This window comes from Zea mays, chromosome 2 (genome assembly GCF_902167145.1).
Source record: "Zea mays cultivar B73 chromosome 2, Zm-B73-REFERENCE-NAM-5.0, whole genome shotgun sequence".
NCBI classification, from domain to species: domain Eukaryota; kingdom Viridiplantae; phylum Streptophyta; class Magnoliopsida; order Poales; family Poaceae; genus Zea; species Zea mays.
This window is the reverse complement of record NC_050097.1, coordinates 231,998,759-232,286,471: the sequence shown is the minus strand read 5'-3', so window position 1 is coordinate 232,286,471 and position 287,713 is coordinate 231,998,759. Positions and strand designations below refer to the sequence as shown.

The 287,713-nt window shown below is 48.4% G+C and overlaps 11 protein-coding genes, 3 long non-coding RNA genes, 1 other non-coding gene and 2 pseudogenes across 25 annotated transcripts in view; 7 read left to right on the top strand and 10 right to left on the bottom strand.

Moving 5' to 3' along the window:
* The window catches only part of LOC100274200 (uncharacterized), a 3,799-nt gene extending 2,064 nt beyond the window's left edge, over positions 1 to 1,735 (top strand). The window contains exons 4-5 of the mRNA NM_001148572.2: positions 625 to 754; positions 1,032 to 1,735. Coding sequence (NP_001142044.2) covers positions 625 to 754; positions 1,032 to 1,463 — 562 coding nt within the window. The 3' untranslated portion in view covers positions 1,464 to 1,735. The remainder of the gene's footprint in view (positions 1 to 624; positions 755 to 1,031) is intronic.
* Positions 1,736 to 2,339: 604 nt separating this feature from the next.
* Positions 2,340 to 5,514, bottom strand: LOC103652900 (V-type proton ATPase 16 kDa proteolipid subunit). Of its 2 annotated transcripts, XM_023301714.1 has the most exons (6): positions 5,142 to 5,514; positions 4,675 to 4,734; positions 4,208 to 4,314; positions 3,312 to 3,446; positions 3,142 to 3,205; positions 2,340 to 3,037 (listed from the first exon to the last, which is right to left on the bottom strand). In XM_023301714.1, exons 1-2 carry the CDS (start codon positions 5,420 to 5,422, stop codon positions 4,731 to 4,733), a joined length of 285 nt encoding a protein of 94 aa, XP_023157482.1. In that variant the 5' UTR covers positions 5,423 to 5,514; the 3' UTR covers positions 2,340 to 3,037; positions 3,142 to 3,205; positions 3,312 to 3,446; positions 4,208 to 4,314; positions 4,675 to 4,730. The 2 variants fall into 2 exon arrangements, with proteins under 2 accessions (XP_023157482.1, XP_035821440.1); XM_035965547.1 differs by having other exon boundaries at positions 4,208 to 5,514.
* Positions 5,515 to 16,626: 11,112 nt separating this feature from the next.
* LOC111589244 (proline-rich receptor-like protein kinase PERK4) lies at positions 16,627 to 17,917 on the bottom strand. Its single transcript, XM_023301715.2, has 2 exons — positions 17,126 to 17,917; positions 16,627 to 17,010 (listed from the first exon to the last, which is right to left on the bottom strand). The coding sequence occupies exons 1-2, from the start codon at positions 17,288 to 17,290 to the stop codon at positions 16,885 to 16,887; spliced, it is 291 nt and encodes a 96-aa protein (XP_023157483.1). The 5' UTR covers positions 17,291 to 17,917; the 3' UTR covers positions 16,627 to 16,884.
* A 393-nt stretch (positions 17,918 to 18,310) lies between these two features.
* On the top strand, positions 18,311 to 20,033 carry LOC100191617 (hydroquinone glucosyltransferase). Its single transcript, NM_001137046.1, has one exon. The coding sequence runs from the start codon at positions 18,369 to 18,371 to the stop codon at positions 19,797 to 19,799; it is 1,431 nt and encodes a 476-aa protein (NP_001130518.1). The 5' UTR covers positions 18,311 to 18,368; the 3' UTR covers positions 19,800 to 20,033.
* Positions 20,034 to 60,277: 40,244 nt separating this feature from the next.
* On the bottom strand, positions 60,278 to 80,897 carry LOC100278054 (leucine-rich repeat receptor-like protein kinase pseudogene; annotated as a pseudogene). Its single transcript, NR_157122.1, has 3 exons — positions 80,460 to 80,897; positions 70,754 to 70,897; positions 60,278 to 60,482 (listed from the first exon to the last, which is right to left on the bottom strand). The product of NR_157122.1 is annotated as a leucine-rich repeat receptor-like protein kinase pseudogene (transcript).
* Positions 70,663 to 80,066, top strand: LOC103648078 (uncharacterized). Of its 2 annotated transcripts, XM_035965546.1 has the most exons (3): positions 70,663 to 74,117; positions 74,190 to 74,534; positions 74,664 to 80,066. In XM_035965546.1, the coding sequence occupies exons 1-3, from the start codon at positions 71,931 to 71,933 to the stop codon at positions 74,856 to 74,858; spliced, it is 2,727 nt and encodes a 908-aa protein (XP_035821439.1). In that variant the 5' UTR covers positions 70,663 to 71,930; the 3' UTR covers positions 74,859 to 80,066. The 2 variants fall into 2 exon arrangements, with proteins under 2 accessions (XP_035821439.1, XP_008670806.1); XM_008672584.4 differs by having other exon boundaries at positions 70,663 to 74,534.
* A 1,307-nt stretch (positions 80,898 to 82,204) lies between the features above and the next one.
* Positions 82,205 to 126,756, bottom strand: LOC103649398 (probable nucleolar protein 5-2). Its single transcript, XM_023301763.2, has 9 exons — positions 126,737 to 126,756; positions 126,507 to 126,616; positions 126,359 to 126,400; positions 84,736 to 84,915; positions 84,497 to 84,661; positions 84,006 to 84,206; positions 83,633 to 83,932; positions 83,094 to 83,269; positions 82,205 to 82,250 (listed from the first exon to the last, which is right to left on the bottom strand). The coding sequence occupies exons 2-9, from the start codon at positions 126,582 to 126,584 to the stop codon at positions 82,205 to 82,207; spliced, it is 1,188 nt and encodes a 395-aa protein (XP_023157531.1). The 5' UTR covers positions 126,585 to 126,616; positions 126,737 to 126,756.
* A 443-nt stretch (positions 126,757 to 127,199) lies between these two features.
* LOC109944623 (uncharacterized) lies at positions 127,200 to 127,851 on the bottom strand. Its single transcript, XR_002267751.1, has 3 exons — positions 127,653 to 127,851; positions 127,393 to 127,565; positions 127,200 to 127,282 (listed from the first exon to the last, which is right to left on the bottom strand). It is a non-coding gene; the product is annotated as an uncharacterized lncRNA (long non-coding RNA).
* A 7,553-nt stretch (positions 127,852 to 135,404) lies between these two features.
* On the top strand, positions 135,405 to 137,081 carry LOC103648076 (ornithine decarboxylase). Its single transcript, XM_008672579.3, has one exon. The coding sequence runs from the start codon at positions 135,415 to 135,417 to the stop codon at positions 136,762 to 136,764; it is 1,350 nt and encodes a 449-aa protein (XP_008670801.1). The 5' UTR covers positions 135,405 to 135,414; the 3' UTR covers positions 136,765 to 137,081.
* Positions 137,082 to 154,660: 17,579 nt separating this feature from the next.
* TRNAE-UUC (transfer RNA glutamic acid (anticodon UUC)) lies at positions 154,661 to 154,734 on the bottom strand. Its single transcript has one exon. It is a non-coding gene; the product is annotated as a tRNA-Glu (tRNA).
* Positions 154,735 to 158,030: 3,296 nt separating this feature from the next.
* LOC100193577 (uncharacterized) lies at positions 158,031 to 161,767 on the top strand. The gene is made up of 3 exons (NM_001138685.2): positions 158,031 to 158,577; positions 158,680 to 158,867; positions 160,985 to 161,767. The coding sequence occupies exons 1-3, from the start codon at positions 158,115 to 158,117 to the stop codon at positions 161,672 to 161,674; spliced, it is 1,341 nt and encodes a 446-aa protein (NP_001132157.2). The 5' UTR covers positions 158,031 to 158,114; the 3' UTR covers positions 161,675 to 161,767.
* Positions 161,768 to 161,890: 123 nt separating this feature from the next.
* On the bottom strand, positions 161,891 to 162,630 carry LOC103648075 (phytosulfokines). Its single transcript, XM_008672578.4, has one exon. It carries the CDS (start codon positions 162,490 to 162,492, stop codon positions 162,136 to 162,138), a length of 357 nt encoding a protein of 118 aa, XP_008670800.1. The 5' UTR covers positions 162,493 to 162,630; the 3' UTR covers positions 161,891 to 162,135.
* Positions 162,631 to 189,043: 26,413 nt separating this feature from the next.
* Positions 189,044 to 189,166, top strand: LOC111590982 (uncharacterized; annotated as a pseudogene).
* Positions 189,167 to 189,768: 602 nt separating this feature from the next.
* On the top strand, positions 189,769 to 194,270 carry LOC103648074 (wall-associated receptor kinase 3). Of its 7 annotated transcripts, none has more exons than XM_035965544.1 (4): positions 189,860 to 190,327; positions 190,399 to 190,538; positions 191,837 to 192,004; positions 192,102 to 194,270. In XM_035965544.1, the coding sequence occupies exon 4, from the start codon at positions 192,197 to 192,199 to the stop codon at positions 194,030 to 194,032; it is 1,836 nt and encodes a 611-aa protein (XP_035821437.1). In that variant the 5' UTR covers positions 189,860 to 190,327; positions 190,399 to 190,538; positions 191,837 to 192,004; positions 192,102 to 192,196; the 3' UTR covers positions 194,033 to 194,270. The 7 variants fall into 7 exon arrangements, with proteins under 7 accessions (XP_008670796.1, XP_020404266.1, XP_008670798.1 ...); XM_035965545.1 differs by having other exon boundaries at positions 189,882 to 190,221; XM_008672574.4 differs by having other exon boundaries at positions 189,769 to 190,327; positions 191,837 to 194,270.
* Positions 194,271 to 221,539: 27,269 nt separating this feature from the next.
* On the bottom strand, positions 221,540 to 228,793 carry LOC103648073 (uncharacterized). Of its 2 annotated transcripts, none has more exons than XR_563226.3 (5): positions 228,484 to 228,793; positions 227,757 to 227,967; positions 222,038 to 226,732; positions 221,859 to 221,940; positions 221,540 to 221,775 (listed from the first exon to the last, which is right to left on the bottom strand). XR_563226.3 is itself a non-coding variant. In XM_008672571.3 (5 exons), the coding sequence occupies exons 1-4, from the start codon at positions 228,658 to 228,660 to the stop codon at positions 221,921 to 221,923; spliced, it is 5,103 nt and encodes a 1,700-aa protein (XP_008670793.1). In that variant the 5' UTR covers positions 228,661 to 228,793; the 3' UTR covers positions 221,540 to 221,775; positions 221,885 to 221,920. The 2 variants fall into 2 exon arrangements, 1 of the variants encoding a protein (XP_008670793.1); XM_008672571.3 differs by having other exon boundaries at positions 221,885 to 221,940.
* Positions 228,794 to 258,016: 29,223 nt separating this feature from the next.
* Positions 258,017 to 259,158, bottom strand: LOC103648072 (uncharacterized). The gene is made up of 2 exons (XR_563225.3): positions 258,804 to 259,158; positions 258,017 to 258,482 (listed from the first exon to the last, which is right to left on the bottom strand). It is a non-coding gene; the product is annotated as an uncharacterized lncRNA (long non-coding RNA).
* Positions 259,159 to 260,280: 1,122 nt separating this feature from the next.
* On the bottom strand, positions 260,281 to 261,238 carry LOC103648071 (uncharacterized). Its single transcript, XR_002267750.1, has 4 exons — positions 261,179 to 261,238; positions 261,042 to 261,093; positions 260,597 to 260,650; positions 260,281 to 260,488 (listed from the first exon to the last, which is right to left on the bottom strand). It is a non-coding gene; the product is annotated as an uncharacterized lncRNA (long non-coding RNA).
* Positions 261,239 to 287,713: the final 26,475 nt, after the last annotated feature.

Here is a 287,713-nt window from a genome sequence, read left to right as displayed (position 1 = left end):
AAACTAAGCATAGAATTATAGATTGTACATTCATGAGTTGTCATTTCTGTCATTTTTCTAAAGAACATGTGTTAAACACAATTTATGTCTTGCAACGAATTCCCTGTTCTGCATATAGCATATACACCTGAAAACAAAAGGGTATTTTTAGCTCTAGAAGTTTAGCAATAATACTTCCTTCCTTTACAAATATAAATCTATCGAGGTCTATCCCAAGTCAAACCCTTTTTACTTGGACAATTGATATCTAATGTTTTATGTAGATTGCCCACACAAGACTGAAAATATTTGGACTTACAATAAAAACTATCACAACTCTTTTCATTTGAGAAGCTATATTTTCAGACATTGTTAGTCATTTTTTTTTCTGATTTAGGACACTAGATGGACTTATCTGTGATTGTAAAAAATATAACAGAAACTTTCCAATTCACGGTTCACAAATTAAAACAAATTTACTGATGCTGAAGCTGCAAGTTTTTTCTTTGATCTTTTGGCACACCTGTAGCAGTATATATAAAATGTACTTAACTGATTTTTTGTGAGAAATTCAGTTATGGGTCTGTGCTACTTAAACGATTTAAAGTTCCCTTAGCAGAAAATAATTGACACTGGCTGTTGCAGGTATGGCGAGAATGTGTTAGAAGTTAAGAAGAATCCTAACTGGATATGTCCAGTTTGCCGTGGCATCTGTAATTGCAGCATATGCAGAACCAAGAAAGGATGGTTTCCTACTGGTTCTGCGTATAGGAAGGTATATCTAATAACATAATATCCCCTATTACCTTTGAAAGGCACAAACTGCTAATTGAAGCGGGCATAGCGTAAAATATTATCTATGTTTGTGGATCATGCTTTTCTTTAGGTTGTCTGTAGCCTATGCCTAACCTACTTGGTGGCTAGGAAACGTAATGGAGTGGATCCAATGTAGGCAGTATGCATATTTGGTTCTAATGTTGGTAGTATGTATGTATGTACCAATTTGTCAACGATCCAACAATCCTGACAGTCTGGCATTGGCATTCGTGCAGGTGGTTGGACTTGGGTACAAATCTGTGGCACACTTTTTAATTGCGACACATCGAGCATCATCAGATAACTCAGAGGATTCAAGCCCAGCTGGCAAAGAGAAGTCGCTGTCTGCTAAATCTGAAAGCTCATGCATTTCGGATCATGATGGCCCGGATGCCAATGGGAGGCCCGAGGATGGTGAAACGAGCAGCAAAGCTAAGGTGAACAAAGCAACCCGCCGCAATGTGAAGAAGAAGAGTTCTGACGGCGACAAAGAAGACAGCAGAAGCGAGTCCGTGGTGACATCTGAGTGCCAGGATGGCCATCAAGCCAACACGGAGGCTGGGTGTGCCACTCCGTCGTCCAAGCCAGTCTCAAGGAAGAGAAAGTGCGTTGAACGAAGCCCCGACTGCATTGCAAGCAGGCTGCGGTCTCGGCTCAGTATGCCGTGATCCCCCCATGGACAGTGATCAGCATCATGAGTCTCTTTTTACTGTCTGACTGCAGGCTCGCCTTTTGCGATGAAGTTATGCTAGTGAAGATGTTTTGTTTCAGCAGGTGATTGGTGCAGCAGTTTTTTTTGCAGACCTTAAAACTGTGCTTACAACCGTAATGAAATAGGCTGTGCCAATAGCTGTGTTGCAGTATCCTACTAGCCTGCACCTTAATGTATAATTCATGCTATGCGAGTCATAACATGTGCCCTTTTGTCTCCCTTGTGCAGAAAACACCCAAGAACAACTTAACTACAAATCAAATCCATTGCCCTTTTGTCTCCCTTCTGCAAACAACAGGGGATGACATTCCATGTGATAAATTTTCCTTGAGAAATTTAAATCATTTAATGTCTAAAGATCGCTCAAAAGATGGAGTATTAAAGGCTTATTAGGTTAGACCTTATTTGGTTGAATCTAGATTAAAAGAGACTAAAGGAATTAAAGTCCCTTCTATTCAATTTCAATTAAGAGACTTAATCTTCTATAATCTTATTCAATCCACTTCTAACCAAACAAAGTAGTGGGTCTTATGAGTGGAGGATTGAGAAGGACCGGAGGACATCAAATTCCTCCTTATTTAATTTACTAGGTATGTGCCCGTTGCGACGGCGTATAAATTATTCGATAACTGTTAGTGCATAACAATCACATGAAAATGAACAACATATATATCATCAACCTCAATATCTCACAAATTCACACTAATAACATGAAATGTGTGTGCAACTCAAAATAGGGATAATTTGTTTCCTAATATGCCGCTAATATTTACAACTGACAATGGCGTCTTCCGCAGAGATGAACCAAAAAAAAGTTAGCATTCCTTGCAGCTACAGGCGAATCAAACATTTCTTAACAGGTTCCTCATCAATAGATAAAACCCATCTCGAAGCTGTTTCTAGATTATTAATATGACATTTGTTTTGCATAGTCTGTTTCTCTGGAAGGATCACTAATTCATGCCGCCTAGATGACAATGTTGCCAGTATTGATTACAAGTTAGGGTATAAGCAAATGCATTATCCTGAAAATGTTGACATGAGGTTGTCAGTCAATATTTCTCCTGAGACAGCAGGTGATAATGGTTGTCATTTGAATGTTCCTTCTTTGAATATGGCAAATGGCAACCTGTTTATTCAAGATTTGTTGAATCAACACAACTCTGGACTAAATCAGAGACCCAAAACTTCCAAGTGTAGTAGATTTAGAAGTCATTCTGCTCCACCATTTTATAGAGGGAGACTGAAATTCTCTAGATTAAATGTGCCACTGAGCAAACCAAGCACATATAGTGATAAAGATATCTGCGTCAATAACCCAGAAGGTACATCCAAACTTTGGCCCTTTTTGAGTTGCTTTTTTATAAGAACTAACATTACACACTTCTAATCAAATTCAAACAATGCACCTGGACCTGTGGATATCTCATGTATAAGTTCAACCTAGCCTATTCTGAGACTGATAGCAGTGAATTTCTAGACCTAAATTTCAGGTATACTCATCTTGCCTAGCAGTCCCGTTCTTGCAATCTGCAGGCGCCAAAATCGAACAGAAAGAAAGTGAGTGGAGACGAAATCAACGGGAAAAAAGGGATCAAGAACACGGGAAGACTTGAGATCTGAGGAGAGCCAACCTCGTGAATAAAACATGCATAAAAAATCGAATCTCGCAGCGCGAACACGACCGATCTCCCAAATCTGCGAAGAAAGAACCAAATCGCTCTCTCAGCTCCGCGAAAGGTCGACCGATAACACGAATCCGAGCCAGCCAAGCAAGACGCCAAAATAAGTAAAGGGAGCTCACCTTAAATCAAATCCATGGCAGATCGCGAGCACCAAATCTATGAGGAACTCTAGAGCATATGTATGATTTTTCTATGAGGAACTCCAAATACAACAAACCCAATCTTGCACACATCTCACAGTTTAGATGCAGTCACTGAAACAAGATAGGGACATAACACATGTCACAAAGTGTATGATTTTCACCATGAAACTTTTGAGATGGACCCTGATTGATTTAACTAACAGCTTGAATCGACGAACAGTGCTACCTATAAAGCTACAAAGACAAATCTAGATTGAATAAATACAAAATCTTTAGTGTTGCAAAATATCTAGCACAAGGAAATTTTGTTGCTAACTGCCTGCTTTGATTATGCTTATCCAACTGTAAGTTGCCATTCTAAGCTAGATTACAGTAAAGCAAAGCCAGCACAATTTTGCATCACAAATAATATGATAGCGGGCTTACACTATGAGAAGTATATAAATAATTTGTTTTTGTCTCAGTCATACGAAATGTAAGCGGTTTACATGCTACAAGGAGAAGTTAGTAAAAAACAATGTTTTTATAGTAAAACTTGAGTATCAGTCAACTGGGTGTGTCTTGGGCAGGATTATGCAGCTAGGCGCTTTTGCTCTTTTACAGTCCAACATATTGAGAAGTTGTGGATAAGAATAATGTGGGCATTGATCTGGAGCCTAAGATATCTTCTCACAGATTAAGAAAAAAAATTGGCATACCTATGCTTCTGAATGCGAGCATGAGCTTCCACATCCAATTTTATAGGTGCTCCAATAAATTCCTTTCTCTCGTAATGACTTGATCCAAACTTAGCATGGGCTCTATTTAATTTCATTTGTTGACTCCATACCATAAGAAAGGAAAATAGATAAAATGGACTAAACTGAACTTACATTGATCTCCTTCGTAGTCCCGATAATAAAGATATTGGACTTTTTGCCTTTGCTCTTTCATAAGAGATTTCATCTCCGCTTTCAGTAATTGGCTTTTCATTTTCAGGCTGCACCAACAAGAATATAATAATAACAAATAAGAAACTTTACTTTCATTGATATCCCCATTAGAAGGAATACTATGATCTCTAAGAGTCATGACAACTGCACCACCTTCCAAAACCTAAGATGTCGTTGATATAATTTTAAGAAAAGCCATCAGTAGGCACAAGCAACCGAGACGCTGTTTAACTAAAACTGAGCCTAACTCGGTAGGTTGAGGGTGTGGACTGGATGTATGCCTAGATAATTCACCACTAATATTTTAACTAAAACTAAGCCTAACTCTATATCTGGCAATTTAAATCTGCTGACTGCTGCTTTGTTGCTTCTAGATAATTCACCACTACCATTGACACAACCCTTACAAGGACAACTGAAGATAAAATCTAGAAGAAAAGCATGATCCTCCAAAAGCTTGAAATTACCTGCATTGAATGATACATTATTAGTATCAGTTTAAAAGGGCAAAAAGGTAAGGTAACCCTGGTAATCTGCTACACTAAGCAACAAAATTTCAGAAGTTACCTAAGATCACATAACCTGTTTTTCTTACAAAGTTGTGAGGTAACTGCCATTTTGATGATTGACTATTTAGCCATAACCTCAAGACCCAACACTGTAACGATCACATAAACATATCATCTAACCCAATGCACAACAATACCTTGCTATTGAAGAAGGGGCACATAGACTTCTTTGTTGCTGCTTAATTTATCAAAAACAGTGTATTCTAGATCAGTTTGGCTTGCTTATTTTCTGATGAAAAAATGTTGCAGCTTTGCTTATTCATATATGTTCAAGCATACACACTGCAATCAGAGTAGTACAATACCTAACTCTGGTGTCTCTGACGATGCTGATGGCCATGCCGGCAGCAAGGCCAGCAAGGCTGCATGTGAGTTCGAAGGAGAGGTGTGTGTAGCCGTCTAAGAAGTAGGGCTTGGCCTTGGGGTTGATCCCGGCAGAGATGATGGCGGCGATGATGAGATCATAGATGCCAAGGACTCTGGCCATGACAACGAGGATGATGGACTTCATGACAAGCTTGAGGCACATGACGCCCATGGAGGCAACACCGACGCCACTCTTGGCCGTCTCATAGGCGACGCCCATGCCTAGACACCAGCGAGGGTGAAAGGGAAATGTGCCCTTGGGCCATTTCTAAGTATTTTGGTGATTGAGTGCAAACACAAGTGCTTAAATGTGAAAATATGCCCATGGATGAACAAAGTGCAAATCACAAGTAAAGGTATGTTTCTAAGCCTTAGTACATTAGTTTTGTGTACTAACATCTTGTCTAAGTGTTAGAAACAGGAGAAAGAAGAAAAGAAAAGAAGTGGAGAGTGGCTGTGTACAACCAAAGGTTGCTTCGGACTGGGGCACCGGACTGTCCGGTGTGCACCGGACAGTGTCCGGTGCGCCAGACAAGCACAGAGCAAACCAGCTGCTCTCGGGTTTTTTCTCCGGCGACTTCGGCTAAAATTCACCGGACTGTCTGGTGTGCACCGGACTGTCCGGTGAGCCAACGGTCGGCCGGGCCAACGGTCGGCCGCGCGATCGGCGCGCGACACGTGGCCGAGCCAACGGTCGGAAAGGTACACCGGACTGTCCGGTGTGCACCGGACATGTCCGGTGCGCCAACTGTGCGCAGATCTGACTCAGACAGCAACGGTCGGATGCGCTCCTAGCTGCCTTGGGGCTATAAAAGGGACCCTTTGGCGCATGGAGGAGTACACCAAGCATTCCTACAACTCTTCTAAGCACCAAGACATCAATCTCACGCATTCGTTTCATTGTGATAGCATATAGAGCTCTTGTGGAGTTGTGAACTCTTTGTGTTGCGTTGCGAGCTCTTGTTGCGACTTGTGTGCGTGTTGTTGCTCTGATTTTCGAGTCTTGTGTGCGTTGCTCATTCCCACCTTACTCCGTATTTCTTTGTGAACTCAATTGTAAGGGCGAGAGACTCCAAGTTGTGGAGATTCCTCGCAAACGGGAAAAGATCAAAGGAAAGAAAAACACCGTGGTATTCAAGTTGATCATTGGATCACTTGAGAGGAGTTGAGTGCAACTCTCGTCCGTTGGGACGCCACAACGTGGAGTAGGCAAGTTTTGTACTTGGCCGAACCACGGGATAACCACCGTGTCAACTCTGTGATTGCTTTCTTGTGGTTATCGTGTTTTGAGTTCTCTCTAGCCACTTGGCCATACTTGTGCTAACACTTAACAAGTTTTTGTGGCTTAAGTTTTGAAGTTTTACAGGATCACCTATTCACCCCCCCTCTAGGTGCTCTCAATTGGTATCAAAGTCGTTCTCTTCAAGAAAGGGACTAACCGCCCGAAGAGATGGATCCTAAGGGGAAAGGAATTGTGATCAACGACAAAGAGAAGGAGTCCTTCGTCAACGAGCCAAGGGATGACAAGTCCAATGACTCGGGCTCGGGCCACAAGCGAAAAGATGGGAAGAAGAAGAAGACAAGACGCATCAAGGAGATCGTCTACTACGACAGCGATGAGTCCTCTTCTTCCCAAAAGGACGACGACCACGACAAACAAAAGACGGTCAACTCAAACTTTTCTTTTGATTATTCACGCATTCCACATAGCTCAAATGCTCATTTGCTCCCCATTCCACTTGGCAAGCCTCCTCACTTTGATGGAGAGGACTACGGATTTTGGAGTCACAAAATGCGTACTCACCTATTTTCTCTCCATCCAAGCATTTGGGAGATTGTGGAAAGTGGAATGAAATTTGATAGCTCGGATAGCCCTTCATTCATTAATGAGCAAATCCATAAGAATGCACAAGCTACCACTGTTCTTCTAGCTTCATTGTGCAGGGATGAATATAACAAAGTGAGCGGCTTGGATAACGCCAAGCAGATCTGGGACACCCTCAAGATTTCTCATGAGGGGAATGACGTTACCTTGCTCACCAAAATGGAGTTGGTGGAAGGCGAGCTTGGACGATTCGCGATGATAAGGGGCGAGGAGCCAACTCAGACATACAACCGGCTCAAGACCCTTATCAACAAAATAAGGAGCTACGGAAGCACGCGATGGACGGACCACGACGTCGTCCGACTAATGCTCAGGTCCTTTACCGTTCTTGATCCTCATTTGGTGAATAATATTCGTGAGAATCCCAGGTACACCAAAATGTCGCCCGAAGAAGTCCTAGGAAAATTCGTCAGCGGGCGAATGATGATCAAGGAGGCAAGGTATGTGGACGACGCCTTGAATGGACCGATCAACGAGCCGCAACCTTTTGCTCTCAAAGCCACAAGGAGCAAGGAGGCACTACCCAGCAAGGTGGCGCAAATTGAGGCAGCCGGTCTTAATGATGAAGAAATGGCCCTCATCATCAAGAGATTCAAGACGGTGCTAAAGGGTCGCAATGGACAGCCGAGCAAGACTAAGAACAAGGGGAAGCGATCATGCTTCAAATGCGGTAAGCTTGGTCATTTTATTGCTAACTGTCCTGATAATGAAAGTGACCAGGAAAAGGGGAACAAAAGGGAGAAGAAGAAGCACTACAAGAAAGCCAAGGGCGAGGCGCATCTAGGCAAGGAGTGGGATTCGGATTGCTCCTCCTCCGACTCCGACAATGAGGGACTCGCCGCCACCGCCTTCAACAAATCGGCCCTCTTCCCCAACGAGCGTCACACGTGTCTCATGGCTAAGGAAAAGAAAGTATGTACTCGCAACTCTACCTATGCTTCTTCAAGTGAGGACGAATCTAGTGATGAGGATGAAGTAGATTATTCATGTTTGTTCAAGGGCTTAGATAGATCTAAGATAGACAAAATTAATGAATTAATTGATGCCTTGAATGAAAAGAATATACTTTTAGAAAAGCAAGAGGATTTGTTGTATGAAGAACATGATAAGTTTGTAGAGGCTCAAAAATCTCTTGCATTAGAAATTAAGAGGAATGAAATGCTTGCTTGTGAAGTGTCAACATGCCATGATTCCATTTCTAACTTAAAGAGCATAAACGATGATTTAAATGCCAAACTAGTAGAAGCAAATAAATCCAACTCTTGTGTTAAACATGTTGAAATTTGCACTAGGTGTAAGGATGTTGATATTAATGCTTGTAGTGAACACTTAGTTTATATTTCAAAATTGAGTGATGAAGTGGCTAGTCTTAATGCTCAACTTAAGACTAGCAAAAGTGATTTTGAAAAACTAAAATTTGCTAGGGATGCCTACACGGTTGGTAGACACCCCTCAATTAAGGATGGACTTGGCTTCAAGAGAGAAGCCAAGAACTTAACAAGCCATAAGGATCCCATTCCCGCCAAGGAGAAAGGGAAGGCCCCTATGGCTACTAGTGCTAAAAGGAACCATGCATTTTTGTATCATGATAGAAGACAAACTAGAAATGTAAGTCATGATGCTTTTTATGTTTATGATTCTCATGCCATGTTTGCTCCTAGTTCCTCTTATGTGTATGATAGAAATGTTACTAGGAGAAATGTTGTTCCTAAAAGAAATGCTATTCATCATGTGCCTAGAAGGAATGTTATTCATGCTCCTAGGAAAATAGCAAATGAACCTTCTACAATTTATTGTGCTTTGAATACTTCATTTGCAATTTGTAGAAAGGATAGAAAAGTAATTGCTAGGAAGTTAGGGGCAAAATGCAAAGGTGATAAAACTTGCATTTGGGTCCCTAAGGAAATCGTGACTAACCTTGTAGGACCCAACAAGAGTTGGGTACCTAAGTCCCAAGCCTAAATTTGCCTTGCAGGTTTATGCATCCGGGGGTTCAAGCTGGATTATCGACAGCGGATGCACAAACCATATGACGGGGGAGAAGAAGATGTTCACCTCCTACGTCAAGAATAAAGATTCCCAAGATTCAATTATATTCGGTGATGGGAATCAAGGCAAGGTAAAAGGTTTAGGTAAAATTGCAATTTCTAATGAGCACTCCATATCTAATGTGTTTTTAGTTGAGTCTCTTGGATATAATCTGCTATCTGTGAGTCAATTATGCAATATGGGATATAACTGTCTGTTTACAAATGTAGATGTGTCTGTCTTTAGAAGAAGTGATGGTTCACTAGCTTTTAAGGGAGTATTAGACGACAAACTTTATTTAGTTGATTTTGCAAAAGAAGAGGCCGGTCTAGATGCATGCTTAATGGCTAAGACTTGCATGGGCTGGCTGTGGCATCGCCGCTTAGCACATGTGGGGATGAAGAACCTCCACAAGCTTCTAAAGGGAGAACATGTGATAGGTCTAACCAATGTTCATTTCGAAAAAGATAGACCTTGTGCAGCTTGTCAAGCAGGGAAACAGGTGGGAGGAGCGCATCACAGCAAGAATGTGATGACCACTTCAAGACCCCTGGAGCTGCTGCATATGGATCTCTTCGGACCCGTCGCCTATCTAAGCATAGGGGGAAGTAAGTATGGTCTAGTTATTGTTGATGACTTTTCCCGCTTCACTTGGGTGTTCTTTTTGCAGGATAAGTCTGAAACCCAAGGGACCCTCAAGCGCTTCCTCAGGAGGGCTCAAAATGAGTTTGAGCTCAAAGTGAAAAAGATAAGGAGCGACAACGGGTCCGAGTTCAAGAACCTTCAAGTGGAGGAGTTCCTTGAAGAAGAAGGGATCAAGCACGAGTTCTCCGCTCCCTACACACCACAGCAAAATGGTGTGGTAGAGAGGAAGAACAGGACGCTCATCGACACGGCGAGGACGATGCTAGGAGAGTTCAAGACCCCCGAGTGCTTTTGGACAGAAGCCGTGAACACGGCTTGCCACGCCATCAACAGGGTCTACCTTCATCGCCTCCTCAAGAAGACGTCGTATGAGCTACTAACCGGTAACAAACCCAATGTATCGTACTTTCGTGTATTTGGAAGTAAATGCTACATTCTAGTGAAGAAGGGTAGAAATTCTAAGTTTGCTCCCAAAGCTGTAGAAGGGTTTTTATTAGGTTATGACTCAAATACAAAGGCGTATAGAGTCTTCAACAAATCATCGGGTTTGGTTGAAGTCTCTAGCGACGTTGTATTTGATGAGACTAATGGCTCTCCAAGAGAGCAAGTTGTTGATTGTGATGATGTAGATGAAGAAGATGTTCCGACGGCCGCTATACGGACCATGGCGATTGGAGAAGTACGGCCACAGGAACAAGATGAACGAGATCAACCTTCTTCCTCAACTATGGTGCATCCCCCAACCGAAGATGACGAACAGGTACCTCAAGTGGAGGCGCTTGATCAAGGGGGAGCACAAGATGATCAAGTGATGGAGGAAGAAGCACAACTGGCACCTCCAACCCAAGTTCGAGCGATGATTCAAAGGGATCATCCCGTCGATCAAATTCTTGGTGACATTAGCAAGGGAGTAACTACTCGATCTCGATTAGTTAATTTTTGTGAGCATTACTCCTTTGTCTCTTCTATTGAGCCTTTCAGGGTAGAGGAGGCCTTGCTAGATCCGGACTGGGTGTTGGCCATGCAAGAGGAGCTCAACAACTTCAAGAGGAATGAAGTTTGGACACTGGTGCCTCGTCCGAAGCAAAATGTTGTGGGAACCAAGTGGGTGTTCCGCAACAAACAAGACGAGCACGGGGTGGTGACGAGAAACAAGGCTCGACTTGTGGCAAAAGGTTATGCCCAAGTCGCAGGTTTGGATTTCGAGGAGACTTTTGCTCCTGTGGCTAGGCTAGAGTCAATTCGAATCTTGCTAGCATATGCCGCTCACCACTCTTTCAGGTTGTACCAAATGGATGTGAAGAGCGCTTTCCTCAACGGGCCGATCAAGGAGGAGGTATACGTAGAGCAACCCCCTGGCTTCGAGGATGAACGGTACCCCGACCATGTGTGTAAGCTCTCTAAGGCGCTCTATGGACTTAAGCAAGCTCCAAGAGCATGGTATGAATGCCTTAGAGACTTTTTACTTGCTAATGCTTTCAAGATTGGGAAGGCCGATCCAACTCTTTTTACAAAGACATGTGATGGTGATTTATTTGTGTGCCAAATCTATGTCGATGACATAATATTTGGTTCTACTAACCAAAAGTCGTGTGAAGAGTTTAGCAGGGTGATGACGCAGAAATTCGAGATGTCGATGATGGGCGAGTTGAACTACTTCCTTGGGTTCCAAGTGAAGCAACTCAAGGACGGCACCTTCATCTCCCAAACGAAGTACACGCAAGATCTGCTAAAGCGGTTTGGGATGAAGGACGCCAAGCCCGCAAAGACTCCGATGGGGACCGACGGACACACCGACCTCAACAAAGGAGGTAAGTCCGTTGATCAAAAAGCATACCGGTCAATGATAGGTTCTTTGCTTTACTTATGTGCTAGTAGACCGGATATTATGCTTAGCGTGTGCATGTGTGCTAGATTTCAATCTGATCCTAAGGAATGTCACTTAGTGGCGGTGAAGCGAATTCTTAGATATTTAGTTGCTACGCCTTGCTTCGGGCTCTGGTATCCAAAGGGGTCTACTTTTGACTTAGTTGGATACTCAGACTCCGACTATGCTGGATGTAAGGTCGATAGGAAGAGTACATCGGGGACGTGCCAATTCTTAGGAAGGTCCCTGGTGTCATGGAACTCTAAGAAACAAACATCCGTTGCCCTATCCACCGCTGAGGCCGAGTACGTTGCCGCAGGTCAGTGTTGCGCGCAACTACTTTGGATGAGGCAAACCCTCCGGGACTTTGGCTACAATCTGAGCAAAGTCCCACTCCTATGTGACAATGAGAGTGCTATCCGCATGGCGGAGAATCCTGTTGAGCACAGCCGCACAAAGCACATAGACATCCGGCATCACTTTTTGAGAGACCACCAGCAAAAGGGAGATATCGAAGTGTTTCATGTTAGCACCGAGAACCAGCTAGCCGATATCTTTACCAAGCCTCTAGATGAGAAGACCTTTTGCAGGCTGCGTAGTGAGCTAAATGTCTTAGATTCGCGGAACCTGGATTGAATTGTAGCATACATGTACTTATGCTTTTGATCATGTTCCTTTTTGCATTTTGTTGCTTACTATGGTGCTCAAGTTGTACAAACACTCCCTGGACCTCACAAGTCCGTTGCAAAGTGATGCACATGTTTAGGGGGAGATGTGTTACAACTTGACCCTTTGAGACTAACCATTTGCTTGAGTTTGCTTGATTTAGTCTCGAAGGTGAATTGAAAGGGAAAGGTGAACTTGGACCATGCAAGACTTCCACTGCACTCCGATGGGAGGGTAACTTATTCCAAGTTCATCTCTATGATCTTATTGCCTTTGTACTCTCCATTGACGATTTTGGTGAGGCAATGGGGTTAAAAGGCCAAGATTAATCCCGTTTTGGTGCTTGATGCCAAAGGGGGAGAAAATAAAGGCCAAAGTAATAAATGGATCAGCTACCACTTGAGAGATTTTGAAAATAGTAGAATAGAGTTTTTGTGAGTTTTTGTTTTGTCAAAAGCTTTTATTGTCTCTTATTGTCTCTATTGTCAAAAGTTGACTTCTTGTGGGGAGAAATGTTGATTATGGAAAAAAGGGGGAGTTTTTGAAATCCGTGGTCAAATTTCTTTGGAATGACTCTCTTTATGCTTCAACATGTGTGTTTGACTTAGAGATAGAGATTTGAGTTTGATTTGCAAAAACAAACCAAGTGGTGGCAAAGGATGATCCATATATGCCAAAATTGAATAAAACTCAAAGTCAATTTTTATTTGAAGTGATTTTGCACTTGTTCTAGTTGCTTTATGTTGTGTTGGCATAAATCACCAAAAAGGGGGAGATTGAAAGGGAAATGTGCCCTTGGGCCATTTCTAAGTATTTTGGTGATTGAGTGCAAACACAAGTGCTTAAATGTGAAAATATGCCCATGGATGAACAAAGTGCAAATCACAAGTAAAGGTATGTTTCTAAGCCTTAGTACATTAGTTTTGTGTACTAACATCTTGTCTAAGTGTTAGAAACAGGAGAAAGAAGAAAAGAAAAGAAGTGGAGAGTGGCTGTGTACAGCCAAAGGTTGCTTCGGACTGGGGCACCGGACTGTCCGGTGTGCACCGGACAGTGTCCGGTGCGCCAGACAAGCACAGAGCAAACCAGCTGCTCTCGGGTTTTTTCTCCGGCGACTTCGGCTAAAATTCACCGGACTGTCCGGTGTGCACCGGACTGTCCGGTGAGCCAACGGTCGGCCGGGCCAACGGTCGGCCGCGCGATCGGCGCGCGACACGTGGCCGAGCCAACGGTCGGAAAGGTACACCGGACTGTCCGGTGTGCACCGGACATGTCCGGTGCGCCAACTGTGCGCAGATCTGACTCAGACAGCAACGGTCGGATGCGCTCCTAGCTGCCTTGGGGCTATAAAAGGGACCCCTTGGCGCATGGAGGAGTACACCAAGCATTCCTACAACTCTTCTAAGCACCAAGACATCAATCTCACGCATTCGTTTCATTGTGATAGCATATAGAGCTCTTGTGGAGTTGTGAACTCTTTGTGTTGCGTTGCGAGCTCTTGTTGCGACTTGTGTGCGTGTTGTTGCTCTGATTTTCGAGTCTTGTGTGCGTTGGTCATTCCCACCTTACTCCGTATTTCTTTGTGAACTCAATTGTAAGGGCGAGAGACTCCAAGTTGTGGAGATTCCTCGCAAACGGGAAAAGATCAAAGGAAAGAAAAACACCGTGGTATTCAAGTTGATCATTGGATCACTTGAGAGGAGTTGAGTGCAACTCTCGTCCGTTGGGACGCCACAACGTGGAGTAGGCAAGTTTTGTACTTGGCCGAACCACGGGATAACCACCGTGTCAACTCTGTGATTGCTTTCTTGTGGTTATCGTGTTTTGAATTCTCTCTAGCCACTTGGCCATACTTGTGCTAACATTTAACAAGTTTTTGTGGCTTAAGTTTTGAAGTTTTACAGGATCACCTATTCACCCCCCCTCTAGGTGCTCTCAGAGGGTGAGGGGTCAGGGGAGTGAGGAATGGACGGTTGGATCCAGCTGGTGAAAGAGACATAGAAGGGAGGGAGGGGAGATCTGAAGCATGCTTACAGGAGAAGCTTCACGTAAGCCTTCTTCTTTCCATCAGGCCTGGACAGACACAGTTAAGAATTAACTCACAGTTGCACAACATAATAGATTATGCACAAGAAAATAACACTGGACCAAATGCTAACCTGATCAGGGTGTGAATCCAAACATCTGCTTGCTTTATGTCAGTTTTTGCGCATTGCGCTTCTCAACCATCTGCTGTGAATCCAAACACCCCCGGCTGGCTATTTTTTTCTCATCTAGCATGCATGCAGACAATCTATGACCCCAGGTATTGTTTGTTCATCAAGGACCATACAACCTGTGTCATTAACATCGGCTGTGTAAAAAAAGCAAGCAGTATTATCGAGAACGGACCACGACTACTACCTAAGTTCAAGTAGAAAACAAGCACAAGTCATATGCCTATGTATGTAAGCGAAATTAGTAGAACTTCATTTCTACGGATGTGTCAAAATCTCTTCCACCTTCATCAGTAATCTACAAAGTTTAGTCGAACAGTTCATTTCATCATACCGAATCATGAATAATCAAAGTCTATTGATTTTGCTAACATAGGTGCAGAAAATACAAGCTTGTCAGTTGAATATCACAATTAATGAGATACATATATGATGTCATCTAATCTAATTAAAGAAAATGCAGGTAGCTGTTCAATAAGCACATTCTAGGTAGCTGTTTATTTACAGCATTCTGATCAAGGTCAAGTACTCTATTTTATTAGCAAAATAATTGAATTGTCTTGGAACATACATTGTATTCTGATCCAGGGAGTTTATTGGACCATGTTTGGAAGATGGCATCTGGATATGGTGAAATGGAGCACGGGGATCTTTCTTCAATGGAACCAGTATACCAGAAAATAAACTATAGATTACTCCACACTTGCTGTCTGCAAGGAAAATGAAGATTATATTCATGAAAAGTCTAAATCGTGTATTAAAAACATTAAGGTAAAATTAATGTCCATCTTCCCTGTCTCGCCGCTGTGAAAGCGAGGCGCGCAATGTCGTCGGGGAGCGGGCCGGAGAAGGTGTTGTAGGAGAGGTTGAGGGATTGGGTGGGGGTAAGGCTGAAAGGGGCAGTGCCGAATAGAATCATTTTCAGACATGTTCCAGACATAATGTGCTCATTTTCAGCAGAAACAAATATTAAAAGAACAAATATGTGTGATGCAAATATAACTCATAATTAGGTGCCCGTGTGTTGCAACATGCTATAAAATATTCGATAAAATATTGGTGCACAAGATGTCAGATGCAGCAAAATGTTAGTGCACAAGACGTCTAATTCGACAAAATGTCAGTGCATACAAAATATTCGATAAAATATTAGTACAATATATCTAATGATCTTTTATCAGAATAACAATTTAATGATATATTATTCCGTTCAATATACAATATGGTTTTAAATGAACCTGTATATTTGTGACTGGTACATCGTCCGATAGGATGCTTCCTTTCTCTAGTTTTACTTCATGGAGGTCTCTAAATCTAAAAACAATACCTCACCGCCATGCCTAGGTCTTGTTGCTGTCACAGAACTGCATTGAGCTTACTCTATTTTAGATTATAGAACTATGTATGTGTGCTAAAGAACATAACTGTGATAAATATCTCTACAGAGCAAAGACTCTCTACAATGTAATCTAGCAATGCTACAGATGCTAACAACAATAATGCAGGGAAATAGCCCCAACACCAGTTATGCTGGACTCAACGTGATAGTAACAAGCATGAATATTTGAAGTGTACCATCAAAAGCATCAAATAATCAAAATTGGCGGCTGTAACAAATATATAAGACAATTATAATGACTTTATGAGATTGTGACATAAAGGAGAACAAAGAGTTGTGGGGGATAACAAAAGGATTTCAAAATAGAAGTCGCACCTAAGGGAGGGGAGGAGACGTGGTCTCTTTGTGCGCTGGAGGCGGCTGTGGCCTATAGCGACATCGATACACAACTTGGAATAACAAAGGAAAACCTTGCACGTGAAGAAACCCAAACAAACACAAGCATTTACAGGCTGCCAAGAAAAATAGAATAATATATGATCTATTTCAGACAAGGAGAAAGGAGAAGACATCGCATGAGAGACAAATCTCACTATGAAAGTAGACCAAAAAGGCACGAATTGTTTCCTTGTATGGACGAGAGACGCTCTCTCATAAAGGGTGGTATCCTTCTATAGTCTGGTACCTATGAAATCCAAAAACCAAAATTGCCATTGGTTATTCATAAAAGAAGACATTAATTGGACAATGGTTCAGAAACTGAAAACAATAAACATAATTGATCTGCAAAAAAGGAACACATTGCTGCCATTCTAGCTTTGCCTTTGAAGGATCAATAGGCAAATCAGCAAATGATGTCCCAGCAAATTTTAAACTGAAAGAATTATCATACTTTCATCAGACTATCTCAAACATCTTGACCTTATGTCTCCTACAGCAGGCCCGCCTAATATAAGGAGGCCAACACTGACCATCATAACAGATTTGACAAACACACAAATACTCTAAAATATCTCAAGTAATAGGGAAGTGATTTTTATTGTAGGAAACAGTAGAACCTACTAAGCAGCACATGGACGAACGCCATGCTCTGCCCAGGCCGCACCCCCTCGTTGTCGTTGAGGTCCTCCAGCGAGATGTCCCCCTCGAGTGCCCTCACGATCTGCACCCAAAACGCCATCGCCATTCATTGCCAGCCGTCGCTTCGGGGCTGCAGCACCCACCGATGGTGCGGTGGAAAGGAAACAAGGCGTGAGCATCTGCCGTCGAATACCTACCTGGCTCATTTTGGGGCGCTTCTTGGCCGAGTGGCGCACGGCTGCCGCAGCGCTGGCGGCCATGCGCGCCATCTCCACGGGGTCGTAGTTGCCCCGCAGCCTCCGCATCGGGGAAGAAGCGGGTCGTCGACGACGGTGCACGACCCTCCTTGATGCTTCCCCCATCTGCTGGGTTGTTGGCCTGCTGCCTGCTCCGGCGCGCTCGACTATCGCCTACAGCCCCTGCCCTAGGTCGGGGGAGACGAGTATCTAACCTTTAGCTGGTCGCGGGAGACGTCGAGCGCGAGGAGACCGCAGATCCGGACAACGGGCTTCGGCAGTAGGCGCAGCTGCCGAGTGGCGAGGTTCACTCGCTCCACCACCTTCCCTTCCTCCCCATACTTGAGAACCAGAGGTGATTGGGGCGGAATCGCGGGCACGGTGGGCGGCGGCATCTCGCGGGCGAGGGGGCAAATCGGATTTGGCCACGGACCTTCCATCCGCGTCCTCCATCCGTGTATGGTGACCTTCCATTATCAGCTCAATCAAGGACCTTCCAGCGAGCGTGCGGGCGTGAGGACCTTCCATTCTCTGCTGCGGGGCGGGCACCTTCCAGCGGCAGCGGACCTGATAACCTTCCATCGGCGAGCACCTACCAGCGGATTGCGGGCGGGGATTGCGGGGCGGGGCGGGGATTGCGGGGCGGGACGGCTGGCTGCGGGGCGGCTGGCTGCGGGGCGGGGAGCGATGGCAGAACGCGATGTGTGCACGCCTTAGTAAAGAAATAAAAAAGATTTAATTCACTTTAGTCCTATTCAATCCATGTACTGCCGTGTACATGTCCTTAAAACTAATCGATTTGTTTTCTCGTTAGAGAGTGGGTTGAAAGGACAAAGGGTCAATATAGCGGTAACGCGTCATGTCAGCTTTCGTCTGAAGCCGCCGTGCGGGCGGGCATATGCAGAGCACCAGCCGCTCAGCCTGCCGCGCCGCCGTAGGACCCTCCAGCCAGCCTCCACCTGCCAACCGTATATTGTCCACGCCGACGCTGTAGGAACCTTCCGCCGCCTGCGCAGCGCAGCCAACAGAAACAACACTTTGTATGCAGTAATGATTGAGCTTAAGGCTAAGTAAGCGAAGCCTTTGCGTCCAGCGTCCGTATAAAACGCACCACACCTCAACGCAAAAACTCCGTGACTGTGAGCACAAGACCCCCCACCGGCCACCGGCCACCGCCGCGAGAAGAACCGACCGACAACCGAGCATGAAGGCCGGGCCTCCGCACGTGGCCATGCTGGCCACGCCGGGGATGGGCCACCTGATCCCGCTAGCGGAGCTGGCCAAGCGCCTGGCGGCGCGGCGCGGTGCCACGGCCACGCTCATCACCTTCGCGTCCGCCGCGTCGGCCACGCAGCGCGCGTTCCTGGCGTCTCTCCCGCCCTCCGTCGCCGCGCGCGCGCTCCCGCCCGTCGACCTCTCCGACCTGCCCCGCGACGCCGCCATCGAGACGCTGATGACCGCGGAGTGCGCGCGCTCGCTCCCCGCGATCGCGGCCGTGCTCGCGGAGCTCGGCGAGACCGCCCGCCTCGTCGCGTTCGTCGTCGACCAGTTCGGGATGGAGGCCTTCAACGCCGCCGGCGTCAGGGCGGCGCGGTGCCTCTTCATGCCCATGAACCTCCACGCGCTCTCGCTCGTCCTCCACCTCCCCGAGCTGGCCGCCTCCGTGCCCGGCGAGTTCCGGGACCTGGCCGAACCGGTGCGGCTGCCCGGCTGCGTGCCCATCCCGGGGCCCGACATCATCTCGCCGCTCCAGGACCGGTCCAACCCGTCGTACGCGGTGATGGTGAACCTCGCCGTACGCTGCCGCGAAGCCGCCGCCGCCATCCTCGTCAACTCCTTCGACGCCGTCGAGCCTGAGGCCGCCGAGGCGCTGCGCCACCCAGCAGAGCCCGGCTGGCCGCCCGTGTACCCTGTCGGCCCGCTGATCCTTCAGTCCGAGTCCGGCGGCACCGGCGCCGATGTCGACGGCACGCCTCCACGTGCGGCGTGCCTCGAGTGGCTCGACCGGCAGCCAGCCAGGTCGGTCGTCTACGTCTCGTTCGGCTCCGGCGGCGCGCTGCCGAAGGAGCAGATGCACGAGCTGGCGCTCGGGCTGGAGCGCAGCGGGCAGCGGTTCCTGTGGGTGGTGCGCAGCCCCAGCGACGACGAAGGCACGCTCAACGGCAACTACTACGACGCGGAGAGCAAGAAGGACCCGTTCGCGTACCTCCCGGAGGGTTTCGTCGGGAGGACCAAGGAGGTGGGTCTGCTGGTGCCCTCGTGGGCGCCGCAGACGCAGGTGCTGGCCCACGGCGCCACCGGCGGGTTCCTCACGCACTGCGGGTGGAACTCCACGCTCGAGAGCCTGGTGCACGGCGTGCCCATGGTGGCCTGGCCCTTGTTCGCCGAGCAGCGGCTCAACGCGGTGATGCTGTCGGAGGGGGCAGGGGCTGCGATACGGCTGCCCGAGACCAAGGACAAGGAGAGCATCGCGGCGGTGGTGAGGGAGCTGGTGGAAGGGGAAGGGAAGGGCGCCATGGTGCGGGCCAAGGTGGCCCAGCTGCAGAAGGCTGCGGCAGAGGGCCTCCGTGAGGGTGGTGCCGCAACGACGGCACTTGACGAGGTGATGGACAAGTGGGAGGCGGAAGCCAACTAGAAGGTGCATTCGCATGCATGCCCGACAACACAATCCTCTCCGCCAAACTCTTTAAATCATGAGTTGTCAGTGTCCATGTTCTTCAAACTCTTTAATTCGTTAATTATATGTATGCGTGGCGTGCATAAAGGTTCGAGGGATTCGTGATGTTTATTTGGGTCACTGGAATATGCCTGTAAAATATGCGTCGTCGTAGATTACTTTGCCGGCAGAATAAAAGTACTGTTCTTCACCAGAAAAGAAAAACAATGATGACACTAAAACATTGCAGAAATAAACAGTAAAAAGAAACCAAGGGTGACGTATCCACTTGTACACACACATATTTTTTTACACATGTTCAGTTTCAGCTGATTTCTACGTGGACACTCTTTTGGTCGAAATACCCATTTTTTCAAAGAAGCCGTTCGGCTGTTTGTTTGTGTCTATGTGTGGGGGACCATAATTAGGGGTACCCTCAAGGCTCCTAATTTTCAGCTGGTAACCCCTATCAGCATAAAGCTGCAAATGCGATTAAGTCAGGGATCAGTCCATTCGAGGGACTCGATCACGCCTTGCCCGAGCCTAGCCTCGGACAAGGGCAGCCGACCCCGGAGGATTTCCGTCTCGCCCGAGGCCCCCCTCCAGCGGCGAATACATTTCCGGCTCGCCCGAGGCCCTGTCTTCGCCAAGAAGCAACCCTGACCAAATCACCGCACCGACTGACCAAATCGCAGGAGCATTTAATGCAAAGGTGGCCTGACACCTTTATCCTGACGCGCGCCCCCCAGCCGGCAGAGCCGAAGTGACCGCCGTCACTTCGCCGCTCCACTGACCGGCCTGACAGAAGGACAGCGCCGCCTGCGCCACTCCGACTGCGGTGCCACTTGACAGAGTGAGACTGACAGGCAGTCAGGCCCGGCCGAAGGCACCATAGGGAACTCCACTCCGCCTGACCCAGGGCTCGGACTCGGGCTAAGTCCCGGAAGACGACGAACTCCGCTCCGTCCGACCCAGGGCTCGGACTCGGGCTAAGTCCCGGAAGACGGCGAACTCCGCTCCGCCCGACCCAGGGCTCGGACTCGGGCTAAGTCCCGGAAGACGGCGAACTCCGCTCCGCCCGACCTAGGGCTCGGACTCGGGCTAAGTCCCGGAAGACGGCGAACTCCGCTCCGCCCGACCCAGGGCTCGGACTTGGGCTCGGCCCCAGAAGACAACGAACTCCGCTCCGCCCGACCCTAGGGCTCGGACTCCGCCCAACCTTAGCCGACGGTCTCCGCCTCGCCTAAATCATGGGCTCGGACTCGACCTCGACCACGGAAGACAGACTCGACCTCGGCCTCGGAGGAGCTTCCACATCGCCCAACCTAGGGCGTAGACCAGCCACGTCAACAGGAGGCGCCATCATCACCCCACCCCGAGCTGACTCGGGCCACGGGGAACAAGACCGGCGTCCCATCTGGCTTGCTCCACCAGATGGGCAATGATGGCGCCTCGCATATTCTGTGACGACGGCGGCTCTCAGCCCCCTTACGGAAGCAAGAGGACGTCAGCAAGGACTCGACAGCCCCGACAGCTGTCCCTCCGCCAGGCTCCAGCACTCCTCCGACGGCCACGACATCACACCAGCTGGGTGCCAAAATCTCTCCGGCTGCCACGACGGCATGTACTTAGGGCGCTAGCTCTCCTCCGCTAGACACGTAGCACTCTGCTATACCCCCATTGTACACCTGGATCCTCTCCTTACGCCTATAAAAGGAAGGACCAGGGCCCTCTTAGGGAGGGTTGGCCGCGCGGGGACGAGGACGAGACAGGCGCTCGCTTGAAGCCGCTCGCTCCCTCTCCCGCGTGGACGCTTGTAACCCCCTACTGCAAGCGCACCCGACCTAGGCGCGGGACGAACACGAAGGCCGCGGGATTCCCACCTCTCTCACGCCGGTCTCCGGCCGCCTCACTTTCCCCCCTTCGCGCTCGGCCTCGCATCGACCCATCTAGGCTGGGGCACGCGGCGACATTCACTCGTCGGCTCAGGGACCCCCCGGTCTCGAAACGCCGATAGTTGGCGCGCCAGGTAGGGGCCTGCTGCGTGTTGACGAACAGCTTCCCGTCAAGCTCCAGATGGGCAGTCTCGAGCGACCTCTCCAACCCGGGACGGTGCTCCGTTTTGGGAGTCTCGAGTTCATGTCCCTCGACGGCAGCTACGACATGACACTCATTCCACCGCCGGGCGGCGGCGGCAATGGCGGCCGACAGCCCGCCCGCCGGCGGCGGAATCGACGACGTCTTCCCCGCGTGGTGGGAGAACAACCTTCGAGCTCATCCCGCCCTCTTCCCCGCCGACGGAGGGGAAGGCAGGGCAACCAAGGCCAAGCAGGAGGCAGTGCCACGTCGGCTGTCGAGCGAGTCGACGACGCCGGCACCCCAACGGGGGGGGGGCGCACCGGGTATCGACCTCGCGCTTGAGACGAAGACGAGCGCCGTCTCCCCGCGACACGCCAATCCCGAGCAAGCGGACGACGCCAGCACGCTCGCGAAAAGCTTGCTGGACGTCACCCTCGTACCTGAGACGACGATGCATTCAGTCCCCGACGTGACTCCATCACCGCCCGTCGACCAAGAGGTACCGACCGATTCTCATCCCCCGTCATTTGGGTTCAGCCTCAACCCGCCAAGCGGCTTCGCTTTGGCGGGTGCTCACGTAGAGGCGAGCCCAAACCCTCTGGGGTTTCGTATGCGATCACCTTGGGACCGGCTGACGGACGTCTCAACCTACGGGCCCTCTGGGTCCGAGGAAGACGACGAGCCCAGCTTCTGTTGGGATTTCTCTGGACTTGGCAACCCCAGTGCCATGCGGGACTTCATGACCGCATGCGACTACTGCCTCTCCGACTGTTCCGATGGTAGCCGTAGCCTCGGCGACGAGGACTGCGGCCCAAGTCGCGAATGCTTCCACGTCGATCTAGGGGGTCCCTCCGAAGGCAACCATCTCGGCATGCCGGAGGACGGTGATCTCCCTAGGCCGGTGCCTCGCGTTGACATCCCACGAGAGCTAGCTGTGGTCCCCGTTCAGGCGGGGGGTCATGACCCACAGCTCGAGCAAATCCGCGGGGTGCAGGCCAGGCTCGACGAGGGAGCAGGAGCGCTTGAGCCGATCCGCCGGGACGTCGGGCAGGCATGGGTGGGCCAACCTCTGGCCGGAGAAATACGTCATCTACCCCAGGGCTTCCAGCACCGCATCACCGACGATGTCAGGGTCAGGCCGCCACCCGCATCCAGTGGGGTTGGCCAGAACCTGGCTGCAGCGGCAATGCTCCTCCGCGCGATGCCGGAGCCATCAACCACCGAGGGGCGGCGAATCCAGGGAGAGCTCAAAAATCTCCTGGAAGGCGCCACGGTCCGACGGGCCGAGAGCTCCGCCTCCCGAAGGCAGGGGTACCCCTCGGAACCTCATGCCGCGACTTCCCGATTCATGCGGGAAGCCTCGGTCTACACCGGGCGCACGCGCAACACCGCGCCTGCGGCCCCGGGTCGCCTCGGCAACGAGCACCATCACCGTGACCGTCGGGCCCACCTCGACGAGAGGGTGCGCCGAGGCTACCACCCCAGGCGTGGGGGACGCTACGACAGCGGGGAGGATCGGAGTCCCTCGCCCGAACCACCCGGTCCGCAGACCTTCAGCCGGGCCATCCGACGGGCGCCGTTCCCGACCCGGTTCCGACCCCCGACTACTATCACAAAGTACTCGGGGGAGACGAGACCAGAACTGTGGCTCGCGGACTACCGTCTGGCCTGCCAACTGGGTGGAACGGACGATGACAACCTCATCATCCGCAACCTCCCCCTGTTTCTCTCCGACACCGCTCGCGCCTGGTTGGAGCACCTGCCTCCGGGGCAGATCTCCAACTGGGACGACCTAGTCCAAGCTTTCGCCGACAATTTCCAGGGCACGTACGTGCGCCCCGGGAATTCCTGGGACCTCCGAAGCTGCCGACAGCAGCCGGGAGAGTCTCTCCGGGACTACATCTGGCGATTCTCGAAGCAGCGCACCGAGCTGCCCAACATCACCGACTCGGATGTCATCAGCGCGTTCCTCGCTGGCACCACCTGCCGCGACCTGGTGAGCAAGCTGGGTCGCAAGACCCCCACCAGGGCGAGCGAGCTGATGGACATCGCCACCAAGTTCGCCTCCGGCCAGGAGGCGGTCGAGGCTATCTTCCGAAAGGACAAGAAGCCCCAGGGCCGCCCATCGGAAGATGCCCCCGAGGCGTCAACTCAGCGCGGCGCCAAGAAGAAGGGCAAGAAGAAGTCGCAAGCGAAACGCGACGCCGCCGACGCGGACCTTGTCGCCGCCGCCGAGTACAAAAACCCTCGGAAACCCCCCGGAGGTGCCAACCTCTTCGACAAGATGCTCAAGGAGTCGTGCCCCTATCACCAGGGGCCCGTCAAGCACACCCTTGAGGAGTGCGTCATGCTTCGGCGCCACTTCCATAGGGCCAGGCCACCCACGGAGGGTGGCAGGGCCCACGACGCCGAAACGAAGGAAGATCACCAAGCAGGAGAGTTCCCCGAGGTCCGCGACTGCTTCATGATCTACGGTGGGCAAGCGGCGAATGCCTCAGCTCGGCACCGCAAGCAAGAGCGCCGGGAGGTCTGCTCGGTGAAGGTGGCGGCGCCAGTCTATCTAGACTGGTCCGACAAGCCCATCACTTTCGACCGAGCCGACCACCCCGACCATGTGCCGAGCCCGGGGAAATACCCGCTCGTCGTCGACCCCGTCATCGGCGACGTCAGGCTCACCAAAGTCCTCATGGACGGAGGCAGCAGCCTCAACATCATCTACGCCGAGACCCTCGGGCTCCTGCGTGTCGATCTGTCCTCCGTCCGAGCAGGCACTGCGCCCTTCCATGGGATCATTCCCGGGAAGCGCGTCCAGCCCCTCGGACAACTCGACCTTCCTGTCTGCTTCGGAACACCCTCCAACTTCCGAAGGGAGACCCTGACGTTCGAGGTGGTCGGGTTCCGAGGAACCTACCACGCGGTGCTGGGAAGACCATGCTACGCGAAGTTCATGGCCGTCCCCAACTACACCTACCTGAAGCTCAAGATGTCGGGCCCCAACAGAGTCATCACCGTCGGCCCCACGTACAAACACGCGTTCGAATGCGACGTGGAGTGCGTGGAGTACGCCGAGGCCCTCGCCGAGTCCGAGGCCCTCATCGCCGACCTGGAGAGCCTCTCTAAGGAGGTGCCAGACGTGAAGCGACATGCCGACAACTTTGAGCCAGCGGAGACGGTTAAGTCCGTCCCCCTCGACCCCAGCGGTGACGCCTCCAAGCAGATCCGGATCGGCTCCGGGCTCGATCCCAAATAGGAAGCAGTGCTCGTCGACTTTCTCCGCGCGAACGCCGACGTCTTCGCGTGGAGTCCCTCGGACATGCTCGGCATACCGAGGGATGTTGCCGAGCACTCGCTGGACATCCGAGCCGAAGCCCGACCCGTCAAGCAGCCTCTGCGCCGATTCGACGAGGAGAAGCGCAGAGCCATAGACGAGGAGATCCACAAGCTAATGGCGGCGGGGTTCATCAAAGAGGCGAAAGGCGTCAAGCTCAATCCCGGAAAGTGTGTCTTCGGGGTGCCCCGGGGCATGCTCTTGGGGTTCATCGTTTCCAAGCGGGACATCGAAGCCAACCCGGAGAAGATCGCGACCATCGCGCAGCACCCCGAGCCCTTGTTGGGGACACCCGGGGGCTACACGCACCCCTGGGAAGGGCCGCTTGTCATCGCCAAAGTTCTGAAGCCCGGAACGTACAAGCTGGCCAACAGTCAAGGCGAGGTCTACGACAACGCTTGGAAAATTCAACAGCTACGTCGCTTCTACCCTTAAGATGTTTTCAAGTTGTTCGTATACCTCGCTCCCACGCAAGTTTTAGTCGTCAAGGAAGGGTCCGCCTTGCCTCGGCAGAGCCCGACCCTCCCTCGGGGGCTAAAAAGGGGGAACCCCTCTGCGTCAAGATTGGGGAACCCCTCTGCGTCCAAAATTTTCAATCAAAAAGGCTTTTGCGTTCCCCCGGCTATGTCGGAAGCAGGACCCCAAGGAGCGAACGCGGGTGCATGTAAGTGGCAAGGCCGACTGAGCCGAGGGACTCCTATGCCTCCGGGTTACGGACACCTCACTCGTCACCCGCCATGAAAAGTGACCCCTACTTGGGGAAGCCACCCTGTTACTAACAGGCGAAGCCGGACACGCAAAATGAAAGGGAAAGGAGTACGACTTCATGCAACGGTAACAAAGTGTTCAGGCCTCAGCGGCCGCAGAAAGACACACGTGCATCCAACAGAAACTGTTCCAACAGAGTTAGGCGTCGCCTCGGGAAGGAGCCGCGCCTTCGGCTTCGTCCCCACCTTCAGCAAAGTCCATCCCGGCTTCCGACGACGGCGCAGGTGGGAGGATCTCTGCCTCAAAGGCGGTCGCCAGCACTGCGCTCGGACCCGCGGCGGCCGCATCGAGCCTCTGGACTTCTGCCAGGGCGGCTTCATCTTCGTCGGGAAGGCAATACCCCTCGCTGACCCGCTCCAGGTCCACAACGTAGTGGGAAGCAAGCACGGTGAAGGCCCGCCTGACGCCGTGGTGTAGCGCCTCGCGGAGTCTGCCGCGCACATGATCGCCCAAGACTTGAAGGCGACTTTGAGGGGAGCTTCCTGAGGGGACGTCGCCGGAGCCAAGGACCCGGCAAAAGTCCAAGACGACCTCGGACATGGCCTCGTGGTCGGCCTCCCTCTGCTCGGCCGCCCCGGCAAGCGCCTTGGCGGACTCATCAAGGGCGGACTCGAGCTCTGCGAACAGCCAGAAGAAAGATCTCAAACACAAGCAAAGGAAACAAGCAGGAATGAAAACCGAAGATGGCCAAGGCGTACCTCCGGCTCGGGCACGCTGCTCCGAGGCTGTGACCTAGGCTACGGCTAGGTCGGCTGCAAGGGTTTCAGCCCGGCTTTCGGCCTCGACAGCCCGGCCCCGAGATTGGTCCCGCTCCTTGACGACCCGGTCGAACTCCGACTGCTGTCGTTGCGCTTCTGCGCGCGCCGCGGCCGCCTCCGCGCGCCGCTGCCTCCTTGGCTCTCAGATCGGTGCAGAGCAACCGAAGGTCCACCACCTCGGCACCCTGCTGAGAGAGGCGCGCAGTAGCCCCGGCGAGCGAGGTCCTCAGGGATCGCAGCGAGCCCCAGACGTCGGCCTCGCGGCGGATGAACGACGACTTGGCGGCGCTCAGATCCGTCAGATCCTGAGGGAAGGAAGCGGGGCGTCACGAAAGACGCCTTGGTCACAAAAGAGAAAATGTATGCTTGAAACCGATACCTGGAGGATTTTGGGGACGTCCCTGCAGAAAACCTCCAGCGACGATCGAAGCGACCCCACCGTTGCTTCGGCACACTCGCGGAGCTCGCCCCAGGACTGGTCCTCCCGTTCATCGTCGAGAACGAAGACGGGATCCGAGGCCTCACGGGTCTGGAACCGGAGCAACTGGCGCCGGCCCTCGGAGCTCTGCCGCACAGCGACGAGGCTGCCGCCCGGCGGGACGGATCGCGTCTCCACGCCCCCCTCTTCCGAGGCACCGAGCGCCGACGCCTCAGCCGTCTCAACGTCGGCAGCGACCGGTCGCTCCCCGACTGGGACGACGGCGACTTCAGTAGCGACAGGTGCCGACATCGCCGGCACGTCCGGTGGGCCCGGGGCCACGTCCGCGTCAGCCGCCTCCCCTATCACAATGGCTGCCTCAGCAGAAGAACCAGCCTCGGGAACCCGCTCCACGGCGACTGGTGCCGTCTGAGCCTCCTGCTGTGGAGCACCTTGCAAGAAGGTCAGCTGAACGGCGAGGCCCGGAGCGGCGCTGGCCGCGCAAGCCGGCGCCGTCTTAAGGGCCTTCCGGGGTGCCAGGTCAGTCAGGCCATGGCTTCGCTTGCTGAGGGAAAAAGAAAAAGCACGGCCGGGACATATGAATGAAAAGCCAGGACGAAGACATTCCAAGATACTTACCCGCTCCGGGCCATGATCAACCGTGCCTGGGGGGAGGTCTCTCGGATCTCGACCCCCGGAGCCGCCGCCGAGGTCCGCTTCGCCGACAGCTTCGGCACCACCCTTGCTTTGGGCGCCCTGGACGCCCGGGGGGCGGACTGCCCAGGCATTGCCACAGCGACCTGAGGGTCGCTCCCCTGCGCTGCCGGCGTGGGCGGCGGCTCTCGGGGAGCAGACGCCTCGGCCTGGCTCCCCGGGGTCGCCTCAACTCCTCCAGCCGAGGGGTCAAGTACCCTCTCGGATTGCCCCCGCTCCTCGGGCCGGGACCCCGGCGTCCCAACTCCGGGGACTGACGGCATCAGCCCGCTCGGGGGCTGGCTTGACGGCTCCTGGCCTAACCTCAAGCCAGGGCTGAGGCCAAGGCGGGCAGCCATGTCGTCTTCCTCGTCATCATCTTCATCATCGTCGTCGTCGTCGGGCGTTTCCGGCGACGGCTCCCTCGGGAGCCCCTCCCTCTCCTGCTGGCGACGAAGCTTTTCCAAGGCGTCTCGAGCCCGCCTCCGCTCGCGGGCCCGGGCCTTCTCGGCGTCCTTCGTTTTCTTCTTCTCCTCCGCGGCAACCCGCCGCGCTGCTCGGTCCACCGCATCCTGCGGGACCCGTGGCAGGGAAGGCTTGTGCCACCCCACCTCCTGAAGAAGGGGGAAAATCCCAATCGTAAGAACCAGGAGCAACCCGATGCAAGAGAAAGGAAGGAGCGGACACTCACCAGAGTCACGCACCCCTGGTCTGGGCGCATCAAAAGCTGGGAGAAGGCGCTGGGGTCCGGTTTCCCCAACGCGACGACCACCCGCCCATGGAGGACGTCGAAGGGAAGAGGGTCCGAGGACATCCGCGAGCCCTCCAAGTCAGCCTCCGGTGTCATCTCCCAAAGCGGCAGTCGTCGCTCCGCCAAGGGAAGCACCCTCCGGCGGTGGATGGCGGCAATCACTCCCGCAGCGGTGAGTCCCCCCTTCCGCAACGCCTCCAAGGCCTTGAGAAGGGGTTCGAGGTTCTTCTGTCTTTCGTGCGGGGTCCCGTGGCGCCAAGAATCGGCGGCGGTGGTGACTACTCGCTGGGAGAACAACGGGAGCAACTCGCCGTCATTCCAGAGGTAGAACCACCGGCGCTGCCACCCCTTGTTCGAGGACGCGAGGATGGCGGGAATATACAGCGACGCCCGTGACTGCCTCAGCAGGAGGGTGCAGCCACCGGCCCGCACTGCTGCGCGGACCTTCCTCTCCCCCGTCGGCGAAGCGAAAAGCTCCGCGAAAAAGAGATGGGTCCACAAATCCCAATGGGGGGCGATCCCCAAGTACCCCTCGCACACCGCTACAAAGATGGCGGCCTGCGAGATGGAGTTGGGGCTGAGGTTGTGCAACTCCACCCCGTAGTGGTGCAGGATCGCCCGCATGAAGCGGCTCGCCGGCACACCAAATCCTCGCTCGTGGAAGGAGACGAAGCTCACGATGTACCTCGGCGGTGGGGACGGAGCGGCTCCGCCCACGGGGGGAATCCATTCCGACCGCTGCTCATCGGTGAGAGGGCGAAGTAAACCCTCGCCAACAAGACCCTCCAGATCGCTCGCCGTCACCGTAGAAAAAGGCCATGGGTCGCGCGGCGAGATGATGGTCACCCGGTCAGCCATCACCGAGCGGAAGGGGTGGCGACGCAAGGGACAGGGAGGGCGGTTTCCTCTTCTCTGGCTAAGTCTCTCGGGTTGCGAAAACCTAAGAGGGAGGCAGGAAGCGGAGCAAAGAACCATCGCCAGACCCTCTCCCGAGTATATAAAGACCAAGGCGAGACCGGTTCAAACGTTCCGCCCGGACCGGACGCGGGATTCAAAAATGCAAAGCGAAACAGCCGTTCCCCGAACGGCTCGCGCACGCGCAACGGCCACCCCGCGAACCACTCGCCCCGTCGCATTAACTCCGCGGCGGGACAGGCGGCGCCTCTGGCAGGAGAAGCGGGCGACGCTTCGCCTTCGCCATAATGACCGCGTCAAAAAAGGTACGCTGCGTCGTTCGATTTCGTATCCTTTTCCTTTTCCCCTCTTTCTCTCTCTTGCAGTAGGGACCGGGAAAGGGGGATACCCCGAAAAGGATCCTTCCCCGTAAAGGAACGAGGCTCCGAGCCTCCCTACTGATCAGAGGTTCGAAGGCTGGCCCCTCGGAAGGGTTCGACAGCCGCCTCAGGTCACGTGGGCCCTACACCCACTACTGGTCAGAGGTTCGAAGGCCGGCCCCTCAGAAGGGTTCAACGACCGCCTCAGGCTACTCGGGCTCCGCGCCCACTACTGATCAGGGGTTCGAAGGCTGGCCCCCGAAGGGTTCACAGCCGCCTCAGACACAGAGCGAGGGATGACCATGGGTACGTTCGATACATAACCAAGGCTCGGGATGCGCTCCCGAGGTACCCTAGGACATTTCCGAGACCAGCGGGAACGATCTTGTAACGGAATCCCATCAGAGGGAGGCATCGAGCCCTCGGACCCCGTCGCTAGGGGACCGGGTCCGGCAGATCACCCGCAGGTACTTTTGGGCGTGCCTCTGGGCCCCTAGCCGACCCCTAACGAATGGGGCACGGACGTCCACTCGGATTACCCGCCTGCAGCTCACCGGAGACACCATGTTCGGCGCCCATCGAGGGCAACATGGCGCTTTCCCCCCTCCTCCTTGCGGAAAGGCGACACAGGGGCGTATATAAAAAAGTCGAGTCTGTCCCTGATCGCCCTCTCGCCCTGTGCAGAGGCTCGGGGGCTGCTCTCGCAAACCTGGCTCCGGCCGAACCGTTGACAGCGTCAACATACCAGCCCGAGAACTTGGGACCCGACCGTACACCCGGGCTACGGTCAGCTCGCATGAGGGAACGATCAGACCAGCCGAAGCGTTACGCGAGGCAGTAAGACCTCGAAGGAGTGAAACCACTCCTCCGAGGCCTCGGGGGCTACACCCGGCGGGTGCGCTCGCGCGCACCCATCGGAACAAAACGCAACCGAGAAAGGCTAGTCCCCTTGCAAAAAAGTGCGATGAAAGCCTCCAAGCGAGTGCTAACACTCCCTTCGAGGCTCGGGGGCTACTGTCGGGGACCATAATTAGGGGTACCCTCAAGGCTGCTAATTCTCAGCTGGTAACCCCCATCAGCATAAAGCTGCAAAGGCCTGATGGGTGCGATTAAGTCAGGGATCAGTCCATTCGAGGGACTCGATCACGCCTTGCCCGAGCCTAGCCTCGGACAAGGGCAGCCGACCCCGGAGGATTTCTGTCTCGCCCGAGGCCCCCCTCCAGCGGCGAATACATTTCCGGCTCGCCCGAGGCCCTGTCTTCGCCAAGAAGCAACCCTGACCAAATCACCGCACCGACCGACCAAATCGCAGGAGCATTTAATGCAAAGGTGGCCTGACACCTTTATTCTGACGCGCGCCCCCCAGCCGGCAGAGCCGAAGTGACCGCCGTCACTTCGCCGCTCCACTGACCGGCCCGACAGAAGGACAGCGCCGCCTGCGCCACTCCGACTGCGGTGCCACTTGACAGAGTGAGACTGACAGGCAGTCAGGCCCAGCCGAAGGCACCATAGGGAACTCCGCTCCGCCCGACCCAGGGCTCGAACTCGGGCTAAGTCCCGGAAGACGACGAACTCTGCTCCGTCCGACCCAGGGCTCGGACTCGGGCTAAGTCCCGGAAGACGGCGAACTCCGCTCCACCCGACCCAGGGCTCGGACTCGGGCTAAGTCCCGGAAGACGGCGAACTCCGCTCCGCCCGACCCAGGGCTCGGACTCGGGCTAAGTCCCGGAAGACGGAGAACTCCGCTCCGCCCGACCCAGGGCTCGGACTTGGGCTCGGCCCCAGAAGATGACGAACTCCGCTCCGCCCAACCCCAGGGCTCGGACTCCGCCCCAGCCTCAGCCGACGGTCTCCGCCTCGCCTAAACCAGGGGCTCGGACTCGACCTCGACCACGGAAGACAGACTCGACCTCGGCCTCGGAGGAGCTTCCACATCGCCCAACCTAGGGCGTAGACCAGCCACGTCAACAGGAGGCGCCATCATCACCCCACCCCGTGCTGACTCGGGCCATGGGGAACAAGACCGGCGTCCCATCTGGCTCGCTCCACCAGATGGGCAATGATGGCGCCCCGCATATTCTGTGACGACGGCGACTCTCAGCCCCCTTACGGAAGCAAGAGGACGTCAGCAAGGACTCGACAGCCCCGACAGCTGTCCCTCCGCCAGGCTCCAGCACTCCTCCGACGGCCACGACATCACACCAGCTGGGTGCCAAAATCTCTCCGACTGCCACGACGGCATGTACTTAGGGCGCTAGCTCTCCTCCGCTAGACACGTAGCACTCTGCTATACCCCCCATTGTACACCTGGATCCTCTCCTTACGCCTATAAAAGGAAGGACCAGGGCCCTCTTAGGGAGGGTTGGCCGCGCGGGGACGAGGACGAGACAGGCGCTCGCTTGAAGCCGCTCGCTCCCTCAACCGCGTGGACGCTTGTAACCCCCTACTGCAAGCGCACCCGACCTGGGCGCGGGACGAACACGAAGGCCGCGGGATTCCCACCTCTCTCACGCCGGTCTCCGGCCGCCTCACTTTCCCCCCTTCGCGCTCGGCCTCGCGTCGACCCATCTGGGCTGGGGCACGCGACGACATTCACTCGTCGGCTCAGGGACCCCCCGGTCTCGAAACGCCGACACTATGCTGCAGCTAATGCTATTAGCCATTTTTAGTACTGTCTGCCACATGGAGCGTGTTGGAGTTGTCTGAGCTACTTAGGGGGGCTAATATTGCTACACAGTACTACAAGTATAAGACACAGGTAAAACACAATATAAAACTACAAGTATAAGACACAGGTAAAACACAATATAAAAATATAATGGACGTGTTTGAAACATGTGTTTTACTATACTCATTACACCAATCAAAGCATTCAATAAATTAAATTGATCAATCAGCTAGTATCCTTGAAAGCATCTAGGCCCCTGGTTGGTTTTAGTGATTAATGACGACATAATATTATATGTGACTAACGTGTGTTTTGCAGAGACAAATGGTAAGTTAGGTCGCATGACAGGTAGAAGTACTACAACGGTGAAAACAATCCCGGAGATAAGAACTCGAAGCGACGGCTAAAACGACGGAACAAAAGGTGAAGGTCTACGGAGTCCGAGTGTCAAGAAGATGTGGACACTCGCGATTTAGTTAGGTCTTTTATTCTCTTTTAGTCGTACTATAAAGAGGGGTTGTCGATGAGTAGTTTGACCAAGAGAGTTCTAGTGTAGTGTTGGTGCACAATCACACTCATATACAGTGCTAGGTGTCACTCTAGAACTCACACACAAGTTAGAGCGAAAACCGATTTGAAAATCAGCTGAAAAACAAGAGTTAGTGTTTCTGGCTTTGGGGCACCGGACTGTCCGGTGCACCCTCTGCCAGGTGGGGCCAGACTGGTCCACGGCAGAGTGTTTTCCCTTCGCAGAAACCCGAGAGCGCAGCGTTCAGAGTTGAATTTTAGTGGTGCACCGGACACCGCACCGGACTGTCCGGTGTGCACCGGACAGTGGACTATTCACTGTCCGGTGCGCCATGAGTCCAACGGCTCTCTGTCAGAACTAGCCGTTGGAAACGACCGTTGGCGCACCGGTGGCGCACCGTTGGCGCACCGGTGGCGCACCGGACTGTCCGGTGCGCCATCGCGCAGTGAATTGCCTGTAACGGCTAGTTGGTGGGTGAGGGCTATTTATACCCCTTCCACCCACCATATTCAATGTCTTGCACTCCACATTTATTCCAGCACATTGCTAGAGCATTGCAAGCACCAAAAGCCTAGTGAGGAGATTAGAGAATCATAATCCGCGCTTGTTCCTCATTAGCGCTAGTGAGAGCCACCTAGAGCACACACCACTTGCATTAGGCTTCTCTTGGTCAAGCGAAAGTCTACGGCTTGTTAATCTTGGTGATCGGCATCACCTAGACGGCTTGGTGGCGTTGGGAGCTCGGTGATCACCGTGAAGATCTTGTTGGTGACCCGACTCAAGTTTGTAAGCGGTCTCGAGGGATCCACCGCGCCGGAGTGGCAAAGGATCATCTCGTAGTGAGCACTTGGTTCTTGCGAGGACCAAGGGGGAGCGATACCCTTGCGCGGGTGCTCCAACGAGGACTAGTGGAGAGTGCCGACTCTTCGATACCTCGGGAAAAATTGGAGGAGTCTTCTAAACTTTGCTTTACATTCCGCACTTAATTCAAGCACTTTACATTGTGTATTTGTTTAGCAAGTATTTGAAGTATTATCTTAGCTTTGTTACATTTCTAGTATTATATTCTTAGTGCTAGTTGTTGGGGTGAAGTTGGGCTCTTGTTTAGCTCTTGCTTAGGTTTTAATTAGTGTTGATTTTTAGAAAAGCCCAATTCACCCCCCCTCTTGGGCATCGTGATCCTTTCAATTGGTATCGGAGCCTTGTTGCTCATAGATTAGCTTAACCGCTAGAGTTACGATGTCCGGTGGGGATGGACCTCCTCCCGTTTTTGATGGTGACGATTTTCCTTATTGGAAAATTCGTACGGAAGCATACTTAGAGGCTATAGACATTGGTGTCTATAAAGCCGCCACACAAGGGTTTCCCCAACCTAGAGATCCCACAAATCTTGTAGGTGATGAGTTCAATTATGAGAAATGGAATGCTAAGGCCAAAAACACCCTTTTTAGAGGCCTTTGCAAAGATGTGTTCAATAGAGTAAGGAATCATAAAAATGCTCATGATTTGTGGATGGACATTTGTGCTCTACACGAAGGAACTAGAAGTGAACGTGAGGAAAGATATCACATAGCCATGCGAAAGTTAAATTCTTTTGAAATGCTTACTAACGAAAATGCAAACGCTATGTACTCACGACTTAATATTCTTGTAGAGGAAGTCAATGGATTGGGGCTTACTCAAATCTCACAACCGGATGTTGTGAGGAAGATTCTCAGTGTCCTCCCAATAGACAAATATGGACACATTGTCACTGTGCTACATCAAATGGATCTTTCAGTTACCACACCTACACAAATTTTGGGAAAGATCAATGCCCATGAAATGTACATGCACATCAACAAAGAAGAATCATCTTCCAAAAGAAAGGATTTGGCTCTCAAAGCAAATCATGAAAGAAAAGGAAAAGCAAAAATACAAGTTGAGGAAGAATCCTCAAGTGATGATGACCTTGATGCAAACATTGCCTTGATGGTAAGGAAGACCACCAAGATGTTGAAGAAGCTAAATAGAGAAGGCATCAAATTTGATTCAAGAAAGAAGAAGTTCTTTTCCAACAAAAGAAAGCCCATTTCTGAGATGGACTGCTACAACTGTGGTGAGCTTGGTCATCTTGCTCATCAATGCAACAAGCCCAAGAAGAATAAGTTCAAGGGTAAGAAAGAAGATGACAGCGATGATGAAAAGAAGGAAAAGAAATTCTTCAAGAGGAAGGATGGGAAGCAAAAGAGGTTCCACAAGAAGAAGAATGGAAAGGCATATATTGTTGGCGACTGGCTCACCGACATCGAATCATCAAGTGGGTCTTCTTCAAGTGAAGAAGAGAATGATGAAAAAGTTGCGGCCATCGCCGGGGACTTCTCTTCACCACCACCATCGCCATCATCCACTTCTCACCTATGCCTCATGGCTAGGGGTGAACGAAAGGTACAAAATGATATTAATATTGCTGATGATAGTGATAGTGATAGTGATGAAGAATTTGCTTCACCTTCATATGATGAGTTAGCTGACTTACTTAAAGAATATACTCAAATCATTAGAAAGTCAAAAGCTAAATGTGATAGGTTGAAAAATGAAAATGAATCTTTGAATGCCAAGTATGACATAGTTATAAAGGCTAGTGATGAAATAAAAGAAGAAAATAAAACTATGTCATCAACTATAAATAAGCTCACAAACTCCCTAAAAGATGCTAAGGAAAAATATGACAAATTAAATGAAGCTAATAGGGAGTTGCAAAATAGACTAGTAAAGATCAAGGAAGACTATACTCAAATTAAATTTGATCATGACAATCTTCTTGTTGAAAATGAACTTTTATCTTGCAAAACACATGAGGCTATTAACCCTGTTGTTAAGCTTGATGTAGCAACCTCATGTGATGATTTGATTCAAGAAGAGCAAACTAGTCTACATGCTGAATTGACTGAAAAAGTTGAAGTCCTGACTTTAGACAACCAAAAATTGAAGAATTACTTGACTGATGCAACTACTAGAGGAAAAGTTGCTATTGAGAACAATGATTTCAACAATGAGTTGGCAGTGGATAATCAAAGGCTTAAGAATGAGGTCAAGAAACTAAAAAGTGAAAATGAACATCTTGCAACAAGTGTGCAAAAGTTCAACAAGGGTCAATACCTCCAAAATGAGCTGCTTATGAACACTGTTATGAAAAATAACAAGAGTGGTATTGGATACAATGCTTTTGTGCAAAAGAAAGCTATCACTCAATACAAGCCAAAGCAGACTCACAAGCCTATCAAATGCTTTGAGTGTGGAAATGAAGGTCATTTTGCCCACAACTGCAAAGCTAAACCACCAACTCCCTTGCCTAAGCACTCAAGACCATTTGCTTTCAATGCTCACTATGTTCTAAGAAAGGTTGCAAATGGAAAGATTAAGGTTACATTCCTAGGTCCACCAAATAAGAGTAGACCTAGACAAATCTGGGTGGCAAAGTCCTTAACTGAGAGAGTCACTGGTCCTATGCAATATAGGGCCCTCAAAACTCAAGCTTGAATTGTCTATGAATGTAGGTGAACTACAAGACCGGTGGGAGCCATTGGGTTATTGACAGTGGATGCACACAACATATGACAGGCAACCCACGGATGTTCACCTCACTAGATGAGAATGTTGATGGTCAAGATAAAATCACATTTGGAGACAATTCAAAAGGAAAAGTGCAAGGACTTGGCAAGGTGGCAATCTCAAATGATTTATCAATATCAAATGTTCTCTTAGTTGCACCCTTGAGCTTCAATTTATTATCAGTGGGACAACTCTGTGATCTTGGACTTCAATGCTTATTCACTCCATCAGAGGTTATTGTAACAAAAATGGATGATGAATCAATGGTATTCAAGGAATTTAGATACAACAACCTCTACTTAGTGGATTTCACTTCAGAAGATGCAGACTTAAGAACTTGCCTCTTCACCAAAGCTTCTCTTGGATGGCTTTGGCATAGGAGGCTTGCACATGTTGGAATGAGCACACTCAAGAAGGTATTAAAGAAAGATATGGTTAGAGGATTAAAGGATGTGGTGTTTGAAAAAGACAAGCCATGCAGTGCATGTCAAGCTGGAAAGCAAGTTGCTAATACACATCCCACTAAAGCTTTCATGTCAACATCAAGGCCACTGGAACTACTTCATATGGATTTATTTGGACCTACAAGTTATGTCAGTGCCGGTGGCAACCTCTACTGTCTAGTGATTGTTGATGACTTCTCAAGATACACTTGGGTGTTCTTTCTGTGATGGAACCTCCCAAGTAATTAGGCCCACCTACAGTTGTCCTTGTCTAACAGACATCAGACACCCTGTAGATGTTCCTAAGTTACTTGACAAGTTCGGTATCTTTCCTTACCTTACCAGGAACGTTTCACCCGTCTTGCAGACATTACAGAACATCGGAGATATAGAAGTGCGGAAGCAATTACATAAACTTACATTTATTTAGAAAGTAAGATCAAGTTACTTATTACAGACCAGAGCTATAAACGAGTGCTGAGTACACATATCAAGGGAGGCAAAAACTCCTCCCAAACCTATCAAACAAAAAGATCCTATGTGGAGGACCAAGTCCTCCCGTATCTTCATTCTTGTTTTTCTTCATTAGATACCACCTTGGAGCAAAAGCAACAAAACTTTGTCGCTTCCTCACCTAAAAACAACAAAGGGATAAACCCTGAGTATGGAATTACTCAGCAAGTCTTACCCGACTAAGGAAAAGACTCTCAAGGGTATGCTGGATAAATAGGAGTCAAGGAGAGGCTTTAGCAAAAATCAACTTATACTTTTGCAGAAGCAGCTTACTAAAGTGAGTCCTTACTTTCAATCTTTTAACGCCAAATTAAGTATTAATAGACTCTATTTGCATCTAGTCTAATTTCAACATCTCATCCATACAACATCATTTTTATCCATAGTGTTCACATCCTGACTTTAGGTTGCAGGGCAGTGACCAAGTCTTCATAACCGCGAAGGTACGGCGATCCGAATCGATTATACTCAGCTGAGGATCTCAATCACACGACATATGTAGCACTTAACCCTTGCATATGTCAACCCGCCACCGGGGTTCTTAAGACCGGATCAGGTTCACGCAAACCGAGAGCACAGATACACCACCGTCCAGCCTCTTGCCACGGAGGGTACACGCTACTCTCGCCACCGCTCCACGCCCATTTCGTGTTATCTTATTCCGGCCTTAGTCTGCCCGAGGCAAGGCTTACCCATGACGAGGCATGTGACCAGTTAAAGGGTCCTCGATCATCAAGCCTACATACGCGTTAATCCTTAATCAACCTGGGTAGAACATCACCTGTTCCTAACCCAAGTCTCGATTTACATACTTCCATCCTTAGGATTGTTTCTGTTCTCAAGGATGAAAAGAGCATCACAGGGAGCTTTGCAGTAAGATCCCACCATTGCTCCAAATGAGAATATCCTTGCAGGTAGAAGCCATCCTTTCTCGAGTTAAATTAAGGACAACCTCTAACCACAAGATCTAAGCAAGGCTAAGCATTTTTGTAAATCATATTTTGATACTTCACAGAAGTATCTATAAAGGTATGGATATCAAGGAAAGCAATGCATCAAAGGGTTTCAAGCAATTCCTATGAACTTAATGCACATTTCACTAGACTTAAGTGTGTGAAAAGTATTTAAAAACACAAGGAAAGGGGTTGCATGCACCGGGGCTTGCCTTTGTTCACAGGTGAGTCAGGCTTGGACTCGCAGATGTCGAAGTAGAGCCAAGTCCTTGCCCGAGCGTCCAAAGGTGGTTGAGTCTTCCCTTCAGTCACTTCACTCTCTCCTTCGTTCTCTAAATATAACCATATAGGTATATATATAAGAATGAATGCCATGTCATGCTCATGAGAGTGCATAGATAATAAAGGTTTATTAACTAGGTCTTGAATACAACTTTCCTTCACGGAGTTCCGGGAACTTAGGGTTTCCGGAGTCGGTAAAGGAGTTCATGGAGCAGGGAGGGTGGTTTTGGGTTTAGTGATCAAACAAGGTCCAACTCAAACCAAACTCTACCCAAGGCTTCTAAATAATGTGAAAAGCTCACATAAAAAGTTTGGGAAATTTTGGACTTATTATTTATTTTCTAAAAATCCAGAATCAATGGTTTAGGCTATTTTAAATACCCTAAAATTCCCTATTTGATCTAAAAATTATGAGTTTATTTTTATTAAATACTAGGGAAAATAAGGAACCTAGGAAAATTGGTCTCATATTTTTAGGATTTTTCTATAATTTTCTACAGATTTCTAAAGTTTGCTAGAAATAGAAAAAAGAAAACGATGAACAGGCTTGGGCCGAAACCAGCCCAGGTCGGCCCAACAGCAGCAGAATCGCGCCCGCGCCCGCGCGCGCGATGGCGGCTTTGCAGAAAAGCCCTCGAGGTTTTATCTAACAGGAAGCGGGTTCGGTTACTATTTCCTGGGGTCACTGACATTTCACAAAAAGGCCCTCTGGTTTCTGTCTATTCTGTGTTTCACGTCCTCGACGGCGTTCAAGCGCGGCCGTGCTCCGGCGAGCATCTACGCCGGCCGATTGAGGCTAAGACCGGTGCTAATCTTCGGCTGAGACCAAATCCGAGTCCCCATGAACGTTTTCCCCAACTTAATTGCACTATTGGTGGACTAGGGAGCTCCGGCCACGGTGGCCGTAAGCAAAGCGGCAATAAGGTCGTGTTCCCGACGACCCAGGGCGGTCTAGTTCGATTCAATGCTTCGGTAAGCATCAAGAGGACACAAAGATGTTGAAACAAGAGAACCGAGGGTGAGATCGGACCTGAAACGGGCTGTCCACGGCGAGCTCGATTCACGGCGGCGGAAAATGGATTTGGGGGAAACGAGAAATTCAAGTGCGCGGGTGGATGATTGTGGCCGATTAGCGGTGGCTGGATGCGTAAGGATGTGGTGAAGCTCACGGCGGGGTCAATTTATAGAGCTCCGAAGCGGTGGCACTTAATTTGATCGCGATGCGTCGACGGCCGGAGAGGAGGAAGAAGCACTGGCTTCGCGGGTACGTGGCCAACGACGTGGCAGTAACTCCGGTGAGCCACGGAGGGTTCAGAGAAGGTCATGGCGACACGGTGAAAGTGTAGAGCCACGCGGCACCCGGCCGAGAGGCGGCGGTCGACGGCGAGTACTTACCGCCAGCCGCAAAGTCGAAGGAAGACAGGGGGGGTTCGTCGGAGTGGTGGCCAGCTCACTGGTGACGAGGACCTTACCGCGACAGACTTATCTAGTGACCGCCGAGCACGAATCACAGCGACGACGATCGACGGCGACGGCTACCGGCGACGGGCACGGGAAAGATCTTCTTCAGGTTTAACGGTTACTGTACCATGGCCATAGTTCATCAGTGCACCTGACCGAGCGAGTTGAGAGCCATTTTTCTCCAGATTTCATGTGACGACAGGTCCAAGTCTCTGCACCAAAGTTGTAGTGCTACATACCAGCTACAACTCAACTATAGGACTTGATCACATTTGAGCACTGGATCCAAATCAAAATCAAGCTCAAAGTTCACCCCATAGCACTGCAACTCTGAAATTCAGCTCCACACAGTCTGACAGCCAGTTTTGGACTGGGTTTTTCTCCAAATTCTTCATAACAACTATGCTTGCACCCTTTAGCAAAGTTGTTCTCCTATAATGGGTCTTCAACTTTGATGTGGTGACCTAGGGTAAAAACCCTATACTTTGCAAGTTACAAAGCCCCAAAGTTGAGCCCCTACACTGATTTTTCAGACTTAGAGTAAAACTCAAATGAGGTCCATTTTGCATTTAGGTCCAAAACCTTGGGTTTTGCTTTCAAGTACACATTTTTGTGAACCAAGGGACTTAAGAAACCTATTTGGCTTGGTTTTTGCACTTTAGTCCAAAAGTGGACTAATTTTGCACATAGGCCCCTAGGGTTTGGTTTTAGGGTTTTCCAGGGTTTCAATTAGGGTTTTTGGTATCTTAGGGGTATAAGGGTAATTCAAGCCTATTTTTGGGGTCATTTCATGACTTTTACCCTAAAGCTTTTAGGTTTTCTCATCTTGGGTTAAGTTTTACCCCTTTAATCCCTGTTTAGGGTTAATTCCATTAACCAGGGTTCTATTTGCAAAACATTAAAACAATACAACTTGTTTGAAATTTTTGCCTAGTGAATGCACTCTAGGTGTGTCAAACATATGCAATGCCAATGCTTATGATGTCATGCTCAAGTTTTAGTTATAGTAACACCAGGGGTGTTACATCCTTCCCCCCATAAAAGAATCTCGTCCCGAGATTAAGATCCTAGGGTAGATAATGGTAAAGGAAACACATCACATTTTTATTTCCTAAGTTTTGGTACAAGGCAGGGGTAATGTGGGGGTTACTTCTTTATTACAACAGCTATACAGGCTTTACAATTTACATGAGGCTAGAAAACCTGGGAAATTCTTATCTAAAAAGTCTTGGGTTTCCCATGTAGCCTCATCTTCCGAATGCTGGTTCCACTGTATCTTGTAGAACTTGAGAGTCTTTCTTCGGGTGACCCTGTCCTTTTGATCCAGAACTCGAATAGGATGCTCCGAGTATGTTAAATCTGGTTCCGGGACAACATCAGCCACTTCAACGGTTCGATCAGGAACCCGAAGACACTTCTTCAATTGTGACACGTGGAACACATTATGCACAGCAGACAATGTTTCGGGTAGTTGAAGTTGGTACGCCACTGGTCCACATTGCTCAATCACCAGGAATGGACCAATGTACCTGGGTGCAAGCTTTCCCTTTAACTCCGAAACGTGATACACCCTTCATTGGTGAAACTTTTAAGTAGACGTAATCGCCTACCAGAAAGCATAAGGGTTGTCGTCGTCGGTCTGCATAACTCTTTTGTCGAGTCTGATCTTTCTTCATATTATGAATAATTCTCTGAACCTTTTCTTCGACCTCTTTCACCATATCAGGCCTAAAGAAGTATCTTTCTCCAGGTTCAGACCAATTTAGCGGAGTACGACATCGTCGTCCATATAAAGCTTCGAAGGGTGCCATCTTGATGCTTTCTTGATAGCTATTATTATATGAAAACCCCGCTAAGGGCAAACATTCATCCCATTTTTGTGGGAATTCCAGAACACCTGCCCGTAGCATATCTTCCAGTATTTGGTTTACCCTCTCAGTCTGCCTACTGGTTTGAAGATGATATGCCGAACTGTGGAGCAACTTAGTACCCAGGGATTTATGAAGTTCTTCCCAGAATTTGGATACGAATTGCGATCCACGATCCGACACTATGGTTTTCGGAACACCGTGCAGACTAAGAATACGAACAATGTACAATTGGGCATAGACAGTAACTGGGTAATCGGTCTTGACTGGCAAAAATGAGAAATTTTCGTAAGCCTGATCAACAATAACCCAGATAGAGTCATACCCTTTTGTAGTCCTGAGTAATCCCATGATGAAGTCCATACAATAGCTTCCCATTTCCATGTTGGTATTGGTAGAGACTGTAATGGACCAGCAGTCTTCATATATATGGCCTTGACATGGTTACAAGTGTCACATCTAGCCACATAATGTGTAATTTCAATTTGCATCTTTGCCCACCAGAAAAACACATAAGGTTCCATGTGTGCAGCTTGCTTTTTCTAATGACACTGTACTATCTGAGTCTGTTGGGTGGCAATTATGCAACTTTACCCAAATAGAATCAGATGCACCATCTTGGGTAAAACATACAAGAAGAGGTTTACCAACAAGTGGTTACAGTAAGTTCATAGCACATGAGACGAGTGTGAATGTCGAATAACATCACGGTCAACTCGTGTTAGCCAGGGAATCCAAATTCACGAAAGGTGATATTGATTCAAGAAAAATCACCAGTGGAGGGATCTAAAAATGCGGACTTTGCAACTAGTCCATTTTATCGGGCACTAGACATGGCTCGACCCAATCACTTATGCTGGAAAAGCATACATGAGGCAATCGAGGCACGACTAGAGCGATGGTTAGGTGGTTATTGACCGACTTAATCTCGATTCTTGAAAATTCTTCCTTAAGAGGGGTTGTACAAAAGTGAGTTTAGACAACTCGATAAAACGATCTCTAAACTCAACCTTCGTTCACCAGGCAGTTGCACGTTAGTGAAACCAACTTGTTGAACTACTTTTGACATTGAGCAAGTCCTCTCAGTACCATCGGTAAGCCAAGGGTTGAGAGTTCACATTTGCAAGTCAAAGGTCATGCATTTGGATAGAAATCCGGTTGTTCATCCGTTTCTTCAAGCGAGATGAATTATCCACTTGGTTAGGGAATACATAGATTAATTAGGAAAGCGAATGAACAAACTCCTGCATTTCAGCAGTAGGGAAAACAGATTTCCATTTTAGGAGCTAATCAGTTGTTGTCCAACACTAACAAGCTTCAAGGCTTCACCTTTACACAAAGGATGTAAAGGGAACTATATGAGTAGTCACTACCAAGATCAAAAGAAATAAGACCACACATGAAAGTGGTATGGCCTTTTGATCCAATGGAAATGACAGATGTTGCTTGATCTCTTTACAAACAACAAGAAACTGTTTTAAGGAAGGAGTCCACAGAAGATCACACATCAGCGTAGTTTCACAATGGATCATGACCAGAGACTTCGATACCAACATGCGCCAAGCAGCAGAATCCTGTGTGTACATTCACAGGAGGCTCTCAGTTTCGCCGCGGTACCATAAGTTCTTAACCATGACACCATTACAAAACTGGCACCAATAATGGATCCACGTGATAAGAACGATTTGCGTAGAGATAACATATTGATATAATCTCATAATGGATTATGACTACTAACTGTGATACAAGCGTGCATCGAGCAGCACAATCTTGTGTGTATACCCACAAGAGGCCCTCGGTTTTGGCGCAGCATCATCAATTTTAGTCATAACGCCAATACCAGACATAACCAATAAGGAATCTCTCACAACACAAATAGACTGATCAATGATGACAAGGTACAAAAGAGACTCCACCTGTAAGTACGATCACAAGTAGAGATCCAAATAGATCATGGCCCAAGGAAGTGAACAATGCATGGCCATAACCTAAACTTGATGAAAGAAGTATGATGGGAGACTGTTGATTCAGCCCAAGCATATGTCTATGCCCATCATAGGGATCACCAGGTCAAAGATTAAGTTGGTAGGCCTTCGATAGATAACATGTCTTTCCTAGGTTAGGTTAATAAGGCAACATGATGATCCACATGGAATATCCAAAGGAATAGCCATCTTAACTCTTGAATTTTGAGAAACTACTATAGATATTAAAAGTTGCTTCATAAACCGGCAGTCGTTTCTTACACCATAGTCATATAAAAGCTTACATGTTACATGATCCAGGAAAACTTTTTCCAACAAAGTTTAACCAGTTTTTATTACCAAGCTGGTCTATCTACACCTACCTTATTACATTGATCTACTACATCTTCTCTAGCTACACCATCTGCCAGATGTTTGTTGCCATTCTTCCAAGGAACCCTTAGTCCACCGATGCAGGAGTAGGATCAACGGCAGCATTGAGCCTATGCACTGATTGCTGCAGATGGTTGACAAGCCGTTGTGCTACTTGAAATTCCATGGGATGAGCACGATTCAATTCTTTGATCGCCTGATCCTGATGGCTTATGAAGCTCATGGTTTCCTTAAGGTCTTCTCTAACAGCAACAGCATACAGACAGATTTCTTCTTGTTGCTTACTCAAAATTTTTAATTTAGAATGAGCATTAGTTAGCTGATGCTCAAGCTCCTTAATGCGATTCTGATCAGCTTGGTGTTGCATTTGAAGTTCTGTCACCTGATGCTCTAGTCCAATAACCTGTTCCGCTTGAACCTTTGTTTTCTCAAGTCGTTCTTGTGCTTGAGTACAAGCACTATTCTTGGCCTTTTCCATCATCTTAAATGCTGCATAGCTCCCAGTGTACAACTGCTGCCACTTTTGACGACTGTGCCCCCGAGTAAGTTGCAACTCTAGCACGGCCATCAAAACTCGAGCAGATGCCGATTCAACAGAATCTTGCCCAATAGGAATGCTTTCCATTAATCAGGCCTGGTGATGATACACCAACGGGTCACTTAAGGCAACTGCAGGGAACAACCTCATAGATGTGGCTTGTATTTCTTCCCTTTTCTGGTAACAAATGGTTGTTAGTACCTCTAAGGCAGCTACCTGAGCACCCTCCCAAGGAGTCATTCCTTCGGCATGGAACATCCAATACGGCCAAGATGGTTTTCTAGCACGTTCTGGAATACGCACTACTACCTCATACCATGGTTGTCCTTTAAGAACAGTGCGTGACCACTGGTACTTGGGTGCTTCGGTATATCCGACCTCTTGAAGTAGTCGCCACAGGACCACTGGAACACCAAAATCTCGTAGAAACTCTCCAACTCCTGTAGGAGCTTCTTGTTGATTCATCTATAGAGAAGGGCAACGGATACATTCTATTCACTAAGGATGTATGAACAAGGTAGATGAATCATGTACTAAACTAGCTACGCAGGGGGTTTAACTTAAAGTTTGTATGACATGATGCATGTGTAATTACAGAATCAACCTTAGTTGATTCATACCTTCTATACATTGCACTCTACCTATCTGGTCTTTAAGATAGACTCTTCAGAATACTTAGGTAAGAAGAGAAAAGAATTTTTAGGTAAGAGTTTTGAAAATTCTTTTGAAGATGCCTCATAATATCTGCAAAGAAGGGCTACGCTCCGATACCAGCTGTGACGGAACCTCCCAAGTAATTAGGCCCACCTACAGTTGTCCTTGTCTAACAGACATCATACACCCTGTAGATGTTCCTAAGTTACTTGACAAGTTCGGTATCTTTCCTTACCTTACCAGGAACGTTTCACCTGTCTTGCAGACATTACAGAACATCGGAGATATAGAAGTGCGGAAGCAATTACATAAACTTACATTTATTTAGAAAGTAAGATCAAGTTACTTATTACAGACCAGAGCTATAAACGAGTGCTGAGTACACATATCAAGGGAGGCAAAAACTCCTCCCAAACCTATCAAACAAAAAGATCCTATGTGGAGGACCAAGTCCTCCCGTATCTTCATTCTTGTTTTTCTTCATTAGATACCACCTTGGAGCAAAAGCAACAAAACTTTGTCGCTTCCTCACCTAAAAACAACAAAGGGATAAACCCTGAGTATGGAATTACTCAGCAAGTCTTACCCGACTAAGGAAAAGACTCTCAAGGGTATGCTGGATAAATAGGAGTCAAGGAGAGGCTTTAGCAAAAATCAACTTATACTTTTGCAGAAGCAGCTTACTAAAGTGAGTCCTTACTTTCAATCTTTTAACGCCAAATTAAGTATTAATAGACTCTATTTGCATCTAGTCTAATTTCAACATCTCATCCATACAACATCATTTTTATCCATAGTGTTCACATCCTGACTTTAGGTTGCAGGGCAGTGACCAAGTCTTCATAACCGCGAAGGTACGGCGATCCGAATCGATTATACTCAGCTGAGGATCTCCAATCACACGACATATGTAGCACTTAACCCTTGCATATGTCAACCCGCCACCGGGGTTCTTAAGACCGGATCAGGTTCACGCAAACCGAGAGCACAGATACACCACCGTCCAGCCTCTTGCCACGGAGGGTACACGCTACTCTCGCCACCGCTCCACGCCCATTTCGTGTTATCTTATTCCGGCCTTAGTCTACCCGAGGCAAGGCTTACCCATGACGAGGCATGTGACCAGTTAAAGGGTCCTCGATCATCAAGCCTACATACGCGTTAATCCTTAATCAACCTGGGTAGAACATCACCTGTTCCTAACCCAAGTCTCGATTTACATACTTCCATCCTTAGGATTGTTTCTGTTCTCAAGGATGAAAAGAGCATCACAGGGAGCTTTGCAGTAAGATCCCACCATTGCTCCAAATGAGAATATCCTTGCAGGTAGAAGCCATCCTTTCTCGAGTTAAATTAAGGACAACCTCTAACCACAAGATCTAAGCAAGGCTAAGCATTTTTGTAAATCATATTTTGATACTTCACAGAAGTATCTATAAAGGTATGGATATCAAGGAAAGCAATGCATCAAAGGGTTTCAAGCAATTCCTATGAACTTAATGCACATTTCACTAGACTTAAGTGTGTGAAAAGTATTTAAAAACACAAGGAAAGGGGTTGCATGCACCGGGGCTTGCCTTTGTTCACAGGTGAGTCAGGCTTGGACTCGCAGATGTCGAAGTAGAGCCAAGTCCTTGCCCGAGCGTCCAAAGGTGGTTGAGTCTTCCCTTCAGTCACTTCACTCTCTCCTTCGTTCTCTAAATATAACCATATAGGTATATATATAAGAATGAATGCCATGTCATGCTCATGAGAGTGCATAGATAATAAAGGTTTATTAACTAGGTCTTGAATACAACTTTCCTTCACGGAGTTCCGGGAACTTAGGGTTTCCGGAGTCGGTAAAGGAGTTCATGGAGCAGGGGGGGTGGTTTTGGGTTTAGTGATCAAACAAGGTCCAACTCAAACCAAACTCTACCCAAGGCTTCTAAATAATGTGAAAAGCTCACATAAAAAAGTTTGGGAAATTTTGGACTTATTATTTATTTTCTAAAAATCCAGAATCAATGGTTTAGGCTATTTTAAATACCCTAAAATTCCCTATTTGATCTAAAAATTATGAGTTTATTTTTATTAAATACTAGGGAAAATAAGGAACCTAGTAAAATTGGTCTCATATTTTTAGGATTTTTCTATAATTTTCTACAGATTTCTAAAGTTTGCTAGAAATAGAAAAAAGAAAACGATGAACAGGCTTGGGCCGAAACCAGCCCAGGTCGGCCCAACAGCAGCAGAATCGCGCCCGCGCCCGCGCGCGCGATGGTGGCTTTGCAGAAAAGCCCTCGAGGTTTTATCTAACAGGAAGCGGGTTCGGTTACTATTTCCTGGGGTCACTGACATTTCACAAAAAGGCCCTCTGGTTTCTGTCTATTCTGTGTTTCACGTCCTCGACGGCGTTCAAGCGCGGCCGTGCTCCGGCGAGCATCTACGCCGGCCGATTGAGGCTAAGACCGGTGCTAATCTTCGGCTGAGACCAAATCCGAGTCCCCATGAACGTTTTCCCCAACTTAATTGCACTATTGGTGGACTAGGGAGCTCCGGCCACGGTGGCCGTAAGCAAAGCGGCAATAAGGTCGTGTTCCCGACGACCCAGGGCGGTCTAGTTCGATTCAATGCTTCGGTAAGCATCAAGAGGACACAAAGATGTTGAAACAAGAGAACCGAGGGTGAGATCGGACCTGAAACGGGCTGTCCACGGCGAGCTCGATTCACGGCGGCGGAAAATGGATTTGGGGGAAACGAGAAATTCAAGTGCGCGGGTGGATGATTGTGGCCGATTAGCGGTGGCTGGATGCGTAAGGATGTGGTGAAGCTCACGGCGGGGTCAATTTATAGAGCTCCGAAGCGGTGGCACTTAATTTGATCGCGATGCGTCGACGGCCGGAGAGGAGGAAGAAGCACTGGCTTCGCGGGTACGTTGCCAACGACGTGGCAGTAACTCCGGTGAGCCACGGAGGGTTCAGAGAAGGTCATGGCGACACGGTGAAAGTGTAGAGCCACGGGGCACCCGGCCGAGAGGCGGCGGTCGACGGCGAGTACTTACCGCCAGCCGCAAAGTCGAAGGAAGACAGGGGGGTTCGTCGGAGTGGTGGCCAGCTCACTGGTGACGAGGACCTTACCGCGACAGACTTATCTAGTGACCGCCGAGCACGAATCACAGCGACGACGATCGACGGCGACGGCTACCGGCGACGGGCACGGGAAAGATCTTCTTCAGGTTTAACGGTTACTGTACCATGGCCATAGTTCATCAGTGCACCTGACCGAGCGAGTTGAGAGCCATTTTTCTCCAGATTTCATGTGACGACAGGTCCAAGTCTCTGCACCAAAGTTGTAGTGCTACATACCAGCTACAACTCAACTATAGGACTTGATCACATTTGAGCACTGGATCCAAATCAAAATCAAGCTCAAAGTTCACCCCATAGCACTGCAACTCTGAAATTCAGCTCCACACAGTCTGACAGCCAGTTTTGGACTGGGTTTTTCTCCAAATTCTTCATAACAACTATGCTTGCACCCTTTAGCAAAGTTGTTCTCCTATAATGGGTCTTCAACTTTGATGTGGTGACCTAGGGTAAAAACCCTATACTTTGCAAGTTACAAAGCCCCAAAGTTGAGCCCCTACACTGATTTTTCAGACTTAGAGTAAAACTCAAATGAGGTCCATTTTGCATTTAGGTCCAAAACCTTGGGTTTTGCTTTCAAGTACACATTTTTGTGAACCAAGGGACTTAAGAAACCTATTTGGCTTGGTTTTTGCACTTTAGTCCAAAAGTGGACTAATTTTGCACATAGGCCCCTAGGGTTTGGTTTTAGGGTTTTCCAGGGTTTCAATTAGGGTTTTTGGTATCTTAGGGGTATAAGGGTAATTCAAGCCTATTTTTGGGGTCATTTCATGACTTTTACCCTAAAGCTTTTAGGTTTTCTCATCTTGGGTTAAGTTTTACCCCTTTAATCCCTGTTTAGGGTTAATTCCATTAACCAGGGTTCTATTTGCAAAACATTAAAACAATACAACTTGTTTGAAATTTTTGCCTAGTGAATGCACTCTAGGTGTGTCAAACATATGCAATGCCAATGCTTATGATGTCATGCTCAAGTTTTAGTTATAGTAACACCAGGGGTGTTACACTTTCTCCATGACAAATCTGAAGTTGCATCTATATTCAAGAAGTTTGCCAAGAAAGCACAAAATGAATTTGATTGCAAGATTAAGAAGATTAGAAGTGACAATGGCAAAGAATTTGGCAACACCAACATTCATGAGTACTGTGATGAAATTGGGATCAAGCATGAAGTATCTGCCATATATACACCTCAACAAAATGGAGTTGTTGAAAGGAAAAATAGGACCTTGATCACCCTTGCAAGAACAATGATTGATGAGTATAACACACCGGAGAGGTTTTGGGCCGAAGCTGTCAACACTGCTTGTTATGCATCAAACAGGCTATTTCCTCACCGGCTACTTACGAAGACTCCTTATGAATTGCTAAATGGGAAAAAGCCAGACGTCTCTTTCTTCCGGGTATTTGGGTGCAAATGCTACATCTACAAGAAACGCCATCACCTAGGGAAGTTTCAATGACGTTGTGATATTGGTTTTCTTTTGGGTTATTCATTAAAGTCCAAAGCATATCGAGTATTCAACCATGCCACTGGCGTGGTAGAAGAAACATATGATGTGGAATTTGATGAGACTAATGGCTCCCAAGGAGCACTTGAAAATCTTGATGATGTAGGTGATGAGCCACTTAGGGAAGCAATGAAGAACATGCCTATTGGAGCTATCAAACCAAAAGAAGATGAAGAAGAGGTGCAAATCATTGATAGGCCCTCTTCATCAAATGTACCACAAGATGATGAAAAAGATGAGAGGCATGCAAATGAAGATACATTTGTCTCTCATGAACAAGCAAGGGTACAAGCCGAAGATGTTGATGCTCCAGGATCTTCTTCCCAAGTGGTTGACAGGAGAAACTCATCACTACTTCAAGCTCATTCTCAAAACCAAATCATCGGGAGTCCTTCACAAGGGGTTATTACTCGATCACATAGACATGCTAATTTTATTGAACATCACTCTTTTGTTTCTTGTGTTGAGCCTACTTGTATAGATGAGGCGCTACAGGATCCGGACTGGGTGAATGCCATGCATGAAGAACTTAACAACTTCACCCGTAACGAAGTTTGGACCCTGGAGAAGCCCCCACAAGATGCAAGAATCATTGGAACAAAGTGGGTGTTCAGAAACAAACAAGATGATCAAGGTGTGATTGTAAGAAACAAGTCAAGACTTGTCGCAAAGGGATTCTCTCAAGTTGAAGGCTTAGATTTTGGAGAGACCTTTGCACCGGTTGCTCGACTGGAAGCCATCCGTATCCTACTTGCATATGCATCATGCTATGATATAAAACTTTATCAAATGGATGTAAAAAGTGCATTTTTAAATGGCTTCATAAATGAACTTGTATATGTTGAGCAACCGCCTGGATTTGAAGACCACCAACATTCATGAGTACTGTGATGAAATTGGGATCAAGCATGAAGTATCTGCCACATATACACCTCAACAAAATGGAGTTGTTGAAAGGAAAAATAGGACCTTGATCACCCTTGCAAGAACAATGATTGATGAGTATAACACACCGGAGAGGTTTTGGGCCGAAGCTGTCAACACTGCTTGTTATGCATCAAACAGGCTATTTCCTCACCGGCTACTTACGAAGACTCCTTATGAATTGCTAAATGGGAAAAAGCCAGACGTCTCTTTCTTCCGGGTATTTGGGTGCAAATGCTACATCTACAAGAAACGCCATCACCTAGGGAAGTTTCAATGACGTTGTGATATTGGTTTTCTTTTGGGTTATTCATTAAAGTCCAAAGCATATCGAGTATTCAACCATGCCACTGGCGTGGTAGAAGAAACATATGATGTGGAATTTGATGAGACTAATGGCTCCCAAGGAGCACTTGAAAATCTTGATGATGTAGGTGATGAGCCACTTAGGGAAGCAATGAAGAACATGCCTATTGGAGCTATCAAACCAAAAGAAGATGAAGAAGAGGTGTAAATCATTGACAGGCCCTCTTCATCAAATGTACCACAAGATGATGAAAAAGATGAGAGGCATGCAAATGAAGATACATTTGTCTGTCATGAACAAGCAAGGGTACAAGTCGAAGATGTTGATGCTCCAGGATCTTCTTCCCAAGTGGTTGACAGGAGAAACTCATCACTACTTCAAGCTCATTCTCAAAACCAAATCATCGGGAGTCCTTCACAAGGGGTTATTACTCGATCACATAGACATGCTAATTTTATTGAACATCACTCTTTTGTTTCTTGTGTTGAGCCTACTTGTATAGATGAGGCGCTACAGGATCCGGACTGGGTGAATGCCATGCATGAAGAACTTAACAACTTCACCCGTAACGAAGTTTGGACCCTGGAGAAGCCCCCACAAGATGCAAGAATCATTGGAACAAAGTGGGTGTTCAGAAACAAACAAGATGATCAAGGTGTGATTGTAAGAAACAAGTCAAGACTTGTCGCAAAGGGATTCTCTCAAGTTGAAGGCTTAGATTTTGGAGAGACCTTTGCACCGGTTGCTCGACTGGAAGCCATCTGTATCCTACTTGCATATGCATCATGCTATGATATAAAACTTTATCAAATGGATGTAAAAAGTGCATTTTTAAATGGCTTCATAAATGAACTTGTATATGTTGAGCAACCGCCTGGATTTGAAGACCCTAGATATCCTAACCATGCTTACAGGTTGTCCAAGGCGCTTTATGGGCTAAAGCAAGCTCCAAGGGCTTGGTATGAGCGTCTTCGCGACTTCCTCATCGAAAAGGGCTTCAAGATCGGGACCGTCGACACAACTCTCTTCACAAAGAAACATAACGGTGATATTTTCATTTGTCAAGTATATGTTGATGATATAATCTTTGGCTCGACAAATGACTATCATTGCAAGGAATTTGGTGAGTTGATGTCGAAGGAGTTCGAGATGTCAATGATTGGTGAGCTAACATACTTCCTCGGCTTTCAAGTCAAGCAAATGAAAGATGGTAACTTTCTCTCACAAGAGAAGTATACCAAAGACTTGTTGAAAAGATTCAACATGGAGAAGTGCAAACCAATCAAGACTCCCATGCCTACAAATGGACATCTCGACTTAGATGAGGGAGGTAACCCGGTTAATCAAACTCTCTACCGTTCTATGATTGGTAGTCTATTGTACCTTACCGCATCTAGGCCCGATATTATGTTCAGTGTTTGCATGTGTGCTAGATTCCAATCTAATCCTAAGAAAGCTCATCTTCGCGCTGTTAAGAGAATTCTTAGGTATCTCAGGCACACCACAAGCGTTGGTCTGTGGTATCCCAAAGGAGCTACTTTTGATTTAATTGGCTATTCCGATTCGGATTATGCCGGTTGCAAAATTGATAGGAAAAGTACTTCTGGGGGATGCCATTTGCTTGGTAGATCACTAGTTTCATGGACATCCAAAAAGCAAAATAGTGTTGCCTTGTCTACTGCCGAAGCGGAATACATTGCCGCAGGTGCTTGTTGTACACAGATTTTATATATGAAGCAAACTCTTCTAGACTATGGCGTAGTTCTAGAAAAGGTACCTTTGTTGTGTGATAATGAGAGTGCTGTTAAAATTGCTAATAATCCTGTACAACACTCTCGCACCAAGCACATTGATATCCGTCATCACTTCCTTAGAGATCATGTTGCTAAAGGAGATATCATTTTAGAAGGAGTGAGGTCGGAAGATCAATTAGCGGATATTTTCACTAAGCCACTTGATAAGACCCGCTTTTGCATGTTGAGGAATGAACTAAATATTCTTGATCTCAGAAATTTTATGTGAAATGTCAAATGGTGTTGTCAAGCTTGCATTGCATATTTAAATTCCTTGTATTGCATCTAGGACTTGTCTAACCTAGTTGAGATAACCGCCAACAAAGCGAGTGAAAAAGCTTAACTCGGGTCAAACCTGACAAGTCTTAGTTTTAAGCTTTTAGCACTTAAATTCTTACTTTTTATGCAATTATTGGTTCTTGAAATATGCATGAGGTACTGCACTTAGGGGGAGTATTCAAAACTCAAATCACTCATGAAAACCCCTAGTGCAAACCCAAATGCAAATTTCACCATTTGCCTATTTTCTCTAAAAATTATCTAGCCTATGGCAAAATATTTTGAAAAGTATATGAGGGTGCCAATACCTGTCCCAACAAGTGTTTTTTTTGAGTGATTATAAGTTGGGATTTGGTTTGGTTGGGAGTTAGATAGAAAAATTCAAATTTTTCCAAAATCTCCTCTGTATGGGCTCACCGGACAGTCCGGTGTGCACCGGACACTGCACTGTGCAATGTCCGGTGCACCGGCAGCCGCGCGCTAAAATTCAATTTTCCTGTGCGCTGTCCGGTGGTTCACCGGACATCTACTGTGCGCTGTCCGGTGTGCACCGGACAGGCACTGTAGACTGTCCGGTGCGCCCATATCGTGTTTTAAAAAAAGGCCTCCAGTCCGACCGAGCCAGAGGCGTTGTCTTCTCTCTGCCAGCGCTTACTCCCTCTCTGTCCCACGGCGACTCTCCTCACCCTCCGACGATCTGCCCTGTCTCCGGCGACCCTCCGGCGACCTGGCCTTCGTCCTCTTCCTCTCGGTGAGCAGGCTCCCCTCTTTCCCCTCAGTTCTCCTCTCCCTCTCGGTTCTGTGAGCAGAGGCTCATTTTTCCTCCCCATGTGCATCAATTCAATTTTCCTCGAATCCTTGTCAATTCCTGTGAATCCAGTTGGTGGAATATGTTCCTTTGTCCCCATTATGTATCCCTGCAGGATCCTAGCTCCTTCGGGAGGGTTTTCACTTCTCAAATGGCCGTCGGAAACCCTAACTCCCCGCACGCCACATGCTCGGTGAAATGCCCAAACCAACCAAACTTGCTCCAATTGAACCCAAATTTTTCAGGCACCTTCACAACACTTCCAGTAACCTACTTGCCAAATTTCACGCCAATCCGAGATCCCAGGCTTATATTTCACCAAATTTCCCGTTTTGAGCGATCGTTTCCGAGCCGAGTGCCCAAATCTCTTTTTCTTCGCCTAAATTCAAACCAAGCACACACTTCACTCTTATTCACCTATATAAACCTATTCGTGAAGTATCGACTCAATTCCATATCGTTTCGTGCCTCAATTCGAATTCCAAACATCCTATGACACATTTTATCCGTCAAACGTCGTTTTCACGTCTTTTGACTTCTTAAACGTCTCGTCTCGTGCCATATCTCTCTGTGTATGTATTTATTCACATTTCATATGCTTATGACTATGTGACTAATACGTGCTCACCTCTTCTGTCATTTCAGTGACCTTGTTTGACCGTGTGCCGTCTCCCGTCCTGCCTGGATCGTCACCTCTCGTGTGAGCTTTCCAGGTAGACATCTCATTCTTTGCTAAATCTATCGGTCACTTTTGCTCTGTGCTTAGTCACTCTCTCTCATTTGCAGACATCAGATCAGGATGCCGCGCACGAAGAATGCGTCGGCGCCAGGGGGTGGCGATGATGAGGAGCCTCGTCGCCCCTTCAGGCAGGTCAAGGGCAAGACTGTCTATTTGGAGCAGCAAGAAGGCCGCAAGAAGCGGCGTACGGACAGAGAAGCCCGTGCAGCGGCAGCAGCTGCAGCAGCTGCTGCGCAGGCCGCACTTGGAGATCAGCCGCAGACTCCATCCGATCAGATTGCATTCCGTGCTCGTCGCCTCACCTCCCGGCCTCGCTCCTCCTCTCACACCTCCGCTTCCACTCCGCCACCCACTCTGCCTGCTCCCGTCACTCCTATTGCTCCATCCACCTCCACAGCCATACCCACTACCTCCTGTACGCCAGCTTCCACTGCTTCCCCTGCTCCCGCTCCCGCTTCAGCTCCTCCTGTCCCTCCACCTCGATTCCGGGAGCGTGATGAGACTGAGGTCCGTCCTCTGGTTTCGGATCCTCGTCTGTTTGATCTTCAGCGTGCTACTGCAGCACGGGTACGTCGGTTCAGGTACGTACCCGTGGAGTCTTGGCTACCAGCTCAGAGAGACCCTGCAGCAGGTGTTCTTTTCAGCACACGGATTCAGGAGTCATTCTTCAGAGCTCAGATGTCTGCTCAGATAGCTCTGCAAGTGCACCGCCTTTTGGACCTTCCAGCTTTTCTGCTTGCAGCCGGTGCTGACTCTGAGGCGCATCTCACCTATCTGTCTGGCCTTCTGACCCTTCTGACTATCAGCGGCAGATATGTTGAGGAGTGGGTCCGAGTCTTCTACGCCTCTGTTTGGATTGACCCGGATCATCACTGGATGAGGTTCCGCTTTGAGCGAGAGGATGTCACGATCACTGCCAGTCAGATCCGTCAGCTTTTTGGATTCCCAGAGTCGACGACTCGTCTTCACAGCCTCTGCTACGGCTCTTCTGACCCTCCTCGTCGCCCTCACGGCGGTGTGGCTCCAGGGACAGCTCACGTCGCGGCTCTGTTCCGCCCGCCTTTCACAGATGGGTCGCGACGTTCACCGGCAGACTTTACTACAGCAGCGAAGTACTTATATGAGCTCATCAGACGGACTCTTCTGCCGAGGATGGGATACAGGGAGGCTACCACTCATATTCAGCTTTGGCTCCTTGGTGCCCTGGTCTCCCACTCTGAGTTTGATGTTGTGGACTTCCTGATTTGTGAGATCGAGGACACCGTTCTGGATGGGATTCGTGCTCGTCGGCAGTTACCTTATGCTCACTACTTGTGCCACATCTTTGCGCAGCTGATTCAGCCCCCTCGATTTCAGAGCACCCTTGAGGCCTCACGCCTTGTATTTGGATCTTACCGTCCTGCGCCTGAGATTCCTGTGCCAGCGTCTGCTTCTGTGTTTGACTCTCAGGCCGAGGATGCAGCTCTTCGACAGTTTGACACTCAGGGTACAGCAGCTGATGATGATGATGATGATGATGATGATGATGATGATTTTGGGGTTCCTCCTCCGCCTCCGCCTCCGCCTCCTATGCCTCCACGCTCACATGATCATGAGGCTGGGAGTTCTCGTGCTGCCCCTGCTCCTCCTCCGGCTATGGACCCTGCTCTTGCGACGATTCTAGCCAACCTGGCAGCCGAGCAGGCACGGTTATCCGAGACGATGCTCTCGATGTTTCAGAGCATGCAGGACAGGCAGGATGCTCTTCAGCAGCAGTTACTTCAGGATCGGGCTGAGAGTAGGGCATTCATGGCTCTTATGCTTCAGCATTCTGGTATCTCAGCACCTCCGGTTCAGTCTGCTCCGCCTCCTCCGCTTCACGCTCCAGTGGTGCCATCGATTCTGTCAGGACCCCCTGTTGGTACCTCTCCGCTCCGGCCGGTCACTTTGGCGTTCACCTCTCCGGTTCTCAGCTCTGTCTGTCCGCAGCCGCCAGTGCCACCAGCATCTGCTGTTACCACTACCGTTGTGGCAGTCTCTGTGACCGCTTCTGTTCTGGTAGCTCCTGCAGCGCGGCCTCAGTCCGAGTCAGTACCAGCTCCAGCTTCTACCGCAGATCCTGGATCCGAGACTGACTCTGACCCTCCGTCGGCGTTCGCTCTGCTACCTCGACCACGACCGGATGCGCCCCCGCCGCCTCCTCCTGCTTCAGGTGTTTAGGTTCAGGTCCCTTTTGGTGTTTGACGCCAAAGGGGGAGAGATATGAGTTGTGAGAGCTAGGGGGAGTTAGAGAGTTAGTAGAGAGTCAGAGTCATTTTGATGTAATATATGTGCTTGCTACTCTCTGTACTAGCTTGATGTTTTTGGCTCACAAACTCGTCATATACTCTCATTGCGTATGATTGACTGTGTGTATTATGTTTTCACCTTATATTTTATCACTAGTCTTCTAGCTCTTGTTTCATTAATTTAACTTCACTTTTATATGAACAAGAATCTTATGATGTGTATGCGCTCACTCTTATTATTATGGTACACATTCTTTCTGTCAAAGATTACTGAGTATAACTAACCATTCTTTCTATTGACAGAATCTTCAAAACAAACTACTCTCACAAAACTTGTAGGGTTGTCATCAATCACCAAAAAGGGGGAGATTGAAAGCATCTAGGCCCCTGGTTGGTTTTAGTGATTAATGACGACGTAATATTATATGTGACTAACGTGTGTTTTGCAGAGACAAATGGTAAGTTAGGTCGCATGACAGGTAGAAGTACTACAACGGTGAAAACAATCCCGGAGATAAGAACTCGAAGCGACGGCTAAAACGACGGAACAAAAGGTGAAGGTCTACGGAGTCCGAGTGTCAAGGAGATGTGGACACTCGCGATTTAGTTAGGTCTTTTATTCTCTTTTAGCCGTACTATAAAGAGGGGTTGTCGATGAGTAGTTTGACCAAGAGAGTTCTAGTGTAGTGTTGGTGCACAATCACACTCATATACAGTGCTAGGTGTCACTCTAGAACTCACACACAAGTTAGAGCGAAAACCGATTTGAAAATCAGCTGAAAAACAAGAGTTAGTGTTTCTGGCTTTGGGGCACCGGACTGTCCGGTGCACCCTCTGCCAGGTGGGGCCAGACTGGTCCACGACAGAGTGTTTTCCCTTCGCAGAAACCCGAGAGCGCAGCGTTCAGAGTTGAATTTTAGTGGTGCACCGGACACCGCACCGGACTGTCCGGTGTGCACCGGACAGTGGACTGTTCACTGTCCGGTGCGCCATGAGTCCAACGGCTCTCTGTCAGAACTAGCCGTTGGAAACGACCGTTGGCGCACCGGTGGCGCACCGTTGGCGCACCGGTGGCGCACCAGACTGTCCGGTGCGCCATCGCGCAGTGAATTGCCTGTAACGGCTAGTTGGTGGGTGAGGGCTATTTATACCCCTTCCACCCACCATATTCAATGTCTTGCACTCCACATTTATTCCAGCACATTGCTAGAGCATTGCAAGCACCAAAAGCCTAGTGAGGAGATTAGAGAATCATAATCCGCGCTTGTTCCTCATTAGCGCTAGTGAGAGCCACCTAGAGCACACACCACTTGCATTAGGCTTCTCTTGGTCAAGCGAAAGTCTACGGCTTGTTAATCTTGGTGATCGGCATCACCTAGACGGCTTGGTGGCGTTGGGAGCTCGGTGATCACCGTGAAGATCTTGTTGGTGACCCGACTCAAGTTTGTAAGCGGTCTCGAGGGATCCACCGCGCCGGAGTGGCAAAGGATCATCTCGTAGTGAGCACTTGGTTCTTGCGAGGACCAAGGGGGAGCGATACCCTTGCGCGGGTGCTCCAACGAGGACTAGTGGAGAGTGCCGACTCTTCGATACCTCGGGAAAAATTGGAGGAGTCTTCTAAACTTTGCTTTACATTCCGCACTTAATTCAAGCACTTTACATTGTGTATTTGTTTAGCAAGTATTTGAAGTATTATCTTAGCTTTGTTACATTTCTAGTATTATATTCTTAGTGCTAGTTGTTGGGGTGAAGTTGGGCTCTTGTTTAGCTCTTGCTTAGGTTTTAATTAGTGTTGATTTTTAGAAAAGCCCAATTCACCCCCCTCTTGGGCATCGTGATCCTTTCAATCCTGTCTCGAGCATAGAACAAATATATAGTTTCTTCGTCAAGATACATGTCTTGATTTTTTTCGTCCAAGAAATATGCTAGTGTTTTCACTACTCGCAAAAAAACGCCTCGGTGCTATAGATGGCCATCAAGCCCGTAGCTCACAAGTCCGGCATGAAGCCCGCTACTTGGACCCGATCCAAGCCTGGCCTGGCCCGGCTCTATGCGGGCCCAGGCCTAACCCGACACGGGCGTGCTTCAATGTTTTCGGCTCGTTGGGCTAGCCCGGGCACGGTCCGTTTCTAAACAGGCTCAGATTCGACACGTTTAATAAGCCAAATTTATAAAAATAGCTATGTCATTTATTTAAGGTCTATCATTAATTTGTTATATGTATATTATTTGTAATATATATTATTGTATTTAGTTATATCCTTTAATTATGATTTGTAAATATGTTCAATTTTGTATGATGGTCTAATTTTAAACTTAGTTTTATACGCTGGCGAGCTCAAGCCGACAACCTATTTATTTTCAAGCCGGGCTTAACAGGCCGACCCGATATGGTTGGGCCTATCCCGTGTCAGACTCGTTCAGAGAATTAAACTTGTTAGATCTAACTTAGATAATTGTTCGGGCTTAATCGTGTCGTTTCGGCTCGTGCGGAGCTGGACGACCAGTTTGGACATCTGACGCACGCCCCGCCCCGCCCCACTCGGGAGCTCGATCCGCCCTACCGCCCATGCATATATGTCGAGATGAGGAGCTAGCTACCAGCAAGATGGCCAGATTGCTATATGTTTTCTGCTTAGTTACTGTAAACCCCCAAACCATGACAAGACGCTGCAATCTACGCATGCACGACCGATCTTGTTGAGTTTCTTGGCTGGCACAACTGCTAGGCTACTATGGCGGCAGCATAGTAGCTAAGAAACGACAGGCGGGCAAAACAGCCTGGGTGCCGGTTTGTTAGATGGCTACATATAGAAGCTGGAGTCTACATTAGATGGCAGGCGATATCTATCAATAAAGAATGGAAAAGTTGCTCCCACACCTGTGTTGATCACCGTGCTCATCACCATGCAGCAGCACGACGTCCTCCCGCTCCAACTCTCTCCGGCCTTGTTCTTCTTCCCTCTACGCCTACAATCTGCGCATGCAGTAGAAGGAGCCATATCAATTGCGGTATCAGTGATGCTAGGTTCCGAAACTAGCGAGGCCGCCTAGTGCAAGGCAACAAATATGGATAGCCATCACCGGCTCACCGCCCATGCCACTGCCGCCGCCGCCCATGAAGCCACCGCGGCGGCAAAGGAAGCCAGAGCAACCAGCACCGCGGTCGACGCCAAACTCGAAACAATCTCCAGGATGCTCACTGAATTCGCCACCACGGTCTCCGTCCGGCGTGTCAGCTCGCCTCTCAGAAATTGAGGGTACGACCGTAGCACACGCATCAGGGCTTCGGAACCAGTAATCTCTTTGCATGCTCTCACTAGGATTAGAACAGAAGAAACTACGCAACTACACGCCAGTATTAGATGCCATATCTTCACTGCATTACTCGACACAGGGTGGTCGACTCACAACTTTATCGACCAAAAGGCAACTCGTGCTCTGGGATTACAGTTCTGTGATTGCTCTGGTCTCAACGTCACACTGGCCAATGGGGACAAATTAAGTTGCATGCAGAGGAATTGCCAACGGGCTTGGCATTCAGATCGAAACATGACACTTCACCATGGAGGCATACGCAATTGGCCTGGACAGTTTAACTTTGGCGTCAATCTTGGTGTGAAATTAACCCCTCCGTATATTGGGCCCCCATATGTTGGGAGCTCATAGATGATATGTGCCTGGCCTTCTGGCGGTGAGACATTGGCAATTTTGTCATTATTATTTATGGGCTTCGTTAGTATGCCATCGGACCCATAAATCATAAACACAGATGGTCCCACCAGTCATAAATACGAGATGACATAATAATAGACAACCAAAATTGAGAGTGACAAAATCACAAATTTCTCTCTATCGTTAGGGCCGACGTCTACTCTGGAAGGGCCTAGGGTCACCTCGTACAGATATTCCCAGCACAACATTAGCTTGGGTAGCACGTGCTAATCCCACCTCGATGATGCATCACCTGTTGGCACGATATGACGACGTGTTTGCTGAACTAATCGGTCTTCCCCCACCACACGCCAGTGCGACCATCTAGGAACACAAAGGTTGACTTATCTCTTTTAGTTCAGGTTGATGACGAGTGATTGTCAACGGGTAGCGCTCTAGGGTACTCAGTATACTGACCAGAGTGTAAGATTATGCATGCTTGTGCAAACATGTCGGTCGGCTTGTGATGTGCAGGTGTAAAAGCACATGAATGGTGGTCGGCGGCTGAAGTGAAGGTCATGCGGCCTCATGCTATGGACCGGGAGCGGTGAAGAGCGAGTGTTGGATCTTGACTGACGGATCAGAGCAGCTGGGTGGTGGCTGACACCTACAACACGCACTCGCGTGAAGACGTGGTGGAGCAGACCGTGTTGCCGGCGTGGTCGAGGACTGGCGGGATACGCGTCTGATCGTGGAGGACGTGCACGAGGCGCGGTGTTAATAGCATGCTTGGTGGTTTGGGCCTCAAAAACACCCGGCGCTACAGATGGTGGGTTTTTACTGAGTTTGTGCCTCAAAACTTGGCGACGGTGGGTCCGGAGGGAACTGGTGGCGGCACGTGGCATGATCGCGGAGGGTGCGTCAAGGCGAAACAACTCCGTGTGAAGGACGTGATCGTTGGATCGAAAACCTATGAGTTGGGCCATTTCACCCTCGGTGGAGTGAATAGGCTCTATGTAAATAGGGGTAGTTTATGAAGTAAGAATAACCCTCTATAAATAGAGGGGAGGGCTAGTTAGTTTAGCATCTTTTGGCTTCCATTTGTTTAGAGCACTCATTCTAGAGCTCCTAGTTTTCTCTCTAAGTAGACAGCAGTTGAGCCGAGGGATCCGCAACGATTTTGTACTTTGATCATTAAGTTTAATTAGAGGAAGGGTCGCTGGTCCGGCCCACCGGGCTCTTTGGCTTTAAATCTTAGTTTGTACCTTTAGTGGAATTTCTGAAGTTTTATATTCTTGGTTTCTCTCTTTCCCTGATCTTGTGTTTTTGGTGAAAAACCTTTGATTCTTTTGAGAGGATTTGATTTGGGGATTGATTGGTGGTGAGTTGCACTCCTCGGACCACTGTATACACCTAGTTGTTGCGGATTTTGGTCGAGATTTGAGAAAAACTCAGTTTGAACTCGTTCTAGAAAACCCGAATAAAACCCCAATTTCTGGCTGTATTTTTAAATCTGCGGTTGATTCACAAGTTTGATTGAGCTCAAAATTTGTGAAGATCTTGAAAAAATATTTTTTTCCAGGTGTGTGTAACATTTCATCTCAATCAGAGTTCGTTTGGTTCAGTTTTAGATCCAAAAACAGAATTTCGTACAACTGAAAACAACACTTGTTCGCGATACTGTTTTGGACCATTTCGGACTTTTCGGTGTTCGATTTACGATCCGTTTGTTTTGCTGGTCTCATGTGAGTATTAGGAACATTTTGTAATCATGATATCACTCGTTCAATGATATGTTTTTGGTTTGAGCTCTTGCTCCATCTTAATTGAAATGAAGTGTTCATTTTCAGTGTTTGGAAGCAAAATCTAATTGACTCCCATTCACCCCTCTGGTCGCCTCACCGGCCCTACAATTGATATCAGAGCCGGTTAAGGATATCTCTTACCTAATCGGTTCGAAATCCACGTAGACAACATGGAATAAGGTGTTGGCAAACCTCCGTTCTTCGATGAGACCAACTGCCCGTACTGGAAGATTCGCATGTCTGCGTATCTTCAGAGCATCAGTTACCAGGTTTGGGAGATTTGCCTCGATGCGAATTTCGATGATTTGAACAACAAAGCTCGAAACAGTTTGTTCTCGTTTGGTGAGTTTGAGCGAGCGAGAAATTTTACTACGGCTCATCAGATCTGGTCTACCCTCGAGAGATTCCATGAGGGCAATGATCATGTGAAGACCATATTGTTTGAGACGTACAAGCGAGAGTACGAGAACTTCACATAGTTGGCTGGAGAGACCATCGATACTATGTTCTCCAGGTTCCAGTCAATTGTGAACAAGATGTGTGCCAACACGACACAACTTCCCTATAACGATCATGAGAGAGCGCTGAATTTACTACATGCTCTAGATCGGAGGATTTGGGAGGTGAAGGTCTCGACGATCATCGAGTCGTCCATCTACTAGACTCTCACCGTGGATGAGCTCTTCAACAAGCTCAAGTTCACAGAGATTGACCACCAGACTCGGGCCAAGATTCAGAACCCTGGTGCACCCACCATGGCCTATATTTATAGAGGAAATAAAACATTCAAAACATATTTTTTGTTTTCATGCATGTCAATCCATTTCCTCTCAACGTATTATAATGCTATTGGAGAGATCCTATATGTATGGGAAATAAAGCATTTAAATCAGATTTTTTGTTTTCATGTATGTCAATCTATTTCCTCTCAACGCACATTCTTGTTATCCTAAAGTTGTGCACATACATCAAGAAACTGATTTTCTACACAATGTATCGTATTGCAAAAATATCTACACCGTGTACTATAATTAGTATTAGTATATATCATAAAATGTTTCTAACGAGCCTAGCTGCATGTCTGTTATAGAGATTCTATATCTGCATGTCTGTTATATTTATGAACCTCCCCTGCCCCCTCTAGTTCCCTCCCTCGCTCTCTGCCACGTGTAATTGCTCATCGGAGTTCCCAGCGCCGCCGCCAAGCCGCCTCACCATGGACCTCCACACTCCGGTGCCCCTACCGCGGTCTAGCTCCCGCCATTAGGTTCCTCGCACCCTCCCCAATCTTCCCAGGCCATCCTAGCCGCCCTAAGACCCCAAGAGCGCACGTGCCCGTCGTCTCCCCGACGAGCACCTCGCCGCGGACGCGGGCGCGCTGTCTCTGGTGGCCAGAGGAAAGGGCCGAAGCTAGCCGCCCGATCCCCACTGTTCATCCTGAATCCAACGGTCCAATTTTAATTAACCTGAGCCTAATCCTAACTGTCCGCCCAAGATATGACGGTCCAGCCACCGCGCTCTTGGGCCTTGCCTGTAAGTCGTCCGAGCCCCATGTCGTGCCCTCGACCGAGGCGAGAATCCTCGTCATCTAACCCCCATCTCCCTTTCATCTCTATGCCCAGCGTGGCCATGGCATCCGCCCTCGGCACGACTGTTGTTGCGCGCTAGTGGTTCACTTCGCCTAGAATTGTTTGTGCCCGCTGAGTGGCGTATGTAAACGATGATTATTCGTGTAATCAATTAGTCGAAACTAAATGCTAAATCTATTTATGCATACGATAATTATCGGTTAATATGATTAGGTCGAACTAAAATATTATGGTTAAGATTTTCCTAGCATATACGCGATAGTCATCGACTATAGCATTGATCGTCTCGATTTCTTTCTCGCGTAGTCATAGATGCGAGCTCTATATCACGTTGTATATTTATTTGATCTATACTGTTGTATGGTATATTGTTTCTTTCGATTTCAAGAATGATAAATGTATGTTTGCACTCGCATAGATAACGATCCGTTTGTGGAGTCTGAGGGATCTGCAGAAGAAGCCCCTAAGCAACAGCTATTTGGTGAAGGCAAGTGTCCTCTCATCTATTATGTCCTACTTACTTTATAATTCACTCTCTCGCATACTATGATCAACCTAAGAAGTTACTAGTTTCTGCTTATCCTATCCTTGATTACCTTTTTGGGTTGAGCTACTATGATCCATACTATGCTAGTGCTTTACTTTAATCAATGAACATGATGAGAATCACTTTATGATACGATGATTTATTCTAGATATGGTGATAAACTTGTGATACTAAAGGGGGCTCGGGCTGTTTTCTGAGTACCTCTCCGTAAATACCCGTTCATTGAGAGACCACTCGGGAAAACAGTGCAACCATGAGTGTGGTATGTGACACCCTTAGCTTATTAATTGGGGGATTCTGGGGTGTAGTTTGCTTAGTCGTTGTGCCATTAATGGGGGCTGGGGCACAGTGCTTGCTCTACTAAGGGGTGGCGTGCTGGGATTCTTTTGATTTGGTTTTGTTAGTCACCCCTTAGGGTGGAGTACTTTGTTTGTACGACTGGCGAAACCTATCAGGCGACTACACACCAGGAGAGTCTTTGTAAAGGCTACGTGGTGATACCCTGTCGGACCACCTAGAAAGTGATCAATGGGGATACATGATCCTTGGGTTGAACGGGAATCACGGTTCATGGAAAAAGTGTGCGACCTCTGCAGATGGTTAGGAACTTGTATATCAACCATGCTCAAGGTTATGATCAGCCTTGGGATCCTCTTTGATTAGAGCTACTCTAGATAACTTCATAATAATGGTTTAATGTTGATGGCTATACTTATGGTTTATAGTATTTTCCTCTCTGAGAAGGTGCCTTTTAGAATAACAACTTGGGTTCGGTGATAAAAGTCGCCTTCTACTAATAATAAATACATGACGAACCAAAAGTAACTGCTTTCAACCTAACTCCACATAAAGCTAGTTCACCTCAACCAAACGGGACATTTGTTGAGTATGTTGATGTGTACTCACCCTTGCTTAAACACAAAACACCAGGCTGATCACATTGCAACCACTGCTCAGGAGAAGATGACGACAACACGAAGAATTTTCAGGAGTTCCAGAACTTCGAGGAGTTTTAGACTAGATTAATGGCAACCCCAATTAGCTGGCCTTATCTTTATTGTGTTTTGCTTTAGCACTTTGATTACTTGTTAAGTTGATGACTATGTGGATGTCTTTGACATCGTGATGTAATAAGTTAATACTCCTTTATGTTATATTATCCGAGCACTGTGTGACAATGTTTATTTATGTAATCGCTGTGTACATGAGTTCTGATCCTGGCACGTACATCGTTCGTATTCGGTTTGCCTTCTGAAACCGGGTGTGACAGTTGCTCGGTCTGGAGTTGGTCGTCCGATCCACCTCGTAGGGTTGCTCGACGGGGACTTGGTCGGCTGCTCTGCCTCGCAGGGTCGCTCGGTTGGGACTTGGTCGGACGCTCCGCCTCGCAGGGTCGCTCGAGGGGACTTGGTCGACCGCTCCGCCTCACAAGGTCGTTCAGCAGAGGACCTAGTCGTCAAGTGGGCCGGAAAGAGGTTGTGGGCCTACTTTTGGGTACCCTGTTCCTAGATACCCGACATACAATTTTGCACTCACCCGACATGCTTGGTGTGCCACCGAATTTGGGCACTATACACATCGACCTGGGCCTGCTCAGGAGTGAAGTATTTTTGTAGTTTCTAGATAATATCATGGTTTAAAGGAATGCTAGAGTATTTTATGCTATGAGGTGTTTGGTTGCTTTCCTAAAAAATAGGTTTTTAAAACCATGGTATTTTTAGAGTATTGGAAATTCCACTCCACCAAAGTTTTAATGGCATATCATAGCTTTTGCCTAAATAACATGGTTTACAATGTTGCGTCCAAACAATGTTTCTCAAAACCATAGTATTTTTGGAGTTGAACAAAACCACAGTATTGTCAATGACAATTGCAAAATATAGTATTGTAAAATCGTGGTTTTAAAAAATACTGTTGCCAAACAGGTCCTAGAGTTAGGCCGAGCACCTTGGCATCTGGTGTACAGCGGATGCCATCTACGAGATACGAACAATAGTAGCCTGACAAAGTGCACACGAAGTTCAAATGCAGACTTGTCTAACGTGGCATCGTACACTGCACCAGACATGTGTTCCAAAAAAAAAAAAGTTGTTTTCGGGGATGTTGGGCTCTTATACTCTTGACAGTAGTAGAAAACTGATGTATACTCTTCACACGAAGTTCGATTGCCCTCATCAGAGAACAATAGTAGCCCATCAGGTTGCACAGCCACAGACTAGTCAGTCGTTGTATATATCTTGACTAAGCGTAGAAAACTGAGATGTGGGGATCACTTTCAGAGTCGCCATAAAAATCCCGGTAGTAGCAAGTTTTTCTTCATTCTTGAGTATTGGCCATAGAGACGACCAACTCATTGTCTTTCCCACCATGCATCCTGCTGTAAAGCTCCTCATCCTCCACATCTTGGCCGCCGCGTTCCTGACATCCAATTCTCTGCAGCTTCGGCGGCCAACCGGAGATGGAGATGCAGCTTCTGCAAGCTGCATACCGCACGAACGGGACGCCTTGCTGGCCTTTAAGCATGGCATAAGCAGTGACCCTATGGGCCTCCTTGCCTCTTGGCATCAAAAGGGCTACGGAGACTGCTGCCGGTGGAGAGGTGTCCGCTGCAGCAACCGGACCGGCCATGTTCTCAAGCTTCGACTTCGTAATGTCCATGTAACGTCTTCAATTTCGTACTCTCTTTTCAGAGACACAGCGTTGATCGGCCACATAAGTCATTCCTTACTCGCCCTGGATCAACTTGTCCACCTTGATCTCAGCATGAACAACGTTACTGGCTCAAGCGGCCAAATACCAGATTTCTTGGGCTCTTTGGTGAACTTGAGGTATCTCAACATATCCGGCATACCCTTCTCTGGTACAGTGCCACCCCACCTTGGTAACCTCTCAAAATTGATGTATCTCGATCTCTCCTCCTGGGTTTTTCAAGGTCAACCGTACTCAACAGACATTTCATGGTTAGCTGGCCTATCTTTGTTGGAGTATCTTGACATGAGTAAGGTAAACCTCAGCACAGTTGCTGATTGGGCTCATGTGGTCAACATGATTCCTTCCCTGAAGGTCCTCCATCTTAGTTCTTGTTCACTTCTAAGTGCAAACCAAACACTCCCACGTATTAACCTTACAGACCTTGAAACACTTGATCTGTCTGGTAATATTTTTGACCACCCAATGTCATCCAGCTGGCTTTGGAATTTGACAAGCCTCCAATATCTCAATCTTGAGGCTAATCATTTTTACGGTCAAGTTCCTGATGCGCTAGGGGATATGGCATCTCTCCAAGTCCTCGATTTGTCTGGTAATCGGCACATGGGTACTATGACAACAAGCTTGAAGAAACTCTGCAACCTGACCGTCCTAGACCTCTGCTTTTGTAATTCCAATGGAGATATTAAGGAACTGATAGAGCAGATGCCACAATGCCGCAAGAACAAACTGCAGCAATTGCATCTGGGATATAACAATATTACTGGAATGATGCCAAGTCAAATAGCACATTTGACCAGCTTAGTTGTTCTTGACATCTCTAGTAACAATTTAAATGGGATCATACCATCAGTGATGGGGCAGCTTGCTAGTTTAAGCACCCTTGACCTCTCTAGCAACTACCTTTCTGGACATGTACCATCTGAGATTGGTATGCTTGCTAATTTAACTGTACTAGACCTCGAAGGTAATGAACTGAATGGTAGTATCACAGAAAAACACTTTGCGAAACTAGCAAAATTGAAGCACCTATACTTATCTGGGAATTCCTTGAGCTTTGCAGTTTCCTCTGAATGGTTCCCTACGTTCAGTTTAGAAGATGCAAAACTGGAACAATGCCAAATAGGCCCTCGGTTTCCTAGTTGGCTTCAGTTTCAAGTGAATATCCTTTGGGTAGATATCTCAAGCACAGGTCTAGTCGATAAGCTTCCTGACTGGTTCAGTACTACATTCTCAAAGGCCACCCATTTGGACATCTCCCATAATCAGATCCATGGAAGATTGCCAAAGAACATGGAATTTATGTCATTGGAGTGGTTCTATCTCAGTTCAAATAATTTGACTGGTGAAATCCCATTGTTACCAAAAAATATTAGCATGTTGGACCTCTCTCTAAACTCTTTATCTGGAAACCTACCAACAAAGTTCAGAACTCGGCAACTACTATCTCTAGATTTGTTCTCCAATCGCCTCACTGGTGGTCTTCCTGAATCTATTTGTGAAGCGCAAGGGTTAACTGAACTGAATTTAGGTAACAATCTTTTTGAGGCCGAGCTTCCTGGATGCTTTCATACTACAGCCCTCAGGTTTCTATTAATAGGTAACAATAGTTTCTCAGGTGATTTCCCAGAGTTCCTGCAAAACAGCAACCAATTGGAGTTCATTGACTTATCGCGAAATAAGTTCTCTGGAAACTTACCACACTGGATCGGGGGTTTGGTTCAACTCCGGTTCTTACATTTAAGCGAGAACATGTTCGCTGGAAATATCCCAATCAGCATCAAAAACCTTACCCACCTTCATCATCTGAACCTAGCCAACAACAGGTTATCAGGTGCTATACCCTGGGGTCTGTCAAGTCTTACAGCTATGACACGAAAATATGTGAAGAAAGCTGATATTGATGGATATCCTTATGGAGGCTATGAATACTTCTCCCGTGAAATCGGTCAGTACTTCTCTGTGGTCACCAAGGGGCAACAACTGTACTACGGCATCAAAATTTTTGAAATGGTGAGCATTGACTTATCAAACAACAACTTATCTGGTCGAATTCCAGAAGAAATAGCTTCTCTTGATGCACTGCTCAATTTGAACCTCTCAAGAAACTATTTAAGTGGAGAAATTCCAGATAAGATTGGGGCCATGAAGTCACTCTTCTCCCTCGACCTCTCAGACAACGTGCTTTCTGGGGAAATCCCTTCCAGCTTATCAGATCTAGCACAATTGAGCTATTTGGACTTATCTAATAACAATTTGACAGGGCCGGTACCATCTGGACAGCAACTTGACACCCTCTACGCAGAGTACCCGTCTATGTACAGTGGCAATAGTGGTCTATGTGGGCATACTATTGGGAAGATCTGTTCAGGAAGCAATTCATCAAGGCAACATGTCCATGAACATGGTTTTGAGCTAGTGTCATTTTATTTTGGACTTAGTTTGGGATTTATTTTGGGTCTTTGGCTTGTGTTTTGTGTCTTGTTGTTCAAGAAAGCATGGAGGGTTGCTTATTGCTGCCTCATCGACAAGATATACGATCAGATGTATCATGCACATGCTTGGTAAGGAAGGGATTCTACGTTGCGGTGATATGGATACATGACACGTCGATACCCTGATATAGCAATTTCTCAAAAAAAATAGGATGCATGAATATATTTAATATGTATACTTTTTATATTTATATTTGTATATGCAAATATCCAAAATACAGAAAATAACAAAGTTATAAATCGGATATTGCTAGTTTGTTACTTGATAAGTGATGCACTGTCCATATCCATTGTCCATGTCCATTCTCCATTCTCAAAAAAAAAAAATGAACACTACATAGTATTACAAACAAGATATTAGTAATAGAGTAACAGACAATAGACATTTTGAATCGTTTAAAATATCGCCTAATTGACCAAAAGCACAAAATAGGATTGACATCACTTACAAGTGCTTCTTGTGGGTAAGTTGGTCAAGCCCTGGTATCATTGCTGTTGAGACCAGGATAGGTCCAGTGAGCCGATTATCAACCAGGTCCAGCCAGAAGAGATTTGAGAGTAAACCAAGTGAAGAGGATATTGTGCCTGTAAACCTGTTTGAATTCAGCGCCGAAGAGAATGTGCTACAAAACCAGTTAACTCTGTATGCCAAATCATTGAGACCGAGGTTGAAGGAAACATCATTGCAAGTATATATTGTGAGGAATCAGCCACGCGGTCCATGTCGCCCCCGCGTTGGGCGACTCGGACGCCCCCAGCAACCCTAGCCGCCGTCGCCACCTCGCCGGGGGCCTCCTCCTGTCGCGCCGCTGCCTGAGTGGGCCGCCCGAAGTCCGCGCGGCTCGCGGGGAAGGCGGCGGCGGGGCCTCTCCGACTCCCACCGGTGGATCTGGGCGGGCGCGGCCGCCAAGGTCGCCATGGTACGGCTCGTCAGCGTGGCGACGCTCCACGGCGCAGGTCCTGGGACGTGCGTGCAGCGGGGCTTGGGGTCCTCACCTGGACCCAGCCTGTGTCGGCGCTGGCACTGGCCCGTCAGCGGGCAGATCTGAGCAGGGGACGTCGCACGGCGGCATGGACGACTCGGCGGGGCTCTGGCGGCCCCTTGGAATGGTGGAGCTGGCCGGCACGCGGGCTGCGGCGAGGAAGACCACTGGGTGGTGACTGCGTAGGAGTTCTGGCGATGCGGTCACAGCGTTGTTGCTGCCTGCTAGGGCTACAGAGTGGTCCGGCGGTGGTGGCGGGCTACCCAGCTGTGGGCCTGTGGCTGTTGTGCTGCGTGCTTCCGATGGTGGTCAGGGGTGAAGCTTTGGACGAAAGCCTTGGTTGGCTTCTGCCAGAGCCGACAATGGCGGCACTTTTAGTGTCGTTGTCTTCCTTAGAAGCGTTGTCGTTGGCGCTTCCTCCTCACCGTGGGGATTCTCCGAGGGAAACCTCGACTGAGCTAGCTCGGGCAGGCGATGGCGACATGCAATGTCGTTGTCCTCCATGGAAGCGTCGCCTTGGAGCCCCACTACGCTGCCTTCTTAGTGCTGCTAAGGTCACCCTTCTCGGCACTGCTGCCTGTCTTGCGGACATCATCCTCTCTAGTTTGAGCTTCAGGGATGGCCAGCACCTGATCAAAAGGGAATGGACGCTCTCCCCGTCCTCGCGGCGGCTAGCACCGCACCTGCCGCCGCTGCCGCTCCCCCCGCCTGCTCGCCGGAAAACCAACCCCAACCCCTCCATCACCCCATTGATCAGGCCTCCATCCTCCAGAGCCACCCTGCCTCGGTGGAGATTCCAGCATTCGACGCGGACGCCCGCATTCCCAGATCTGACTCCGGGACTTCTTCTTCGACGCGGTCCTGCCTCAAGCCTGCCGCCGGTTCGTCGACAGCTAAGGCCGCCTGCACCAGGAGAGTTAGGTTCGCCGAATCAGCTCTGTCCGCCGACCAATCTCATCGTTCCTGCTTTGACGCGTCTGCTGCTCCAACGAAAATCACTCCGCACGGCCGGGATGGGACTGCTACCCACCGACTTCAATACCCAGGCCTGCGTCCCATCACTCCTCAACGCAGCAAATCCGCGGAATCCGGCGCTGAAGATTTGCCTGGCTGGACAACGGTCCATCGGCGACTCCGCAAGAGATTCAATTCGCCTGCGACTTCATTGAAGCCAACAACCGAGCATTCAAGGTTCCGCCATCTGGACAACAAAAATCTTAAGGTAAGCCTGAGAGGTAAATGCTTCCGATGTCTGGCCAGAGGGCACTACGCCATTGATTGCAGGGATCCGTTGAAATGCTTCAACTGCGGCGGCCCTGGACACAGAGCCTGGCAATGTCCCAAGAAGATTAGTGCTGCTGCTTCTACCCCCTCTGCCTTCCCACCACCTCCCTGCTTCGACAACGTCAACTTCCCTCCTCTGCGCCAAGTCAACATGGTGAAGCCTGGCAACCCCATGGAGCGCCCGCAGGAGACTTTCGCTGTTGCCGCGTCCTCTCGGGACATGGACAGCGAGCTGGCGCGGTTGAGCACCCACGCGGCATGGGCCTGGCTCGGCGGCGTTCGACCGGCGACAAGCACCAACACAGTAAGAAGGGCTTTCTGCTCTAGGTTCAGGATGCGCGAAGAAGACATCAAGGTGGTGAGACACTATCCAGAGGACTTCCTCGTCACCTTTGAACACCAGCATCACCGGGACACGGCTGTGGCGCAGCGCGACTTCACCTACAACAACATCGACATCCGCGTCAGGCCGTGGCAGCTCCCCGTCCACGGCGACCACAGCGTCTTCGGCTCCCACGTGCGCCTGTGCCTGGAAGGCATCCCTCTGCACGCATGGAACGATGGCATCGCCAAGCGTGCGGTGGCTAAGTCCTGTGTGCTGGACTACGTTGAAGCCCAGTCGCTGCGAATGGAGGATGCTACGACGCTCAATCTGTGGGCGTGGGCGCGAAACCCGTCTGACATACCTAAGGTAACGTGGCTGACCATTGTTGACAGGAGCAGCACTGCCCACGACGCGACACCGGCGGGGCGTAGCGGCTTAACCTTCAGGGTCATCGTCCACCTTGATATGGTGGAAGACCCCCCTACCAGGGATGGCCATGGGCATTCACGTGCGTATGATTGGAGGCTTGGTGTTGTTGACGGCGAGTGCGAACCACGTGACCGTCACGACCCTCCACCACCTCGCAGCAACCGTCGCAGGGATGAGGATGGTGATAGTGACCGTCGTGGTCGCCGCCCAGGACGCGACGACAGTTGGAGCTCCCGGCTCTTTCGTAGCATCTCGCGGGCTCCCAGGGACCGCGAGCGGGAGCGCTCGGGGTCGCGCCATGGCCAGCGCCATGACTCACCCAGGCGGCGTCACCACCTCGACGGCGATCAGCAACTTCGTCACCACCTTCATGGCGATCAGCAGCCTCGTCATGCCGGAGGCACGTCGTTGGTTACGCCACATGTTGGCCGTGACCCGGCGATTGGTCGTGACCCGGCGATACGTGGACGCAGCCGTGTGCGCCGTTCCACCCGTGTTGCTGTCCGGCGTGGCCGTTCAGCGACCCCCCCACGGCATCCTGCTCGCCCCAGATTTCCACCAAGCGCCTGCAGTCCCGGCATCCGCAGCTCACGCGGTGGTGGCAACGACGGTTCTCCGCGCCCTGCTGTGAAGGCTGCAGCTCTTCCTAAAGGTCGTTACCGCGTTGGCTGCGTGTACCGAAGGCGACCGCGCTTGGTGCCTAAGGGCCAAGTCGATCCGGTCCCTGGGGCTGCTGCTGGCGACAGCAACCTTGCTGTCTGGGATGGCAGCAGGATGAAGTTCGCAGACAACGTAAGTCTCATCCCAGTGCAGCGAGCATTCACAACTATTCTTGATTCCCTTCCAACATGCCCTGCTATGCAGCTACTGCCTTTGGTGCAGTCTGAGGAGGACCATGTGCTGTTAGGCTCTCCCTGCAGCACGGTTGCTGCGGGCTACAACGCCGAAGCTGTAAAGGACTCCAATGTCGACGCTTCCTCTCGGATGATAGCTGCGGTGCATGAACCTTCAACAGATGTTGCTGCGGTGTCAACCACCGCGCAAAGCCATCTACTCAACACCATATTCACCAAGCCCTCGCCTGCCATACTCGAGCGACCAGTGCTACATCCTTCGGAGGGGGTAACAACACCAGCGACCACTCTGTCTACTATTCCTGCAGCACCTGCTAGAAGAATCAAGCAGCGACACGGCTTCAACCTTTCGACGGTACGTCGTAGCGCCAGACTTGCCAACGGCCCTCGAACGAATGTCATGCAACGGGCCCAGCGCGTCCTCTGCCGCAAGCTTGGTCTCTTGGCAAAAGATGACGCTGCTGATTTTAATACTGCTTTGCAGGAATTTCAGGATTGGTTCAAGAAGCCACTGACTGTGGAGATGGGGACGGCCCTAGATGCTCTGTTCAATCTGGATACGCCAGACACAGTTCGCCTCGACAAGGCCTTGCTGGGAATTGCTGGAGATGCTATAGCTGAGATCCAAGAGGAGGTGGACGCCATGCATGCAGAGGCCAGAGCAGTTACTGCGGCTTGATTGATGGCTGTTTTAGCTCCATGTTAGATGATGAGGGTCTGCTTTTGTTATGTCAATGAGTCTCAGCTCAGTTTCTACTACTTTTGTGAGCACCCTGGACTGTATTGGGTTGCTGTTTTGCTTCAGACCTATAACAGCCATGCTTGTGTTGGCCCTGGTGGCCCCTTTATGTTTCACTGTCATTATTGTGCAGTGCTGCAATTTCATCCAGCTGTCGGCAATTAATCGGGGTGCTTTTCTCCTCCATGTCTGACTTTAGCATCCTGTGCTGGAATGTTAGGGGTTTAAATTTGCAAGCGCGCCGAGATGCAGTGCGCGCGATGATCTCCACCACCACTTGCCATCTTGCCTGTTTGCAAGAGACTAAATTATCAACGGTCGACAGGTCCATTGTGATGGCGCTTGGAGGACCAAAGCTTAATAAATTCAGTTTTAAACCTGCGGAAGGAATTAGTGGAACACGGGGTGGTATTCTTTTGCTTTGGGATAGCGACCTACTCGAATTGTCCAATTTTACTATCGGAGAATTCCACATATCTGCAAATGTCTCTCTTAAGGATCGTTGTGCTTCCTTCTACCTGACAGTCGTCTATGGACCATCTTGTAGAGGCCGCAAGCCTGATTTTCTAAGAGAGATGAGTGCACAGAGGCCTCCTTCACCTTCCCCCTGGTTGGTCCTTGGGGATTTCAACTGCACATACAAAGCAAGCGACAAAAACAATTCTAGAGTCAACCCTCGCCTAATGCTTCTGTTCAGGCAAGCTCTTGACATTTGCGACTTGAAAGAAATTCCTTTGCAAAACAGGAAGTTCACTTGGAGCAATGAGAGACGACATCCCACTCTCGTAAGACTAGACAGATTCTTCTGCAACTCTGAATGGGAGGAGATGTTCGGAATATTTGGTCTGCATGCACTATCATCCTCGGTCTCTGACCACTGCCCGTTGCTCCTATCCAATACTACTATGCCGAGGCGTCCACGTTCCTTTAGATTTGAGAATTTCTGGACCAAATTACCAGGTTACCAGCATACAGTTGAGCAAGCCTGGCTGGCACCGACCCAACATCGTGAGCCTTTTCATAGGCTGTACTACAAACTGCAGTTCACGGCCAAGGCGCTTAAGGAATGGAGCTCCAAGTTAATACCTGATGCTAGACTCTTTATGTATATGGCCCTAGAAGTTATTCTAAGACTGGACATGGCACAAGAAAATAGGGGACTGTCCGACATGGAAGTGAACCTCCGAAATAGATTGAAGATGCGCATCCTTGGCTATGCGGTAATTGAAAGGGCACGAAACAGGCAAAACTCACGCATGCTTTGGCTTAAATTCGGAGATGCCAACACTAAATTTTTCCACCGGAAAGCTGGCTCCAGGAGGCGAAAAAATTTCATTCAACGGTTGCGGAGCGGTAATGGGTGGGTCTTCTCGCACAATGAAAAAGCGCAAGAGCTACAAAATTTCTTCCATAATGCTTTAAAGCGGCCAACCCCTAGATCTATCGACCTTAACTGGGACATTATCTCTGACCAGCAGTTTGATCTATCAAGCCTCGACGCGCCGTTCTCCGAGGAGGAAATTAAGAGAAGTATTGATCTTTTACCAGGAGATAAGGCTCCAGGGCCGGACGGCTTCACTGGTGTTTTCCTTAAATCTTGTTGGACCATTATAAGACATGATCTCATGGCTGCAGTGAATGCTTTCTATAATAATCGATGCCTCAACCTCCAATTAATCAATTCAGCAAACATCATTCTAATCCCCAAAAAGGAAGGCGCGGAGGTAGCTGGGGACTTCAGACCTATAAGCCTCATCCATTCTTTCATTAAGATTATCACCAAAACCCTGGCTCTTCGTCTGGCGCCGAGAATGAATGAGTTAGTTTCACCTTGCCAAAGTGCCTTCATTCAAAAAAGGAGCATTCATGAAAACTTCCTTGCAGTTAGAAGCGCTGTTAGGCGCTTCCAGCGTATTAATTCGCCCACGCTATTCCTCAAGCTAGACATTGAAAAAGCTTTTGACTCCGTCCGCTGGGATTACTTGATTGCCTTACTCCGCAATTTGGGATTCCCTGTGAGGTGGACTGACTGGATCGCTTCTATCCTCTCCACCTCAACATCAAGAGTGCTCGTTAACGGGGTCCCTAACCCTCCTATTCATCATGAGAGAGGTCTCAGGCAAGGCGATCCTCTCTCCCCTCTTCTGTTCGTCTTGGCGATAGACCCTTTGCAAAAAATTCTAAAGATCGCCGCGGACAGTGGAGCATTGAGCAAGTTGGGAAACAGCTCGCCCAGCATTAGGATCTCGCTATATGCTGATGATGCAGCTTTGTTTGTTAAGCCGAAAAAAGAGGATATTGAGACAATTGTCAAGTTGCTCACCTCATTTGGCGAGGCCTCTGGTCTGATGACCAATTTTCAGAAGTCCATGATCGTCCCAATCCGTTGCCAGGGGCTACCCCTTGATGACATCCTTAGTTGCTTCCCAGCCAGAAGAGCAACCTTCCCGATCCGGTACCTGGGCCTCCCTCTCTCCACAACTAGACTCAGGAAGGAGCACTTCCAGTTTTTGGTGGACAAAGTATTGAACAAACTGAGCAGCTGGAATGGGAGAAATTTCTCAGTGGCAGGGCGCTTAAATCTGGTGAAAACAGTGCTTACCTCACAACCAATTTATCTATTAACCGCCCTTAATGCTCCCAAGGCAACGATTAGCCTTCTAGACTCCAAAAGAAGACAATTCCTTTGGGCTGGTTCTGAACGACTGACGGGCGGAAAGTGCAAAGTCAACTGGAAACGGGTGGCGAGGCCAAAATCCCTTGGGGGCTTGGGAGTTCTTGACTTGGGCGCTTTTGCGCGTGCCTTGCGCGCGCGATGGCTCTGGCATAATTGCACCTCATCACAGAATATTTGGGACAACTTAGAGATTCCTTGCTCTGATGTTGATAGACTGCTTTTTGCGGCATCGACGACCATTGATATTGGTGATGGTTCTAAAATCTCCTTCTGGGGCAACGCTTGGGTGAGGGGGCAAAGGCCAAAGGACTTGGCGCCTCGTCTCTTTTCTATATCAAGAAATAAGAGGAAATCTTTAGCGGAGGCGGTCACAAACAATGCCTGGATCATGGATCTTGCGCTGTTCGACAGACCGATTACTCCCCACCACATTCATGAGTTCTGCATTCTTTGGTCTGAAGTCCAAAAGATCCAGTTTCACCCAGAGCGTGATGATGCCATCACCTGGAATTTCACTGTGGATCACCGCTACACAGTCAAATCGGCATATCAGGCACAATTTTTGGGCTCTGTTCACACAAATTATGACCTCATCATCTGGAAGAACTGGGCGCCTCCAAAATGCAAGTTTTTCAGCTGGTTAGCAATTCAAAATCGCATTTGGACAGCAGATCGATTAGCCGCCAGGAATTGGCCCCATGAACCAACTTGCGTCTTGTGTCGTGCTGCCCAGGAATCGGGGCTTCATCTTTTTGTGGAATGTCGTTTCATCAAAAGAATTTGGGAGGAAGTTGCTGTCTGGGTAGCTGTTCAGGGCCTGAAGCCGTCTAACTGGGGGCGACCCCCCGAGCTGGGGCATTGGTGGGAAAAGCTGGCTTTTTTGCCGGGATGCAATAGAAAAGGCATCAGATCACTTTTGATCCTTGTAAACTGGGAGATTTGGCGAGAACGAAATGCGAGAATCTTTGATCGCAGATTCTCGAGCTGCCAACAAATCATTGCCAAAATCAAGAGTGAGACAGCAGCCTGGATTTTGGCAGGGGCCAAGCACCTAGTTACCCCTTAACAACTATTTAGTGGGGTCTGTTTTTTATTTTTGTTTACTTCTCTTCAGGTTGGATCTTTGCCTAGTACTTCGGTCACTGTATTGACTTAAACCTCTTGTTATTCTTCTTATCAATATATCTTGGCAGACCTCCTGCCTTTTCAAAAAAAAAAGTCTCGTCGTCTTGGCAGTTTTTTTTACTGCTTTAGGACAGCGAAGGACAACGGCATCTGTTATTGCTGTTGGTCTTTACTGTAGTTTTTTTTTTTTGAGGACAGTAGGTTTGCTTTACGACAACGGCATCTACTGTTGCTGTTGGTCTTTAGACTAGAAGACAGTGCATGGTCTTGTGAAGGACAGCATGTTGCAAGACAACATCTCCTTTAGTATCTAGAGGACAACAGAAACTTTTTTGATTATCCTTTAGCATCTAGAGGACAGCAGAGATAACAGCATCTCTAATACTGCAGAGTGGTGTGTAGTGCAGTGTGTTCACTGTGTAGTGTGTAGTGTGTAGTGCAGTCCCTAAGGCTATAAATATGTATCTATAATCCTTATATGGGCATGACATTATGTAGTATTTGAGAAAATAAACAGAAAATCACCTTAACTCATAGTATCATCGTCTCGATGAGAGTAAAGAGTCCCGTGTCCCATTGCTTACACAGGTGTGGTGGTGTTTGATGTGTGTAGGTGGGGTGCCTTGGACTGTCGGCTAAGGCCCACCATGGAAGTCGTAACTGATAGTTGCTTTTGCGCCGTTGGTGCCTAGGGTGTGTCTGGGTCTTCACCGAGGTTGTTGCTTCCTTTGTCGCCGTTTGCTCCAGCGCGCTGCTCCGTCGTTGGTTGAGCTTGCTTGTGCTAAGTCGGAGCTGCTTCCTACGGGGGTCAGTGAAGCTGGGCGACGACGATGTGCTGCCACTCTCTTGCCAGGTGTGGTGGTATTGCTGGCAGTAGGTGGGGATGCCTTGGGTTTCTAGTTGTGGCTCGTCGTGGCAAGTTGGAGCTGCTTGACACCTTTGAGGCAAGCTCGGCAACGATGACGCACGGTGTTGATCTTGGGACTCTCCTGGGTGTGCTGTTGGCTTAGTCTGGTGGGGAAATCGGAGTTGCTTGGTTTTTTTTTTTTGAACATAATAGGAGTTGCTTGGTTTGGTGCCATGCTCGGCAACGATAACCTATGCCGGGCTGTGAGGGCTGCTGGGAGTCGTGTGGTGTGTTGTGCTAGTGTGGTGCGATGTGTGTTGATGCCCCAATCCAACCTGTCGGTCCTTAACCGTGCAAGTGTTATATAGTGTGTGTTGATGTCCCAATCCAACTGCCCAGTTTTGTTTATTGTGTTAACCAGTCTGGGTTTCTTCTTTTTAATATAACCGGCAAGCTTTGCCTGGTTCATTTCAAAAAGTATACATTGTGAGATATAACATCCGCGTACCATTTCTGTCACATTATTATAGTATGCGTTCATGCATATCTTGTTTCATTTTTGGTTACCAGACCTTATTACCGAAAGAACCTAGGGACTAGTCCATGGTGATGGTACTTAACCAGATTACTAGATTAGTCATGCCAAAATTGAATTGATAAGCCTCATCTTGACCGGTGAAGTCTGAAGAAAGCAGAGTTCACAGTTTACAGAGTAACTACAAGCCTAGATGCAGAAGTGTTATCCGCTCTGACTGACCAATTCAAAATCTTTCTACCCTGAATGGTATGAAACGCAACAGCATCGTCCAACCTTACGTCGGGTACATCGTGCCTTGCATCTAATGATGTGATTCAGAGGCTGGAGAAGCTGCAAGTGAGAGAGGTGACTTACAGGTACATGAGCTGGGTGAGCTGTCCAATGCTGTCGCTGAGAGTGCCCTGGATGTTGACACTTGACAGCCGCCTGTAAACAAAGGCACGCACGAACTGCCAGTCCTCACCTCACCGAGCGCGGGGAGGCAGAGGCTGGTCTGCCGGTGCTGGTGGGCGCAGAGGCGGAGCGAAGGCCGTGGGCACGGGGTACCTCGACTGGGCGGTGCCGCAGGCGCGGTGGGCTGTGCGGGTGGGCGCCTGGGGCCTGGGCGGTGCCGCTCGGCCGCGGAGGCATGGGCCGTGGGCGCGTCACGCACTCACGCGTGGGCGTGGCCGGTGCCCGGGGCCGGGAGGCGCCGGCTGAGGGCGGAAGGCGGTTTCCCGGCGCACCGCGCGCGGCAGACGGGGTCGTGGAGCCGTGGAAGGTGAAACAGACCGCCGAGAAATCTGTAACTGTGCCATTATGAAATCGTCGGAGTTGCGTAAGCCAGCAGGTCCGGCTGCCGCTGCTGGCATGACTGTACAAAAATATGGTGAACTTCAGTGGCAACAGCGTAACAGCCCTCCGTCGCAGCCAGCCGAACGGTACGGCTGGCTTAGCTAAATGTGTTATATTTTGTCTAAGGTTTCATCTGAATTGAATAACTAATTTTAGACAGAATAGTTAGATAGAGTATGGCAAGTTAAGCAGCAAAACAAACATACCCTAAAGCCGTATAAACTAGAGATGACAATGGGGACTCAATCATCGATGCCCCACGAGGAATTTCTCCGTTAGGGGATAGGGAAGGAACTGCCCCCACGGGAATATAAACGGGGAAAATTTATCCCCCGACAATTAAATGGGGACGGGGAAGCATTCCTCATCCCCATTCCCGCGGGTACCCGTTAAACATGCACGTGATTGTTTTTGTGTATAAGTCAACGACAAAAATAAATAATTATATTATCAAGAGACCACTAATTATACAGATGTGTTTATTTTGATGTATGTATAATGATTTCTTATATCTGACAATATATATAAGTGACAATGTTTAACATTAATAACAAATAACGTATGTCTTGATTATAATTTAAATTAGGATGAGGATAACATTGGGATTTATCCCCGCGGGGAAATTTTTCGTCGTGGGGACGGGGACGGAAAACTATTCCCCGACGGGAAATTTCCTGTTGCCATCTCTAGTTTAAACTGTTGCGGTTGTAATTTATAGAGATAAAATACTATAAAAAAAACAAAAATCGGTGGATTTAAGCCGCAGCCGACAGGCTGATGGTCTTCACGTCTTTTTTTGCCCCCTCCTGGCACACAACAAACATCCACTGTTTAGGAGTCATGACTATTCACCGTATTTGTACAGTATCTCTAGTTATACTCATGACTATTCACCGTAAAGTTTACGTTTTGTGTTTTCCTCTAAGCATGTCAGTGAATAACAGTAACTGGTTAGGCAGGTTCACAACATTGTTTGATCTCTCCATTCAATTGGACAACTCTTCCACTTCTAATGCACGTAATCTATACTGTCTATCATATCAAGAAATCTCATTTCCTCTCTTAAGATAATAGACGCATAAAGTCATCAATAGTGGGACGACACATGTACTCTGGCCCTAAACATTCCATAACACTTCTTCAAAAATGTTCGAGACGTTCGATAATAGTTCTTCAAAAATGTTCGATACATAGGGTGTAGATGTACTTCTGGCAGGGATAATCCATTGGTGATTGACTGCATCAGTTACTTTAACACACACCTTCTATAGTGATGGTCTTTTTATCTCGAAGTCGTCATAACGACAAAGACTATAACAAAAAAAAGGAAAATTGGTTCTATAGCAGTGAAAGTTCATTGTCTCTATAAAATACCACCAAAAGAGATCAGCTCTGGAAAATACAAAATACCAGTAAAAGTTATACCTTTCTTTGACATTTACCATTCCGTTCATTTCTTCACTAACACCGTTAATTTGCTACCTCGTTTTGCTCACACCCTAGTATCCATGTACTCTTCTTTTGCTGATACACTCAAAACTGAAGTCAAATGTATACATCAGTGTGATTTGGATAACTGTTCAGATCAATTTAAGCTAAATGCATTATATTTAGTAGTATGATCCACCTTAGAAAATCGTCATCGGTGATATGAAGTTGTGTTCTTCCAATACAGGATTTCTCACACAATAAAAGCTCACTGTCATAGCACCATGGGAAATCTGACAAGTCTCCAAGTGGCCAATCTCTACCACCAGAACAAGCTAAACTGGACCCTACCAGTAGAGCTGTCGATTTTGCCTATCAGGTGGGGCGGCCTTGCTATTGGAGTGACTGCTATATTTGTGCTTAAAACGCGTTTGGTTTATAAAGACTAATTTTTAGTATCTCTATTTATTTAATTTTAGTCTGTAAATTGCCAAATACGAAAACTAAAATATAGTTTTAATTTCTATATTTGGTAATTTAAAGACTAAAATAGAATAAAATGGTAGAGGAAAAATTAGTTCATATAAACCAAACACCTTTATCATAGGGTCTAGGCCTGTGTAGCTGCCCCACGCTCAACACTTGCTACCGCATTATCTGATAACTAGCTGAATGCCCGTGCGTTGCAACGGGAATATATAATACCAGTATACTACGATAACACACATTTTGTCCTCACCATCACCAAGGGCATCATACCGGATGGCAAGAGCCGTTTTTGCAGCAAGAGAACGGGAGATTTTTCCCTTGTGCTTTTGAGAAGCCTTTCCAATTAAGGATGCATGGTAGATGAGGCCATACATAGGTGTAGAATGCTTTGTCTTTAGAGCTCTGAATAAAGCCTGGTGAGAAACATAATCTTTAGTTCTTAGCGAAGAAAGAAAATTCTAGCAGACAACATAACTAAATAATAAATCTTTAGTTCTAAGCGAAGAAAGCAAATTCTAGCAGACAGCAAACTAAATAATGCTAACACATGACATCAATTGACATCACTATGGCATTATTAGAGAATAAACTTTTTTTAAAAAAGGACACGAAACAAGAAATTCACATGTTTCGCAAGATGTTAGATAATTCTAGCAGACAACATAAGCATGTCATACTAAACCGTTGTTGCACACAAGGCACACAAACACACTCAGAAGAGGTGGAAATTGGGGAAAAAATGGTTTCCAGAATCATCCATTCACAAGTAAACAAACCTTCTCTGCACCAAGTATCTGAATTGTGCTACCAGGCTGCTTGGCCAAATTTAGCAAACTTCCACCATGTGCAATAAGGCCAGCGCCAACTAATTCACCCACCAGTGATGTCAAATTTGGTGCGATAGTGTTCATCCTGCTTCTTAAATAGTCATACAGCTGGGCTCTGTACTCAGAAAGGGCCAGCACTTGATCACATAGCTCTCTGATATTCGATAAGTCAAGGTCACTAACTTCTGTTCCCATGGATATTACTGCTGCCTCCTTTAGCTGTGTTTCTAGCTCTTCATCTGACAATATCTGAAAACAACAGACCTTACTAAACAATGTCTTTTATATGAATTATATATCATATTTAGATGTCAATAATCACCTCAGAGAAGTCAAGGTTGACTGCATTAACTCTGTTGCCCATCATCTTCACAACTTTGGCATACTGTATATTATCTGTAACTATTTTGGTGAGCTCTGGAAAGTGCCAGCCATACCATTCACGAACTCTCATGGCATAAGTGTTAAGCTCCTTGTCAAGATCATCCAATAATCCAATGGCTTGAATGATCATTGTATCAACCTGTGTAACACAAACAATAAAAAATCACTTAACATGTCAAAATAATTCTTTAATAGCAAAGATCTAGAAGAATCTTAAATAGTCAAAAACTCATAAGATGTTACGTATTTTGAATGCTGCAAAAGATAATATAGATGCACCAAGAGGCAATCAAAGAATAAAAGTGCATGAGTACAATATGGAAACCGGTACATAATGCCAAGCACAAATGATGACACAATAAAAGCCAGAAATAGAGCATATAACAACATGAATAATAAGATTGACAGTGGCACCGATACAAGACTCACCTTCTCAGGGCTGAACTTCAGCTTATACCTAGACAAGCTGTGGGACAATCCCAAGCTCATTGGACCAAGGTCTTGTGCACCCAACCCAGTTATAAGCTCGGTAAGCTGATTTCTCAGTCCTCTCATCAGCTCCATCACAGCACTATTGTGAAGGCAGTCAATTTTCTGCAACACAATTAAAATGTCACAAGTGCTGGCCATTCACAAAAAGTTAAAAAAAACAAGGAAATACTACTGACCAGCTTTTCTTTTATAGCATTTCCAAGCTTAGAATCAGCTACTGCTAATGTTTCACCCTCACAATGTTTCTGCAAGAACTTGCGCAGACCCTTGCTAGGCTTGCTATCAATAATCATGGTTGCCGCGGATAGGGCATCAGATGTGTTCTCAAACTTGTTGAAAGCCTTCAGCTCGACCACCTACAGGAAAGTTCTCTGTTATCGGTCAGAACAGAAAACTAATAAAGGTACAGAAGCGGAGAATAGGACGACTCATCAAGTTTTCTTCTTATTTCTTATTTTGCATTTGAACGAAAACAGTAACTTTGTTAGGAGACACAGTATGCATGATTTCCAAGTGGCTTCATCCATATGTGCAGCACAAATCTGTTGGTATTTTGTAGCTTGATGCTTGAAATGTGAAATGTTTGAAATAGCTTACTGTCGGGGACCATAATTAGGGGTACCCTCAAGACGCCTAATTCTCAGCTGGTAACCCCCATCAGCATAAAGCTGCAAAGGCCTGATGGGTACGATTAAGTCAGGGATCAGTCCACACGAGTGACTCGATCACGCTTCACCCGAGCCTAGCCTCGGCCAAGGGCAGCCGACCTCGAGAGACTTCCGTCTCGCCCGAGGCCCCCTTTTTATGGCGGACACATCACCGGCTCGCCCGAGGCCTTGGCTTCGCTCAGAAGCAACCCTGACTAAATCGCCACACCGACTGACCAAATTGCAGGGGCATTTAACGCAAAGGTGGCCTGACACCTTCATCCTGACACGCGCCCCCGGCAGAGCCGAAGTGACCGCCGTCACTCCACCGCTCCACTGGCCAGTCTGACAGAAGGACAGCGCCGCCTGCGCCACTCCGACTGCAGTGCCACTCGACAGAGTGAGTCTGACAGGCAGTCAGGCCTTGCCAAAGGCGCCACGGCGAACTCCGCCCCGCCCGACCCTAGGGCTCGGACTCGGGCTAAGACCCGGAAGACGGCGAACTCCGCTCCGCCCGACCCCAGGGCTCGGACTCGGGCTAAGACCCGGAAGACGGCGAACTCCGCTCCGCCCGACCCCAGGGCTCGGACTCGGGCTAAGACCCGGAAGATGGCGAACTCCGCTCCGCCCGACCCCAGGGCTCGGACTCGGGCTAAGACCCGGAAGACGGCGAACTCCGCTCCGCCCGACCCCAGGGCTCGGACTCGGGCTAAGACCCGGAAGACGGCGAACTCCGCTCCGCCCGACCCCAGGGCTCGGACTCGGGCTAAGACCCGGAAGACGACGAAACTCCGCTTCGCCCGACCCCAGGGCTCGGACTCGGGCTAAGACCCGGAAGACGACGAAACTCCGCTTCGCCCGACCCCAGGGCTCGGACTCGGGCTAAGACCCGGAAGACGGCGAACTCCGCTCCGCCCGACCCCAGGGCTCGGACTCGGGCTAAGACCCGGAAGACGACGAAACTCCGCTTCGCCCGACCCCAGGGCTCGGGCTCGGGCTAAGACCCGGAAGACGACGAAACTCCGCCTCGCCCGACCCCAGGGCTCGGACTCCGCCCTGGCCTCGGCCGAACGACTTCCGCCTCGCCCGACCCCATGGCTCGGGCTCGGCCACGGCAACGGAAGGCAGACTCAACCTCGGCTTCGGAGGAACCCCCACGTCGCCCTGCCTAGGGCACAGACCGCCACGTCAACAGGAAGCGCCATCATCATCATACCCCGAATCGACTCGGGTCACGGAGAACAAGACCGGCGTCCCATCCGGCCAGCTCCGCCGGAGGGGCAATGATGGCGATCCACAAGCTCTATGACGACGGCGGCCCCCAGCTCTCTTACGGAAGTAGGACGACGTCAGCAGGGACTCGACCGCTCCAACAGCTGTCCCTCCACCAGGCTCCGCCGCACCTCCGACAGCCACGACATCACGCCAGCAGGGTGCCCAGATCTCTCCGGCTGTCACATTGGCATGTACCTAGGGCGCTAGCTCTCCCTCCGCTAGACACGTAGCACTCTGCTACACCCCCCATTGTACACCTGGATCCTCTCCTTACGACTATAAAAGGGAGGACCAGGGCCTTCTTAGAGAAGGTTGGCCGCGTGGGACCGAGGACGGGACAGGCGCTCTCTTGGGGCCGCTCGCTTCCCTCACCCGCGTGGACGCTTGTAACCCCCCTACTGCAAGCGCACCCGACCTGGGCGCGGGACGAACACGAAGGCCGCGGGACTTCCACCTCTCTCACGCTCGACTCCGGCCACCTCGCCTCTCCCCCCTTCGCGCTCGCCCACGCGCTCGACCCATCTGGGCTGGGGCACGCAGCACACTCACTCGTCGGCTTAGGGACCCCCCTGTCTCGAAACGCCGACAGTTGGCGCGCCAGGTAGGGGCCTGCTGCGTGCTGACGAACAGCTCCCCGTCAAGCTCCAGATGGGCAGTCTCCAGCAACCTCTCCGGCCCGGGACGGTGCTTCGTTTCGGGACTCTTGAGTTCATGTCCTTCGACGGCAGCTACGACATGATACTTCTTCCACCGCCGCGCGACTACGACAATGGCGGCCGACAACCCGCCCGCCGGCGGCGGAATCGACGACGTCTTCCCCGCGTGGTGGAAGGGCAACATTCGGGCTCGCTCCGTTCTCTCCCCCGCCAACGGAGGAGGAGGCGGGGCCGTCAAGGCCAGGTGGGAGGCCGCGCTTCGTCGGCCGTCGAGCGAATCGACGCCCCCGACACCCCGACGGAAGGCACGCCGGACGTCGACCTCGCGTTCAAGACGGAGGCAAGCGCCGTCCCCCCGCGGCACGCTGACCCCGAGCAAGGAGACGACGCCGGCGCGCTCGCGGAAAGCCTGCAGGACGTCGCCCTCCAACCAGAGTTGACGGTGCAACCACTCCCCGATGTGACTACGTCGCTCCTCGTCGACAAAAAGGTACCGACTAACTCCCATCTTGCGTCATTTCGACTCGGCCTCAACCCGCCAAACGACCTCGTTTTGGCAGGCGCTCTCATTGAGGCGAGTGCAACCCCACTGAGGTTCCGTATGCGGTCGCCTTGGGACCGACTGACGGACGTCTCGACCTACGGGCCCTCTGGGTCCGAGGAAGATGACGATCCCAGCATCGGTTGGGATTTCTCCGGACTTGGCAACCCCAGTGTCGTGCGAGACTTCATGACCGCATGTGACTACTGCCTATCCGACTGTTCCGATGGAAGCCGCAGCCTTGGCGACGAGAGCTGCGGCCCAAGCCGCGAATGTTTCCACATCGAGCTAGGGGATCCCTCCGAAGGCAACCATCTTGGCATGCCGGAGGACGGTGATCTCCCTAGGCCGGTGCCTCGCGCCGACATCCCACGGGAGCTAGCTGTGGTCCCCGCTCCGGCGGGGGGTTACGACCCACAACTCGAGCAAGTCCGCGAGGCGCAGGCCAGGCTCAACGAGGGAACAGGAGCGCTTGAGCCGATCCGTCGGGACGTCGGACAAGCATGGGTGGGCCAACCCCTGGCCGGAGAAATACGTCACCTGCCCCAAGGTCTCCAGCACCGCGTCGCCAACGATGTCAGGATCAGGCCGCCGCCCGCATCCAGCGGGGTTGGTCAGAACCTGGCAACCGCAGCAATGCTCATCCGCGCGATGCCGGAGCCGTCAACCACCGAGGGTCGGCGAATCCAGGGAGAACTCAAGAATCTCCTGGAAGGTGCTGCGGCCCGGCGGGCCGAGAGCACCGCCTCCCGAAGGCAAGGTTATCCCTCGGAACCTCATGCCGCGACTTCCCGATTCATGCGGGAAGCCTCGGTCTACACTGGGCGCACGCGCAACACCGCGCCTGCGGCCCCGGGCCACCTCGGCAACGAGCACCATCGACGCGACCGTCGGGCTCACCTCGACGAAAGGGTGCGCCGAGGCTACCACCCCAGGCGTGGGGGGCGCTACGACAGCGGGGAGGATCGGAGTCCCTCGCCCGAACCACCCGGTCCGCAGGGCTTCAGTCGGGCCATCCGACGGGCGCCATTCCCGACCCGGTTCCGACCCCCGACTACTATCACGAAGTACTCGGGGGAAACGAGACCGGAACTGTGGCTCGCGGACTACCGCCTTGCCTGCCAACTGGGTGGAACGGACGACGACAACCTCATCATCCGTAACCTCCCCCTGTTCCTCTCCGACACTGCTCGCGCCTGGTTGGAGCACCTGCCTCCGGGGCAGATCTCCAACTGGGACGACTTGGTCCAAGCCTTCGCTGGCAATTTCCAGGGCACATACGTGCGCCCCGGGAATTCTTGGGACCTTCGAAGCTGCCGGCAACAGCCGGGGGAGCCGCTTCGGGACTACATCCGGCGATTCTCGAAGCAGCGCACCGAGCTGCCCAACATCATCGACTCGGATGTCATCGGCGCGATCCTCGCCGGCACCACTTGCCGCGACCTGGTGAGCAAGCTAGGTCGCAAAACCCCCACCAGGGCGAGCGAGCTGATGGACATCGCCACCAAGTTCGCCTCTGGCCAGGAGGCGGTCGAGGCTATCTTCCGAAAGGACAAGCAGCCCCAGGGCCGCCCATCGGAAGAAGCTCCCGAGGCGTCTGCTCCGCGCGGCGCCAAGAAGAAAGGCAAGAAGAAGTCGCAATCGAAACGCGACGCCGCTGACGCGGACCTTGTCGCCGCCGCCGAGTATAAGAACCCTCGGAAGCCCCCCGGAGGTGCAAACCTCTTCGACAAGATGCTCAAGGAGCTGTGCCCCTACCATCAGGGGCCCGTTAAGCACACCCTCGAGGAGTGCGTTATGCTTCGGCGTCACTTCCACAGGGCCGGGCCACCCGCCGAGGGTGGCAGGGCCCGCGACGACGACAAGAACGAAGATCACCTAGCAGGAGAATTCCCCGAGGTCCGCGACTGCTTCGTGATCTATGGAGGGCATGCGGCGAATACCTCGGCTCGGCACCGCAAGCAAGAGCGCCGGGAGGTCTGCTCGGTGAAGGTGGCGGCGCCAGTCTACCTAGACTGGTCCGACAAGCCCATCACTTTCGACCAGGCCGACCACCCCGATCATGTGCCGAGCCCGGGGAAATACCCGCTCGTCGTCGACCCCGTTGTCGGCGATGTCAGGCTCACCAAGGTCCTGATGGATGGGGGCAGCTGCCTCAACATCATCTACGCCGAGACCCTCAAGCTCCTGCGCGTCGATCTGTCCTCCGTCCGAGCAGGCGCTGCGCCCTTCCACGGGATCATCCCTGGGAAGCGCGTCCAGCCCCTCGGGCGACTCGACCTCCCCGTCTGCTTCGGGACACCCTCCAACTTCCGAAGGGAGACCCTGACGTTCGAGGTGGTCGGGTTCCGAGGAACCTACCACGCCGTGCTAGGGAGGCCATGCTACGCGAAGTTCATGGACGTCCCCAACTACACCTACTTGAAGCTCAAGATGCCGGGCCCCAACGGGGTCATCACCGTCGGCCCCACGTACAAACACGCGTTCGAATGCGACGTGGAGTGCCGAGGCCCTCGCCGAGTCCGAGGCCCTCATCGCCGACCTGGAGAACCTCTCCAAGGAGGTGCCAGACGTGAAGCGCCACGCCGGCAACTTCGAGCCAGCGGAGACGGTCAAGGCCGTCCCTCTCGACCCCAGTGGCGACACCACCAAGCAGGTCCGGATCGGTTCCGGGCTCGACCCCAAATAGGAAGCAGTGCTCGTCGACTTTCTCCGCGCAAACGCCGACGTCTTTGCGTGGAGTCCCTCGGACATGCCCGGCATACCGAGGGATGTCGCCGAGCACTCGCTGGATATTCGGGCCGGAGCCCGACCCGTCAGGCAGCCTCTGCGCCGATTCGACGAGGAGAAGCGCAGAGTGATTGGCGAAGAGATCCACAAGCTAATGGCAGCAGGGTTCATCAAAGAGGTATTCCATCCCGAATGGCTTGCCAACCCTGTGCTTGTGAGGAAGAAAGGGGGGAAATGGCGGATGTGTGTAGACTACACTGGTCTCAACAAAGCATGTCCGAAGGTTCCCTACCCTCTGCCTCGCATCGACCAAATCGTGGATTCCACCGCTGGGTGCGAAACCCTGTCCTTCCTCGATGCCTACTCAGGGTATCACCAGATCCGGATGAAAGAGTCCGACCAGCTCGCGACTTCTTTCATCACGCCGTTCGGCATGTACTGCTATGTCACCATGCCGTTCGGTTTGAAGAATGCGGGCGCGACGTACCAGCGGTGCATGAACCATGTGTTCGGCGAACACATCGGTCGCACAGTCGAGGCCTACGTCGATGACATCGTAGTCAAGACAAGGAAGGCTTCCGACCTCCTCTCCGACCTTGAAGTGACATTCCGGTGTCTCAAGGCGAAAGGAGTCAAGCTTAATCCTGAGAAGTGTGTCTTCGGGGTGCCTCGAGGCATGCTCCTAGGGTTCATCGTCTCCGAGCGAGGCATCGAAGCCAACCCGGAGAAGATCGCGGTCATCACCAGCATGGGACCCATCAAGGACTTAAAAGGGGTACAGAGGGTCATGGGATGCCTCGCGGCCCTGAGCCGCTTCATCTCACGCCTCGGCGAAAGAGGTCTGCCTCTGTACCGCCTCTTAAGGAAGGCCGAGTGTTTCGCTTGGACCCCTGAGGCCGAGGAAGCCCTCAGCAACCTGAAGGCGCCTGTCTTGGTGCCCCCGGCGGACGGAGAAGCCCTCTTGGTCTACGTCGCCGCGACCACTCAGGTGGTTAGCGCCGCGATTGTGGTCGAAAGGCAAGAGGAAGGGCATGCATTGCCCGTTCAGAGGCCGGTCTACTTCATCAGCGAAGTGCTGTCCGAGACTAAGATCCGCTACCCACAAGTTCAAAAGCTGCTGTATGCTGTGATCCTGACAAGGCGGAAGCTGCGACACTACTTCGAGTCTCATCCGGTAACTGTGGTGTCATCCTTCCCCCTGGGGGAGATCATCCAGTGCCGAGAGGCCTCGGGCAGGATCGCAAAGTGGGCGGTGGAAATCATGGGCGAAATGATCTCGTTCGCCCCTCGGAAGGCCATCAAGTCCCAGGTGTTGGCGGATTTCGTGGCCGAATGGGTCGACACCCAGCTGCCAATGACTCCGATCCAACCGGAGCTCTGGACCATGTTTTTCGACGGGTCGCTGATGAAGACGGGGGCCGGCGCAGGCCTGCTCTTCATCTCGCCCCTCGGAAAGCACTTGCGCTACGTGCTGCGCCTCCATTTCTCGGCGTCCAACAATGTGGCCGAGTACGAAGCTCTGGTCAACGGATTGCGGATCGCCATCGAGCTAGGGGTCAGACGCCTCGACGCCCGCGGTGATTCACAGCTCGTCATCGACCAAGTCATGAAGAACTCCCACTGCCGCGACCCGAAGATGGAGGCCTACAGCGACGAGGTTCGGCGCCTGGAAGACAAGTTCTTCGGGCTCGAGCTCAACCACATCGCTCGGCGCTACAACGAAACCGCAGACGAGCTGGCTAAGATAGCCTCGGGGCGAACGACAGTCCCCCCGGACGTCTTCTCCCGGGATCTGCATCAACCCTCCGTCAAGCTCGACGACGCGCCCGAGCCCGAGGTACCCTCGGCACGGCCCGAGGTACCCTCGGCAGAGCCCGAGGTACCCTCGGCCCCCGAGGGCGGGGCACTGAACGTCGAGGAAGGGCAGAGCGGGGCCACGCCAGACCAAGATTGGCAGGCCCCGTACCTGCAATATCTCCGCCGAGGGGAGCTACCCCTCGACCAAGTCGAGGCTCGGCGGGTAGCGCGACGCGCCAAGTCATTCGTCTTGCTGGGCGACGAAGAGGAGCTCTACCACCGCAGCCCCTCGGGCATCCTCCAGCGATGCATCTCCATCGCCGAAGGTCGGGAACTGCTGCAAGAAATACACTCGGGGGCTTGCGGCCACCACGCAGCGCCCCGAGCCCTTGTCGGAAATGCTTTCCGGCAAGGCTTCTACTGGCCAACGGCGGTGGCTGACGCCACTAGGATTGTCCGCACCTGCGAAGGGTGCCAATTCTATGCGAAGCGGACACACCTGCCCGCTCAGGCTCTGCAAACAATACCCGTCACTTGGCCCTTCGCTGTATGGGGTCTGGACCTCGTCGGTCCCTTGCAGAAGGCGCCCGGGGGCTACACGCACCTGCTGGTCGCCATCGACAAATTCTCCAAGTGGATCGAGGTCCGACCTCTGAACAGCATCAGGTCCGAGCAGGCGGTGGCGTTCTTCACCAACATCATCCATCGCTTCGGGGTCCCGAACTCCATCATCACCGACAACGGCACCCAGTTCACCGGCAAAAAATTATTGGATTTTTGCGAGGATCACCATATCCGGGTGGACTGGGCCGCCGTGGCTCATCCCATGTCGAATGGGCAAGTAGAGCGTGCCAACGGCATGATTCTACAAGGGCTCAAGCCTCGGATCTACAACGACCTCAACAAATTCGGCAAGCGATGGATGAAGGAACTCCCCTCGGTGGTCTGGAGCCTAAGGACGACGCCGAGTCGTGCCACGGGCTTCACGCCGTTTTTCCTGGTCTACGGGGCTGAAGCTATCTTGCCCACTGACCTGGAATACGGCTCCCCGAGGGCGAGGGCCTACACCGAACAAAGCAACCAAGCCAGCCGAGAGGAATCGCTGGACCAGCTGGAGGAAGCTCGGGACAGGGCCTTACTACACTCGGCGCGGTATCAACAGTCCCTGCGACGCTACCACGCCCGAGGGGTCCGGTCCCGAGAACTCCAGGTGGGCGATCTGGTGCTTCGGCTGCGGCAAGACGCCCGAGGGAGGCACAAGCTCACGCCCCCCTGGGAAGGGCCATTCGTCATCACCAAAGTTCTGAAGCCCGGAACATACAAGCTGGCCAACAATCAAGGCGAAATCTACGGCAACGCTTGGAACATCAAACAGCTACGTCGCTTCTACCCTTAAGATGTTTTCAAGTTGTTCATATACCTCGCACCTACGCAAAGTTTAGTCGTCAAGGAAGGGTCGGCCTAGCCTCGGCAAAGCCCGACCCTCCCTCGGGGGCTAAAAGGGGGGAGACCCCCTCTGCGTCGAATTTTTCCTCGAAAAAGGATCTCTTTTTAGCAGGATTTCTTTCGTGCTTCTTGACTACTTCGGAAAGCGGATCCTGGAAACGACGGAGTACACGTAAGCGGCCAAGGCTGACCGAGCCGAGGGACTCCTACGCCTCCGGGATACGGATACCTCACTCATCACCTTCTGCGATAAGTAACTTGCGCTCGGATAAAGCGACTCCGTGGACCGAACAAGTCTTCACGTTTGGAAGCTCTCCTGCCGAAGCAGTCCTTCAAGTTTTCTCGACTAAGTCGGGGACAGGGCCTCATGGACGGGTGAAAGTACGCGTAAGCGGCAAGGCCGACCGAGCCGAGGGATTCCCACGCCTCTGGGATACGGATACCTCACTCGTCCCTTCCGCGAAAAGCAACTCTCGCTCACACAAACATCCCTGTTACCGACAGAGTCCAGATGCTCGAAACAAGAGGAAAAAAGGCGCAGCTTCGCAAGCGTGGCAAGGGTGTGTTTTTTCTGGCCTCGGCGGCCACAGAAAGCACACGCTACAAGATGATCTGATCCTGCAGGCTCGGGTCTTCACGCTGAAGGGAGCCGTAGCACCCTCGGCATCGACGACGTCTCCAGCAAAGCCCGACCAGGCCTCGGGCGGCGACGCGGCCCAGGGACTCCTCCGGGAATCCGGCCCGAGCAGGCGGCTCCACCGGTTACCCCTGGGGCCTCGGTCAACCGGCTTCCAAGGGCGCCAGCCCGACCCGAGGCCTCGACTGATCGACTTCGGCGTCGGCTCCGCTGACGGACAACACGACTAGGCTCCGGCCAACCAGGTTCCCATTCTCGAGCCAACTCCGCCTCTGTTCATACTGATATCGCTACCCCTGGCCTCGGTCCACCGAAGGGCGGCCGAGGGGTCTCTTTAACTAAGCTAGAGGAGCCCCAGACAACAAGGCCGAACAGGCCGAGGGATTCCTACGCCTCCGGGATACGGATACCTCGCCCGTCACCTTGACACGGGGCGACTCATGCTTAGTAAAGCGGTTCAGATGATCAACAGGCGAGACTTAGTGCTCGAAAATGAGGAAAAAACACGGCTCCGTGCCGAAATTACATACATGTTCAGGCCCCGACAGCCACAATGAACAAAAAACACTGGCATTCGAGATGCCACTACCAACGGAACTCCGGTTCCCACCTCCGCAGGTACGAACAACCCCCCTCCGAGGGGGAAGGCCTGCGGAGTAACTGAAGAACGATGAGCGGCTCGCTGCCGCCCGTTCCAACCGCGACGACAACCACCCCTGCCCTAGACAGCGAAGCGGCTTAGGCAGCAGCTTTGGGGCAGGTGTCGCGGCAGGAGAACTCCCCCCCGCTGAGGACGAGAACCAGCCATTCAGGCAGGGAGACGGAGATCCAGGGCCACTAGCGCCCTACATATCCCGGCATGGCTGGAGGAAGTCTCCGTGGGGCTCAAGGACGCCCTTCACCCCCGGGCGCGGGGGGAAGAAAGGGGCAGCCGACCCACGCGGGGGCGGCCCCCCGACTCGCCTCATCTTCCATCTTGGCCTGGATGACGAAAATCCTTGAGGCCGAGGGAGGAGTAGAGGCCGCGGCCTGGCCCGCTTTCCCCACCGTCGAACTAGAGGTCACCATCTTGGGTGGCCACCGGTGACGGAGCGTGGCCAGGCTGCGTGATGAAAATCCTTGAAGCCGAACGATGGCTGAGAGGTACCAACTCCCATGGAGTTGCGTTCCTCCAATGAGGAGGCGGAAAGGCGGCGGATACCCCCCATCCGGGGGCTTGGAAGATGGGAAGACACGACGCTTAAGGGAGGAAGAAGACATGGTTGCATTCCGAAAGGAGTCTCCCTCCTTTTAAAGGCAACTCTCCCTACGTGCGCCCCCAGGCGCCACGGGCTGAGTCTTCTCCAACACGCTCCAAGGCCCTCCCCTGCGACTCGGGGGCTGGGTCCCGCATGTCATGCAAGCCGGCTCAGGGCAGAAGAAGCCAAACCGCCGCGCGTGGTGCGCACGACCGTCCAGCGGTTACAAGCGACCCCCCATTTTCGCCCAGACCAACGGGCAGAAGGGGCGGGCAGCCATGCAGGCGGCATGCAACCGCGCCAGATGGGCGCGCTTCTCCGACTTCTGACACGCCAGCTTGGGAACCCAGGCCCACGCGTCGAGCAACCGGCGCGCCAGCTGCTGCATGCGAGCAACCGCACCGCCACTTGTGCCACCATCGCGCCTCTTCGGTTGCGGAGCCAAAGCCACGACTCGAGGCGACCCAACAGCGCCAGCCTGGCGCGTCGGTCAAAGCAACCGAAAGTGGGCCGGCAGTAATAGCGGTGGCAGGCGGGCGGGCGCAGCGGTCACGTCGTCAGCCAGGCTCACGTCCCATCCTGGGACAGCAAGAGAGCCTCCTCTCACGGCGTGGAGACGGTGCACCCGTGACCCGTTCCTCGAACGGATCGCACGCGCGCAACGGCCGCCCCGCCAACCACTCGCCCCGTCGCATTAACTCCGCGGCGGGACACGCGGCGCCTCTGGCAGGAGGAGCGCGCGACGCTTCACCTTCGTCGTAATAATCGCGTCAGAAAAGGTACGCCACGTCGTCCGATTTCGTATCCTTTTCCGTTTTCCTCTTTCTCTATCTCTTGCAACAGGGACCGGGAAAGGGGGATACCCCGAATGGGATCCTTCTCCGCGAAGGAACCGGGCTCCGAGCCCCCCACTACTGATCAGGGGTTCGAAGGCTGGCCCTCCGAAGGGTTCAACAGCCGCCTCAGATCGCGTGGGCCCGACACCCACTACTGGTCAGGGGTTCGAAGGCCAGCCCCCCGAAGGGTTCCATGGCCGCCTCAGGCTACTCGGGCTCCGCGCCCATTACTGATCAGGGGTTCGAAGGCTGGCCCCCGAAGGGTTCACAGTCGCCTCAGACACCGAGCGAGGGATGACCAGGGGTACGTTCGATACATAACCAAGGCTCGGGCTGCGCTCCCGAGGTACCCTAGGACATTTCCGAGACCAGCGGGAACGATCTTGTAACGGAATCCCATCGGAGGGAGGCATCGAGCCCTCGGACCCCGTCGCCAGGGGACCGGGTCCGGCAAATCACCCGCAGGTACTTTTGGGCGTGCCTCTGGGCCCCTAGCCGACCCCCAACGAACGGGGCACGGACGTCCACTCGGATTACCCGCTTGCAGCTCACCGGAGACACCATGTTCGGTGCCCATCGAGGGTAACATGGCGCACTCCCCCCCCTCCTCCTTGCGGAAAGGCGACGTAAGGGCGTATGTAAAAAGTCGAGTCTGTCCCTGATCGCCCTCTCGCCCTGTGCAGAGGCTCGGGGGCTGCTCTCGCAAAAACCGGCTCCGGCCAAATCGTTGACAGCGTCAACATACCAGCCCGAGAGCTTGGACCCCGACCGTGCACCCGGGCTACGGCCAGTTCGCATGAGGGAACGACCAGACCAGCCGAAGCATTGCGCGAGGTATTAAGACCTCGAAGGAGTGTAACCACTCCTCCGAGGCCTCGGGGGCTACACCCGGCGGGTGCGCTCGCGCGCACCCACCGGAACGAAATGCAACCGAGAAAGGCTGGTCCCCTTGCAAAAAAGTGCGACAAAAGCCTCCAAGCGAGTGCTAACACTCCCTTCGAGGCTCGGGGGCTACTGTCGGGGACCATAATTAGGGGTACCCTCAAGACGCCTAATTCTCAGCTGGTAACCCCCATCAGCATAAAGCTGCAAAGGCCTGATGGGTACGATTAAGTCAGGGATCAGTCCACACCAGTGACTCGATCACGCTTCACCCGAGCCTAGCCTCGGCCAAGGGCAGCCGACCTCGAGAGACTTCCGTCTCGCCCGAGGCCCCCTTTTTATGGCGGACACATCACCGGCTCGCCCGAGGCCTTGGCTTCGCTCAGAAGCAACCCTGACTAAATCGCCACACCGACTGACCAAATTGCAGGGGCATTTAACGCAAAGGTGGCCTAACACCTTCATCCTGACACGCGCCCCCGGCAGAGCCGAAGTGACCGCCGTCACTCCACCGCTCCACTGGCCAGTCTGACAGAAGGACAGCGCCGCCTGCGCCACTCCGACTGCAGTGCCACTCGACAGAGTGAGTCTGACAGGCAGTCAGGCCTTGCCAAAGGCGCCACGGCGAACTCCGCCCCGCCCGACCCTAGGGCTCGGACTCGGGCTAAGACCCGGAAGACGGCGAACTCCGCTCCGCCCGACCCCAGGGCTCGGACTCGGGCTAAGACCCGGAAGACGGCGAACTCCGCTCCGCCCGACCCCAGGGCTCGGACTCGGGCTAAGACCCGGAAGACGGCGAACTCCGCTCCGCCCGACCCCAGGGCTCGGACTCGGGCTAAGACACAGAAGACGGCGAACTCCGCTCCGCCCGACCCCAGGGCTCGGACTCGGGCTAAGACCCGGAAGATGGCGAACTCCGCTCCGCCCGACCCCAGGGCTCAGACTCGGGCTAAGACCCGGAAGACGACGAAACTCCGCTTCGCCCGACCCCAGGGCTCGGACTCGGGCTAAGACCCGGAAGACGACGAAACTCTGCTTCGCCCGACCCCAGGGCTCGGACTCGGGCTAAGACCCGGAAGACGGCGAACTCCGCTCCGCCCGACCCCAGGGCTCGGACTCGGGCTAAGACCCGGAAGACGACGAAACTCCGCTTCGCCCGACCCCAGGGCTCGGGCTCGGGCTAAGACCCGGAAGACGACGAAACTCCGCCTCGCCCGACCCAGGGCTCGGACTCCGCCCTGGCCTCGGCCGAACGACTTCCGCCTCGCCCGACCCCATGGCTCGGGCTCGGCCACGGCAACGGAAGGCAGACTCAACCTCGGCTTCGGAGGAACCCCCACGTCGCCCTGCCTAGGGCACAGACCGCCACGTCAACAGGAAGCGCCATCATCATCCTACCCCGAATCGACTCGGGTCACGGAGAACAAGACCGGCGTCCCATCCGGCCAGCTCCGCCGGAGGGGCAATGATGGCGCTCCACAAGCTCTATGACGACGGCGGCCCCCAGCTCTCTTACGGAAGCAGGACGACGTCAGCAGGGACTCGACCGCTCCAACAGCTGTCCCTCCACCAGGCTCCGCCGCACCTCCGACAGCCACGACATCACGCCAGCAGGGTGCCCAGATCTCTCCGGCTGCCACATTGGTATGTACCTAGGGCGCTAGCTCTCCCTCCGCTAGACACGTAGCACTCTGCTATACCCCCCATTGTACACCTGGATCCTCTCCTTACGACTATAAAAGGGAGGATCAGGGCCATCTTAGAGAAGGTTGGCCGCGCGGGACCGAGGACGAAACAGGCGCTCTCTTGGGGCCGCTCGCTTCCCTCACCCGCGTGGACGCTTGTAACCCCCCTACTGCAAGCGCACCCGACCTGGGCGCGGGACGAACACGAAGGCCGCGGGACTTCCACCTCTCTCACGCTCGACTCCAGCCACCTCGCCTCTCCCCCTTCGCGCTCGCCCACGCGCTCGACCCATCTGGGCTGGGGCACGCAGCACACTCACTCGTCGGCTTAGGGACCCCCCTGTCTCGAAACGCCGACACTTACGGAAAACACATTCTGAAACATAGCCATCTAAGCTACCCTAAGCTAAGTAGAAGTACATATCTAGTGGCTACGTCCACAGTGTTCCACTGAAATAAAAGAGTTAGTGAGACACTTAAATCGGTACCATCTGTTCAAAACGACAAACACATAATGTCATTGTGGCAGAACCTCCCAAGTTATTGGGCCCACATGCACCTGTCCTTGTCCCAAGGACCTCAAACGGGTATGCATGTGCACCAAACAACTTAACAGGATCTGTCCGAGTGTCCCAAGGACCCCGGATAAACCACTTACCGCCAAGATCGCAGGATTAAATAAACACAACTCACATACAAACACTTGCAGCGGAAATAAATTCTTTATTACAAAATGATTACAAGTTTATCAAGATATTATTATACCTCATCGGAGTGATTACAAAAGATTACAAAAGAAAGTGATTCAAAAGAATTACAATTTGAAATGTTATAAAGTATTCGTAAATTTGAAAATACATGCTAGCTTAAGTGACAATCCTCATTAAAGAAACTATAGAAGGGATATACTTATATAAGAAGGCCGAGCCCACCGGCACTTAGCACCATCCACAACAGAACAAAATTACAACCTGAAAAACAACAGGGAATAAAACCCTGAGTATGGAATTACTCAGCAAGACTTACCCGACTAAAGAAAAGACTCTCAAGGATATGTTGGTTTGTCGGGAATCAAGGTAAAGCTTATCAAATTTCAAAGACTCATTTTTGCAGAAAAGCTTACTAGTAGTGGATCCTTATGCCAAAGTTTTACATCACAAGTTAAATACTTTTCCTGAATCTAGATTTACCTAATCTAGAGCATTCACTTATCCTACACTAGCTTCATTTTAACAGCTTTAGTTTCACTTGTTATCTACGATGAGGGTCGAAGATCCAGTCTTCATATCCGAGAAGTTCGGCGATCCGAATCGATTAATACCCAGCTGGGGATCTCCAACCACACGACATATGTAGCACTTAACCCTTGCATATGTCAACTCGCCCACGGGTTTCTCAAGACCAGAACGGGTCCCCGCCAACCGAGAGCACAGTACTCCACCGTCCAGCCATTGGCCTGGTTGGTACACGTTACCCTCGCCATGGTGCCCGCCATGTTTCCGAGAGTACAGCACCCCACCTTCCAGCCGTTGGCCTGGTTGGTACACGTTACCCTCGCCATGGTGCCCGCCATGTTTCCGAGAGTACAGCACCCCACCTTCCAGTCTCTTGCCACGGAGGGTACAAGCTACTCTCGCCATCTCTCCACTCCCATTGCGGGTCGGCCTTTCTGGTATTGGTCCGACCGAGGCTAAGCTTACCCATGACGAGGCATGTGGCCAGTTAAAGGGTCCTAGATCAGCAGGCCAACAATCGGAACGGTCCTTAAGCGACACAGACGGGCGACATTTCCTGCTCAACGTCTGGTCTCATATTAAGTTATTTCTGAAAACCTGGTACCTGTCAGAGGTACCCTACTGAAATGATGGAGTCATCAAGGCCTTTGATACCTTCATCACTCCAGCCTCTTTTCTTTGTAAAAACATGATTCATAGATCAAAACATTTTGTTCTTAGTCTATGAGCATACTAAGCACATCTAGCTTTTTAAAACAGGTATCAAGGATGGTAATCAATAGTTCAAGGAAGTTATGCAACAAGGTTTAATCATTCAACTCCTACCACCTAATGCATCATATAAGTGATAAAAGTTTAAAAACAGCAAGGAGGTGGCAAATGCACCGGGGCTTGCCTGGGATAAACACTACGTTAGTGTTGTTAAATGGTGAGCATCTCTCATCCTGGCACTGGGTCAGATCATCCATCTTGAGGTTGGTCTGTCAATATCATCTTGTGGTCCAGTCTGGTCCATGCCCTTCATATCGATAATCACCTAGCGTACCTATTTGATATGCAAGATGCACATGAACGATTATAAAGATGAATAACATAAGGCTAAACAAAGACACACGGTAATAAATTAAACTCCTAATGTCATGACATTGAAACATTCGCAAGTAAACACTAGGTATCGATATATCACTAAGCATAACAATTACACTTCTCCAACTTATTCGAGTTAATTCAAACATTACGAAACAATAAGCTTATACACACATCCTATGCTCTTCCTAACCAAAGCATAATAATAAAGACTAACAATATTAGGACTCACCATTATCAGACACCTAAGACTTGGAACATAGATAGAAATGCATTAACTATTTTCTCAACCACTTGTTTGGACTAATTTGCATAACATCAATAAGTTACTACCTTTAGACTTGTCACTTTTTAACACTCAAAACTTGGAAAAGATGATAGAACACATGTAACTAAATTTCTAATTTAATAAGGTTTGGCACAAGCATCAAGAAAGCAATAAATCCCAAAGGATTACTAGAACTTAGGTTCATTAGTGATAGTCACCTAAGACTTAGATTAAAGATATGAGTTAACTAGTTTTCTAATTTCAATGGTACATTATAAAGTAATATATTATTTCCCAAGGTTCTATTCCATTCTATAGCAAGATGATGATAAGAACATACTAACTTAGAGGTACTATGGAGTTACACAAATAAAACCAATTCATCTAAGACATGTAATTGTTCGCTAAGCAAAGCATCGACTTTATCAAACAAACATCATTTAAGATCATAAGCTTTTGGTAAGATTACAATTAATAAGAACAGCATTAACGGCTAGACGAGTGAAGTACTAAATTTTACTACTCGCATTACTTCTTCACTATACACATACAAGGCCTAAATAGCCACTAGCTCAAATACATTCATCAAAGCATTAACTTTCTTCCCAATTACTAAAGTCTAGAGCAAACAGTAAGAAGGAAATGAATTAATCAAATATAACAAGGCATTTCGATAAACACTTCATATGCAACAAGTTTTCATCAATCAAGGATCAAGAATTGACTAATTCTACCTAGCCAAACAAGAATGACACCAAACAATCAATTTAACACATGCAGATTTTCTGGGCAGCAGCACAGCGGTTAACGGTTTTATTCATAACTCACAAAATATGCATCAAAAAATGGTAAACTAAGACTTTCTGGAAAGCCTAAGAAATGTACTAAAACTTCTTTATAGTTACTAAGAGCTGATTCTCAGTTTAGCTTAGTCAAACAATCCAATTTTCGAAACCTGTACAGAATTTGGACAGATTCGCATACTGTACTTGGAAAAATCATAACTCCTAAACTACTAGTCCTATGGTCATGAAATTTTTACACAAGTAAGATAAAGAAGTGATCTACAACTTTCCTATATAACATTTCTACAGAAAACATGGTTTACTTCATTGAACTACCTGCTTACTAAAACTGGACACACAGTCCCAAACAGTAAGCATTCCATTTCTCCTATTTGGTTTCTAAAATTTTTATGTGTTTAATACTTCAAATATTCTAACACCTCATTATTGATCAGAGCTAAAACCTTCTACTTCATCACCCAAACAGTAGCAAAGGATCCGACGATAATCAACACAAAGGATTTGCTAAACACAAGGGAATCATTGACCTATCCACACCTATGCAATACACACCTTGAACCAAATAATAAGCACAAGGAAACGACTGACTAACAATTTTATCTGACCCCAAAACTTCGCAATAACAACAAGCATCGATTTATTCATTTCATCAAACACCTGGTGGTAGACGTGATAGAGCTTTCCTTTCCAAACAAACTCTAGAATCTTCCTTTCCGCCACACTTGCACACAAATACACATAACCTCATATCAACATACGCTAACAAAATCTGCTCGCACTAGAAAATTAGTGAAATGAAAAGAAAAGAGTTAGGAATCACCATGACTAAACACGACGATGACGCCGGGGCTGCGAACAGTGGGGAAAGCAGAGGGTATGGCCGACCAGCACGGAGGCAGGGAGCACGTGGTGAAGGAGATGGAGGCGAGCTAGGGCTAGGCGCAGAGACAAACGCCATGGGAGGGCGACCTTGAGATGAGGGCTGTCGTCCATAGAAGGTGGCTGGAACAGGGAAGTGGAGTTTGGGCGAGCAGAAATGCAGGAGGGAACTCGACCACCAGGGGGAAGCGGCTGGTGCCCAGAGCGCCATGGAAGAAACCCCTGCGTGCAGATCAGGGGGCGAGCTGCAGGAAAAAAAAAAACGCAGGGCCAGGGCGAGCTCCATGGCGGCTTGCTGCAGGGGAGGGCGTCGAGCTGCAGCAGGGAGTGGCGTCGGCCATGGCAGGAAGGGGAGGGAGCTCGGCTGGGCACCATAGCAAGAGGAGGATGGGGAGGCCTTGGCGTCAGGCAGGAATAAGGAGACGAACAGGAGCTGGTTTTTCTGGGTGTGAGCACGGAGGAGACTAGGACTGGGAACGGTAGTTTCGTGAAGAAATCCAAAGCGGTGGCTGAAGATAATGGAAAGGAAGAGAAGGACACGTAAGGAGCAGGTGGCAGCTAGGAAAAAGAATAGGGGATTTTCCCCCAAATTTCATTGGATAAGGCTAATTGGATAAGAAAAGAAAGCTACGCTAAGAGAAAGAAAATAACATTTTTCTTCTTTTGGTTTATTTTCTCTGCCATTTGTATAAATAGGTGAGACTAAAACAAGATCGATGGCAATATTTGGATAAGATTTGATATAGGGAATACTCAAATGCTTACTCGTTGTTTATTTGGAGATTTAGACCGGAGCGAGAAACACACGGAACGAACCAAACGAAATCAGCTTCCATATTTTAGGTTGTATTCGATTTGATTTGAAATCAAATAATTTCATCTGCAATCTGAATAGGGAAACAAATTAATTACAAAAACTCAATATCGGCTCTAATTATTTCGCTCCAGTTTAATCTCGCATCAACACTCTTGTCGCCGAGCCTCTAATAAAATTTACTCAGGTCAAAAATCACAAGAGTGAGTCAAGATTTCAACTTCATATTCTCTTAATCCATAAATTTTAAACGGACCAGACTTGACATTTCGCGAAATAAATACGCGAGTCCGAAGCGATATAAAAAATGTGATCCTTTCATAAACGACCTCACGCATCGTTCACGTGGGCGAGAGGCTGTGCACTGTCCAGACACGGACTTAGCACCCGCCACACGTGTCACGATGTCAGGCCACAAAGAGACACGTGCAACGCAAGCGTGAAAGAATTTCAAATGAAGTTTAAGAAACCCGATCCGATTTCAAGGATTAAAGTTTGGGCAAGACGTCGATGGCTTAACCCAAACGATACTGGATTCGATGTTCTGAAAATTACCAAAGTCTGAATTTTGTAAAATAAATTAGGACAATTTAGACAGATGGAGACAGACACGATATCAAAATCGTGATAGACAAAGATGATTAAAATTTACTGACCATTTTATTCACCACTATCGTGTGTTAAAGCCCGCACTCGTGGTCGAGCAGACGATAAACACTTGGGGTGTTACAACCCTCCCCCCTTAAAAGAATCTCGTCCCGAGATTCGAAACGAAAGACTTCTAAGAGTAGAGAAGCATGTAACATAGCATAAGGCAGTTCCGAGTAGAGATGAGTACTCGAAGATGTTGGTTTCTCTACGGAATATAGCATGTATCACTTTAAGCCAACTAGAGATGTCAACAAGCAGACGACAACTGACAAAAGAACACATAAGGTTCCATGTGTGCAGTTGCCACTAAGATCAAGAGAAAGGAGTCTCCACATGAAAAGGGTGATTTTATCACATGATTAGACACAGATAGGTTTCGATTTTCGATGGAGATTTCTGAATGGGTAGAAAATTTACCAAGGCATACATCAGAGTTATATACTCTTTTGATCTAACAGTGATGGCATATGTGGCTTGATCATTCTGACAAACAACATAGAAATCATTTCAAGGAAGCAGTCTACGGAAGATAACATGTCAGTGTAGTTCCAAAATGGATCATAGCCAGAGACTTCGATACCAGTGTACCGAACAGCACTACCATGTGTCGGCCGCCACATGAGACTTACGGCTTTACGCGGCACCATAAGTCATTAACTAGGACAACATCATCGAACTAGCACCGATAATGAATCTCACGTGGTAAGAACAATTTGCGCAAAGATAACATATCGATATAATCTCATAATGGATTATGACTACTAACTGTGATACCAGCGCGTGCCAAGTAGCACAACCATGTGTTGATCACCCACAGGAGGCCCTCGGTTTCGTCGCAGCACCATCATTTTTAGTCATAACACCATTGCCAGACGTAATCAATAAGAAATCTCACATGGCACAGATAGACTGAGCAAGGGTGACAATATACAAAGAGACTCTACCTATAAGAATGATTACAAGTAGAGAGCCAAATAGATCATGGCCCGGTGAAGTGAACACGATACGACCAAAACCAAAAATTGGTTGATAAGGGAGTACGATGGGAGACTGTTACTTTAGCCCCAAGCATATTTCTATGTCCATCGCAGAGATTATCATGTCAATAATTAGCGTCCAATAAGATATGGAAGGGAAACAATCATAAGATTCAATTGATAAGCCTTCGAGAGATATGAAAAAAAAACGAAGGCATTAAATTCAACAAAATGATTGGGCACTGCTTTCCTAGGTTGGACTGAGAAAGCAACAAGATGATCCTGATGGAGACGCAAACTGACATAGAGATATCAGCTTGCACCAACCGAACAAAGGTACGTTTTAGGATGAAAATATGACCATAAGAGCTACAAGTTGGCTGTTAAGATCAGGGACTCGAGATTATTATTATTTTTTAAGTTTGAGTGCATCTTAGGTCCAATAAGGGGATTACCTAAACATCTATTTAGATAAGCTGGTTCCTAAAGTAGCGATGGAAATTCAAACTCGTCCACTTTTGGAAACTGGGGAAAATTCCAGGGAATTAACATCGATTTGGGTCATGGCTCCTAGATGAGGACATGGCCAAATTTTTAGTTTACACAAACATACCACCAACATTCTACCGACACAAACACACCAGAACAAACACAAGTTGGACTAGCGGTCAAATTATGAAGAACCACAAACCACATAAAGACATGTCTAAAGGACACAACCAACAAAGCTAGAAATTTCTTATAGAACAGTAATACTTCATACAATTTTCAATTATTTATTATCAGAATAAAGATGAGAAAAGCATGTTCGTTCACAATCACCAATTATTAGAATAAAGGTGAGGGAAGCATTTTGTGCGCAAACAACAAACACAATGCAACAATCAGGATGCATGCTCGTCCTATTCGTCCTCACTGATTTTGCCCACATAATGTGGCAATAACGTTCTATATCGGTGGCATAACTACGTCTCTCAGTATATTGCTAGTCGTCATCTACACATACGAGTTCGAAGTTAGTGTACCTGCAGAAAATTTCATCACAGCCCATTTCCCAACGATGCAATTCACACATGACAGTTTATCACAGTTTATACTCCATATATTTCTATATGGAGGCCAGCTCCTCATTAAGCGCCGAGCCACGCATAGGCGCCGCTGCCACACTTTAACCACAGGGCAGCCCATTATGGTAAATCACCTTCTTACCTGAGCGTAGGTGCGTCGTTGCGAGTACATTACATTTCTCAGTAGTCCCATGTTTGTATGCCCATACACATCCATGGGGTACTGAATCCCCAGAAAAATAATTACTCCACATCGCAGCCTTCATATATACATATGGGTAACATGTATATAATCAAGCGCTTTTTATACTCTCCCCTAGACCGACGTTTGTTCGGTCATGCTCTCACATCTCACCTTACCTGAGCGTCGATCCATTCAAAACTGAATGGCCTCAAAAATAACAATACACATGTATGCAATACCCCCGGTTGTGGGTTAGTGGTTTTTAAATAAGCCACCTAATAGACCTTAATTTAGGGCTTAACAGAGGATGTCGTTAGCATTATAGTTTTTCAAAATTGTTTTTCAAAGCCAAACAATGTGTTTAGTTGAAAATAGGTTTTTCGAAACCAAAACTTTTGTTTTGAAAATACGTATGTGACCGTATATACTTAATCATGCTCCGATACCAGCTGTGGCAGAACCTCCCAAGTTATTGGGCCCACATGCACCTGTCCTTGTCCCAAGGACCTCAAACGGGTATGCATGTTGTCGGCGTTTCAAGACAGGGGGGTCCCTAAGCCGACGAGTGAGTGTGCTGCGTGCCCCAGCCCAGATGGGTCGAGCGCGTGGGCGAGCGCGAAGGGGGAGAGGCGAGGTGGCCAGAGTCGAGCGTGAGAGAGGTGGAAGTCCCGCGGCCTTCGTGTTCGTCCCGCGCCCAGGTCGGGTGCGCTTGCAGTAGGGGGGTTACAAGCGTCCACGCGGGTGAGGGAAGCGAGCGGCCCCAAGAGAGCGCCTGTCCTGTCCTCGGTCCCGCGCGGCCAACCTTCTCTGAGAAGGCCCTGGTCCTTCCTTTTATAGTCGTAAGGAGAGGATCCAGGTGTACAATGGGGGGTGTAGCAGAGCGCTACGTGTCTAGCGGAGGGAGAGCTAGCGCCCTAGGTACATGCCAATGTGGTAGCCGGAGAGATCTGGGCACCCTGCTGGTGTGATGTCGTGGCTGTCGGAGGTGCGGCGGAGCCTGGCGGAGGGACAGCTGTTGGAGCGGTCGAGTCCCTGCTGACGTCGTTCTGCTTCCGTAAGAGAGCTGGGGGCCGCCGTCGTCATAGAGCTTGTGGAGCGCCATCATTGCCCCTCCGGCGGAGCTGGCCGGATGGGACGCCGGTCTTGTTCTCCGTGACCCGAGTCGATTCGGGGTAGGATGATGATGGCGCTTCTTGTTGACGTGGCGGTCTGTGCCCTAGGCAGGGCGACGTGGGGGTTCCTCCGAAGCCGAGGTCGAGTCCGTCTTCTGTTGCCGTGGCCGAGCCCGAGCCATGGGGTCGGGCGAGGCGGAAGTCGTTCGGCCGAGGCCAGGGCGAAGTCCGAGCCCTAGGGTCGGGCGAGGCGGAGTTTCGTCGTCTTCCGGGTCTCAGCCCGAGTCCGAGCTCTGGGGTCGGGCGGAGCGGTAGTTCGTCGTCTTCCGGGTCTCAGCCCGAGTCCGAGCCCTGGGGTCGGGCGGAGCGGTAGTTCGCCGTCTTCCGGGTCTTAGCCCGAGTCCGAGCCCTGGGGTCGGGCGGAGCGGAGTTCGCCGTCTTCCGGGTCTTAGCCCGAGTCCGAGCCCTGGGGTCGGGCGGAGCGGAGTTCGCCGTCTTCCGGGTCTTAGCCCGAGTCCGAGCCCTGGGGTCGGGCGGAGCGGAGTTCGCCGTGGCGCCTTTGTCAAGACCTGACTGCCGGTCAGACTCACTCTGTCGAGTGGTGCTGCAGTCGGAGTGGCGCAGGCGGCGCTGTCCCTCTGTCAAACTGGTTAGTGGAGCGGTGGAGTGACGGCGGTCACTTCGGCTCTGCCGGGGGCGCGTGTCAGGATAAAGGTGTCAGGCCACCTTTGCGTTAAATGCCCCTGCAATTTGGTCAGTCGGTGTGGCGATTTAGTCAAGGTTGCTTCTGAGCGAAGCCAAGGCCTCGGGCGAGCCGGTGATGTGTCCGCCATAAAAAGGGGGCCTCGGGCGAGACGGGAGTCTCTCGAGGTCGGCTGCCCTTGGCCGAGGCTAGGCTCGGGTGAAGCATGATCGAGTCACTCGTGTGGACTGATCCCTGACTTAATCGTACCCATCAGGCCTTTGCAGCTTTATGCTGATGGGGGTTACCAGCTGAGAATTAGGCGTCTTGAGGGTACCCCTAATTATGGTCCCCGACAGTAGCCCCCGAGCCTCGAAGGGAGTGTTAGCACTCGCTTGGAGGCTTTTGTCGCACTTTTTTGCAAGGGGACCAGCCTTTCTCGGTTGCCTTTCGTTCCGGCGGGTGCGCGCGAGCGCACCCACCGGGTGTAGCCCCCGAGGCCTCGGAGGAGTGGTTACACTCCTTCGAGGTCATAATACCTCGCGTAACGCTTCGGCTGGCCTGGTCGTTCCCTCATGCGAACTGGCCGTAGCCCGGGTGCATGGTCGGGGCCCAAGCTCTCGGGCTGGTATGTTGACGCTGTCAACGATTTGGCCGGAGCCGGTTTTTGCGAGAGCAGCCCCCGAGCCTCCGCACAGGGCGAGAGGACGATCAAGGACAGACTCGACTTTTTACATACGCCCCTACGTCGCCTTTCCGCAAGGAGGAGGGGGGGAGTGCGCCATGTTACCCTCGATGGGCACCGAACATGGTGTCTCCGGTGAGCTGCAAGCGGGTAATCCGAGTGGACGTCCGTGCCCCGTTCGTTGGGGGTCGGCTAGGGGCCCAGAGGCACGCCCAAAAGTACCTGCGGGTGATTTGCCGGACCCGGTCCCCTGGCGACGGGGTCCGAGGGCTCGATGCCTCCCTCCGATGGGATTCCGTTACAAGATCGTTCCCGCTGGTCTCGGAAATGTCCTAGGGTACCTCGGGAGCGCAGCCCGAGCCTCGGTTATGTATCGAACGTACCCCTGGTCATCCCTCGCTCGGTGTCTGAGGCGACTGTGAACCCTTCGGGGGCCAGCCTTCGAACCCCTGATCAGTAATGGGCGCGGAGCCCGAGTAGCCTGAGGCGGCCATGGAACCCTTCGGGGGGCTGGCCTTCGAACCCCTGACCAGTAGTGGGTGTCGGGCCCGCGCGATCTGAGGCGGCTGTTGAACCCTTCGGAGGGCCAGCCTTCGAACCCCTGATCAGTAGTGGGGGGCTCGGAGCCCGGTTCCTTCGCGGAGAAGGATCCCTTTCGGGGCATCCCCCTTTCCCGGTCCCTGTTGCAAGAGATAGAGAAAGAGGAAAACGGAAAAGGATACGAAATCGGACGACGTGGCGTACCTTTTCTGACGCGGTTATTATGGCGAAGGTGAAGCGTCGCGCGCTCCTCCCGTCAGAGACGCCGCCTGTCCCGCCGCGGAGTAAATGCGACGGGGCGAGTGGTTGGCGGGGCGGCCGTTGCGCGTGTGCGATCCGTTCGAGGGACGGGTCACGGGTGCACCGTTTCCACGCCGTGAGAGGAGGCTCTCTTGCTGTCCCGGGATGGGACGTGAGCCTGGCTGACGACGTGACCGCTGCGCCCGCCCGCCTGCCACCGCTATTACTGCCGGCCCACTTTCGGTCGCTTTGACCGACGCGCCAGGCTGGCGCTGTTGGGTTGCCTCGAGTCGCGGCATTGGCTCCGCAACCGAAGAGGCGCGATGGTGGCACAAGTAGCGGTGCGGTTGCTTGTATGCAGCAACTGGCGCGCCGGTTGCTCGACGCGTGGGCCTGGGTTCCCAAGCTGACGTGTCAGAAGTTGGAGAAGCGCGTCCACCTGGCGCGGTTGCATGCCGCCTGCATGGCTGCCCGCCCCTTCTGCCCGTTGGTCTGGGCGAAAATGGGGGGTCGCTTGTAACCGCTGGACGGTCGTGCGCACCACGCGCGGCGGTTTGGCTTCTTCTGCCCTGAGCCGGCTTGCATGACATGCGGAACCCAGCCCCCGAGTCGCAGGGGAGGGCCTTGGAGCGTGTTGGAGAAGACTCAGCCTGTGGCGCCTGGGGGCGCACGTAGGGAGAGTTGCCTTTAAAAGGAGGGAGACTCCTTTCGGAAGGCAACCATGTCTTCTTCCTCCCTTAAGCGTCGTGTCTTCCCATCTTCCAAGCCCCCGGATGGGGGGTATCCGCCGCCTTTCCGCCTCCTCGTTGGAGGAACGCAACTCCATGGGAGTTGGTACCTCTCAGCCATCGTTCGGCTTCAAGGATTTTCATCACGCAGCCCGGTCGCACCCCTTCACCGGCGGTCACCCGAGAGGGCGACCTCCAGCTTGATGGTGGGGGAAAGCGAGCTGGGCTGTGGCCTCTGCCCCTCCCTCAGCCTCAAGGATTTTCATCACCAAGGCTGGGGAGGGGAGAGTGCCGAGTTGGGGTTGGCCCCTGCGTGGGCGGCGGCCCGCTCCTTCACTCAGTGATGGGGGGAGAAGCGGGCATTGCCCGTGGCGTCCGGCAGCTGCAGCGTGCCCGGTCTTCAGCCGCGAGTGGCTTCGGGGCCGCTCGCGGTGCCGGCGTCCGCCACGGCAGCTGGAAGAGGTTCTTCCGCCGGCGCGGCGGCCGGGACCGGCCACGGGCTGACCTCCAACTTCTCGGCCTTCTGCCCGTCCTTGCCTCACGAGTTTTGGCATGGGCGGGGGCCTCCTGGCAGCGGCATCGACCCTGAGGTCAGTGTTGCCGCTGTTCGGCCCCCCGGAGCAGAAGTCGTCGTTGCCGCCGCTACCGGAGCAGGTGACGGCGCGCCGTCCGTCGGCCTTCCGTTGCTCCGCAGGCCTTCCCCCTCGGAGTGGGGTCGTTCGTGCCTGCGGAGGGGGAACCGGAGTTCCGTTCGTAATGGCACTTCGAATGCCAGTGTTTTTTGTTCATTGTGGCTGTCGGGGCCTGAACATGTATGTAATTTCGGCACGGAGCCGTGTTTTTTCCTCATTTTCGAGCACTAAGTCTCGCCGGTTGATTATCTGAACCGCTTTACCAAGCATGAGTCGCCCTGTGTTAAGGTGACGGGTGAGGTATCCGTATCCCGGAGGCGTAGGAATCCCTCGGCCCGTTTGGCCTTGTTGTCTAGGGCTCCTCTAGCTTAGTTAAAGAGACCCCTCGGCCGCCCTTCGGTGGACCGAGGCCAGGGGTAGCGATATCAGTATGAACAGAGGCGGAGTTGGCTCGAGAATGGGAACCTGGTTGGCCGGAGCTTAGTCGTGTTGTCCGTCAGCGGAGCCGACGCCAAAGTCGATCAGTTGAGGCCTCGGGTCGGGCTGGCGCCCTTGGAAGCCGGTTGACCGAGGCCCCGGGGGTAACCGGTTGAGCCGCCTGCTCGGGCCGGATTCCCGGAGGAGTCCCTGGATCGCGTCGCCGCCCGAGGCTGGGTCGGACTTTGCTGAGGACGTCGTCGATGCCGAGGGTGCTATGGCTCCCTTCAGCGTGAAGACCCGAGCCTGCAGGATCAGATCATCTTGTAGCGTGTGCTTTCTGCGGCCGCCGAGGCCAGAAAAAACACACCCTCGCCGCGCTTGCGAAGCTGCGCCTTCTTTCCTCTTGTTTCGAGCATCTGGACTCTGTCGGTAACAGGGATGTTTGTGTGAGCGAGAGTTGTTTTTCGCGGAAGGGACGAGTAAGGTATCCGTATCCCAGAGGCGTGGGAATCCCTCGGCTCGGTCGGCCTTGCCGCTTACGCGTACTTTCACCCGTCCATGAGGCCCTGTCCCCGACTCAGTCGAGAAAGCTTGAAGGACTGCTTCGGCAGGAGAACTTCCGAACGTGAAGACTTGTTCGGTCCACGGGGTCGCTTTATCCGAGCGCAAGTTACTTATCGCAGAAGGTGATGAGTGAGGTATCCGTATCCCGGAGGCGTAGGAGTCCCTCGGCTCGGTCAGCCTTGGCTGCTTACGTGTACTCCGTCGTTTCCAGGATCCGCTTTTCGAAGTAGTCAAGAAGCACGAAAGAAATCCTGCTAAAAAGAGGTCCTTTTTCGAGGAAAAATTCGACGCAGAGGGGGTCTCCCCCCTTTTAGCCCCCGAGGGAGGGTCGGGCTTTGCCGAGGCTAGGCCGACCCTTCCTTGACGACTAAACTTTGCGTAGGTGCGAGGTATATGAACAACTTGAAAACATCTTAAGGGTAGAAGCGACGTAGCTGTTTGATGTTCCAAGCGTTGCCGTAGATTTCGCCTTGATTGTTGGCCAGCTTGTATGTTCCGGGCTTCAGAACTTTGGCGATGACGAATGGCCCTTCCCAGGGGGGCGTGAGCTTGTGCCTCCCTCGGGCGTCTTGCCGCAGCCGGAGCACCAGATCGCCCACCTGGAGTTCTCGGGACCGGACCCCTCGGGCGTGGTAGCGTCGCAGGGACTGTTGGTACCGCGCCGAGTGTAGTAAGGCCCTGTCCCGAGCTTCCTCCAGTTGGTCCAGCGATTCCTCTCGGCTAGCTTGGTTGCTTTGTTCGGTGTAGGCCCTCGCCCTCGGGGAGCCGTATTCCAGGTCAGTGGGCAAGATAGCTTCAGCCCCGTAGACCAGGAAAAACGGCGTGAAGCTCGTGGCACAACTCGGCGTCGTCCTTAGGCTCCAGACCACCGAGGGGAGTTCCTTCATCCATCGCTTGCCGAACTTGTTGAGGTCGTTGTAGATTCGAGGCTTGAGCCCTTGTAGAATCATGCCGTTGGCACGCTCTATTTGCCCATTTGACATGGGATGAGCCACGGCGGCCCAGTCCACCCGGATATGGTGATCCTCGCAAAAATCCAAGAATTTTTTGCCGGTGAACTGGGTGCCGTTGTCGGTGATGATGGAGTTCGGGACCCCGAAGCGATGGATGATGTTGGTGAAGAATGCCACCGCCTGCTCGGACCTGATGCTGTTCAGAGGTCGGACCTCGATCCACTTGGAGAATTTGTCGATGGCGACCAGCAGGTGCGTGTAGCCCCCGGGCGCCTTCTGCAAGGGACCGACGAGGTCCAGACCCCATACAGCGAAGGGCCAGGTGATGGGTATTGTCTGCAGAGCCTGAGCGGGCAGGTGTGTCTGCTTCGCGTAGAATTGGCACCCTTCGCAGGTGCGGACAATTCTAGTGGCGTCAGCCACCGCCGTTGGCCAGTAGAAGCCTTGCCGGAAAGCATTTCCGACAAGGGCTCGGGCGCTGCGTGGTGGCCGCAAGCCCCCGAGTGTATTTCTTGCAGCAGTTCCCGACCTTCGGCGATGGAGATGCATCGCTGGAGGGTGCCCGAGGGGCTGCGATGGTAGAGCTCCTCTTCGTCGTCCAGCAAGACGAATGACTTGGCGCGTCGCGCTACCCGCCGAGCCTCGGCTTGGTCGAGGGGTAGCTCTCCTCGGCGGAGATATTGCAGGTACGGGGCCTGCCAATCTTGATCTGGCGTGGCCCCGCTCTGCCCTTCCTCGATGTTCAGTGCCCCGCCCTCGGGGGCCGAGGGTACCTCGGGCTGTGCCGAGGGTACCTCGGGCTGAGCCGAGGGTACCTCGGGCTGAGCCGGGGGTACCTCGGGCTCGGGCGCGTCGTCGAGCTTGACGGAGGGTTGATGCAGATCCCGGGAGAAGACGTCCGGGGGGACTGTCGTTCGCCCCGAGGCTATCTTAGCCAGCTCGTCTGCGGTTTCGTTGTAGCGCCGAGCGATGTGGTTGAGCTCGAGCCCGAAGAACTTGTCTTCCAGGCGCCGAACCTCGTCGCAGTAGGCCTCCATCTTCGGGTCGCGGCAGTGGGAGTTCTTCATGACTGGGTCGATAACGAGCTGCGAATCACCACGGGCGTCGAGGCGTCTGACCCCTAGCTCGATGGCGATCCGCAATCCGTTGACCAGAGCTTCGTACTCGGCCACATTGTTGGACACCGGGAAATGGAGGCGCAGCACGTAGCACAAGTGCTTTCCGAGGGGCGAGATGAAGAGCAGGCCCGCGCCGGCCCCCGTCTTCATCAGCGACCCGTCGAAAAACATGGTCCAGAGCTCCGGTTGGATCGGAGTCGTTGGCAGCTGGGTGTCGACCCATTCGGCCACGAAATCCGCCAACACCTGGGACTTGATGGCCTTCCGAGGGGTGAACGAGATCGTTTCGCCCATGATTTCCACCGCCCACTTTGCGATCCTGCCCGAGGCCTCTCGGCACTGGATGATCTCCCCCAGGGGAAGGATGACACCACAGTTACCGGATGAGACTCGAAGTAGTGTCGCAGCTTCCGCCTCGTCAGGATCACAGCATACAGCAGCTTTTGAACTTGTGGGTAGCGGATCTTAGTCTCGGACAGCACTTCGCTGATGAAGTAGACCGGCCTCTGAACGGGCAATGCATGCCCTTCCTCTTGCCTTTCGACCACAATCGCGGCGCTAACCACCTGAGTGGTCGCGGCGACGTAGACCAAGAGGGCTTCTCCGTCCGCCGGGGGCACCAAGACAGGCGCCTTTGTAAGGAGCGCCTTCAGGTTGCCGAGGGCTTCCTCGGCCTCAGGGGTCCAAGCGAAACACTCGGCCTTCCTTAAGAGGCGGTACAGAGGCAGACCTCTTTCGCCGAGGCGTGAGATGAAGCGGCTCAAGGCCGCGAGGCATCCCATGACCCTCTGTACCCCTTTTAAGTCCTTGATGGGTCCCATGCTGGTGATGGCCGCGATCTTCTCCGGGTTGGCTTCGATGCCTCGCTCGGAGACGATGAACCCTAGGAGCATGCCTCGGGGGACCCCGAAGACACACTTCTCAGGATTAAGCTTGACTCCTTTCGCCTTGAGACACCGGAATGTCACTTCAAGGTCGGAGAGGAGGTCGGAAGCCTTCCTTGTCTTGACTACGATGTCATCGACGTAGGCCTCGACTGTGCGACCGATGTGTTCGCCGAACACATGGTTCATGCACCGCTGGTACGTCGCGCCCGCATTCCTCAATCCGAACGGCATGGTGACATAGCAGTACATGCCGAACGGCGTGATGAAAGAAGTCGCGAGCTGGTCGGACTCTTTCATCCGGATCTGGTGATACCCTGAGTAGGCATCGAGGAAGGACAGGGTTTCGCACCCAGCGGTGGAATCCACGATTTGGTCGATGCGAGGCAGAGGGTAGGGAACCTTCGGGCATGCTTTGTTGAGACCAGTGTAGTCTACACACATCCGCCATTTCCCCCCTTTCTTCCTCACAAGCACAGGGTTGGCAAGCCATTCGGGATGGAATACCTCTTTGATGAACCCTGCTGCCATTAGCTTGTGGATCTCTTCGCCAATCGCTCTGCGCTTCTCCTCGTCGAATCGGCGCAGAGGCTGCCTGACGGGTCGGGCTCCGGCCCGAATATCCAGCGAGTGCTCGGCGACATCCCTCGGTATGCCGGGCATGTCCGAGGGACTCCACGCAAAGACGTCGGCGTTTGCGCGGAGAAAGTCGACGAGCACTGCTTCCTATTTGGGGTCGAGCCCGGAACCGATCCGGACCTGCTTGGTGGTGTCGCCACTGGGGTCGAGAGGGACGGCCTTGACCGTCTCCGCTGGCTCGAAGTTGCCGGCGTGGCGCTTCACGTCTGGCACCTCCTTGGAGAGGTTCTCTAGGTCGGCGATGAGGGCCTCGGACTCGGCGAGGGCCTCGGCACTCCACGTCGCATTCGAACGCGTGTTTGTACGTGGGGCCGACGGTGATGACCCCGTTGGGGCCCGGCATCTTGAGCTTCAAGTAGGTGTAGTTGGGGACGGCCATGAACTTCGCGTAGCATGGCCTCCCTAGCACGGCGTGGTAGGTTCCTCGGAACCCGACCACCTCGAACGTCAGGGTCTCCCTTCGGAAGTTGGAGGGTGTCCCGAAGCAGACGGGGAGGTCGAGTCGCCCGAGGGGCTGGACGCGCTTCCCAGGGATGATCCCGTGGAAGGGTGCAGCGCCTGCTCGGACGGAGGACAGATCGACGCGCAGGAGCTTGAGGGTCTCGGTGTAGATGATGTTGAGGCAGCTGCCCCCATCCATCAGGACCTTGGTGAGCCTGACATCGCCGACAACGGGGTCGACGACGAGCGGGTATTTCCCCGGGCTCGGCACATGATCGGGGTGGTCGGCCTGGTCGAAAGTGATGGGCTTGTCGGACCAGTCTAGGTAGACTGGCGCCGCCACCTTTACCGAGCAGACCTCCCGGCGCTCTTGCTTGCGGTGCCGAGCCGAGGTATTCGCCGCATGCCCTCCATAGATCATGAAGCAGTCGAGGACCTCGGGGAATTCTCCTGCTAGGTGATCTTCGTTCTTGTCGTCGTCGCGGGCCCTGCCACCCTCGGCGGGTGGCCCGGCCCTGTGGAAGTGACGCCGAAGCATAACGCACTCCTCGAGGGTGTGCTTAACGGGCCCCTGATGGTAGGGGCACGGCTCCTTGAGCATCTTGTCGAAGAGGTTCGCACCTCCGGGGGGCTTCCGAGGGTTCTTATACTCGGCGGCGACGACAAGGTCCGCGCCAGCGGCGTCGCGTTTCGATTGCGACTTCTTCTTGCCTTTCTTCTTGGCGCCGCGCGGAGCAGACGCCTCGGGAGCCTCTTCCGATGGGCGGCCCTGGGGCTGCTTGTCTTTTCGGAAGATAGCCTCGACCGCCTCCTGGCCAGAGGCGAACTTGGTGGCGATGTCCATCAGCTCGCTCGCCCTGGTGGGGGTTTTGCGACCCAGCTTGCTCACCAGGTCGCGGCAAGTGGTGCCGGCGAGGAACGCGCCGATGACATCCGAGTCGGTGATGTTGGGCAGCTCGGTGCGCTGCTTCGAGAATCGCCGGATATAGTCCCGGAGCGACTCTCCCGGCTGTTGCCGGCAGCTTCGAAGGTCCCAGGAATTCCCGGGGCGCACGTATGTGCCCTGGAAATTGCCAGCGAAGGCTTGGACCAAGTCGTCCCAGTTGGAGATCTGCCCCGGAGGCAGGTGCTCCAACCAGGCGCGAGCAGTGTCGGAGAGGAACAGGGGGAGGTTACGGATGATGAGGTTGTCGTCATCCGTTCCACCCAGTTGGCAGGCAAGGCGGTAGTCCGCGAGCCACAGTTCCGGTCTCGTTTCCCCCGAGTACTTTGTGATAGTAGTCGGGGGTCGGAACCGGGTCGGGAATGGCGCCCGTCGGATGGCCCGTCTGAAGGCCTGCGGACCGGGTGGTTCGAGCGAGGGACTCCGATCCTCCCCGCTGTCGTAGCGCCCCCCACGCCTGGGGTGGTAGCCTCGGCGCACCCTTTCGTCGAGGTGAGCCCGACGGTCGCGTCGATGGTGCTCGTTGCCGAGGTGGCCCGGGGCCGCAGGCGCGGTGTTGCGCGTGCGCCCGGTGTAGACCGAGGCTTCCCGCATGAATCGGGAAGTCGCGGCATGAGGTTCCGAGGGACAACCTTGCCTTCGGGAGGCAGTGCTCTCGGCCCGCCGGGCCGCAGCGCCTTCCAGGAGATTCTTGAGTTCTCCCTGGATTCGCCGACCCTCGGTGGTTGACGGCTCCGGCATCGCGCGGATGAGCATTGCTGCGGCTGCCAGGTTCTGACCAACCCCGCTGGATGCGGGCGGCGGCCTGATCCTGACATCGTCAGCGACGCGGTGCTGGAGACCTCGGGGCAGGTGACGTATTTCTCCGGCCAGGGGTTGGCCCACCCACGCCTGTCCGACGTCCCGACGGATCGGCTCAAGCGCTCCTGTTCCCTCGTTGAGCCTGGCCTGCGCCTCGCGGACTTGCTCGAGTTGTGGGTCGTAACCCCCCGCCGGAGCGGGGACCACAGCTAGCTCCCGTGGGATGTCAGCGCGAGGCACCGGCCTAGGGAGATCACCGTCCTCCGGCATGCCAAGATGGTTGCCTTCGGAGGGATCCCCTAGCTCGATGTGGAAACATTCGCGGCTTGGGCCGCAGCTCTCGTCGCCAAGGCTGCGGCTTCCATCGGAACAGTCGGATAGGCAGTAGTCACATGCGGTCATGGAGTCCCGCACGGCGCTGGGGTTGCCAAGTTCGGAGAAATCCCAACCGATGCTGGGATCGTCATCTTCCTCAGACCCAGAGGGCCCGTAGGTCGAGACGTCCGTCAGTCGGTCCCAAGGCGACCGCATACGGAACCTCAGTGGGGTTGCACTCGCCTTAATGAGAGCGCCCGCCAAAACGAGGTCGTTTGGCGGGTTGAGGCCGAGTCGAAATGACGCAAGATGGGAGTTAGTCGTTACCTTTTGGTCGACGAGGAGCGACGTAGTCACATCGGGGACTGGTTGCACCATCATCTCTGGTCCGAGGGCGACGTCCTGCAGGCTTTCCGCGAGCGCGCCGGCGCCGTCTTCTTGCTCGGGGTCAGCGTGTCGCGGGGGGACTGCGCTTGCCTCCGTCTTGAACGCGAGGTCGACGTCCGGCGTGCCTTCCGTCGGGGTGTCGGGGGCGTCGATTTGCTCGACGGCCGACGAAGCGCGGCCTCCCACCTGGCCTTGACGGCCCCGTCTCCTCCTCCGTTGGCGGGGGAGAGAACGGAGCGAGCCCGAATGTTGCCCTTCCACCACGCGGGGAAGACGTCGTCGATTCCGCCGCCGGCTGGCGGGTTGTCGGCCGCCATTGTCGTAGTCGCGCGGCGGTGGAAGGAGTATCATGTCGTAGCTGCCGTCGAAGGACATGAACTCAAGAGTCCCGAAACGAAGCACCGTCCCGGGGCGGAGAGGTTGCTGGAGACTGTCCATCTGGAGCTTGACGGGGAGCTGTTCGTCAGCACGCAGCAGGCCCCTACCTGGCGTGCCAACTGTCGGCGTTTCGAGACAGGGGGGTCCCTAAGCCGACGAGTGAGTGTGTTGCGTGCCCCAGCCCAGATGGGTCGAGCGCGTGGGCGAGCGCGAAGGGGGGAGAGGCGAGGTGGCCGGAGTCGAGCGTGAGAGAGGTGGAAGTCCCGCGGCCTTCGTGTTCGTCCCGCGCCCAGGTCGGGTGCGCTTGCAGTAGGGGGGTTACAAGCGTCCACGCGGGTGAGGGAAGCGAGCGGCCCCAAGAGAGCGCCTGTCCCGTCCTCGGTCCCGCACGGCCAACCTTCTCTGAGAAGGCCCTGGTCCTTCCTTTTATAGTCGTAAGGAGAGGATCCAGGTGTACAATGGGGGGTGTAGCAGAGCGCTACGTGTCTAGCGGAGGGAGAGCTAGCGCCCTAGGTACATGCCAATGTGGCAGCCGGAGAGATCTGGGCACCCTGCTGGTGTGATGTCGTGGCTGTCGGAGGTGCGGCGGAGCCTGGCGGAGGGACAGCTGTTGGAGCGGTCGAGTCCCTGCTGACGTCGTTCTGCTTCCGTAAGAGAGCTGGGGGCCGCCGTCGTCATAGAGCTTGTGGAGCGCCATCATTGCCCCTCCGGCGGAGCTGGCCGGATGGGACGCCGGTCTTGTTCTCCGTGACCCGAGTCGATTCGGGGTAGGATGATGATGGCGCTTCCTGTTGACGTGGCGGTCTGTGCCCTAGGCAGGGCGACGTGGGGGTTCCTCCGAAGCCGAGGTCGAGTCCGTCTTCTGTTGCCGTGGCCGAGCCCGAGCCATGGGGTCGGGCGAGGCCGAAGTCGTTCGGCCGAGGCCAGGGCAAAGTCCGAGCCCTGGGGTCGGGCGAGGCGGAGTTTCGTCGTCTTCCGGGTCTCAGCCCGAGTCCGAGCCCTGGGGTCGGGCGGAGCGGTAGTTCGTCGTCTTCCGGGTCTCAGCCCGAGTCCGAGCCCTGGGGTCGGGCGGAGCGGTAGTTCGCCGTCTTCCGGGTCTTAGCCCGAGTCCGAGCCCTGGGGTCGGGCGGAGCGGAGTTCGCCGTCTTCCGGGTCTTAGCCCGAGTCCGAGCCCTGGGGTCGGGCGGAGCGGAGTTCGCCGTCTTCCGGGTCTTAGCCCGAGTCCGAGCCCTGGGGTCGGGCGGAGCGGAGTTCGCCGTGGCGCCTTTGTCAAGACCTGACTGCCGGTCAGACTCACTCTGTCGAGTGGTGCTGCAGTCGGAGTGGCGCAGGCGGCGCTGTCCCTCTGTCAGACTGGTTAGTGGAGCGGTGGAGTGACGGCGGTCACTTCGGCTCTGCCGGGGGCGCGTGTCAGGATAAAGGTGTCAGGCCACCTTTGCGTTAAATGCCCCTGCAATTTGGTCAGTCGGTGTGGCGATTTAGTCAAGGTTGCTTCTGAGCGAAGCCAAGGCCTCGGGCGAGCCGGTGATGTGTCCGCCATAAAAAGGGGGCCTCGGGCGAGACGAAAGTCTCTCGAGGTCGGCTGCCCTTGGCCGAGGCTAGGCTCGGGTGAAGCATGATCGAGTCACTCGTGTGGACTGATCCCTGACTTAATCGTACCCATCAGGCCTTTGCAGCTTTATGCTGATGGGGGTTACCAGCTGAGAATTAGGCGTCTTGAGGGTACCCCTAATTATGGTCCCCGACACATGTGCACCAAACAACTTAACAGGATCTGTCCGAGTGTCCCAAGGACCCCGGATAAACCACTTACCGCCAAGATCGCAGGATTAAATAAACACAACTCACATACAAACACTTGCAGCGGAAATAAATTCTTTATTACAAAATGATTACAAGTTTATCAAGATATTATTATACCTCATCGGAGTGATTACAAAAGATTACAAAAGAAAGTGATTCAAAAGAATTACAATTTGAAATGTTATAAAGTATTCGTAAATTTGAAAATACATGCTAGCTTAAGTGACAATCCTCATTAAAGAAACTATAGAAGGGATATACTTATATAAGAAGGCCGAGCCCACCGGCACTTAGCACCATCCACAACAGAACAAAATTACAACCTGAAAAACAACAGGGAATAAAACCCTGAGTATGGAATTACTCAGCAAGACTTACCCGACTAAAGAAAAGACTCTCAAGGATATGTTGGTTTGTCGGGAATCAAGGTAAAGCTTATCAAATTTCAAAGACTCATTTTTGCAGAAAAGCTTACTAGTAGTGGATCCTTATGCCAAAGTTTTACATCACAAGTTAAATACTTTTCCTGAATCTAGATTTACCTAATCTAGAGCATTCACTTATCCTACACTAGCTTCATTTTAACAGCTTTAGTTTCACTTGTTATCTACGATGAGGGTCGAAGATCCAGTCTTCATATCCGAGAAGTTCGGCGATCCGAATCGATTAATACCCAGCTGGGGATCTCCAACCACACGACATATGTAGCACTTAACCCTTGCATATGTCAACTCGCCCACGGGTTTCTCAAGACCAGAACGGGTTCCCGCCAACCGAGAGCACAGTACTCCACCGTCCAGCCATTGGCCTGGTTGGTACACGTTACCCTCGCCATGGTGCCCGCCATGTTTCCGAGAGTATAGCACCCCACCTTCCAGCCGTTGGCCTGGTTGGTACACGTTACCCTCGCCATGGTGCCCGCCATGTTTCCGAGAGTACAGCACCCCACCTTCCAGTCTCTTGCCACGGAGGGTACAAGCTACTCTCGCCATCTCTCCACTCCCATTGCGGGCCGGCCTTTCTGGTATTGGTCCGACCGAGGCTAAGCTTACCCATGACGAGGCATGTGGCCAGTTAAAGGGTCCTAGATCAGCAGGCCAACAATCGGAACGGTCCTTAAGCGACACAGACGGGCGACATTTCCTGCTCAACGTCTGGTCTCATATTAAGTTATTTCTGAAAACCTGGTACCTGTCAGAGGTACCCTACTGAAATGATGGAGTCATCAAGGCCTTTGATACCTTCATCACTCCAGCCTCTTTTCTTTGTAAAAACATGATTCATAGATCAAAACATTTTGTTCTTAGTCTATGAGCATACTAAGCACATCTAGCTTTTTAAAACAGGTATCAAGGATGGTAATCAATAGTTCAAGGAAGTTATGCAACAAGGTTTAATCATTCAACTCCTACCACCTAATGCATCATATAAGTGATAAAAGTTTAAAAACAGCAAGGAGGTGGCAAATGCACCGGGGCTTGCCTGGGATAAACACTACGTTAGTGTTGTTAAATGGTGAGCATCTCTCATCCTGGCACTGGGTCAGATCATCCATCTTGAGGTTGGTCTGTCAATATCATCTTGTGGTCCAGTCTGGTCCATGCCCTTCATATCGATAATCACCTAGCGTACCTATTTGATATGCAAGATGCACATGAACGATTATAAAGATGAATAACATAAGGCTAAACAAAGACACACGGTAATAAATTAAACTCCTAATGTCATGACATTGAAACATTCGCAAGTAAACACTAGGTATCGATATATCACTAAGCATAACAATTACACTTCTCCAACTTATTCGAGTTAATTCAAACATTACGAAACAATAAGCTTATACACACATCCTATGCTCTTCCTAACCAAAGCATAATAATAAAGACTAACAATATTAGGACTCACCATTATCAGACACCTAAGACTTGGAACATAGATAGAAATGCATTAACTATTTTCTCAACCACTTGTTTGGACTAATTTGCATAACACCAATAAGTTACTACCTTTAGACTTGTCACTTTTTAACACTCAAAACTTGGAAAAGATGATAGAACACATGTAACTAAATTTCTAATTTAATAAGGTTTGGCACAAGCATCAAGAAAGCAATAAATCCCAAAGGATTACTAGAACTTAGGTTCATTAGTGATAGTCACCTAAGACTTAGATTAAAGATATGAGTTAACTAGTTTTCTAATTTCAATGGTACATTATAAAGTAATATATTATTTCCCAAGGTTCTATTCCATTCTATAGCAAGATGATGATAAGAACATACTAACTTAGAGGTACTATGGAGTTACACAAATAAAACCAATTCATCTAAGACATGTAATTGTTCGCTAAGCAAAGCATCGACTTTATCAAACAAACATCATTTAAGATCATAAGCTTTTGGTAAGATTACAATTAATAAGAACAGCATTAACGGCTAGACGAGTGAAGTACTAAATTTTACTACTCGCATTACTTCTTCACTATACACATACAAGGCCTAAATAGCCACTAGCTCAAATACATTCATCAAAGCATTAACTTTCTTCCCAATTACTAAAGTCTAGAGCAAACAGTAAGAAGGAAATGAATTAATCAAATATAACAAGGCATTTCGATAAACACTTCATATGCAACAAGTTTTCATCAATCAAGGATCAAGAATTGACTAATTCTACCTAGCCAAACAAGAATGACACCAAACAATCAATTTAACACATGCAGATTTTCTGGGCAGCAGCACAGCGGTTAACGGTTTTATTCATAACTCACAAAATATGCATCAAAAAATGGTAAACTAAGACTTTCTGGAAAGCCTAAGAAATATACTAAAACTTCTTTATAGTTACTAAGAGCTGATTCTCAGTTTAGCTTAGTCAAACAATCCAATTTTCGAAACCTGTACAGAATTTGGACAGATTCGCATACTGTACTTGGAAAAATCATAACTCCTAAACTACTAGTCCTATGGTCATGAAATTTTTACACAAGTAAGATAAAGAAGTGATCTACAACTTTCCTATATAACATTTCTACAGAAAACATGGTTTACTTCATTGAACTACCTGCTTACTAAAACTGGACACACAGTCCCAAACAGTAAGCATTCCATTTCTCCTATTTGGTTTCTAAAATTTTTATGTGTTTAATACTTCAAATATTCTAACACCTCATTATTGATCAGAGCTAAAACCTTCTACTTCATCACCCAAACAGTAGCAAAGGATCCAACGATAATCAACACAAAGGATTTGCTAAACACAAGGGAATCATTGACCTATCCACACCTATGCAATACACACCTTGAACCAAATAATAAGCACAAGGAAACGACTGACTAACAATTTTATCTGACCCCAAAACTTCGCAATAACAACAAGCATCGATTTATTCATTTCATCAAACACCTGGTGGTAGACGTGATAGAGCTTTCCTTTCCAAACAAACTCTAGAATCTTCCTTTCCGCCACACTTGCACACAAATACACATAACCTCATATCAACATACGCTAACAAAATCTGCTCGCACTAGAAAATTAGTGAAATGAAAAGAAAAGAGTTAGGAATCACCATGACTAAACACGACGATGACGCCGGGGCTGCGAACAGTGGGGAAAGCAGAGGGTATGGCCGACCAGCACGGAGGCAGGGAGCACGTGGTGAAGGAGATGGAGGCGAGCTAGGGCTAGGCGCAGAGACAAACGCCATGGGAGGGCGACCTTGAGATGAGGGCTGTCGTCCATAGAAGGTGGCTGGAACAGGGAAGTGGAGTTTGGGCGAGCAGAAATGCAGGAGGGAACTCGACCACCAGGGGGAAGCGGCTGGTGCCCAGAGCGCCATGGAAGAAACCCCTGCGTGCAGATCAGGGGGCGAGCTGCAGGAAAAAAAAACGCAGGGCCAGGGCGAGCTCCATGGCGGCTTGCTGCAGGGGAGGGCGTCGAGCTGCAGCAGGGAGTGGCGTCGGCCATGGCAGGAAGGGGAGGGAGCTCGGCTGGGCACCATAGCAAGAGGAGGATGGGGAGGCCTTGGCGTCAGGCAGGAATAAGGAGACGAACAGGAGCTGGTTTTTCTGGGTGTGAGCACGGAGGAGACTAGGACTGGGAACGGTAGTTTCGTGAAGAAATCCAAAGCGGTGGCTGAAGATAATGGAAAGGAAGAGAAGGACACGTAAGGAGCAGGTGGCAGCTAGGAAAAAGAATATGGGATTTTCCCCCAAATTTCATTGGATAAGGCTAATTGGATAAGAAAAGAAAGCTACGCTAAGAGAAAGAAAATAACATTTTTCTTCTTTTGGTTTATTTTCTCTGCCATTTGTATAAATAGGTGAGACTAAAACAAGATCGATGGCAATATTTGGATAAGATTTGATATAGGGAATACTCAAATGCTTACTCGTTGTTTATTTGGAGATTTAGACCGGAGCGAGAAACACACGGAACGAACCAAACGAAATCAGCTTCCATATTTTAGGTTGTATTCGATTTGATTTGAAATCAAATAATTTCATCTGCAATCTGAATAGGGAAACAAATTAATTACAAAAACTCAATATCGGCTCTAATTATTTCGCTCCAGTTTAATCTCGCATCAACACTCTTGTCGCCGAGCCTCTAATAAAATTTACTCAGGTCAAAAATCACAAGAGTGAGTCAAGATTTCAACTTCATATTCTCTTAATCCATAAATTTTAAACGGACCAGACTTGACATTTTGCGAAATAAATACGCGAGTCCGAAGCGATATAAAAAATGTGATCCTTTCATAAACGACCTCACGCATCGTTCACGTGGGCGAGAGGCTGTGCACTGTCCAGACACGGACTTAGCACCCGCCACACGTGTCACGATGTCAGGCCACAAAGAGACACGTGCAACGCAAGCGTGAAAGAATTTCAAATGAAGTTTAAGAAACCCGATCCGATTTCAAGGATTAAAGTTTGGGCAAGACGTCGATGGCTTAACCCAAACGATACTGGATTCGATGTTCTGAAAATTACCAAAGTCTGAATTTTGTAAAATAAATTAGGACAATTTAGACAGATGGAGACAGACACGATATCAAAATCGTGATAGACAAAGATGATTAAAATTTACTGACCATTTTATTCACCGCTATCGTGTGTTAAAGCCCGCACTCGTGGTCGAGCAGACGATAAACACTTGGGGTGTTACAGTCATAATGTGGTTGATCCTACACAGACCTTTCTCGCTGAGTCCGACGTCGTGAACTCCTTCCATAGATCCTGCCAATAAGAACACAAAGGCATAGCACATTAGCACTGATGGTTCAATACAAAAGCATAACCCAATCAATAACAGACTTTAGAAATTGCAGCGGGGGTCACTCACCTCGACCTTGTCGAGCTTCCCCTCGTCGAGCACCTTGAATAGGGCAAACCCCGCGGGGGTCTCGAAGAGCACCAACATCTCCGCACACGACCAGTCCCCGATTAACTCAGCTTGAACAACAGATACACACGCTCTTAACATGCATCGAACGAAGGATCACGGAACCAAATTAGACATAGCAACACGTGCGCCAACAGAATCGAGCTGTTGAGACGGTAAATCCCTCGAACCTGGGGAAGATTCGTCGGTGGACAAGTTATCGTAGTATACTGGTATTATATATTCCCGTTGCAACGCACGGGCATTCAGCTAGTGAACAATTAATAACCGATAACCGAATGATAGCAGGGCAAAGCAAATTAAATGGGCTTCTGTTCAGGGAAAACGAAATGAACATAACAACCTAGTGCAAGCTACATTTCAGGCCAATGAAGCCCCCCACCCATTGTGCGATCAGAGACTACTAACAGTTTTTTTTTGCCTATACGACATGAGAATGCAAACAAAGCAAGGCAGATACATTGCAGAATCAGAAATGATGATCCTGGTAGAGACACCTGTGGTGGATATCTCAAAAAATAACATCTCCACAAAAACAAATTTTAAATTTGGTTAGCATTGGAATTTGAGTATTTGACCACAAAACATGACTGTGAAGGTGTGGTCGTCTACAATTAATGGCAAAGAAAACAGGTTACCTTTGCCTGCCTCTGCACAACGTCCTGGGTGGCATCTTCTAGTACCTTCATCAGGAGAGCCCTGGACGCCTCATCTAACTGCACAAAAGAACAGAACAAAGCGATTGGTCCCATTACATTGGCAAACATATTTATCTACCACAAAAAAAGCTTTAGACTAAAAACAAAATATATCTTTGACTTTTTACAAGATACAATAGTGAAGCCATGAAAAAAATCCTTATATTTTCAGCTTTTGCACCCTTGTGAAGCCTCATGAGCGTCTGCATATCAGACGAAATTTGCCTTAGCTCCACTTCTTCGGGCAATTCTATTTCAAAACATTTGTGAAGAGTTCAGAAGTATCAGGCATAGAACTTTCCTGTAGATCAATAGAAGTATATGCAATGGTAAGCATCACAAATTTGAAGCAAAAGAACTATAAAAGCATATCTAAATGCAATGGGACCTTTGCTTTAGCAATGGCGCCATCTACTTGTTTCCTGATTTCTTTCTCCATATCCTGAGAAGACAATGAGTGTATTAAATGATAGAATATGAACTGAACGAGCGCAGCCATGGTGGCGGCCGGGTAGAAAATAAGGGCAACAAAGATGTTGCTGACACAATTATGCACAGTTGTACATTTGGACTGATATCTTGGAAAGCATTCACTAACTAATGAATACCAAATCGACCAACACATCTGTATAGGAGGCTTAAAGCTGAATTTTGTATATTCCAAACCTGAATAAAGGTTCTGAAAAAGAAACATCATAAAGACAATAACGCGCCTCATTTTGAACCCTGAAACTCTAAATAATAAAATCAAACTACCTGTTCTCCAAGTTTCTGACATCAAAATATATCTAAAACTAACTTGGAATCCAAGTTGGCTTGGACACAACAGGTTGTTTCTCAGCCCTGGCATAGTGGTCGGCTAGGGAAGTAGTAGTGCAATCGGCCTAGACGATTTGGGATAACAGAATTGCCTGGTATGCTCACAAACTGACCTCTCCGGTTTGATCAAGCAAACACTTGTCTCACTACAAATATTTGTCATGTTTTTTTTGTTCCAACATCCAACATCTTCAGGATCACATGCTGTCTCACTACAAATATTTGTTAAATTTGATCATTGTATGATGATATAAAACTTGGTCACACTTACCTAGCTATTCTTTAGGTTCTAGATATTCTTTCAACAGATACCATTTTAGAACTCGAATACTCCAACTTAGGCATAGAGTGATGAACTGAGTGGAATGTGTAGAGAACTGCAAGTGAGCAGTGCATTGGATTTCATCATTAATTTGAAGATGATTTAAGCATGTAAAGTTGATTCACCATTTTAATCACCAACGAGAGGCAATTTAACAGCAACGCCTCATTTTCTCAATTGAACAGTTGTACTACACAAATCCATATGAACAAAAAGAAACATCAATCAAATAAAAAAATGAAAGAACTCACCCTGAGAAATTGGAGCTTGTGTGCTATCTGTTTCAACAGTTGTCCTACACAAATCCATATGAACAAAAAGAAATAGCAAACAAAATAAAAAAATGTTTGGACAGTTGTACTACACAAATCCATATGAACAAAAAGAAACAGCAATCAAAATTAAAAAGGAAAGAACTCACCCTGAGAAATTGGAGAACACCATGATTGAGGATGTACTCGGGATACAATCTGTGTTACTCCAACTACGTTGAGACCTACTTCAATAGGGTGGATGTGTACTAATCAGATAGTGGTACAACATTAATCCAATAAAAATAAAAAGAGAGCCGAATCTTCTGTTAGGCTGAAATCGAAAACTCGCCCGAGAAATTGAAGAACACTCGGATGAGAAATTGAAGAACACCACTCCCTTTCCCTTGTATACAACATTAATTCAAGGTACGTTGTTTAAACAAGGTCTACCCATAATAAATAGAAGAAACCACAATATACATGGATAAGATCAACACTATTTCAACTAACCATACTTTTGTGAAATCTATCAATTCCACTTTATATATTAATGTAGAGCACAAAGGTACTGTTGTCACCTGCTTGTTTACTCATAGCCAAATCCATACTCAAATTTTAGTGTAAATTTAACATGCTCGTCCCTCACCATTGTTGCCAATGTTGTATCTATTCCAATTTTCTGCAAGTGACATACCATAAAAGGAGAACAATGTGAAAACGTGAGGGAAACAACTCTTCTAATTTGATACTCCTGTACTATATTAAAACCATAAATCATTGATATATAAGTTTATGCATAGTAACATCTGATTAGTGTTATCCTATAAGATTAACAGAAGAAATATAACTGTATATAAAATTAGTACTCCTCGTCTTTTAAATTCATCTGAAATTGAGGTCCTGCGAAAGGGCACAGCGCAAACACATAGCAATCATTGGTGAATATGACCTGAAAACAACATACAATATAAACAACTGAAATCAAAGAAATACATATTAGATATGTATCTAATGTAATTAAAATAGGCATGTATGTTTTCTAAATATAATGCTTCACTCTAATTTAGGCCTCATTGGTGATGTCCCTATAATGCTTGCCAAGCCACAAACTTTTATGAGTGCAGGTGGTAAGTCTGTAAGTGAAATTACTCCACTGTAGATTGGAAATCAATTGTTCTCCCTAGCCCTTTTCTCCTTACTGTTGTTTATGTAGGTTGGGCAGCTGGTTTCATACTTCAAGATACCATTCAATCATTTAGTTGTGGTAAATGTTGTCCTTGAGCTGGTACTTTGTCATGTTCCCAGAATCATTTCTCACATAAACTATTCTCCTATTCTTTATAGATATACGATGACCTTGATCTACCCTTTGCGAAATTGCGTCTGCTACCATAGGGGGACATGGTGGGCTCAATGGGTATTCATTTCTTTTCTAAAAGTCGTTTTCCCCTTGTACTCCATGGCTAAATTGAAAGGGGCTTGGATGAATACTTCAATAGAAATAATATATAACACCATCATTATAAATTGATTTTTACTCACAAGCCTTCCCTGCACTATGAGGCGGCTGTTACATTTTTTATTTGAATGAAACTTGAACATAAATCCTTGTGAACCTTCTATTTCCTTCAATAGTTTACAAGCATGGTAATGTAGTTCTATCAAAACTATCATGTTTTGTTTTGCTTAACCATTTGTACAAATTGCAGGATGAGGAGTATTATTGATGATTTAAAATAGAGCCATGATTTTGCACACCTAAGGATTGGTACAACAGTTATTTCCTTTTTAATTCAGGTGCCAAATATGAAATATGACCCCCCCCTCCCAACAAAAAAATGATGCGTAGGCATTAGACGACAACCTGAGGAGCTGGGTGCTATCAGTTTGGTTCTGCAGTCATTCACCAAACAAGAAAAGGAAGAGGTTTGCACAATAGAACATAGTGCAAAACTGAAACAGAAAGACATTTTCATAAGCCATTGCAAGCGTCTCTCCCTTGAAACAGACATCACAAAAATCATGTGTATCATTGAAACGAAGCACGGACTCGCAGGTCAATTAAATTACCCGAAAACTCAAAGAAAAATTCGTGCCGTGAGCAGCGAGCAGATTTCATACCTCATTAGACATGATGGGCGAAGAAGGGGGCGTTGGATGGTGACGTAGGAGGTACCTGGATGGAGAGGGCAGCCGCGGCGGCACGACAAAGGTGTTTGTGGAGCTGGTTCTCTTCGGAGACCTTCTGCAGCAGCGTGTCACGTGTGATCTCCTTCGTGCTGGACCCCCACAGGGACACCTACAGAAGTGGAAAAGCAATAGTGAGATAGCGAGGGAGGGAGGGGGCTACGGAGGGCGAGAGGAAGGAGGTGGGGAGGGACCTGGCGGTTGCCGGTGGGGGCACCGACATCGCTGGCGGATAGAGGATGCAGGTAGGTGGTTGACGGTCGCGGATGGCGGGTGCGGTTCCTGTTGTTGCCGGCGCCCTCGGTGTAGTGGCCCTTGGCCCAGTTGTTGCCGGCGCCGGACTGGAAGACGAAATTGTCGGGGCGGAAGATCTGGCCGAAGGGGCCCGAGCGCACGGAGTCCATGGTGCCGGGCTCGAGGTCCATGAGGACGGCGCGCGTGCCAGCAACCGAGCGGGACCTCCACCATCTCCTGCACCGCGCGCTGCACCACCGAACCGACGGCGTGGCTAGGTGGCGCAACCGTCGATCCGAAGGGGAGCCGTGGCCCAGCGAGGAGACAATGTTGGTTGGAGCAGGGCACGGGCGGAGGCGCCAGGGAGCGGGATGCGGTATCCAGGGGCGGCAAGCGCCGCTAGGGTTTCGTGCCCAACGAGGAGGCGGTGATGGCGGGTCCAGCGAGGCGTGGGAACAGAGTCTTAGGGAGGTCCAGAGCGAGGGGGAGGGTGCGCCCGACGGCGGAGGTGGAGGCGGAGGGAGTGAGCGGTTGCCAGCGTGCGTTGGAGAACTGCGAACGGGAGGGGGCAGAGGGAGCTTCGCGCGGACGGGGAAGGGGCAGACGGGAGGCGACGCACACACGACGGCTGACGGGCGACGCACGCAAAACAACGATGTGGGATGGACGGTGGAGATTGAGGATCGGCAGAACGGCAGAACGTAAGGGAGGCAGACTACTCTTACCTTCTTAATAAGTAGTACAGATTACGTTGGGATATTTAGTTTCTATAGACTAATTTTTAGTCTCTCCATTTTATTTTATTTAAGTCTCTAAATTGTTAATATATAAACTAAAATTCTATTTTAGTTGTTGTATTTAACAATTTAAGGATAAAAATAGAATAAAATGAAGGAATTAAAAATTAGTACCTGCAAACTAAATACCACCTTTCCCGTCTAGCTTGGGTACCTTGTCAATTGTTATGTTCGGCAGGGGCATCCCCGTGAGCTTGTAGGTGGATCGTGGAGGCTTTGGTGCAGACGTGTCGTCTACAAGACAATGCTCTCGGGTTCGGGGTGCTTGGCTGCTGTCCAAACTTGGAAAGAAAAAAGTATTTTGGTCCTAGTTAACGGTGTCAGTCAAAAAACAAATAGATTGGTACATATCAAAGAAAGGTGTAACTTTTACTGGTATTTTCCAGAGCTAAGGTCTTTTGATGGTATTTTATAGAGAGTGAACTTTCGCTGCTAAAAACCAATTTTCCTCAAAAAAACCTATTTGTGACGTAATAAAAATGTCATAGAAAATCATATGTGTTGTTGGTGTTGATGGGTTCTCTAATTTGGTTACGGTTTAGTAGTCTATCTTGGTTGATTTGAGCTTGTTAAATAGCTCATCAACCGTTAGGGTCTTGTAGTTTGTGGGCTCAATGATTGCCATGACTCTGCTTCCTACACCTTCTGATCTAGCGCATGTAAGAGTTTGAAATTCCTCTCATGATCATCATAAGGCAGTCAAGACATGTTTGCCCTATCATGTTTACAATCGACTAGAAACAGTAAAACATCACATCAACTAGTCTCTAGCTAACTAAATAAAAGTTTTTATTACTATTGAAAATGTATATCAAAGAGTCTGACATTGAAATGAGAAAGCCATCATGATATTTCTCTAGGGTGCACTAGATCTTGTGAGCCATATTGAGGCTAGGGACAAGCTCGAAACTAAGAGACAGACGAACAAAGCATTTTGGACCTTGCTATTGGCCTCATGTTGATCAATCTACTATATACCGACTAGAATAGCAAGAAACACAAATGTCGAGTCAAAACAAACATCCCAAACCCAAGAGTTACTACTCTAGAGATACAAGGACATGTGTATCTTCCAGTACAACTAGTTTGTCCCATAAAAGAATGAAGGTTTTCCATTATCACGCTTCATTGTCGCCTTCATATATCATAGCTAGTTAAGGTGGATTGATTCTTAACCCACTCTAAGACCAAATGAAGCACCAAGCATGTGACCAGAGGTGTTGAATGGGGGCCAATAAAAATTTCTCTCAAGGAGATCTTGGCTTTTGTAGAGTTTCAAACCTAAATGCTCTCAAAACCCTTGGACAACAAAGACCTATGATGAACACACAACAAGCCAATTGGTGGTTAGATGTTAAAAATATCCAAAAAAATAACAAAGCGGAACACCACAACATAAACTAAAGTGAAAAATGGCTTGAAACATGTGTTTCAACGGGCACCTAACACAGCCAAACTGGCCTAGATAGATTCCAAACCGTCCTAGCCGATTGTGGCGGAGGGTAAAAGTGTAGAACCAAGCTAGACTAGTTTGGGCAATACTTAAATTGGCCTAACCAGTTTTGTAGTCCATGCGCCCAACAAAAATCCCTCCAAAATATCAAATTTGACCTAAATGAGCTCCGGCAAACCCTAGATTTTGCGAAGTTTTTTTAAGTGTTTGTGGATGTATTCCTAAAAGTAAAAAATTCCTGAACTAAAGCAGGTAGAAAAGGTCCATTTCAAAAGGTGGGTTTTTTCATTTGTTCCTCAAAGTGGTGAATCATGTGCTCATGATGAATATGCAAAAAAATCAATTAGTAGAAAAGTTCATCAAAGGTCCTATCACAAATCCATCCAATCAAAACACCCTCAAGCGCTCAGAATCACAAAATCCATCAAAATCTTCGAACAAAATAGAAGTGGAAAGAGAAGGGAGAAGGGAGAAAGAGCCAAAACAAGAGCTCGGATTCCAAAGAACATGATTCTATACATTGCTCTAGGTATGAACCTTACAAGGTCTAGTTTTCTCTCTCAAATGGACATTAGGTAGGCACACTTAATCGCTCGGCTATGGACCTTCTACAGCGACACTACTCTAGCTAAACTAGCTAGACAAAGAAAAACCAGAGACTTGAAAGCAAATACACTTGAAAGACTGATGGCTTGGACAACCCTCCCCCTCTTATTTACACATATTGAAGTTTGATGATATATATTTTACCTGGACCACTTAACCAAAAGGGGAAAAATGGTTAAGTTGCTTCACAAGATTGTTTCACATCAACGTTACCTTCATGATAACACCACTTGTCGCTTCAAACTCCATCCCATGTTTTAAAACCAAAATCTGGCAAATGATCATCCATGGTGTTGATCCAAACCACCAAACCTAGCTATAGAATTGTATCAGCTATGCCTCCTTCATGATTTTGACATATATCACCATTCGTCGTCGACTATCTAATCATGAAGTCCCACGTCTTGGCTTGGTTTGGTCAACACCATCTTTACAACTTCACATGTACACTAAATGATCGATGTCGCTATATGTTAGCCACCTACAATTTGTTCTCCTGCGCTCGCTCCCTCGAACATTTCTGGTCCATCGACACAAACTCACTTGACTTTTGTTTTTGCATGTTTGAAGCTAGTTTTTGGCTCTTGTTTCGGATAAATAAAAAATACTAAAAAATAAATCTGGATATATCCATTTAGTACTCATATTAAAAATGGATACGGATACATATATTCATGTTGCAAGTTTTAAATAGATAATTGGGATATCTGTTTTTTTTCAATCCCTAGGACTCATGTTTCTCTTCTGTCTTCTCCTTTCGAATTTGGATGTCAGAAAATTCGCACGATTTTTATTTTCAATCCCTAGGACTCAGGATTCATTTCTTCTCTTCTTCTAGTTCCACTTTCAAATATGTATCGCCGCTAATGATTGGATGAGAAATTCTTTTTGCGTGCCCGGCTGCCCGCACAAGGGTGTTGTGCAACCAAGCCCCGTGCCTAGGAATGAAAATTCTGAATTGTTAGAACAAATTTAATATTTTAAAATAGATATGTATAAAATTTGATGTTGATCTTTTCTTATGTTATCAAGCACATTAGTACAAATATGAATAAAATATTATATAAGTTGTTTTATGTATTATTTGCTCCCTACAACACAAAAAGTTGAAAAAATTACCGAATTTGTTTCCAAATCCATACCGAAGTTTATATCTATTATTTGAGAAAATGTAGGATAAATTTGAGGTTTACCTTTTATGAATCTTAACAAGTTGGATGTTAAAAACAAGAATACAAATTTGTATTGTATATTCTATATCATATTTATTCGCAATCAAAGAAAAAACTGATTACCGAATAAATACCGTTTCCGACCGTTTTCATCCCTGTCCGTGCCGTGTCTAACTAAACATGGGAACCCATTCCTCGTGCACAGTGCAGGCATGGACCAACGTGAACGCGTCGGGTCCCTCCAAAGGAGGCTAGGACACCACCCCCTCCGTCCCTCGCGATACAAATGGGCAACCACAGACACTCATGCATGCATGCTGCAGAGCAAACAAAAGATTAGCCACCTTCGATTCATCATTGCCTTCTCGCTTGCTTGATTGCCTTCGGACTTGGGTTAGCATGGATGGAGGCAGTCCCATGCAGACCGTGCTGTCGGCCCCCGGCGTCAAGGACAAGAAGCTGGTCTCCTTCACCCGCAACGACGATGCGACCAACGACAAGGACGCCGTCACCGGCCTCATCCGATCCATCGTCGGCGGCGCCACGCCGTCCAGCCCCGCGCAGCGGACGGCCTTCCACGTCTTCCACATCAACACCGTCGTCGACCTCTTCTCGGCCTGGCGCCGCGGGCTCCCCGACGTGCGCCCCTACTACGCCGTCAAGTGCAACCCGGAGCCGGCGCTCCTGGGCGCGCTCGCCGCGCTGGGCGCGGGGTTCGACTGCGCCAGCCGCGCCGAGATGGAGGCCGTGCTGGCGCTCGGCGTCCCGCCGGGCCGCATCGTCTACGCCAACCCATGCAAGCCCGAGCCGCACCTCGAGTACGCCGCGGGTGCCGGCGTCAGCCTCGCCACCTACGACACCGAGGACGAGGTGGCCAAGGTCGCGCGCTGCCACCCCGGGTGCCAGCTCCTGCTCCGCCTCAAGGCTCCCGACGGCGGCGTCAGCGGCGGCGACCTCATGAACAAGTACGGCGCGCACGCGCACGAGGTGGCGCCGCTCCTGCGCGCCGCCCAGCGCGCGGGGGTCGGCGTGGCCGGCGTCTCCTTCCACGTCGGGAGCCCCGTGTCCCGCGTCGACGTGTACCGCGGCGCCATCCAGGCCGCCCGCGCCGCGTTCGACCAGGCCGTCGCCCTCGGCATGCCGCCCATGCGCGTCCTCGACGTCGGCGGCGGGTTCACGGCCGGCGCCGCCTTCGACGAGGCGGCGGCCGTCATCCGCGACGCGCTCGACCGGTCCTTCCGCGACCTGCGGCCCTGCGTCGAGGTGGTCGCCGAGCCCGGGCGGTACTTCGCCACGACGGCGTTCACGCTCGCCGCGCGCGTCATCGGGAGGCGCGCGCGCGGTGCCGCGCGCGAGTACTGGATCGACGACGGGGTCTACGGCTCGCTCAACAACGTGCTCATGGACCACAAGGCTCCGCGCCCGAGACCTCTGGCCAGCTGCCCGCGCCCCGGCGAGGAGACGTACGCGTCCACGGTGTTCGGCCCGACGTGCGACTCCCAGGACAAAGTGGTCACCGGGTATCAGCTGCCGGAGATGAGCGTCGGCGACTGGCTCGTCTTCGACGACATGGGCGCCTACTCCACAAGTGCCGGATCCAGGTTCAACGGCTTCGACTCGTCGGAGATTAAGATCTACGTGGCCTATTCCAGCTGAGCAATCACATCAATGGCGGCGTCACGATGATACATATAATGATATCCGTGTTTAATTTATTTGCACATTAGATTAATTAACTAGTGATTCCTCCATCCAAAAAATAAGTGCAGCCAAACGATATCAAGTTTAACTAGATTATACTATTAACATTTATTTGTATTTCTAAATAGAATTAAACTAAAATATATGACGTGATTAGTGTAATGATGATTGTTTGTTATTATAGGTCTTAGTATATTTTTTTATATTTGGTCAAACTTAAGTTTGTTTAATTTCTCACAAAATATCAAATGATGGATATCGTTTTCGCACGACAAGCTACGACCAAAGTCAACCCAATCGAAAAACCACGCTGAAGTTTTTGCGGCTGGTCTTGACGAGGTCGAGTAATAGGGAAGAATTGAAGAGATATATAAACTCAATTTTCATGGTTTTAAAACTCTAATCCCGTCATATTCAAATGTCATTGGTTTGATCCTGAAGAAATGAGACAGACATATTATAATCTTGGCTTAGTCGAAATTCGACAAGATTCCATCTTACCAGCTCACAATATCTATATCAGGGCCCAACACGCGACACAAGTTTATTATCTCCCATATGCGTGCCAAACGAAAGACCATTTTAAGAATTGCGATATCGTGTATAAGGTATCACCGCATGGTAATTACCTGTCCCAAACTATAAAGATTATAACTTAGACCCAAACACATATGGCGAAGAGTTCTTTCAAGAAGATAAGGTAGAAGGACGATTTGATATAGGATTAACCGAAGCGGTCGGAATGGAAGTAGATATTGAAATGGTTGTTGACGAGAAGGATGATGAGGTGCAAAATGAGAAGAGCTTAAAAATGGTTGAACGATTACATTCAGACAATGACAAAGACAACATTATGTCTTCAGATGGTGTTGACTATGACATGGTTGATAGTCGATGAGACTTATGATCCAGCTAATCCCGATCATGAAAATTATTTTTAATCGATATAATACTATATTATTTTGTAATTATATTTTATTTATGCCTAACTTCAGTAGGAGGAGCACTAGTAGCATAGGGGAGGAGGCACAGGTGCCCTTACAAGACGATGCGGAGATGCAACAGGCCGCTGTCAATGCGATGCAACAGGCCACCGACGACGAGGCGCACGTGGACGACGAGGTGCAGCAGACCGCCTCTAGATCAGCCGCCTCAGGTTCGTCGCGTGTTTGCGAGGTCCCTCTAGTCTCCCTCCGCGACTGATACCTTGTGAGAGACACCCGCTGATTAGACTCGAGGCAGATAGGTAAGTGAATATAGATGTTAGCACTGCTTCTTCATGTTATACGTTCAAGTTCAAAGTAACATCTATTTTTTTCTTAATCACTTGGGCATGACATGGATGATTGTGGCGAATGCTAGTGGTCACAAATGCAACGTCAATGGCATCGTAGGTTTTCTATGCAGGAACACTTCCCTAGCATAGTTGACTACCACAGAGTGACGGGCTAAGTGTATTCGTTCGACCACTATGTCGTCGCCCCTGATAGAGTAGATCAAGACGACAGGAGATTCAACAACAAGACGGAGCGGGTGAAGGGCGAGGTGTGGGTATGTCTTCCTCACGCTATATTGTTTAATACATCACATTCGTTGTGCATTCTTTAAAGAATGAATGGGTACATCGTGTTTGCACGCAAGATTTTCTACAAATGCGAGCCTAGATATGAGGGCAGGGTGGATGTGGTGGTTACCACGTGCTATAAGAAGCTCGTCGTGGACATGCAATACGAGGCGCACATTCAGGCTATCATAACTCCCCATGTCGCCGTCCTTGTAGAGAAGGTCAGCAAAAAGGATGCCAGAACCATGCCATTGACATGGAAGCAATACATGCAGATAAATACAGAACATCAATATCAACATTAAATATGCCTAATTTTATCTTTTGATATGTCATGTACTTGGTTTCTTATAGATGACTCCTTATTGGCTCCATCTTATCTGTGTATGCTATGGTCCACAAGGGCAAGGCGAGGTCAGACGTCACCTACAACTCGAAGGACGGGCCCGAGGCATACAACAACCCCTCCATCCTCATACGCCTCAATGAGTACACCGCCATGGCAAGGGAGTTCCATGGGCCAGAGCATGATCCAAGGACCAAGGACATTGACGCATATGTCCTCATGAGGGTCAGAGGAGGCAAGCAACATGGTTTGTATTGGATTGCCAATGGTGCAATTGACTCGTCCTCCACTCCAACTACATCTTAGGTTTGAGCAAGGAGCGTGAGCGGTAGCCTAGCCATATGACCTCGACAGGACACCTCAGAATCTTGGATACAAGAACTTAAGGTTAGTGCTTATGTGCCTTATCGTTTATTGAGTTATATACCTTATATTTGCATTATCGTAACATTGGGGTGAAATCAAGGGCGAAGCCGGTGTCACTTTCGCCATGGGGCACACATTAAAGAATATACACAATATCTTAGAAATATATGGCCAAAAAATATTTTTTACCCTGGTGCCAGTGCATTAAGCAACAAAGTGTATGTGGCGTCGCCCCTGGGTGAAACATTACAAGCCTAGATAGAATAAGAGGGGAGGGAACATATGGAGATATAGATGGCCATTTGACACTAACACGATGGACCAGCCCAGGCACGACACGAAAAAGCACGGCCCAGGCACGACCCGGCCCGACTAGTATAATGTCAGTGCCTGGACCACCATCTCGACCCGTAGTGCTGGCACGGGCACGACACAGTTACATTTTTTATTTTAAAAATAATAGTTTACATATATTTAGTATAAGAATTCAACATATAACACAATAAAATTGTAGTCGCACTGGCTAGATGGGTTTGTTTAAGTCTCTCATACACTAGGTTGTCTGTTCAAACCCCCACTACTACACATTTTTTTGTTAAATTATACAATATACTCAGACGGGCCAACGTGCTACCGGGTCGGCCCGACACGGCAAGCAGGCTGACGGGCCATGCCTGGGCCGCTACCGCGGCACGTGAGCCCATTTGGCACGGCACAGTTCGTTAGGCAGGCCTGACGGGCCGTGCCGTGCTGGCCCATTTGGCCATCTATATATTGAGATGGAGGCGAGGATTAGGGCGGAGTGGGCGGCTCGCTTGGTCAATCATAAGAGGATGGCAGAGATGTTTCGGTACATGCAAGAGTCTGGACGCTGTAGAGGGTCTAGCTCCGCCAACTACGGTGTTCACTCCACCTCGGCGTATAAAATTTTGTAGCCATTTATGTTATATATTTATCTTGTCTCACACATGTAATATATTCTTTGTGTAGATACATGAGTCGGTGGCATCAAATGACTCGCAAGCTTCGTCCAACCCTTCGCCTCACCAAAGTAATTGTCCACCTCGCTGATGCTCTTTAGATACCTGTTTGTGACTTACATTTGAAGTTTTTAAACTTATGTGTGAACTATTTTGGCATAGATGTGACTTTTAAGATGTTTGTGAAGAAACTTGTGATGTTTGTGAGATATGTGATGTATGTGATATCTATGAAATATATGTGGCGTTGATGATATATATCTTTTGTATGTTTGGATGGAATATCAAAACAAATTAAAAAGGATGTATCTGGTCACTTTGCCGAGTGCTGCACTCGGCAAAAGTAGAACACCTGGTAACCGAGTAATTGTCTTTCCCAAGCTTTATGTCCAAGGCTCTACGTTTGCCGAGTGTTATGGCTCAGGTACTCGGCAAAGGCTCCACATTTACCGAGTGCTATGGCTCACATACTCGGCAAAGGTTCAACCTTTGTCGACTGCCATACGACGCACTCGATATAGAAACTGCGCAAGAGCCCGCCGGAGCTTTCTTTGCCGAGTGCCTCAGACCTAGGCACTCGACAAAGGCTCCGTCACCGTCACTCGCTGCTGTCACATCGGCTTTATTTTGCCGAGTATTTGTTGGCAATCGGCAAAGACTTTACCAAGTACCCGATAGAAAGTACTCGGTAATGAAGACGTTGTCGATGATCGATTCATTGAGCCCTTTTTGCCGAGTGTAGCACTCGATAAATACTTTATCGAGTGTATATGAAACTTGGCAAAGAAGCCATGTCCAACAGTGCTAGTAGGGTCTGCCGATATGTACATACGAATTACGATACATCCTCTAGGATAAAAGGATGCCCGCTTTCTTCAGGGGGAGAGAGAAGAGTCATCGATAGCGAATCTAACCGAGAATATTGTTAGGTTATCAGAGTTAGCTTTACTATATGATATAAATTTTATTGAACCTTAACAGTGTTTTGCTAAATGATTTATAAATTTTATTGATGACGGTTGAACCCAATAGACCTCTCTAAATTCGCCCTGGAAGGCCATTGTGCATGGTGGCGGCTGTGAGGCAATAGCCAGGGCCTCCCGTCTCCTTGGACCTTGAAAGCACCTAGAGGGGGGGGTGAATAGGTGATCCTGTAAAAACTTCAAAACTTAAGCCACAAAAACTTGTTAAGTGTTAGCACAGTTTATGCCAAGTGGCTAGAGAGGAGTCAAAACACAATAACCACAAGAATCCAATCACAGAGATGACACAGTGGTTATCCCGTGGTTCGGCCAAGTACAAAACTTGCCTACTCCACGTTGTGGCGTCCCAACGGACGAGAGTTGCACTCAACTCCTCTCAAGTGATCCAATGATCAACTTGAATACCACGGTGTTCTTGCTTTTCTTTTCTTAATCCCGTTTGCGAGGAATCTCCACAACTTGGAGCCTCTCGCCCTTACAAAAGATGTTCACAGAGAATCACAGAGCAAGGGAGGGATTAGCAACTCACACACGACACAAAGATCACAGCGAATACGCACACACAAGACCCAGACTTGAGCTCAAAAGACTAGCACACTAGAACGGAGCTCAAATCACTAGAATGTCGAACAAGTGCGCGAGATTGATGTGTGAGTGATCAAGAGTGCTCAAGGAATGCTTGGTCTGCTCCTCCATGCGCCTAGGGGTCCCTTTTATAGCCCCAAGGCAGCTAGGAGCCGTTGAGAGCACATCTGGAAGGCTATCCTTGCCTTCTGTCGTCGGGCGCACCGGACAGTCCGGTGCACACCGGACACTGTCCGGTGCCCGATTTGTTTCCTTAAATGGCGAAGCCGACCGTTGCCGACCGTTGCAGATCTGGCGCACCGGACAGTCCGGTGCACACCGGACAGTCCGGTGCTTCCTTCCGACCGTTGGCTCGGCCACGTGTCGCGCGCCGATCGCGCGGCCGACCGTTGGCCCGGCCGACCGTTGGCTCACCGGACAGTCCGGTGCACACCGGACAGTCCGGTGAATTTTAGCCGAAGTCGCCGGAGAAAAACCCGAGAGCGGCCTCTTCGGCCGAGGCAGCCTGGCGCACCGGACACTGTCCGGTGCACCACCGGACAGTCCGGTGCCCCAGACCGAAACAGCCCCTTGGCCGTACACAGCCAAGTCTTCTCTTCTCTTCTTCTATCTGTTTCTAACACTTAGACAAGAATATTAGTACACAAAACCAATGTACTAAGGCTTAGAAACATACCTTTACTTGTGATTTGCACTTTGTCCATCCATGGGCATATTTTCACATTTTGGCACCTGTGTTTGCACTTAATCACCAAAATACTTAGAAATGGCCCAAGGGCACATTTCCCTTTCAATCTCCCCCTTTTTGGTGATTTATGCCAACACAACATAAAGCAACTAGAACAAGTGCAAAATCACTTCAAATAAAAACTCAAATTGGTTTTGATTCAATTTTGGCATATATGGATCATCCTTTGCCACCACTTGGTTTGTTTTTGCAAATCAAACTCAAATCTCTATCTCTAAGTCAAACACACATGTTGAAGCATAAAGAGAGTCATTCCAAAAGAGATTGATCAAAGATTTCAAAAACTCCCCCTATTTCCCATAATCAATACTTCTCCCCACAAGAAGCCAACTTTTGACAATAGAGACAATAAAAGACAATAAAAGCTTTTGACACAACAAAAACTCTATTCTACTATTTTCAAAATCTCTCAAGTGGTAGCTGATCCATTTATCGCTTTGGCCTTTATTTTCTCCCCCTTTGGCATCAAGCACCAAAACGGGATCAATCTTGGCCTTTTAACCCCATTGCCTCACCAAAGTCTTCAATTAAGAGCAAATGGCAATAAGATTTCATGAGATGAACTTGGAATTAGTTACCCTCTCATCGGAGTGCAGTGGAAGTCTTTCATGGTCCAAGTCCACCTTTTCCCTTTCAATCCTCCTTCGAGACTAAATCAAGCAAACTCAAGCAAATGGTTAGTCTCAAAGGGTCAAGTTGTAACACATCTCCCCCTAAACATGTGCATCACTTTGCAACGGACTTGTGAGGTCCAGGGAGTGTTGGTACAACTTGAGCACCACAATAAGCAACAAAATGCAGAATGAACCTGATCAAATGCATAAACACATGTATGCTACAATTCAATCCAAGTTCCGCGAATCTAAGACATTCAGCTCACTACGCAACCTGCAAAAGGTCTTCTCATCTAGAGGCTTAGTGAAGATATCGGCTAGCTGGTTCTCGGTGCTAACATGAAACACTTCGATATCTCCCTTTTGCTGGTGGTCTCTCAAAAAGTGATGCCGGATGTCTATGTGCTTTGTGCGGCTGTGCTCAACAGGATTCTCCGCCATGCGGATAGCACTCTCATTGTCACATAGGAGTGGGACTTTGCTCAGATTGTAGCCAAAGTCCCGGAGGGTTTGCCTCATCCAAAGTAGTTGTGCGCAACACTGACCTGCGGCAACGTACTCGGCCTCAGCGGTGGATAGGGCAACGGATGTTTGTTTCTTAGAGTTCCATGACACCAGGGACCTTCCTAAGAATTGGCACGTCCCCGATGTACTCTTCCTATCGACCTTACATCCAGCATAGTCGGAGTCTGAGTATCCAACTAAGTCAAAGGTAGACCCCTTTGGATACCAGAGCCCGAAGCAAGGCGTAGCAACCAAATATCTAAGAATTCGCTTCACCGCCACTAAGTGACACTCCTTAGGATCGGATTGAAATCTAGCACACATGCATACACTAAGCATAATGTCCGGTCTACTAGCACATAAATAAAGCAAAGAACCTATCATTGACCGGTATGCTTTTTGATCAACGGACTTACCTCCTTTGTTGAGGTCGGTGTGTCCGTCGGTTCCCATCGGCGTCTTTGCGGGCTTGGCGTCCTTCATCCCAAACCGCTTTAGCAGATCTTGCGTGTACTTCGTTTGAGAGATGAAGGTGCCGTCCTTGAGTTGCTTCACTTGGAACCCAAGGAAGTAGTTCAACTCGCCCATCATTGACATCTCGAATTTCTGCGTCATCACCCTGCTAAACTCTTCACAAGACTTTTGGTTAGTAGAACCAAATATTATGTCATCGACATAAATTTGGCACACAAACAAATCACCATCACAAGTCTTAGTAAAAAGAGTTGGATCGGCTTTCCCAACCTTGAAAGCATTAGCAATTAAGAAATCTCTAAGGCATTCATACCATGCTCTTGGGGCTTGCTTAAGTCCATAGAGCGCCTTAGAGAGCTTACACACATGGTCGGGGTACCGTTCATCCTCAAAGCCCGGGGGTTGCTCCACGTACACCTCCTCCTTGATTGGCCCGTTGAGGAAAGCGCTCTTCACATCCATTTGGTACAACCTGAAAGAATGGTGAGCGGCATATGCTAGCAAGATTCGAATTGACTCTAGCCTAGCCACAGGAGCAAAGGTCTCCTCGAAATCCAAACCTGCGACTTGGGCATAACCTTTTGCCACAAGTCGAGCCTTGTTCCTCGTCACCACCCCGTGCTCGTCCTGTTTGTTGTGGAACACCCACTTGGTTCCCACAACATTTTGCTTCGGACGAGGCACCAGTGTCCAAACTTCATTGCGCTTGAAGTTGTTTAACTCCTCTTGCATGGCCAACACCCAGTCCGGATCTAGCAAGGCCTCTTCTACCCTGAAAGGCTCAATAGAAGAGACAAAGGAGTAATGCTCACAAAAATTAACTAATCGAGATCGAGTAGTTACTCCCTTGCTAATGTCACCCAGAATTTGGTCGACGGGATGATCCCTTTGAATCATCGCTCGAACTTGGGTTGGAGGTGCCGGTTGCGCTTCTTCCTCCATCACGTTATCATCTTGTGCTCCCCCTTGATCACACGCCTCCTTATGATGAACCTGTTCATCGTCTTGAGTCGGGGGATGCACCATAATTGAGGAAGAGGGTTGATCTTGCTCATCTTGTTCCTGTGGCCGCACTTCTCCAATCGCCATGGTTCGTATAGCGGCTGTCGGAACATCTTCTTCATCTACATCATCACAATCAACAACTTGCTCTCTTGAAGAGCCATTAGTCTCATCAAATACAACGTCGCTAGAGACTTCAACCAAACCCGATGATTTGTTGAAGACTCTATACGCCTTTGTATTTGAGTCATAACCTAATAAAAACCCTTCTACAGCTTTGGGTGCAAACTTAGAATTTCTACCCTTCTTCACTAGAATGTAGCATTTACTCCCAAATACACGAAAGTACGATACATTGGGTTTGTTACCGGTTAGTAGCTCATACGACGTCTTCTTGAGGAGGCGATGAAGGTAGACCCTGTTGATGGCGTGGCAAGCAGTGTTAACGGCTTCCGTCCAAAAGCACTCGGGGGTCTTGAACTCTCCTAGCATCGTCCTCGCCATGTCGATGAGCGTCCTGTTCTTCCTCTCTACCACACCATTTTGCTGTGGTGTGTAGGGAGCGGAGAACTCGTGCTTGATTCCTTCATCTTCAAGGAACTCCTCCACTTGAAGGTTCTTGAACTCGGACCCGTTGTCGCTCCTTATCTTCTTCACCTTGAGCTCAAACTCATTTTGAGCTCTCCTGAGAAAGCGCTTGAGGGTCCCTTGGGTTTCAGACTTATCCTGCAAAAAGAACACCCAAGTGAAGCGGGAAAAGTCATCAACAATAACTAAACCATACTTACTCCCTCCTATGCTCAGATAGGCGACGGGTCCGAAGAGGTCCATATGCAGCAGCTCCAGGGGTCTTGAAGTGGTCATCACATTCTTGCTGTGATGTGCTCCTCCCACCTGTTTCCCTGCTTGACAAGCTGCACAAGGTCTATCTTTTTCGAAATGAACATTGGTTAGACCTATCACATGTTCTCCCTTTAGAAGTTTGTGGAGGTTCTTCATCCCCACATGTGCTAAGCGGCGATGCCACAGCCAGCCCATGCTAGTCTTAGCTATTAAGCATGCATCTAGACCGGCCTCTTCTTTTGCAAAATCAACTAAATAAAGTTTGCCGTCTAATACACCCTTAAAAGCTAGTGAACCATCACTTCTTCTAAAGACAGACACATCTACATTTGTAAATAGACAGTTATACCCCATATGACATAATTGACTAACAGATAGCAAATTATATCCAAGACTCTCTACTAAAAATACATTAGATATGGAGTGCTCATTAGAAATTGCAATTTTACCTAAACCTTTTACCTTGCCTTGATTCCCATCACCGAATACAATTGAATCTTGGGAATCTTTATTCTTGACGTAGGAGGTGAACATCTTCTTCTCCCCCGTCATATGGTTTGTGCATCCGCTGTCGATAATCCAGCTTGAACCCCCGGATGCATAAACCTGCAAGGCAAATTTAGGCTTGGGACTTAGGTACCCAACTCTTGTTGGGTCCTACAAGGTTAGTCACAATTTCCTTAGGGACCCAAATGCAAGTTTTATCACCTTTGCATTTTGCCCCTAACTTTCTAGCAACAATTTTCTTATCCTTTCTACAAATTTCAAAGGAAGCATTCAAAGCACAATAAATTGTAGAAGGTTCATTCACTACTTTCCTAACAACATTTCTTCTAGGCATTTGATGAACAACATTTCTTCTAAGCCCATTTCTACCATGCATAACATGAGAGCTAGAAGCAGTCATAGCATAAGAGTCATAAGCATGTGAATCAAAAACATCATGACCTCTAAAAGCATTTCTAGAATATCTCCTATCATAGTACATGAAAGCATGATTCTTCTTAACACTATTAGCCATAGGAGCCTTCCCTTTCTCCTTGGTGGAGATGGGAGTCTTATGGCTTGTTAAGTTCTTGGCTTCCCTCTTGAAGCCAAGCCCATCCTTAATTGAGGGATGTCTTCCTATTGTGTAAGCATCCCTTGCAAATTTTAACTTATCAAATTCACTTTTGCTAGTCTTAAGTTGGTCATTAAGACTAGCCACTTCATTATTTAACCTTGCAATAGAGGCTATGTGTTCACTACAAGCATCAATATCAAATTCTTTACATCTATTGCAAATAGCAACATTTTCTACACAAGTTGTTGATTTACTAGCTATTTCTATCTTAACATTCAACTCATCGTTAATGCTCTTTAATTTAGAAATTGTTTCATGGCATGAAGATAATTCACAAGTAAGCATCTCATTTCTTTTAACTTCTAGAGCATGAGATTTTTGAGCTTCTAAAAATTTATCATGCTCTTCATACAATAAATCCTCTTGTTTCTCTAAGAGTTTATCCTTCTCATTCAATGCATCAATTAATTCATTAATTTTGCCAATTGTAATTCTATCTAGACCTTTAAATACACTAGAATAGTCTATTTCATCATCGTCACTGGAATCATTATCACTAGAAGAAGCATAAGTAGAGTTTCGAGTACTTACTTTCTTCTCCTTAGCCATGAGACACGTGTGACGCTCGTTGGGGAAGAGGGCCGATTTGTTGAAGGCGGTGGCGGCGAGTCCCTCATTGTCGGAGTCGGAGGAGGAGCAATCCGAATCCCACTCCTTGCCTAGATGCGCCTCGCCCTTGGCTTTCTTGTAGTGCTTCTTCTTCTCCCTTTTGTTCCCCTTTTCCTGGTCACTTTCATTATCAGGACAGTTAGCAATAAAATGACCAAGCTTACCGCATTTGAAGCATGATCGCTTCCCCTTGGTCTTAGTCTTGCTCGGCTGTCCATTGCGACCCTTTAGCACCGTCTTGAATCTCTTGATGATGAGGGCCATTTCTTCATCATTAAGACCGGCTGCCTCAATTTGCGCCACCTTGCTGGGTAGTGCCTCCTTGCTCCTTGTGGCTTTGAGAGCAAAAGGTTGCGGCTCGTTGATCGGTCCATTCAAGGCGTCGTCCACATACCTTGCCTCCTTGATCATCATTCGCCCGCTGACGAATTTTCCTAGGACTTCTTCGGGCGACATTTTGGTGTACCTGGGATTCTCACGAATATTATTCACCAAATGAGGATCAAGAACGGTAAAGGACCTGAGCATTAGTCGGACGACGTCGTGGTCCGTCCATCGCGTGCTTCCGTAGCTCCTTATTTTGTTGATAAGGGTCTTGAGCCGGTTGTATGTCTGAGTTGGCTCCTCGCCCCTTATCATCGCGAATCGTCCAAGCTCGCCTTCCACCAACTCCATTTTGGTGAGCAAGGTAACGTCATTCCCCTCATGAGAAATCTTGAGGGTGTCCCAGATCTGCTTGGCGTTATCCAAGCCGCTCACTTTGTTATATTCATCCCTGCATAATGAAGCTAGAAGAACAGTGGTAGCTTGTGCATTCTTATGGATTTGCTCATTAATGAATGAAGGGCTATCCGAGCTATCAAATTTCATTCCACTTTCCACAATCTCCCAAATGCTTGGATGGAGAGAAAATAGGTGAGTACGCATTATGTGACTCCAAAATCCGTAGTCCTCTCCATCAAAGTGAGGAGGCTTGCCAAGTGGAATGGGGAGCAAATGAGCATTTGAGCTATATGGAATGCGCGAATAATCAAAAGAAAAGTTTGAGTTAACCGTCTTTTGTTTGTCGTGGTCGTCGTCCTTTTGGGAAGAAGAGGACTCATCGCTGTCGTAGTAGACGATCTCCTTGATGCGTCTTGTCTTCTTCTTCTTCCCATCTTTTCGCTTGTGGCCCGAGCCCGAGTCATTGGACTTGTCATCCCTTGGCTCGTTGACGAAGGACTCCTTCTCCTTGTCGTTGATCACAATTCCCTTCCCCTTAGGATCCATCTCTTCGGGCGGTTAGTCCCTTTCTTGAAGAGAACGCCTCTGATACCAATTGAAAGCACCTAGAGGGGGGGTGAATAGGTGATCCTGTAAAAACTTCAAAACTTAAGCCACAAAAACTTGTTAAGTGTTAGCACAGTTTATGCCAAGTGGCTAGAGAGGAGTCAAAACACAATAACCACAAGAATCCAATCACAGAGATGACACAGTGGTTATCCCGTGGTTCGGCCAAGTACAAAACTTGCCTACTCCACGTTGTGGCGTCCCAACGGACGAGAGTTGCACTCAACTCCTCTCAAGTGATCCAATGATCAACTTGAATACCACGGTGTTCTTGCTTTTCTTTTCTTAATCCCGTTTGCGAGGAATCTCCACAACTTGGAGCCTCTCGCCCTTACAAAAGATGTTCACAGAGAATCACAGAGCAAGGGAGGGATTAGCAACTCACACACGACACAAAGATCACAGCGAATACGCACACACAAGACCCAGACTTGAGCTCAAAAGACTAGCACACTAGAACGGAGCTCAAATCACTAGAATGTCGAACAAGTGCGCGAGATTGATGTGTGAGTGATCAAGAGTGCTCAAGGAATGCTTGGTCTGCTCCTCCATGCGCCTAGGGGTCCCTTTTATAGCCCCAAGGCAGCTAGGAGCCGTTGAGAGCACATCTGGAAGGCTATCCTTGCCTTCTGTCGTCGGGCGCACCGGACAGTCCGGTGCACACCGGACACTGTCCGGTGCCCGATTTGTTTCCTTAAATGGCGAAGCCGACCGTTGCCGACCGTTGCAGATCTGGCGCACCGGACAGTCCGGTGCACACCGGACAGTCCGGTGCTTCCTTCCGACCGTTGGCTCGGCCACGTGTCGCGCGCCGATCGCGCGGCCGACCGTTGGCCCGGCCGACCGTTGGCTCACCGGACAGTCCGGTGCACACCGGACAGTCCGGTGAATTTTAGCCGAAGTCGCCGGAGAAAAACCCGAGAGCGGCCTCTTCGGCCGAGGCAGCCTGGCGCACCGGACACTGTCCGGTGCACCACCGGACACTGTCCGGTGCACCACCGGACAGTCCGGTGCCCCAGACCGAAACAGCCCCTTGGCCGTACACAGCCAAGTCTTCTCTTCTCTTCTTCTATCTGTTTCTAACACTTAGACAAGAATATTAGTACACAAAACCAATGTACTAAGGCTTAGAAACATACCTTTACTTGTGATTTGCACTTTGTCCATCCATGGGCATATTTTCACATTTTGGCACCTGTGTTTGCACTTAATCACCAAAATACTTAGAAATGGCCCAAGGGCACATTTCCCTTTCAGACCTGTTCTTCAACTGCTTGCCTATATCTCTACTAACTATTAAGGGGGCAGTGTAGACTGCCCCCGCCTGCGAATCCCACCCGCCGCTCCGCCTCCCCCGCCACGAAACCAGCCTTCGCCCGCACGCCCTCGCGATACCAGCCATCGCCCGCCCGCACCTCAAGCGCCACGAATCCCGCGCCTCCCCTGCCGCAGAACCCGCCTCTACCCGCACCCCGCCTGCGGAGCCGCTTCTCGATCTCTCGTGAATCGCCCGCTGCTTCTCGATCTCTCGCGAATCGCCCGCCGCTCCTCCAGCTCCGCGAACCGCCCGCCCGACGAGCTCTTCCACAACGACCATATCCGGCCGCTCACCCTGCCCCCACTCCCGGATCTCGACCCCGGAAGCGACGACGACGAGGACTGTGTGGGCGGCCACGCGCCGACGCGCGGCCGCGACCTCACGCCCCAGAGCGCGTCCGTGCACCGCCGCGCTCGGTCCATGTCCCCGCTCCACAGCGCGTCACCGCGGCTCAAGCTTATCAATGCGCTCGTCGTCCCGGCGCCGGATCTCGGCCCCGGCCCCGACGCGACGGGAACACACGGGGAGGCAGCCCCGCCGGTAACCGCCTCGTCCCGCTCGTCCTCGTCGTCCTCCACGTCCTCGTCGGGCACGTCGTCAGCGCGCGGGTCCCGGCGCTGGGTGTTCATCAGGGACATGCTCCTCCATCGCAGCAAGAGCGAGCCAGGCAGCGGCGCCCACGCGCACGACGCCCCTGGGGCGCCCGTCGCTAGCAAGCCCGAACGAGCCTGGTCGTTCTCCTCCCCGTCCTGGGTAACCAGGTATTCGAGCTTCACAATATACTTGCAAGGATTGTTTGATTACGCACCTGTTTAATTTAGCTCAACGATTTCATCATTTTTTTCTTTCAGCACTGTACAACTGCTATTTTGTTAGATGCTTATTGCACTTACGAAGGTTGCAGATGCTTTGTGTTGGCGCAAAACAATTGCTGCGTGTGGTTTATGTGCCAACAAATATGCCCAACCCAATCCCTGAAAATCTGAACTAGGGATCAATCATTCCACTATGCCACTATCTGTAAGACACTGATCTATCTCTGTCTGAATCTGATATGTGGCGTGCCGTGAATCCATGCCTAATCTGGTGCAATTATAATTACTCCAAAGTAAAAAACACGATCATCCATAGGCGAGCGGTAGGAGAGCAGATGGGCGTCGTGTAATTGTTGCAGCTACTACACCAACTTAGAAGGCGCTTTGAGTGCAAGTCATATCAACTAATGATGTTTACGAAGATAATGTAAGGCTATACATGCATGATGAAGTCATAGTTGGGGAGCACCACGCTTGCTACAATAATTTCATAACCAATACAACAGCAGATGAATAAAGGTATTCATGATGTAACCACAAGACAGGCTGTTGGAAAAACATATAGAAAGAGAGTAAACATTAACGCATATTAATTCAGGAAACAAGAAAATAAGATGGTGCATTGGTGCTAAATTATGTGACACAATATTTACACAAATGTAAGGCATCCCTCTTAGAAAGGCAAAAAAAGGTTTAGAGGGTTGCTCTGTAATCATAAGCTCCACTTTGAAGTGATGTGAAAGTGTGAGCTTTGTATATTGGAAGCTTTGTTGCTGAAAATGCTTCCATAAAATGTTTTCACTATCAGCATTTGAACAAATTTGTTTCTTCTGTATAGCTGGATGTATCCATTGACATGCTCTTCGCTCCAAAAATTTCCAGTGCAGGGATCCAAGGGAATGTCATTCATAACCCATGCAGGGACCACACACTGGCACACATACATTAAACGACTGGCAAGCAAAATCAGGCATTTCCAATAGAATGGAAACGAAGTGTTTGTATCGTATATTTGTATTGGCCATTTTTTTCTTTGTTTCTTTCTATTAATAACAAAATAGATCGCACTTGGTGTCATCGTGTGGGTATACCAAGCTGTTGTTGCATAGCAGACCTGATGTCACCAGTGCTAAATCCCTCAATTGCAATGATATTTGAGCTGTCAAGAGCAACAACATCCTGTAAAGGGTACCTTCTAACCGTATGGATCCTATTGGCAGGAGTGTTGAATCCACCCTTAAGGATGACTGTCTTGTGAAGACCTCCAAACAGTTCCTCATAATCACAGTTTATTGTATCTGAACCATCTGCCACGTGAGCTTCTCAAAGAAAGGCTTCCTTGTATTTCTGAAAATGTTGTTATTCCAAGACTGCTTGATGATGTCAAGAAACCTGAAAAGGTATATCATGACGTCTCTTTAGCTGCACATTTCGTTCGTTCAGGGGCATTTATTTGCCACCATATAAAAGAAACAATGCCTTCATGATCTGCAGACTATAACTGAAACTGAGATTTCCAAGAGTCGTGAAGGAGTTGGGAAGTTCTTATGCAGGAAGAAGGTCGTATGGTGGCGGGTTCCAGATGCAGCAGACCGCTTGGCGCCCAACTGGGGATGCAAGCGGACGTGGTGGGAGCGAGCAGCGCCGTGGTTGGTAGGACTGGCGACAGATGACAGGGAAGAACTAGCGGGTTTTTTTCCGATCTCGCGGCGTTCCATTTTTTCTGAAACATCAGTAATGCTTATGTTAATTTCTGAAATTATCCGTGGTATCTCAAACTAGAGGTGTTTTTTAGACTTGAGACATAATGTCTTTATATGTTGCTTTATGGAGATAGAATCTGCGAGATCAGGTTTTCTTCCCTCTCCTGTATTGAGTGCTTGCCCATTCGGTCAGATTGGTTCAAGCACATCTAATTTGGTCTCGGTCTCTTGGAGGAGTATAGTGGCACAAATTTCATGCCTTTTGCTCCTCTACTTTTCTTGAAAATGTGGCTTGATTATGTCAGAGTAGTTCTAGATTTGTTCATTGGGCAAGATTGGCCTGGTTTTCTAAAATGACCCCATGATTTTAAGTGTCAAGATCTTTAATGCTTTTGTATTTGAGTCAAGTAATTGCCCTGAATCTCTTCTGTATTTGGTCATGGATTGGATCCTGTAATGTTTATAGTGTTCCATTTTGTTGATCCAAGCCACCAATGGAGTAAAACCTGGAGTATTTTTTCCCAATTGGTTATACACTGTGGCTAATGTCCACTTGTCTTTTTTCCTCTTGCAGATTATTCGGTCTCAAAGCTTCTGATACACTCAGTTCTCACATGTCACATGGGATGGACCTCCCTACAAACCAAACACCCCTGAATCGCAGTCATCATCAGCGAACGACGATTCGTGTGCTGTTGCGTTGTAGTAGTAGTACTACTGAAGCACAGAGTGAACCGCACGGGCAAAGCTGATGGGAAGAAACATAAAAGTCAAGAATAGGCAGTTGCTGCATCTTCAAAATCAAGTCCGACTTCCAAGAAGAGCAAGGATGACGATGATTCTGATGAGGACGAGACTGATGATTCTGATGAGGACGAGACAAATGAAACCAATTGCCTTTTAATGGTCTATGTTATCATTCAATATTGCCTTATATCGACACTATGTATATATGCTATTCACAATAACAGAGTCATTCATGCTGTTGGCGCCTTGGATGAACTATCTTTTTTTCAACAAAGATGGAGCTCATGCAGATTGATTTATTCCCTTTCTTGCAACGTAACATATATGTTTCATATAAATTTTTTTACTCCCGTCGCATCGCACGGGCATGCACCTAGTCTACTATTATCTAGCTAGCCGAGCTAGATCGACTAGCTATAGGCGTAGCTAGCTGGTTGTCAGGTGCATCTTCCGCGGTAGCAGACGTGCGCAGCAGCAGGCATGGGGAGGCCATCGTGCTAGCTGCGATAACGGCGGCGCCGGCGTCAAGAAAGGGCCGTGGACGCCGGAGGAGGACATCGTCCTCGTCTCCTACATCCAGCAGCACGGCCCCGGGAACTTGTTGCTTTGCTCACTCGACCATGTTTCCGCTGAAGGGATGTAACGTACATACGTGTTGAGTGCAGAGTTGTGCTTTAATAATGAGTGGCACAACAACCTTTAGGCCTGATTTGGTGCTAAGGGATCCCAAGGGGATCCATGGGGGAGGAATCCCCTTGTTATTCAAAATTGAATTGCAAGGGGATTCCTCCCCCATGAATCCCCTTGGGATCCCTTACCACCAAATCAGCACTTAATAATGTGAAATCGAGATAAGGATGACGTGGTATATTAACCAGCATACATATATACATGTTCATTAGATCATATTGTGAGAAATATTAACAAACAAACAAACAAAAAATACACGCATTCAAGTTCCAGACACTAGAATACAAAGCTCGTTGTATCGAGCCATACAGCTCATTGTCATTTTGTCAATAGTACAGTGGCTTATAGAATAGATCAGCTGCAGACTGCACAGTACTATAGCATTGCTTAAAGCGGGGCAGCATGGCCCGTCCGATCTGTGATTGGACTTGGACGGTCAGGATTAAGACAGGTGGAGACCGGAAAAATTGGGGCGCGGCAGAAAATTGTCCGATGATAAAAAAAAAGATTCCATTGCCGGGATTTGAACCCGGGTCGTCTGGGTGAAAGCCAGATATCCTAACCGGACTAGACGACAATGGATTGTTGTTCTTGTAACTAGACTCTACTACTAGTTGAGTTCTGTAACTCATTTTGGGTTACAATCGCAATATAAATCTTGAACTGGTTTTATTTGATTTAAGATAATGTTAATAATACTTATGTGTTACAAAAAGTCTGAAATGCGTGAATTATTACGTCTCAGGTTAAGATCTTTGGTTACAATAGGTGCGGGAAAAAAATCTGATTTTTTTTTAGAAATTCGGGCCCTTGAAGCATAGTAAAAGTAGTAGGAAAACATGAACTCATGTACTATTTAGTGGCACTGACTAAATTTGCTTGTTTGCTTAATTTTAATTTGTATCGGCTTTCACTATTTCTATATTGTTTTTGTCTTTATGGATTAAAGCCCCAACAATCTAAACAACTTCAATCCAAAGCGAACATCGCCTTAGTCCCTGTCACATCAGATATTTAGATGATAGTTAGAAGTATTAAATATAGTCTAATTACAAAACTAATTACATAGATAAGAACTAACATGATAAGATAAACTTATTAAACCTAATTAGTCCATGATTCGCTTATGTGATGTTGTAATAAATATTTATTAAACATTGAGTAATTAGGCTTAATAATTTTTCCTTGCCTCTAGTCTTTAGCTGTCTAATTAGTTTTATAATTAGACTATATTTAATATTTATACTAAGCTTTAGTCCGTGGAACCAAACACCCTCCCAGTAGAAGTAGAGTTGTTGCCTAACGCCACATATGGCCATAACTAGTACATCATGCTTTTTCCCACTGCTGGAGTTGTAGGGCGACTTCCGCTAGCTTGAGGGCATGTTTGGAATTGAATAGTAAGGAGATTTTAACCCCTCCAACCTCCTTTATTTCCCTTGTCCCAAACATGCCTCGAGGAGAGACTAAGCCACCTCCCCTGTTGTGGGACGACTCGTTGGGTCTTGTTTGACATACGTCTCGATGAGCATGACCACGCAGTACCGGCCCTGATATTTTAAAGGCCCGGAGTTATACTTATAATAGAGTGTGAAGCATCTAGGCCCATAAGTGATGTTTTGATAATTATAAACAATCCTATGCGGACTAACAAATTCTTGGAGAAATAAGAATGTATGTTGGACCACAGAGAGATGAGCCTTATTAAAAGTCCTACAGACTTAAACGTTGGATGTGGAACAGACGAAGGCAAAGATATTGTGTAGGACTTTACTTTTGCCGGTCACAAGGTATTTAGAAAATAAAATTGACTGGATTAGTAGGCTAGATAATCATACTATCAAGAGGGGTCAATGACAATTTTTTGTATAAAACTTAGTGCCTCATATAGCATTTAGATGTTGCATTTGTATGAGGACTAACAATGCTTCTGAGTTTCGGAGATAAAATCTTTTCAAAAGCGAGTTTTGGAAAGTGGGCTAAGTGTCCATGGGAAGGACTATCTAGGCCAGGAGGGCGGACCGTCCGTGATCCACTCGGAGAGATAGACTAAAGGTTTAAGTTTTTAGACCTCCCTCTATTCTTCCATGGCATAAGTTGCTCACGCTTATGTACATGTGAACTAATCCCTATGTATTTCAACATGAACGTATATGAGTCTACCTAGGTTGTCACTTAATTACTAAAACCACACTATGACTTTTCAAACCATATGCTCATCGGGCGCTAACAAACTATTCGATGAACTATGCCTGGTATGGTGCCCTTGTGTGGCACTCATCGAACATGTTCGGTGAGTGTTAGCTCAAAGTGCCCCAAAAAACATGCTCTCTAGTAGAATAATATGTATACTTGTCTGGTGCTTCATCGGATATATCTGGTTACCTCATTATTGGATACGCCGATTGAGGATTTTGAGTCTCTCGCACGTGATAGTTTGCACCATATCTATCTGGTCAGGATAGTCTGGTGTACATAGGACACGCTGATGCTCGGCTAAAAAAATGTGCAAGTCAAAACTCTATTTGTTTGGTGCACCACTTTATATGTCTATTGCTGGCAAAATTGTTGCACCGAGAGCACCGACTCTTTTCGTAAGCGTACCAACTCTTAAATGTTTTTTTCAAACATCTAAGTCTCGAGTTAGCAATTTATCAAAGTGTTATCACAAACATTTTCGCTTACTCACCAAAAGTGTCACTTAAGCCTAAATATAAATACACGTAGATCGAACACCTAGTGGCACTAGATGATCGAGATTACTAAATAGCGCTCTCCTTTAATAGTACGATCATTCACCCTAAATCCAATCATGTATTATCTTGTGTTTTGACCGACAAAATCAAAATATTATTTATGTCTTTGACTTCATAGTTTGGAATTTGTTTTTCTTCCATCTTTTCTAAGAGAGAGTTTGCTCTATTTAAATAATTTAGTTTTTAAAATTGGTGCCCTTAGTTTTGGTGGTGTGTTCACATATACCCTTAGTCGTGTTTTTGCTCAGTTGTATCCTTTTGTTCTATAGCACTGGAAGGGCACAGCTGAGCAAAAAACACGACTAAGGGTCTAAATAATTACCCGTCATCCATCTTCGCTCTCCTATTTAGCAAATAGTTAGTCTATTGTTCAAGTTACCATGCCTTTAACATGGGACTTGACAAATATAGTCAATGTTTGAATGCACTAGAACTAATAATTAGCTGATAAAATTAGTTGAAAACATCCAAACAGTCTGGTTAATAGTTCAACTATTAACTAATTTTAACAAATTAGCTAATAATTATTAGTTAGTGAGGTATTTGTTAGCACTAGTATTTTTTTAGCCAGCTAACTATTAGCTCTATTGTAAATCAAACACTCTCGTAGTCCTTAGGTCCTTTTAGGTATCCTTTTTCCTCAGTGTTTGAAAAACAAAGATTTTTGCGGTTTGGAGCTAAAACAAACTTAGCCACTGTTCAAGTGTTCAAGAAGGTTGTCACTCACTGTCACCGCGAGATATTTGCATCCTAAACAATTCATGGCCCACAATCTCGAGGGAATTTAGTTTTATTCCATAAACTTGGATCTAAAACGGTGATAGGCAACAAGTCAATCAACTCAATTTTATTAGCGTTTTTTATGTGAAAAAATGGGGAAGAATGAGTAGACCGTAGACGTAAAAAATACCAGTATCTTGAAGCATTACAATTCGAGCAATTAATTTCCAAAAAAAGCAACGGATACAAAAATAAATTATGTACATAGATTATTTAAGAAATTATATACAAACTCCATGCAGGTTATTGGAGGTTTACGCTTTGCTTCATCGAACGTGTTCTTCTGTCCTGGCGAAGTAATCCCTAATACCGGGTCCACCCAACAGTGACAGGGGAACTCACGAAATAAGGCACCCAACCACCTTCCCCTCCGCCCCAATCGCTTGCTCCCGCACGGCCGCACCGCCGCCGACCTCGCCGCCGGCAATGGCGTGGCTCGCGCGCTCCATCGCCAACTCCCTCATCGCTACTGAGGAAGAACCCGAAGCAACCGACCGGGGCCCCTCGGCCTCCCCGGGCTCGTCCTCTCCCCCGCGCGGCGTCCGCGAGGACCTCTCCGAGCTAACCGGCGCGCTCGCGAACCGCTTCCAGGGCATCGCCTCCTTCCTCGCGCCCGCGGCGCCTGGGGGCGGAGGCGCCCTGCGCCGGCCGGACCCGGCCGAGATCGCGGGCCGGTTCCGCGCCGGCCTCGCGCGGCTCCCGGGCCGCCAGGCCGTAGCGGATCTCGCCAGGATCGCGTCCTCGCTCCTGCCCCCTGAGGGCGATGCAGACTGGGCGGAGGAGGCAGCGGGGGTCACCGAAGAGGTGGTCGCGTTCGCGCGGGACGCGGCATCGCGGCCCGAGCTATGGCTCGACTTCCCCCTCCTCCCCGACGACGCGGACTCGGATGGTTCGTGGCTTCGTGCAATCCTTTCTTGCCTCCCCAGAGGCTCTTCATTGGTCTCGGTTAAGCTGAACTAATTATCAGTCGCGTTATTGACTTGGAGCGCAGATTTTGACATGACTGATGCGCAGCAAGATCACGCCCTGGCCGTGGAAAGCTTGGCGCCCGAGCTGGCTGATCTGAGGATCGAGCTCTGCCCCAGCCACATGAGCGAGGACTGCTTCTGGAAGATATACTTCGTACTGCTGCATCCTAAGCTCAGGAAGGATGATGCCGACATTTTATCCACTCCACAGGTGATTTTCCTTGGCATCGAACGTTCAACACTTCGATGAGTTAGTAGTACAAGCTCACTAAGTAACTGAGGATTTTTCCTTGGTGCTAGTTAACTAAGTTAGTTGTCTTCGATGATTCCGTAACAGCCTAAAATTTGTTAGCTGAGGTGAGTAAAGCAATGTGAACCAGATGCAGCATCAGATTAGTTGTTAAGTTGAGACTGCATTGTGTTTCACATTGAGATTTTTGCTACATTGTATTTGGAATCATGGAACATTGTGGCAGCATGAAACTTGTGCTTGTGATTTCTTAGCACTTAGATTTGATATATCTTGCACCTAAGATTTTGTGTCCTGTTAAGGCAATCATGCTCGTTTGAGAACTGTGATAGTATGCATGAGAATATGGTCAAAATGTGCATAAAAATTTTTGTGTTTTTACGAAAAAACTTTGCATCATAGTTATGGTTTCAGAATGAGTGAGCGATCTGTGCAAGGCTAGGCATTTGCATTCTTCAAATGAAATGTTGTACAGTTTGAGTAAAATGGTCGATATATCATTGCGACATTTATGTTGTTCCCTCTTTACATTACCTAATGTTCCATATGAAACTTTATCATTAGTTTGACACTTTGACCTCACTCTGGAATTTGATTTCAAAAGGTTGATTTCTCGGATTTTCGACAATCATAAAAATATGTTGATTCATCATAACCTCATGTGGCACACTTGTGCACATTCTCGAGCATTGTGCTTCTCTGCCTGCCATGAAACCTATCATTTTTGTTGGATAAGATCGTGAAGCCTTTACTTATCAAGTGTAAGTGATACAAATATGGTGGATCAATTCAAATCCAACACCTCATTCATGTCATCTAAGGTAGTGAAACCTTCCTAAATTCCCCTCCTGCCTAAAAGTGAAACTAGTTTGCATTCTTCCTTTTGCTGCCTTTGCCCTGTTACTATTGCTAATGATATTGCCCTAAACCCTAATCATTAGATGTGTACACAATAGAGCAGAATACCTTCGGGGTTTGATGAACTCGCCATTAGGGCAGATCTTTGTTGCCCAGCGACGGTGAGGTGCAGTAGGGGTCTCAAACAGGGATGGTGAGAGATAGCGGTGGTCTTCCCTCAGAGCGTGTAGGGGATTGGTAGCGGCGGGGAACGCTGGTTCCCGTGCTGACTACCATCCTTGCTTTTATTTCCGCGGTGCGAAAGGGGGAAGCAACCGAACGGGTTGTTGTGCCCCGATCAAGGCACGTTAGGATCGGATAGGATCGATCATGACCCAGTCCTTTGAGATCAACCCAACATGCTCTGCCAAGGGAGTGGAGTTAAATCACATTGCACTAGGCCAACAGTTTGAAATTGACCCACCATTGAATATATATAGCTAAATTGATTCATTGTGATTGTTAACCCTGGCATCTATGCTTTAGATATTGAGACATTGACAGAAAGTCTAATGTTTCTGATGCTTTAGTGGTTTCTATTAAATTTTCTTCCTGCAAGTAATGATGGGCTACCCATACAAACGCATCCCTAGTTTTGAATGGGACTAGCTTGTTCTGCACAGCTCAAGTGATTCATTATATTCTACTGTTTTTCTATAATAATTGAGTGCCTTTTCCAGTTTTATATTGTTAATGTATCTCTATTGATTCAGTTTCTTCGTTAGTCCAATTTTGTCCCCAGAATGATGGTTTGCATGAGTCTGAACTCTGAAGTGCCATATTATAAAGTGAATAGAGGAAACAATGTCAAATAGCAAAAAGTCAGAACTAGCCATCAAGTGAATGTTGACTCAACTGGCCCATGGGACATAAAGTGCAATATGACGAAAATGATGAGCTCCTATGCTTGAATAACTCGTTACACTTTTTAGCCCTCAGATGCATGCATGAGTCTTAAGAGGCTTATATACTGACAGAACATCGTTTTCCATAGGCGCTCAATGCTTTAGTAGTTCCTGCTGACGATTTTGCTTTCTTACTAGTCATGACGTATCAATAGACCTTATTTTATTTGTTGCTGACTGCACACAAAAAAAAAAAAAGATAAGCCACTATCTGCCAGCTCAAGACATTGTTTGCTAGCAGACGATTCTTATCGGTTCCTGATTGCCTTGATACAGATTCTGGAAGCTAGGGACAAGTTGTCGCAGGAGGTGCGGTACCGGACGGAGTTACAAGGCAGCCACGGCGACACCGTACCTGTGGCTCTCGGCGATGAAGGTGGCGTTTCAGGTTCTCTTGTAGAGGGTTTGGGCGTATTGAAGGGCCAAGACGACTCCGCCATGCTCACGTCTTTCAGCAACACGGACTACGGCAAGCCACAACCGATCGAACAGGACAAGGATATTGTATCGGTTCATACGATCGGCGAGACTGGAGCTGTTTCTTCGGATAATACCGGTAGCAGCGGTGTACCTGTACAGCTAGTGCCCGTGTCGAGAGACACCACCACCGTGGCGCCACTATCTAGGACGGAAGAAAGTACGCACGATCTCTCTACGGAAGACGAAGCAGCAGCAGAAGAAGAAGAGGAGCAGGGTCTGCAGATGTCTGAGATACCTTTGACGGACAGCTCTCCCCCTAAAGATGGTCAACAGAAACAACCACTGGCTGCCATCAGTGAGCGATCAGGAGCTGACTATCAGAAAAGTGATAATGTTGAGGATGGCGGCGACGGCGTCGAAGATGACGACGGGGATGAATGGTTGGAAGAGGAAGCATGGGACCCGGGAAACACGCAAATTCCGATAGCAGATGATGAAGACGTGTCTTTCAGTGATCTGGAGGAGGAAGACGATGGTGCGGCCTGACATCGCCTGTAGGCTTGGCTTGACCGTACTGCTTACGTAGTCTGTGCTTCCTGTTCCGTTATACGATTGGTACAATTGTCTTGGTTGATGTCTAATACACGCTCTCATAGTCTCATTGCTTCCTGTTCCGTTATACGATTGGTACGGCATGCATGCTTTGCTAGCTGCCCCCAGCTAGCAGACAACTACCAGCTCACTAGTCGATCGATAAGAAACTAAACAGCGAAGCCCGCAGCTAGCAAAGTTCGCTCACCAGCTGCACTGCAAGCTCGTACACATACACAATTAATAATAATCAACCGAAACCAGCTAGTAGAGTTCAAAGAAAAGCTCACATAATAATACACACACGCACAAAACACGTACGACGACAGAACCACACGCAATGCAGACGACGAAGCCGGCCGACGACTGGGGCGTGGGGCATGCATCGATCGATCTGAGGAGGTGCGCTAGCCGGCCTAGCTGTGGCCTCCTCCCTGGCCCTGGGTGTAGATGTAGTCGGTGTGCGCCGCCAGCGTCCTCCTCATGAGGCACTCCTCGTCCTCTCCTCCTCCTCCTACCCCTTCGCTGCCGCACCGCTCGTCGTCGCCCGCCGCGAAGCTCATGCTCATCGACGACCTCTCCTCGGCGCCTACCTTACTCACATCTCTTTGCTGCTCCTCTTGGCTTCTCGTCGAGCTCGCCGCCGCCACAGCTCTCGTCGCGTGGCCGGCGACGACGGAGAGGAGGAGGAGGAGGAGGAGGACAGCAGACACCAGCACCAGCAGCAGCGGCAGGGCGGTCCGCCGTGGTGCCGATGTTGGTGGCGCCGCCATGTCTGCAAGACTGCAACCAACCTGCACTGCAGGCTTGTTGCTGTTCCTTTGGCGTCAGCGGCGTGGCGGATATCTGACGACCCGGCCGGCCGGGGCTCTTGCTGGATTTATGTGAAGCGTTGTTGGTTTGGAGTTGGGGTGCCCAGGTAGAACGGGCCTTAAATACACCCATCACCCATGCCGATCGACCGCATACATCACATGTACGTAGATAGCATGTGAACCTATACTAACGCTTCTCTTTCATATGACGCAGGCTAAAGAGACTAATTTTTTGTTCCTTTATTTTATTTTATCCTCTAAATTGTCAAATATAAAACATTTGTTAATTTAGAGACTAGAATATAATAAAACAGAAAGACTAAAAATTAGTCTCTAAAAACTAAATACCACTTAGTTATTGTTCTATAGCAACGACATATCTGAAAGGAAAATAGGCTTACACCTTTTTCTAATTGATTTTGGTGGTTTAATTATCCAACACAAATAATTGGACTAACTAGTTTGCTCTAAATTATATGTTCTACAGGTGCCAAAGGTTCATCTACAACTATACTAAATCGACTGTCCGGAATACCGTAGATTATTCCGGACAGGAGAAGCTTTTTGGAAAATCAGGCCAAGCGCGGACCGTCCGGGCCTTTGCGGCGGACCGTCCGCGACACCTAAATGACCCTCGGACAGAACCAATGCAAAAACACATGTCTCTACGACCGGATCGTCCGATGGAAGAACAAGTACCGTCCGAGACCACGCGCGGACCGTCCGGGCTCAGGCGCGGATCGTCCGGTAGGTGAGGAACCGAAAAACCCGAAGGTGACGGGTTCGGCAAAATGAATTATAGCGTCCTCGCGGACTTTCCGGGGTGCACGACCGGACCGTCCGCGACTGGCTTTACCTGACATCTGACGACACATTAAATGCAATATAGGCGTTCATATAGCCGCTACTGCTGACCGTTGCCTTTTCAGCCGTTGATCTGCAGGGGCGGACCGTCTGGACTAGGCGGGCGGACCGTCCGCGGTCGGCAGAAAGGAGCAACGGCTAGGAAGTGGTTGGTGGCTATAAATACAACCCCAACCACCTCCATTCACTTCACCCAAGCATTCCAATCTTCAACATTCAATACAAGAGCTAGCAATCCATTCCAAGACACAATCAAAGCCTCCAATCTCTCCAAGTTCCACAATTGAGACAAGTGATCATTATTGATTAGTGACTTGAGAGAGAGAGAGAGAGTGATCTGTGTGTTATTTGTCGCTCTTTGAGAGCACCTAGAGGGGGGTGAATAGGTGATCCTGTAAAACTTGAAACTTAAGCCACAAAAACTTGGTTAAATGTTAGCACAATAATCGCCAAGTGGCTAGAGAGGAGTCTCAACACAATAACCACAAGAGATCAATCACAGAGATAGCACGGTGGTTATCCCGTGGTTCGGCCAAGACCAACGCTTGCCTACTCCACGTTGTGGCGTCCCAACGGACGAGGGTTGCAATCAACCCCTCTCAAGCGGTCCAAAGACCCACTTGAATACCACGGTGTTTTGCTTGCTTTTCTTAATCCCGTTTGCGAGGAATCTCCACAACTTGGAGCCTCTCGCCCTTACACTTGAAGTTCACAAAGAAGCACAGAGTAAGGGAGGGATTAGCAACTCACACAAGACACAAAGATCACAGCAAATACGCACACACAAGACCCAGACTTAAGCTCAAAAGACTAGCACACTAGAACGGAGCTCAAATCACTAGAATGTGGAATAAGTGCGCAAGAATGGAGTGTGAGTGATCAAGAGTGCTCAAGGAATGCTTGTTATTGCTCCTCCATACGCCTAGGGGTCCCTTTTATAGCCCCAAGGCAGCTAGGAGCCGTTGAGAGCAATCCTGTAAGGCAGATCTTGCCTTCTGTCGACTGGCGCACCGGACAGTCCGGTGCACCACCGGACACTGTCCGGTGCAGATATCCTTCCTTACTTGGCGAAGCCGACCGTTGGAGTCTGAGAGCCGTTGGCGCATCGAACACTGTCCGGTGCACACTGGACAGTCCGGTGCACCAATGTGACCGTTGGCTCGGCCACGCGTCACGCGCGGAATCCTCGGCCGACCGTTGCCCCGGCTGACTGTTGACTCACCGGACAGTCCGGTGCACCACCGGACAGACTGGTGAATTTTAGCCGTACGCCGTTAATCATCTCCCGAGAGCGACGAGTTCGCATGTGAACGGCTCACCGGATAGTCCGGTGCACCACCGGACAGACCGGTGAATTATAGCCGTACACCGCCGTCGAAGTCCCGAGAGCAGCCTGTTCGCCAGAGCCAGCCTGGCGCACCGGACACTGTCCGGTGCACCACCGAACACTGTCCGGTGCACCCAGACTGAGCAGACTTTGGCTGAACAAAGCCATCTCATTTCCAATTCAACTTTTCCTGTTTCCAGCACTTAGACACAATACATTAGTCCATAAAGCAATGTACTAAGTCTAGAAACATACCTTTTGACATGATTTGTCCTTTGTCCACCACTTTGCATAGATTAGCACAAAAGCACTTGTGTTGGCACTTAATCACCAAAATACTTAGAAATAGCCCAAGGGCACATTTCCCTTTCAATCTCCCCCTTTTTGGTGATTTATGCCAACACAACATAAAGCAACTAGAACAAGTGCAATATCAATGCAAATGAAAACCAAAAGTTGTTTTGAATCAATTTTGGCATATATGGATCACTCTTTGCCACCACTTGGTTTGTTTTTGCAAATCAAACTCAATTTCCTATGTCTAAGTCAAATCCACTTGTAGAGACATAAAGAGAGAGATATTCCAAAAGAAATTGATCAAGAATTTCAAAAACTCCCCCTTTTCCCATAATCAACACTTCTCCCCTCAAGAGGCCAAATTTTGACACAAGAGACAATAAAAGAGTTCTGACAAACCAAAAGCTCTATTCTACTATTTTCAAAATTTCTCAAGTGGTAGCTGATCCATCTATTGCTTTGGCCTTTATTTTCTCCCCCTTTGGCATCAAGCACCAAAACGGGATCAATCTTGGCCCCAGAACCCCATTGCCTCACCAAAATCTTCAATAAGAATACAAAGGCAATAAGAGTACATGAGATGAACGTGGAATAAGTTACCCTCTCATTGGAGTGCAGTGGAAGTCTTTTCATGGTCCAAGTCCACCTTTTCCCTTTCAAACCTCCTTTGAGACTTAATCAAGCAAACTCAAGCAAACGGTTAGTCTCAAAGGGTCAAGTTGTAGCACAACTCCCCCTAAATATGTGCATCACTTGCACAAGGACTTGTGAGGTCCGGGGAGTGATTGTACAACTTGAGCACCATAGTAAACAACAAAATGCATAAGGAACATGATCAAAGGCATAAATACATGTATGCTATAAATCAATCCAAGTTCCACGAATCTAGGACATTTAGCTCACTACGCAGCCTGCAAAAGGTCTTTTCATCTAAAGGCTTAGTGAAGATATCGGATAGCTGGTTCTCGGTGCTAACATGAAACACTTCGATATCTCTCTTTTGCTGGTGGTCTCTCAAAAAGTGATGCCGGATGTCAATGTGCTTTGTGCGGCTGTGCTCAACAGGATTTTCCGCTATTCGGATAGCACTCTCATTGTCACATAGGAGTGGGACTTTGCTCAGATTGTAGCCAAAGTCCCGGAGGGTTTGCCTCATCCAAAGTAGTTGCGCACAACACTGTCCTGCGGCAACGTACTCGGCCTCAGCGGTGGATAGGGCAACGGAAGTTTGTTTCTTAGAGTTCCACGACACCAGGGACCTTCCTAAGAATTGGCACGTCCCCGATGTACTCTTCCTATCGACCTTACATCCAGCATAGTCAGAATCTGAGTATCCAATCAAGTCAAAGTTAGACCCCTTTGGATACCAGATCCCGAAGCAAGGCGTAGCGACTAAATATCTAAGAATTCGCTTCACGACCACTAAGTGACACTCCCTTGGATCGGATTGAAATCTAGCACACATGCATACGCTAAGCATAATATCCGGTCTACTAGCATACAAATAAAGTAAAGACCCTATCATAGACCGGTATGCCTTTTGATCAACGGACTTACCTCCTTTGTTGAGGTCGGTGTGTCCGTCAGTTCCCATCGGCGTCTTTGCGGGCTTGGCGTCCTTCATCCCAAACCGTTTCAGCAAGTCTTGCGTGTACTTCGTTTGGGAGATGAAGGTGCCGTCCTTGAGTTGCTTCACTTGGAACCCAAGGAAGTAGTTCAACTCGCCCATCATCGACATCTCAAATTTCTGCGTCATCACCCTGCTAAACTCTTCACAAGACTTTTGGTTAGTAGAACCAAATATTATGTCATCGACATAAATTTGGCACACAAAAAGATCACCATCGCAAGTCTTAGTGAAAAGAGTTGGATCGGCTTTCCCAACCTTGAAAGCATTAGCAATTAAAAAGTCTCTAAGACATTCATACCATGCTCTTGGGGCTTGCTTAAGTCCATAGAGCGCCTTAGAGAGCTTACACACGTGGTCGGGGTACCGTTCATCCTCGAAGCCAGGGGGTTGCTCCACGTACACCTCCTCCTTGATCGGCCTGTTGAGGAAAGCGCTCTTCACATCCATTTGGTACAACCTGAAAGAATGGTGAGCGGCATATGCTAGCAAAATACGAATGGACTCTAGCCTAGCCACAGGAGCGAAAGTCTCCTCAAAGTCCAAACCTGCGACTTGGGCATAACCTTTTGCCACAAGTCGAGCCTTGTTCCTCGTCACCACCCCGTGCTCGTCCTGTTTGTTGCGGAACACCCATTTGGTTCCCACAACATTTTGCTTGGGACGAGGCACCAGTGTCCAAACTTCATTGCGCTTGAAGTTGTTGAGTTCCTCCTGCATGGCCAACACCCAGTCCGGATCTAGCAAGGCCTCTTCTACCCTGAAAGGCTCAATAGAAGAGACAAAGGAGTAATGCTCACAAAAATTAACTAATCTTGAACGAGTAGTTACTCCCTTACTAATATCACCCAAAATTTGGTCGACGGGATGATTCCTTTGAATCATCGCTCGAACTTGGGTTGGAGGTGCCTGAGGTGCTTCTTCCTCTTCAACTTGAGCATCCTGTGCTCCCCCTTGATCATGCGCCTCCACTTGAGGTACCTGTTCATCATCTTGGGTTGGAGGATGCACCATTGTTGAGGAAGATGGTTGATCTTGCTCCAATTGTTCCTGTGGTCGCACATCGCCAATCGCCATGGTGCGCATTGCGGCCGTTGGAACATCTTCTTCATCTACATCATCAAGATCAACAACTTGCTCTCTTGGAGAGCCATTAGTCTCATCAAATACAACGTCGCTAGAGACTTCAACCAAACCCGATGATTTGTTGAAGACCCTATACGCCTTTGTATTTGAGTCATAACCTAATAAAAACCCTTCTACAGCTTTGGGAGCAAATTTAGAAGTTCTACCTTTCTTCACAAGAATATAACACTTGCTCCCAAATACACGAAAATAAGACACATTGGGTTTGTTACCAGTTAGCAGCTCATATGAAGTCTTCTTGAGGAGGCGGTGAAGATAGACCCTGTTGATGGCGTGGCAAGCCGTGTTCACGGCTTCCGACCAAAAACGCTCGGGGGTCTTGAATTCTCCAAGCATAGTCCTCGCCATATCGATGAGTGTCCTGTTCTTCCTCTCTACCACACCATTTTGCTGAGGTGTGTAGGGAGCGGAGAACTCGTGCTTGATCTCCTCCTCCTCAAGAAACTCCTCCACTTGAAGATTCTTGAATTCAGACCCGTTGTCGCTCCTTATCTTCTTCACTTTGAGCTCAAACTCATTTTGAGCTCTCCTGAGGAAGCGCTTGAGGGTCCCTTGGGTTTCAGATTTATCCTGCAAAAAGAATACCCAAGTGAAGCGGGAAAAATCATCAACTATAACAAGACCATACTTACTTCCTCCTATACTTAGATAGGCGACGGGTCCGAAGAGGTCCATATGAAGCATCTCCAAGGGTCTTGATGTGGTCATCACATTTTTGGTGTGATGAGAACCTCCCACCTATTTCCCTGCTTGACAAGCTACACAAGGTCTATCTTTTTCGAAATGTACATTAGTTAGACCTATCACGTGTTCTCCCTTTAGAAGCTTGTGGAGGTTCTTCATCCCCACATGTGCTAAGCGGCGATGCCACAACCAGCCCATGCAAGTCTTAGCAATTAAGCATGCATCTAGACCGGCCTCTTCTTTTGCAAAATCAACCAAATAAAGTTTGCTGTCTAGTACACCCTTAAAAGCTAGTGAACCATCACATCTTCTAAAGACAGACACATCTACATTTGTAAATAGACAATTATATCCCATTTTGCATAATTGACTAACAGATAACAAATTATATCCAAGCGACTCAACTAAAAATACATTAGAAATAGAGTGCTCAGATGAAATAGCAATTTTACCTAACCCTTTTACCTTGCCTTGGTTCCCATCACCGAATATTATTGAATCTTGGGGATCCTTGTTCTTGACGTAGGAAGAGAACATCCTCTTTTCCCCCGTCATGTGGTTTGTGCATCCGCTGTCGATAATCCAGCTTGAACCCCCGGATGCATAAACCTGCAAGGCAAATTTAGGCTTGGGTCTTAGGTACCCAACTCTTGTTGGGTCCTACAAGGTTAGTCACAATTGTCTTAGGGACCCAAATGCAAGTTTTATCTCCCTTGCATCTTGCCCCTAACTTCCTAGCAATTACCTTCTTATTCTTTCTATAAATGGCAAAAGAAGCATTGCAAGCATGATATATTGTAGAAGGTTCATTAACTTTCCTAGGAACATTGACAACATTTCTTCTAGGCGTATTATGAACAACATTTCTCCTACCAACATTTCTATCATGCACATAGGAAGAGCTAGAAGCAAGCATTGCATGAGAATCAAAAGCATCATATGCATTACAACTCCTATGAGTATTTCTAGATTGTCTCCTATCATGATACATAAAAGCATGGTTCTTTTGCACACTACTAGCCATAGGGGCCTTCCCTTTCTCCTTGGCGGAGATGGGAGCCTTATGGCTTGTCAAGTTCTTGGCTTCTCTCTTGAAGCCAAGACCATCCTTAATTGAGGGGTGTCTACCAATCGTGTAGGGATCCCTTGCAAATTTTAATTTGTCAAATTCACTTTTGCTAGTCTTAAGTTGGGCATTAAGACTAGCTACTTCATCATTTAATTTAGATATGCAATCTAGGTGTTCACTACAAGCATCAACATTAAAATCTTTACACCTAGTGCAAATCACAACATGTTCTACACAAGATGTTAATTTACTAGATTTTTCTAGCTTAGCATTTAAATCATCATTTATGCTCTTTAAGCTAGAAATTGTCTCATGGCAAGTAGATATTTCATAAGAAAGCATATCATTTCGTTTAACTTCTAAAGCAAGTGAATTTTGTGCACTAACAAATTTATCAAGCTCTTCATACAACAAATCCTCTTGCTTTTCTAGTAACCTATTCTTGTCATTCAAGGCATCAATTAACTCATTAATTTTGCCGATTTTAATTCTATCCAAACCTTTAAATAAACTAGAATAGTCTATCTCATCGTCATCACTAGAATCATCATCACTTGAAGAAGCATAAGTGGTATCCCGAGTACATACCTTCTTCTCCTTCGCCATGAGGCATGTGTGATGCTCGTTGGGGAAGAGGGATGACTTGTTGAAGGCAGTGGCGGCGAGTCCTTCATTGTCGGAGTCGGAGGAGGAGCAATCCGAATCCCACTCCTTTCCGATATGTGCCTCGCCCTTGGCCTTCTTGTAATTCTTCTTCTTCTCCCTCTTGTTTCCTTTTTCCTGGTCACTATCATTATCGGGACAGTTAGCAATAAAATGACCAAGCTTACCACATTTGAAGCATGAGCGCTTCCCCTTTGTCTTGGTCTTGCTTGGCTGTCCCTTGCGACCCTTAAGCGCCGTCTTGAAGCGCTTGATGATAAGGGCCATCTCTTCATCATTGAGGCCTGCCACCTCAACTTGCGCTACCTTGCTAGGTAACGCCTCCTTGCTTCTCGTTGCCTTAAGAGCAACGGGTTGAGGCTCATTGATTAGACCATTTAGTGCGTCGTCCACGTACCTCGCCTCCTTGATCATCATTCGCCCGCTTACGAATTTTCCAAGGACTTCTTCGGGCGACATTTTGGTGTACTTGGGATTCTCACGAATATTATTCACCAAATGTGGATCAAGAACGGTAAAGGACCTTAGCATTAGGCGGATGACGTCGTGGTCCGTCCATCGCGTGCTTCCGTAGCTCCTTATTTTGTTGATAAGGGTCTTGAGCCGGTTGTATGTTTGAGTTGGCTCCTCGCCCCTTATCATTGCGAATCTTCCAAGCTCTCCCTCTACCAACTCCATCTTGGTGAGCAAGGTGACATCGTTCCCCTCATGAGAGATCTTGAGGGTGTCCCAGATTTGCTTGGCATTGTCCAAGCCGCTCACCTTATGATACTCGTCCCTGCACAAGGAGGCTAACAACACAGTAGTAGCTTGTGCGTTTCTATGAATCTGTTCATTAATAAAAATATGACTATCCGAGCTATCAAATTTCATTCCATTCTCAACAATCTCCCATATGCTTGGATGGAGAGAGAACAGGTGACTACGCATTTTGTGGCTCCAAAATCCGTAGTCCTCCCCATCAAAGTGTGGAGGCTTGCCGAGAGGAATGGAGAGCAAATGTGAATTTGAACTTTGAGGAATACGAGAATAATCAAAAGAAAAATTCGAATTAACCGTCTTTTGTTTCTCGTAGTCGTAGTCATCCTTTTGGGAAGAAGTGGACTCATCGTTGTCGTCGTAGTAGACGATCTCCTTGATGCGTCTCGTCTTCTTCTTCTTCCCATCTTTGCGCTTGTGGCCCGAGCCCGAGTCGGTAGGCTTGTCATTCTTCGGCTCGTTGACAAAAGACTCCTTCTCTTTATCGTTGATCACGATACCCTTCCCCTTAGGATCCATCTCTTCGGGCGATTAGTCCCTTTGTGAAGAGAACGACTCTGATACCAATTGAGAGCACCTAGAGGGGGGGGTGAATAGGTGATCCTATAAAACTTGAAACTTAAGCCACAAAAACTTGGTTAAATGTTAGCACAATAATCGCCAAGTGGCTAGAGAGGAGTCTCAACACAATAACCACAAGAGATCAATCACAGAGATAGCACAGTGGTTATCCCGTGGTTCGGCCAAGACCAACGCTTGCCTACTCCACGTTGTGGCGTCCCAACGGACGAGGGTTGCAATCAACCCCTCTCAAGCGGTCCAAAGACCCACTTGAATACCACGGTGTTTTGCTTGCTTTTCTTAATCCCGTTTGCGAGGAATCTCCACAACTTGGAGCCTCTCGCCCTTACACTTGAAGTTCACAAAGAAGCACAGAGTAAGGGAGGGATTAGCAACTCACACAAGATACAAAGATCACAGCAAATACGCACACACAAGACCCAGACTTAAGCTCAAAAGACTAGCACACTAGAACGGAGCTCAAATCACTAGAATGTCGAACAAGTGCGCAAGAATGGAGTGTGAGTGATCAAGAGTGCTCAAGGAATGCTTGTTATTGCTCCTCCATGCGCCTAGGGGTCCCTTTTATAGCCCCAAGGCAGCTAGGAGCCGTTGAGAGCAATCCTGGAAGGCAGATCTTGCCTTCTGTCGACTGGCGCACCGGACAGTCCGGTGCACCACCGGACACTGTCCGGTGCAGATATCCTTCCTTACTTGGTGAAGCCGACCGTTGGAGTCTGAGAGCCGTTGGCGCACCGGACACTGTCCGGTGCACACCGGACAGTCCGGTGCACCAATGTGACCGTTGGCTCGGCCACGCGTCACGCGCGGAATCCTCGGTCGACCGTTGCCCCGGCTGACTGTTGACTCACCGGACAGTCCGGTGCACCACCGGACAGACCGGTGAATTTTAGCCATACGCCGTTAATCATCTCCCGAGAGCGACGAGTTCGCCTGTGAACGGCTCACCGGACAGTCCGGTGCACCACTGGACAGACCGGTGAATTATAGCCATACACCGTCGTCGAAGTCCCGAGAGCAGCCTGTTCGCCAGAGCCAGCCTGGCGCACCGGACACTGTCCGGTGCACCACCAGACAGTCCGGTGCACCCAGACTGAGCAGACTTTGGCTGAACAAAGCCATCTCATTTCCAATTCAACTTTTCCTGTTTCCAGCACTTAGACACAATACATTAGTCCATAAAGCAATGTACTAAGTCTAGAAACATACCTTTTGACATGATTTGTCCTTTGTCCACCACTTTGCATAGATTAGCACAAAAGCACTTGTGTTGGCACTTAATCACCAAAATACTTAGAAATGGCCCAAGGGCACATTTCCCTTTCACTCTTGTCGCTTGGCTTTTGCAATCGTGTTTTCTTCCTTCCCATTCTTATTCTCAAGGCACTTGTAATCAAAGCAAGAGACACTAAGTTTGTAGTGGTCCTTGTGGGGTCTAAGTGACCCGTTTGATTAAGGAGAAAGCTCACTCGGTCTAAGTGACCGTTTGAGAGAGGGAAAGGGTTGAAAGAGACCCGGTCTTTATGACCACCTCAACAGGGAGTAGGTTTGCAAGAACCGAACCTCGGTAAAACAAATCATCGTGTCTTTCTCTTTATTTGCTCATGATTTGTTTTGCGCCCTCTCTCTCGGACTCGTTTATATTTCTAACGCTAACCCGGCTTGTAGTTGTGCTTAAGTTTATAAATTTCAGATCCGCCCTATTCACCCCCCCCCTCTAGGCGACTTTCAATTGGTATCAGAGCCTAGTGCTTCATTAGAGCCTAACCACTCGAAGTGATGTTGGGAGCATCCGCCAAGAGGGAGTTCGGGACCGGTGAGAAGCCCGCTACAAGCCATGGGAAGGCTCCATCCGGGGAGTCCGCCAACAAGGTGAAGGGATCCCCTTCACACCACAAGTCGAGGCGGAGCGGTGACAAGAAGAAAAAGATGAGGAAGGTGGTCTACTACGAGACCGACTCTTCGTCGCCATCCACCTCTGGCTCCGACACGCCGTCCGTAACTTCTAAGCGCCATGAGCGCAAGAAGTTTAGTAAGATTCCCCTATGCTATCCTCGTATTTCCAAACGTACTTCATTACTTTCCGTCCCATTAGGCAAACCACCTATGTTTGATGGTGAAGATTATAATATGTGGAGTGATAAAATGAGGCATCATCTAACCTCACTCCACACTAGCATTTGGGATGTTGTTGAGATTGGAGTACAGGTACCATCACCGGGGGATGAAGACTATGATTCGGACGAGGTCGCCCAAATCCGGCACTTTAACTCCCAAGCCACCACTATACTCCTCGCCTCTCTAAGTCGAGAGGAGTATAACAAGGTGCAAGGACTAAAGAGCGCCAAGGAAATTTGGGACGTACTAAAGACCGCGCACGAAGGAGATGAGGTGACCAAAATCACCAAGCGGGAGACGATCGAGGGGGAACTCGGTCGGTTCCGACTCAACCAAGGCGAGGACCCTCAAGCCATGTACAACCGCTTAAAGACCTTGGTGAACCAAGTGCACAACCTCGGGAGCACAAAATGGGATGACCATGAGATGGTCAAGGTTATTCTAAGATCCCTCGTATTTCTTAATTCTACGCAAGTTCAATTGATTCGAGGAAATCCTAGATATACACTAATGACTCCCGAGGAAGTGATAGGAAATTTTGTGAGCTTTGAGTTGATGATCAAAAGCTCAAAGAAAATCATCGAGCTAGATGGCCCCTCCACGACCGAAGCACAACCGGTCGCATTCAAGGCAACGGAGGAGAAAAAGGAGGAGTCTACATCAAGTAGACAACCCATCGACGCCTCCAAGCTCAACAACGAGGAAATGACGCTCATCATCAAGAGTTTCCGCCAAATCCTCAAGCAAAGGAGGGGGAAGGATTACAAGCCCCGCTCCAAGAAAGTTTGCTACAAATGTGGTAAGCCCGGTCACTTTATTGTAAAATGTCCACTATCTAGTGACAGTGACAGGGATAATGACAAGAAGAGCAAGAGAAGAGAAAAGAAGAGGTACTACAAGAAGAAGGGCGGCGATGCCCATGTGTGCCGCGAGTGAGACTCCGACGAGAGCTCCTCCGACTCCTCCTCCGACGAGGACACCGCCAACATCGCCGTCACCAAGGGACTTCTCTTCCCCAACGTCGGCCACAAATGCCTCATGGCCAAGGACGGCAAAAAGAAGAAGGTAAAATCAAAATCCTCCACTAAGTATGAGACTTCTAGTGATGAAGATAATGCTAGTGATGAGGAGGATAATTTGTGTACTCTTTTTGCCAACCTCAACATGCAACAAAAAGAAAAATTAAATGAATTAATTAGTGCTATTCATGAGAAGGATGACCTCTTGGATTCTCAAGAGGACTTCCTAATTAAGGAAAATAAGAAGCATGTTAAGGTTAAGAATGCTTATGCTCTAGAAGTAGAAAAATGTGAAAAATTATCTAGTGAGCTAAGCACTTGCCATGATATTATTACCAACCTTAGAAATGAGAAAGCTAGTTTAATTGCTAAGGTTGATTCAAATGGTTGTGATGTTTCAATTCCCAATCTTAGAGATGATAATGTTAATTTACTTGCTAAGATTGAATGTTTCTCTTGCTAGCCTTAGAAATGAAAATGAAAACTTGATTGCTAAGGCTAAGGATTTAGATGCTTGCAATGTCACCATATCCAATCTTAAAAGTGAGAATGACATATTACATGCTAAGATTGTTGAACTAAAATCTTGCAAACCCTCTACATCTACCATTGAGCATGTTTCCATTTGCACTAGATGTAGAGACATTAATGTTGATGCTATTCATGATCACCTAGCTTTAATTAAGAAACAAAATGATCACATAGCTCAACTTAATGCAAAAATTAATGAGCATGACTTAGAAAATGAAAAATTTAAATTTGCTAGAAGCATGCTCTATAGTGGGAGACGCCCTGGCATCAAGGATGGCATTGGCTTCCAAAAGGGGGACAATGTCAAACTTAATGCCCCTCCTAAGAGATTGTCTAACTTTGTAAAGGGCAAGGCTCCCATGCCTCAGGATAACGAGGGTTACATTTTGTACCCTGCCGGTTATCCCGAGAGCAAGATTAGGAGAATTCACTCTAGGAAGTCTCACTCTGGCCCTAATCATGCTTTTATATATAAGGGTGAGACATCTAGCTCTAGGCAATCAATCCATGCTAAATTGCATAAGAAGAAAACTCCTATTGCATCAAATGATTTCAACAATGCATTTAAGACTTTTGATGCATCCTATGTTTTAACTAACAAATCCGGCAAGGTAGTTGCCAAGTATGTTGGGGGCAAGCACAAGGGGTCAAGGACTTGTGTTTGGGTACCCAAAGTTCTTGTATCTAATGTCAAAGGACCCAAAACAGTTTGGGTACCTAAAATCAAGAACTAAACTTGTTTTGTAGGTTTATGCATCCAGAGGCTCAAGTTGGATCATCGATAGCGGGTGCACAAACCATATGACAGGGGAGAAGAAGATGTTCTCCTCCTATGAGAAAAACCAAGATCCCCAACGAGCTATCACATTCGGGGATGGAAATCAAGGTTTGGTCAAAGGATTGGGTAAAATAGCTATATCACCTGACCATTCCATTTCAAATGTTTTTCTCGTAGATTCTTTAGATTACAACTTGCTTTCAGTTTCGCAATTATGCAAAATGGGTTACAACTGTCTTTTTACGGATGTAGGTGTCACTGTCTTTAGAAGAAGTGATGATTCAATAGCATTTAAGGGAGTGTTATAGGGTCAGCTATACTTAGTAGATTTTGATAGAGCTAAACTCGACACTTGCTTAATTGCTAAGACTAACATGGGCTGGCTCTGGCATCGCCGACTAGCACATGTTGGGATGAAGAATCTTCACAAGCTTCTAAAGGGAGAACACATTTTGGGACTAACAAATGTTCATTTTGAGAAAGACAGGGTTTGTAGCGCATGTCAGGCAGGGAAGCAAGTTGGTGTTCATCATCCACATAAGAACATCATGACGACTGACAGGCCACTCGAGCTCCTACACATGGACCTATTCGGCCCGATAGCTTACATAAGCATCGGCGGGAGTAAGTACTGTCTAGTTATTGTGGATGACTATTCTCGCTTCACTTGGGTGTTCTTTTTGCAGGAAAAATCTCATACCCAAGAGACCTTAAAGGGATTCTTGAGACGGGCTCAAAACGAGTTCGGCTTAAGGATCAAGAAAATAAGAAGCGACAACGGGACGGAGTTCAAGAACTCTCAAATTGAAGGCTTCCTTGAGGAGGAGGGCATCAAGCATGAGTTCTCTTCTCCCTACACGCCACAACAAAATGGTGTAGTGGAGAGGAAGAATAGAACTCTATTGGACATGGCAAGGACCATGCTTGATGAGTACAAAACTTCGGATCAGTTTTGGGCCGAGGCGATCAACACCGCCTGCTACGCCATCAACCAATTGTATCTACACCGAATCCTCAAGAAGACATCATATGAACTCCTAACCGGTAAAAAGCCTAATGTTTCATATTTTAGAGTCTTTGGTAGCAAATGCTTTATTCTTGTTAAAAGAGGTAGAAAATCTAAATTTGCTCCTAAGGCTGTAGAAGGCTTTTTACTAGGTTATGATTCAAACACAAGGGCATATAGAGTCTTTAACAAGTCCTCTGGATTAGTTGAAGTCTCTTGTGACATTGTGTTTGATGAGACTAACGGTTCTCAAGTAGAGCAAGTTGATCTTGATGAATTAGATGATGAAGAGGCTCCGTGCGTCGCGCTAAGGAACATGTCCATTGGGGATGTGTATCCTAAGGAATCCGAAGAGCCTCTACAAGCACAAGATCAACCATCTTCCTCCACGCAAGCATCTCCACCAACTCAAGATGAGGATGAGGCTCAAAATGATGAAGGAGAAGATCAAGGAGTTGAGCCACCTCAAGAGGAGAGCAATGATCAAGGGGGAGATGCCCATGATCAAGATAAGGAAGATGAACAAGTTCCAAGGCCACCACACCCAAGAGTCCACCAAGCAATCCAACGAGATCACCCCGTGAACACCATCCTCAGCGACATTCAAAAGGGGGTAACTACTCGATCTCGTGTTGCTCATTTTTGTGAACATTACTCTTTTGTTTCCTCTATTGAGCCACACAGGGTAGAGGAAGCACTTCAAGATTCGGATTGGGTGGTGGCGATGCAAGAGGAGCTCAACAACTTCACTAGGAATGAGGTATGGCATTTAGTTCCACGTCCTAATCAAAATGTTGTAGGAACCAAGTAGGTTTTCCGCAACAAGCAAGACGAGCATGGTGTGGTGACAAGGAACAAAGCCCGACTTGTGGCCAAGGGGTATTCACAAGTCGAAGGTTTGGATTTCGGAGAAACCTATGCACTCGTAGCTAGGCTAGAATCAATTCGCATTTTACTTGCCTATGCTACTTACCATGGCTTCAAGCTTTATCAAATGGATGTGAAAAGTGCCTTCCTCAATGGACCAATCAAGGAAGAGGTCTATGTTGAGCAACCTCCCGGCTTTGAAGATAGTGAGTACCCTAACTATGTATATAAACTCTCTAAGGCGCTTTATGGGCTCAAGCAAGCCCCGAGAGCATGGTATGAATGCCTAAGAGATTTTCTTATCACTAATGGCTTCAAAGTCGGAAAGGCCGATCCTACTTTATTTACTAAAACTCTTGACAATGATTTGTTTGTATGCCAAATTTATGTTGATGATATTATATTTGGGTCTACTAACGAATCTACATGTGAGGAATTTAGTAGGATCATGACACGGAAATTTGAGATGTCGATGATGGGGGAGTTGAAGTACTTCTTGGGATTTCAAGTGAAGCAACTCCAAGAGGGCACCTTCATTAGCCAAACGAAGTATATTCAAGACATTCTCAACAAGTTTGGAATGAAGGATGCCAAGCTCATCAAGACACCCATGGGAACCAATGGGCATCTCGACCTCGACACGGGAGGTAAATCCGTAGATCATAAGGTATACCGGTCGATGATAGGCTCTTTACTCTATCTATGTGCATCTCGACCGGACATAATGCTTTCCGTATGCATGTGTGCAAGATTCCAAGCCGACCCTAAGGAAGCTCACCTTACGGCCGTAAAACGAATCTTGAGATATTTAGTTCATACTCCGAAGTTTGGGCTTTGGTACCATTGGGGATCCACATTTGATTTAATTGGTTATTCGGATGCCGATTGGGCGGGGTGTAAAATTAATAGAAAGAGCACATCGGGGACTTGTCAGTTCTTGGGAAGGTCTCTGGTGTCTTGGGCTTCAAAGAAGCAAAATTCCGTAGCTCTTTCTACCGCCGAAGCCGAGTATATTGCCGCAGGCCATTGTTGCGCGCAATTACTTTGGATGTGGCAAACCCTTAGGGACTATGGTTACAAATTAACCAAAGTTCCTCTTCTATGTGATAATGAGAGTGCAATCCGCATGGCGGATAATCCCGTTGAGCATAGCCGCACTAAACACATAGCCATTCGTTATCATTTCTTAAGGGATCACCAACAAAAGGGGGATATCGAGATTGCATATATTAACACTAAGGAACAATTAGCCGATATCTTTACCAAGCCACTAGATGAACAAACTTTTAACAAACTTAGGCATGAGCTAAATATTCTTGATTCTAGGAATTTCTTTTGATGTTTTGCACATAGCTCATTAATATACCTTTGATCATATCTCTTTCATGTGCTATGACTAATGTGTTCTCAAGTATATTTCAAACCAAGTCATAGGTGTATTGAAAGGGAATTGGAGTCTTCGGCGAAGACAAAGGCTTCCACTCCACTCCATAACTCATCCTTCGTCGTCGCTCTGAGCAACTCTCCAACTTTGGTATAATCTTCACTCATATTATGTTCGCCAAAGGAGGAGAAAGTAGTTAAAAGGGCTTACATTTCACTCATAAGTATCCGTTTTTGGCGATTCATGCCAAAGGGGGAGAAAATATTAGCCCAAAGCAAAAGGACCGCACCACCACCAATTTCAAAAAAATGTAGTCTTTCAATTTGTATTAAAGAAGTTTTTCAATTGGTACCTTATTTTTGATATAATTTCAAATTGGTATGACATCTTTCAAAATTAATATCTAATACCCTCTTGAACACTAAGAGGAGAATTTCATTGAGGGGGAGTTTTGTTTAGTCAAAGGAAAAACATTTGAAATAGGGGGAGAAAATTTCAAATCTTGAAAATGCTTCTAAAATCTTATTCATATACCTTTGACTATTTGCAAAAGGACTTTGAAAAGAATTTACAAAAGAATTTGCAAAAACAAAACATGTGGTGCAAGCATGGTCCAAAATGTTAAAAATAAAGAAACATTCCATGCATATCTTATGAGAATTTATTGATTCAATTCTTAGTAACCTTTGCACTTACATTATGCAAACTAGTTCAATTATGCACTTCTATATTTGCTTTGGTTTGTGTTGGCATCAATCACCAAAAAGGGGGAGATTAAAAGAGAAATAGGCTTACACCTTTTCCTAATTGATTTTGGTGGTTGAATTGTCCAACACAAATAATTGGACTAACTAGTTTGCTCTAGATTATATGTTCTACAGGTGCCAAAGGTTCATCTACAACTATACTAAATCGACTGTCCGGAATACCGTAGATTATTCCAGACAGGAGAAGCTTTTTGGAAAATCAGGCCAAGCGCGGACCGTCCGGGCCTTTGCGGCGGACCGTCCGCGACACCTAAATGACCCTCGGACAGAACCAATGCAAAAACACATGTCTCTACGACCGGACCGTCCGATGGAAGAACAAGTACCGTCCGAGACCACGCGCGGACCATCCGGGCTCAGGCGCGGACCGTCCGGTAGGTGAGGAACCGAAAAACCCGAAGGTGACGGGTTCGACAAAATGAATTATAGCGTCCTCGCGGACCGTTCGGGGTGCACGACCGGACCGTCCGCGACTGGCTTTACCTGACATCTGACGACTCATTAAATGCAATATAGCCGTTGATATAGCCGTTACTGTTGACCGTTGCGTTTTCAGCCGTTGATCTGCAGGGGCGGACCGTCCGGACCAGGCGGGCGGACCGTCCGCGGTCGGCAGAAAGAAGCAACGGCTAGGAAGTGGTTGGTGGCTATAAATACAACCCCAACCACCTCCATTCACTTCACCCAAGCATTCCAATCTTCAACATTCAATACAAGAGCTAGCAATCCATTCCAAGACACAATCAAAGCCTCCAATCTCTCCAAATTCCACAATTGAGACAAGTGATCATTAGTGATTAGTGACTTGAGAGAGAGTGATCTGTGTGTTATTTGTCGCTCTTGTCGCTTGGCTTTTGCAATCGTGCTTTCTTCCTTCCCATTCTTATTCTCAAGGCACTTGTAATCAAAGCAAGAGACACTAAGTTTGTAGTGGTCCTTGTGGGGTCTAAGTGACCCGTTTGATTAAGGAGAAAGCTCACTCGGTCTAAGTGACCGTTTGAGAGAGGGAAAGGGTTGAAAGAGACCCGGTCTTTGTGACCACCTCAATGGGGAGTAGGTTTGCAAGAACCGAACCTCGGTAAAACAAATCATCGTGTCTTGCTCTTTATTTGCTCACGATTTGTTTTGCGCCCTCTCTCTCGGACTCGTTTATATTTCTAACGCTAACCCGGCTTGTAGTTGTGCTTAAGTTTATAAATTTCAGATTCGCCCTATTCGCCCCCCCTCTAGGCGACTTTCAATATCCCGTACACATGAATCTTTAGTGCACATGAACTAATAGAGTTTACAAAAAATTCTGAAAAATTCATATATATTCTTTCCATCTTACTCCTTTTATATATAAAATTTCAGGTTCAAATTAGTTATATTTTAACTGTAATAAAAAAATTATGACAAGTTTAAATTAGAAATTCTACTAAAATATTCTTCTTTTTATTATAGCTAAAATATAACGAATTTGAACTTGAAATTTTGTATATAATAGGAGTAGGATGAAAATAATATGTATGAAATTTTTAGATTTTTTTGAACTTTGTTAGTTCATGTGCACCATATGTGCACCAAAGATTCATGTGCACAGGATATAGTCCCTTGTTTCATACATGTACAATTAATAGTTAGCAGCTAAAATTAGACTGGAGGTTTAGAACAAGACAGGTAATAGACCAACTAATGATTAGTTATAACTCTCAAATAGCTATTAGTTGTTAGCTCCTCTACCCAAGCTAAAACTAGCTAACAACTTATTAGCGGACTAATAGTTAGTTTTATAAGTTTGTAATACAGTCTTAGTTGTTTTTAGAGCATACCGTGTGTATCTGTGTAATCGTAAAAACATAATGATAAAGATAGAGGGACCTTTTTAAATATACAGAGAACATGGAAGGATTGCTTTTTTATATAATATTTTTAAAAAGACTCATATCTTGTACCAACATCACTACCGGAATCGCGTTCTTTGCCGAGTGTCTAAGACACTCGGCAAAAGCTATTTTACACTCGGCAAAGGCTTTGCCGAGTGTAACACTCGGCAAAGAACACTCGGCAAAGATTTCATCGGCGAAGGGTTCTTTGCCGAGTGCTTATTTTCGGACACTCGGCAAAGACTTTGCCGAGTGTCAAAAAGCACTCGGCAAAGAAAAACACTCGGCAAATTAAAAAACGAAAAAATTAAAAAAAAACAGCAAAACATTTTTTAAATTCTAGGAACAACTCTCCAACCCTACCCTATTACCTTACCCGTTGCCCTATCATTTTTCACTATTATTTTGAATCAAACTTATATGTTTTGTAAATGGTGAGATTCGAACTCGCAACCTCTCTCTCGCGCATACTCTCCTATACCACTACACTACTACACCAATTATGTTTATATTACGTTTCCATTCCTCATGTACTATAACAAATCGAGAGTAATTTGATTATTTAAGGCACTAAATGAGTTCATTTGAAAATGTGACCAACTATAAAGTTGCATAACTTTTTGAGATCTAAAAGTTTTATTTTAATAGTTTCTACATCCGAGACCGTTTATAAAATTTGAATTTTAAATTTTAAAACTTCACACGAAATTTTCAATGATAAGATGATTTCAAATCAAAACATTGTCAACTACAAAGTTTCATTACATTTCAAGACCTACAACTTTTATTTTGGTGGTTTTTCCATCCGAGACAGTTTGAAAAATTCAAATTTCAAAATTCAAACATAGTTTTGCATAACAAGATGATTTCAAACTAAAACATTGTCAACTACAAAGTTTCATAACTCTTCAATACCTTCAACTTTCATGTTGGTGGTTTTTCCTTTCGAAGTCGTTTTCAAAATTCAAATTTTAAATTTTTTAAATTCAGACGTAGTTTTCGTTGACAATATGACTTCAAATGAAAAAGTTGTCAACTATAAACTTCTATAACTTCTCAAGATCTATAAAGTTTATTTTGGTTGTTTGGTAATTTGTTTATCTCAGATGATGGTTCTAACAATATGCACAAATTCTATACGTCTCTCTCGTAGTTTCATAAACTACGAGAGAGATATAGGTTTTATGAACAAATTTATTTTTATTTTGTCATATGAAGAAATGTTCAATATATAAATTGTACATCATGATGAGTTATACAAATTTGTAGTTGAAAACTTTTTCATTTGAATTAATTTACTACTTTAAAATGTGATTTTTAAATTCTCTTTGCCTAGTGTTGGAGAAAAAACACTCGGCAAAGAGCTCTTTGCCGAGTGTTGTATTTGTGACACTCGGCAAAGAGCCCTTTGCCGAGTGTCAAAAAAATACACTCGGCAAAGAAACTCTTTGCCGAGTGTCAAAAATAAAACACTCGGCAAAGAGGTTCTTCGCCGAGTGTTTTCTTTTACCGATGGTTTTTTGCGTGGCACTCGGCAAAGAGCTCTTTGCCGAGTGCCCGAAATAAAACACTCGGCAAAGAATATGGCACTCGGCAAAGAGCCAAATTCCGGTAGTGCATGTTTCTAAACTACCTGAATTAGATCAGCTTCACAGGTACCGTACATAGATTGGTTTAGAAAAATATTTCTAAAATTACCCTCTTATCAACACCTTCATTTCTGGGAACTGAGTAGTTCACGAGATAATCGGATTGTAATTTAATCTTAAAATATAGCTCATCAAAATAAAACTAAAATGAAATTTGACTTAGGTTCATAAATCAATAGGAGCGAAAAGAAAGTGAACAGGCAAACAACCATAATAATCAATACCTCTATATAATCTATCAGTTTAAACTTTCCAAAAACCAATTAACTAAATAATCTTTACACACATAATCTATACTAAATTCACCAAATAAATTATACCCAGACTTAACATACCACCAAAATCAATGGTTCAGATCGCTGAATAACTTTATCTTCTTTACTCACTTAAATCCAATTGATAATATTATTTGGATCATCCCTCTCTCTTCCCCTCTGCCACGACCCCCTCCAAGCTGCCCTCTCTCCCTCACTCGCATCGCCGCCGCTAATCCCTCCACTCCTCAGGATCATAGCGTCAGCATGAGTTATATACTAGATAATAAAAATGATATTTATCGGTGATAACCATCTCTAGAATGACTTAACAAAAACCATATGTTGACGCATTTTTGGAGCGCCAAACACTCAACAAGAACCGGTGGCGGTGCTCTCTGGTCAGGCGCGGACGGTCCGCGGCCAGAGGCCGGACGGTCCGCGACCTGGCGCAGAGCACGGGTTCCCTGCCTGACGGCCGGACGGTCCGCGCCTACAGGCCGGACGGTCCGCGCGTGCGCAGGGGGTGGCGAAGGTCGCCGGCGGCGCCTGGATCTCGCTCCCGGGAGGGACCCCGTCGGGGAGGAGAGATCCTAGGTGTTGTCTAGGCTCGGCAGGCCGACCTAGACTCCTCTAATCGACGTAGAGTCGAAGAGAGGCAGAGAATTTGGAGATTGAGAGGCTAAACTAGAACTAGACTAGAACTATTCCTAATGCGTAAGGTAAAAACGAGAAATAGACTTGATTTGTTCGATTGATGGGGGGTTCAATCGGCCGTAGCCCTTCATCTATATAAAGGGGGAGGTCTGGATCCGTTTCCAACTGTTTCCCGAGTTAATCCCGCGGTTTTAGGCAACAAATCCCGCGAGAAACTAGGAACCCTAACTGACTCTGCGCGCGCGCGGACCGTCTGCGCCGCCACCGCGGACCGTCCGGACCGCGGACCGTCCGGCCTCAGGGCCGGACCGTCCGCAAGGCTCATTTTAGCCTTCAACATATGCCCCCTGCCTTTTGGTGAAGGTTGACGAACCAAAAGCATATGAACTAAACCTGATGTAAGTCATCGGCTTTTCAAAATAGAGATCATTCAATAAAGCACCAATGTATAAAGGCCGTTTTGGATTGTATCTTTCTCGGCCATGGCCATTTCATTAATGGATCAAAATGAATAGAATGGAGGTGCCCCCCAGCCCGGATAGACAAAGGGACTATACATGTACCATGCATTCATCACCATGTTATTCCACATTTGGGTAGGACAATAAACCGACGATGAATAAACGGGTGGAAAGTACCCTGGTCTCATAGGATGAACAGACGATGCTTGTCGTGTCGCCTTTTGGGCCATTTTGTTCGGCCGTCTCGTTTTAGTAGGTGACCAGGGTTTCTTTGTTGACCGATCACGTGGAATGGTCTTTTTGCTAGCATTTTTGGAGAGCAACTGATCAACAGTAGAGTCAGCTTTGATCAGTCGACCATTTGTGCTTCGCCGTTGTGTCTCCTTCCCTTTTAAGGTTTTGTGTGGAGGCTGATGCCTTTGGGCATAGGCGGACTGTCCGGCAGAGTTAGCCGAACCGTCTATCTGAACACCGGACCGTCCGCTCGTAGGTGCCAGATCGTCCGTGATGCTCAGGACAGGCTGTCGTGCTTGACTCATTAATTGTGCCTGCCCCCCGGTGCCTCCGGACTTTTTAGCCTTATTGTCCGGAGCCTTTCGAACAATCTCCTTTTGTGATATATTCGACGTGCGAGGACTACCAATGATTATGTCTTTGCTTTTGCCTTTATCGGCCATTTCGGGCCGAACTAAGATCTTTTTGCATGCGATATCTATTGTATTAACAGGAAATGGTTGTGTGTCCACTTGCATTTCCTGAAAAGCCAATCGGCCCTCATTTATGGCCGATTGTACCTATCGACAAAAAACATTACAGTCATTGGTGGCATGAGAAAAAGAATTATGCCACTTACAATAAGCATGTCTTTTTAATTCATCTATAGGAGGGATAGTATGAGTTAATTTAATGTTGCCATTTTTAAGTAGCTCATCAAATATCTTATCGCATTTGGCAACATTAAAGGTAAATTTAATCTCTTCTTGCCGATTCTTTTGAACCGACTGTAAGGAAGAACATGCTGAAGATTTGGCCTTTGTTGGCCAAATAAACTCAGCGGTATATACATCTGCGGATTCATCATCTGAACTATCACGCTCTATTAGATGTATAGTACGGGCGGCCGATTTTGATGTCTCTTTAAATCGGCTTTCACAGGCTAAAGCCCGCTGATGTAGCTGGGCTATCGAAAAGAACTGGGTCCCATCTAATTTGTCTCTTAAGTAGGATAGCAACCCATTAAAAGCTAACCCTGCTAGCTCTTTGTCTGCGACATGGATCCGAAAGCATCGGTTTCTAGTGTCCCGGAACCTCCGGATATAATCATTAACCGATTCTTCGCGTCCTTGTCGAACTGAAGCTAAGTCAGCTAGTCCTAATTCATATTCCCCGGCAAAGAAATGTTTATGAAATTTACTTTCTAACTCATTCCAGGAATTAATGGAATTAGGAGGCAGGGCGGCGTACCATGCAAAAGCGGTACCAGTAAGGGATAGAGAAAATAACCGAACACGAAATGCTTCTCCATCGGCCAATTCACCTAGGTGTGCTAGAAACTGGCCTATGTGTTCGTGTGTGCTTCTCCCATTCTCACCAGAAAACTTAGAAAATTCTGGTATCCTTGCCCCTTGTGGATATGGGACAATGTCAAACCGGTGATTATACGGCTTTTGGTATGATTGCCCTACTCTGGCTACACTAACTCCGAACTTATCTCGAAATAGTTCGGTCATCTCTTCCCTAATTTTTTCCATTGCACTCGGTGGCAGACCACCAGACCCTGGGCTGTGGGGCTCATTTGGCCGGGTATTAGTATACCGACCTTCTTGCCGTGACCGATCGATAGTGTTGATCGGTCTGTGGTTGTATGGTACGTTATGGTTTAAATATGTAGAGGGCGAAACATATTGCTGCTGAGGTGTGTAATAATTTGGTGCATGGTGTGCAACAACAGGTTCTGCGTATGTGTATCCAGTTTGTCCGGTGGTAAATCTGAACTGACCGGTTGCGTTCGCCATTATCGGGACGCCATGTGGTAGTCCTGGTGCAGGCCCGGACTGTCCGGCAGGGAAAGCCGGACGGTCCGTGTAAGGGCCGGACGATCCGGGCAGAAGCTCGGACGGTCCGACCGCGTCCAGGGTCACCGGTCTGCCAAGCAGGGACGGCGGTGGTCCTAGGGCGGCCCCAGACTGTCCGGCAGAGCAAGCCGGACGGTCTGCATATGGGCCGGACGGTCCGGGCAGAAGCTCGGACGGTCCGACCGTGTTCATGGGCGCCGATCTACCAAGCAGGGATGGCGGTGGTGGTACTTGCCCTGTATATGAGTTCATCGGCATACCATATAATGGCTGGGGCTGCAAATCCCCATTTGTTGCCGATGTATTAGACATAGATATCCTGTTACTAGTCCCATATGATGGAAAACTAGGAGCAACAGACTTCTCCAACGTACGCGTTAATTTTCTAATTGATTCTTCTAACCCTACAATTTGTTGTTTCATCTGATCCTGCTACTGATCTACATAATATTTAATAGACTGGATATCGTCGGATTTACTTACGTTGGGGACCTGAAGCGAAGATAGAAGAGACGCGACGTCGGTCTCTCCATGCTTGACAACTTTCTGGTGGCGATCCACCGTGTATTGTGATAAGAATTTCTCCCTCACTTGACGCATGTAGTCCTCGTATTGCTGTTGCTCATCGGCCGTCAGACTTTCAACAGCCGGCTTCAGGATATTGTCCGGGGAGATATCGGTGTGATCTTTAGAACCGGCCATTTGAGGGCCTGATTTTTAGTAGATCTACACACTTTCCCCAGCGGAGTCGCCAAAAAGTATGTTGACGCCTTTTTGGAGCGCCAAACACTCAACAAGAACCGGTGGCGGTGCTCTCTGGTCAGGCGCGGACGGTCCGCGGCCAGGGGCCGGACGGTCCGCGACCTGGCGCAGGAGCACGGGTTCCCTGCCTGACGGCCGGACGGTCCGCGCCTACAGGCTGGACGGTCCGCGCCTACAGGCCGGACGGTCCGCGCGTGCGCAGGGGGTGGCGAAGGTCGCCGACGGCGCCTGGATCTCGCTCCCGGGAGGGACCCCGTCGGGGAGGAGAGATCCTAGGTGTTGTCTAGGCTCGGCAGGCCGACCTAGACTCCTCTAATCGACGTAGAGTCGAAGAGAGGCGGAGAATTTGGAGATTGAGAGGCTAAACTAGAACTAGACTAGAACTATTCCTAATGCGTAAGGTAAAAACGAGAAATAGACTTGATTTGTTCGATTGATGGGGGGTTCAATCGGTCGTAGCCCTTCATCTATATAAAGGGGGAGGTCTGGATCCGTTTCCAACTGTTTCCCGAGTTAATCCCGCGGTTTTAGGCAACAAATCCCGCGAGAAACTAGGAACCCTAACTGACTCTGCGCGCGCGCGGACCGTCCGCGCCGCCACCGCGGACCGTCCGGACCGCGGACCGTCCGGCCTCAGGGCCGGACCGTCCGCAAGGCTCATTTTAGCCTTCAACACCATATATGACTAATTAATTAAGTTAAGTTATTCTATGATGGGTGATCATCATATAGAGGTTGAATAACGTTGCTCTATCTCTATACATAAGTATAATGATGCTCTCTCTATATATAATTATAATGATGCACACATCTAGATAAACACGTGGAGGAAAATTATAACTAAAAAACAAATTATTAAAAAATGTTCTCAAGTGAATATAGCATCAGTTTTAACGGTCGTCCTGTATCACGCACGAAGCGCGTAGTTCTTCTCCCCCGCTTTTCGCCTATAGATGGGTCGTTACACCACAGATAGATAATGAGAAACCACCCAAGCCTAACACGATAAGAAGCCACACATAACGTAGCTCTCTCACATAGTAGCTATTAAAAAATGTTCTCAAGTGAATATAGCATCAGTTTTGACGGTCGTCCCGCATCACGCACGAAACGTATAGTTCTTCTCCCTCGCTTTTCGCCTATAGATGGGTCGTTACACCACAGATAGATCGTGAGAAACCACCCAAACCTAACACGATAGGAAGCCACACATAATGTAGCTCTCCCACATAGTAACATATCACTAGCTGAAGGAGGACGAGCGAGCTATAAAAAGAGGTTGGACTTCTTTTCAACTCATACCTTCCTCGACTTTTTGGCTAAGATAAAATGTAATATTTGTTCTTATCGGTTTAATATTTGATATGTAGAATACTAATTTTTTTGGGTATAAAATATGATTGTGTGTCATCGCAACACACAGACATTATACTAGTAAATGTTAGATAGCAATAATATTTGTGTTGGAAAATGTCTTGACAGTTTTGTATACGAATGTATCCTTATTGTGCTTATAAAAACTCTAGTTCTATAAACACTAGTCAATAGTTCGTGATAACGGTAGAGGGATGGGTCAACAATGGCGGTTGCGACACAAAGAGAGGGGTTAACAGCGGTGGTAGCGGCGCGAGTGAGGGAGGGGCAGTAGGGACGCGAGGGGAGGAGAGGCTAGGGGCGACGGGGTCACGTGCGAGGATGAGATATGATCTAATAATATTCTCTATTGGATGAGTAAGTATGGAGATGATCTAAATAATTTTTTTTATTTTCTTATTTTTATGGACCCAATGCTAAATATAATTTAAAATATGTTTGATTTTTATGTATTTTCATTTTTTATATAATAAAAATATATAATTTATGCTCTAAATAGAAATTAGTACGTGGCTTGCGAGTTTGAATATGTCCGAGCAGAGTCTAATCTTCTAGTTGGTAATGCGACCGAACCCCCACCGAGCCGACAGCCGAGTTTGGCTGTGCTCGTTTCCAGACGTAGACGGGTCACATTATTCCGGGCTGGGCCAGCGCAAATCCTAGCAATATGCGACGACATCAGAGCCCAGCCCGCCCTCGCTCGCTTTCCACCGTCGGTCCTCCGACAGTCCGACGTTTACGCGGGCCATCCGTTTCCGCCGGAGCAGTGAGGCGAAGGCACCCGGCAGCCGCGGCCGCCGCGGCGCCGCCGCATCCATGGCTGGCCGACCGCCCGCAGCGCCGCTAGTTGGCACCGCCTTGGCCTCCGGTACCAGGCGTACCACCCCTCGATTGTGCCAAAACCCACGGGTATCTACTCCTGTCTGCCTCGATCCAGCCCGGCATGCAGTAGCAATCTGCTGCCGACTCTTACGACTAGCGTCCTGCGCGCTGCGGCGGATCTGCAGGCGTCACTATTGCATCCGCGAAAATTTCTCTTCTTGGGAAAAAAATGCTTGACTGATTCCAAAGACCGACAAATCAACCAATCGGCTGCTTCTGGGTACATTCTCGGAGCGAATGGACTGGTTATACCACGTGGGTTCGCTCCCCGTCGCACTCGCACGGTCGCACCAAAGCCACAGACTCGATCTGGCCAAAAAGTCACGGTCAGCTCCCGCGGTTCAAGCCTGTATAAGTAATGTGCCTTACTTACGTATGAAGGCTCCTTTCGCTGCAGGTTTGGAGAGCACCGGCTGGTGAAGCTCGATCGAGGGGAGGAAATAAAGCTGCTCCGTGCTCGCCTTGGCTGGAGAAAGCCAGTCCTTGTGGCCGTTTGCCGGCGTTGAGGAGGTTAAGCCTGACACCGAGGTGTGCACGGTATGTTTACCTCCAGTCCTGGTTGTTGTATTTCCATGACCCTTGAGTTTAGAGGGGGATCTATTTCTGCAGGTAGTGTTTTTTTAAAGAACTTGTGTAGGTAGTGTTGCTGTGAATAATTGGTATGCAATTATGTATCTGGATACTGAATTTGGGGGGGGGGGGGGGGGTGGAATGCATGGGTTCTTGTAGTGTTTTGAGCATATTCGCAGAACACCATGTATATAGCGAAATGTGACACAAAACACTGGGTGTGTGAGTACTCTTTTGAACAAGCTAATTAAGCCACACAGACGTGAAACCGTATTTTCACAAACTCGATTCCAAGCGGTACACACATGGACACCGGAATGCCCTGAGGCTGCCATGGCGCATTGAAAGGATGGAAGGCTACCGGATGCTTTCATCGTCTTCCTCACCTATAGAGGGGACAAAGCCACCAGAGCTCCACGGAGCTGAAGACCAAAGCCTGCACCTTGCTGTGTGAACTTTGCAGAATTGCGGTGCTGGAGACCAGCGTGCAGAGAACTCTTTGCTCTAGGTTGAGTTTAGAAAGAGTTTGCCTTAGATTATCTGACCTACAATTCAGCACTTTGTGCTGTTCGTTTGAGGTTCTTTTTGATTACATGGGGATTATGCAAGTCTGTATATTAACATGGGGAATTTATTGGACTGAGGCATACTGCTTGAATAATGATTTTCCGACATTCATCCTTTTTATGTGTGTGCTAAATTGAAGGGCATGCTTGACACAGTGGTGAGAACCTTCCCACTGTGCCAAAGCTTCTGAGTTCGATGCAGCCTCTCTGCAAAATGCAGGGGTAAGACTTGCCTCGGTTATTCCTTCCCCATAGCCCATCCATGTGGGAGTCGCCAGCACTTTTTACGTGTTTGCTAAATAATTCTGTGTTCAGCTTCATTCACATTGTACTGAGTGAGTCAACACACTCCACTCTAGCATGATATTTGTCCTCCTTGCAATGTGGCAGCTCAGTTTGACGTCATCTCGATGTTAGTTTGTGTGCTTGTTCAAATGGGGAGTGCTAAAATATGTGGTTCTATGTTATTATAAATGCGCATGCCCATGTGTTTTTTGCAGAAGAATACAACCATGTGGCTTTGTGTTATAAATTTGCTCTACATACCGGGGTTTTGTGAGATTTGCTATTTTTCCATCAAAATAAGTGTAGAACAACTGATTCCACATCTGATGGCCTAATCCTTTAGTCCTGGGTTTTTATTACTGTTAGTTTTGGTTTTTTTATTTATCTTTCCTTTTTAATTTTTGTCAATCACAGGTGCTCAGCAGTGATACCCTTCCACAGACCCCGCATAGTGCGGGAAGCCTACGGCACTGGGTACGCCCTACAGGTGCTCAGCAGTGTGGTAAATGTGCTTTGGTATATACACCAGAACTTGCAGTGAATAAGATTATGATTGGAAATCTCATACACTGCCATGATAAGGTAAAACATGAAGCTGGCATCAATGGCAATATTAAGATTTTTACAGAAGATGAGATTAAAAGAATTACCAACAACTTTAACACTCTTATCGGAAAAGGTGGCTTTGGAGAAGTTTATAGGGGAACCCTTGATGATGACAATGAGCCTGTAGCTGTGAAGAAATATATCAATGAAGATTTGAGAGAAGTGTTTATGGAAGAAGTACGCATCCATAGTAAAATTAGCCACAAGAATGTGGTGAAGCTAATAGGCTATTGCATTGGGAAAAGTACTCTCATGATCGTAATGGAGTATATGTCCACAGGAAATCTCAATGACATACTCCACTGCACTGAAATTTCGATCCCTTTGGATGTAAGATTGGGTATTGCTATAGGGTGTGCAGAGGCATTGAGCTACATGCATTCAATGCATTTATCATCTGGCAACCTTATCTGTCATGGTGATGTTAAGCCTGCCAACATACTTCTAAATGACAATTTGACAGCAAAAATAACCGATTTTGGGGTTTCAAGGCTTCTGGTTGGTGGCATCACTCAGTACACGACAAGTGTAAAAGGAAGTATAGATTACATGGATCCTATATATATTCAAGAAGGCCGTCTTACTCCAAGGAGTGATGTTTATAGCTTTGGATTAGTTCTCTGTGAACTAATATCTAGAAAAAGGATAAGAAAAGGTGACATTAACCTCATTTTATATGTCAATAAAGGCTCCGCAAGTGGTAAAGGGTTTAGAGAAATGTCTGATGCTGCAATTGCAAATGAGGACAATATGAAGATTCTCAAAGAAATGAAGAAATTGGCAACTGAATGTGTATCACTGAGCATTTATAGGCGTCCTCAGATGACTGATGTGGTCAGACGCCTTCGGATGCTGAGAAAAGAATTAAAGGAGAGACATGAATATTATTCAGAGTCAATTTTGGCATCACACCATTCATGGCGCAAAAACAACAAGCAAGAGATAATCATGCCCACCTATAATTCTAAGATGCAGATCAAGAAGAGTCTGGGCTTTTTCAAGAGGAGCCTTAGTAACTCTAAGATCCAATCGGAACCCAGCGATGTGAGGATTTTCACACAGGAGGAGCTAAAAGAAGTCACGAATAACTACTCTTATCTAATCAGTGGAGGTACTTCAGGTAAAGTTTACAGAGGAACACTCGAGGACAATACGGTGGTAGCGGTGAGAATATTTTCTGAAGTACTCGAGGGCTTTGAAGAAGCGTTCGTCAATGGTGGGATGATCCTGTCTCAGATATCCCATAGGAACATCATCAAACTGGTGGGATATTGCTTGGACGCTGACTGCCCAGCTTTCTTGTATGAGTACGCTGCTAAGGGCAGCCTATCTGATGTTCTGGACGGGCATGAAGACTTCCCACTGGATCTACGTGCGAAGATCGTGGTGAAGATCGCAGAAGCATTAGAATACCTCCATTCACCAGCAACTGGTATTATCAGACACGGCTATGTTGTGCCATCCAAGATACTCGTAGACAATAATTTCATGCCAAAGCTCACCGGCTTTTCATGGGCAAGGAGGCTTATCCAGGAGAGTAACACTACTGCCAGCGACGACGTAATTTCTAGTCATCAGCATCCATCGAGCGGGTTCAACAACGACCCGATCCACGACCACTATGTGTCGCTAAAACTGAAGACCGATGTGTACCAGTTCGGTGTCCTCCTCCTGACACTGATTAGCAGGAAGAGCTTTGTGTTTTACGCCGATCACGACGGCCTCGTCTCGCAGTTCCTCACAGCTTGCCAGGAAGATGGCAGTGGAAGGGCGTTCTTTGATGATGATGTTGCAGTCCATGGTGGAGATGTTGTTCTGCTTGAGGAGATGGGGAGGCTGTCGCTGAAGTGTGTTTGTGAGGAAATCGAGCAGAGACCAACGATGCGAGAAGTGGCAGAGCACCTTCGGATGATCACGAGATCTTGGAAGGACTTCAGCGGGAGCTACGCAGGAGCTGAAGGCAATACTCCTGAGAGGCCACCTAGTTCAGACATTGGAGATTGACCATGAGCAATCCTGTACATACGACAGTGAATGATAGATGTGTTGTTTGTATTGTTTCGTGGTCAGTGTTAGACTGCTGTTTACGTGTAGCTGCTGCTATTGTTGTATGTGTAGCTGCTAGGGGTGTAAATGGTACGGATATTATCTGTCTGTATTATAATTCGATCTGTCTAAAAGGGCTGAGATCTGATCCATATCTGAGTCTGGGTATTGATTATCCGACCAGATCCGATTTTTATGTGTCTTTATTCTCAAAGTTGAATATTTAAGATATCAATATCCATTCAAATCTTATCCGACACAACTTTATAATATATGTATCTTATCGGCATCCAAAGAGAAAAAAATAAAAGCAAATATGGAATAAGTAATATCCGTCTGTATCCGATTCAGTTACACCTCTACTAGATGCTATGTTGCTGTGTTGTAGGTTGTGTTATGGGCCTAGCCTAGATCACATACTCTCTTAGGTTATTTTGGTTAGGGGAAACCCTAGGTCTATATATGTTGTAACCATGATTCTATCAAATTACTATCCTCTAGCATGACATCACTTAGCATCTTCCCCTAGTGGCCTACCTCCTGGGCAGTTGAAAGAGAAATGGCCTTAAACCATTTCTTATATTGATTTTGGTGCTTGATGATCATCATAACCATTCGGACTAACTAGTTTGTCCAGTCTTTGATTCACAAGTTCATAAGTTCAACAATTTAGTTTTAAAGTTAAGTTCAGGCTAGATCCAACCAAATAGGGGTAAAATATGGAATAGTTGAACTAGCAATAGTTCTACTCTTTGGATAAATTCTAAATACCCCGAAGAATCTATTCAATACATCTAGAGAGGTTGGAAAGCTTGGAATCAACATTCACTATTTTGGAGCTAGTTTGAGCAAAAGAAGAAATATGAGCTAGAGAATTAAAATGTCCAAGATCCATGACTTAGATTAGTTGGAAAGCCACTATATATATTTGACTAAGTCATATGATCTCTCTCAAAGTTCAGCCTAAGCAACTTGGAGAAGATAGAGATCAACGACAAGTCAGAAACTTAAGTCCTGAAATCGCCAAGTGCGGACCGTCCGAGCCCCTAATGCGGACTGTCCGGAATAACGTAGATTATTCCAGACATGAGCTCTTTTTAGAAAATCCACATGTGCTCGGACAGACCGGCCCCTTCTCGCGGATCGTCCGGTTATAAACTGAGAGCACCTAGAAGAGGGGGGTAAATAGGTGATCCTGTGAAACTTGAAACTTAATGCCACAAAACTTGATTAGATGTTAGCACAATAAAGCCAAGTGGCTAGAGAGGAGTCTTAGCAAAACACAATAACCACAAAGAGATCAACATAGAGATGACACAGTGGTTTTATCCCGTGGTTCGGCCAAGTCCAACGCTTGCCTACTCCACGTTGTGGCGTCCCAACGGACGAGGGTTTCAATCAACCCCTCTCAAGCGGTCCAAAGACCCACTTGAATACCACGATGTTTTGCTTTGTTTACTATATCCCGCTCGCGAGGAATCTCCACAACTTAGAGTCTCTCGCCCTTACACTTTGATGTTCACAAAGAAGCACGGAGTAAGGGAGGGATGAGCAACGCACACAAGACACAAAAATCATAGCAAATACGCACACACAAGACCTAGACTTGAGCTCAAAAGAATATCACGAGGTTCTCACTAGAACGGAGCTCAAATCACTAAGAATGTCGAACAAGTGCGCAAGAATAAAGTGTGAATGATCAACAATGCTCAAAGGATGCTTGGTGTACTCCTCCATGCGCCTAGGGGTCCCTTTTATAGCCCCAAGGCAGCTAAGAGCCGTTGAGAGCATTCCAGGAAGGCAATTCTTGCCTTCAGTCGCCTGGCGCACCGGACACTGTCCGGTGCGGATTTCTTTCCTTATTTGGCGAAGCCGACCGTTGCAGATTCAGAGCCGTTGGCGCACTGGACACTGTCTGGTGCCCCCTTGTGACCGTTGACTCGGCCACGCGTCATGCGCGGAATCCTCGGCCGACCGTTGGCCCGGCTGACTGTTGGTTCACCGGACAGTCCGGTGATTTTTAGCCGTACGCCGTTAATCACTTCCCGAGAGCGATGACTTCGCCTGTGAATGGTTCATCGGACAGTCCGGTGCACCACCGGACAGTCCGGTGATTTACAGCCGTACACCGTCGTCGAAGTCCCGAGAGCAACAAGTTCACCAGAGCCAGCCTGGCGCACCAGACACTGTCCGGTGCACCACCGGACAGTCCGGTGCACCTAGACTGAGCAGACTTTGGCTGAACGAGCCAAGTCATCTCCAAATTGATTTCTCATGTTTCCATCACTTAGACACAATACATTAGTTCTCAAAACAATGTACTAAGTCTAGAAACATACCTTTAGACTTGATTTGCACTTTGTCCATCAATCGGCATAGATTTTCACTTAAGCACTTGTGTTGGCACTCAATCACCAAAATACTTAGAAATGGCCCAAGGGCACATTTCCCTTTCAATCTCCCCTTTTTTGGTGATTTATGCCAACACAACAAAAAGCAACTAAAAGAAGTACAACATCAATACAAATGAGAACTCAAAATTGTTTTGATTCAAAATTGGCATATGTGGATCATTCTTTGCCACCACTTGGTTTTGTTTTTGCAAATCAACCTCAATCTCCTATCTCTAATTCAAACACAATTGTAGAGACATAAAGAGAGTTGTTCCAAGAGAAATTGATCAAAGATTTCAAAAACTCCCCCTTTTTCCCATAATCAACCATTCTCCCCACAAGAGGCCAACTTTTGACAAGAGAGACAATAAGAGAGTTTTGATAAACCAAAAGCTCTATTCTATTATTTTCAAAATTTCTCAAGTGGTAGCTGATCCATTTATTGCTTTGGCCTTATTTTCTCCCCCTTTGGCATCAAGCACCAAAACGGGATCAATTTTGGCCCTTTAACCCCATTGCCTCACCAAAATCTTCAAGTAAGAGTACAAAGGCAAAAAGGATATTGAGATGGACTTGGAGTAAGTTACCCTCTCATTGGAGTGCAGTGGAAGTCTTGCATGGTCCAAGACCACCTTCCCCTTTCAATCCACCTTTGAGACTAAATCAAGCACACTCAAGCACACGGTTAGTCTCAAAGGGTCAAGTTGTAGCACATCTCCCCCTAAATATGTGCATCACTTGCAAAAGGACTTGCGAGGTCCAGGGAGTGTTTGTACAACTTGAGCACCATAAGTAAACAACAAAATGCATAAGGAACATGATCAAAGGCATAAATACATATATGCTATAAATCAATCCAAGTTCCGCGAATCTAAGACATTTAGCTCACTACGTAGCCTGCAAAAGGTCTTTTCATCTAAAGGCTTGGTAAAGATATCGGCTAGCTGGTTCTCGGTGCTAATATAGAACACTTCGATATCTCCCTTTTGCGGGTGGTCTCTCAAAAAGTGATGCCGGATGTCAATGTGCTTTGTGCGGCTGTGCTCAACAGGATTATCCGCTATGCGGATAGCACTCTCATTATCACATAGGAGTGGGACTTTGCTCAGATTGTAGCCAAAGTCCCGGAGGGTTTGCCTCATCCAAAGTAGTTGCGCGCAACACTGTCCTGCGGCAACGTACTCGGCCTCAGCGGTGGATAGGGCAATGGAGGTTTGTTTCTTAGAGCTCCATGACACCAGGGACCTTCCTAAGAATTGGCACGTCCCTGATGTACTCTTCCTATCGACCTTACATCCAGCATAATCGGAGTCTGAACATCGAATTAAGTCAAAGGTAGACCCCTTTGGATACCAGATCCCGAAGCAAGGCGTAGCGACTAAATATCTAAGAATTTGCTTCACAGCCACTAAGTGACACTCCCTTGGATTGGATTGAAATCTAGCACACATGCATACACTAAGCATAATATCCGGTCTACTAGCACATAAATAAAGCAAGGAACCTATCATGGACCGGTATGCTTTTTGATCAACGGACTTACCTCCTTTGTTGAGGTCAACGTGTCCGTTAGTTCCCATCGGAGTCTTTGCTGGCTTGGCGTCCTTCATCCCAAACCGCTTTAGCAAGTCTTGTGTGTACTTTGTTTGGGAGATGAAGGTGCTGTCCTTGAGTTGCTTTACTTGGAACCCAAGGAAGTAGTTCAACTCGCCCATCATCGACATCTCAAACTTTTGAGTCATCACCCTGCTAAACTCTTCACAAGACTTTTGGTTAGTAGAACCAAATATTATGTCATCGACATAAATTTGGCACACAAATAAGTCACCATCACAAGTCTTAGTGAATAAAGTTGGATCGGCTTTCCCAACCTTGAAAGCATTAGCAATTAAAAAGTCTCTAAGACATTCATACCATGCTCTTAGGGCTTGCTTAAGTCCATAGAGCGCCTTAGAGAGCTTACATACGTGGTCGGGGTACCGTTCATCTTCGAAGCCAGGGGGTTGCTCCACGTACACCTCCTCCTTGATTGGCCCGTTGAGGAAAGCGCTCTTCACATCCATTTGGAACAACCTGAAAGAATGGTGAGCGGCATATGCTAGCAATATACGAATAGACTCTAGCCTAGCCACAGGAGCAAAAGTCTCCTCAAAGTCCAGACCTGTGACTTGGGCATAACCTTTTGCCACAAGTCGAGCCTTGTTCCTTGTCACCACCCCGTGCTCGTCTTGTTTGTTGCGGAACACCCACTTGGTTCCCACAACATTTTGCTTGGGACTAGGCACAAGTGTCCAAACTTCATTTCTCTTAAAATTATTGAGCTCTTCCTGCATGGCCAACACCCAGTCCGGATCTAGCAAGGCCTCTTCTACCCTGAAAGGCTCAATATAAGAGACAAAGGAGTAATGCTCACAAAAATTAACTAATCTAGAACGAGTAGTTACTCCCTTGCTAATGTCACCCAAAATTTGGTCGACGGGATGATTCCTTTGAATCGTCACTCGAACTTGGGTTGGAGGTGCCGGTTGTGCTTCTTCCTCCATCACATGATCATCTTGTGCTCCCCCTTGATCACACGCCTCTTCTTGATGAACCTGTTTATCGTCTTGAGTTGGGGGATGCACCATTGTTGAGGAAGAAGGTTGATCTTGCTCCTCGAGTTCCTGTGGTCGCACCTCGCCAATCGCCATGGTGCGTATTGCGGCCGTTGGAACGTCTCCTTCATCTACATCATCAAGATCAACAACTTGCTCTCTTGGAGAGCCATTAGTCTCATCAAATACAACATCGCTAGAGACTTCAACCAAACCCGATGATTTGTTGAAGACTCTATACGCCTTTGTATTTGAGTCATAACCTAACAAAAACCCTTCTACAGCTTTGGGAGCAAACTTAGAATTTCTACCTTTCTTCACTAGAATATAACATTTGCTCCCAAATACACGAAAGTAAGACACATTGGGTTTGTTACCGGTTAGAAGCTCATACGAAGTCTTCTTGAGGAGGCGGTGAAGGTAGACCCGGTTGATGGCGTGGCAAGCCGAGTTCACGGCTTCTGACCAAAACCGCTCGGGGGTCTTGAACTCTCCAAGCATCGTCCTCGCTATGTCTATGAGCGTCCTGTTCTTCCTCTCTACCACACCATTTTGCTGTGGTGTGTAGGGAGCGGAGAACTCGTGCTTGATCCCTTCCTCCTCAAGGTACTCCTCCACTTGAAGGTTCTTGAACTCGGACCCGTTGTCGCTTCTTACTTTCTTCACCTTGAGTTCAAACTCATTTTGAGCTCTCCTTAGGAAGCGCTTGAGGGTCCCTTGGGTTTCAGATTTATCCTACAAAAAGAATACCCAAGTGAAGCGGGAAAAATCATCAACAATTACTAAACCATACTTACTTCCCCCGATGCTTAGGTAGGCGACGGGTCCGAAGAGGTCCATATGCAGCAGCTCCAGGGTTCTTGATGTGATGAGCACTTCCCACTTGTTTACCTGCTTGACAAGCTGCACAAGGTCTATCTTTTTCGAAGGTTACATTAGTTAGACCTATCACGTGTTCTCCCTTTAGAAGCTTGTGAAGGTTCTTCATCCCCACATGAGCTAAACGGCGATGCCACAGCCAGCCCATGCTAGTCTTAGGAATTAAGCATGCATCTAGACCGGCCTCCTCTTTTGCAAAATCAACTAAATAGAGTTTGCCGTATAATACACCCTTAAAAGCTAATGAACCATCACTTCTTCTAAAGATAGACACATCTACATTTATGAATAAACAGTTATATCCCATATTACAAAGCTGACTTACAGACAACAAGTTATATCCAAGCGACTCAACTAAGAACACATTAGAAATAGAGCGCTCGGATGAAATAGCAATTTTTCCTAACCCTTTCACCTTGCCTTGGTTCTCATCACCGAATATTATTGAATCTTGGGGATCCTTGTTCTTGACGTAGGAAGAGAACATCCTCTTTTCCTCCGTCATGTGGTTTGTGCATCCGCTGTCGATAATCTAGCTTGAGCCCCCGGATGCATAAACCTGCAAGGCAAATTTAGGCTTGGGTCTTAGGTACCCAACTCTTGTTGGGTCCTACAAGGTTAGTCACGATGGTCTTAGGGATCCAAATGCAAGTTTTATCTCCCTTGCATCTTGCCCCTAATTTCCTAGCAATTACCTTCTTATCCTTTCTACAAATAGCAAAGGAAGCATTGCAAGTATGAAAAATTGTGGAAGGTTCATTGTTAATTTTCTAGGAAAATGAACAACATTTCTTCTAGGCATAGCATTTTTCCTAGCTAAATTTCTATCATGCATAATAGAAGAACTAGAAGCAAACATGTCATGAGAATCAAAAGCATCATAACTTCTATAAACATTTCTAGAATGTCTCCTATCATGGTACATGAAAGCATGGTTCTTTTTAGCACTACTAGCCATAGGGGCCTTCCCTTTCTCCTTGGCGGAGATGGAAGCCTTATGGCTTGTTAAGTTCTTGACTTCCCTCTTGAAGCCAAGACCATCCTTAATTGAGGGGTGTCTACCTACCATGTAGGCATCCCTTGCGAATTTTAGTTTGTCAAATTCACTGTTGCTAGTCTTAAGTTGGGCATTAAGACTAGCCAATTCATCATTCAATTTAGAAATTGAGACTAAGTGTTCACTACAAGCATCAACATTAAAATCTTTACACCTATCGCAAATTACAACATTTTCTACACACGATGTTGATTTACTAGCTATTTCTAACTTAGCATTCAAATCATCATTTATGCTCTTTAAGCTAGAAATAGAGTGAAAGTCGCCTAGAGGGGGGGGGGTGAATAGGGCGAAACTAAAATTCTCAAAAATAAACACAACTACAAGCCGAGTTAGTGTTAGAAATAAAATCAAGTCCGCGAGAGAGGGCGCAAAACAAATCGCAAGCGAATAATGAAGTGAGACACGTGGATTTGTTTTACCGAGGTTCGGTTCTTTCAAACCTACTCCCCGTTGAGGAGGCCACAAAGGCCGGGTCTCTTTCAACCCTTCCCTCTCTCAAACGGTCCCTCGGACCGAGTGAGCTTCTCTTTCTCAAATCACTTGGGAATCAAACTTCCCGCAAGGATCACCACACAATTGGTGTCTCTTGCCTCAATTACAAGTGAGTGTTTGATCACAAGAAAGAATGCCAAAGAAAAAGAAGCGATCCAAGCGCAAGAGCTCAAATGAACACTACAAATCACTCTCTCTAGTCACTAGGGCTTTGTATGGAGTTGGGAGAGGATTTGATCTCTTTTGGTGTGCTTTGCAATGAATGCTAGCTCTTGTATAGTGGTTGGAAGTTGGAAAACTTGGATGCAATGAATGGTGGGGTGGTTGGGGTATTTATAGCCCCAACCACCAAACTTGACCGTTGGTGGAGGCTGTCTGTCGTATGGTGCACCAGACAGTCCGGTGCACACCGGACATGTCCGGTGCGACAGCCACGTCACCAAATAGCCGTTGGGTCAACCGTTGGAGCTCTGTCTCTGGGCCCTCCTTGATGTCCGGTGGCGCACCGGACATGCACTGTAGAGTGTACGGTGCGCCTGCCCCCGCGTGCCTGACGACTGCGCGCTTCTGGCGCGCATTAAATGCGCCTGCAGGTGACCGTTGGCGCGAAGTAGTCGTTGCCCCGAGGTTGCACCGGACAGTCCGGTGTACACCGGACATGTCCGGTGAATTATAGCGGAGCAGCCTTTGTGACTTCCCGAGACTGGCGAGTTCCTGAGCCGCGTCTCAAATGAGCACCGGACACTGTCCGGTGTACACCGGACAGTCCGATGAATTTTAGCGCGCTGGCTCTGGAAATTTCCCGAGGGCGACGAGTTTGAGCTGAAGTCCTCTGGTGCACCGGACACTGTCCGGTGGCACACCGGACAGTCCGGTGCGCCAGACCAGAGGAGCCTTTGGTTGCTCCTTTGCCCTTTTGTTGAACCCAACACATGGTCATTTTATTGGCTAAGTGTGAACCTTTTGCACCTGTATAACTTATACACTAGAACAAACTAGTTAGTCCAATATTTGTGTTGGGCAATTCAACCACCAAAATTATTTAGGGACTAGGTGTAAGCCAAATTCCCTTTCAATCTCCCCCTTTTTGGTGATTGATGCCAACACAAACCAAAGCAAATATAGAAGTGCATAATTGAACTAGTTTGCATAATGTAAGTGCAAAGGTTGCTTGGAATTGAGCCAATATTAATACTTACATGATGCGCATGGATTGTTTTCTTTGTTTTTGACATATTGGACCATATTTGCACCACAAGTTTTGTTTTTGCAAACTCTTTTGTAAATTCTTTTCAAAGTCCTTTTGCAAGCTAGTCAAAGGTAAATGAATAAGATTTTGCAAAGCATTTTCAAGTTTTGAAATTTTCTTCCTTTGTTCCAAATGCTTTTCCTTTGACTAAACAAAACTCCCCCTCAAATAAGGTCTCCTCTTAGTGTTCAAGAGGGTTTTAAGACATCAATTTTGAAAATACTACTTGCTCCCCCTTTAGAGCACAAAGAGATACCAATTTTGAAATTTTTTATCCGATTGACAAACATTTAGTTTTAAAATTAGGGTGGTGGTGCGGTCCTTTTGCTTTGGACTCATATTTTCTCCCCCTTTGGCATGAATCGCCAAAAACGGAATTATTAGAGCCCTTAGAAGTACTTTCTCCTCCTTTGGTCATAAAATAAATGAGTGAAGATTATACCAACGTTGGAGAGTGATGCGGAGCGACGGCGAAGGATGAGTAGTAGAGCGGAGTGGAAGCCTTTGTCTTCGCCGAAGACTCCAATTCCCTTTCAATATACCTATGACTTGATTTGGAATACACTTAAAAACACATTAGTCATAGCATATAGAAGAGACATGATCAAAGGTATTCTTATGAGCTATGTGTGCAAGTTTAGCAAAAGAAATTCCTAGAATCAAGAATATTAAGCTCATGCCTAAGTCTGGTAAAAGATTGTTCATCAAGTGGCTTGGTAAAGATATCGGCTAATTGATCTTTAGTGTTAATGTATGAAATCTCGATATCCCCCTTTTGTTGGTGATCCCGAAGAAAATGATACCGAATGGCTATGTGTTTAGTGCGGCTATGCTCAACGGGATTATCCGCCATGCGGATTGCACTCTCATTATCACATAGAAGAGGAACTTTGGTTAATTTGTAACCGTAGTCCCGCAGGGTTTGCCTCATCCAAAGTAATTGCGCGCAACAATGGCCTGCGGCAATATACTCGGCTTCGGCGGTAGAAAGAGCGACCGAATTTTGCTTCTTTGAAGCCCATGACACCAAGGATCTTCCCAAGAACTGGCAAGTCCCCGATGTGCTCTTCCTATTAATCTTACACCCCGCCCAATCGGCATCCGAATAACCAATCAAATCAAGATTCGTTTTACGGCCGTAAGGTGTGATTCCTTAGGGTCGGCTTGGAATCTTGCACACATGCATACGGAAAGCATAATGTCCGGTCGAGATGCACATAAATAGAGTAATGAACCAATCATCGACCGGTATACCTTTTGATCCACGGACTTACCTCCCGTGTCGAGGTCGAGATGCCCATTTGTTCCCATGGGAGTCTTGATGGGCTTGGCATCCTTCATTCCAAACTTGCTTAGAATGTCTTGAGTATACTTCGTTTGGCTAATGAAAGTGCCCTCTTGGAGTTGCTTGACTTGAAATCCTAAGAAATATTTCAACTCCCCCATCATAGACATCTCGAATTTCTGTGTCACGATCCTACTAAATTCTTCACATGTAGATTTGTTAGTAGACCCAAATATAATATCATCAACATAAATTTGGCATACAAACAAATCATTATCAAGTGTTTTGGTGAATAAAGTAGGATCGGCTTTGCCGACTTTGAAGCCATTTGCAATAAGGAAATCTCTAAGGCATTCATACCATGCTCTTGGGGCTTGCTTGAGCCCATAAAGCGCCTTAGAGAGCCTATAAACATGGTTAGGGTACTTACTGTCTTCAAAGCCGGGAGGTTGCTCAACATAGACCTCCTCCTTGATTGGTCCATTGAGGAAGGCACTCTTCACGTCCATTTGATAAAGCTTGAAGCCATGGTAAGTAGCATAGGCCAATAATATGCGAATTGACTCAAGCCTAGCTACGGGTGCATAGGTTTCACCAAAATCCAAACCTTTGACTTGTGAATACCCCTTGGCTACGAGTCGAGCTTTGTTCCTTGTCACCACACCATGCTCGTCTTGCTTGTTGCGGAAGACCCACTTGGTTCCTACAACATTTTGATTAGGACGTGGAACTAAATGCCATACCTCATTCCTTGTGAAATTATTGAGCTCCTCTTGCATCGCCATCACCCAATCCGAATCTTGAAGTGCTTCCTCTACCCTGTGTGGCTCAATAGAGGAAACAAAAGAGTAATGTTCACAAAAATGTGCAACACGAGATCGAGTAGTTACCCCCTTATGAATGTCGCCAAGGATGGTGTCGACGGGGTGATCTCGTTGTATTTCTTGGTGGACTCTTGGGTGTGGCGGCCTTGGTTGTTCATCCTCCCTGTCTTCATCATTTGCATCTCCCCCTTGATCGTTGCCGTCATTTTGAGGTGGCTCATCTTCTTGATCTTCTTGTTCAACATCTTGAGCCTCATCCTCAATTTGAGTTGGTGGAGATGCTTGCATGGAGGAGGATGGTTGATCTTGTGCATGTGGAGGCTCTTCAGATTCCTTAGGACACACATCCCCAATGGACATGTTCCTTAGCGCTATGCATGGAGCCTGTTCTTCACCTATCTCATCAAGATCAACTTGCTCTACTTGAGAGCCGTTAGTCTCATCAAACACAACGTCACAAGAAACTTCAACAAGTCCTGAGGACTTGTTAAAGACTCTATATGCCCTTGTGTTTGAGTCATATCCTAGTAAAAAGCCTTCTACAGTTTTAGGAGCAAATTTAGATTTTCTACCTCTTTTAACAAGTATAAAACATTTGCTACCAAAAACTCTAAAATATGAAATATTTGGCTTTTTACCGGTTAGGAGTTCATAGGATGTCTTCTTGAGGATTCGGTGAAGATATAACCGGTTGATGGCGTAGCAAGCGGTGTTGACCGCTTCGGTCCAAAACCGATCCGGTGTCTTGTACTCATCAAGCATGGTTCTTGCCATGTCCAATAGAGTTCGATTCTTCCTCTCCAGTACACCATTTTGTTGTGGAGTGTAGGGAGAAGAGAATTCATGCTTGATGCCCTCCTCCTCAAGGAAGCCTTCTATTTGTGAGTTTTTGAACTCCGTCCCATTGTCGCTTCTAATTTTCTTGATCCTTAAGCCGAACTCATTTTGAGCCCGTCTCAAGAATCCCTTTAAGGTCTCTTGGGTATGAGATTTGTCCTGCAAAAAGAACACCCAAGTGAAGCGAGAATAATCATCCACAATAACCAGACAATACTTACTTCCGCCGATGCTTATGTAAGCGATCGGGCCGAATAGGTCCATGTGTAGGAGCTCCAGTGGTCTGTCACTAGTCATGATGTTCTTGTGTGGATGATGAGTGCCAACTTGCTTCCCGGCTTGGCATGCGCTACAAATCCTGTCTTTCTCAAAATGAACATTTGTTAGTCCTAAAATGTGCTCTCCCTTTAGAAGCTTATGAAGATTCTTCATCCCAACATGGGCTAGTCGGTGGTGCCAGAGCCAACCCAAGTTAGTCTTAGCAACCAAGCAAGTGTCGAGTTCAGCTCTATCAAAATCTACCAAGTATAGCTGACCCTCTAACACTCCCTTAAATGCTATTGAATCATCACTTCTTCTAAAGACAGTAACACCTATATCAGTAAATAGACAGTTGTAGCCCATTTGACATAATTGGGATACGGAAAGCAAATTGTAATCTAAAGAATCTACAAGAAAAACATTGGAAATAGTATGGTCAGGTGATATAGCAATTTTACCCAATCCTTTGACCAAACCTTGATTTCCATCCCCGAATGTGATAGCTAGTTGGGGATCTTGGTTTTTCTCATATGAGGAGAACATCTTTTTCTCCCCTGTCATGTGGTTTGTGCACTCGCTGTCGAGTATCCAACTTGAACCCCCGGATGCATAAACCTACAAAACAATTTTAGTTCTTGACTTTAGGTACCCAAACGGTTTTGGGTCCTTTAGCATTAGAAACAAGAACTTTGGGTACCCAAACACAAGTCTTTGATCCCTTGTGTTTGCCCCCAACAAATTTGGCAACTACCTTGCCGGGTTTGCTAGTAAGCACATAAGAAGCATCAAAAGTTTTAAATGAAATAGCATGATCATTTGATGCATTAGGAGTTTTCTTTCTAGGCAACTTGGCACGGGTTGGTTGCCTAGAACTAGATGTCTCACCCTTATACATAAAAGCATGATTAGGGCCAGAGTGAGACTTCCTAGAATGAATTTTCCTATTTTTGCTCTCAGGATAACCGGCAGGGTATAAAATGTAACCCTCGTTATCTTGAGGCATGGGAGCCTTGCCCTTAACAAAGTTAGACAAGTTCTTAGGAGGGGCATTAAGTTTGACATTGTCTCCTCTTTGGAAGCCAATGCCATCCTTGATGCCCGGGCGTCTCCCATTATAGAGCATACTTCTAGCAAATTTAAACTTTTCATTTTCCAAGTTATGCTCGGCAATTTTAGCGTCTAATAATGCTATAAGATCATTTTGTTGTTTAATTAAAGCCATGTGATCATGAATAGCATTGATATCAATATCTCTACATCTAGTGCAAATAGAAGTGTGCTCAACGGTAGATGTAGATGGTTTGCAAGATTTTAATTCTACAACCTTAGCATATAACATATCATTCTTAGTTCTAAGGTCGGAAATTGTAACATTGCAAACATCTAATTCTTTAGCCTTAGCAATCAATTTCACATTCTCATTTCTAAGGCTAGCAATAGAAACATTCAACTCATCAATCCTAGCAAGCAAATCAACATTATCATTTCTAGGATAGGAAGTTGAATCAATACAAACATGAGAATCAACCTTAGCAATTAATTTAGCATTTTCATTTCTAAGGTTGACAATAGTGTCATGGCATGTGCTTAGCTCACTAAATAATTTGTCACATTTTTCTACTTCTAGAGCATAAGCATTCTTAACCTTAACATGTTTCTTATTTTCCTTGATTAGGAAGTCCTCTTGGGAGTCCAAGAGATCGTCCTTTTCATGGATGGCACTAATTAGCTCATTTAATTTTTCTTTTTGTTCCATGTTAAGGTTGGCAAAAAGGATACGCAAATTATCTTCCTCACCACTAGCATTATCATCACTAGAAGATTCATATTTAGTGGAGGAGTTAGTTTTAACCTTCTTCCTTTTGCCGTCCTTTGCCATGAGGCACTTGTGGCCGACGTTGGGGAAGAGGAGTCCCTTGGTGACGGCGATGTTGGCGGCGTCCTCGTCGGAGGAGGACTCGGTGGAGCTCTCGTCGGAGTCCCATTCCCGGCAAACATGGGCATCGCCACCCTTCTTCTTGTAGTACTTCTTCTTTTCTCTCCTCTTTCCCTTCTTGTCGTCGCCCCTGTCACTGTCACTAGACATAGGACATTTTGCAATAAAATGACCGGGCTTACCACATTTGTAGCACACTTTCTTGGAGCGGGGTTTGTAGTCCTTCCCCCTCCGTTGCTTGAGGATTTGGCGAAAGCTTTTGATGATTAAAGCCATCTCCTCATTGTCGAGCTTGGAGGCGTCAATTGGTTGTCTACTTGGTGTAGACTCCTCCTTCTTCTCCTCCGTTGCCTTGAAGGCCACCGGTTGCGCCTCGGATGTGGAAGGTTCGTCAAGCTCGTTGATCTTCTTTGAGCCCTTAATCATGCATTCAAAGCTCACAAAATTCCCGATAACTTCCTCGGGGGTCATTAGTGGATATCTAGGATTACCACGAATTAATTGAACTTGAGTGGGGTTAAGGAAAATAAGAGCTCTTAAAATAACCTTAACCACTTCGTGGTCATCCCACTTTTTGCTCCCGAGGTTGCGCACTTGGTTCACCAAGGTCTTGAGCTGATTGTACATATCTTGTGGCTCCTCCCCTTGGCGAAGACGGAAGCGACCGAGCTCCCCCTCGATCGTTTCCCGCTTGGTGATCTTGGTGAGTTCATCACCCTCGTGCGCGGTCTTGAGTAGGTCCCAAATCTCCTTTGCATTCTTCAACCCTTGCACTTTGTTGTATTCCTCCTTGCTTAAAGAGGCGAGGAGTATGGTTGTGGCTTGGGAGTTGAAGTGCTCGATTTGGGCCACTTCGTTCGTATCATAATCCTCATCCCCTATTGATGGTACCTGTGCTCCAAACTCAACAACATTCCATATACTTTTGTGGAGTGAGGTTAGATGAAATTTCATTAAATCACTCCACCTAGCATAATCTTCGCCATCAAAAGTTGGCAGTTTGCCTAATGGAACGGAAAGTAATGGAGTATGTCTAGATGTGCGGGGATAGTGTAAGGGGATCTTACTAAACTTCTTGCGCTCTTGGCGCTTAGAAGTTACGGACGCCGCGTCGGAGCCGGAGGTGGATGTCGATGAAGAATCGGTCTCGTAGTAGACCACCTTCCTCATCCTCTTTTTCTTGTCCCCACTCCGATGCGGCTTGTGGGAAGAAGATTTGTCCTTCTTCTTTTCTTTGTGGTGTGAAGAAGATCTTTTCTCCTTTCCTTTGGAGGAGACCTTCTTCTTTTCCTTCCTCTTGGTGCGGGACTCTTCCGATGAAGTGCTCCCTTGGCTTGTAGTGGGCTTGTCGCCGGTCTCCATCTCCCTCTTGGTGTGATCTCCCGACATCACTTCGAGCGGTTAGGCTCTAATGAAGCACCGGGCTCTGATACCAATTGAAAGTCGCCTAGAGGGGGGGGGTGAATAGGGCGAAACTGAAATTCTCAAAAATAAACACAACTACAAGCCGAGTTAGTGTTAGAAATAAAATCAAGTCCGCGAGAGAGGGCGCAAAACAAATCGCAAGCGAATAATGAAGTGAGACACGTGGATTTGTTTTACCGAGGTTCGGTTCTTTCAAACCTACTCCCCGTTGAGGAGGCCACAAAGGCCGGGTCTCTTTCAACCCTTCCCTCTCTCAAATGGTCCCTCGGACCGAGTGAGCTTCTCTTTCTCAAATCACTTGGGAATCAAACTTCCCGCAAGGATCACCACACAATTGGTGTCTCTTGCCTCAATTACAAGTGAGTGTTTGATCACAAGAAAGAATGCCAAAGAAAAAGAAGCGATCCAAGCGCAAGAGCTCAAATGAACACTACAAATCACTCTCTCTAGTCACTAGGGCTTTGTATGGAGTTGGGAGAGGATTTGATCTCTTTTGGTGTGCTTTGCAATGAATGCTAGCTCTTGTATAGTGGTTGGAAGTTGAAAAACTTGGATGAAATGAATGGTGGGGTGGTTGGGGTATTTATAGCCCCAACCACCAAACTTGACCGTTGGTGGAGGCTGTCTGTCGTATGGTGCACCGGACAGTCCGGTGCACACCGGACATGTCCGGTGCGACAGCCACGTCACCAAATAGCCGTTGGGTCAACCGTTGGAGCTCTGTCTCTGGGCCCTCCTTGATGTCCGGTGGCGCACCGGACATGCACTATAGAGTGTCCGGTGCGCCTGCCCCCGCGTGCCTGACGACTGCGCGCTTCTGGCGCGCATTAAATGCGCCTGCAGGTGACCGTTGGCGCGAAGTAGCCGTTGCCCCGAGGTTGCACCGGACAGTCCGGTGTACACCGGACATGTCCGGTGAATTATAGCGGAGCAGCCTTTGCGACTTCCCGAGACTGGCGAGTTCCTGAGCCGCGTCTCAAATGAGCACCGGACACTGTCCGGTGTACACCGGACAGTCCGGTGAATTTTAGCGCGTTGGCTCTGGAAATTTCCCGAGGGCGACGAGTTTGAGCTGAAGTCCTCTGGTGCACCGGACACTGTCCGGTGGCACACCGGACAGTCCGGTGCGCCAGACCAGAGGAGCCTTTGGTTGCTCCTTTGCCCTTTTGTTGAACCCAACACATGGTCATTTTATTGGCTAAGTGTGAACCTTTTGCACCTGTATAACTTATACACTAGAGCAAACTAGTTAGTCCAATATTTGTGTTGGGCAATTCAACCACCAAAATTATTTAGGGACTAGGTGTAAGCCAAATTCCCTTTCATAGAGTCATGGCATGTAGACAATTCACAAGAAAGCATTTCATTCCTTTTAATTTCTAAAGCAAGGGATTTTTGTGCCTCTACAAACTTATCATGTTCTTCGTACAAAAGATCCTCTTGCTTTTCTAATAACCTATTCTTATCATTCAAGGCATCAATTAATTCATTAATTTTATCAACCTTGGTTCTATCTAGGCCCTTGAATAAACATGAATAATCTATTTCATCATCATCACTAGACTCATCCTCACTTGAAGAAGCATAAGTACTAGTATTACGAGTGCTTACTTTCTTTTCCCTTGCCATGAGGCAAGTGTGATGCTCGTTGGGGAAGAGGGATGACTTGTTGAAGGCGGTGGCGACGAGTCCTTCGATGTCAGAGTCGGACGACGAACAATTCGAGTCCCACTCCTTGCCAAGGTGTGCCTCGCCCTTAGCCTTCTTGTACGTCTTTTTCTTTTCCCTCTTGTTCCCTTGTTCCTGGTCACTATCATTATCAGGACAATTAACGATAAAATGACCAATCTTACCACATTTGAAGCATGAGCGCTTCCCCTTTGTCTTGGTCTTGTTTGGATGCTCCTTGCGACCCCTTAGCGCCGTCTTGAAGCGCTTGATGATGAGGGCCATCTCTTCATCATTAATACCTGCCGCCTCAACTTGCGCCACCTTGCTAGGTAGCGCCTCCTTGCTCCTCGTCGCTTTGAGAGCAATAGTTTGAGGCTCTTGGATTGGGCCATTTAATGCATCGTCGACGTATCTTGCCTCCTTGATCATCATCCGCCCGCTTACAAACTTTCCAAGTATCTCCTTGGGCGTCATCTTCGTGTACCTAGGATTCTCACGAATATTGTTCACAAGATGTGGATCAAGGACGGTAAAAGACCTTAGCATTAGGCGGACGACGTCGTGGTCCGTCCATCGCGTGCTTCCATAGCTCCTTATTTTGTTGACGAGGGTCTTGAGCCGATTGTACGTTTGGGTTGGCTCCTCGCCCCTTATCATTGCGAATCTCCCAAGTTCGCCCTCCACCAACTCCATCTTGGTGAGCATGGTGACGTCGTTTCCCTCATGTGAGATCTTGAGGGTGTCCCAAATCTGCTTGGCGTTATCCAAGCCACTCACCTTATGGTATTCATCCCTGCACAAAGAAGCTAGAAGAACAGTAGTAGGTTGTGCATTTTTGTGAATTTGCTCATTAATGAACATGGGACTATCAGTACTATCAAATTTCATTCCACTCTCTACTATCTCCCATATGCTTGGATGGAGAGAGAACAAGTGACTACACATTTTGTGACTCCAAAATCCGTAGTCCTCTCCATCAAAGTGAGGAGGTTTACCAAGTGGAATGGAGAGTAAATGAGCATTGGAACTATACGGAATACGAGAATAATCGAAAGAGAAGTTTGAATTAACCGTCTTCTTTTTCTCGTAGTCGTTGTCGTCGTCCTTTTGGGAAGAAGAGGACTCGTCACTGTCGTCGTAGTAGACGATCTCCTTGATGCACCTCATCTTCTTTTTCTTCCCATCTTTTCGTTTGTGGCCCGAGCCCGAGTCGGTAGGCTTGTCATCTTTTGGCTCGTTGACGAAGGACTCCTTCTCCTTATCATTGATCACGATCCCCTTGCCCTTAGGATCCATCTCTTCGGGCGATTAGTCCCTTCGTGAAGAGAACAGCTCTGATACCAATTGAGAGCACCTAGAGGGGGGGGGGTGAATAGGTGGTCCTGTGAAACTTGAAACTTAATGCCACAAAACTTCATTAGATGTTAGCACAATAAAGCTAAGTGGCTAGAGAGGAGTCTTAGCAAAACACAATAACCACAAAGAGATCAACACAGAGATGGCACAGTGGTTTATCCCGTGGTTCGGCCAAGTCCAACGCTTGCCTACTCCACGTTGTGGCGTCCCAACGGACGAGGGTTGCAATCAACCCCTCTCAAGCAGTCCAAAGACCCACTTGAATATCACGGTGTTTTGCTTTGTTTACTATATCCCGCTCGCGAGGAATCTCCACAACTTGGAGTCTCTCGCCCTTACACTTTGATGTTCACAAAGAAGCACGGAGTAAGGGAGGGATGAGCAACGCACACAAGACACAAAAATCACAGCAAATACGCACACACAAGACCCAGACTTGAGCTCAAAAGAATATCACGAGGTTCTCACTAGAACAGAGCTCAAATCACTAAGAATGTCGAACAAGTGCGCAAGAATGAAGTGTGAATGATCAACAATGCTGAAAGGATGCATGGTGTACTCCTCCATGCGCCTAGGGGTCCCTTTTATAGCCCCAAGGCAGCTAGGAGCCGTTGAGAGCATTCTAGGAAGGCAATTCTTGCCTTCAGTCGCCTGGCACACCGGCAGTCCGGTGCACCACCGGACACTGTCCGGTGCGGATTTCTTTCCTTATTTGGCAAAGCCGACCGTTGCAGATTCAGAGCCATTGGCGCACCGGACACTGTCTGGTGCACACCGGACAGTCCGGTGCCCCCTTGTGACCGTTGGCTCGGCCACGCGTCACGCGCGGAATCCTCGGCCGACCGTTGGCCCGGCTGACTGTTGGTTCACCAGACAGTCCGGTGCACCACCGGACAGTCCGGTGATTTTTAGTCGTGCGCCGTTAATCACTTCCCGAGAGCGACGACTTCGCCTGTGAATGGTTCACCGGACAGTCCGGTGCACCACCGGACAGTCCGGTGATTTATAGCCGTACACCGTCGTCGAAGTCCCGAGAGCAGCAAGTTCGCCAGAGCTAGCCTGGCGCACCGGACACTGTCCGGTGCACCACCGGACAGTCCAGTGCACCCAGACTGAGCAGACTTTGGCTGAACGAGCCAAGTCATCTCCAAATTGATTTCTCCTGTTTCTAGCACTTAGACACAATACATTAGTTCTCAAAACAATGTACTAAGTCTACAAACATACCTTTAGACTTGATTTGCACTTTGTCCATCAATCGGCATAGATTTTCACTTAAGCACTTGTGTTGGCACTCAATCACCAAAATACTTAGAAATGGCCCAAGGGCACATTTCCCTTTCATAAACCACGGACAGTCCAGTTATAATTCACGGACCGTCCGCCTGTGTTGATTTGCTTTAGCCGAAGGTGACAAGTTGAGAAGAAGGATTTTTAGAGTTGGCGCGGACCATCTGGAACCAAGGGAAAACCGTCCGCGAGTCATCACCGAGGGAAGACAGTTGTTGATCTAGCCATTGAGTTGTCAGACATAACCGTTGTAATGTTAGATCCGATCGTTGGAGGGTCGTGAACCGTCCGGGCCCTAGCCACGGACTGTCCGCTAGTGCAGATTTTGGTAGATGCGCCATAACCACTATATGGGTGGTTGAGGGCTATAAAATCCACTCCAACCAGCCCATTCAGACTATTCATTGATCCATATCATACACAAGAGTTGGGTATTCACTCCTATCTACTAGAGCAACACTTCTATACACATTAATTCTCACAAGTGCTACAAAAGACAAATCAAGCAAGAAAGAACTACTCGTGTATGTTTAGAGATAGTGCCTTGCGGGTATCATTTAGAGAAAGTGTGTGTTACCTCTTGTGATCATTTGAGCGTGGAGTTTTGACTCCTAATAATTCATTGTAAAGCTAGGAAGAGCCCCTTATCTTTGTGGTTGGCCTTGCGAAGACTTCAGTCTTTTGTTGACAAAGAAAAAGGAACACTCACCGGCCTTGATGACCGTTGGAGAGAGGGAAAGGGTTGAAAAGACCCATCCTTTATGGACTCCTCAATGAGGATTAGGTTCTTGGTGAATTGAACCTCGGTAAAACAAATCATTTGTGTCTCTTGTGTTTATTGCTTGTGATTTGTTTGTCTTCTCCCCCTCTAAGTTCTCTTGTGCTATTCTTTGTTGATATTACTTTGTTTTGCTTCAAGTTAAATTTCTCATATATAGAAGCAACTCCTTGCAAGAAAGAACTTGTGTTGTTTCCCTTCTTAACTAAGTCTTCTTGCTCTATTCATCATAGATATTTAGTTGTGTTGCTTTGAGTTTATTCTGCATTCTTTGGAAGCAACACTTTTGCAAGAATAATACATAGTTCTATACTCCGATCATTGTTTATCTTGTTCTAACCACTAACTAGGGGATCAAGTGTTGTTTAAAGTTATAAATTTTAGGTTTCGCCTATTCACCCCGCTCGACTATCGGAGTCATCACAATGGCTCTAGCGTGGGTGGCCTAAGACCGTGTCCATGTCACACCCGGATTTAAGGGCCAAACTCGGGTGCGTCTCAAATGTGTACTAGGATCAAGTCTCACAAATATGATGACTCATGGTACAGAAACAAATGTCACATCTTTACTATATAATAGGAGTTCTGTACAAAATAATTAAATAACTATATCATACGAAGACGATGATCCAGCAACCATAATTGACTAGGAGACGACGGCCTAGACCTCTCACGAACTCATCGCGACATCCTTCATGCTCCTCATCTTGTAGTACCTATCCTTGATCTGGGGGGATGTGAGTACAACAAGAGTGAGCTCACATACGTTCATCGCTCAATAAGTTGTGGGGAATAATGTGCATGAGCTCACTTACGGTGGGGGCTCATGTGAAGTGTAAGGCTTACCAAAGAAGATTGTTAAAGCTGAGCATTGCTTTTAAAGTTGGTCAAAATTTTATTAGCAGTTACTAAGTATAAGTAGATACCAACCCAATTAAATAAGAGATCACAATTAATAATAACACATATAATGCAATGCATATGACAAATTAAGTTTAGTTCCATAAGTTAATCATGCGAGAGTCCTGAGTCGCTCTTGACCGTGAGCACGGCTGATATACCAGTTTTACACTCTGTAGAGGTTACACCCTTTACCCACAAGTCGTGTTACCCATTTGCCAAGGGATCACGACTTACCATTCATCTCTACCGAGGAGACAAGACAGGGTAGCACTACGAGGCCTTTACAAAGTTCCACTAGCTTCAGAAAACCCGCTACTGTTTCTGAGAAGGGCAATATAGGAATCCCTCGTCCGAAAAGCCATCGTAGCATGATCGACCCGAGAACCTCCCTATATCGTAGCTCATCTACCGTCCTTGCCTCTTTCGGGTAAGGTAGTCCTCCACTAGCTTTCCTAATTAGTAAGCCAAAGGCGTCCCATACCACCCTTGTGGTAGCACTGTTATCTCAAGTTAAGCTCCATATTCCAATTAACATAATGATCTTGTCATGAACAATAATTAAAACAACAACAAAATTGAAACATGATCATAATTCAGATGTAACATCCCAAAACCAGGTAGAGCATCCCCGTCGTTGCCCCGACGCTCAAGAGTTTCCCCTTGAGGTGAGCAATCCCCCATGCCCCTATTTATCCATTTGTTGCCCTGTTCTTCGCGCGATTGCTTGCCGGAGCAAGTCCGCGCCGCCGTCGGGCCACTCCGCCACGTTCTGCGCCCTGTGGTGCCCCTGCGCCGGCGTTGTGCCCACGGTTGAGTCTGCAGTGTCGCCCTGAGTGCACTCGAGTCCTTCCCCAATCCCTTAGACCTTTGTTGTGACTGTGCCCTCGCCTCCGGTGAGACCTCGCCGCGGAGACGAGCGGCGTCGTCGCGATTAGGACCGGCCGCCCTGACCGCGCTGGCCGTTGGATCTCAGGCGTCCATTCGAGATCTGGCGGTCTAGGTTTAATTAGAGCCGATCTAATCTCAGTCGTATGTTGCAAATCTAGCCGCTCAGATTTCCCCCTCAACCGTGCCCCTGCCGCTGGGCCCGGTCTGTCAGCCTACCTTAGGTCGCTGATGCCCCGAGCCCACCTGTCAGCGCTCGCCGCGCGTCGACGCGTCCGCGTGCTCGCGCCCGGACTGTTCTCGGCCGTTGATCTGAGATCCGATGGCCGAGAGATCCCGATACGCCTTCGTGTGGTAAAATTGTTAAAGAGACCCCCGGTTTGTTTGAAATCAACCCGTCGTCCCTGGTTTTCACGTGCATGAGAGCACCTAGAGGGGGGTGAATAGGTGATCCTGTAAAATCAAACACTAAATAGCCATAAAACTTAGTTATAGAAGTGTTAGTGTGACTAAGTAGTTTTGAGGCGAGTTCTTGCGAACGAAAACAATCACAGAGAAAGCAGCACAAGAGACACGCGATTTTATCCCGTGGTTCGGCCAAGTAACACTTGCCTACTTCCACGTTGTGGCGTCCCAATAGACGAGGGTTGCACTCAACCCCTTTCAAGTGATCCAATGATCAACTAAATACCACGGTCTTTTCCTTTAGTGTATTTTCCCGTTTGCGAGGAATCTCCACACTTGGAGTCTCTCGCCCTTACAATAGAGATCGCAAAGAAGGCACAGAGTAAGGTTGGGAAGAGCAACACACACAAGACTCAAATCCGCAGCACAACCACGCAAACAAGTCACGACTTAAGCTCGAAACACAACACATGGAGTTCGCAACTCAAATGGAGCTCAAATCACTAACACAATGAAGCGAATGCGCGGGAGCGGAGTCTGGATGCTTTAGAATACTTAGAGAATGCTTGGTGTCCTCCTCCGCCTAGGGGTCCCTTTTATAGCCCTAAGGTAGCTAGGAGCCGTTGGAGACCAACTTGGAAGGCCAATCTTGCCTTCTTTCGAGTGGCGCACCGGACAGGTCCTATAGATTGTCCGATGCGCGATCTCCTTCCAAATTTGGCATATCCGACCGTTGCTCCTCTGGTCTGATTGCGCACCGGACACTGTCCGGTGCACCAGCTGACCGTTGGAGCAGCCCACGTGTCGCGCGAAGATTGCGCGTCCAACTGTTGGCGCTGGCGACCGTTGGCTCACCGAACAGTCCGGTGCACCACCGGACAGTCCGGTGAATTTTAGCCGTACGCCGCAGATCCTTTTCCCGAGAGCGACGAGTTCGCCGCAGATGACTCACTGGACAGTCCGGTGCACCACCGGACAGTCCGGTGATTTTTAGCCGTACACCGTCGTCGATTCCCGAGAGCAGCCATTTCACCGGAGACCAGCCTGGCACACCGGACAGTCCGGTGTGCCAGACCGAGCTGAAGTTTGACTGCACAGAGCCAAGTCCTTTCCATTTCTTTTCTCCTTCTTTTGTCACTGTTTCTAGTACTTAGACAAACACATTAGCGTTCAAAAAACAATATACTAAGTCTAGAAACATACCTTGTGCCTTGATTTGTACTTCTCACTTTATTTGGCACATAAAAACTTAATCAAACGTGTTGGACATTTAATCACCAAAACATTATAGAAATGGCCCAAGGGCACATTTCCCTTTCAGTGCAGGCCCCTGTAATCTTGCAGATTGAACCCTGGACTTTTAATTAATCACATAATTGGACTTAATTTTGTATTTTAAACTTCAAAACTTGTTTATTTCATATCTTTTGCATATGAACTCCAAATTGAGTGATTCAAATTGCAAAATGTTCATAGGATTATTCTCTGTCCAAATAAATTATGATCATTCACTTTCTCTACATCCTAATTTTATGCCTAGCCTATAGGTTAGTTTATGTAATAATTTATTTATTTAATAAGATAAATAAAAAGGAAACCCTAGTGGTAAATAGATGAAATTAATAATATGTAATGTATGGATATATCCCTGGTGTAATTTTGTGCCTTATTAAATTAAGTGAAATCCAATTATTGAGTCCATGGAGATAGACAACACTTAGAGAGTAACAAACTTCTAAATGTGTTAGTTCACCCTATAACCTAAACTACCTCTTAAGTTTATACTTTTCCTTTTGAGATGTGTTCCATTGTTTATACATGATTGGTGTGTTGTTCATTTGTCATTATCCAAATGTATTGAATGTATGATCGCTTTATTTAGACGACGAGCAGCCCGTGGTTCCTGAGTGTGTTGTCGAAGATCTTCCCGAGCAACAACCTGATGAAGGCAAGTGTCATCTGACCTATTATGTCCTACTTACTTTATAATTCATCGTCCCACATTACTTTATGGAAACATAAGGATTGACTAGTCTGTATTTACCTTATTCTTGTTTACCTTTTTGGGTTATCATGGTTAGCTTATGCTATTGCCTTAACTTAATCAACGAACATGATGTGAGTATTTATGATACGATGATGTTATCTCGATGATGATCTAGTGATACTTTAGGGGACTTAGGATTATTTCTTGAGTACCTCTCTGTAAGGACCTGTTCGTTGAGTGACCACCTGGAATAACAGTGCAACCATGAGGGTGGAATGAAATGCCCTTAGCTGAATAATTAGATGAACTTGGGGGGTGTAGTTGACTTTGCCGGAGGGCCGTCAATGGGGGTCGGGGCATAGTGCTCGCTCTGCTAAGGGTGGGTGCAGAGGTTCATTCGATTTGGTTTTGTTAGTCACCCACCTTAGTGAGGTGTACCGTATTTGTACGACTGACGAAACCTAACGAGCAGTTATGCATCAGGGGAGTCTTTGTAAAGGCTACGTAGTGAAACCTTGTCGACTCACCTTGGTAGTGTTTAAGGGTTTGATCGACCGAAGGCAAAAAGGTATCACGACTCGTGGTTAAAGTGTGCAACCTCTGCAGAGTGTTAGAAACTGGTATATCAGTCGTGCTCACGGTTAAGAGCAGCCTTGGGATCCTCTTTCATTAGAAGAACTTTAGATACTTTTATGATGATGGTTAATAATGAAGGTTATAATTATGATCTCTGGTATTTCATCTTGGAGGGAGTACTTTTGGGTAATAACTGAGTTTATTACTAAAATTTGGCTCTACTATCAGTAATCAATACTTGACCAACTAAAAGCAACTACTTAACCTTAACTCCACATACAGCTAGTCCACTTTAGCCAAACGGGACATTTGCTGAGTACGTTGATGTGTACTTACCCTTGCTTTAAAAACCACCCCCACCCCAGGTTGTCCCCACTGTATTCAGTGCTCAGGAGGAGATGCAGAAAACATGGAGGACTTTGAGGAGTTGCAGGACTACGACGAGTTCTAGTTGTGTTAGTGGAAAACCCCCAGTCAGCTGCCTGTGAAGGCCTTATCTGTTACGTTTCATATTCCGCACTTTGATAATATTAATGTTATGTTAAAAACTCTGTGGATGTCATGGACATCTTGTTGTAATAAAAATACCTTTCCGCTATTTACTTTGAGCAATGTGTGATGATGTCCAATTATGTAATCGCTATGTACGTAAGTTTCTGATCCTGGCACGTACATAGTTCGCATTCGGTTTGCCTTCTAAAATCGGGTGTGACAGTAACTCATTATCATCATCCGAACCATGATGTGAACCCGCCACTTGCAACTTTTGTGCCTCTTCCGCTACTCTTGCTTTCCTTTTCTCATGGACCTTGTGAAGCTCCCGCCGAAAGTAATCGGCAGTGTCCGACTGAATGTTGCGACAACCTTGCACATTCTCCCCACGCGATGCAAGGTGTTGCTTGAAACGTGTAGCATCGCCCACTTCCAATGTTTCTTGCAATACTTGCACTTGAAACCAAGATATATGTTGTCCCCATGCGCCCAAACCGGATCGATCGGATCGGACCAATCCGACATCCTTGAAAATAGTAATAACTTGAACTGTTGTTACAAGTATAGTTACCATATATTGCAAATACCAGTGCAATGTTCAAGAGATTTGAAGAGAAAAGGGGGAAAATCTCCCTAACCCTAGCTCCTACCTGTAGGCCGGCTAACCAGCATTATCAGCCGATTAATCGGCTTACTCGCCCGGCTAGCCACTCCTTAGGACCAATTAACCACTTCTAACCAGCGGCTCGTCATCCCAAAACGCCATAGTCATCCCAAAACGCCATTGTGTGGTGCTCGACTAACTGGATAGCGTGTTCGATAAATCGGTGATGTCGAGTGATTAATTGGTATAGGAAAGTGGTGTACCACTCAAACGAATGAGTAGGCACCCGAGTGGTTAACCGGTGGAGCCGGCCGGCTAGCCGACAACGCACGCCGGCTACGTCTCCTCCGGCATCGAACAAGAGTGGATCTTGGGCAGACATGGCTTGGGAAGGAGAGAAAGTGGCTTGGGCAAGTGTGGATCTTGGACAGACATGGCTTGGGAAAGGAGAGAGTGGCTTGGGCAAGTGACGACACGGTTTAGGGTATTAGACGTGTGTTTTGGACCGCATGGACCTCGACACGGTTAGAAAACTTTCTTTTTATTAGTTTTTCGAATGTTGTTTGATTTTTAGTTTAAACTCAGTTGCATATTTTGAAATTTGGTTTTAGCCGAAACTCATAAAATAATCCATAATATTTATTCAAAGACTGCATAAAAATTTCAAAATTTGTATAAAAAAAATCTCAAACCGGTACCAAGAATTAATTGAACGCCTCCGCGACCTTTGCTGGAGACAGCCTAGGTGCAGCCTGGGTGCGGCTGCAGTATTTCTTACCCTTCGGCTTCGCCGAAGAAACTGGACCTTTGATCTGAGTATTGACAAGTCGGAAATATCAAAATTGTATACTTTCCTTCTGTTCCTAATATTGATTGGCACGAGAAAAATGAACATGAACCAGTTCGTCCAAAGGGAATGCAGAAATCGTATACACTGCAAACACAACAACTGGCCAGCCCTCGCATGAAGTTTCCAGAAAAATACCATTACACGAAAAATAGTAGGATATACTTCTGTCGAGCAACATTCTGTCTGATTTTCCAAGGCAGGTGCTGACCAAAATACCAAAATCTGAATCATCAGATATCGGCAAGACAACAACTGAATATAGAGCGACTGGCCTAAAATATAAACTCAGCACACAGGAAGGATTAAGATCGCGAATCGCGCTGAAACAACAGCAACCAAGCTAAGCCATCTCAAAGTAAACATGCCACCAACACTGCTGCAGCTATAATCTGTGCAGTGTTCATGTCAAACACAAACTCATCAGATAGGACCATAAAAAAAAACAAAATAGATCAGACACAATGCATTGCAAACGGCATTATTTATCACAGTTGAGTTTTTGCGCTTAATACATGCACTGGAAGCACTGACAAGTTGCATTCTAGCACACAGAAATCCAAACTTAAAACGAGCGATAGACGAACACAAGATGAACGCTAGAGAACAGTCACATTCAGAAGCTTCCACTTCCAAGCGCAGCACCATATTTTTATGTAGCCAACCAGCAACCTGCCAATAAAATCTATATAAGACTTGGTTTGCAGTGAGAAAACATGTGATGCAACATACAAACATTAACAGTAGTGCCGTACATAAGAAAGCAGAAACATTTGCTGACCATGAACGTTACCCAAAGCGCATAATCGACAGAAAACTAACGGTTGTTGTTGCCATCTGCGTATAGAAAGAGTTGGGGGAAGTGGCATCAGTATGTTATATAGTTACGTAACGTGGGGAATTTAGAAAGGGCAATAAGAATCAGGGAACAGACCTAGCATTGAAGACTTCAGGAAATGCTCATCTTCAGGAAACATCTGCAGGTTCTTTGACTTGAGCAAGAACCCAACAGCGGCGTCCTGGAAATCCAGCAAGCTGCCGAACTTGATAAGCTCAGCGAGGGAAGGGATCTGGTCCTCCATCTCAAAGAGCAGGCCCTGAGAGATCTCCTCTGCGAAGTATGTCGCGAACTCGATCTTCTCTTTGTAGCTGGGCTCGCCGTCGCCACTCTGCACGTACAGCTTAGAATCCTCCCTCTCCCACCTGACCATTCGGCTGGACTTCACATCCACAACCTCTCCGGATGACAGCCTTACACTATACCCCAGTGTGATTGGCTCGTCACTCTCTTGGACAGTCACATTCAGAAGGCAGGAAACCATCCGGTGCCTCTCTTCGGCAGCAATGTCGAGAGCGGGGTCAGCGAGGAATGAGAGCACTATTTGGAGCAGACCAGCCTTGACCACCTTACTTGGATCAATCGTTCTGAAATGACGTCCGTCGATGGTGAAGGAATCGTTCCTGGTGGCTGCTTTGGAGATTCTTTGGACACCGATGGTGTCATAGATGTGGTTAAGTCTAGCTCGAGACATGGAAGGGAGGATAGAAGCAGGATACCAGATGAAAAATGAATGCTGGGTTAGCTTGCTGAACAGGTCCGTGAGTAGTAGATCGTCAGGAATGAACACGTCCTCCTTCTTTGTCAAAATGATCTTTCCGTCAGTACATACAGGAACTTTGGCACAGCCAGAAAGAAGTTTCTGGGTGTTTTGGCTCCAGTTTGTCGCGATGAATTTCCAAAAAGCAGAGCAATCAGACACAGCTATCTCCTTGACGGATTTCTCCCATCTGGCCCATAGCTTGCAGTAATCTTCAGAACCAGGTCCGTCCCTCACGTCAAGAGTGTACAAAAAGAAGTCATGCAGCTTTTTGTCATAATATTTGTCCAGGACATGAAACTGCAGGCCAAAAAGATTGTTCCGGTCATGAAGAACACAGCTTCCTGAGGCCACCCATTCTCCACCATCCATTTCGTTTGGTATCCAAATCCAATTGCTATTTTTACTTGCAGGCACCCATTTGCTCGTCATCAGGTATAAGTAGATCCGGGAAATGGTAACTGTTTTATTGTGGCTCCTCAGATGCCGAGCAACAAGATCTTTTCCAAGTTTGATATCCACGGTTACTCCGATTCTTGTAAGAGCATCTTTGAATGAGGCTATCTCTGAACCATAGAATGATTCATCTATGAAAGGGCCATCTTCCATGCAGACAGAAGACTGCTTTGGATCAAAGAGGATACAATCATTAGGACACTGATATCCCATGGATGTCTTCAACAACTTCTTCTTGCACATATTTTCCTTGAAGCCCTTAAGAGGTCCAGCTGCAAAGGTGAAGTAGCTCTTGATGCAACCAAGCAGTGACAAGATTGTAGCTTTGGACAACTTGGAAGGGTCATTGGGAATGCTGATGCCTGTGATGACGAATCTAGCACCTTCTTTTAAATCAACAGTAACACCCAACTTCTTCAGTTCATCTTTGTAGCCATGTATCTCCATTCCTAAACCATGGCAAGAGTCACCATCATCTATGAATGGTAAATTTGCTATTGGAGACAAAGATACCCATGCATCATCAAATAGAATTGCATCTGATGGAGATCGGAATCCCAGTGAAGTGTACAGCCACTTTTCAGTACGCATAGAATTGAACAGCTCAACTGGAAGTGGACTGTGCATTGCCAGTTGACGATACGATCCTAGTAGAGCCAGGACATCAGCTTTTTTAAGCGATGAATTCAACACCCTCTGCTTGAAAATTTCTGTTATAGCTTTTGATGCCTCTTCGAACCTTGTGATCAACCCAGTCTTCCTCAATTCTTCTTTGTATGAACTGATCACACTACCATAAAATCCATAGTCAATAATAGGAACTCCATTAAAGACCTTAAGAAGGCACTCCCATTCAGGATCCACAAGAAAAGACATGTTAGGAGCATGAAATCCCACAATTGTCTTCAACCATTTCAAATCTTTGAGCTTCCTTATAAAATCATCACATGAAGCCACATAACGGATGCACTTGAGGATTAAAACAGTAGCTTGAGAGGTAATATCACAAGAACTAAACTTGAAGTTGTCAATAACAAGTTGGTAATTGTCTTTGAACCCCACAATGACACCAAGTAATTCCAGCTCGACTTTATATTCGAGGATGGCTGCACCGTAGAATGATACATCAAGGAATGGTTGGTTACTGATACATGATGCCACTTCCCAATCTGAATCGTAGATGATACAATCAGCAGGACGCCTGTAGCCAAGAGTACTCTTCATCCATCGTCCCTCTTTTACACTTTCGATCAGATCACTCGGAGATAGAAACTTCTCTCGTAGAAACCGAATAAGCCGAAGCAGTGTGTACACATTCTCTCTTGTCAGCGAATTGCCAGCAGCAATAGACATGAGACGAGTTCCGATATAAGCTGAAGCTTCCTGGAATTCAAATCTCACACCAATTGCCTTGAGTTCCTCTTTGTACATATGTAGCCTGTTTTGGTAGTACTCTTGATCAACCATTGGTATATCAACACAGGAAGGTGCTGTTTGCAGAAGACTCCCCCAATTGGAGCTGGACAGAAATGATATATTAGGCGACTTGTACCCAGCCGACGTCTTGAGCCAATTCCCTTCCTTGACACAAGTCAAGAACAGGTCTGGTAATCTTACACCACGTGACCTCAAATTCTTTATCCATTCCAGCAGCAAGAATACATTGTCCACAGTTAGAGATGATGACACAGTAGAGAATCTGGCATCTGGTGGGAGTATGAATGGCACATCCGAAGCCTGCAAATTTGTCTTGAGGAATTCCAATAGCTGGTCTTCAGAAGTATAGTTTCCAGCAAAATGTCCTGCTGACTTGTATTCTGCTGACAACTCAATGTAGCCGTGATCCCTCCATGGGTTTGTTCCCATCAAACCAACCCATTTGCTTCCCTTGGCAGGAACTATAATGCTATTTCTTTCCTTGACAACATAGCCATAGCTATCAATTACTGGCATGCTGCTGCAGAGTTCTGACAAGTAGTAGTCCCCGATGTGATCCTTCTTGAAAGAGTGATAAAGAAAGTGTGCGAAGGCAATGACAGCTCTTTGATCAGAACCCAAGGAATTAACAACAACTGATCCATAACTATAAATAGAGACAACCTCAACTCTTGCATGTTTCTGAAGCCAGCTCTTCATCTTCTCCGAGCAACCTTCTAGAGCTGTTTGTGTGCTAGGAGGCAGAAAGAACCGGTTAGAAGATAGGAACTCCCTATTCCAGCTGATTAGCCATGATATGTACTTGTTTTCAGACGCAATGCACAACCTATCATTACACTGACTAGCTCTGGATATGCTCCAGAACGAGAGAACACCACCCCTATCAACATACTTCAGCAGGGGAATGGACATCATGTTTGTACCAGAAAAGTTTTGCCAATTGACTGCAACAAAATATAAAATTTCCAGGTAAAGTTGTTCATCTACCTCCTTGACAAGATTTGAGCCTTCAATGCATTTTGCATACCATTCATGGTTCACATTTTTCACATCCAGAAAGTTTAGCACACTGTCATAGATACTTTTGTCAAAATGTGAGCTAAGAATATAAGTTCCATGGGTTGACAGATTCTTCAGATCCACTCCTAGCCCCCATGCTTTGGCAAGGATAGTCCAAAATGTTGGCTTGAGCCGTGCAACTTCACTGGGCTTGCAGAATATCTTCTGTGAAGCGTAAGATTCACACGGAACTATATCCTCTGCAAGGACCTTGTCTTTGATGCCAGACCTAACTGGTTCAAGCAGTGGGATCTGTGAGGAGTCGACAGGTAGAAAGTTGAACATAGATGGCCGAGACATTGATGGTGCATCAGACTTTACAAGTGTCACAAAAGCATCCATGAAAGCCTTTGGGACACACTCTAGAATCCCCTTGTTCCACGGACTGTCAAACAGTATAGCCTCCCTTGACGAAGCAAGGAGGAAGTCAGCCTGAATGATGAACGGGAAGCTTGTTACCATCTCAGTTGGGAGGAAAGCATAGATGCTAGGTAATAGCTGCTTCCCACGAGTCAGACGCTGGCCATGTGGGAAGGCCAGAGTTATCACCCATTCGTCAATTTCAGCACGCTTATCGACTCTGTTCTCTGGCTTGACTGGGAATTTCTGCCTCCACATATAGTAACCGCATTCTGCTTCTTCTTTCCCGGTCTCTTCAGCAGATAAGTGGAGTGTGTACGACTCCGCATGCATGTTCTTCCTGGCTTGGTAGTTCTTCTCACTAGTTATCGAGATCTCACTAACAGTTGTATGGTTGAGATCAGAGTTCTCCCGGACAGAAAGTTTCGTGATCTTTGTCAGGAACAATAGCATTTCAGGATGCATGCTTGACAGCTGCGTCTTCACCGCATCAATCTTCTCGCTCTTCAATGGTAAGATGATGGTGGTTGTAGGCAGGACTTTCGAGCACCCGTACAATGTTTCGATGTCAGAAAGGCTAGGTGTGGATTCCACCCATTCAGGTACAATGTACCCAATATTGCATTCTGCACAGGGTTTCTCATTGAACTTGATCTGATAGCCATTGCTGAATATGTGGGGCTGGCTTGATATCAAGAACACACTTTTGAACCCAATACCTGAATCAAAAGCCACAGAATATTATAAGTTGATAATAGGCAGCAATAGTAAGCAGATATGCAGTACATTCTGTAACTCTTTGCAGTAAATTGGTTGGGGCTGGGTAAAAAACAGATGGTGACAGAAAATGCTATGCAGATTTGACAGCTGAACAAATTTGAGTATATTTTTCTGTGAATCATCCTAAACTATTATGCAACGATAAACTGCCCTGTTCAAGCTGTAGCTAAGGCAGGGTTAAAGTAGTTTTTTTAATATTAATACATATATGAGCGTATGGAATAACTACTTGAATTCATAAAACTATGTTGACCAATTTGATCAAAGTAATCCATCCCAAATGTTCAGTTTGTGAATACTCATGCTAGGATCTCAAAATACATACATGTGCAGTATTTGTGTATCAAAATAATTTGCATTAAATAGCTATGTTTTAGTTGGACATGGGCAACCAGAAAAGTAATTACAAAACACATAGGTTTCCAGTAATACCGTTTTAAGTAGTGTGCTGTATAATTATTCGGTGGAAAACATCTCATTGGTAGAATCGTGAAATATTCATAGAAGTTCCCATAGGATTCAAACCTTGGCGCGTCCATAGTAAATTGATATATAAGACATTTCTCAAAAGTTGAGATGTGAACTCATTCGTGTTCTAATGCACATGGACCTCAAAAGTTTTGTATGAATTATTCAAGAACGACTATGGATAACAACTTTTCTACAAATTGCAAGTAATATGAATGAGCCAAGTGCCAAATTTATTGAGAACTTCTTGATGCAGTTTTTGAGGTGGTTTTCACGATTCCACGGAATACATTCCCATGATGGAGTGGCATCATATGGAGTACTGAGCATAGTTCCAGTCATTCAAAATTAAAAATATTTTCTGATCTTTTACTGCTATCATTTGCCTGAAAATGCCTCAAATAGGTCCTAACTTTCTTTTTCCATGGATGAAGAGATTTTTTTTAATGGTGAAGAAGGAAACACTATGAATGAAAAAAAACAGTGAATATTTACCTTTCTCTCCGATGTAACCCCGATGCCTGTTTCCCTTCTTTGTTGATTTTCCGACTCTACAAATTGACTCGATATTGGTTGCAGAGAATCCCCTCTCATTATTGAAAATGAGCAAAGTTGAGGATGCACCACATCCAGTAATATCCTTTGATGTAATCAGAAACTCCAAAGAAGGTGCTACTTCAGAAGGGTATTCGTTATCTTCAGCATTCTATTTTTTAGAAAGAAAGCAAAGTAAGAGAAGTATTAGTAGTATTTAAGCACAAACAGCTGCGCTGCACACTAGTACAAATAAGGTAGCCAAACTAACAAAGTCACAAGGATTAGTATTTTTATTGTCGTTACAAAATAAAAGGAACCAAGTAAATGCAGAGGACACACCAAAGATAAGTTCATTACGTTTTTTTCCAATTAGTTATGCTATTCAGTATTCACTGAAGAAAAAGGATTAGAAAAACTACATTGCTTTTTAAACTTGTGATCATTAGAAAATAATTACTGACCACGTGGAAAAATTATGTAGAAACAAAAATAACAAGCGCATTGTATTAAGGTAAAAAAAACTTAACCCCTCGTCACACCTATACACAGCGGTACAGTGACCCGTTGAGAAAACCCCAATGCAAACTCCTAGCTCACCCATACTCAGCTACAGGCCCTTGATGCAACACAAAGTTTCCCGCTCACACAAGAACAGGGACAGCAAGATAAGCGCCAAAAGGATTACCTGCACGAGCTCCATGAGGAAGTGCACGTCCTTGGAGTAGAGCTCCTGCGAGAGGTAGTTCGTGGCCTGGTGCAAGTCCTCCGCCAGCGGGTTTTGCTCGCCGCGGCCGATGTAGTAGCGCTTCCGCCGGATACTCTCCACGTGCTCCCGCGGCGTCTCCGCCGCCGACGACGACATTTTGGCGGTTCCACTTCCACTGGACTACGAAGGGGAAGTGACGCGGCGTGGGTTGCGAGAAATGCAGAAGGTGAGGACTGAAGCGAGGGTTCTTTCTTCAGCGCACCCAGGCTGCCTTTATAACGACGGTGATAACAACGGCGGTGCTTCGAAAATTGGAGTGCTTCTTCTTGCAAATCACTCCTCAGGTTTAGCAAAAATATCGACTATGCTTTATCCCGACCTAACAAAGTGTATAGCTAAATAATACAACCTATGTTTTTTTATTTGTCACGTTTTAGTTTAAAAATAAACTAACAAACAAATATAAACATTATTTTGCTGAAGGTAGTCTAAGATACATTTGACATACCATGGTCAATTGAATTTATATTAGACTGAAAATATAAGCACATTTTTTGCTTTTTTTTCTTTGTTCTCTCTTATATAAGTTGATTGCTAAAATTATATGCACCTTTTTAGCCTGAAAGAAATCCAAATATGTGCATGGCTAATAGTTAGATTATTACATTTTAGTTAGTGCTGAATAATAATTACACTTAGCTACTAGCAAATAGATTGCAGGGAGTGATTACCAAGCTCATAAACAACAACCAATACGGTTTTATTAAGGAACGCACCATCCAAGACTGTCTGTCTTGATCCTTTGAATACTTACACCTCTGCAAACAATTGAAAAAAATAGTTGGTGATCCTGAAACTTGACTTCGAGAAAGCATTCGACAAATTAAAACATAATGCTATTATTGACATCCTGAAACACAAAGGTTTTGGACCTAGATGGCTAATGTGGATTGAAATTATTATGAGTTCGGGTACATCCTCGGTGCTGCTAAATGGAGTCCCCGGGAAAACTTTTCACTACAAAAGAGGGGATAGACAAGGCGACCCCCTTTTGCCACTTCTATTTGTCCTGGTTGCGAACCTCCTTCGGGCCATCATCAATAAGGCTAAGACCCTTGGTCTCCTCAATTTACCTCTACCTCTCATGGGTGATAAAAACTTTCCCATTATACAATATGCAAATGACACGATTCCGGTCATGGAAGCTTGCCCTAAACAACTTTTCTTCCTCAGCAATCCTCAACTCCTTTGTTGAATCAACTGGCCTTCATGTCAATTACCATAAGTCAAATATACACCCCATCAATGTGCCTACTGACAAGATGAACATCCTTGTAAGGATCTTCAATTGCAGTATCGGGAGTTTCCCCTTCACCTATATAGGGCAACCGATGGGGACCACCAAACCAAAGCTAGACTCTTTTCTTCCCTTGATTCAAAAGATTGAGAAGCGTATGTCCACGACATCCTCACTTCTATCACAAGCGGCATTGAAGGTAGCATGCAAACCATGAAATCAAGGTGGCCTGGGAGTCCTAAACCTCACCAAACACAATGAAACCCTGTTGATGAAAGCTCTACATAAAGTTCTCAATAGACATAATCTGCCATGGGTACACATGAATTGGAACAACCATTACAAGGATGAAAGCTCCCCTCGAGCAAAAAGATAGGCTCGTTTTGGTGGAAAGACACTGAAGATATTAGAAACATTCAAAAAATCACCAGCGCTACTATTGTAAATGAGCGCTCAGTACAACTATGGTACAACCTTTGGAATAACAAGGATCACTCCTTAACTTGCCCAAGCTCTTCTCCTATGCCATTAATAAAGAAATCACCATATCAAGTACAAAACACGAGCTTTTACCCATGACCTCTTCCATCTGCCCATGTCGACGGAGGTCTTCCCGCAACTTCAACTGCTCGAGACTAAGCACAACAGGGTAGTTTCGTCAAAAGCATGTGACAAATGGACATACAGTTGGGGGACCACACATTACTCTTCCTAGAAAGCGTACAAGATTATCCATGTGTACCACTACCCCCAATATTTTATTAGGCTCTGGAACTCCAAATGTCAACCTGAGCAAAAGTTGTTCTTCTAATTGTGTAGCACACCAAAATTCTATTTTTAACATTCAGGAAAAAATTCTCTAAAGATTTAAAGAATAAAGTCTTTATAATAATATAATAAAATAATAAATTTAAACTATTTTTCTAAAAGTTAAATAAATGTTAAATATAAAAATTTGACTATGTGTTTGAACTATTTTCTTGAATAATTATTATGGTAAAACATCTTAATGAATTATTTTTACTGAGTTATATGTATTGTTTGAAGCATTTGCTTAAATAGATAATTAATTAGTAAAAGATGCTTTGCGTTCATGTTGAGTTTTTATTTGTTGCAATGTATGCTTGAAATAGAAAATGTAACTTAAATCTAAATTAGACTTGAATTTAAATTAAAAATAGAAAGTAGAAATAAAAAAGGTAGTGCTAGAGTGTAGAAGCCCTTGAGTAATCATAAAGGTGTTATTGTTATTAGTTTCTTGACTGTGTTATTGTTATAAGTTTCTTGACTATGTTGTAAAATTTATATTTACTTAGTGCACAAGTTGTGACCTGTGCAAAGGATGGCTTTCTACCTCCTGGGATGACAAGTAATTATCTTCATATATGCGCTATCACCTAGAAACAAGAATGGTTGGCTCTATAATCTATAATTAAAAATAAAATAAGAGCTAATATAATGTATCGATGTATATTTGGTTGATTTGTCTTCTTTGTTTGTACGCGACGTTCTTTAGGTAGAGTCGATACAAATTAGGGTATTGCAATAAGATATTTAAGAAAATCCAACATTCAACTCAACTAAAAAATTAATTTAAAATTAAATAAAAATATATTCTAAGATTTATTTAAATTGGATGTCTAATATGATTAGGGATATAGGAGTATAAATATGATAACAATATTATTGAAATAAAAGAGACAGTTAGAGTCCTAAATAGATAGGATAGAATTCTAACATATAAGCAGAGTTAGATTATGGTTACCAGATTAGATCTATCATGTAACCGCCCACCTCCCTGTCTGTATAAATACATGCCACCATAACACCTCAAGCCTCAACCATAGATTCATCTTCTTTATAGCCTCGCAACAGCGCCACCGCCATCCAAGCCACAGCAGCCCGCCGCCAGCTAAGTTCGCAAGCATAATCCATCATACTCATCTCGTCGAAGTTCGACTCCCCCCATCTCTAGCGACAACTCTGGCGAGAAATTTCTCTCTGTCCATCAACCTTTCGAGGCAACCTAGAACATCATCGTGATCGGCACGATGAGTGCTTCGTCACCGTGCTTCCGGTTCGCCGATCTGATCTCCCGTTCATATGCGAAAAAACGAGATGTCCAGCAGCAGCACAAAATCGAAGAGCTTGGTTGGAAGATAAGTTGATGTTAAGTTAGGGGTCTTTCCCGCATGATAGACTTGACGTTTTTTGAATAATAGAATAACCACCACCACATGTCATTTTGCATGCAAGATTGCTATGTAACATGAATTTAACAGTAGAAACAATCATGATAATTTGTAGCAGTTGGGTCATGTCTTTATAAACATACTCCTTCACACTTTTAACAAACCTAACCAATTATATAGTGCCATATCACCTATTTCTGTGTAGCCCTACTAATTTATTAAAAATGCGATAACTTCTGCGTCAAATAATTTGTTTTAATTTGTTCAAATTATATTAGGTTCATATTATTTTTTGTGTACATAGTGATAGCATTGTTTTAATGATACCACATGTTTTTAAATAATTAAATATTTGTTTACATAATGTTAAGTAGCTAGGCAATCTAGTTAATCTAATTTATAGTTCTAACCTAAGCTTTTTATAAATAATTGTTAAAGTGATTAATACGAACTCAAATATTTTAATTTAATACCCATTTAGTGTAAATGCAATATCTATCCCGTCTTTTAGATCAATTGCGCCAAAAATCTTATTCTATCCATAACTCATTCGTTTAAACTCCGATTTTAGTGGTTCTTGAACCTGTGATTTCGTAGGGACACGCGTAATATTATTGTATGGTTTGTTTCCATATTTGGTGTAATGTTACTATATCCATTATTTGCTTGTTTGTATATATTGCTACGAGTAGAAGCGAGGTAACGAGAAATCTGGAGTCCAACTTTTTAGGGCATCATCTGGGCAACAAGGTTATCGCAAGTACAAGGTAAGTTGTGTCCTTGATCATATTCTTTAACCTAATAATGTTCCATTAATCATCGTGGCACTGTTAGGTTAAGCTGATGAGACTAATAGGTTACCTAGTTTGTTTATCCTACACCTTGCAAACAAATGAATCATTGGGTAGTCTTGCTATACTCTACTTGGTTTTAGGAATAATATTATATCTGAATTATAATCATGCTTTTTATCATTATTGTTGGATTATTTTTTATTCATGATAAGATCATTGTGTTAATTGGAACATAGAGCTTAACCTGAGATAGCAGCGCTACCACAAGAGTGGTATGGGACGCCCTTGGCTAACTAATTAGGAAAGCTAGTGCAAGACTACCTTACCCAAAAGGGACAACCGTGGTGTGAGGAGCTACCGATATATGGAAGTTCTCGGGTCGATCATTTTGCGACGGTTTTTCGGACGATGCCTTCTCGCAGAAACCGTAGCGGATTTTCTGAAGCGAGTAGAACTTTGTAAATGACTCGTAGTGGATCTCTAGACATTCACCTCGCAAGTGTCTAAGGGTCTTGCAAACCATGTCTAGACGGGATACACGACTTGTGTGTAAAGGGTACAACCTCTGCAGAGTGTAAAACTGATATATCAGCCGTACTCATGATTAAAGAGCGACTCGAGACTCTCGTATGATTAATTTGTGGAATTTAATTTAATTTGTCATTTACATTGAACTGTGATATTTTTTATCAATTATAACCAATTATTTAATTATGTTGGTTACTTATACTTAGTAATTGTTAATAAAATTTTGACCAAATTATTAAAAGCAATGCTGAGCCTTAACCCTTTTTCCTTGATAAGGCTTACACTATACTTTTTTCCACACTTGTTGAGCGATGAACGTATGTGAACTCACTCTTGCTAAACTCACACCAGGTCAAGAACATGTACCGCAGGATGAAGATCATGAAGGATGCTACGATGAGTTCGGAGAGGTCTCGACCGTCGTCTCTCAGTCAACTATGGTTGTGGAGGATTCGTCATATGATATATTTATTTAGCTATTTTTTTACAGAACCTCTATTATATGTGTCATCATATGTGTGAGACTTAATTCTAGCACACGTTTCAGATGCGTAGGGGTTTGCCCTTAAACCCGGGCGTGACAGGCTGCTTCTGACATTCCCGTGTTCTACCAACATTCCTGTCATTCCCGTTCTGCCACCATTCTCATTTCTCATTCCCTCTCCCCGCAAAGTCCATTCCCATTCCCCCGTACAGCTCACGTCTAGCTAAAATTAAAAAAAACACATATGTCCTCAAGGGGATTTGAACCCGTGACCTCTCATCAAGCAAAGGCCAAGAGTAGCTACCGCTACACCACATGTGTGTTTATGTCTACATCTATGACAGGAAACACATCTACTACATCTCTCATCAAGCTCACTTGCTACCCTTGCACAATGTGTAGTAGTAGATAAGTATCACCAAAATTCTTGAATTATATTTTTGGATGGAGGTAATATTATTTAAAGAAGAGCCTTGCATGCAATTTCTTTTGTTTGAATAATGTATTATACTTAAATTCCTTTTTTTGCATGCGTGACATTTTTTCTTTGTAATATTTTTCCATGGATCAGACTTGTGAGTCATTTTCATAAACCAACGTCAAGCATGAATCCATGTTTCTTACTTGAAACCCCGAACAAACACCATTAGCAGGAGGCACTCGCGTTGGCATCGCTCATCGATGATGAGAAGAAGCTTGGCGACTGTCAGTTCGACCTCTAGAAGCAGTCCTACGTGGTCGCTTGTGTCGCTGTGTACGATAAGCTCCCGTGAAGCCGCCGCTTGGACGCGGTCCAGAGCAGCTGCACTGCGCGGTCCATCGTTAAGCAGGGGGGGCCTCATGGTTGTCGCCAACGTCAACGACTCTCGGGTTGTTCTGGACACCGCATCCGACGACGACGCCATCACGTCGTCCAACTCATCGTCCACCTGAAGCCCAACCTGCCACGTAAGTCGCTACTGACCGGACATGAATTCTTGTGCGCTGGGACAATGGACGTTGCTGACGTTGTGTGAGTGTCCTCGAACATGATGTATGTAGTGGAGTAGCGCATCCGATGGTGCAACGACCATGGGTACTACCTGCTGATGAGCCCGGGGTGCACTTCGTTTGGCAGCCCAATCAAGAGTCATCGATACTCGTCATGTCGCGCGCGTTCGACAACTACTATATCGAGGATTGTGGCGTCATCTTGGCGCCGGAGGTGATGTAGAGGAGAATCGACAACAGTGACCAGTTCGTCATCCTCGCCACCGTCAGGGTAGCTTTTGTGTCGGTCTGCCTTTAATTCTCTTCGCAAACACACACACTTACCTTTTTGTTTAAGCAAGAGCGTATGGTGGTGTGTGTCTGATGACTAACGATGTACGAGGAAAATTCTTCTGGTATGTGTGGAACGTGCTCTCCAATGATGAGACCATACAAATCGTGACATATATCGAAGTCTGCATGATACTGATGGTTGCATTGTAGTAGTGAAACAACTAGATTAAAATAACAAAATTTATGTATGGCTAGGATCACAAATTGATTATGAAACATTTTCTCATAATAATATAACACTCATTTTGTAGATAAGTTATCTTAGTATATTGGTACTCCCATTGCAACGCACGGACACCTTGGTGCTGTTTGGTTCACGAAATGTAACGTAAAGGGTAATAGTAATGGTTTACACTCGATTACGGGCGGTAACAAGTTTGAATAGTCCGGTATCAACTTTTGGTATGGTATCTGATTACGGTTGGACCAAAACAAACATGATTTAACGTTATCACTTTCCCATTACGTTACAAATATTTGAACCAAACGGTACCTATAGCTAGTTTACTCATATGTCTGAAAAACTGCATTCGAGAGAAGGAGGAAACCATATCCCACATGTTCCTCATATGCGGATTCGCCAAATAATGACGGCAGACGATCGGGGTCTTGCCGTTCAGAACTTCAAACTTGGATGCTACCAACTTGCAAAACCATGGTCAATGGAAATCATAGTGCCGATGGCGTAGTGCAGGAATGGACCGCCAATTGTCTCGAACTGTAGTAGTATGTTCGTCAAGGAGCTAATACTGTAAAACTTTGGTTGCAATCGTTGTAAACTCTACCGTAATAACCCCGCTGTAAAACTGTACATATCCCTCCTTACATTATTGCTCGGTTAAAAAATAATAATTACACTTAGCTGAAGAGGTATAGTCCATCTTATTACTCTTTTTTTTTAAAAAAAAAGTGGTGCTGGAATTTAGAAGTCACGGTACATTAAAAGGGGGTCGTACTAACTCTTGCAAGTATAGTTTCAGTGTTATTTGGTTGTTTTTTAAACTCACATCGTCCTTGTTATTTGGTTGTTTTTCAGTATCTTCCAAGACTAAATTAACATGGCACAAATTTATTGCCAGATATATCATTTACTATCGAGATAAATACATTAAAATACAAGTATAGTTCTGGTTGTCTGATTTCAGGACTAACAAAGACAGAACCTTTAGTCTCGGATTTGTAGGCTCAGTTAAAAAAAAGAAAACAGGACTAAAGAGGTTTCCTAACCGGAACTATAGTCTATAGGTACTAGTACATTAGTACTAGCATGGCCTGGCTATTTTTAAAATTTTAATATCTATATGTTATAGATATTCTGGCTGAGACATGGAAATTATGTACAATTATTTGTTTTCACAAACACTTGCGTAATGCCAAACTTTTCTTTTGGGCTTCCATAAAGATATAGGACCTACCTACATGTAGAGCTGAAAGTTGAGCTCATCATGTTTAGATTCAAATTTTTTTCAAACCAACACAACATGAAATATTTTTGTTTTAGATGAGGCCATGTCTAAATGCTAAAACCTAGACACAACACCCTTGTCGAAAGAGATCAAACTATTATATGGGAGTTATTATATGAGCAGAGTTTGAAATATTTTCTTTAACTTATTCCTGGATCCGATTTTTTGGCCATACTTGAGTGATCCCAAATGGCCCAAGAAACATGTCATACTCAAGAGATCGAACTATTTTCCTTACGAAGAAATATATGGACTGCGTTATGGAAAAAAAATCTAGTGTTTGCGTCAGTCGTCACTCAGTTAGACAGCCATGAACCAGAACCCTACCGGGTGCCACGAAAACTATATAAAGAGCAAGTTTAATAATATAGCACACAACGGATTTTATGATGTTACCATATGATATATAGCCAACTTTGCTCATATAATAACTCTCCCATGATATACCATATAAACTATACATTTAATATTTGTCCATCTTTTTCTCTTACAAATTATCTTACAGTCCCACTTTCAACTAGTTATTAGTGAGCATCCCGTTTTCTTGCTCTATTCTATTTCTTTTTTTTTTCATGTTACCATAAATCTAACATAACATCTCAACCCGCCTACACCTCATTACACTTGCTCTAACTAGTACAAAGTCTATCTCAACTTTGCTGCTACCCATCCGGAGCACAAATTAAACTTTGGTCCAAAGATCAGTGTCCAAACAGCTGCGTCCTAGGGCAGCTTTGCACTCAGTGGGACAACGGACAAGTACTGTAAAAGATATTCTTCCCTTCGCCGCGAAGATACTCAGGTAAAAGATGTGGGTATATTGGTTTTATGAAACTCGGTTCCCAACAGCTTGACGATCTTTTTTATGTCATTCTTGAATATCGAAGGGTCCTAGAAAACCTGGATTTTTATCCATCTAGATTATTTTTGGCATAACATTGATAAATGAAAATATCATCTAGATAAATAGAACATGTTGACATGTTGTGTCGTCCTAAAGATCAAGGTGGTCTAGATATAACACACCTTGGTATAAAGGTATAAAAAAGGGATAATTATAATTATACCATTCACTAGTCTTGGAATTGTGATTTTATTCTCTTTTTTTTAACCTTGTGATTTTACTTTTTCTGTTTTGAAAATGAGGCTACCATATGCCCCTCCCTCTCAACGTCGTTAGTGAAAATCAGATTTAGTAATTAAAAATAAAAAAATGTAAAAAGAAAAGGGTGAAAGGTTCGAACTACCCTCCTATTCTATATGGTTGCAACTCCAACGAGATGAAATCACAATTACATGATATAACGAGGGATAGAATCACAATAAAATACATAAGCAATTTTTGTCTTTTCACATCAGATTTAACATGTAACGGCGCAAGGGTATGACAATGCTTAATTTTCAAAATGAAAGGGTAAAATCATAAAGTTGAAAATGAGGAGTAAAATCACAATTGCAATATCAGAGAGGGATATAATCGCAAATGCCCCTATAAAAAATAGATGTCTGCTTATCAGCACGTGTGTGCTTTTAAACTACTAAATCTAAATGAGTAAGGGGCTTGGTGTTCCTTGCTTAGTAATAAATATCTAAGTTCAAAATATTTATCACAGGTGTAAAATAGACCTAGTGACTCACATTTTGGAGAAGGTATTTTAAAGGCCAGGGCAAATTTTATTGTTTTTGGGGACTTTCAAAATAGGAGGTGGTCACAAATTAGATTTAGGACATTGTTTTGAAGCATCCAGTTTTTAAGGAACCAGTTTATAGAATCTAGTGTGCTTTTAGACAGATCAGTTTGTGATTCAGGTTGACTTTTCCTAGCTAAACCAATTTTGCCCGGTAAATTATATACTACGTTTAGTTGGTTTGGTGAAAATTACGTCGATTACACCTCTTCTAGGCATTTGCGATTTTAACGTTTAAATATGAGTTCAATCTATATTTAAAATTAGCAACAAAGAAAAATGAAGAAAATAATTGAATTAATTATTTTTATACAGAGTAAGGTAAACTTTTCTTTGTGCATAAAAAAGTTAGAACTGGTTTCTAAGAAGCCATGTTCCAAACACGCACACCTATTTTTTCTTCCATAAACCGGTTTTTGCTTCCAAACATACTCGTATGTTATGTTGATATACCCTAAGTCACTTAAAGTGCAATTTTCTAACCTATATAATATTTCCTCCGTCCTAAAATATAAGTCATTCTAAGATTCTTGGTGAGTCAAAATTTTTATAGTTTGACCAAAAGTATAGCGAGAATCATTAAGATTTATGACACAGAATATGTATAGTATGAAAATATATATTTAATGGAGAATCTAATTGTATACATTTGATATCGTAAATGTTACTACTTCATTGTATAAATTTGGTTAAATTTGAAAGACTTTGACTCTCCAAAAATCTTGGAATATCTTATATTTTGTGACGGAGGGAGTAATATAGTCAATTATACGCACTACAGTGTCAGTTGTTGTAAACCAGACGTAATTTAATGTATCTTTTCAAATAGCTCTTGTCGGGCATAAATTGACGGCTTGGAATAACCTGGTAGCTAAATTAGCAACTTTCTAAATTCTAATGAAAGAGATATTTTTATGTAGGACCTACGTAAACACAGGTCATTTATCAGTATGCTCTATGTACCAGTATCTAATTAATCAAGGAACATATTGACAGTATTTACACAGTCTGCCTTGACATAAACATAGCGTCTAATTGGTGGTTGCCGATATCGTCTCGTTCTAGATCACCACTGCATTGACTTTATCTAAACTTCTATTTAATTACCTGTCTGGAAAGACGTGGGCTGCATAAACAAATGTAAAACAAATCATTTTGATTACATCCAAAACGGGCGTATCCAAACGGCTAGGCTAATCAGGTTGATATTAACTGTATTTTTGGCTATTGCTGCAGTCTGAGGATGTAAGAGAGACTATTCGATCGTTTAGCGAGAAAAGCTTTGGATGTCGTCTCTTCGGATACTTTCACCAAGAATGGATGGACGAACAATAATAAATTAATAATAGTTGTTTCTGAATATTTTCTGAAGTTTTGTGTTCTTTTAACTCTTCGAGTGTAATCAGCAGCCGAAAACTTATAAGGATTTGGCTGCGTGCGATGGTAGAGGCGCCGATACTTTTCTGTCTCTCTTTTTTTTTTAAAAAAAAAAGGAGAGTCCGGTCGCAGCCTCAACTTCATGCATGTGTAGTGAACCCACATGCAAATGCATCCTGCACTGTGCTACATTCCCTAATAAAACTCTCACTAGGGCGTTTGGATCACTTCGTTTTAGAGGAATTATAATTCACTCAATAAAATAACCTATTTATTAGCTTGGAATTTGACATTCCACCATTTTTCAAAGTTCAGATATAAGTCTATCTCGAATTCATGGGTGGAGGATTGAAAATGATTTTATGTATTAGTAGAATTTGTTTCCATTCTGTAAATTACATTACTCGTCTCACTCATTTATAGTAAAAATATAGCACATAAATAATTTCGACATATTGTTAATAATAGTATACATATATATTTTACATAAAACTGAATTAGCTTAATTGATATATGCCTAAATTATTGTTATTAGAATGGAATTCAATTCCAATAATCTAAACGGGGCCTTAGGAGAAAATTAAGGATAGATGTTAGAACATGTCATTTTTTTGGAGAATTCTGTAATGTACGTAATTGAGAAGAAAAAAACTCCGTAAAGACTATTTTGGAAAACAATTGATCCAAACTAGTTTTGAGTGTAGTTTTTATTCCAACAAAACAGAACCAGTGACCATGCACGAATGCTTCGCTCGCTCCACACGGACACGGGAAAGGTAAGGTACGAGAGCTCTTTACGGTAACGACTCGTCATTCGTCAATGGAAAGTGACAAATGAGAAAGCAGATGAAACGTTGGCTACGTGGAAAGCCACGAACCCCTGCACTCTTTGGCCCAAAAGTACATGCGTACCAGAGCTTTTGTTGTACTGCATTATAACGGATCAAGTATATTATCAAATGAGCCAAATTCATCGTCCATGCTAGATAACTAGATTTTACCCTTCTTTTGATACCTAAAACTTTCGTACAAATGGTATATAGTTTTTTTTATGTTATGCACTTGAAATTATTGGCATGCACACACTTACATATATCAATCATATGGTACGATTACTCAGTTTCACTGGTAAACTTGAAATAGTGCCTAGGCTAGCACGAGCACTGTCGGGTACCGTAATTAGGGGTACCCCAACACTCTTAATCACGGCTGGTAAACACATTCAGAGCAAAACCGTGAAGACTGACAGTTCGGGTCAAAATCAAAGCTTCGTCTACCAAGAGACGCGGTCTCGCCTCACCCGAGCCCGGCCTCGAGCGGAACAGTGGTCCCGGACGAATTCACGTCTCGCCCGAGGGTCTTCTCAGGCAGTGAGCGCACCCTCGGGTCAGCCAAAGGCAAGCCTTGTCGTGCAAGCGAACTTGGCCAAATCGCCTTACCAGCCGACCGTATTGCATGCGCGTTTAATGCTGGGATCGCCTGACACCTTATCCTGACACGCGCGCCTCAGTCGGTAAGGTCGAAGTGACCGCAGTCACTTCACCCTTTCACTGACCGATCTGACAGGAAAACAGCGCCGCCCGCCCCGCTCCGGCTGCTGTGCCAACCACCCGGGCGAAACTGACAACGATCAAGTTCAGCCTCGGGCGCAACAGGAAGCTCCGCCTCGCCCGACCCCAGGGCTCGGCCTTGGCCTCGGGAGGAAATCTCCGCCTCGCCCGACCCCAGGGCTCGGGCTCGGCCTCGGCCTCGGGAAGAGTCGCATCCTCGCCCGACCCTGGCCTCGGTCCCAGCCTCAGCCTCGGAGGAGTCGCCGCCTCGCCCGACCTCAGGCTCGGATCAACCGTGCCACAAGGGATGCATCATTACCCTACTCCTAGCTAGCTCAGGCTACGAAGGAACAAGACCGGCGTCCCATCCAGCTTACCCCGGTAACAGGCGATGGTGGTTTCCCGCATGCAACCATGACGTCGGTGGTTCTCAAGCCCCCTACGAAAGCAAGGAGACGTCAGCAAGATCCATGCAGCACCAACAGCTGTACTGCTACAGGGCTCAAGGCACTTCTCCGACGGCCACGATGCTACCTCTACAGGGTTCGAAACGCCCCCCCCCCGACGGCCACGTTGTTATCTGTACAGGACTCAGGGCACTTCCCTGCCAGCCACGTTAGCTCCCAGCTACACCCTATTGTACAGCTGGGCATCTCCTTACGTCTATAAAAGGGGGTGTCTAGGGCCCCAGGGGGGAGGAGCGAGGAGAAAAGACGAATAAACATACGAGCACACAAGCATACGAACGCACGGCGGGAGAAGACGAGCAGGGGCCGGACCCTCTCTCTCTCTCGCTCTCTGCTACTCGCTCTCTCTCGCCCTCGCTCTCTCGCAACGCTTGTAACCCCTACTACGAGCACCCTGGTGCAGGATAATACAAGGCTCATTCCCCCACTTGTGTTCCATCTCACACCAACCCATCTGGGCAGGGGCACGCAGCGACAAATTTACTCGTCGGTCCAGGGACCCCCCGGGTCCGAAACCCCAACAGTTGGCGCGCCAGGTAGGGGCCTGCTGCGGGTTAACGAACACTTTCCCGTTGAGTTCCAGATGGGGAGTCTTCAGCAACCTCTTTAGCCCGGGACGGTGCTCCACTTCGGGAGTCCCGAGTTCATGTCCCTCGACGGCGGCTACGACATGGTACTCCTCCCTCCGCGGCACGACGACGACGACAGTCAACGGCTCGCTCGGCGGAGGCGCCCTCCACGACGGCATCTCCCCGCGGCGGAAGAGGAGCACTCGGGTCGTCTCCGCCACCCTCCTCGCCAGAGGAGACGGAGACGGGGCAACCGTGGCCACACAAGAGGCGGCACCTTATCGACTGTCAAACTGGATCAAGTCGACGACGCCGACACTCCTCCGGGGGACATGTTGGGTGTTGTCCTCGCGCCTGAGACGACGACGAGCGCCGCTTCCCCGCAACGTGCCAGCCCCAAGCGGACCGACGACGCCAGCACCCTCGCCAAGGACCTGCTGGGCGTCACCCTCATACATGAGATGACGGTGCGTTCCGTCCCCGACGCGACTTCACCACCGTCCATCGATCAAGAGGTACCATCCGTATTCCACCCTGATCCCTTTCGATTTAGTTTCGATCCACCTAACGACCCCGCTACGGTGAGCGCTTTCGCAAGGGCGTATCCAAACCTTCTAGGGTACCATATGTGGTCGACCTGGGACCGACTGACAGCCGTCTCAATCTCCGGACCGGTGGGTTCCGAGGAAGAGGACGACCCCGACTTCGGTTGGGAATTCTCTGGCCTCAATGATCCCGGTGCCATGCGGGACTTCATGTCCGCATGTGACCACTACCTCTCCGGTTGCTCTGACGATGGCCACGGCCTTGACGACGAGGGTTATGGCCCAAGTCGCGAATGTTTCCACGTCGATCAGGGAGATCACGACGAAGGCAACCACCTCGATATGCCGGAGGTTGACGATCCCCCTAGGCCCGCATCTCGCGTTGACATCCCACAGGAGCTAGCTGTTGTCCCAGTCCCTGCGGGGGGTCGGGACACACAGCTCGAGCAAATCCGCGAGATGCAGGCCAGGGTCGATGAGGAAGCAGGGCGGCTTGTGCAGCTCCGACAGAACATCGAGCAGGAGTGGGCAGGCCAAACACTCACCGGAGGAGCCCATCATCGGGCCCGGGACGTCCAGCGCCGCATCGTCGACAATGCCAGGGCAGCGCTGCCCCCGGCCGTCAGCGGGTCCGGCCAGTACCTAGCTGCAGCGGCGATGCTACTTCGAACCATGCCGGAGCCATCCACCACCGAGGTACGGCGTATCCAGGGCGAACTCAAGGATCTCCTCAAAGGTGTCGCAGTTCGACGAGCCGAGAGCTCCGCCTCCCGAAGGCGAGCTGACCCCTCGGAGCATCACGCGACGTCCTCCCGACGCATGCGGGAGGCCTCGGTCCATCCCGAGCGCACACGGGACGAGGCACCTGCCGCCCGGGATCGCCTCGGCAACGAGCATCACCATCGCGACCATCGAGCCTGCCTCAAGGAGAAGGTGCGCTGAGGCTACCATCCTAGGCGCGGGGGACGCTGCGACAGCGAGAAGGATCGGAGTCCCTCGCCCAAGCCACCCGGTCCACGAGTCTTCAGCTGGGCCATACGACGAGTGTCGTTCCCCACCCGTTTCCGAGCCCCGACTACCATCACCAAGTACTCGGGGGAGACGAGGCCGGAGTTGTGGCTCACGGACTACCGACCGGCATGCCAGTTGGGAGGGGCGGACGATGACAACCTCATCATCCGTAATCTACCCCTTTTCCTCTCCGACGTCGCCCGGGCCTGGCTGGAGCATCTGCCTCCTGCGCAGATCTCCGACTGGGACGACCTGGTCAAGGCTTTCGTGGGAAATTTCCAGGGCACGTACGTGCGCCCTGGGAACTCATGGGATCTCCGAAGCTGCCGCCAGCAGCCTGGGGAATCCCTCCAAGAGTACATCCGGCGGTTTTCGAAGCAGCGCACCGAGCTGCCCAACATCACCGACTCGGACGTCATCGAAGCTTTCCTCGCCGGCACCACTTGCTGAGACCTGGTGAGCAAACTGGGGCGCAAGACTCCCACCAAGGCGAGCGAATTGATGGACGTCGCCACCAAGTTCGCCTCAGGTCAAGAGGAGGTCGAGGCCATCTTCCGGAAAGACAAGCAGCCTCAGGGGGAGCCGAAGAAAGACGCCCCCGACGCGTCCGCCCAGCGTGGCACGAAGAAGAAGGCCAAGAAGAAGGCGCAAGCGAAGCGCAACGCCGCCGACATGAATCTCGTCGCTGCTGCCGAACACAGAAACCCTCGAAAGCCTCCTGGAGGGGCCGGCGCGTTCGACAAGATGCTGAAGGAGCCGTGCCCCTATCACCAGGGTCCCGTCAAGCACACCCTTAAAGAATGTGTCATGCTCCGGCGCTACTTCCATAAGGCCGGGCCCCCGATGGAAGATAGCAAGGGCCAAGGCAACAACAAGAAGGAGCGCGGCAAGGAAGAGGAGTTCCCGGAGATCCACAACTACTTCATGATTTACGGTGGGCAGGTGGCGAACGCCTCGGCTCGGCACCGTAAGCAGGAGCGCAAGGAGGTCTGCTCGGTAAAGGTGGTAGCGCCAGCCTACCTAGACTGGTCCGACAAGCCTATCACCTTCGACCGAGGCAACCACCTCGACTTCGTGCCAAGCCCAGAAAGGTACCCACTCGTCGTTGATCCGATCATCGGCAACGTTAGGCTCTCCAAGGTCCTCATGGACGGAGGTAGCAACCTCAACATCATCTACGCCGAGACCCTGGAACTCTTGGGGGTTGATCGGTCCGGGGTCCGGGCCAGTGCGGCACCCTTCCACGGGATCGCACCCGAAAAGCGTATCCTTCCCCTCGGACGGAATGACTTGCCCGTCTACTTCGGAACTCCCTCCAACTTCCGAAAGGAAACCCTCACTTTCAAGGTGGTCGGGTTCTGAGGGACCTACCACGCGGTGTTGGGAAGGCCGTGCTATGCCAAGTTCATGGCTGTCCCCAACTACACCTACCTCAAGCTCAAGATGCCAGTCCCCAACGGGATCATCACCATCAGATCCACGTACCGCCACGCGTACGAATGCGACGTGGAATGCGTGGAGTACACTGAGGCCCTCGCCGAGTCCGAGGCCCTCATCGCCGACCTGGAACGCCTCTCCAAGGAGGTGCCCGACGCGAAGCGACACACTCACAACTTCGAACCACTCGAGGCGGTTAAGTCCGTCTCTCTCGACCCCAGCAACGACGCCAGCAAGAAAGTCCGGATCGGCTCCGAGCTCGACCCCAAATAGGAAGCAGTGCTTGTCAACTTTCTCCGCACAAACGCCGAAGTTTTTGTGTGGAGTCCCTTGGACATGCCAGGCATACCAAGGGATGTCACCGAGCACTCACTGGACATCAGAGCTGGAGCCCGACTCGTGAAGCAGACCCTGCGCCGTTTTGACGAAGAAATGCGTAGGGCCATAGGCGAGGAGATCCACAAGCTACTCACGGCAGGGTTCATCAAAGAGGTATTCCATCCCGAATGATTAGCTAACCCTGTTCTTGTAAGGAAGAAGGATGGGAAATGGAGGATGTGCGTAGACTACACTGGTCTAAACAAAGCATGTCCGAAGGTTCCCTACCCTCTGCCTCGCATCGATCAAATTGTGGACTCCACTACTGGGTGCGAAACCCTGTCATTCCTCGATGCCTACTCAGGCTATCACCAAATCAAGATGAAAGAGTCCGACCAGCTCGCGACTTCTTTTATCACACCTTTTGGCATGTATTGTTACACTACAATGCCATTTGGTTTGAGGAATGTAGGTGCCACCTACTAGAGGTGCATGAACCACGTGTTCGGAGAACACATCGGCAGAACGGTCGAGGCTTACGTCGATGACATTGTTGTCAAGACGAAGAAAGCCTCCGACCTCCTCTCTGACCTTGAAACGACAGTCAAGTGTCTGAGAGCGAAAGGCGTGAAACTCAACCCCGAGAAGTGTGTCTTCGGAGTCCCCCGAGGCATGCTCCTAGGGTTCATCGTCTCCGAGCGGGGCATAGAGGCCAACCCAGAGAAAATCGCGGCCATCACCAACATGGGACCAATAAAAGATTTAAAAGGAGTATAGAGGGTCATGGGATGCCTTGCGGCTCTGAGCCGTTTCATCTCACGCCTTGGTGAAAAAGGATTGCCCCTGTACCGCCTCTTAAGGAAGGTCGAGCGCTTCGCTTGGACCCCTGAGGCCGAGGAAGCCCTCGGAAACTTAAAGGCACTCCTTACAAATGCACCCATCTTGGTGCCCCCCTGCTGCGGAAGAAGCCCTCTTGATCTACGTAGCCGCAACCACTCAGGTGGTCAGCGCCGTGGTCGTAGTCGAGAGACGAGAAGAAGGGCATGCACTGCTCGTCCAGAGGCCAGTCTACTTCATCAGCGAAGTGCTATCCAAGACCAAATTCCGCTACTCGCATATCCAGAAGCTGCTCTACGCGATGATTCTGACACGGTGGAAGCTGCGACACTACTTCGAGTCTCACCCGGTGACTGTGGTGTCTCCCTTTCCCCTGGGAGAGATCATCCAGTCCCGAGAGGCCTCGAGTAGGATAGCAAAATGGGCAGTGGAACTCATGGGCGAAACACTTTCATTCGCCCCTCGGAAGGCCATAAAATCCCAAGTCTTGGCCGACTTCCTGGCTGAGTGGACTGACACCCAGTTACCGACGACTCCAATCCATCCCGAGCTTTGGACCATGTACTTCGACGGGTCGCTGATGAAAACTGGAGCAGGCGCGGGCTTGCTCTTCATCTCACCCCTCGGAAAACATCTTCGCTACGTGATCCACCTTCATTTTTCGGCATCAAACAACGTGGCCGAGTATGAAGCACTGGTTAACGGGCTGCTGAAAGATGCCTAGAGGGGGGGTGAATAGGCAATTTAAAACTTTTTCAACAAAAACTAGAAGCAAACTGGGTAAAACTGAATTGATCTCGAAATTCACCCAGTTAACTTTGGAAATGAGATGTTCTAGTTGATCCACAGGATTCAAAGTAGTAGATCTGAGAAGGGCACTTCTCAAAATCTACACACCAAAATATATATAAACAAATCTTCCACGCAATGGTGAGAGAACGAAGAACACAAATAAGCACAATGAACAAGAATACAAGAGACACAAGATTTATCCCGAGGTTCGGTCACACCACCAAGGTGCCCTACTTCCTCGTTGAGGTGCCCACAAAGAGCCGGGTCTCCTTCAACCCTAATCCTCCATTTGCCGACCACAAAGGTCAAGCCCACACAATAATCTTTGCTCAAACGAGCGGGTAATACAAACTTTCTTGTGGTCTTCCACAAGATTTGGAGACTCACAAGCGACACCTAGTCGTCTAGGAGCTAGAAGCTCCAAGAGTAATGAATCCACAAAGAACTCGATGTAGTACCAAAGCTCGAATGAAGAAGAGCAAGAAGGATTTAGAGATGAAGCACCAAAATCGCAGCTCTTCAATCTCACTCAAAGATTTCTCTCCAAAGATTTGAAATGGGAGAGGCAAGAGGTGTGTGAGAGAGAGTGGGAGGTGTTTCTCAGGTTAGAAATGGAGTTTTGTGCGTGCTCTCCTGTGGGGAAGAGTGTGGGAGGTGTATATAAAGGTGCCCCCAAAAGCTGGTGGCCGTTGGGGAAATCTGACTGAAATTCGGTTGAACCGGTTCTAAAACCGGTTGAACCGGATTCCACCAGTCGGTTTTCGGTTCACTGGCGGACTCAGTCGGAGACTGGACTGGACTCAAATTCGGTTGAACCGGTTTCAAATTCGGTTCAACCGGTTTCAAATTCGGTTGAACCGGATTCAAAATTCGGTTCAGCCGGTTTCAAATTCGGTTGAACCGGATTCAAAATTTGTTTGAACCGGTTTTCCAAAAATCTGCACACGACTTTTTCTGACAGGACTGACTGGCAGACTGGCAATGATAGAGGGGAACAGTGCAGAAACCGGTTTTAGGTCCGGTTGAACCGGTTTTTGAACTGTTGCACAGATTTTGAGAAAACCGAAGTGAAACCAGGGTAAAATGGAAGTTTTAGATCAAGGATTTTGAGCTTTAGTACCAACACCAACCTTCTTTATGGATCCCCCTTGATAGTACGACGATTCCTATACTCAAGTTAAATAAAATATAATTAAGTAAGCTCCTTGAGTCATTGGTGTCTCAAGTGTGATTTCTCCATGGTGTTGCTTCATAAGGATCACAAACATCTTTGTCTCACCTTTTGAAGCAAACACAAATCGAGCCTGTGACTTGTGCCATTTCACCATATATGAGTTCAAATCATGGCTTCAAGTCACCTTACTGATGCATCAACATGTTGTAACTCTTTATAGTTGATTAGTTCATCGACTTAGTGCAAGTACTCTCTTCTTCACCTTAGTCATGGTACCTCGGTCTACAAGCCGTTGCTTGGCCTTCACCTTCGCTTAGTTCCTCGAAGCCCTTTCCTTGCTATCTTCACCCTATCAAGCCATTCTTGAGTCACATCCTATTGAGCATCCATTGAGAGAATCATTTCTTCAATATTGTGAACCTTGCTTGAATGTCATCTAGATATAACTGCTAAGATCAATCAAGCTCTAGTTTGATTCTCATATATTCATATATGGACTAATAGTAATATGGTCAAGCCAATTCACGATTCCTCATATCTTATTCACTTTTGCTTGACCAATCCTCTTAATCACTTCAACCTCTATTATGATCATATTTATGCATAGTGATTTCTCAGGACTTGTCCATATATTCAAACCAATATAGAGACCATATTATATCCATTTGCATTGTCTCACTGGTTATTTGACCTTGTGTTGAACCTTGTTCACTGATCATTATACACTATTCAAGTATGTTCATCATACTGAATTTCCTGTTCAACACTTAGCAAACTTGTTAGACCTTTAAATGTGTTGTTATCCAAATCACCAAAACTCACAAAAGGGATGAATGCACTTTCAGCTGCGCATCGCCGTCAAGCTAGGGGTTCGGTGCCTCGATGCTCGTGGTGACTCGCAGCTTGTCATTGACCAAGTCATGAAGAACTCCCACTGCTGTGATCGGAAGATGGAGGCCTACTGCGACGAAGTTCGGCGCCTGGAGGACAAGTTCTACGGGCTGGAACTCAACCACGTCGCTCGACGATTCAACGAGACTGCGGATGAGCTGGCTAAAATAGCCTCGGGACGGACAACGGTTCCCCCAGATGTCTTCTCCAAGGATATACATCAACCCTCTGTCAAGATCGACGACACGCCCGAGATACCCTCAGCCAAGCCCGAGGAAGCCTCGGCCGAGCCCGAGGTGCCCTCGGCCGCCGAGGGTGAGGCCCTGCGTATCGAGGAGGAGCGGAATGGGGTCACACCGGTCCCGAACTGGCAGGCCCCATACCTGGAATATCTCCTCCGAGGAGAGCTGCCCCTCGACAAGGCCGAAGCTCGGCGACTGGCTCGGCGCGCCAAGTCGTTCGTTTTGCTGGGTGATGAAAAGGAGCTCTATCACCGCAGTCCCTCGGGCATCCTCCAGCGATGCATCTCCATTGCCCAAGGACAAGAGCTGTTACAAGAAATACACTTGGGGGCTTGCGGCCACCATGCAGCACCTCGAGCCCTCGTGGGAAATGCCTTCCGACAAGGTTTCTACTGGCCAACTGCGGTGGCCGATGCCACTAGGATTGTACGCTCCTGCCGAGGATGTCAATTCTACGCAAAGCAGACACGCCTGCCCGCTCAGGCCCTGCAGACGATACCCATCACCTGTTCGTTTGCTGTGTGGGGTCTGGACCTCGTCGGTCCCTTGTAGAAGGCACCCGGGGGCTTCACGCACCTGCTGGTCGCCATCGACAAATTCTCCAAGTGGGTCGAGGTCCGATCCTTAACCAGTATCAGGTCCGAGCAAGCGGTGGCGTTCTTCACCAATATCATCCATCGCTTTGGGGGTCCCGAACTCCATCATCACCGACAATGGCACACAGTTCACCGGAAAAAAGTTCATGGACTTCTGCGAGGACCACCACATCCGTGTGGACTGGGCCGCCGTAGCTCACCCCATGACGAATGGGCAGGTGGAGCGTGCCAACGGTATGATTTTGCAGGGACTTAAACCCAAGATCTACAACGACCTCAACAAGTTCGACAAGCGGTGGATGAAAGAGTTACCCTCAGTGGTCTGGAGTCTGAGGACGACGCCGAGCCGAGCCACGAGTTTCTCGTCGTTCTTTCTAATCTATGGGGCCGAGGCTGTCCTCCCCACGGACTTAGAATACGGTTCCCCGAGGACGAAGGCGTACGACGACCGAAGCAACTAGATCAGCCGAGAGGACTCACTGGACCAGCTCAAAGAAGCTCGGGACGTTGCCTTACTACATTCGACGCGGTATCAGCAGTCTCTGCGATGCTACCACGCCCGAAGGGTTCGGCCCCGAGGCTTTCAAGTGGGAGACTTGGTGCTTCGGCAGCGACAAGACGCCCATGGGCGCCACAAGCTTACTCCTCCCTAGGAAGGGCCATTCATCATCGCCAAGATCTTGAAGCCCGGAACATACAAGCTGGCCAACGATCAAGGCGAGGTCTACAGCAACGCTTGGAACATCGAACAGCTACGTCGCTTCTACCCTTAAAATGTTTCAAGTCATTCATGTTCCTCGTTTTCTTTACATACATAAATAAAGTCTAACCGTCAAGGAAGGGTCAGCCTTGCCTCAGCCAAGCCCGACCCTCCCTCGGGGGCTAGAAGGGGGGAACCCCTCTGCGTCAAAATTTTCCTCGAAAAAGTTTTCTACCGAAACAACTCCCGCGCTTTCCGACTATGTCGATATCAGGGCCCTAAAAACGACGAGAGTACACATAAGCGGCAAGGCCGACTGAGCCGAGGGACTCCTACGCCTCCGAGATACGGATACCTCACTCATCACCTTCCGCAAGAAGTAACTCTCGCTCGGATAAGCGATCCTGCTACCGAACAAGTCCTGACGCTCGGGTAGAAAGCGACTTTCGTGCCTTCTTGACTATATCGATAACAGAATCCTACAAATAAGCGAGAGTGCACGTAAGCAGCAAGGCCGACCGAGCCGAGGGACTCCTACGCCTCCGGGATACGGATACCTCACTCATCACCTTCCGCGAAAAGTAACTCTCGCTCGGATAAGCGATTCTGCTACCGACGAATAAGTCCTGGTACTCGAAACGAGAGGAAAGAAAGCGCAACTTTATAACACGACGATAAAATGTTTAGGCCTTGGCGGCCGCGAAAAACACACGTATACTTTGGGCAAACAGTTCCTGCTGGATCAGAAATTGGTAGGGGGAGGAGCGACACCCCCGGCGTCGTCTCCACCCTCGGCAGGATCTGGCCCAGCCTCGGACGGCGACACGGGCGGAAGGATCTCCACCTCGAAGGAGGACGCCAGCACCGCGCTTGGGCCCCCGGCGACCGCGTCAAGCCTCTGGACCTCGGCTAAGGCAGCCTCATCTTCGTCGGGTAGGCAGTACCCCTCGCTGACCCGCTCCAGATCCACGTCATAGTGGGAAGCGAGCACGGCGAAGGCCCGCCTAACGCCGTGATACAGAGCCCCGTGGAGTCTGCTGCGCACATGGCCGCACAAGGCCCGCAGGTGACTTTGGGGGGAGCTACCCGAGGGGATGTCGTTGAGGTCAAAGGCCCGGCAAAAGGCCGAGATAGCCTCGGACATTGGCACGCGGTCGGCTTCCTTCTGCTCAGCCGCCTGGGCAAGCGCCTTGACGGACTCGTTGAGAGCCGTCTCGAACTCTACAGACAGCCGAACAAAATTCTTCAGACACGAGTTGAAGAATGAAGCTGAATCGAAGTCACAAAGCAGGCGAAACATACCTTCGGCCCGGGCACACTGCTCCGAGGCCACGGCTTGGGCGGATTCGGCAGACCTGACAGCCACGGCCAGGCCCTCTGCAAGGGTCCCGGCCCGAGCGGACGCCTCGGCTAGCCGCTCTGTAGCCTCAGCTAGCTGACCCCTAAGGGCCTCAGCTCGGCCCACAGCTTCGGCAGCTTGGCTCCGAAATTGGTCCCGCTCGCCGACGACCTGGCCAAGTTCCAGCTGCCGCTGCTGCGCTTCCGTCCGTGCCAACGCCGCCTCTACCCGCGCCACCACCGCCTCCAAGTTCAGCTCATCACAGAACAGCCGAAGGTCCGCCACCTCGGTGCTCCGTTGGGCGAGACGCGCATTAGCCTCGACAAGCGCGGCCCTCTGGGACCGCAGCGAAGCCCAGACGCCGCTCTCACAGCGAATGAACAGCGACTTGGCGGTGCTTACATCTGCGAGTTCCTGAGGAAGGAAAACAGGGTATTACAAAGAATGCCCCGGTCACACAGGGTATACGCCTAACATCCTTACCTGGAGGACCCTAGGAACGTCCCTGGAAAGGATCTCCATGGTCGACCGAAGCGACCCCATCGCCGCCTCGGCATACTCACGGAGCTCGTCCCGAGACTGCTCCTCCCGCTCGTCATTAAGAAGGAGGAGGGGTTCCGAGGCGCCGTGGCTCCAGAATCGAAGCGCCTGCCCGCACCATTCATTAGGGTTGCGCCGCGCGGGGATAAGGCCGCTGCTCCCCGAAACGGGCCGCGGTTCTGCGTGCCCTTCCACCGAGGCATCGGGTCCCCCTGCAGTCGACGCGCTGGGCACCATCGTCGTCGATGTACTGGGCCTCCCCTCGGCTGAGGTGATGGGCCTCCGATCACTGACCTCGGCGACGGCGGCAGACCCCTCCTCATGACCAAGAATGGGGAGGTCGGGGATGACCTCGAGCGGCGGCGCCACAACCGTCCCAACGTTGGAAGCGACAGGCGGTTCCGCGGGCGAATCAGCAACGGCCCCGACGGGAGTCGATGCCGGCACCGGTAACAAGTCAGGCAGGCTTGTGGCCGTGACCGCGTCAATGGCCTCCCCTGGCACGATGACTGTCCCGACAGAAGGGTCAGCCTGGGGGGCTTGCCCCATGGCAGCTCGTGCTGCCTGGGCCCCCCCGCTCGAGGGCGTCTTGTGCGGAAGCCAGCCAACTGGCATGGCACGCCGCGGCATCAGCTGCAGAGGTCAGCCCCGTCTTAAGGGCCTTCCGGGGGGCCAGACCAGCCGAGCCCTGCCTCCGCTTGCTAAAAAGAAAGAGGGAGAGAGCAATATCAAGACACGCAGGGAAAAGATCGAAACAGAGGTATTCTCAGATACCTACCCGCTCCGGACCAAGGCCAGTCGTGCCTGCGGGGAGGCCCCTCGGGCCCCAGTCCCCGTAGGCGCTGCCGAAAGTTGCCCGACGCCGGCTTCGGCACCGCTTCCGCCTCGGACGCCCGAGGCGCCGAAGGGGCGGCCTGCCCAGGCGTCGCCACGGCCAAGGGGCCGACCTCCTGTACAGCCAGCACGGGCACTTGCTCGTGGAAGACAGGCAGATTGGCCCGATCCCCCAGCGTCGTCCCAGTTACCTCGGCCAAGGGGTCAAGTACCCCCTCGGTCCGCCTCCGCTCCTCGGGCTAGGACCACGATGTCCCGGCTCCGAGCACTGATGGTGCCGACCCACATGGAGGCTGGCTCGGCGACCCCTGGCCCGGCCTCGGGTCCGGGCTGAGGCCGAGACGGGCCGCCATGTCGTCACTCTCGTCGTCGTCATCATCATCGTCATCGTCGTCGGGCGTCTCCGGCGACGGCTCCCTCGGGAGCCCGTCCCTCTCCTACCTCCGACGACGCTTCTCCATGGCGTCCCGAGCTCGCATCCGCTTGCGAGCCCGGGCCTTCTCCGCATCCTTTTTCTCCTTCTTCTCCGCGGCGACCCTCCGCGCGGCTTGGTCCACCGCGTCCTCCGGGACCGGTGGCAGGGCGGGTTTATAAAACCTCAACCCCTGGGGACGGACAAAAATCCCAACAGTGAAAATCAAAGGCAACTCAGCGCAAAACGGGAGAAGGATCTGACACTCACCAGGGACACGTACCCATGGTCGGGATGCATCACGGGCTGGGTAAGGGCACTGGCATCCAGCCTCCCTACCGTACCCGCTACCCGCTTGTGGAGGTCATCGTCGGGGAGGGAGGCCGAGGACATCTGCGAGCCCTCCAAATTAACCCCCGGCCTCATCTCCGAGAGCTGCAACCACCGCTCTGCCAAGGGAAGCACCCTCCGGCAATGGATGGCAGCAACAACCCCCGCAGCGGTAAGCCCCTCATCTCTTAACTTATGCAAGGCATGCAGAAGGGGCTGGAGCTTCTCCTGTTTCTCGCGCGTGGCCCCCCAGCGCCAGTTAGCGCCGGTGGCGGTCACCACTCGTTGAGAAAACGACGGAAGCCTCTCGTCGTCGTTCTGGATATAAAACCACCGGCGCTGCCACCCCCTGTTCGAAGACACAAGGGTGGCGGGGATGTATAGCTACGTGCACCCTGGCCTCAGCTGGAGGGTGCCGCCTTCGGCCCGCACCGCCATACGGACCTTCTTTGCCTCCATCATCGAGGCAACGAGCTCCGCAGAGAAGAGATGGGTCCACAGATCCCAATGAACGTCAATCCCCAAATAACCCTCGCAAACCGTCGCGAAGATGGCCGCTTGCGCAATGGAGTTAGGGTTGAAGTTGTGTAGCTCCACCCCGTAATAGTGCAGGAGCGCCCGCATGAAGCGGCTCGCTGGTACTCCAAACCCCCGCTCATGGAAGGGGATGAAGCTGACCACATACCCCCGCGGCGGAGTCGGGACGGCCTCGCTCAGGGCCATCCACTCCGGCTGCGGCCCATCGGAGAGGGGACAGAGCAAACCATCGGCAACAAGGGCCTCTAGATCCCCCACAACGATAGTGGAGGAAGGCCACGGGTCACGAGGCAGGACGATGGTCACCTTGTCGGCCATCACCGAACGAAGGTGGTAGAGGCGGAGGGGGTAAGGCGTGCGGTTTTCTTTTCCCTGGCTATTCTCTTAGGTTGCAGGAACCAAAGCAGAAGGCAGGCGCAGATAGCAGGGTAAAGAACCACCGCCGGCTCCTCTCCCGGGTATATAAAGGCCCGGGCGAGAACCGTTCAAGACTTTGCCTGAACCCGCCGCGAAATTCAAACTCGAAGGTGAAACGCCCATTCCTCAAACGACTCGCGCATGCACAACGGCCGCCCCGCGAATCGCCCGTCCCGTCGCATTAACTCCCTGGTAGGGCAAGCGACACCGTTGGCGGGCGAAGCAGGCAACGTTTCACCTCCGCCATAAAGGTCGCGTCAAAAAAGGTGTGCCACGACTTTTGAATTCATATCCTTTTCCGTTTCCTCTCTCTCTCTTGCCACAGGGACCGAGAAAGGGGATATTTTGAAAGGGATCCTTCTCCATGAAGGGAACGGGCACCGAGCCCTCCTACTGATCAGGGGTTCGAAGGCTGGCCCCTCGGAAGGGTTCGACAGCCACCCCAGAGCACCCGGGCTCCGCGCCCATTACTGATTAGGGGTTCGAAGGCTGGCCCCTCGGAAGGGTTCGACAGCCGCTCCAGAGCACTCGGGCTCCGCGCCCATTACTGATCAGGGGTTCGAAGGCTGGCCCCTCGGAAGGGTTCGGCAGCCGCCCTAGAACACGCAGAGTGAGGGATGACCCTAGGTACGTCCGATACATGGCCGAGGCTTGGGCTACGCTCCCGAGGTACCCTAGGACATTTCCGAGACCAGTGGGAACGACTCGTAATGGAATCCCACCGGAGGGAGGCATCGAGCCCTCGGACCCTGTCGAAAAGGGTTCGGGTCCAGCGAATCACCTGCAGGTACTTTTGGAGCGCGCCTCTGGGCAACTAGCCGACCCCTAACGAACGGGGCACGGGCGTCCACTCAGATCACCCATTAGCAACTCACTGGAAACACCATGATCGGTGCCCTCCGAGGGTAACGTGGCGCTTTCCCCCCCCTTCCTCCTTGCGAAAAGGCGACGAAGGGGCGTATAATAAAAGTCGACACAGTCCTTGATCGTCCTCTCGCTCCGTGCAGAGGCTCGGGGGCTGCTCTCGCACCCGGCTACGACCAAAACTGCTGACAGCGTCAACAAACCAGCTTCAAAACTCGGAACCTGATCAGGCACCCGGGCTACGGCCAGGCCGCATGAGGGAACAACAGGACTGGCCGAGGCATCACGAAAAGCGTTAAGACCTCAGAGGAGTCAAACCACTCCTCCGAGGCCTCGGGGGCTACACCCGGCGGGTGCGCTCGCGCGCACCCGTCGGAACAAAGTATAACCGAGAAAGGTCGGTCCCCTCACCAAAAATGCGGCAGAGCCCCGAAGCGAGTGCCTGCACTCCCTTCGAGGCTCGAGGGCTACTATCGGGTACCGTAATTAGGGGTACCCCCAACACTCCTAATCACGGCTGGTAAACACCTTCAGAGCAAAACCGTGAAGACTGACAGTTCGGGTCAAAATCAAAGCTTCGTCTACCAAGGGACGCGGTCTCGCCTCACCCGAGCCCGGCCTCGGGCGAAACAGTGGTCCCGGACGAATTCACGTCTCGCCCGAGGGTCTCCTCAGGCAGTGAGCACACCCTCGGGTCAGCCGAAGGCAAGCCTTGTCGTGCAAGCGACCTTGGCCAAATCGCCTTACCAGCCGACCGTATTGCATGCGCATTTAATGCTAGGATCGCCTGACACCTTATCCTGACACGCGCGCCTCAGTCGGCAAGGTCGAAGTGACCGCAGTCACTTCGCCCTTTCACTGACTGATCTGACAGGAAAACAGCGTCGCCCGCCCCGCTCCGGCTGCTGTGCCAACCACCCGGGCGAAACCGACAACGATCAAGTTCAGCCTCAGGCGCAACAGGAAGCTTCGCCTCGCCCGACCCCAGGGCTCGGCCTCGGCCTTGGCCTCGGGAGGAAATCTCCGCCTCGCCCGACCCCAGGGCTCGGCCTCGGCCTCGGCCTCGGGAGGAAATCTCCGCCTCGCCCGACCCCAGGGCTTGGCCTCGGCCTCAGGAAGAGTCGCATCCTCGCCCGACCCTGGGCCTCGGTCCCAGCCTCGGCCTCGGAGGAGTCGCCGCCTCGCCCGACCTCAGGCTCGGATCAACCGCGCCACAAGGGATACACCATTACCCTACTCCTAGCTAGCTCAGGCTACGAAGGAACAAGACCGGCGTCCCATCCAGCTTACCCCGGTAACAGGCGATGGTAGTTTCCCGCATGCAAACATGACGTCGGTGGTTCTCAAGCCCCCTACGAAAGCAAGGAGACGTCAGCAAGATCCATGCAGCACCAAAAGTTGTACTGCTACAGGGCTCAAGGCACTTCTCCGACGGCCACGATGCTACCTCTACAGGGCTCGAAACGCCCCCCGACGGCCACGTTGTTATCTGTACAGGACTCAGGGCACTTCCCTGCCAGCCACGTTAGCTCCCAGCTACACCCCATTGTACAGCTGGGCATCTCCTTACGTCTATAAAAGGGGGTGTCCAGGGCCCCAGGGAGGGAGAGGGGGGGAGGAGCGAGGAGAAAAGACGAACAAACATACGAGCACACGAGCATACGAATGCACGGCGGGAGAAGATGAGCAGGGGCCGGACCCTCTCTCTCTCTCTCTCTCTCTCTGCTACTCGCTCTCTCTCGCCCTCGCTCTCTCGCAACGCTTGTAACCCCTACTACGAGCACCCTGGTGTAGGATAATACAAGGCTCATTTCCCCACTTGTGTTCCATCTCGCACCAACCCATCTGGGCAGAGGTACACAGCGACAAATTTACTCGTCGGTCCAGGGATCTCCCGGGCCTGAAACCCCGACAAGCACTAATAGGTGCTAGTGACTTATAATATAGACGCAACACGATTAGGCACATAGTGTCGCGTGTCTGGGCCGATGGCTAGACATTAGTGCTGGCACGACACGATACGATTACTAATCGTGTCTATTAGTGTTGTGCTTTATGACATCAGTGTTAATGTCATACCGTGCAATCCGTTTGGTCATCTACAGTCGTAGTGTCGACGACCTAACTTTTGCAGTCGTCTCTAAAAAGAGAGCATATATCTCGGGCCGACCAAGCAAACAAAGATAGGAGCAAGTGTAGGTCAGTGTTCCACTACTGCTGTCAAAGCATCAGGAGCTAGACCCAGTGTCCTGGATTGCTTTGCTTCCGATGCTAAGCAATGAGTTCCGGGGCTGGGATTTGCTGCGGCCACCAGCTCGATCACCTCAGCTATTCTATTCATCACCTTTGATAACACGGCTGTTATGCTCGCACACGCGCCGCCACCAATCTACTCGCACGAGCGCCGCCGGACGAACCGCCTTCATCCTGCAATGTGCATGAGCATGTGAAGTGTTACATAGCATATATGTTCGGTACCCTCTCGTAGAATGGCTTGCCTTCTTCAGTACTGTTTGGGCTACCGAATTACCAATGGCTAGCAATTGGTTCCACCGAGTTGTTTTTTCCTGTATTTAAATTAGCTTATATTATATATTTAGGGTCTGTTAATATATATAATTAGGTAACTAATCCGGCTAGAAATCGTTGGACGTGCGTACAATGTCTTGGTAAAGAGCCAACGAACAAAAACAAAACATTCAGCAATAAGGTCGATCACATATGCAGATCATAAGGGTAGGTGCTCACCGGCATGCGGGGCGTTGGCGGTGCTAACAGCGGCACGGCGCGGAACCGAGCCGACGTTGGTCGACAGGCGACAGCGAGCAATTCCCGTACGCCCGACCCACAGCTCTGCCCGGCGAGACCCGATCGAGCACCGTCAGCGCACCTCGTTGATGCACCCTGGCCTGCCCCCGAGGCATCAACGCTGGCGTATCGGTGTTCCTCCCATGGCGGCACTCGTTTCTCTCTCTCTCTCTCTCTCTCTCTCTCTCTCTCCTCTCTCTACGTTCTCCGGTCGACGCTTTCGACTCTGTTATGGAGAAGGGCACAAGAGACTCGGGTTATATAAACCCTGACAGGCGGAGTCTGCTCCTGAGGGTTTCAGCCGATCCCCAACCAATACACGAAATCACCGTGGCTGATGGTGTGTTTGAGTGATTCTGTTGCACGAATTCGCGTGGCGCGGAGGGGATGAGTCCGACAGCAGGGACCCATCTGCAGCGACACGAAGCGAGAGAGCAGAGGTGTGCAGAGCGCTGGTACACGGCCTAAGGGCGGGCCCCATCTGTTAGTGAACCCGGAGAAAAGGAAAAGGGGAGGGACAGAAGTGGGCTGAGTGGGGGAGAGGGTAAGGGGCCGCACGGTGGGAAATCGGTAGTGGGCCGTAGAAGGTTAGCGGTACAGCGAGGAGAAGCACTGGCGTGGGTTCTAGCCAAAGTAAGGTTTTTTTTTTTCCTTCTTTCTTTTTTCTCATTTTTTGTTTTCTTCTTTATATTTCTATTCTATTTTCTTTTTCAAATTTCAATTTAAATCTGGTTTTGAATTTCAAACTCGAGTTAAATGCACAATAGAAAATTTCTAGTATGATATGCAATTATAATTTATCAAGCTATTTATTTATTATCCTATTTAGGCAAATGTTTTAAACATGCAATTCACACACTCAAATATAGTTATTTTAAGAAAATATTACTTTGGGGTGTAAATTCAAATTAAAATTTTATTTAAGAAATTATTACTTATTGTTGTAAAATGAAGTACTTTCTAATATACAATCTCCATTGGGAAACACTTTAATTTTAATTCTTTTTTGGAATTTTTTTACTAGACCACAAACAAGATTTTGGGGTGTTACACTTTCTTTGTTATTAATGTAAAATATTTGCACTTATACACATTGTCAGATATAAAAAATCATTATGTATACATCAAAATGAACACAATTTTATAACAAGTGATCTCTTGACAAGTTAATTATTTGATTTTATCATTAACTATTACCATAAAAATATATTCACGTATAAGTTTAATGGATCCCCACGGAGAACTAGAGCAAGGTAATAATGATAAAATGGAATAATGTAATAATGTCTGATAACCATAGCAAAACGTTTCAAGAAGTTTACCAAGATGATGTGCCTGCTCAACCTGATCCTTAACTACATCAAGCATAATGTACTCAATAAAGATGGGCTGCTTGTTGTGATGAAAAGTGCAACTGTAATAAAAAATCAAATTCATACGCTAATTTTGCACACTCATAAGAGATGCATTATTGTAGGCTTACAGTAAACCTAGGAATCAATTTTCCTTTCCCTTTTAAAGAAAAAACCTAAATAGCAAGCCAGGCTTTAGGTCATAGTTTAGATCGATCCCAGATTAGCACTTGTTGCTTCTCCTTTTCATGAGCCATTCATTGAGACAAAAACCTAATGCGTACAGATTAGCACTCACTAGTTTAAAGAAAAAACTTGTTGGGGTTCTCCATTTGAAGAATACAATGAGGCAAAACCTAATGTGTACAGATTAGCACCCACCAGTTCATGGCCGGCCGGGGTAGATTTTCTGGAGTAATCTTTGCGGTTGCGTCACTGCATGAGATCACGGAAACACAAAAGGAGTTGGAATTAGTGTCATGCTCATTTAGTATTGCACTATTAACATGTATATCATCGCATAATAAAATAGATAAAGTATGGCTCGTATATTTTATATAATAGATCTATGATGCCATTTAGTATTATAATATGATTTTTTATTTTCTATAAAAATTGACCAAAATCAAATTAGCTTTACTTAAAACAAAGTCAAATTATTTATTGTACGACAGAGTATCTTAATTTGAGACCACAAGGTAACTGGACTCTCATTTCACTAAATCTGCAGTATGTTTGCACTGATGTTCTGAAACACGTGTCATCAGAATTCCACACACCTATGCACGAAATAATCGTTTGCATGGTGACAGACAATTAACTGCACCTGGTGGCCTTCCCGTGCTCTTCAGGTTTAGGTCCCTCTTCCTCAAAGACATCTTCATATCAAGAAGCGCAATTCGTTCATGAGCAATCAGAAATATAACTGAAAACTGCACCGCACCAACGCACTACTACCAGTACCTTCAAGTATATGACTTTGTCGTCCAGCTTCCAGTGAGTGAAAACTTCAGAACAGAAACAAGATATCATATATATTACGTGACCATTAGAGAAATCTGTATAGCGGCGACAGCTTGTTCCGTGTTACCTGATAATAACAGGTTGAGGAAGCCATGCCCGAGGCCCCGAGCATTAATCATCACCTTAAATCTCTGGGTCCTCACTCCCAGTTAGGGCTGGAAACAAGCCGAGCCGAGCTCGGCTCGGCTCGCCCATTTCACGAGCTGGGGAGAGAGGCTCGGCTCGGCTCGAAGGTGGCTCGCGAGCCACATTCTGATATATATAATTGCATTATCTAGTGAATTATTAGTATATAAATATAAATATATAAATATCATTCATCATTATGAGTAATCTGAATTATTAATTGTCATATATTTATCATGAAACGTTAAAAAATAAACTGACTATCTATAAAATTACCCAATATCCATCATTATTGTATATATTAAGTAATTTGGCAAAACTCGCGAGCCAGAACGAGCCGGCTCGGCTCGGCTCGCTAGCGCAACGAGCTCAAAATACTGGCTCGGCTCGCTCGAGGCTCGCGAGCCGCTTCGAGCTCGAGCTGGCTCGCGAGCCTCGAGCTTATTTTCCAGCCCTACTCCCAGTCTCCACATAATCACGCATAGAGGGTACATACTCATACCCGTATGGCCGTATCCGGGAGATAAAACCATACCCGTGTACCCGCTCGCAGAAACGGATCTAAACAAAACAATTATTGATGTCATATTTATTAAGTTATAGTATCATCAACTCATTTAAACACTAACAAGTATGCATTCTAATAGAGATTACTAAAATTTAATGGTGTCACGTGACACCATAAAAACTGTACTCATATTCGTACCCGCATGGGTAAAAAACCTGTCGGGTAACCCACACCTGATTAGATACATGCTAAACGTATATTAAATAACATAAATCTAATAAATATATGGCATATTTAAAAACATCAAATGTGAGTAAATAAAAGAATAAAAAATAATGAATAATGTAGAAATATGTAGGTTGATTTTATTTTTAGCTAATATATATTTATATGTGCTTATTTAAGTAGGGTGTGTGTATGACTGAGGTGTGTATAAATTACCCATGGGTACGTGGGTATGGTTAGTACATACTCATACTCATACCCATCTACCGGATGGGTACACAATTGTGTCCATTATCGTACCCGCGGGTAAGGAAGTCATCCCATTTTTGCCCTTATATATATCGGGTAAAATCTGTCGGAAATACGGGTTTTGGGTACTCATTGCCATCTCCAGCCACGCCCCAGCCGCCCACGCGTCCGTGCCCCTAGCAATGGCTACCAGCAGCATGGCAACACCGTCGAGCGTCGAGATGTCGAGCACCTGCGCCTAGTCGTAGAGCCAGGATCTCTAGCACCGGTTGCTCGCGCAAAGGCGCAACCTTGCCCTCGCTTGCTCCACACCTCGACCGCTCGCGCTCGGTCGTCAAACAAGGATATCATGAGATTATATTTATTATTATTATCATAAAAATTGTACTGTAGTTATAATTTTATCTAAAATTTTATTTATTTATTATAAAAAATTATATCGTAGTAACCACATTGCCATATGTGACAATATGTCAAATATGAAAACCTATGTGGCAATGGAACCTACCTTTAATAGTGGGTCATGCGTGTTAATATGGATAATAGATTTTAAAAAAAATACATCATGTCTATGACATATGAGTCATGGCATGCAATATCGTCATAATTATTATATTGAGAAGGTTCTGACAATTTATTCTTATGACAATTTCTATATTGTCAAAAAAATATTACAAATATGATGCTAGAATATGTTTTGACGATTTTATGACGAAGGTTAAATTTTCACCACTATACTGAGCCATCTTCTAGAAATCGTCATAAACAAGGTGATCTAGTGACGAATTGTTATATTGTCGTTGAATATTCGTTATAGAAGGCCATATGTGTTGTAGTGGAGAGGGGGCAGGGAGGAGGGGAGCAAGGAGACAAACCAGGGGAGGCGGCAGGATGGAGAGGGGGCATCCACAATGTTGGGCAGGCATGAGATGCGAATGAAACGGGCGCTTGGAGCGAGTTCGAGAGAAGATTTGGCTGGAGACTACGAAGAAGAAGGCTCCGTGAACTTTCCCCTAGAGGTTGGGAGGGGCGCAAACTGTATAGGGCCATGATTTCTTGAGTCCCAAATATGCTACTCTGAATTTCATTGAAATGGGGCTTCTATTGGGGCTATCCTTTCTTGTTTAGACCCTATATTTCAATATGTTTCTATGTTTAAGGCTCCCATTGGAGTTGCTCTAAGAGAGCATGCATACACAATGTTCCAAAAGTGTGCGTATTATCTATTGGAACTTATCCTATTTTAGCCCATTTATGACTGGCCTAATTTATTTTAGGAAACCAAGGTGGTGTATAGAGATAGACGATAGTCCCGCATTGTCCATTTAAGTAGATGTCAACCAATATATGAGTGAAGGCATGCATGACCCTTTATATGAGAAAAACAAAGAGTGATCGATGCAACTATGGAAATATCACACGCTCGCTCGTGTTTCACGCTTTTTCGCGTAGTTAGCGCTCCAGAGGTGGGCTAATAAAATGTACTTTCCTCCTTACTCGAGATGATCTAGACCAACCTGTTGAATCTCTACCAGCCCCAGAATCCCCACCTACCGAATTTGCACCAACCCCGCTATCGCCACCATCGTCTCCCCTACCGTCCCCACCGTCTCGTGGGTCCTGCACGTCCACACCCACAGCTACCTTTCCTCTCGATGGGTCTTGTATTGACGGTCGCTCGGTTTCATTATCCTATTAAAAATAAGAATGTGATTAAACGATCGAGTCATCATGTACAAAAAGAATTAATTTAACAAGTAACTTATATCGTGTTGATCGTCTGTAGGCAAATGTTGTGTCAGTGCTCTACGTCTACGCATGGAAGAACCAAAGCCTTGAAACACTGAGTCCTCACTTCTCGAGCTACTCCTTGTCCCAAGCAAACTCCAAGTTAGAGACTTGATTTTTTGACATTTTGTTTCAACATCTACCCAAATACAAATATAGAATGAAATACATAATAATGAAAGAAATAAAAAATGATGTCAATAAAGTACCAAATTTATGACCAGAGTGACCGACAAAGCACATATTTGGAGATGCAATGGAGAACAGAAGTGTTATGCTACCAAAATTTTGCATGAGCACATGCCTTGTCATAAATACGGACTCTGTCTAAGGCTGTCCAATAAACAGGACCTCACATATGTCGCATGAGAGGTATGCAAACAGGTGACGCATCGGTTCCATTCCGTTTGTTAACACTACAATACATGCATTTATGAGGTTTTGTTTGTTACAATCATCGATGTGTATTACATAATAAAAATTACTCTCCGATGTTAAATACACTCCTAATATAATATTTTAAATTAAATAATATTATTTCATATGAAAAAATATCAAACAACATTTTTCGAGGGTTTAATAAATACACTCAGAAATTACAAATTTAGCTTAAGCACCTCTAAATGAACTAAAACATTATAAATAAATTGAATAATCACTTTCTGGTTATTGAAAATAGCACAGTACACAATTTTGATCATACAAAAAAAATTTATATGTATGTAAAATAACTGCAATTAATCAACGCATGCAAACAATTCAAAAAAATAATGCACTTGTTTAGCAGAACCGTGCGTTGGACTGTGCGCATCAGGTGGCGGTGACGAGCGGGGTGGCGGGCGACAGGGTGCGTGGTCGTGGACGCATGAGCGCGCGGAGATGGCACAGGTGCTGCGATCGGTGGGTGCGCGGAGACGGGGCGGACGACGACGGCGAGGGTGTGGACGGGCGCGGCTGGTCATGGGCGGCGCGGCGGCGATGCAGCCACGGGCGCCGCTAGGGGCCACGGGTGAGGTGGAGGCGGTGGGCTAATTGTGCGGGCGACCACAACGATGTGAGCAGGGATGAAAACCAACGGAAAAGGACGGAAAAACCACTCATGTTCCGTATCCGTATTTTATTATTGGAAACGGGATCGGTCCGAAATAGTCGGGAACGGAAACAGGAGCGGGATAAATAGAATTGCGAAAACGAACGGAAACAGAATACTAACGAAAACTCATAATTTAATACAAATAGGAATGATATTGATATTTGACTAGTGATTGATTTACAGGATAATAACATAAAACAAATAATTATAGAGAGGCAACATTATATTGTTGTTTGGTTGCTAATAGTGTACATTTGGCTACATCAGATATTGTTTAAGACTTTAGACCACTTCATTGAAAAGAGTTGATGGTTACAACGGTCATTTATGCTATAATTTATCCTCTAAAGACACGAGGCTTTAGTTTAATTACTAATGTATATAGGGACTGTCCCATATTTATCAAATACGGAATAAATATGAGTTCAATTCAGATAAAAACGAGATGCCGCAAAAACGGACGGAATACTTTCTCCCGTTTCCGTCTTGTTTCTATATTTTCCCATAAATACGGAAACGGTCGGATTAAATGTTGTCGGGTACCGTAATTAGGAGTACCCCCAATACTCCTAAGCATGACTGAAAAACATCTTCAAAACAGACCGTAAAGGCTGGTAAGCACATCGCAAAGTTAATGCATCATCTACCAAGGGACATGATCTCGTCTCACCCGAGCCCGACCTCGAGCAGGAACAGTGGTCCCAGACGGATTCACGCCTCGCCCGAGGGCCCCCTCAGGCAGCGGGCGCACCTCCGGCTCGTCCGAGGCTAAGCTCTGGCAAACTTTGTCGTATAGCAACCTCGGCCAAATCGCCTTACCGACAACCGTATCGCATGCGCATTTAATGCATGGATCACCTGACACCTTATCCTGACACGCGCGTCTCAGTTGGCAAGGTCGAAGTGACCGCAGTCACTTCACCCCTTTACTGATCGTTCTGACAGGAAAACAACACTATTTACCTCGTTCCGACTACTGTGCCAACCACCAGGGTAAGACTACCAACAGTGAGTCACGACCTCTCCCGAGTTCAACCTCGGGATCAACAGGGAGCTCCGCCTCGCCCGACCTCAGGCCTCGGTCTCAGCCTCGGCCTCGGGAGAAGGTCTCCGCCTCGCCTGACCCCAGGCCTCGGCCTCAGCCTCGGCCTTGGGAGAAGGTCTCCGCCTTACCCGACCGCAGGCCTCGGCCTCAGCCTCGGCCTCAGGAGGAGGTCTCCGCCTCGCCCGACCCCAGGCCTTGGCCTCAGCCTCAGCCTCGGGAGGAGGTCTCCGCCTCGCCCGACCTCAGCCTCGACCTCGGGAGGAGTCACAACCTCGCCCGACCTCGGCCTCGGCCTCAGGAGAAGTCACCGCCTCGCCCGACCTCGGCCTCGGACCGACTACGCTACAGGGGATGCATCATTACCCTACCTCTAGCTAGCCGCCTCAGGCTACGAAGGAACAAGACCAGTGTCACATCTAGATTACTCCGACCACAGGTAATGATGGTTCCCCGCATGCGTCCATGACGTCGATAGTCCTCAAGCTCTCTACGAAGGCAAAGAAACGTCAGCAGGACCCAGGGCCACACCGCTAGCTACGCTTCTACAGGGCTCAAACACTTCTCCGTCGGCCACGTTAGCACATAGCAACACCCCCTATAAGTACAACTGGACCTTCCCCTTGTATCTATAAAAGGGGATGCCCAGGACCTTCTCAAGGGAGAGGGAGGGGGACACAGGCGATAAGGACGACGGAGACAGACTCACTCAAACGTCGAACTCCACTCCGCAACACTAGACTTCTCAGGAGACCTAGGACCCGTTCCCTCTCTCGCGAAGCTTGTAACCCCTACCGCAAGCACCCCGGTGAAAGATAATATAAGCCTCATCCCTCCTCTTGTGTTTTATCTTGCATCAACCCATCTGGACAGGGGCATGCGGCACAAAATTCACTAGTCGGTTCGGTTGAGGGCCCCCCGGGTCCGAAACACCGACAGTTGGCGCGCCAGGTAGGGGTCGCTACATGTTGACGATACTTTCCCGTTGAGTTCCAGATGGACAATCTCCAGCAGCCTCTTCAGCTCGGGACGGTGCTCTGCTTTGGGAGCCTCGAGTTCATGTCCCTCGATGGCAGCTACGACATGGTACTCCTCCCTCTGCAGCACGACAACAACGACGGTCGTTGGCTCGCCCGACGGAGGCAAAATCGGCGACGACATCTCCCCGTGGCGGAAGAACACTCGGGTCAACCCCGCCACCCTGCTCGCCGGAGGAGGAGGAGACGGAGCGACCATGGCCAGGCAGGAGGCAGCACCTCGTCGGCTGTCGGACCAGAGCGAGTCGTCGACGCCGACACCCCTGCGGGGGACATGTCGGGTGTTATCCTCGCACCTGGGACAACGACGGGTGTCGCTTCCCAGCAAGGTGCCAACCTGAAAGTCGCCTAGGGGGGGTGAATAGGGCGAATCTGAATTACAAAGTTTAAGCACAACTACAAGCCAGGATTAGCGTTAGAATTAAAATCGAGTCCGAGAGAGAGGGCAAAAACAAATCACAAGCAGATAAAGAGTGTGACACGGTGATTTGTTTTACCGAGTATCGGTTCTTGCAAACCTACTCCCGGTTGAGGTGGTCACAAAGACCGGGTCTCTTTCAACCCTTTCCCTCTCTCAAACGGTCACTTAGACTGAGTGAGCTTCTCTTCTCAATCAAACGGGACACTAAGTCCCCGCAAGGACCACCACACAATTGGTGTCTCTTACCTCAGTTACAATTGAGTTGATCACAAGAAAGAATGAGAAAGAAAAAGCAATCCAAGCGCAAGAGCTCAAATGACAGTCCGATGCGCCACCGGACACTGTCTGGTGCGCCAGCCACGTCACCCGACCGTTAGGGTTCAACCGTTGGAGCTTCTGTCTTCTAGGTCACCGGACAGTCCGGTGGAGCACCAGACAGTCACTGTACACTGTCTGGTGCGTCTTCTGGTGCTGCTCTGACTCTGGCACGTACTGTAGCACATTGAATGCGTTTTGCAGACGACCGTTGGCACGAAGTAGCTGTTGCTCCGCTGGCACACCGGACAGTCCAGTGGTGCACCGGACAGTCCGGTGAATTATAGCGGAGCGGCTCCCAGAATTCCTGAAGGTGGCGAGTTCAGACTGGAATCCCCTGGTGCACTGGACACTGTCTGGTGGTGCACCGGACACTGTCCGATGGCACACCAGACAGTCCGGTGCGCCAGACCAGGGCACACTTCGGTTGTCTTTCGCTCTTTTTGTTTGAACCCTTTCTCGGTCTTTTTATTGGTCTATTGTGAACCTTTGGCACCTGTAAAACTTATAATCTAGAGCAAACTAGTTAGTCCAATTATTTGTGTTGAGCAATTCAACCACCAAAATCAATAAGGAAAAGGTGTAAGCCTATTTCCCTTTCAATCTCCCCCTTTTTGGTGATTGATGCCAACACAAACCGAAGCAAATATAGAAGTGCAGAATTGAACTAGTTTGCATAATGTAAGTGCAAAGGTTGCTTGGAATGAAACCAATAATTATTTCTACTAGATATGCATGGATGGCTTTCTTCTAATTTAAAATTTTGGACCACGCTTGCACCATTTGTTTTGTTTTTGCAAACTCTTTTGTAAATTCTTTTCAAAGTCCTTTTGCAAATAGTCAAAGGTAAATGAATAAGATTTTGAGAAACATTTTCAAGATTTGAAATTTTCTCCCCCTGTTTCAAATGCCAAACTTGGTTAGAATGTCTTGAATGTACTTCGTTTGGCTAATGAAGGTGCCCTCTTGGAGTTGCTTCACTTGAAATCCTAAGAAATACTTCAACTCCCCCACCATAGTCATCTCGAATTTTTGAGTCATGATCCTACTAAACTCTTCACATGTAGATTCGTTAGTAGACCCAAATATGATATCATCAACATAAATTTGGCATACAAACAAATCATTTGCAAGTGTTTTAGTAAAGAGAGTAGGATCGACTTTTCCGACTTTGAAGCCATTAGCGATAAGAAAGTCTCTTAGGCATTCATACCATGCTCTTGGGGCTTGCTTGAGCCCATAAAGCGCCTTAGAGAGTCTATAAACATGGTTAGGATACTCACTATCTTCAAAGCCGGGAGGTTGCTCAACATAGACCTCTACGGGTGCATAGGTTTCACCAAAATCCAAACCTTCGACTTGTGAGTATCCCTTGGCCACAAGTCGGGCTTTGTTCCTTGTCACCACACCATGCTCATCTTGTTTGTCGCGGAAGACCCACTTGGTTCCTACAACATTTTGGTTAGGACGTGGAACTAAATGCGATACCTCATTCCTCGTGAAATTGTTGAGCTCCTCTTGCATCGCCATCACCCAATCCGAATCTTGAAGTGCTTCCTCTACCCTGTGTGGCTCAATAGAGGAAACAAAAGAGTAATGTTCACAAAAATGAGCAACACGAGATCGAGTAGTTACCCCCTTATGAATGTTGCCGAGGATGGTGTTCACGGGGTGATCTCGTTGGATTGCTTGGTGGACTCTTGGGTGTGGCGGCCTTGGAACTTGCTCATCTTCCTTGTCTTGATCTTGGGCATCTCCCCCTTGATCATTGCCCTCCACTTGAGGTGGCTCATCTTCTTGATCTTCTTCTTCATTATCTTGAGCCTCATCCTCATCTTGAGTTGGTGGAGATGCTTGCATGGAGGAAGATGGTTGATCTTGTGCTTGAATGGGCTCTTCGGATTCCTTAGGACACACATCCCCAATGGGCATGTTCCTTAGCGCGACGCACAGAGCCTCTTCATCATCTAATTCATCAAGATCAACTTGCTCTACTTGAGAGCCGTTAGTCTCATCAAACACAATGTCACAAGAAACTTCAACTAGTCCAGTGGACTTGTTAAAGACTCTATATGCCCTTGTGTTTGAATCATATCCTAGTAAAAAGCCTTCTACAGCCTTAGGAGCAAATTTGGATTTTCTACCTCTTTTAACAAGAATAAAACATTTGCTACCAAAGACTCTAAAATATGAAACATTTGGCTTTTTAGCGGTGAGGAGTTCATATAATGTCTTCTTGAGGATTCAGTGTAGATACAATTGGTTGATGGCGTAGCAAGCGGTGTTGACCGCCTCGGCCCAAAACCGATCCGAAGTCTTGTAGTCATCAAGCATGGTCCTTGCCATGTCCAATAGAGTTCTATTCTTCCTCTCCACTACACCATTTTGTTGTGGCGTGTAGGGAGAAGAGAACTCATGCTTGATCCCTTCCTCCTCAAGAAAACCTTCTATTTAAGAGTTCTTGAACTCCGTCCCATTATCGCTTCTAATTTTCTTGATCCTCAAGCCGAACTCATTTTGAGCCCGTCTCAAGAATCCCTTTAAGGTCTCTTGGGTTTGAGATTTTTCCTATAAAAAGAATACCCAAGTGAAGCGAGAATAGTCATCCACAATAACTAGACAGTACTTACTCCCGCCGATGCTTATATAAGCTATCGGGCCGAATAAATCCATGTGGAGTAACTCCAGTGGCCTGTCAGTCGTCATGATGTTCTTGTGTGGATGATGAACACCAACTTGCTTCCCTGCTTGGCATGCGCTACAAATCCTGTCTTTCTCAAAATGCACATTTGTTAGTCCCAAAATGTGTTCTCCCTTTAGAAGCTTGTGAAGATTCTTCATCCCAACATGGGTTAGTCGACAATGCCAGAGCCAACCCATGTTAGTCTTAGCGATTAAGCAAGTATCGAGTTCAGCTCTATTGAAATCAACTAAGTATAGCTGACCCTCTAATACTCCCTTAAAAGCTACTGAATCATCACTTCTTCTAAAGACAGTGACACCTGTATCCGTAAAAAGACAGTTGTAGCCCATTTTACATAATTGAGAAACAGAAAGCAAGTTGTAATCTAAAGAATCTACAAGAAAGACATTGGAAATAGAATGGTCAGGTGATATAGCAATTTTACCCAATCCTTTGACCAAACCTTGATTTCCATCCCCGAATGTGATATCTCGTTGGGGATCTTGGTTTTTCTCATAGGAGGAGAACATCTTTTTCTCCCCAGCCATATGGTTTGTGCACCCGCTGTCAATGATCCAACTTGAGCCCCCAGATGCATAAACCTACAAAACAAATTTAGTTCTTGATTTTAGGTACCCAAACGGTTTTGGGTCCTTTGACATTAGATATAAGAACTTTGGGTACCCAAACACAAGTTTTTGATCCCTTGTGTTTGCCCCCAACATACTTGGCAACTGCCTTGCCTGATTTGTTGGTTAGCACAGAAGAAGCATCAAAAGTTCTAAAAGAAACATTATGATCATTTGATGCTTTAGGAGTTTTCTTCTTAGGCAATTTAGCATGGGTTGATTGCCTAGAACTAGATGCCTCACTCTTATACATAAAAGCATGATTAGGGCTAGAGTGAGACTTCCTAGAGTGAATTCTCCTAATTTTGTGTTCGGGATAACCGGCGGGGTACAAAATGTAACCCTCGTTATCCTGAACCATGGGAGCCTTGCCCTTAACAAAATTGGACAATCTTTTAGGTGGGGCATTAAGCTTGACATTGTCTCCCTGTTGGAAGCCAATGCCATCTTTAATGATAGGGCGTCTCCCACTATAGAGCATGCTTCTAGCAAATTTAAAATTTTCATTTTCTAAGTCATGCTCATTGATTTTGGCATTAAGTTGAGCTATGTGATCATTTTGTTGTTTAATTAAAGCTAGGTGATCATGAATAGCATCAACATTAATATCTCTACATCTAGTGCAAATAGTAACATGCTCAACGGAAGATGTAGAGGGTTTGCAAGTATTAAATTCAATAATCTTAGCATGCAAAATATCATTCTCATCTCTAAGATTGGAAATAGTAGCATTGGAAACATCTAGTTCCTTAGCCTTAGCAATCAATTTTTCATTCTCATTCCTAAGGCTAGCAAGAGAGGTATTCAATTGATCAATCTTAGCAATTAAATTGGCATTATCATTTCTGAGACTAACAATTGAATCATCACAATCATCAAGCTTCCCAACCTTAGCAATTAAATTGGCATTCTCATTTCTAAGGTTGGAAATAATATCATGGCAAGTGCTTAGCTCACTAGTTAATTTTTCACATTTTTCAACTTCTAGAGCATAAGCATTTTTCACCTTAACATGCTTCTTGTTTTCTTTAATTAGGAAGTCCTCTTGGCTATCCAAGAGTTCATCCTTATCATGAATAGCACTAATTAATTCATTTAATTTTTCTTTTTGTTGCATTTTAAGTTGGCAAAAAGAGTAAACAAGTCATCCTCATTATCACTAGAATTAGCCTCATCGCTAGATGTTGTGTATTTAGTTGAGGATTTTGATTTTACCTTCTTCCTTTTGCCGTCCTTTTCCATGAGGCACTTGTGTCCGACGTTGGGGAAGAGGATCCCTTTGTTGACGGCGATGTTGGCGGCGTCCTCGTCGGAGGAGGAGTCAGTGGAGCTCTCGTTGGAGTCCCACTCCCGGCAAACATGGGCATCGCCGCCCTTCTTCTTGTAGTATCTCTTCTTTTCTCTCCTCTTTCCCTTCTTGTCGTCGCCCCTGTCACTATCACTAGATAATGGACATTTAGCAATGAAATGACCGGGCTTACCACACTTGTAGCACACCTTCTTGGAACGGGGCTTGTAATCTTTCCCCTTCCTTTGTTTGAGGATTTGACGGAAGCTCTTGATGATGAGCGCCATCTCCTCATTGTCGAGCTTGGAGGCATCGATGGGGATTCTACTTGGAGTAGAATCTTCTTTCTTCTCCTCCGTTGCTTTGAATGCAATGGGTTGTGCTTCGGATACGGAAGAGGATACGCTTTGCTCGATGATATTTTTGGAGCCCTTGATCATTAGTTCAAAGCTCACAAATTTACCTATCACTTCCTCGGGAGACATTATTTTGTATCTAGGATCACCACGAATTAATTGTACTTGAGTAGGATTAAGAAAAACTAGTGATCTTAGAATAACCTTGACCATCTCATGGTCATCCCATTTGGTGCTCCCGAGGTTGCGCACTTGGTTCACCAAGGTCTTGAGCCGGTTGTACATTGCTTGTGGCTCCTCCCCTTGGTGAAGCATGAATCGACCGAGCTCCCCCTCGATCGTCTCCCTCTTGGTGATCTTGGTCACCTCATCTCCTTCGTGCGCCATTTTGAGTATGTCCCAAATCTCTTTGGCGCTCTTCAATCCTTGCACCTTGTTATACTCCTCTCGACTTAGAGAGGCGAGGAGTATTGTGGTGGCTTGTGAGTTGAAGTGCCTGATTTGGGCCACTTCGTCCGAATCATAGTCCTCATCCCCTACGGATGGTACCTGTACACCAAACTCAACAACGTTTCAAATGCTAGTGTGGAGTGAGGTTAGATGATGTCTCATTTTGTCACTCCACATGTTATAATCTTCACCGTCAAAAACCGGTGGTTTGCCTAATGGAACGGAAAGTAATGGAGTACGTTTAGAAATACGAGGGTAGTGTAGGGGAATCTTACTAAACTTCTTGCGCTCATGGCGCTTAGAAGTTACGGACGGCGCGTCGGAGTTGGAGGTCGATGGCGATGAAGAGTCGGTCTCGTAGTAGACCACCTTCCTCATCTTCTTTTCCTTTTCGCCACTCCGATGCGACTTGTGTGAAGGGGATTCCTTTTCCTTCCCCTTGTTGCGGGACTCTCCCGATGAAGCCTTCCCGTGGCTTGTAACGGGCTTGTCGCCGGTCACCATCTCCTTCTTGGCGTGTTCTCCCAACATCACTTCGAGCGGTTAGGCTCTAATGAAGAACCTGACTCTGATACCAATTGAAAGTCGCCTAGAGAGGGGTGAATAGGGCGAATCTGAAATTTACAAAGTTTAAGCACAACTACAAGCCGGGGTTACACTACAACAGCTACAGTCATTTTCGGCGGCCAGAAGCCGCCGAAAATAAGCCATTTGCCGCCGAAAATAAGCTATTTTCGGCGGTAAAAGGTTTATTTTCGGCGGCTTCTGGCCGCCAAAAAAAACTGGCCGAAAATAAGGCTTTATTTTCGGCGCCGAAAATAGCTTATTTTCAACGACTGGTTCCTTGGCCGCCGAAAATAGCAGACAATTTTCGGCGGCTAGGAGCAGGCCGCTGAAAATTGAGCCCGTCGAAAATAATATCTCTATTTTCGGCGGCCAGTGAGTAGGCTGCCGAAAATTAATAATTTCAGAGCAAAAAAAATTGAAAAAATGCGAAAAATAACAGAAAATTTATACAAAATTCATACAATAACAGAAATTTCATACAATAACAGAAAATTCATACTTGAGTCCACAAATAGTCCATACAAACATAAAATCCACAAATAGTTCATACAAACATAAAATCCACAAATAGTCCATTACAACGCACAGTGCGACACAAAGCTAACAATTAATCACATATTCGGGTCGTTGGAGTTGTGTCCACTACCTCCAGAAGCGAAGAACTGGTCGGCGAAGGCGTGTAACGGGTTTGGATTCTAAAGAAAAAAGAAGACATTAATAACAGCATTGGTTACATGTATAACAACTATTCAAACAAATTGTTTCTCAAACTAACCTCTCCTGCATCAGCTCCCTCCCCTGCATAAGCTCCTCCTGGTGCTGGTATGACCGGTGGTGGCGTGTTGTGGCCCATGACCCAGGATCCCTACAAAATCAAGTTTAGTAAAGATTTCAAATTATGTTGATACAAACGACAAGTCTTAACTAAATTGAAGCACCTGAGGTGGAGGTGGAGGTGGTGGAGCATGTAATCCCCACTGAGGCATCGGCAGCTGAAACTGAGGGAAAACAAATGGTTGCTGCTGTGCCTGCTGTGGAAACCAAGACTGTTGCAAATATAATATATTAGTTATAGAACCAATATCGAGCGTGTTGAGAATAAATAAGACACTCACGTTCATTGCTTGTTGCGCCTGTGCGTTGTAAGCAGCCATGTACTCTGATTGCTGTTAGAGAAATGCCATTTGTTGTTGCCGTAGCTCTTCACGAAACTTTTATTGCTGCTCCCTCATAGCTTCCTCCATGCTAGATACAGAGCGGCGACTACGGCTGCTACTACCACAGCCCGCCAGCGACGAAGAGCCGCCACGAGAACGCAACTCCGTCGAATCGATAACACCGGTAAACATAGAATATCTTGAAAAACAAGAAAATTAGCTATTCGGTCATAGTTCCAATATTATTGAAAAGAGTCACAAGTTCATACCGTCCATGCGCCTTGCCTCCAAGTGAATGCACAACTTCAGCGTCGATGGTAGGTGCTCCTCGCCAATCGTAGTCTTCTCCGTACTTCCTAACCATCTCCTGCCCGTATGTCTCCTGCAATACAATATGAAGGTTCAGGACACATGTAATTTATAGCTATATGGCAAGAAAACATTAATCCTAACAACAACTAACCATACGCTCAACGGCCGCTTGACTACACAGCTCGTCGGAGATTTCACTGTTTTTCGCTCGATGCCCTCTCCTATAAACATCGATTGGGCTCGGGACAACTCCAGTTTAAGCCTCCTGCAAATATATGAGTTCAATCCGGTTTCATTTCTGAGTAAAATAGAATACTACATACTCACCATTCGCTTAGCCAACCGAATGTGTCCATCAGCCCCATAGGTATGGTTGACTACGACCTCATCATCGTCCTCGTCCTGCTGATGGCGCTGCCTATGTCGATTTCTGTTTGACTTCTCAATCCACTCGGGCGAAGCCCATATCTCACACAAAGCCTTGTAAGCCTGCGGCCGGTGTTCCATCCATGGAAGAGTTACCTGCATATAAAGCGTTAGCTCAAAATTACATTCACATCTGAATGAGCTGTTAAATTAGATTTTTACCTCCATGTACTGGTCTACAATCAAGTAGACATCTGAATATTGTCGAAAGTTGTTGATAGAATGACCTCGGCGCTTCATGTACGCGTTCACAACCTGTAGACGAGCATTGGAAAATGCATCCCTGCACACCTTCTTCGCATTGTTCTCTAATACTCGGTCTGCATGCTCTTGAGCCTCAGGTTCCACACGATAGCGTCTCTGTCCAACATCGAAAATAAAATTAGTTCAAAAACAACTAATAAATGTTAGGTTGAAACAACTAATAAATGTTAGTTTGAAAAAATTACCCAAAAGTCGTGCTTGACGGCGCCTTGAGCTGTTCCATATGTAGCATGTGGAGCTAGTGCGAAGTGCGACCAGCTAGTGCAAGGAACCACCACACCTTTCGGGTCGGTGACAATTCCTGGGTTATGTAGACGACAGAGGTTACCTAAGACTTGATTAACCTGTCTATGGTGACCTCGACCGTCAAATGACGTGTCTTCCCATTGGCTGCATGACAAAAAAACAAGAAAGTCATGTCATATATATAGTGTAAAATAAACAAATAAGTAAGAACTAAGTGGCCAAACGTGAGTACCTATCACCAACCGAGATGATCAGTACTCGAGCTTCGGATTGTGCAGGCGCTGACGGAGGTAGGACAAAGTGGCCCTTCCGAGTGGCCCTTCGTCGAACGACAGGAGCCTCGGTGGCATCGTCATCCGCCTCAGCATCTATGCCCACCTCGTCCTCCTCATGGGCCTGCACCTCCTCCTCCTCATGGGCCTGCTCGTCCTCCTCCTCATGGTGTTGCACCTCCTCCTCGTCGTCCTCCTCTTCCTATGGACATGAAATAGAGACACGTAAAAATTTACATAAACATTTACATAAGATCAATTACATAAGTGACTGACAAATAAGATCAATTACATAAACATTTACATCAGTACTCCGTTGTAGAGCGATTGGTGTATCACGTAGTTCTGGCCGAGCGTGTCTCAACAACGCCTCCTGTCTGCTCTGGCTAGAAGAACTCCCTTGGAAAAGGGAACGTGCACCAGGGAGTATCCTGCTAGCCGCATTAAGAAACCCCTTAGCAGTGCGCTTTGGTTTCCTACCACTCATCCTGTTCAATAGAAAAACATTAAATGTATTAGCTCCATTAAATTAAGTGAACTAATAAAAAATCAAATAATACATCACATACTATGAAATTTTGCATTACACATCAAAATTCATCAGAATCACGATCAAGGACTCTTCTTCGATCCAAAGCTCGCAATGTGGCTTTTTTGTTCCTTGGATTTCGTTTTCGTTTCGGTGCAACACACTCATCAGTAGTGACATCGTTATGGTCTCCGACTAGTGAGTTCAGTGCAACACCCTCATCGATAGTAAAAGTAGTTGGCAATTCTTCTTCTTGATAAACTTCATCGGCCTGTTCGTCTTCGAATTGATAACCAGCAGTGCAAGGAGTATGTAAACGTTCCCTAGGGTTCACCTTATGAACTACCCACCATGCTTCAAACTTCGGATTTGGGTACGACATATAGTAGACCTGCTCGCACTGGTGTGCAAGGATAAAATTATCATGGCCTCGAAGTCGTTCCTTGTGCTTTACTTCAGTTATACCATTGTCGGGGACCATAATTAGGGGTACCCTCAAGGCTCCTAATTCTCAGCTGGTAACCCCCATCAGCATAAAGTTGCAAAGGCCTGATGGGTGCGACTAAGTCAGGGATCAGTCCATTCGAGCGACTCGATCACGCCTCGCCCGAGCCTAGCCTCGGACAAGGGCAGCCGACCCCGGAGGATTTCCGTCTCGCCCGAGGCCCCCCTCCAACGACGAACATATTTCCGGCTCGCCCGAGGCCCTGCCTTCGCTAAGAAGCAACCCTGACCAAATCGCCGCACCAACCGACCAAATCGCAGGAGCATTTAATGCAAAGGTGGCCTGACACCTTTATCCTGACGCGCGCCCCCCAGCCGGTAGAGCCGAAGTGACCGCCGTCACTTCGCCGCTCCACTGACCGGCCTGACAGAAGGACAGCGCCGCCTGCGCCACTCCGACTGCGGTGCCACTTGACAGAGTGAAACTGACAGGCAGTCAGGCCCTGCCGAAGGCATCATAGGAAGCTCCGCTCCGCCCAACCCTGGGCTCGGACTCGGGCTAAGTCCCAGAAGACGGCAAACTCCGCTCCGCCCAACCCAGGGCTCGGACTCGGGCTAAGTCCCGGAAGACGGCGAACTCCGCTCCGCCCGACCCAGGGCTCGGACTCGGGCTAAGTCCCGGAAGACGGCGAACTCCGCTCCGCCCGACCCAGGGCTCGGACTCGGGCTAAGTCCCGGAAGACGACGAACTCCGCTCCGCCCGACCCAGGGCTCGGACTCGGGCTCAGCCCCAGAAGACGACGAACTCCGCTCCGCCCGACCCAGGGCTCGGACTCGGACTCCGCCCTGGCCTCAGCCGACGGCCTCCGCCTCGCCCGACCCAGGGGCTCGGACTCGACCTCGGCCACGGAAGACAGACTCGACCTCGGCTTCGGAGGATCTTCCACATCGCCCAACCTAGGGCGCAGACCAGCCACGTCAACAGGAGGCGCCATCATCGCCCTACCCCGAGCTGACTCGGGCCGCAGGAAACAAGACCGGTGTCCCATCTGGCTCGCTCCGCCAGATAGGCAATGATGGCGCCCCGCATACTCTGTGACGACGGCGGCTCTCAGCCCCCTTACGAAAGCAAGAGGACGTCAGCAAGGACTCAACCGCTCCGACAGCTGTCCCTCCGCCAGGCTCCATCGCTCCTTCGACGGCCACGACATCACACCAGCTGGGTGCCAAAATCTCTCCGGCTGCCACAACGGCATGTACTTAGGGCGCTAGCTCTCCTCCGCTAGACACGTAGCACTCTGCTACACCCTCATTGTACACCTGGATCCTCTCCTTACGCCTATAAAAGGAAGGACCAGGGCCCTCTTAGAGAGGGTTGGCCGCGCGGGGACGAGGACGAGACAGGCGCTCGCTTGGGGCCGCTCGCTCCCTCTCCCGCGTGGACGCTTGTAACCCCCTACTGCAAGCGCACCCGACCTGGGCGCGGGACAAACACGAAGGCCGCGGGATTCCCACCTCTCTCACGCTGGTCTCCGGCCGCCTCGCTCTCCCCCCTTCGCGCTCGCCCTCGCGCTCGACCCATCTGGGCTGGGGCACGCGGCGACATTCACTCGTCGGCCCAGGGACCCCCCGGTCTCGAAACGCTGACAGTTGGCGCGCCAGGTAGGGGCCTGCTGCGTGTTGTCGAACAGCTTCCCGTCAAGCTCCAGATGGGCAGTCTCCAGCAACCTCTCCAACCCGGGACGGTGCTCCGTTTTGGGAGTCTTGAGTTCATGTCCCTCGACGGCAGCTACGACATGATACTCCTTCCACCGCCGCGCGACAACGACAATGACGGCCGACAGCCCGCCCGCCAGCGGCAGAATCGACGACGTATTCCTCGCGTGGTGGAAGAACAACCTTCGAGCTCATCCTGCCCTTTCCCCCGCCGACGGAGGGGAAGGCAGGGCGACCAAGGCCAAGCAGGAGGCAGCGCCTCGTCGGCTGTCGAGCGAGTCGACAGCACCGGCACCCCAACGAGGGGCGCACCGGGTATCGACTTCGCGCCTGAGACAAAGACGAGCGCCATCTCCCCGCGACACGCCAATCCCGAGCAAGCAGACGACGCCAGCGCGCTCGCGGAGAGCTTGCTGGACGTCACCCTCGTACCTGAGACGACGGTGCAGTCAGTCCCCGACGTGACTTTATCGCCGCTCGTCGACCAAGAGGTACCGACCGATTCCCATCCCACGTCATTTGGATTCAGCCTCAACCTGCCTAGCGACCTTGCTTTGGCGGGCGCTCTCGTAGAGGCGAGTCCAAACCCTCTGGGGTTTCGCATGCGGTCGCCTTGGGACCGGCTGACGGACGTCTCGACCTACGGGCCCTCTGGGTCCGAGGAAGACGACGAGCCCAGCATCTGTTGGGATTTCTCTGGACTTGGCAACCCCAGTGCCATGCGGGACTTCATGACCGCATGTGACTACTGCCTCTCCGACTATTCCGACGGTAGCCGCAGCCTCGGCGACGAGGACTGCGGCCCAAGCCGCGAATGTTTCCACGTCGATCTAGGGGGTCCCTCCGAATGCAATCATCTCGGCATGCCGGAGGACGGTGATCTCCCTAGGCCAGTGCCCCGCGTTGACATCCCACGGGAGCTAGCTGTGGTCCCCGTTCAGGCGGGGGGCCATGACCCACAGCTCGAGCAAATCCGCGGGGTGCAGGCCAGGCTCGACGAGGGAGCAGGGGCGCTTGAGCCGATCCGCCGGGACGTTGGGCAGGCATGGGAGGGCCAACCCCCGGCCGGAGAAATACGTCATCTGCCCCAGGGTTTCCAGCACCGAGTCGCCGACGACGTCAGGGTCAGGCCGCCACCCGCATCTAGTGGGGTCGGCCAGAACCTGGCTGCAGCAGCGATGCTTCTCCGCGCGATGCCGGAGCCATCAACCACCGAGGGCCGGCGAATCCAGGGGGAGCTCAAGAATCTCCTGGAAGGCGCCGCGGTCCGACGGGCCAAGAGCTCTGCCTCCCGAAGGCAGGGATACCCCTCGGAACCTCATGCCGCGACTTCCCGATTCATGCGGGAAGCCTCGGTCTACACCGGGCGCACGCGCAACACCGCGCCTGCGGCCCCGGGCCGCCTCGGCAACGAGCACCATCACCGCGACCGTCGGGCCCACCTCGACGAGAGGGTGCACCGAGGCTACCACCCCAGGTGTGGGGGACGCTACGACAGCGGGGAGGATCGGAGTCCCTCGCCCGAACCGCCCGGTCCGCAGGCCTTCAGCCGGGCCATCCGACGGGCACCGTTCCCGACCCGGTTCCGACCCCGGACTACTATCACAAAGTACTCGGGGGAGACGAGACCGGAACTGTGGCTCGCGGACTACCGTCTGGCCTGCCAACTGGGTGGAACGGACGATGACAACCTCATCATCCGCAACCTCCCCCTGTTCCTCTCCGACACCGCTCGCGCCTGGTTGGAGCACCTGCCTCCGGGGCAGATCTCCAACTGGGACAACCTAGTCCAAGCCTTCGCCGGCAATTTCCAGGGCACGTACGTGCGCCCCGGGAATTCCTGGGACCTCCGAAGCTGCCGGCAGCAGCCGGGAGAGTCCCTCCGGGACTACATCCGGCGATTCTCGAAGCAGCGCACCGAGCTGCCCAACATCACCGACTCGGATGTCATCGGCGCGTTCCTCGCCGGCACCTCCTGCCGCGACCTGGTGAGCAAGTTGGGTCGCAAGACCCCCACCAGGGCGAGCGAGCTGATGGACATCGCCACCAAGTTCGCCTCCGGCCAGGAGGCGGTCGAGGCTATCTTCCGAAAGGACAAGCAGCCCCAAGGCCGCCCATCGGAAGATGCTCCCGAGGCGTCAACTCAGCGCAGCGCCAAGAAGAAAGGCAAGAAGAAGTCGCAAGCGAAACGCGACGCTGCCGACGCGGACCTTGTCGCCGCCGCCGAGTACAAGAACCCTTGGAAACCCCCCGGAGGTGCCAACCTCTTCGACAAGATGCTCAAGGAGCCGTGCCCCTATCACTAGGGGCCCGTCAAGCACACCCTTGAGGAGTGCGTCATGCTTCGGCGCCACTTCCACAGGACCGGGCCACCCGTGGAGGGTGGCAGGGCCCACGACGATGATAAGAAGGAAGATCACCAAGCAGGAGAGTTCCCCGAGGTCCGCGACTGCTTCATGATCTACGGTGGGCAAGCGGCGAATGCCTCGACTCGGCACCGCAAGCAGGAGCGCCGGGAGGTCTGCTCGGTGAAGGTGGCGGCGCCAGTCTACCTAGACTGGTCCGACAAGCCCATCACCTTCGACCAAGCTAACCACCCCGACCACGTGCCGAGCCCGGGGAAATACTCGCTCGTCGTCGACCCCGTCATCGGCGACGTCAGGCTCACCAAGGTCCTTATGGACGGAGGCAGCAGCCTCAACATCATCTACGCCGAGACCCTCAGGCTCCTGCGTGTTGATCTGTCCTCCGTCCGAGCAGGCGCTGCGCCCTTCCATGGGATCATTCCCGGGAAGCGCGTCCAGCCCCTCGGACAACTCGACCTTCCCGTCTGCTTCGGAACGCCCTCCAACTTCTGAAGGGAGACCCTGACGTTCGAGGTGGTCGGGTTCCGAGGAACCTACCACGCGGTACTGGGAAGGCCATGCTACGTGAAGTTCATGGTCGTCCCCAACTACACCTACCTGAAGCTCAAGATGCCGGGCCCCAACGGGGTCATCACCGTCGGCCCCACGTACAAGCACGCGTTCGAATGCGATGTGGAGTGCGTGGAGTACGCCGAGGCCCTCGCCGAGTCCGAGGCCCTCATCGCCGACCTGGAAAGCCTCTCTAAGGAGGTGCCAAACGTGAAACGTCATGCCGGCAACTTTGAGCCAGTGGAGACGGTTAAGGCCGTCCCCCTCGACCCCAGCGGCGACGCCTCCAAGCAGATCCGGATCGGCTCCGGGCTCAATCCCAAATAGGAAGCAGTGCTCGTCGACTTCCTCCGCGCGAACGCCGACGTCTTCGCGTGGAGTCCCTCGGACATGCCCGGCATACCGAGGGATGTCGCCGAGCACTCGCTGGATATTCGGGCCGGAGCCCGACCCGTCAAGTAGCCTCTGCGCCGATTCGACGAGGAGAAGCGCAGAGCGATAGGCGAGGAGATCCACAAGCTAATGGCGGCGAAGTCCATCAAAGAGGCGAAAAGCGTCAAGCTCAACCCCGAAAAGTGTGTCTTCGGGGTGCCCCGAGGCATGCTCTTGGGGTTCATCGTCTCCGAGCGGGGCATCGAAGCCAACCCGGAGAAGATCGCAGCCATCACTAGCATGGGGCCCATCAAGGACTTGAAAGGCATACAGAGGGTCATGGGATGTCTCGCGGCTCTGAGCCGTTTCATCTCACGTCTCGGCGAAAGAGGTCTACCTCTGTACCGCCTCTTAAGGAAGGCTGAGTGCTTCACTTGGACCCCCGAGGCCGAGGAAGCTCTCGGGAACTTGAAGGCGCTCCTCACAAAGGCGCCTATCTTGGTGCCTCCAGCTGCCGGAGAAGCCCTCTTGGTCTACGTCGCCACGACCACTCAGGTGGTTAGCGCCGCGATTGTGGTCGAGAGGCAAGAAGAGGGGCATGCATTGCCCGTTCAGAGGCCAGTTTACTTCGTCAGCGAGGTACTGTCCGAAACCAAGGTCTGCTACCCACAAGTTCAGAAGTTGCTGTATGCAGTGATCCTGACACGGCGGAAGTTGCGACACTACTTCGAGTCTCATCCGGTAATTGTGGTGTCATCCTTCCCCCTGGGGGAGATCATCCAGTGCCGAGAGGCCTCGGGTAGGATTGCAAAGTGGGCGGTGGAAATCATGGGCGAGACAATCTCGTTCGCCCCTCGGAAGGCCATCAAGTCCCAGGTTTTGGCGGACTTCGTGGCCGAATGGGTCGACACCCAATTACCGACGGCTCCGATCCAACCGGAGCTCTGGACCATGTTTTTCGACGGGTCGTTGATGAAGACGGGGGCCGGCGCAGGCCTGCTCTTCATCTCGCCCCTCGGGAAACACCTACGCTATGCGCTACGCCTCTATTTCCCGGCGTCCAACAATGTGGCTGAGTACGAGGCTCTGGTCAACGGGTTGCGGATCGCCATCGAGCTAGGGGTCCGGCGCCTCGACGCCCGTGGTGACTCGCAGCTCGTCATCGACCAAGTCATGAAGAACTCCCACTGCCGCGACCCGAAGATGGAGGCCTACTGCGATGAGGTTCGGCGCTTGGAGGACAAGTTCTACGGGCTCGAGCTCAACCACATCGCTCGGCGCTACAACGAGACTGCGGATGAACTGGCTAAAATAGCCTCGGGGCGAACAACGGTTCCCCCGGACGTCTTCTCCCGGGATCTGCACCAACCTTTCGTCAAGCTCGACGACACGCCCGAGCCTGAGGTGCCCTCGGCCCGGCCCGAGGCACCCTCAGCTCGGCCCGAGGCGACCTCGGTTCAGCCCGAGGTACCCTCGGCCCCCGAGGGTGAGGCACTGCGCATCGAGGAGGAGCGAAGCGGGGCCACGCCTGATCGAAACTGGCAGACCCCGTACCTGCAATATCTCCACCAAGGAGAGCTACCCCTCGACCGAGCCGAGGCTCGACGGGTGGCGCGGCGCGCCAAGTCGTTCGTCTTGCTGGGCGATGAGAAGGAGCTCTACCACCGTAGCCCCTCAGGCATCCTCCAGCCATGCATCTCCGTCACCGAGGGTCAGGAACTCCTGCGAGAGATACACTCGGGGGCTTGCGGCCATCACGCAGCGCCTCGAGCCCTTGTCGGGAATGCTTTCCGACAAGGCTTCTACTGGCCGACGGCGGTGGCCGACGCCACTAGAATTGTCCGCACCTGCGAAGGGTGTCAATTCTATGCGAAGCAGACCCACCTGCCCGCTCAAGCTCTGCAGACGATACCCATCACCTGGCCCTTTGCTGTGTGGGGTCTGGACCTCGTCGGCCCCTTGCAGAAGGCGCCCGGGGGCTACACGCACCTGCTGGTCGCCATCGACAAATTCTCCAAGTGGATCGAGGTCCGACCTCTGAACAACATCAGGTCCGAGCAGGCGGTGGCGTTCTTCACCAACATCATCCATCGCTTCGGGGTCCCGAACTCCATCATCACCGACAACGGCACCCAGTTCACCGACAGAAAGTTCTTGGACTTCTGCGAGGATCACCACATCCGGGTGGACTGGGCCGTCGTGGCTCATCCCATGTCAAATGGGCAAGTAGAGAGTGCCAACGGCATGATTCTACAAGGGCTCAAGCCTCGGATTTACAACGACCTCAACAAGTTCGGCAAGCGATGGATGAAGGAACTCCCCTCGGTGGTCTGGAGCCTGAGGACAACGCCGAGCCGAGCCACGGGTTTCACGCCGTTCTTCCTAGTCTACGGGGCCGAGGCTGTCTTGCCCACAGACCTGGAATACGGCTCCCCGAGGACGAGGGCCTACAGCGATCAAAGCAACCAAGCTAGCCGAGAAGACTCGCTGGACCAGCTGGAAGAGGCTCGGGACAAGGCCTTACTACACTCGGCGCGGTACCAGCAGTCCCTACGACGCTACCACGCCCGAGGGGTCCGGTCCCGAGACCTCCAGGTGGGCGACCTGGTGCTTCGGCTGCGACAAGACGCCCGAGGGAGGCACAAGCTCACGCCCCCCTGGGAGGGACCGTTCGTCATCGCCAAGGTTCTGAAGCCCGGAACGTACAAGCTGGCCAACAGTCAAGGCGAGGTCTACGGCAACGCTTGGAACATCCAACAACTACGTCGCTTCTACCCTTAACATGTTTTCAAGTTGTTCATATACCTCGCACCCACGCAAAGTTTAGTCATCAAGGAAGGGTCAGCCTCGCCTCGACAAAGCCTGACCCTCCCTCGGGGGCTAAAAGGGGGGAACCCCCTCTGCGTTGAAATTTTCCTCAAAAAAAGATCTCTTCTGCCAGAATATCTTTCGTGCTTTCTGACTACTTCGAAAAGTGGATCCTGAAAACAATGGAGTACACGTAAGCAGCCAAGGCTGACCGAGCCGAGGGACTCCTACGCCTCCGGGATACGGATACCTCACTCATCACCTTCTGCGATAAGTAACTCACGTTCGGATAAGTGATTCCGCGGACCGAACAAGTCTTCACGTTCGGAAGTTCTTCTGCCGAAGCGATCCTTCGAGCCTTCTCGACTGAGTCGGTGACAGAGCCTCATGGATGGGTAAAAGTGCGCGTAAGCGGCAAGGCCGACCGAGCCGAGGGACTCCTACGCCTCCGGGATACGGATACCTCACTCATCACCTTCCTCGAGAAGCAACTCTCGCTCGCACAAACATCCCTGTTACCGACAAAAAAGTCCAGATACTCGAAACAAGAGGAAAAGAGACGCAGCTTTACAACACAGCGAGGGTGTGTGTTCTGGCCTCGGCGGCCGCAGGAGGCACACGCTACAAGACAATCTGATCCTACAGGCTCGGGTCTTGACGCTGGAAGGGGGCAGCAGCACCCTCGGCATCGACGACACCTTCGGCGAGGTCCGACCTAGCCTCAGACGGCGACGCGGTCCAAGGATCTCCGCTCTAAAGGACGACGTCATCGCCACACCCGGGCAATCGCTGCCAGGGTCTTCTCCGGGAATCCGGCCCGAGCAGGCGGCTCGGCCGGTCACCCCGGGGCCTCGGCCAACCATCTTCCAAGGGCGCCAGCCCGACTCGAGGCCTCAGCTGGTCAACTCCGGCGTCGGTCCCGCTAACGGACGACCCGGCTGGGCTCCGGCCAACCAGGTTTCCTTTTCGAGCCAACTCTGCCCCTGTTCATGTTGATATCGCTGCCCCTGGCCTCGGCTCATCGAAGAGCGGCCAAGGGGTCCCTTTAACTAAGCTAGAGAAGCCTCAGACAACAAGGCCGACCGAGCCGAGGGACTCCTACGCCTCCGGGATACGGATACCTCACTCGTCACCTTGACACGAGGCGACTCACGCTAGGTGAAGCGGTTCAGACAACCAACAGGCGAGTCTTAGTGCTCGAAAATGAGGAAAAAACACGGCTCCGTGCCAAAATTACATACATGTTCAGGCCTCGACAGCCACGATGAACAAAAACACTGGCATTCAAAGTGCCATTACAAATGGAACTCTTGTTCCCCTCCGCAGGTACGAACAACCCCACTCGATGGGGGAGGGCCTGCGGAGCAACAGAAGACCGACGAACGGCGCGCCGTCGCCCGCTCCAGCAGCAGTGACGACGACGACTTCTGCTCCGGGGGGCCGAACAGCGGCAGCACTGACCTCAGGGCGGATGCTGCTGCCAAGAGGCCCCCGCCCATGCCCAAACTCGTGAGGCAAGGACGGGCAGAAGGCCGTAGAGTTGGAGGTCGGTCCGTGGGCGGCCCTGGCTATCTCGTCGGCGGAAGAACCTCTTCCAGCTGCCGTGGCAGACGCCGGCGCCGCGAGCGGCTCCGAAGCCACTCGTGTCCGAGAGCCAGGCACGGTGCAGCTGTCGGCGCCACGGACGACGACCGCCCTTCCCTCCGATCACTGAGTGAAGGAGCGGGCCACCGCCCACGCAGGGGCCGACCCCAACTCAGCACACTCCCCTCCCCAGCCCTGGTGATGAAAATCCTTGAGGTTGAGGGAGGGGCAGAGGCCGCAGCCCGGCTCGCTTTCCCCCACCATCAAGCTGGAGGTCACCATCTTGGGTGACCACCGGCTGAGGGGTGCAGCCGGGCTGCATGATGAAAATCCTTGAAGCCGAACGATGGCTGAAAGGTACCAACTCCCGCGGAGTTGCGTTCCTCCAACGATGAGGCGGAAAGACGGCGGGTATCCCCCATCCGGGGGCTTGGAAGGTGGAAAGACACGATGCATAAGGGAGCGCGAAGACATGGTCGCCGTCCAAGGGGATCACCGTCCTTTTAAAGGCGACTATCCCTACTTGCGTTCCCAGCCGTCACGGGCTGAGTCTTCTCCAACACGCTCCAAGGCCCTCCCCTGTGGCGCGGGGGCTGGGTCCCACATGTCATGCAAGCCGGCTCAGAGCAGAAGGAGCCAAACCGCCGTGCATG

Coding starts and splice junctions, on each gene's coding strand:
- LOC103652900 (XM_035965547.1), bottom strand. CDS start 5,422: ATGGGCGTCGCCTATGAGACGGCCAAGAGTGGCGTCGGTGTTGCCTCC.
- LOC103648078 (XM_008672584.4), top strand. CDS start 71,931: ATGGACGCTCTCCCCGTCCTCGCGGCGGCTAGCACCGCACCTGCCGCC. Junction 74,535..74,663: donor ACGGCTTCAACCTTTCGACG/GTACGTCGTAGC, acceptor ACTGCTTTGCAG/GAATTTCAGGATTGGTTCAA.
- LOC103648074 (XM_008672574.4), top strand. CDS start 191,972: ATGATTGGAAATCTCATACACTGCCATGATAAGGTAAAACATGAAGCT.
- LOC100193577 (NM_001138685.2), top strand. CDS start 158,115: ATGGCGTGGCTCGCGCGCTCCATCGCCAACTCCCTCATCGCTACTGAG. Junction 158,578..158,679: donor CGACGACGCGGACTCGGATG/GTTCGTGGCTTC, acceptor CTTGGAGCGCAG/ATTTTGACATGACTGATGCG. Junction 158,868..160,984: donor ACATTTTATCCACTCCACAG/GTGATTTTCCTT, acceptor GCCTTGATACAG/ATTCTGGAAGCTAGGGACAA.
- LOC103649398 (XM_023301763.2), bottom strand. CDS start 126,584: ATGTTGGTGCTCTTCGAGACCCCCGCGGGGTTTGCCCTATTCAAGGTG. Junction 126,401..126,506: donor GGAAGCTCGACAAGGTCGAG/GTGAGTGACCCC, acceptor TCTTATTGGCAG/GATCTATGGAAGGAGTTCAC. Junction 84,207..84,496: donor TGAAGTTCAGCCCTGAGAAG/GTGAGTCTTGTA, acceptor TGTGTTACACAG/GTTGATACAATGATCATTCA.
- LOC103648076 (XM_008672579.3), top strand. CDS start 135,415: ATGCATGCATGCTGCAGAGCAAACAAAAGATTAGCCACCTTCGATTCA.
- LOC103648073 (XM_008672571.3), bottom strand. CDS start 228,660: ATGTCGTCGTCGGCGGCGGAGACGCCGCGGGAGCACGTGGAGAGTATC. Junction 227,968..228,483: donor TCCTCATGGAGCTCGTGCAG/GTAATCCTTTTG, acceptor TCTAAAAAATAG/AATGCTGAAGATAACGAATA. Junction 226,733..227,756: donor GGGTTACATCGGAGAGAAAG/GTAAATATTCAC, acceptor CTTTTGATTCAG/GTATTGGGTTCAAAAGTGTG.
- LOC111589244 (XM_023301715.2), bottom strand. CDS start 17,290: ATGGGGGAAGCATCAAGGAGGGTCGTGCACCGTCGTCGACGACCCGCT. Junction 17,011..17,125: donor AGCGCCCCAAAATGAGCCAG/GTAGGTATTCGA, acceptor TTTTGGGTGCAG/ATCGTGAGGGCACTCGAGGG.
- LOC103648075 (XM_008672578.4), bottom strand. CDS start 162,492: ATGGCGGCGCCACCAACATCGGCACCACGGCGGACCGCCCTGCCGCTG.
- LOC100191617 (NM_001137046.1), top strand. CDS start 18,369: ATGAAGGCCGGGCCTCCGCACGTGGCCATGCTGGCCACGCCGGGGATG.